Source organism: Oryzias latipes, chromosome 15 (assembly GCF_002234675.1).
Source record: "Oryzias latipes chromosome 15, ASM223467v1".
Taxonomy (NCBI): domain Eukaryota; kingdom Metazoa; phylum Chordata; class Actinopteri; order Beloniformes; family Adrianichthyidae; genus Oryzias; species Oryzias latipes.
The window spans coordinates 23,080,498-23,350,883 of record NC_019873.2 but is presented as its reverse complement, the minus strand read 5'-3'; the positions used below and the strand labels follow the sequence as shown (position 1 = coordinate 23,350,883).

General features: G+C 38.1%; 7 protein-coding genes across 14 annotated transcripts; 5 read left to right on the top strand and 2 right to left on the bottom strand.

The window, feature by feature from the left end:
- Window positions 1-1,138: 1,138 nt before the first annotated feature.
- On the bottom strand, window positions 1,139-5,211 carry hps6 (HPS6, biogenesis of lysosomal organelles complex 2 subunit 3). The gene is made up of 2 exons (XM_011484475.3): window positions 5,004-5,211; window positions 1,139-4,927 (listed from the first exon to the last, which is right to left on the bottom strand). The coding sequence occupies exons 1-2, from the start codon at window positions 5,090-5,092 to the stop codon at window positions 2,671-2,673; spliced, it is 2,346 nt and encodes a 781-aa protein (XP_011482777.1). The 5' UTR covers window positions 5,093-5,211; the 3' UTR covers window positions 1,139-2,670.
- A 76,601-nt stretch (window positions 5,212-81,812) lies between these two features.
- On the top strand, window positions 81,813-178,774 carry LOC101166244 (Kv channel-interacting protein 2). Of its 6 annotated transcripts, none has more exons than XM_020709605.2 (10): window positions 81,813-82,008; window positions 82,121-82,220; window positions 172,249-172,344; window positions 174,835-174,959; window positions 175,420-175,489; window positions 175,832-175,902; window positions 176,068-176,175; window positions 176,316-176,420; window positions 176,516-176,578; window positions 176,942-178,774. In XM_020709605.2, the coding sequence occupies exons 1-10, from the start codon at window positions 81,814-81,816 to the stop codon at window positions 176,987-176,989; spliced, it is 981 nt and encodes a 326-aa protein (XP_020565264.1). In that variant the 5' UTR covers window position 81,813; the 3' UTR covers window positions 176,990-178,774. The 6 variants fall into 6 exon arrangements, with proteins under 6 accessions (XP_020565264.1, XP_004077206.2, XP_020565265.1 ...); XM_020709606.2 differs by having other exon boundaries at window positions 81,897-82,008; window positions 82,134-82,220; XM_004077158.4 differs by lacking the exon at window positions 172,249-172,344.
- Window positions 178,775-178,784: 10 nt separating this feature from the next.
- LOC101165997 (cytochrome c oxidase assembly protein COX15 homolog) lies at window positions 178,785-183,023 on the bottom strand. Its single transcript, XM_004077156.4, has 9 exons — window positions 182,825-183,023; window positions 181,731-181,915; window positions 181,510-181,632; window positions 181,215-181,401; window positions 180,965-181,132; window positions 180,799-180,880; window positions 179,623-179,777; window positions 179,424-179,537; window positions 178,785-179,339 (listed from the first exon to the last, which is right to left on the bottom strand). The coding sequence occupies exons 1-9, from the start codon at window positions 182,897-182,899 to the stop codon at window positions 179,208-179,210; spliced, it is 1,221 nt and encodes a 406-aa protein (XP_004077204.1). The 5' UTR covers window positions 182,900-183,023; the 3' UTR covers window positions 178,785-179,207.
- Window positions 183,024-183,283: 260 nt separating this feature from the next.
- cutc (cutC copper transporter) lies at window positions 183,284-190,590 on the top strand. The gene is made up of 8 exons (XM_004077155.4): window positions 183,284-183,577; window positions 183,866-183,925; window positions 185,446-185,655; window positions 189,635-189,670; window positions 189,806-189,939; window positions 190,055-190,082; window positions 190,168-190,273; window positions 190,407-190,590. The coding sequence occupies exons 1-8, from the start codon at window positions 183,508-183,510 to the stop codon at window positions 190,516-190,518; spliced, it is 756 nt and encodes a 251-aa protein (XP_004077203.1). The 5' UTR covers window positions 183,284-183,507; the 3' UTR covers window positions 190,519-190,590.
- Window positions 190,591-192,141: 1,551 nt separating this feature from the next.
- On the top strand, window positions 192,142-214,557 carry LOC101162066 (canalicular multispecific organic anion transporter 1-like). The gene is made up of 32 exons (XM_023963755.1): window positions 192,142-192,276; window positions 195,497-195,673; window positions 195,795-195,932; window positions 196,039-196,179; window positions 196,286-196,408; window positions 196,494-196,549; window positions 196,634-196,877; window positions 196,953-197,128; window positions 199,829-200,006; window positions 200,834-201,088; window positions 201,335-201,400; window positions 201,479-201,616; window positions 201,698-201,844; window positions 201,926-202,010; window positions 202,118-202,184; window positions 202,302-202,428; window positions 205,396-205,572; window positions 205,698-205,865; window positions 207,439-207,622; window positions 207,775-207,910; window positions 208,366-208,468; window positions 208,555-208,774; window positions 209,353-209,507; window positions 209,710-209,865; window positions 210,991-211,190; window positions 211,266-211,392; window positions 211,483-211,584; window positions 211,812-211,955; window positions 212,585-212,743; window positions 212,824-212,990; window positions 213,288-213,482; window positions 214,219-214,557. Exons 1-32 carry the CDS (start codon window positions 192,232-192,234, stop codon window positions 214,343-214,345), a joined length of 4,683 nt encoding a protein of 1,560 aa, XP_023819523.1. The 5' UTR covers window positions 192,142-192,231; the 3' UTR covers window positions 214,346-214,557.
- Window positions 214,558-214,995: 438 nt separating this feature from the next.
- LOC101165337 (canalicular multispecific organic anion transporter 1) lies at window positions 214,996-261,098 on the top strand. 2 transcript variants are annotated; one of them, XM_020709601.2, is made up of 33 exons: window positions 214,996-215,022; window positions 237,071-237,286; window positions 239,116-239,292; window positions 239,414-239,551; window positions 239,658-239,798; window positions 239,905-240,027; window positions 240,113-240,168; window positions 240,251-240,506; window positions 240,615-240,793; window positions 241,812-241,989; window positions 242,560-242,814; window positions 243,417-243,482; window positions 243,693-243,830; window positions 243,912-244,058; window positions 244,140-244,224; window positions 244,310-244,376; window positions 244,495-244,621; window positions 246,594-246,770; window positions 246,898-247,065; window positions 247,261-247,444; window positions 247,588-247,723; window positions 248,790-248,892; window positions 248,987-249,206; window positions 250,911-251,065; window positions 251,727-251,882; window positions 254,038-254,237; window positions 255,068-255,194; window positions 255,295-255,396; window positions 255,548-255,691; window positions 257,623-257,781; window positions 257,862-258,028; window positions 258,326-258,520; window positions 260,792-261,098. In XM_020709601.2, exons 2-33 carry the CDS (start codon window positions 237,242-237,244, stop codon window positions 260,919-260,921), a joined length of 4,701 nt encoding a protein of 1,566 aa, XP_020565260.1. In that variant the 5' UTR covers window positions 214,996-215,022; window positions 237,071-237,241; the 3' UTR covers window positions 260,922-261,098. The 2 variants fall into 2 exon arrangements, with proteins under 2 accessions (XP_020565260.1, XP_011482774.1); XM_011484472.3 differs by lacking the exon at window positions 214,996-215,022 and adding an exon at window positions 236,802-236,984.
- A 1,197-nt stretch (window positions 261,099-262,295) lies between these two features.
- Window positions 262,296-270,159, top strand: LOC105355796 (pyrokinin-1 receptor-like). 2 transcript variants are annotated; one of them, XM_011484471.3, is made up of 7 exons: window positions 262,296-262,732; window positions 263,508-263,678; window positions 263,765-263,861; window positions 263,971-264,176; window positions 264,613-264,834; window positions 264,911-265,088; window positions 268,446-270,159. In XM_011484471.3, the coding sequence occupies exons 2-7, from the start codon at window positions 263,529-263,531 to the stop codon at window positions 268,703-268,705; spliced, it is 1,113 nt and encodes a 370-aa protein (XP_011482773.1). In that variant the 5' UTR covers window positions 262,296-262,732; window positions 263,508-263,528; the 3' UTR covers window positions 268,706-270,159. The 2 variants fall into 2 exon arrangements, with proteins under 2 accessions (XP_011482773.1, XP_020565261.1); XM_020709602.1 differs by lacking the exon at window positions 262,296-262,732 and having other exon boundaries at window positions 262,953-263,678.
- The last annotated feature ends 227 nt before the right edge of the window (window positions 270,160-270,386 follow it).

Genomic DNA, 270,386 nt, shown 5'->3' with positions numbered 1-270,386 from the left:
CATTTTGCAGTTTTCTTCCCTTTAAAAATGCACTGTTTATATTCTCTTTTTGTTTTTTTGAAAAAGATTAATTTAGTTTATTTTTTGCCAAAAGTTTGGGAAGAGAAACATCTGCAATAAAAACTAAAAAGAGTTTTACAGCTGAACAGAGATCGGGCAGTAAAGAATAATGTTATCGTATAAACAATCAAACTAACCTTTTCAGGAATCTTTCAACTCATTTTAAAGCCAATGATCCAAACAAACACAACACATTAAAACGTTTAAAGCAAATTATCATGAAAGAATTTTATTTTTAACATCATTTCCTCTACACATGATATACTATTGAAATTGAGTACTATTAGCATTTAAAACATGAGGAAAGGCCAATGCAGCCTCTGTTCATGTTCAGACACAATATTGTTTACAGGCTGCCGTCTATAATTAGAACAGGTGAATCGATGACCTTACAGCAGCAATGTGACTGTCGTCTGTGTAACTAGAGACGCCTCCTGCAGCAAAAGTCAATCTGTTGGAGACAAAGATGTGAGAGAGCAGATTCCTGCATTCCTCCCATTTTATTTAAATATCCAAGCTTTAAAATTCAGAAACAAAGGGGAAAAAACAGCTACACAAGCACCACACGTCCAGCTTTTTTGAGGTGCAAATGTAAATGATGCATAAGATCTGAAATCCTCTAAGACATCCGAGCAGCAACAGGTAATATTTCCATGTTGTTTCTCTGTAACAGCAAAACACCTGCAGACTGGCTGTGCTTCTGCTTTTAGACACTTGCTCATGGCGTCAATAGGATCCGCCTACCAGTCGCCACTTTAACCCTTAAACACACGTTTCCACCCTGCTGTTATTTTGTAAATTAAAATCCCAGTTATGTCAGAATTTAAAGGTTAAAAAAAATTCTAAATGAAATTCTTCTACATGAAGAATCCATCAAAGTGGATTAAAATAACTTTTGTGTGTTTTAGATTTATTTTAATGAGCAATCTAGCTGTCTGCAAGTGTCTACTAAACCTTCAGATCAGACTGAAGGAGTAAGTATTTTATTAGCAAAAAAATAAAAAGTTTAACTGCTTTTATTATAACCTTGCATCTATAAATGTATAATAGAAGAAATAAAAAACAAGGAGAGCCAACAGAGGTTTGGTACAGTTTTAATAGCATTTGCTCATAAATACTTGTTACATATACAGTGACTTTTTTCCGAACAGATGGATATTTGAAAAAAGGATTCCTATTAAAGGCTAAGTTAATTTCTGAAATGAACATGAGAGCCCTTTGTGAGGAAGTCGGGGACTTTCCAGTGAATCTGTTTGTGTGTGATCCTCAGTGAAAGGTTCGCCGTGCTTCTTCAAGCAGAGGCAGAGCGTGGAATGACGAGCACAAGTAGAAAAGACTGGCTTTCTTACTGGGACTGATTATGTCAGTCGAAGGCAAGCATTATTAGCCGCAACACTTAGAAGTCAAAGATTTTTCATCCCACAACAAAGCCAGCAAACCCTCAGATCCAGCTCTCTGTGAAATAAGAGGAAAGTGATGAAGAGCTGCAGAAATCTGACACTAGCTTGTAAATGAAAAACGCAGTGCTGTATACAATTCTGCAGCATTTTTGTCACTTTGCACACAAATGGACACATTAGAAGTCTTGTTACAAATAAATAAGGCTTTTGTTGCATATGGCTCCACATTTAGGTAAAAAAGGCACATTCTTTGCCTAAAAAGAGCTAAATAATACATTCAAATGTGGCATTTTTAAGACTTAAGAGGCAGTTTGGATCACATAAGAATGTCTCATCTGGACCAAAAAAAAAGCTTTAAAACATGATTTAAACAGTATTGAAAGATGTAATGTAAGAATAATAAAAAGGCAAACTTTTGCAGGGAACATGGGGTCTTACGAAGGCAGTAGGGTACTTGTGTTAGCGTCCCAAACACACTCCGGTTCTAACCAGATTACCACTAAAATTGAATTTAAAGTCCTACTCTGAGCCATTTAGCCCAAGGTTTTTTAGAATATTCCATGAGAAGACGGCAGAAGAGGAAAAACAGACCTCGGAATAAGGAGGCGCATCTCCTGTCAGGGTTTACCGTCCATAGCCACTAAGAAGGAGGTTAATGTTTAAGCCCTCTTAATTCCAAACTGAAAGCTGGAAGGGAACCTTGACCCCCACATGCAGCTCCACTCCAAAGCAACCTTCACTCAAAACAAAAACCGGTTTATTTCAATTCAATCAATTCAGCATGACTGTAAGTGAAAGGGCTCAACGCCATCTGAACACAACACAATAAACCCGGAGTTTCTCCTCTTGTTCTGTTCTGGTGGCTGTTTTCACACCAAGTCACTTCATGCAGGAATCTTTCCATGTCTGTGCAGATAAGCATGAAGAGCTTAGAACTTCACCATACTGATTGTTGCAATTAGTGCAGAATTAACGACTTCTGCTTTAATAATACATATTTACCAATATGAGTGTAGTCTGATAGGAGTTAAAGCTAGAAGGGTGCAGTTAAGGCTTCAAGACATAAATAATACAGATAGCTCTTACACATTTATATTTAGTATTAAAAGGACCTGCAGTATTTACACTAAGAGGATATTCAGTAGTTTTTTTGTAGTTCTTAGTAGTCATATGTTTAAAAAAGCCAAAATGTCAGTTAAGTGAACCTTGTTTACGCAGATCCTACAGGGTTAGCCGGAAGTGTCACCTTGTCTCTTCGGAGGTCCGTGAGCGTGGACTGCGATTCTGCAGAAGATGTCGGGGTGATGTTGCCGCGCGGCGCCGAGTCCATGCTGGGGTCCCTGCTGATGCTGGACTGATTGGTGGGGTGGCGAGGAAGGGCTGGAGGGGGATACGACGGCGACTGCAGGATATCAGCGTAGCGCTGGCTGGGCTTGGTTTCCCTCTGCAGCACTTTCCTCAACAGAGGCTTCAGCAGCCCGACGGTCAGCTGGCTGCTGCAGGACTCCACGAAAGGAGGAGGAGATGGAGGGCAGGATGCGTAGAGAGAGGAAGGGACGGTGGGAGAGTTAGAAGAAGGGAGGTTTTTGAGCACCAAGTTAAGGATGGTGGTGACTGTGAAGTCCTCAGGGCACAACGCCCACAACAGGTCCAGGTAGGGATCCAGATCTCTGTGGTGAGACACCTCGCACAGCAAAGTAGTGAAAATCTCCTTGTTGAGGAGCGGACCCTGTTTGCAGAACTCCTGGGCGACCTGCATGACCTTCTCCCACTGCTGCTTGCCCATGAGGATCCTCAGCGCCTGGAGAACCGCATTGGGGCGCTCACTTACCAGCAGGAGCTCCACCTCCAAGTCTTGGTGGCGGTTTCTGTCTGGGCTGGAGCTGAACAAGATGCAAAGTGCTCGTTTGTAGAGAGGTACGTGGTTCTCCCCAGCCTCCCTTCCTCTTCCACCGGAGAAGCTCCAGGAGGACGAAGCCAGAGGCAAGCCCAGTCCGGCAGAGCCCTGCTGCTGCTGGGCCAGCTGGAGGAACTTGGGCAGCCAGCTGGGTTGGAAGTGGAAGACTGACTGACAGAGGAGCTCAAACACTGGGAGGACAGCTGGGGAGGAGGCCGCTCCTGCTCTGGGCTTGCAGTTTTGGTCCCCTTTCAGGCTGCGACTGTGCTTCGGCTGGCCGTTAGAGAGCAGGAGGGAGGCTGTGGAGCTGGAGTGCAGAGCAGGACTGAGGACACACTTCCACATGTCAGGGGGAGCTTTGCTGGACAGAGATCCTTCACCGTTGTAGTGCAGTTGTAGTGCAACCTGTACAGCCTTCCAGGCCTGGCAGGGGAAGATGCTGAAGAGGGAGTTCAGGTAAGTCAGAGAATCTTTATCCAAGTCAGAGATGGACAGAAGCCTCACCACTTCTTTCTCCACCAGAGTGTAACACATGGTCTCCACCTCTTTAGCGCTTCCCTTCACTAAACCCCCTTTCACCTCCTCCAGGGAGACCAAAGCCCTGAGTTCGGCCTCCAGGGAGCACATCAGTTTGTCCTGCCCGGCATTACATTCCCCCCACCCGTTCTGCGACAGTTCTGCACCACCCCGCCTCAAACTTGTGCTGCATAGGTAGTTCCTGAGAATGGAGGCTAAAGAGATGGGAGCCTGGAACCTGCCCCCTTTCTTCAGCGCCTCCACGGTGAGCTGGGTGCTGCTCAGGCTCCTCTGCTGGTAGTATTTACATGCTTCCTCAAACACAGCCTCCACCAGCACGGCTCCAGAGTGCGCTCGATTCACCGCAGTGGAACCGGACAGCTTCCTCTTTGAGCTGCAGTCTTTACACTCCGTTTCCTTGTTTGCTACCACGAACAGGCCGTTTTCTGACAGCAAATGTGGGGTCTGCCTGACATCCTGGTTTATGTATAACAACCCATTTTTTTTCAACAGAATCTTTTCCAACTCTTTGCCACACTTTATGTCAACCAGGTAGAGTTTTTCTTCTATTATAAGTGCCAGGGTGTCCTGGAATACGCACATGCTGGTGGGACCTTGGTGCTGGACAAAGCAGTTCTCTGCGAGTTTGTAGACCCGACGCAGAATCCCATCTTTCTGCAGGAGACAGATCCAGCCTGTGCTGAGCAGCAGGAGCAGGCCTCCACAGCCCGTGGGGGTGACGTTCAGAATCTCTGGTGGCTCAAGAATTGATAAATACCCCATGCAGTCAGTCACCAGCCTTTTAAAGTCCGACTCTCTGGCTGAAACGTGTTTAACGGGGGTGTTATTGCACGTGGTGTTCACCGTGAACGTGTCACGGTGAGGCAACCAGGTTAAGAAGAATTTGGAGATGCTCCACGGCGGTTTCGCCTTCACGTCAGGAAGAAGATGCACACATTCGCCGGAGCGAAGCACGGCAACTTTGGGGCTACTGTGGAGGGTGATTTTCACTCCTCCCAAGATGACGGCGCCCTCCTCCACCTCATAGTCTCGTCTGCAAACACAGAAGCGCAGGTTATTCCTCAGCAGCGGAGAAGCAGAGGAGCTTTCAGACGGTGGCCTCTCCTCACACCAGATGAGGAGTTGGGAGGAAGCGCAGACAGACACCACTTTGGCCCGGGGGCTGTTGCACAGGTCGGATGTCTGGAGGAGATGCCATCCAACCTTGCAGTCTTGAAACTTCCAGAACTCGGCTTTCCCGTTGTCATAAACCACTGCAGCCACTGCTGTGCCTCTGATCCTGCTGTTTTTGTGGTCCAGATAAACAACATCCACTATGGGGGCGGTCCGGGTCAGCCACAGATCCAGCTTCTTCTGGTTCTGGACCGGCACGGGTCTTTCGTACTTGTCAAAAGTCATAAGACCGACCTCAGGTTTTTGGAGGATGATGTGGATGTGACGTGAATCTGGGCTCACGCGGACATTTGTCAGACCGTTGTGCTCGTTGTTGGACAGACTCAGCATGTCTGCCAGCTCCTCACTGCCAGCAAAGTCCTTGAAAGATGACACTTCCTCCAACACGAACCGCGACATTTTCAGCTTTTTTTGTTTATGTTTTCTCCACAGAGGAGATTACCGTCGCTGCGTGTTAAGGAGCCAGCTAACTCGTGCAGTCCATTAATCTGACCTGGGCTCCGGGGAGGCTATCAGTCTGAGCGGCATGTCTCCGGGTCCAGCGGGAGGATTCATTCCTCTCCCACGGCGAACCCACGCTCGTGAACGGCTCCGGAGCTAATAAATCCACTGGGGGTAAACACGGAGAAAGTTTAAACTGCCAGAAGAGAAAGGCACTGCAGTCATTGCGATGCTATGCTAGCATTCCCCCGACATCACGGGATTCTTAATTTCCGGGTACCAATGATGTTTTGCTCAGGGGGCGGGGCTTAGAAATGACGTAGAGGCACCAACACGCACGCTCAGAATGTGACTTTTGAGTCATGTTTTTGTGTAAATCGCATGTTATATGTATGCTCCCTTGGCATATTCGAAGTTTACTAAGTAGAATTGTGTTTTGTACGTTATTTACTTAAATTTTGTTCTGTAAAGTTATAAAATAATATGACTTTTGAGCGAGAAAAAGGTTCCAGAACAATCTCTCTCTCTCTCTATACACACTTTAAAGAGCCCTGTCTACCTACTATTGAAAAAACTTCCTATTTACTTAGACTTAAATGCAAAAATGTTATTAAACTACGAGAATATGTCCCCGAAAAAGCCACAACTTTGTGTCAACAAAGTGTGAGGAAAATTTTAACAGTCTGTCAGCCTTGACCTGCATTCGTGCAAAATAGTGAGCCAAAAGTACTACCCCCCCCCCCATTTTACCATCATATTCAGAAATTTGTTTCATAGCCAACCCACACTGAGTTTCCATGGAAACAGTTTTCACCTTCACAGAAATAATACAGTTTAATTGGCAAGAGATGAAACCAGAAACTGTTCTAGTACACCCTTTTCAGGTCTGACAAGAGGCTGTAACATGGTCTGTCAGCAACCAGGCAATCATCTTGATTCCTCTCCTAAAGGCAGATGTGATCACACAGCGTTGCAGCACAGACAGGTGAATAAAATGTTTCTTTTTTACCTGAAAAAAGCGCTCATTGAACTGGGAGTGGTGACTCATGGTTTAAGTAAGCTTCTCTGCACTTGAAAAGGCCACTTTTATTACTTAAACAAACTTTGAGGCCAGCCCACACTGTGAAGCTGTGCTGAAACATCACTGATTTACAAACCCTTTTAGATAATCAGAATAATGCCAAAAAGGCTTCAGTTGGCAGCAATACGCACTTGTCTCATAAATATATACTTTTTTTGTTACGCATTCATATTTTGAACACTCCAAATTTGCACTCGACTGAATATTGTAAATAGCTCCTTCCTCTATTCTTTATCTGAGTGTGTGTGTAGAAACTCTGTGGCAGGAGTTCTGCTATAAATGCAATTTCCCTCTTTTTATTGTTGCAAAACTAATCAATATAAGAAACATTATAAGGCCTGCTTTATTTAAAGTGGGGGTATTTACAAAACTAACTTGCTAATTTCAATAAGTTCTTTAAAAAGCTGTTTTTCTGTAAGAAAAACTTTCTAGATAAAGCTTTAAATGTCATTGTTGTGACTGAATTAAAGCACAAATGATAGTCAGGGGTTAGTTTGATTAAAGATCATCACACCAAACTGATTAGTAAAGACTCTTGTGATTCCAATAATGTAATCAAATCATGCTGAAAGAGGCCATGTTTGTGTCTTAAGTTATTTACTGTCCAGGAGATGGCAGAGTTGAGCTTTTCTCGTTGTGCCAGAGTCAATCAGTGGCTCATGCCTTTCAAAAATAGGATGGTGATTGCACATTTGTTCAGTTTAGTGAGCCTGGTTTGTTTTTCCTAGTAAAATGGTTAAAAATATATTGGAGTAAAATTGTTTTTGGTTTAGGATCACACAAATACCTAAAGGCGTCTGTCTTCACTTACTCAATAATAAGCAAAAAAGTTAACTAATATATCAAATTTCTTGTTTCTGTCATAAATCACAGTGATTATTGAATTTATATTTTAGGGAAAGCTTTGTTTTACAGAACAATTTGGTCCCACCTACAAATAAACAAAAAGCACAAAAGGTACTAAAAGGACTTTTGACTTTGATTTTAGGTTCACACCATTCTTTGAATTAGGGTCTTTATTTTTGAAACACTCATTATCAATCTTTAAAAGGTTCATGAATGTGGCCAGTAAATTTTTTTTCTTTTTTTAAATTTATTTTTGTGCATTTTTTATGTGTGATGTTCAGATTGTTAATTTAATCGTTGTTTGGGAAACAAAAAAACACGTATCTCAGGAGTGTTCAGTCCTCGCTGTGACAGGAAGAAACAACATTTGTCTGGAGGGGACTGGATGTAGGAGAGATTTTCCCTTTTGAATCATAATGTACAAAAAAGAACAAAAACAGCTGAAAAATGTTGCTTCTCAGGGTAAAGAAAATAGGTAAACCGTCAGCTTAGCAACCCCTCAGAACTCACGTTTCCTACATTTTAGTGTCATTTTGAAAGAAAAATTGTTTGAAGAAAAGAAAGAAATTTCTTTGTGTGTTTGAGCGTTGCGTTAGAGTATCTATATGTCAAGTTGTCAGTCAGCTTCCTGTCTCCTAAGGATCTCCCTTTTTATGTGGCTTTCCCTGCTGTAAAGCTGTCACTCTCTTTCTACACATGATGTCACAGCATTTATGAATGAAATAAATCCGTTGATCCTGAAATTCATTATCCGTGTTTTGATTTCAAAATAAAATGTTACTTTAAGAAATATAGTTTTTGTTTAAATCTGCAATGATCAAAGATGAATCATAGGAACTTTATACAAAAAACAATTCAAAGGATTTTTCAGTATTAATTTTAAACTTTATTGAGGGGCTTTTTTTTTCAAACAAGGAGTTTGCATTTACAGAAAAATGTACATTTAATTTTTTTAAAACTAGAAAATATAAACCCCTCTAGTTGTCATGCAAACAGTTTTTGTCTGCAAAGCCTAATGCTAACGTTACATGCACTCGTACGGGGATTAACCCGTACAAATCTGCAGGTTTTTGGGATGGAGTGTTGTAGACAGGTGGGGCCGGATCATGAGAGGGGTGCAGGTGTGTCTTGGGATTCCCTTGAGGCTCGTGCAGCCACCATAAGACGTACAATCGTTGTATGATGAAAGTGTATTGTGAAGTATTTGTGAGGAAAATGTAAGTTAGACGCATCTATGATGTACAGATCATGCTGTCATACGGTGCCCTTATGCTGCACTCTTGTCATTAGTAAGGGGCAAAGTACAGGTTCCTTACTGACTGCAAGCAAATGCTGCGGACACGCACTTATAACTTGAATAGCACTAACAGGTTCCTTGTGCTGTGTGCAGGGCGTTAAAAATATGAATACTCCATATAATGTTTCTGGATCTCACCTACTTCACCCTTACTTACCCTTAATGTTGGTTAGGTGTTCGCTACGACTTGTCATTCGCAGCATGTTTGTAAAAAAATGCGCATGAACATTTTGTGTCTATCAAGTGATCCACTATTCTAAAGTTTCCTGTGGGTCACTTGTGTGCGCCGTACAGGTTTGCCTATATTTTGCCAGGTGGCAGCCCATATCCACCGCTAAAGTTGTGATAAGGCTTAAAACCTTCTTCTGAATCCGACTGTATGAGGCCATATTTTTAGCATGATTAAATTATAGCATAGCATTCACCGATCAAAATAGCACAAATTCTGAAGCACAAGGACTTTAGCCTATTTTACGTCAGCGACACATACAGGTATAATCAGGAAACCCACTATTTTTCTTAAAGTCCCCCATTACAATTTGTAACATTTTTTTTCATAAAAGCATTCCAAGCAGTGTTTTAAATATGATTATGAAGTTTTTTGCCAAAAAACCTAAATGTCATAAAAAGCCATACTTTGTGTTCATCTGAAGCCTCTGTTTCCAAAATCACCTCTACATGCGTGTTGCCGTTGGTGCTGAGCTGATTAGCTCTGCCCTTGACCCCCCCCCCCCCCCACCCCTGCATGAGTGACGAGCTTGACACAAGGGGGGGCACAAACAACACAGACTGACAGTCTCTATTCTTAAAAGTTTATCTTTAGTCACACAGAAATGTTGAAAAGTACAGGTTTTTGGTTCCAAAAAGACTTTTTGAAAAATGTGCCGAACGACAAAACAAATGTGTGCATCAGACGCTGCAGTTTAACAAAATTACACACATAAAAGAACTTTGATAAGCCCATGAAAAATTATTTGAATAACATTATAATTCAGACTACACTGCACCAGCAGGCATTGCTGGCTGTTGCTTAAAACTAATTTTGTGCCAGCACATGCAGATTGTTAAATTCACTTGCACAGCAATTAAAATGAAATGCCAGAAAGAAAGTATGCATTTTCCAAATATGTAGTCAGAGCTGAACTTTTTTCTAGGCCGAACAGACCCAGAGGAAAGGTTAAATTTGGGATTACAGGTTAGGTTAGGGTCAGGCTGCCTTACACAGAGGCAGCCACTTTCAATGTTCAGTCAATGGTACAGATACGATGTGAGGTCAGCTGGTGCGATGTGAGCGATGGTTGTGGTGGAAAGGTCTGGCTGCAGCTTGAATTCAGCAGTGCAGTGCAATTTGGTACACGTCTGAACCAGTCTGGCCCTGAGACAGACTGTTCGCACTGGACAGTCTGTCTCAGGGTCAATGGAGCTGGAGCGACCACTATGCCGGCCCCCAGAGGCAACCCGGGAGACAGGGACCCGCTGCTGGGGTTCAGGCCTCCTGAACTTTATGATATTTTTCTAATTTTCATCAAGGCCATAATGAAAAAAGGGGCCTCTGACTTTATTCTTGTATTTATTTTTTCCCCTGTCTGGTTAATGCGTGACAGCAAGCCTTCAAACTCGGTCAGAGAACACAAATGCGGAGAACAAATTTTGGACTTTAAGTTTAATTTTAAATATGTGCTACTAACAACAAAGTCCAGCAGTAGATACCTTTAAAATGTGTGGGGAATGCAGCAATGTGTCATCTTCTCTTCACCCGCACCTGAGCTGATGTGCATACTGGGAAATCGGGGAGCTTGTCAGAAATGCCAAAATGAAAGGATTTTTTTATTACATTTGTTCTCTTTCACAACAGAAATGCCACACAAACATGTCTAAATCCCCAAAAATAAGATTTTTATTGAAGGGGGACTTAAAATCACTGAGACTAAGCAGGGTTGTCTGAAAAGTGTGGAACAACACAAATCTTAAAACAAAAACAGGAATTATTTCAGTGATGGTAATGGTATGGTTCCATTGGCTGCCCAGTATGGGGGATTTCAGCTGTAGCACTGACTGTAATCAGTTTGGTGAAGAGTAGACACACATATTAAGAAGGAAGAAAAGTTCAAGGTCATTAGTGAAACAGCAGAACTGGAACAACACACAATATCTTCAGCTCACGCGACCGAGCGGCAAACAAGATAGATGGGGGTTCAAAACCAATGAAGAGATGTTATTGAGCAAGTAATGAGGAAAACTCATCTCAGGAAAAACCCTTGGAAAAAACTTTAAGTGTATTTTGCCCAAAAGTCTGTTGCACTGCTGCTCATGACAGATTCTCCCTGCCTCATTGGCTGTGCAGATAACACACCATTAACAATTGGCTGTCCCTCTAGATTAAGCTTTGGTTCTTATCTAAATGATCCATTCCCCAACTTTGAACATCAATAGCATTAGCTTTCACTTTCCTCTATTAATCGGATTTATGACCCTTGGCTTAATGTAGGATGTAGTTAACTTTAAGTTCCATTTCCTCTCTCGCAGGTGTCCTATCTTTGCAATTCTTGCTATTCTATTTCCCCAAATTCTCATTTAAGACAAGATAAAAGCCACAAACTTAAGCAAAGCAGTACCATTTGTGACCACAGTTTTATTCTGCTCCACTGCATCAGTTTTTTCTGTTGTGTTGACTGAACTGTTTAATCGTATCTGAAGGGTCTGGGGAAGAGTGTGTGTAGTCTTCCTCTTTTTTTTGATACTGACACAAGTGCTTACAAGCTAGTAACAAATTCTGTCTCGTCTGTGCTTCATGGCTGGGGAAACAGGTGTGACTCACTGTGCTTGCTGCAGCTTTGATTGTACAAAGTCTCACTGGAGCGAAAAGATCAAAGAATCGGATTTAGCTTTAGCCTTCTCCTTGATTTCCTGTTCATTTCACCTGGCTGTCTCTTCATTAATAAGCCTGGAATTGTATCGAGGTGTTCCTCCACCTTTAGTGTTTGCTCTCTTTCCCACACAGCCTCAGCTGCTACTCCCATGTTTGTGTCCTAGTATCAGGTAGAATTTCTACTCTGATGCAATATCTTTATTTGTATCTAAAAACATTGGGTTTGCCTCAGCAACAGGAAACAATTATGAGTACATCCTTTGATCACTCAAGGCGGCTCCTTTGCAGAGCAGCTCCTGAATTTAGACAGTCTTGATGGTTTATTTTAAAAGGCTCTACCTTGTCACCTTTTGAGGTAAAGATGTCAGCATGTCAGGGTGTCTTTAATTCAAGGAGCCAAATCTGGATCGTCACTCTCATTTGTTGTGAGCATTTCTGTCTTCTCCTGAAATCGTTCTCCTTAAATTAACATAAACATGTGATGAAGATGTCCATGATTGGTCTAGGGTTGATGAGCTGTGACGTTATAATGTCTTGGCATTTATAATAGTCTCTGTGTGTTCTCTTAAATTGCCTCTAATCTTTTATAGGTGGTCATAACAGCTCAGCCAGAGATGCATTAGATGCAACATCTGCTTACTTTGCTTTCGCAGACACAAACATTCAGTCGTTTACTGTTGTCTTCCTCTCTTCTGGTGCAGCTCTTCTTAAGAGAACTGTGCTCCATGTTCTACTAACAGACATATGGTGGAGTTTTTTCTTTGGCGACCAAATCCGATCAGATGTGGCACATTAATGAAATACTTGCTTTACCCATTAAATCCCTCCAAAGATTTCCCCGTTTATTATACTTTTATTACTGGTTGGCATGACACAAATGAACAAAATATCTAATACTTTTGTTGGTTTGCTGTGGAACCTCCTCATTTAATTTTGTACATGCAGTATAATCAAAACAAATGCCTCACAATAACTAAATTGAGTTTTTAATTAGGAAAGCATACAGGGCCATATTTGTTGTGACAGAGTCAATACATGTTCATTCCAAGGAGGACAAAGGCTGAAGCCAAACTCAGCAGGCAAGAGCCAGGGCACACCCCTGAAGGCTCCACCACTCCATTTCAGGGCTTATCAAATGTTGTATCTCTTTGGTTTTACAACCAAAGAGTCTTCCAACATCTGGCATGTGAATTATGTTGAAAACTGGCTTAGAGAGCTAAATTTCCTCAGCTAACATAAAAAAACAACCTATAAAACTGTAAATGTGTTGAGCTAATAACCACAGAATTCCAGATCAGGAGATCAAACTAGACACAACTGGTTAGTTACAGCTGGGCACAACGATATGTGATATAATGAAATAATCATGTTGTGTCTTCTAATTGAGACCCCAGAATCCTTTCACGCATGGCTGTCCTACTCATGGTGGAAGAAATACTCAAAGGTTTCCTAACTCTGAGCCCATTACAGCCTCTGAGTCATTTGTTGAGACCAGATCTCACAGGCAAATGACTTTCACACTGATGGGCCTTAGTTCACTAATTAGATCCTGAGCTAGACATCTAACATTATATGACGCATTTGTTAAACGTTTACCATAAACAGGGGGGAAATGAAGTGCTATATGAATGCATGTTACCTTGATATCATCAGAAATATTAAAAGTCTTCTAAGAACACTGCAGATCCACAGAACCCAAAATTGACCGGGTTTGAGTCTGGATAGCATCCTTTATGGACAGGTGCTTGGTAAACAGACAGTGACACGTTCTGCTTGTTTTGTTTTTGGTTTTCACTTTTTGAACTTGTGCAGGTCTGCTGTGGCTTCTCCTTGCTGCTCCGCCTACTCACCTGTGCTTCCTGCTGGAGTCCACAGATGCACCCTGTTAGTGATTGAGTTGTCTGCCTATTTAAGTCACCTTGTTTTGTGTCTCTGTGATGGAACGTTTTGTGTGCTGTCTTGTTATCATTTAGTGTTGCAGACGCTGCGCCTTAATTTTTTTGACTTGTTATCGAACAGCTTTCAACTTGCCCTCTTTACATTGGAGTCTTAGTCTGCATCTGGGTTCTTGCACTCTAAAGCGTAACAGACCGGTTTGTCCAAATCAGCTCGGGGAACAAAACGAAGAAATAGGTTTTGACATGAGGCGCACCCCCATATTGAAAAAGAAATGTAACTTAGAGAACAAGTAAAGTTTGAAGAGATTGTACTGATTTGTACTGAAGTCCATTTATGCTGTACTTTTACTTTAGAAGGTTAAAAGAACAACTTTGATTCTGCTTTGACTGCTTTCAACACTGCTAAAATAACACAAATAAATCCAAGAAAGACATGTTTCTACCTTAGTCAGATGAAGAACTCCAAAGTAATCCTTTTACTCACTCCTGAAGTTATGTCCTTGATCACAGCAGCTCCATAGGTATTGGAAATTCTTGGACTTTTAACATAACTGGTTTTGTTGTAGCTATTAGATTGTTTTGGCTTCAGAACAGAACCACTTTAAAAAGTGGACCAGAGTTTTCAGAACTTAAAGTTGTTTTTGAAAGCTGTAATTGTTAAAGTCCCACTCCGACCTCCTTTTTGATATTTCATGCTATTCTAAAAGCGTACTCAGTGTTCTTTTATTTTATAATTGCGCTGTTTTTAGATCAACTTAAAAAAATTGTGTCATTTTCTAGAACATAGTTTCTCCAGAGTGGCAATAGTTCGTTAGAAATACATCTCTGACTTGTAAGCCCACCCCACTTCCCATCACCCATTTGTTTAAATGCTTTAGCCCACAACCCATCACACGTTCACCCTGACATTACTGGTGCAACAAAAATGGTGAGCAATGTTGGAGCCATTCAGGTGTACAGTTTTGACCCAGATGCCAGGTCAGACGAGTAAAACAAAGACGTACACGGATCTGTTTGTCTGCAAGTGTATGCATCTGAATGGAGTGGAGCAGGGAGCTTGTGGGCTGCCAATTGTAGCGTCAACATCACTGCTATAAGCTTTTTCAGACAGAATGCTTTTTTCTGCTCCTTATTCACAACAAATTAAATAAAGAAATTCTCAGACATGCAATGTGAGCTTAATTTTCTTTAGATATGCCCTGATAAGGCCACAAGAACATGTAAAAAACACAGGAAACACAATTTTCCTTGAAGTAGGTCTTTAACCAGATTTCTAAAGTGGTTGCAATGCCTTTTTATTGTCTCATGTCCCTGTCCCACTAAACTTTGAATATGCTCCAAAAACACACCTGAATAATCTTCACTTGTAATCTTTCTTCTCCGTCTCCCGTTTATTAATATTTCCAGCTTTCAGACGTTAAAAAGAATGAGCAACTTAAAACCAGTTTGCGACTCCCCCAATTTCAATGTATCAAATTTGGGGCAAGAACTACCGGTACATACTTTTCCAACACACATGACTTAATCAGGGGTTTTAGCTTCACTCAGAGTCCATGCAACATCTGTGCAATACCAGTTTGTCAGGATTTAAAAATAACTGTTGCTAGTTTTTACCTTCTCTGTTTTAGCTGTGCATACTTGAAATACGTTTACTTATGTCTAAAGATCACTTAAAAACGAAGCGTAGCACAGTTACTTTTGGTAAACTGCTATTTCTCTATATTTCCACAATGTAATGAGTTAGAGGTAAAATGGTCTCAGTGTATGCAGGCAGCCTAACAAAAAACAGCTTGACAGCAGACTGCAGCTGTCACACTTTTTATACCATGATGCAAATATTCTGCAGTGGAGCCACTGTCCTGTCTCAGTACATGCTGTCACATAGTTTAGTAGGTGGGAAGGATGCAATTTGATTCAGACTGCGTCTACAGTCTTTGTTATACTGACAAATCTCCTTTAGCGACTGTATTTCCTTGCATAGATACTAATAGGTCACTCCTCCAAAAACTAGACCAAATAAAAACAGTAATAAACTGGGTAGTTAAACAAAAAATAAGTAAAAAAAATTAAAAAAACTGTCACCTGCTAAATTTGCTCAAAAAGGGAAAGGGGTGCAAAGATGAAGGGGAAGAAAACCCCCCAAAAAACACGATTTGACTTTTAAAGCACAAAAAGCAGGTGGATGCGCTAAGTTAAAGTGCATATATATACCAGGTCTTGACCTGCCTATTATGGCTGTTGTTATTCAAGAGTGTCACGACTGTTTTTGGTTAATATTTCTAGATGAAAGTTTTGGGTAAATGTCTTCCAATAAAACCTCAAAATGTAATTTGCGGTTTCCTAAATTAAATTATTGGGTTCTCTTTTAATAGTTTATCAGATTGATTTAAAACGGTTGTCTTTCAAACCACAAACAAATTATTCATTGGGACTCAGAAACATTGGAGAGCAAAGATTTAGAGCTTTTAATCCAGTTTAATGTCAACAGGCATTTTTTGAAGAAGAAGAGCTGCTGTCTGGGGTGTAAATTAGACTGTACATCAGGGAAACTGGCAGACACTGATGCTGCGGGCCTGATAAATGGATAACAGTACCTCTGTTCCAGAGAGCCCTTGGCATATGGCAAATAAACCAGAATCCACACCAGTAGACAGGTGTACACACACGCACACACACACATTTCTGTATCTGTCCCAAGAAGCTGCAGACAGCAGCAACTTAGGAGCAAGCACAAAACTTCGAGTTAATTTGACAAAACCTTAGGGGGGCAAGAAATAACAATGGAGAAAATGCAGCAAGTAAAATAGTAACTTTGTAACCTTAAACTTTTATGTAAATATAAAATCACCAAACCTCACTCATAACCAATAAAATACACACTTTTACAGTGTACGTATTAAATACATAAAAAGCCCGCAGACAACTGAATATTACCTTTCCCTGAACTCCCAGCAGGTGATTTGAGCAGGTATTGTCAAATAACACCCTCAAGAAATCAGACCAAGTAATTAAATATTATAAGGTTGACTTGTATGGGTTTTGGTTTGTCCGAGCCATGGAAGGTCATAGAGAGGTTCGGTTACGTCTAAAGCACTGGTACAAGTCAAACCCTGCATGGGTGCTGCAAGTTTTTGGGTTGTCGGTTGTCGTAGAGAGGAGATCTTAAGTGGGGTGCAGGTGTGTCTTGCAGTTGCCTTGAGGCTATTGCGATCACCTCATGAAAGTGGACTGTACCATTGATGTGCGTTTGGTAAGTGTATTGTGAAATATTTGTACACAGCCCTTCAGGCATTAGTGAGTTGCGCACACTGGCATTTCACTGACTGCGTGTAATGCTTAACAGCTGATGCGCAAGTGCCTGCATGATCCCCATTGCCCACACAAAGTACACTCTGTCTTATTTCATCATTTCTAACACTCAGGCTGTGCGCTAAGGAGATGCACATTTCACAGGAACAACACAAAGGGACTTCCTGCCTAGAGCTCAGGGTGTGAAAAAAAAAGAAAAATCTGTAGGACACACCTAAGTCTCAGTTACTTTACCCTTACTTACCCCTGTGTCTTGTATCAGTGTCACTTGCAACATGACCGAGCGGTCTACGACCTTGATATTTCATGTGGGTCATCTGTGTACCCAGTACAGGTTTGCCCATTTTCTTTCTGCAGACAGCCCACATCCACCCGTAAGGGCAGTTGTGACTGAGGACTTGGGAATGTCATATAATTTTGAAGCCGCCACAATGGAATTTTTTTTTTTATCTTAAATGATTTCTTTTAGATTATTTTTCATTAAAAAAAAAAGTTTGAGGCAAAGCCTAGTGTAGGCTTGTTTTTCAGGTCCGAGATGTGTGCAGAAAAGTACATTAACCTTCAAGTATTGTTTGTTCTACATTTACATTTGGAGTACATTAAAATACTTTACACATTCCTTTTTTATGTTTCTGTGATTGGAATGAGACAAACGGCTGGTTCCCCGGATCACATAGTAAAAAATCACTTTAAAAGCATTTCAGAGAAAACGGTTGCTTTGTTTACTGAGGGGAGACTTTGATATTTTGAGTCCTTCAAAAATCATGGAGAAGTTATAAAAAAAGAGGGTGTGAAAGTATAGACCAGAGTGGGTGTTGGACAGATTTGAGATTACTGTTTTTACCTCCCCCTCACTTGATATCCATCACTTTCTAAACATTCACTGAGCTGTAACCATGACTCACCCAGTTTCTTAGGTAACTGAGAGACAGGCAAGAAGGACAAAATGCACCAATGCGTGTCTTCTATAAACAGCCAGGTAATTACACTAATCTGAGACATCGATCTAAGAGACACATTCATTATATTGATTAAAGTCACGCACACCTCCTCTGATAAGGATTTTAATTGAAATCATCTGGACTATTTTGACTTTTTTGCATAAAGAGAAAGTCTTTTCATGATACAGAAAAATAAGGTCACTTCCTGTGATGATTGATGATGTTTGCATCCAAGAGCACCGACAGGAACTGATGGTGTGATTAGCTGACGTTGGAGCACACACATGTAATGACAAGCTTTGTATAGACACAGAAACAGACAGTTGGTTAACTCGCCTTAATAAATACAGAAAAACATTTTGAAAAAGGACTTGAAATGTTTTAACAAATGTTAGATACTTCTTTGGTATAAAAAGGAAAAGTCTATGTCTTTAAGCTGTGATCTGGACAGTGGTGTAGTGGTACAAATCCCACCTGGCTCCTTTCTGTGTGGACTTTGCCTGTTCTTCCTGTGCTTGCTTGATATTTCATGGACACCCCCTCCCACTGTCCAAAAACCTGCTTTATAGGTTTACTGGTGACTCTAAATTGTCCCTGTAAAAAAAAAAAAAAGCTAATATTCAGTATTTTTAAAATGTTACAAATGAGAAAAAAAATGTTTTCAGACATAAAGAGACAACTATTAAAAAGAATAAAGCATTTTTAATGCAGTTTTACATTTACCGGTATGAAGCATACAGCTCAATATATATAAATAAAATTGAATTGAATTAAATTGACGTTTAGGAGTCTGTGTGATTCCTTGTCTCTATGTCATTCGACAATGGACTAGTGACCTCTCTTAGAGGTAGCTTGGAGAGTCTTCAACAACCCCCTGACTCAACTCAACTCAAGACGTACCTGGCGTTGATTGATGGATGACATTTTTACGTGTATAGGACTGTCATGCAGGAAACCTGGGTGTGCTTCCCAGAGTGTGCAATGAGCAAAAAATCGAGTATGGCCCCTCAGGCAAAACCCTTTGGGTTGTGTCAGGAAGGACATCCGGTGTGAAAACTCTCTGCCAAACCACCTAGTGGCGGCCCCTAACGAGACAAGTCAAAAAGGTGAGCAACAACCCTTTTTACATCTTTAGACCATCCACTAATTCACGCTCTTTAAAGACAAAGCAGAATTGCCTCAGACTGGTGAAGAGTTTTAGGTAACAAAGGGGGAATGGTTTCACTGCAAAAAAAGCAAAACAAGCTGCATTTTCACAAATCCTTCCTTGTCTGTTTAGATTTTTATGAATGAAAAAGTCACTTCACCTGAAGCGATTTCCAGCGTCACTTTTATCAGTTTGCGTTGGAAAGATGATAACCTTAAATTTGAGAAAGTTAGAACCTTCGCAAACATTAACATCGGCCCAAATTATGAAAATTTGATAGCCCTAATGTAAGCACCATACATTTATAAAAGTTGATGCTTTACAAGCCTTATGAAGGCATGCATCCAACATTTTCAGGTGCAGACAAACAACTGTGCTTAATGAATACATCTCTACAGATTATATAGCACAACAAGCTCCAATCAGCTCCTATTCTTTCCTTTTTCATATTTGAGATCATAAAAAGTATTTTTTTTGCACTTTAGCATATCAAGTTTTATGCACATAAATGCTAATTAAACCCCTAACTACTTTAGATTCACAGTAAGAAAGAGTGCTTGTACATGCAATAATCCAAGAACAGCATGTTATTCTAATATTCCTGAGAAGCAAACTATAATGGCGTCCAGACCTTTTTATCCCAAAATAGCATTCTAAAGCTGTTCCCTCAAGATTATGTGACTTTGAGGGGATTTACATGAGTCTGTGTTAATGTTTTCCCCCTGGCACTGTTGCAGGAATTTCACAGCAAAAATCTGACGAGGGGTTGCCCATGATGCCACTGACATAACGTGGTAGCCATCGGTTGTGGTCTATCACCGCGGTATTAGCTGTGGAAACTGGGACGAAAGGATTTATTGGCTCATTAAAATCATTGGAGAGGATGAATTATCCGCCAGATTGATTTCAAATGCTGCGTGACTAATCTAGGGGGGAGTTTCCAAGCTTGCTCAGTGCAAATATCACCTCATATTTTCTTCAGTCAACAGAATATTTTGACCAATATTACAATAAAAAAGTAGAATTTATGATTTTTGATGTGAGCATGTATTTATTAATTATACTCAAAAATCAAGGTTTGTACTGCTTTTGGTAGAAAAGTAGCAAGAAGTTGCATTCTATATATTATTATTATTATTTTTGATGTCCACTCTAGCCTTAAATAACATATAATGGATTATTAATTGACAGTTTTTCTGTAGTTGTTAGTACCTTTAAACTTTGTATTTTCATCTTACGTCAACCTAACATCAAAACATTTAGCTATTTCAAGGAATTGGTGCATGATTTTGCTCACTTTCATGGTTTTTGATGTATCAATCAGTCTTATGCTCTTTGAAAACGAGGCCTCAAACCTTTCAAACACTTTAAAAGTAATGAACTTGATCACACTTTCACCTGGTGTGATCGTTCAAACTCTTAACAGCTCAGCACATGAAGGGCTTATTTCACTTTTCAGCTTTTCAAAAAGTGCTCTTAGGCTTTTCAATCTTTTTCACTTCTACCCATTTTTCAAACAATTATTCGATATGTTACATTTCTTAGCATCTTTATTTATGTTGCTAATTGGCAAGGTGTCCACTGAAACAGGATTTGGCCAACTCTGTAAACCACTGTCACCCAGGTTTGCTTAATCCTGCCATTATAAGAGCAAAAACTCTTGCCAAAAGCACTTTAAGCTTTAGGGTCAATCATACTTAGCATGGTAAAAAATTGCCCGGAATGAGTCAGCTAGAAGAGGCAGCTTTAAGAGTCTTGATGAAAAAACAGAAAGAAGTGATTTGTTTAGTTTTTTAAAAATAAACTTTAGCTTTAAGTGTTATGTAAGACGGAGTTTTAGGGCCAGTTTACAAAAACATGTATTTTTTAAATTACGACTTTAAAGTTGTAAATTTACAAGAAGGAAAGTCAAAACTGTTATATTACAAGATTTTAAGTCGTAAATTTAGGAGATAAATCTCAAAAACTCGTACATTTATGACTTAAAATCTCCTAATTTTACTATCTTTTTTATTTTTGGGTGGCCCTAAAACTCTGTCGTAGTTATGTAATTCTTGTTTAAAGATTTTTTTTTGTCTTTTGTTTCTGGGCAGGCTGGCTGTGACTCTACCCATTCACCTGTGCTCGTGTGAAGCAGTCACAGCTGCCTGCACTTTGCTAATCAACCACACAAGATTTAAGGAACTCACCATCAGTTTTCAGTGTCGCCTCGCTCTGTGTTCCAGCTATGTGCTTCTTAGCTTTAGGCTTTGTCATCAAACTCTTTGGGCTTGTTACACAGTAGTTTGTGATTCTGTCCTGCATCTGAGTTCCCTCCTGCTGATGCACGTCTTTCTTTTCTCTCCAATCTCTTCCTGTTTTTATCTGAGATGGAAGCAGTTTCATGCTATTAACACAACTGGCCAAGCGTGAACTTAATTTTGACATAAAAACACACATTTATGTGTCAGGTCCAACCCAATGCGGTGTCTGTTTTGCTGACTGAATTACTCGTTCACACATTCAGTGACAACAGAAAAGTTCACTCAACTCGGCTACACGGACATATCTCTCCGCTTTAATGGTGGCGGCATGCTGGGATTGGCTGAGCAAAGACACCTGTGACTTTGACCATGTGAATGCCGAAGGATGACTTTCTGCTTCTCACCCGGAGATCATTAGAGGACCACTCAGATGTAACAGATCCCTGTAGAGAAAAGCATGAGAAAGCCAGAGGTAAAGAAGAGACAGAGATGTTTTTAGAAGAGAAAGCAAAACAAATTAGTTTGACTCTGCTAGATCCTTGTCAATCCAGCTGTGTAAAAAGTTCCAAAAACCCACAAGACCAGAACATTTTCAGTATCCTAACTTTTTCTTTTGATGCTACAACATCAAATGCAACATCTGTTCTGAAACTAGTGCAGCACAATGTCCCAAAATAGCAGCATGGTTAGACTGAGACTTTGGTCGACAGAGTTGTATAATTTTGTATTTCCAGTTTTTATAAAACTGGCTGTCTGCCAGTGAATTCTCCCAAAAGATCGCCCGATGGATAAAAAAAAACAAATGAAAAAAACAAAACAACTAAGCTTTCAAATTTCCAAAACAAATCTGTGTCCCTTTAGGTTGTGAAACCTTAGAACAACTTTCAGAAGTACCCTGCGGTGCAAAAGCACAGTAATCTGATCCGTGTGGTACATGTACGCCCCTTTATCTGCCTACAACAGCAAAGCGATAAGAGGATGACACCAGGAAAAGCCTATGGAGATGTAACAAAGATTCTCATCTTTGCTGTGTTTGCATAACAGAAAAGCTGCCAAAAAGAGACTGTTCGGGAGAATATCTTATTTAATTTATTCTCTATGTATGAAATCTGTTTCCAGACAGAATTTAACACATTTACTATAAGTTTATTGGAACAACAGATAAACACATGAGCAGAAATAATAATTACCTGAAATATTTTAGATAAACAGGTTATATAGGTCTCTAAAGTACTTTTTTTGAACATGTTTTTTTTTTATAAATTACTTTCATAACTATTTATGGGAGTTGGTTTAGCTCGTGCTGGTTTGCGGCACCTTCCGTCTGTGAAACCAGGGTTCAACTCCAGGCTGCTCCCTGTTCCCTTCTCTACTTCTGTGTCAGTCCCAAGCCCAGTTGCTTTGAGAGGGTTGCGTCAGGAAGGGCATCCGGCGTAAAACATTGCCAAGTTTACCATGCGACTCGTTCGCTGTGGCGACCCCTGATGGGAAAATCTGAAAGAGAAACAACTTTCATAACTATGTATGATGTATAGGATCAACGGAGCGAAGTGAGATGGTAAAGGGTGGGTTGGGTTTTTAATTCAATTTCGGTGCCTATGGTTTTGTTTTTAATTGTAAAAGTGCTTATACTGAACTATAAGAATCACCTCTTATAAATCAAGTTTTGATTTTGATTACATTTTTTAAAAAGTCTTTAACTGTAATTTTACTCATGTCAAACTTTTGTTGAAAGCTGCTTTTTTGGTTACTAGTAAAATACACATTTACTGTTTAAACTAAAAGTATTGGGGAGTAATGACGTATGGGAAAAATATTGGAACTGAAAACTTCCAAAAGCATGTTTTAACCTACTTTATGCACAGACTAACCAATAAAATGTTAAAAGAACTACAGGTCAGGTGTTCATATATATTAAAAATTGTGTTTTGTTATTTTGTTTGTTTGGACATAAAAGGGTGTAAACATGATATTAAGAGAGAAAAAAAGCAGAAGTTGTACACAAAAAGCTGCTGCTCAAATTTTTTGTTAACCTTTTCCTGAAAATTCAAGGTTCTTTTTTTTTTTTTTTACAACAAACAACAACACAAAAAGTCATGATATGGCATTTTTGCCACTGTTAGTTTTTAAATGTGTGACACCCGCATGGGTGAATTGAACTGTGAAGCACTTAGGGACTTAATGTAGGAAGAAAAGCACTATATACATATATACCATTTACGCTTCAACAAAGAGGGGGAATCTGTAAAGAACTGCAAATTATAAAGCACAATGCTCAAGCTGTTGACGAAACAAACAAACCCAGGCGGTCAGAAAACCAGGAAAAAGATCATCAAGCTCATCTAAGTAAAAATTACAACAAAAACAAAAACCATATTTGTTACAAGTCTGAAAAAGCTCATAGTCTTGACTCTAATTGAACTAATAAAGTGACATGTATAGTTTGTTCCAAACAAACCAGACTTTAGAGTGTTTTTAATAGCAACATACTATTGTGAGTCTGCCAAATCACACTAATAAGTTAAAGTGGAATAAAGTCTTTGGTATCACACAGCTGCCTCTGTCAAATGTTAAGAAAAAATAGACTACTTTGATTTTTACTCACTTCCTGATCTTAAGTCACACTGCATGATGAATTATCACCGCCCATCACTTTACAACTGAGGGCGTGACGTGGCCCACCTATGATCATCTTATTTTTAGAGATATTAATGTAAGAGAAGATCTTTAGTAGAAGAACCTAAAAACCCTCTTTGGACCTTATTGCTGCATGATACACAATGTTAGAAGTGAGCAGCTGCTGTTGCACACACAAACAGGAAAACAGGAACACAAAATCATACACAATTCTGCTGCCGTCCAAAAAATTGGTACCTTTCTGTTAATAAGATAAAAACCCATAATGAAACAAATAAAGCAAATGAAACAAATGAACATGCCTGAAAAAATAATCCTAATTATTGCTGTACAACTCTTGATGCAAATACTGAAATTGAAGGATTGCTGTAACTTTAAATGAGCCACCCATGCTGCAATTTTAAAAGACACATGTTCATGTGCTCAAATTGTTTCTTATGTGTCATTATTTTCATTTTTAAATACATGTCTTGATAAAAAAAATCAAATCAAATCAAACTTTTAAGTCATTTTTAGCACTAAATTATGAGAGTGTTTACAGAATGTAAACATTAAATTTTCTAAAAAAAATTCAAAATAAAGAAAATTTACAAACCATGATTTTTTCAATTTCTCATGTAGTTAGGCACACAGAAATAAAGGAAATTAAAGAAAACAATATTTTATGAGAAGTTGTATTTTTTGTTATTTTACTTAATGCTTTTTAATCAGAAATTTTTTCAAATATTAAGTGTTGGTAAAGCTAGTAGACAATAATCATTTACACAGAATATTTTATTACCAAGCATTGTTGCATGTAACATTTGTCATTTAGGACTAATGTCTATATCTTACAGGTCCCAGATGCTGTTTACGAGACAATGCACCTTTGCATCTGCCGCTTCCACTTTAGAGTGGACTAGTTTGCTTTCCCTTGGGTTCATTTAAAAGTAAAATAAGCTGTTTCCGTCATAATATAAAAGATTAAGTAATGATCATTACTGCTTATGCAATTGCAGAGCCTTGTGTTTTGCTGTACACACATAATGTCCCGTTCATGCCGCTGTGCAGTAAGGCTCAGGGGTAATGATGTGACCGCAAATGAATGCCTTCTTGCTTTATCCTCTCATTACGTTGCATTCTCTTGCATAGAAAAAGAAAATACCCCTGAGGTTCAACTGAGGCTATTTCTTCTCTTTCTTCCTCCTTTCTAGAAACCAGTGGCTTGGATTACCAAATGCTGCAGAGGATTTTTCTGGGCACCAGCCTGGTTTTGGTGTTTTCACCATCCTTTTTGTCACCTTAACAAGTGTTATAGCTTAGGATAGTGTGTATGATACTCAGGGGTAAGTGGGTTCTTTATGCAAATGAGGAACATGTTGTGGCAGACAGGGACAGGATTAGAAATAACAGACAATGGTTTTTCATTTTTTGGACATCAAGGACTGCCTTTTTCCAGCCTGCTTGCTATTACATTAATGTTGTCTTTATTTGCTACATTGTTTTCACAACGTTTTTTACTTAATAAGCTGTTAGAGCACACATTAATTGCTGTCACTTAATGTTGGCAAAAATCAGCTTTAAAAGCAAGACCAAAAACATACACATGAATGTAAAAAAGCTTTGTCAAGGTAGATTTAGGTATTTTCCTGCTGACAGGTTTATTAAATTCTGTTTTAGATTTGAGTCAGGCAGTTCACTGCTTTCTTTGAAGGCAAAAGGAGCTCGTTTTCAGCTCAGTTTCAGAAAAAAGCAAATTAGGTAACTTTTGATGCAGGAAGTTGGTCTTCTTTCCCCCAGACAGGTGGATAGCTCCACATTCATGCCTGACCTCCTCCGTGAACGGTCCAAACTAAAGAATCTACAAACCACTGGTTTGAAGGGAAACCTTAACTCCAACCAGACACTTGAGTGGAATCAGCTACTTTGAGTTTCTAAGTAGAAACATATGCAGTATATGTGTTTGGAGCAGTTATAGCTGCACGTCTCGTGTGTTTTATGTTTGGCAGATCCGGACAGAGGAATTATTCTTAGTCATCAAGCCATAGCCCTTGCTGCCTCTTCAAACTGCAGGATTCTAGTGAGACACAATAGATGCTGTTATGATGAGCTTTTCTCGTTTAAACTCCAGTTTTGTTGTAAAATCTAGGTGTTTTAGTGAAAATAGTAATTAAATAGTAATAATGTTGTTTTTTCCTTTAGACATTGACAGTCTCTGATTTTGATTGTGATTCTGAAGATGGAATAATTCTTTAAAGAGTGGTTTCAAGAAAAAAGGAAATGGACAGCAAAAAATGTGTTTTAACAGATGGAAAGGCAATACATGACAGTAACTATAAATAAAAACTCTCGTACTTTACACATGAGAATAAGAGCAGGAAAAATGAAGCCTTAAGTGGGAGGGCGCCTCAACAGTATTCCAAAAATGTGGTGGAACTTGCAGCTATTTTCCTTTGGCGCTTTATTTATTCTTTAAAAAAAAATCCGTCATTAACTGTCACCAGTTGGTAAATAACACCAACCCTAACCCAGCTGGGTCCTTTTTTAGTTGTTATTTAGTCCTGTATGATAAGCACTGCCCAAATGTTTTTTTTTCAGAAAAAAACTAGCAATAATAGAAAACTTTGGAAACAAGGGGTTTACAGAATGCCTGCAAAAAGAAAAATAAGTTATTCTTTATATTTAAAAAAAAGACTTCTGAAAAATGCTACAAGATACAAAAAACAATTGATAAACATCCGAAGAAAAGCAAAAAAAGGAATATTACAATAAGATTTTAGTTGAAAATAAATACAACATTAGATCCACATGGAATGGATCTAACGTTGGAATATGGAACAAAGTAATGGGCAATAAGACAGGATCAGACCTACCAAAATACTTCATAAAGGATCATAAAACAGTAAAAAAATATATGGATACATTCATTCATTTTTTTTCCAATCTGCTTTATCCCTTTCGGGGTCACGGGGCTGCTGGAGCCTATCCCGGCCACTTGTGGTCGAAGGCAGGGGACACCCTGGACAGATTGCCAGCCTGTTAAAAATATGGATACAGCGGTTAATAAATGTAATTTTTTTTTGTAAATATAGGTCCTTATTTAGCAAATTGAAATTACAAAAACTTAAGGAAATTTGAAAGTCAGAAAAGGAAAAGTAAGATGAAGCAGTCAATGTATCAATTGGAGGTGGTTGTAACAGATATACTCGCTGTGGTCAAAATATTCAAATAGAAGACTTTAATTGATAGTGATGGTATTGATATGAAAATTAAAAAAAGGACCATTGATTGTATTGTGAGTTATATTGTTATATTGTTAATATTTCCTTTAAAATAGGTTTTTTCCAGAGGGTAAGAAAACTGCTAAAGTTATCCCATTTCATAAAACAGGCGACAGACATTCCTTCAATAAATAGACCAGTATTGTTGCTTTCACAGTTTTCTAAAAAATGAGAAAAGTTCTTTGTTCACTTGCTAAATTGCTTCGTTGAAAAAGTGGTTGTCAGTTTGGTTTTCGGTCAAACTGATCAACAGTCTTGGCAATGACGAAAATAACAGAGAACATTTCAACAGAAATTAATGAAAAGAAATACAAAACAGGAGTGTTTATTGATTTAAAAAAAGGCATTTGATACTGTTGATCATTCCAATTTAAGTTCAAAGTTACATCTGTTTGGAGTTAGAGGATTGTCCCTTCACTCCTCACCAGCTATTTTCATAAAAGGCAACAATGTACAGTTTGCAGGTCATTCTTCAAAATGCATGAATATTCAGGATTCAGGATTATTTATTGTCATTTCACCACAGGAATAAAATGAAATTTATGTCTCTGGTCCCAGGCCAGCTGTACACAGTGAGAAAGACATTGAATGTGGAATCCCACAAGGTTCAATATTGGGTCCTATTCTTTTAATTTAATATATAAATGACATTTGTGAAGTCTCAAATGTAAATAATCTTTTTCTTTTTGCTGATGAAATGACAATTTATTAAAGGATGTTCAAATCGAAATGGTTAAACTTAAATAATGGTTTAATAATAATAATCTGTTATTGAATTTGCAAAAAAACAAGTGTATGTTTTTTTTTACTAATAAAAAACAGGAGGAGCTAAAACTATCAATTGATGGAGTAACAGTTAAAAAAGTGTCTGAGTTTAGTAAAAGTTTGGAACGTTTAACAGGAAATTCGGAAATGTTGTACAAACATTTTTTTTGTTTTAAAACATATTTATCAAGAAGGAACTTGAGGAATATGGAATTTGTTGTTAGTGTGAGGTGGCGGGCAGTAAAGGCCATCTAGGACTGTTTTTTTTTCTTCCCATTTTTCTTTGTGAGGTGATATGGGGGCAGAAATAATTAAGAAATAATATAAGACTTTTTTTCTCCAGTCATGGGGATGTGTGGAAGTATGTGGTGTGCTGAATATATTAATGCAATGTGATATTCTTCATGTAAGGAATAAAAACAAACAAACAAACAAACAAACAAACAACTATTTAGCCTTTTTCTTATTCCAAAGTCTGGAGACCACAAAATCCAAACCAGGATGGGTCAAATGTACCCATATGCCCCATTGGTCTGGTTTATACCAGGGAACAAAATTGCCCCAAATGACAGAGGTAGACGTGGTCCTGTGGCTGTGGGGTAAGATTACCGTCAAAATGAATATTTGCTCTTAGACAAAGTTTATTTAGCATTCATGAAATTTGCTTGATCATAAAATGTAAAAAAAACAACAACACTGTTTTTCAAAAAAGATATTTGTACAACAGAATTTTATAGAAAAAAAACTGTATGATCAACATTTGTTGCAGTCGTCGTCATATTGGTCTTTTTGGGTTCAGTTTGAGTCCTTGTCTGGTACAGATGAGAGGAAGTCATCAGAAGCTTGGTTTAGCTGCTCACTGCTGTTAAAATTCAGTGTTCCAAAAAGAAGGAATGTAGATTTTACTCAAAATAATTCATGAAGAGCTTCCGGGCTGTGGGTAAAGGGTTGTATAATGTGGCTCAGTGTTTGGAAATGCGGTGGGTAAACCAGATGAGCATGAACAGTCTGGACTAGAAATGGTTGAATAAATTGGCTTTTTTGTATTAAAACCGGAAAATGTATTTGTAGAATTGTCCACTTTGCACAGCTGCAAGAAAATATCTTCAAATAAAAAATTTCTTCATAATTACAGGTGCTAGTTTTTATGAGAACTATTGCTCTACACCTGCACACACATTTGTTTAATTCTCTAGTTCTCCAACTTTGGTCAAATATGTTCTACTTTTATTAGTGTTTTGCTTTTCATGTAACTTTTAAAATGAGTAATAATCAGGACAATACTAAGAGGATGTTCTTAAAATGGCCAAATAGAACAGTCTCTTAGCTTCAGCTCTGTGAATCTGGTTCCTCCTCATGTTTTTTTCATGTCCTCTTATTTTGGTGCATAACATATGCAAGAGATGGCACTGGTCTTGAAGTCTGGTGCTGTGGATGACTTTTTTGTGCGTGTGAATTCCTGCTCTATACTCCCACCTGCTGAGAGGAGTATGTTGGGTAAATCAGGAGATAATTCTGCAGTGACTGAGCTTTTGAGGACAGTAAGGAAACGAGGCATTTAAACAGCCCTGTGAGCAAATTTCAAAGTAGCACACAAACAAATGCACAAAGGGGGCATGGAGCAATAGGCTTGTGTGTCTTTAAAAATGCAACAGCTCTCCCCCCTTTTTTACTTGTTAGCATTTCACAGATTAAGCATACTTACAAAGTGTTCAGGCGTGAATTGAGTATAAATTCCAGGAACCTATGCACCTCTTTTATTTGCAGATAAATATTTAATACAGACATTCGTTGTTTGGAACTTTCAACTGACTCTAATATTTCAGAGAATTCAAACACACAATAGACAAAGCAATTACACCAGAGTTCAGTCAATGTCTTGGTTTGTTTAGTTAGTTTGGGTACATTTAAAAAAACAATATTAGGAATAAAACATATATTTATAATATTTTAGGTAATGAACAGTTTTGAAAAATAATTTGTTCTAATAAATGTGAGCCTTTAATTGATGATTATATATATATATATATATATATATATATATATATATATATATATATATATATATATATATATATATATATATATATATATATATATATATATATATATATATATATATATATATATATATATATATATAATTCATGTTTGCTCTCAAGAGTTGTCAGCATCAGAAAAGGAAGCCCCTCATCCCAGTCCTTTTGAGATTCTAAACAAAACTTTCTAATCATAGACTTCATGGTCTGATGAAAACTTTCTAGGGCACCTTGTGACTGGGGATGATATGCACTTGACATTCGATGTGTAATGTAGAGCGTTTTGAGGACTTGACTGAAGATGCGAGATGTAATGATTGAGCCCTGGTCAGTTTGGATAACCTTTGGCGAGCTAAATGTAGAAAAGAAATTCACAAGGGCTTTCTCAATGGTTTTTGCTTTGAGTGTGCGCAAAGGTATTGCCTCAGGATAGCATGTTGCAGCACACATTACAGTTAGGATGTACTGATGTCCTGACTTGGTTTTGGGTAGGAGACCAACACAATCTAGATGTTCAAAGGGTTCCTCAATCATAGGAATGGGGTGCAGGGGAGCAGGTGGAATGCTTTGATTAGGTTTTACACTCATCTGACACACATGACATGACCAGCAATATGCAGATCCATCAGACTTCAAACCCGGCCAAAAGAAATGTAGAAGAATAAGATTAGTCATTTTTTTAACACCTAAGTGACCTGCTGAACCATCATGAGCTAAACTAAGAATTTGTGACTGAAACTTCTGTGTAACTACCACTTGTTCAACAACATTCCAGCCTGGGTTACCAAGTGCAGGGGGAACCCAGGTACGCACCAACAGACCATCTTTAATGTGGTATGGCAAATTTCTCCTGCTAGAGTTAACAGCAGTAAAACAGTTTCCTAACGAAAGATCTTTTTTTTGAGATTGCATAAATTCTTCCTTGTCAAAAGCAAAGGTTAGTGAAGCGTCCACAAATGACAAGATATCATTCACATTGTTCTTAGGTTTTTCCCCATCAGATTTAACCAGTTCATTTTTGTCATCTTTGCACAAGAAGGTATCGGACAAATTAAGAACATCACCCATCTTTCGCATCTGTGCACGTGTGACAACACAAGAAGGGAAAGCAAATAAGTTGTCAGCAACAGAAGCATCAGTATTTAAAACTACAGGACTTTCAAAGACTTCAGGAGGAGTAAAAACTTTATCTCCTGCTTGATCATTACCAAGGATCATGTGGATTCTTAACCACAAAAATCGCAATGTATGACTAAAATGGTAAAAAGCAAAGGATATGTTGAGTGTTAACATTGGGACAAAGCACATAAATCTCAGGACGGTGCATGTTTAAAAACATTACTCACTTTTTTGTAACTAAAATATCTAAATTCACACCATAAAAACAAAATGGTATCATAATAACAATATATTGCATTGCTAACTTTTCTTTATTAGTGCGGTTGTTAATACCACCTAAATTACCCAAATTCTTTGGAGAAAGGAATAGAAGGGATTCATAAATACTTTGAACAACCCCATTAGTCAAAGAGAAAACAAATCAATATCTCTCTAAATCTACCCTTTAAAAGTCACAGACTATCCTCAGGGTTCAGAAATGTCAACATTTAAGGTGACTGCATCCTCCTGCCACAGTATGTCACACAATATTCAAGTACAAGTTGACATTTGTGTATATTTTACCTACACTCTAGTGTCTATTAATCTTCTTTTCAAGCAAATGTTTAATTGTTATTTATATTTTTCATCATTGTATTTTAATCACTAATTATATTTCACAGGGATTTTACTGTTTCTATTGAGATTTTTATTGTCCTTTTTGTATGGACTGAAATACCTTGTGGATTAAATGTGAAAACCTCAGTGAAGATACTCTGAAAGCCAATTTTTCTTTAAAATACAATAACTGTACATTACTGAGTGTGAGTCTTCAGGTTTGCGATAAACAAAATATTTGGTTTCGGTAACATCTACCAAAAGGTTTAACACTTTTTATCCATTTTTATATTTGTGGTTTACATGTCACTTAAGTTTAAACTTTTAGACATGAGAGACGGCCCTAAGGTTTTTAAGTTTTCATAACAAAAAATGGAAATGATGGTATTTGGTTCAAGCAGCTCCTGTGATTCCTCCTCAGTAGAGTTGGGTCCCTCAACTCCACAGCTGACAGAAAATGCTGGGTTGGCTTTCAAACAACTTTAGAAGGACAACAGAGGAAGTCCTAGGGTGACAATAGATTATTTATGCAAAAATAAAAACATAAATAAAAAAAAGGTTTTAAGTCCAGATCCTTTGACTCAACTTCAAGAAATCCCCTGGATAAATGAAAACATCAACAGACAAAAAATAACTATTTTGAAATTCATGTTTTAAACTTGACAGGCATAGTTTTTATTCGTTATTAGACGTCTTTTTTGGTAATCTGCTCTCTTCTTACATATGGTAAGTACCATGAAACACGTAATAACGAACCACAAATATAGTACATACATAAGTAACTCATACAAATTCAGTAGGTACCATGTAAGTAGCATGTAGGAACAACTGAAGTGTCACATGATTGCCTATGTAAGTACCATGTAAATACCCAGTTGCTACCTTAAAGGTACAACCCATCTTAGGTACCATGTATCCTATAGGTACCATAAATCCCATTAAGGACTAAACTATGAAAGGAAGTGTTACCCTTTTTTGTATTAGAAAAACACCGTCCGCAGCTGCGGACTAAGGAAAGTGTGTTGTTGCCCATCATTCTAGGATTAGCAAAACGATGCTGTGCAGGAACTCAAATGTCTTCTGTTTAAAACAGAACCATAATTCAATCCTAAGCAGTTCAGTGACAAAACAGTAAAGTATATCTAGCAGGGGCCTTGTTGCTCTGAAATTCTTTCTTTATATTTCTTTACCAGTCTGTTACTTATTGATTGGCCAGATCTCCCTTGAAATTAAAATCTTACCAAGGACTTGTGGTGATCGATCATCTTCCACAGAAGCAGAGATTGGCTGTGAGTGGACAGATAGGGGATTTAGAGTTTGTGTTACTGAGAAAGTTTCCAATTAAATGTAATCTTACAGACTCTAGCATGATCTGTGCGATAAATAGGTTTTCTTTGATTTGTGTGTGGAAAATTGTTCTTTAGGCTGAGAGGTGCTCATCCTCCTCTGCTGTGCTCACTGTCGCTTATAATGGTGAAAATATTACACCAGAGAGACTCTGCAAAAGAGGACACAGACAGAGTCCAAGCAAGAACTGTATATTTATTGATATTATTATTCAACTGAACTCTAGTCTTTTCTGCTTCTTCCAGTTTGCATACTATGTTTTTAATACATATTTAGATTACGTAAAAACAAGATTAACACAACCAAACAAAAAAAGTATGTTCTATTTTCCCTACATTTACTACACATATTTATTTGGTGGCTAAATTCACAAGTATTCCTCACTAATAAACCTGGCAGCCTAACAAGCCACCAAAACAAATGTTTTTGTGAGGAAGGGGAGATTTGATCAGGAGGGAAAAAATAATCAGCAGGTGGCTGGAGTGGTGTTTGTGTGTCTTTTGTGTCTGGAGAAGTGGACATGCTCAAAGAGTCAGAGGGAAGAGCTGCTAATGCAGAGAAGACCTTTAATTTTGCATGGTGCTTTGGCAACACTTAATCTTCCTCAGTGCCTGCACAACGTGACAGCTGGGTGGTGAAATACTCTGAGGCTTTCCCAACCAGAAGAGGGAACCACCAATATCAACAAATGATCATTGCAAGAGTGTATTTGATTAATAAAAATAATAAAAAAAGAAGAAACAAACAGGGGTTAGTTTCCTGCAAATTTGATCATGAAATGTCTGATTTAGCTGAAAAAAAACTGAAAACTGGCAGATTAAGCTGAAGTTTTCAATTCAATATTCTTATTCTCCCTGTGTGTCTTCCCCGGGGTCTCCGTCTGGTGGGACATGTCAGAAACATCTTCCCAGGGAGACATCTAGAAAGCATCCAAACCAACTGCCCCAGCCACCTCAGATGGCTTTTCTCAATGTAGAGGAGTAGTGTCTCTACTCTGAGCTACTTCCAGGTAACTGAACTCCTCTTAAAGGAGCTCCCAATCACCCTGAAGGGGAAACCCATTTCAGCTGCTTGCATACAGTATCTTATCCTTTCGGTTGTGACTCAAAACGTACGACCATAGGTGAGGATAGGCGCAGAGATTGACCAGTGAATTGAGAGCTTTGCCCTTTGGCTTGGCTGCGCTTTCACTTAAACTGATTGATGCCTTTTTGCCCCTCAATCTCTTACCCTAAACCAGCTTTTTTGTGGTGTTCAACTTGGAGAGGCTAATTCTCATTCCAGCCACTTCGAACATCAAACTACCCCAGTGCACATTAAGCTTTTAACATTTGAGAAGTCTCTTTGATATTGTTGACCAAATTCTCCTCTCCAGGACCCCTGCATCCTAATAGTCTTCCTTCTACCTTACCAGTGTTTTCAGTCAACTTCCAGACTCTTGATAGTATTAGTAGAGACCTGCTTCATGTGGAACACACTGAAACCTCCAGGTTCTGATGGATTGAGCTGAACTTTGGTACACCAGCATTGCAAAGTGAAGCTGATTTGTTTACAAGGTGAGCTTCAGAAGCAATAAAATTGCAAGTACACACGTTGCTGTTGTGGAGTCTTTAGTTTGAATTCTAATTTGTTACTGCATGTTGTTTGGTGAGTCCCTCCGAACTGCTCTCTTTTTAACATTCTGCAAATTACCAACAGGATCAAGGCATACTCATTAAAAGTTAAGAAGTTCTACATTTAACAGATGATTTTTTCCCAAAGTGGCTTACAAAGTATCACTCAAGTCGAGATGAATACATTACGGAAGGTCATATAGGATTAAGTGGTTTGCCCAAGGACTCATCAATTGTGTATGCCAGAAAAACCACCGACTCTTGTCAGCCAGGAGCTGCTAAACCTCCTGATCTAAAGTGAATGTTGCATTCTTGGTTCATTTCAAACATTTTACTGTATTACTGGTGTTTTCAGATAAATCAAATGAGAAGAAACACCTGTTACTGTCTAAACCTTGATAATAGCAAGAAGGAAAAAAGCAAGTGAGGCCATTGTGGAGAAGCTATGAGTGTCAAATATCTGTTCATTCTAAAATCACGCTTGTGCTGACCTAAATTCTTTTTTTGTTGTTCCCTTGAGTGTTATCCGTGCTCACTTTGGGTTAAAGCCTTTCACCTGCAGCTACAGTTTGTTTTACTCACATCAGTTTTCTATTTACATACATTTATCTCTTAAATACATGAGAATAAAAAGTGCTTTTGGATTTTCTGCATTGTGCATGTTTATATAGAAACTGGAAGGTGGAGGTATGAGGATTTTCATTGTATGTTTTAAAACCCTTTAAATATATATATATTTTAAATTAAATAGTAAAAAAAGTATTACTTTTTTCCCCCTTTCTCAACATTCTTTTCCATCTTTACTTTGCTTAATTTTCCCCCCCAAAAAAATAAAACTTTAGCAGAACAAATTTATAGAGTAAATTTGAAAAAAAATATGCAAGTCAGTGACAAAAGAGCCTTCCCTTTATTTCAACTAACTTTTAGCTAATAATGTAATTATTGATTCTTCTGTTTTTTTTAATGTTTTGCTTTTTGTTTTATTTTGTCTTTTAAATGGTTTTGACTTGCTTTGTAAAGTACTTTGTGATTCTTTCTGGGAGAAAAGCTACAGAAATAAACTTTACTTAGTTATTGCTGCCAGCATTGACATAAATGTTTTTTTAGTTTTTTATCAAAAAAACCTAAATGACTTCTTTGAAGAACAATCCTCATGTTGATTTTTTAAAAGTGAAGTTAATTTTTTTGTGCAATGTCGATTAAGAATTGTTGATTATTATCTTTCAAGTGCAACTGCAATTAATCAAGAATAGATAACTATACTTCACGTTACTCTATCATGAGCATTACATTTATTTCTGATTTTAAAAAAGCCTTTTTTATGAACTTTTGATAATGATCAGCCAAATACCAATTGTGGGCTAATTTCAATCAATAATTTCTATCATCCTGTTTCAGGCCTGACGTAAATCCCTTCATCTAAAAATGCAAATCTCTAATTAATCCTCACAAGGATAGTTTGACACATACTTACAAACACTCTAGAAGAGCCCCGCTTTGATCTGGTACAGTGGCGTCTGCCCCATATGGTGTCAGCCACTCTGAGGTCTATTTCCAGAGGAGCATATGTGTCCAACTCCAGTGTTTTCCTCTCTTTGATATTATATAAGACTTCCATTTTTTTAATCCTCAAACAATCTGTGAATTATTCTATTTTTAATTGTTTTGCTTAAACTTGCAGTTTTTTTTAATATCCTTGCTGAAAGAGCATGTCAGTAATCTTTTTCTAAACTCTTCACACAGCCTGCACAACAGAATGCTATGGAATGGTGTGTTTTTTTTCTATTGTTGTCACACAAATCCCATTCTGTGACCACATGTTTTAAAATTTATGGAGTTTTACAGGGTAACTGACCCACTTTTGGACCATGCTGGAACAAACTACAACCCCATGTGCAAAAAGGAGGGTGTTTTATTTCCAAGAGAATAGAAAGTTATTCTGCTAGTATAGTGAGATCTGTGCATTATTGCAGTCTGAGCACAAATAAACAAGTTATTTTTTATTATTTCTAGAGATATTGTCATTTTCTAATAGCATCTGTTGAGTCAATGGGGTTTCCTTGCATTGTTTCAGTCTAAAGGGGGAGTGTAGATGTCCTGATGTGGGGTTTGATCATGGCTTTCTTTTCCCTGTGGGCCACCCCGCCAGCATTCAAGGACTGATCAGCAGAGCTGGACGTCATGCTGCACCTGCTGCCTGAACGTTCTCTGCCACAGGGCATCAGTGGGGTTTATCCAGCTTGATGGAGGTGCAGATGGCCAACACAACAAATGCCTCATGAGTCTCTGTTAGCAAAACCACTGACTCACACAAAGTGATTCACAAATGACTGACTTTAACGTTTTCTGTGCCAACGAGGAGAGAGTAAAAGCCTGTTCCTCTGTAATGATCTTTTTTACATTTGTCTCTAGAACTCATAAAAACTGCCAAATAAAAAGAAATAATAATATTTTAACCTAAATTAGCAGCCCCTGAAAGGGACAAAAATGGGTTTAGAAGATGAATAAAAAATAACCCAAATCTGGTAAATATTTGAACATTGAACCTTTATTTTTTAAAACTGTTTTTATGGTGGACTAATTTATGCTATTGTAGCTTTTCTATGCCACACCTACAAGCTTTTTCCAAGGGGCATTTTTTCATCTGCTCCTGATTTACTTGAATAAAGAAATGCAACGTTAAGCTACATTTTATTAGCATTCCCTCCATCAGAAAAATGTCACAAGACCATGTTAAAAACATCCGAAACACAATTATATTATAGGAGTAGGTCTTTAAAACATTTCTAAAGTTACAAAAAAACACGGTTGGAGAAAATTTTCTCATACTAAATTAATAAAAACAGTTATTGTAAATAATTTTGATGTCTGCCTACCTCCTTTCAGTTTTTGTGGAAATTATTCCAAAAATAACTTAGATTTCCTGCTCTGAAATAAGTTTAAAGTGAAAATTGTATTTTTTTTAAAGAAAGATCATTATTTAAAAAAATGGTACCTTAAGTATTTTTAAAATAATTTGTTATGCTTGTGAAGCAGGAACTGATGCTTGCCTGCCTTAGGCTCGACAGCGGTTGTGCCAGGCAAAGAGCTTGAATGCACCTTTTATTGAAACAAATTAAAGACTCTGAGGCAAAATAGTTTCCATTTCAGAGCATGCGACCTTTATTGACATTGATATTGGTACAGATGTGGGTCATTTATTTGCTTTTTTTAGCACGCAGTTGAAGAATGATCATGAAGAGTGTGACACAGCTTGAACATCCCTTTATTGATTGCAATAAAAGACGAATGAAGTCTTCAGCGATGCTCACAGATGGAGGGGTTGGCTCAATTAAACTCCTCATTAGTTTTAGTGTCACAAAAATACTCCCAATAAAGGGACTTTCAATTGCAACTACAGCTGTATCTGCCCTAAAAGTGACCCTTTCTAATGAACACACCTACTGTTAATAACAAGTTACCTGACTGCTGCTGCAACTGTCCTTTTTTTAATTGACCAATTTTGAGGACTAAATCCTCACAGGCCCAATGGTTCATATTTAAAACACAATGTCTAATCTATATATACACACCACAAAGAAATTTGACTCACACGCAGAAACACTTTCTACACAAAATAGGCTGAGAAACGTCTGTGCCAAATAAACAAAAAGTATCCTCCTAGCAAAGTGTTACGTTGCTAGGACTACACACCTACAGCTCTTATTTATCAAAGTTTTTTCATTTGCAAATAAAACTAGCACCAGTAGAGGTAATCTAAAGAGGATGGAGACAAACGTCTGCTGCTTCGCCTGGGGTTTACATCATGTATTTTTAAAATATATAAAAAAGCAGTCAAAAAGCAGGCTTCTCTCTGACTCTTTCAAGTGCCGGATTCATGGCAAAGAAAGCATAGGTGGGCCTGTGTGTGGGCGAAAGCTTACCAGGTAGGTAAAGCGACTGACGTCTGTGGGTGGAGGTTAAATCTCGCGTTTAATGCAAGAAGGGTCGGTAGGAGAGCAGCAGAGAAAGATAACAAAATAAAAAAATGAGGGTGTAATCTGTTCAGATTTGTCACAAACCCTGAAAATGGGTCATTAGCATACTTGATCCAGCATGACTCCACAGACAGTAAAAACAGTCTGTGGAGTCTGGAAAAACAGAAACTCAAAAAACCATAACCCTTCCACGCGAGCAAAACAGGATACGCTGTACACACCATCTTTGTGACAACTTTGAGTTTAGGCTGACAGGTAAATAGGAGAACAAACTGGAAAGGCTGTTTGGAGGAAAAAAATACAGAAGAAAGGAAATGGACATCAAGGAGCCCAGAGGAAAGAAGGTAAAGGAGATGTAAATCTGACTTAATAGACAGGAAAAAAAGCCTCTTTCAGTGGTCATTACATCACTCACACATACAAACACAGAGGAGGTAAAGTTAAAAGACCATGTCAGCGCTCACAGTAAGTAAGAGCCTGGAGCTGGAGGAGGACCCGTGTTTTATGTAACCACTACACAGTATATTTTAAAAGGTGGGCAGATTAATGATACTTAACCAGAGGTGTACGATCAAAGATCGTAGGTTAGTGGTTGAACAGCTGGGAGTTAGAAAGTTGTGTAGTATTTTTTTATGTCACTTTGCCTCCATAAGCTGTAATTTGGACTGTCAACGCTTTAAAAGCTCATATTTCCAATAATTCCCATCAAGTTTAGGCAGGTGTGTTCACTTTTCATTGTGGTTTTTGTAAATTTAAATTCAAAAATGCTCAGCTAAAATTTTTTACAATTGGAGCTCCACTTCTTCAAAGAAATTTAAGAAAATACTAATTTTGTCACATAAAAAAAATAAAAATCATAATTATTGATTAAACAAAGACCAGACAAGAGCTGTATGCAATTTAGGGAGATGAGGGGATGCTGATGAAAAAAATAAAACAAAATGAATACAATGAAACGTTTTTTCTTTCAAAATTTAATAAGAAAAAGCAACTTTATTCTTCCTCAAAAGCATAAGTGTTACAAGAGTTACATAAGCTTAGTCAGAATCCAATAGTCAGGTAATAAACCTGTTCAGAAATGATTTATTTCTTGATTGTCTTTTATGGATATTTGTCAGGTTTACAGCATTCCTCTCATTAAAATTATCTAAATTAAATGTTTATCTTATGTCAGGGCTATTTTTCTCCTCCTAATAAAAAAAAAAAAGCTCTGTCGTGACACGAAAACTTTGTGAAAATAAGCAAATAAATACCTCATATCAAGAAAACAGTGCGCTGTGAGTCTATGTTCTATGTAAGTTTAGTTTTTTTAATGGAATTATAGAAATAAATACCTTTTTCATGATATTCTAACTTTTTGGAAAGGTACATTCATCTTATGAGCTATTATAACCCCAACTTACACAGCCAGTTATTTCCTGCCTAAAGGTAAAAAAACAGACCTTAAGTGTGAAATAAGGTTTGTTGATGTGAAAGACATAAACCTTTACAATTATTCTGATGATACTCAGTTGATTTACAATAGTCGCCATTTCTGTTTGGTAAACTGGTGCAGTGCTGTGATGTTTCTGTCTAAACTCTGGGAGGAAAAAGTCCTCATGCAAATTAAAACTGCTTCTTTTAAAGAAAGTCCACAGCATCCCAGTGTTATATAAGAACAAAACTGAAACTGCCAGATTTTGTACCTAACTCCAATTTTGTTGACTGTGACTCGTGACTAAATAAATGATTTTCTCATTTTCTTCTTTTTGGGCAAACATATTGGTGAGTCACAAGTTTTCCTTTCCTTGGAAAGCCTCTTATCATCTGCACACTTTTTTGGCTCACTGATTCTTTTCTTAGTTTGTTCATCTTTACTGTTTATTGGGAGATAAAGTAGTGCAGTTTTCTTCTGCACAAACACATCAAACGTAGCTCGTGAAGTGGACTGCAGACCCTCACCTCTGTTTGCATGGATGTCACCTTCAAACCATCCATCTTCTTTGTCCAGAATGTGTCTTCAAAGGAGTGTCCACACATTCAGTATTTCTGATGTACAATCCTGTTTAAAGGTTTTTGTCAGCCTCAGGTCCCATCCATACCCTACGTCCAAGAACAGGGGTCGGGAACCTTTTTGGCCAAGAGAGCCATAAATGCCACATATTTTGAAATGTAATTTCGAAAGAGCCATACAATAATGTAGTGTCCCTTCCCCACACTGAGGCACGGAGACTTAACCTCTTTTAAATTTCTTTATTCCGATTACTGCAGACCGCAACAAACGCCGTTCAATTAATTCAGCAACTCCTGAATCTCTCCCGCCGAGACGAGAGCGCTTCTCCCAACTTTATATTCCCCTGCTCCCGCTGCAGCCCTCCCATTTCCCTTATTCGGCCCATAGCTGAACTCCATTGGTCCAAACTACCTAACAACAGGCTGAGCGACAGAACTGAGGGCCAATCAGATCTCTGCTTGATGCGTTTAATGAACTCCAGAACTTTTAACGCGGCCCGACAGCCAAGTTAAACTCAGTCCGCGACAATATGTTTAAAACTAAATATACAAATGAATGTGTGCATTTGATTTAATTTCAACATTTTTAAAGTACAATAAGTCTGTGGATTCTTTTTAATAACATTGTTATGCTGTTGCTAATAAATGATGAGTATTTCTCGTGGTAGTTTTGCTGATTGTCTAGTCTGGTTGATACGTGGTGAGTTTCTGCTTCATGCAGGCGTTGAGACTTTAAACGGGATCGTAGGTCTGAATGTTCTTTAGATGTGACAAAGATTGCTCACATGCAGACGGGGAGCCAAACACACACTCACACACTGCAGTGAGTGACAGGCAGTGGGTTTTACGTTTTTACAATCCTTGCGCGATTCACCTGCTGCCGGTCCCCACAACACCTCAGCCCCACCCTCTGCTTTCTCCCTCACACATCCCGTCCCCGCATCTGCGCGCTCTTTCTCAGAGACGGGAGCGCGTAGTTTTAGGCACGTCAATTCACAGGTTTCCGGCTGGTACAAACTCTGTGAAATTATAGATAATAGTAACTGATAGCGCTGGCGCAGATTTCTCTCTCTAAGCACTGCTACTACTGCGCGCCTCTGGCATCGCATCGCGCCCGAGAAGGACTGGTCTAATGAAAAAAAAAAAGTATAATTAAAGATTTGTCTGCGAGCCACATGTGACCATCAAAAGAGCCATATATGGCTCGCGAGCCATAGGTTCCCGACCCCTGTCCAAGAACAACAAACTACTATTGAGAGCCCCCACCTTTGAACCACACCAAGACCCCCATTGGATAACAGTTCTGATTAGCCTTACATTCGTAGAGATTTGCAACTGCTCACATGACACCTAGTTATTTAAAGTCCCACTCCGATCATCCTTTGGCTCCATTTTCAAAGCATTCCCAGTGGTATTTTAATAATGATTATTTGTTTTTAGCCAAAATAAAAACGAACCATTCAAAGTGGCAGTAGTTCATCAGAAATTCGCCTGAGTTGTGTGCAGGACTGTCTGTGTAGAGTAAGCCTCCCCTCATTTGTCATCAGCTCTTTGTTCACACTCTCTCCCACTAGCTTACAGCCCGTCTCAACCCCAGCCTAATATTAGCCCAACAAAAAATGCTGAGCGATATCTGAGCTATCCAGCCGTACAGTTTTGAGCCAGATGCCACCTCAGACAAAGAAATTGAAGACTTTACTGGATCTCTTTGTCTGTAAGTAGATGTACCGCAATGGAGCAGAGCAGGGAGCTAATGGGACACTGATTGTGGTTTGTATGTAATAACTACAAGCTTTATCAAACGGCTTTTTTCATTTGCTCCTGATTTATAATAATTTGAACAAAGAAATACTTAGAAATGCAGTTTTATACTTAATTTTCTTAATATATGTCCTCCATTATAAGAAAAAGGCCACAAGAACATGTTAAAAACACCAAAAACACGGTTTTCATTGCAGTGGGTCTTTAGCTTGTGCCTCCCCTGTAACCAACAAAGACATAAACCTAAAAAAAAAGTTCTACAATTAGCAGCGAAAAGTCTTATAGTTTAACCCTTAAATGTCTGGTTCAACTGAAATCTTGCAACAGCATGACCTGGATTATCTTCCCAGCAATTCATACAAAGAAAGTAAAGTAATTGTTATTTACATTTTAAACTTTTAAAGTTATACCACACATTTAAGTTCTTTTCTGCTTTAAAGTTATCTTAATGCAATGTTTTTCTGTATTTTATGTCACATCCTGGATTCCTCACTCATAACATCAGCAAGGCTACTGTTGTATAAAATGAAAAACTGCAGGCAAAAGAAAAAACGTGACCTATTTTGGGTCTTGATTTGAAAGCAGTTGTTGCAGAACCTTCATGGATATTTCATAAAGCGGAAAAATGTGTCTTTGTGTGTCGCATAAAGAAGTGGGATCAGCTTTGAAAGCCTGATTCAGAAAACAGTTTGGAGAAATGTGAACTTTTGTCTAAATTTTTATAATTATATATTGCTTTGATAATAAAGTAAAATACAGTAAATGAAAAAAAAAGAACACTTACAATTATATTTATGTTAATGAGTGTATGGTGTGGGGATATATTCTAGGCACACTTCAGCATGGCTTAAACACCACAGCCAACCTGAGTATTGTTGCTGGTCATGTCCATCCCTTTCTAACCACAGTAGCTGCGGTAACATGTGCAAAATGTATTTCATGGGATCAAAGATTGGATCAGAATTGAACTGTGTACAATGGCCCAGAAAAACTGCATCTGATTATAACAAACGTTTCCATAGGCCACACTTTCGATCAGAATAAATCCTTTCGACATGCGCAGAACAATCTAAAATACCGGAAGCGGCCTTTGAAGAAGAAACAGTGAGTTCAGTTGTAAAAAAGCAAAGCTATTTGTGCAAAGGTGAGATAGCACCTGTGCTCAAATGAGTGTTCATGTTCTTCTGGGGTGGATGATGGAATGTGAAAAGAGGGAGGGAACGAGCCCAGTCATCCCTGGATGGCCAAAACTCTCTAATGAATGTTTCCAGCACCGCGTTAAATCTATGCCACTAAGGATTACGGCAGTTCTAAAGGCAAAAGGGGGTCCAACACGGTACTAGCAGGGTGTACCTAATAAAGTGGCCGGTGCGTAGATAATTCTTTTAAATTGATTTATTATAGTGTATTATAGCCTAACCTTATCAACATGACAAACTCTTAAATAGCATATAATGCAGAGTAAGAAAACAATGGAAGTGAGCATAAATTTAAACGTTTTTTTATAGTGTTTAAGTCATGAGTATCTTTTCTCAGTATGCGTGGGAATATACTGAGACAGCACCTGAAAACATTCACAAAGAAAGACAAGTGTGGGTTCTGACTAATGGACAGAAGCTTGGGGAAATTCTTTTGCATATTGTTTATTTAATGTGGCCCTCAGATTTCAAAAATTACTGTAATATATACCGCTATTGTCTTTTATTGGAAATAAAGCAGAGACAATATTCGCAGACAAACATAAACACACCCACATGCACATTTTATGAACCAAATTCAATTTGAACCTCATGCATATTAGAAAGCCTACAAATTGCAAAAACTTTACAGAGACAACTGAGTCCAAGTGTTGTAAATGATCCGCAGGCAACTGCCATACAAACACAGGACAGCCTGATATGCAAAAAGGAAATGTGGCTTCATACTGTCCAAAAAGACAGGAAAAAGTAGACAAGTGAGATGCATTTTTTGTGTATATAGATTTGACTGAAAGCAAACAAAACCAATTTTACTTCCTGTTCTCTTTGACTTAAAACATTTTATAGACTCTGCTAAAGTGGCATTTCTAAGCCATTAAGGCTCTTTTGTAAAGCTTCAGTTTAATTCAGCAATAATCAGTTTTCTTAATTCTGGTCTTTAAGCACTTCTGCCCTGTGGTTACAGTTTTTCTCTTGTCTAACACGCTTAATTTAAACAGATGTGGCTCACTATCACTAATAACTAATAATTTTTAACAATTAAACCCAAATATTTGTTAATGCCCTTGTTGTGTTTGCACTCCAGATCTTTGACTGGTTTATTTTCTTACTCTTTTTAGATTTATACGCTTTTCCTTGTAAGAAAAAGAAAAGTAAATCAGGTGGCCCGTAAACTTCATGGCAACAAGCTCACTCGTTCGACGTTTTTTTCTTTAATTTTGTTGAAAATCTTCTATTAATGGTAAAACATGCTGAAAGCTGATTGGATGTCGGTTGGTTTTAACAAGTTAGATAATAAACAGAAGACATTGTATTTCCCAGTCAACAGGTTTCCAAAATGCAGTTCGCAAATCAATTATGCTAAACCCTGATTATTCTTGAAACAATACTTACATCCAATGACTATAAAAGCAATAGAACAAAACTTTATAAATGTGAAAAACCGTGAGAAAGAAAGTAAAAAACATTTTTTGGCAGATTATTTGCAATTAATGCTTTTCATTTTTATTTTAAGAAACTCAGACGTTTTGGGAGAAGTTTCACAGCTGTACACGGGTGGACGTTTGGCCATTGAATGCATTTGCAGAACAAAGAGAGGAACAGGGTTTTCCTCACTTTAAATACAGCCTGAGGTCCATAACATCATGGTTCATGTGAGGTGCTCTGGCATTTGCGTTTGTGTGGCAATCCCTGCAAATCTAACCCTAACACCATCTAAATCAGAGTGTTTTTGGATTCTCTTTGAATAATTCAGGACATGAAGGATGGGGTTTATTCACTTCCAAAATAGCAGCAGCAGAATGAATGCCCTTAGGTGCGACTGTTTGTATGAGTGCGTACTTAGATGGTGATGGCGTTTTTTGAAAACTTAATATGGCTGATGGGCCAGAATGATGGTCCTTTTTCACTGCTCTGGTGGGTGATGTGTGTGCGTGCATGTTTTTTCAGTGTGTGCATTATGCATGGAACAAAATCTACAGGGAACGCCTTGAGTAATTAGAAAAATGCAGACCATCCTTCAAAATGCAATTTGTCAATGCTGCTGGAGAGATCAGAATTTAGATCTCTTTGCATATAAATGTGAAGCGTTTACAAAAAGAAACCTGAATGCTTCTGTTCAGTTCTCTATTATTCAGCGTGTACTACTTCTCACACCCCTTCTGTACTGTTTGCATTCACTGTATGAGCCTATTTTGGGGTTTGTTAAGTGTTGGCATGAAACTTTCAAAACAAAGTTAAATTATAGTGCAGTGAGGAGATTTGATATCTTTATTGTGCACACATTTCTACCGCTATCATCTTGAGGTGCTACAGATTTTATGTTTATGTTTTGACTGCAGCTTTATCTTCAGATTATCAATATCTCTTAGCAATTTTCATTGTCCCAACACTAGCATCACACCGTGTTCAATTTTGAGGAATATAATGACCAACATGTTCCATTTGCTCGTGTTTTAACAGATAACATTTGTCACATTCTGTACTTTGGCAACAATTTAATCTCTTCCTGTCCTCATCGCACTTTTCAATCTTGTCTTTTAACATTTCAAAAGTATGTGAAAATTGGAAATTATGAATGTCTCTCTTTTATTTTATTTGATCTCATTTTATTTTATTATATTTATTTTTTTGTTATATTTATTTGATATATTTTAAATCAAAATCCTTTGATTTTAGTCTGTGAATTTGCCTATTAATGGGTTTTGGCTGTTGGTGAACATGTATACATAAATAAATAAATAAATAAATAAATAAATGTGGGGGCTGTGGTATAGAGGTAGAGCGGTCAACCAGTGATCGAAGGTTCAGTTCCCTACCTTGCACGCCTATCTGTCGAAGGGTCCTTGCTCTTGGTGGTTGAAGTATGCAGAACTGCCATGTGAGTGCGTGTGACTGTAAAGTGCTTTGCAATGAAAATTGTGTTTTTGGTGTTTCGAACACCAAAGAACACATGTTCTTGTAGTGCTCTTGGAGTGCTATATATGTACACACATTTACCATTTACTATGTTATTAGTACATTATGATTAAACATGACATAAAAACACCAAATGAAAGATATAAAGTTAAACCATTTTGAAAAAACAAACGTTTTTTTAATGCGGATGTGACTATCTTGACAAACTAAACCACAAATCTTTGATTAAAAAACATTAAAAAAATGCTTTAAAAAAAGATTATCAGGTTTATTAAGTGTCGGTTTTCACTAAACATCTGCTTGACAAAGATATTGTTACTTAAAATCAGACAAGCACTACAGCCTTATTTTTATGAACAAATTGCAGCAGTTTAGGCTGATCAACATACTGTAAAGAAAGAGCTTAGAAATAAGCAGATTATTAGAACTCTGAAGGGCAGTCCATTGGCATAGAAGGTCATTTCAGGATAAATATGACTGCATACAGATCTTTACATAGCATTTTATCTAGTTAATCAAATGTATTTAGTGCCAAAAAAGATCGGTGGGTGTAGTGATCCTTTTTTAATGACGGTTTGTAATTTTTTTGTGGATCTGTTAAACCTCCCTGTTTTATGATCAACATTCTTCAGTACAACTGTTGATGTTCATTAAGACGGAAAACAAGAAGAGACGGAAATCTAACAGTTTTTGTATAAAGAAAGTCTGACGTCTGTGTTAGGTCTTTACAAAACCTTTGCTCGTTTGTGAGAAGCTACAAAAGTAGACACGTCACCAGAGACAAAGGCTTAGGGCTTTGTTGATAAAGGGATCAAACCGTGCTGGAGGAGAAAAAGGATCAGAGAGGCTTGCAGAATTGTTTTGTATGGGGAAACAGTTGAGGACACACTTGTGCCACACGACCAAAGCGAAAGGACAAATCTAAAAAATGTGATTCTTAAGATTAATCAACCCTTAAAACAGAATACACTTAAAAGCTTTTTGATTTTTTTTCTTAAACTAACAGGACAGTTTTGAAGCAGAGTAAATACTGTAAGAGGAGGCCTATGTCAAGTAAAGGCTTTGGTGCAAAAAATGTAGAAAATGCAAGTTTGGTATGTAAGCCTAAAAGTATTGATTTGTACCTGCTTAATATTTCCCAGGGAGATTTTTTCCGTGGCTTCAAGGAGACTTCTTGCACACATTCAAGTTATTTATATCAAGCTAAAAACCGCAACAGTCAGTATATTTTATAAAAAAAAATATTGATCTGCTATTTTCAACTCAGGGTTTGGATTAAAATAAATTTAGAACAGGTTTAACTGTGAAATTGTCATTTTGTTTTTCCAACTTTTAGGTCATTAAATTTTATTTAAATATAGTTTATTGCTTAATCAATTTAAAAGATTTTTTCTATCTTTAATAATGAATTGCCTTGAATTTGATGCATTAGGTTACAGTGCAAATATGAGTGAAATATTGTGATTCGGTGAACATCTTTTTTTATTACTTTTTAATGCTTTTATTGAGTTTAATTTTAAAATAACGATCAGAATAAAGTAAGGAGCAGGAGGAGAGATTTTGAAGACAACAGTTTTCAATCAATACCTTTACCGCTGACTAATAGTTTGAAAAAAATCAACACTTTCGTAAAAATTGGGCTAAAAACCAGAATCTTTTTTGCATAAATCTTTGACTAAATGGGGTAAAGACTCATCGATGCCAAAGTATTTCAAACTTCAACATAAGTTAGTTGAAATAGAATTGAACGGAATCAAAACTGGCTTCAAGTTCAACTAAGTCAAATAGTGTCCAGTAATTTCTTAAGTCAGTCTTTGGCCGAATCCAAATTCTTCCCCTACCCCTTCGGCTTCTCCCTATCCCTCCAATTGTAGGGGCATTTGGAGGGATAAGGGTGTCTGAAGTAGTTTCTTTTTAATGGGAAACCTTTGCTGCGGTGGAGAGCTAAATGTGGGGATGGGGACAAGCCGTATGAGTAGGCGAAGAATTCGGATTTGTCCTTTCCCTTTCACTATATTTGTGCATACATTTTAGTTTAGTAGCTTGAGAGTATAATGAAATATTCCATAATTATGAGAGGACAGCTGTCATGACCAACACTTATGGGTCTTTAGGTGCTTTTTAGCAGTTTAGCTTCCTTGCTTCTGACATTTGGGTTCTCCCTCCATGTCCCAACTTTGCTTCTGATTTCATTCATCACAGCTGCTTCCTGTTGGTTGAGTACTTATCAGGAAATAAGTTAGGCTATCCATTCTGTCTTTGCCAGCCTCTCCCTTTGTAACTTATCGTTGTAGTTGTGTTACAAAGATTTTTTTTTGTTTTGGTAAGGTTTTAAAGAAATTTTGTTTTATGTTCTTTTTTTTTCATTCATTCATCTTCTTCCGTTGGTCCCCTTTGGGGTCACGGGGCTGCCGGAGTCTATCCCGGCCACTCATGGGTGAAGGCAGGGGACACCCTGGACAGGTGGCGAGTCTGTCGCAGGGTCACACATATCACACACCCATGCACACTCACATTCACACCTATGGACAATTTGGAGTGACCAATTAACCTATGTTTTTTGTTCTGTGAAAGTTTATTAAATTGGGTTCCTGTTCACGCATGAATCCTGCATTTAGATCTTCTCTTAAACCCTTTTCATTGATTTAATTGCCCTTGATCTCAGATCTAAATTCATAGCTCCGTGTGTACATACTTTACTTATACCGGATATTACAAAAAAACGTGTATATAATGCTACATCAGCTGTCACTAACTGCTAAATATGTAATCTTGAATTGTTTTGGGCTTTTTGTGCATTGTTACAGGTCTTCAGTAGTCCTTGGAATGTGTAGAAAAGGTCAAGTTTCTCTGTGCACTGTTTACAGATTTTTTTTGTGTAATTTATGTAAATTAGAGTCAGCTCTATAAAGCAAAAGTCTAACACGCCTAAGATTCAAAGACCTCCCTATCAGTTAGTGGTTCAGTTTCAATGCAACTCAGAAATGTAATGGCGCAGCATGGTAGCTTTCCCAGGGAGACAACATGTGGAGTCACTTCAGCGTCTGTGTAATCTAATGATTGTTTCCGTGGTGCGAACACACTGAGTGTGTGCATTGGTGGTAAAGTAAAAATGCTGACACTCTGGATTTAAATGGGCAAAACTTTAACATAGTTCTGTTGTTTTAGTTGAACTTTATGTAAAACAAATTTCCTTGTCATGTCTGAAGGAAGACACTTTTAAATTTCATTTTCTTTCATCAGGTCTGAGTTATAACTGTTTTTTATTTTACGTGATGGCACCAGTTTATTTATTTATTTATTTTTTCTTTTCTAACTTGTACTGTCCAACAGCTGAACAAGCAGATCAGAGCTGAGTGCCTTGTATTTGACAGATTTTATTGTTACAATAGGGGTTTATGGATCTTCATTTGTATAAACCCCTTTTGTATTTGAGGCCAAGCTTTATTTTTGAAAATTGTATTTGTATGCATTCTGTGTTGGACCGGACGGAAAAAAAGAAACACAAGAAGAGAGAAAGAGACAGAGTGGGATGTTAGAAATGAGAGATAAGGGGTCAGAGTGGGGGATAGTCGATATCACAAAGTTAAAACATAAAAGCGTCATAAGTAAATTAAATTACATAACTTGGTTCACACGACAACAAAACAAAAACTAAACAAACAAAAAAAGTCTGCACACAACTATTTACAGGTTTGAAGTATAATCATGCATCAATGATGAAAGATTTATCTTCCAAGATTACTGCCCAGGTACACACAATATTTGCATTCCCAAAATTCATGAAGAGGGTGTAGAAAAAGAGAGAAAAAAAAACAATACCCATGCCCGTATTTGTGCAAAGGTAAATAAGGGGATGGGTTGATGGAATGTGTGCCTCTTAGGCCGCATTTACACTGCAGGTGTAAATCCGATTTTCTGACTAAATCCGATTTTTCGATGACCCGCTTACATCATCTTTTAAAAGTGACCCGTATCCGATTTTTGCATTCACACTATACAATGCTGAAAATATCCATCGTAGACGTTCTGATAACTATGTAGCAGCGGACCTGAGAACTGACCACACGGATTTAAAAAGAAATGTGCGAGCAGGCCCTTAATAATAATCATAACAGTAATAAAAGCACATTTAGAAGATGCGTATTGGTCCGAACGGCAAACGTTTAGCATGGCGAAACCCTCCCCTTTATCTATGTTGTGTTTCTTTTGTTTGACTGCGGTTGTCATGGAGGCAACGCAGCGACGGAAGGAGGCGTTGCCTTGGGCGCTCCAGGATGAGGCTGGACGGGGATGCGCAGGAGAGGAAAAAGGAGGGCTGCTCTGCCGGCTTATGTGCTCTCTCTGAGTTTTGAATGAGGAAATGTTTGCAGACGTTGCGCTGTACTAACAGTTGTTCCAAGCAAAGAAATAAATGGCTTCTAGCCTGTTCCAGAGCAACAGTGTCCCGTTTCATTAGTTAACGTTTACGTCCCGACCGGGACCGGACCCAAGATAACAGCGGTTTCCGACTACGGTCTGAAGCCTGAGGCTGAAAGGCAACACGCTGATGGGGCTCCAGCTGTCCTCAAACAGCAAGATCAGCGCACAAAAGCACCTTAATAAGTCGTGACCTCAGTTGGTGGTGTCCTGAGTTGACGTCACTGACGTACGACTCGCATTTACTGGGGAATATCCGATTTGTCTGCTTATATGGCACACACAAATGCATGTATCCGATTCGTACCCGATTTAATGAGGCCTGTATCCGATCTGAGAAAATCGGAATCCATGCGCTTTTGTCCTGCTTACACGTTCACCGGTCATATCCGATCTGTGCCACATGAGAGGAAAAAATCGGAATTGGGTCACTTGAACCATGCAGTGTAAATGCGGCCTTATAGAGTGTACCTTGATCACATTGAATGCTCCAGCAGAGGCAGGAGGCCCAGCACCCCACACCCCAGAGTTAGGGCTAGACAGCGCAGCAACCCGGCCGATCCAGGCATCCAGGAGCCGCACTGTCAGACAAAGATCCATGAGCAACCACCCTCCCGTGCACTGGACCCCTACCACAGAAACGGAGACGGAGTTCAGGACCAAGCAGCCCTCCGGCAGAGGAGTAGGAGGAACGAGGACATGCAGAGCCGGAGCCCTGGCCCCAGCAGGGACCAGCCCCACCCCAAGGCGCACCGTGCCTATATCCAATGCCCCGACTGCCCGAGACCTACGCCAGCGCCCAGACGAGAGGCACGCCACCGCCCAGGAGTCCTGAGCCCCCACCCGCCCCCAACCCCAGAGGCAGGCCGGCACAGCCCATGGTCAGCCCACACTGCGCACCCGTGCAACCTGCCCGCCAGCCCCACCGAGATCAAGAGGGGGGAAGCGGCAGAAACCGACCGCCCGAGTGGGAAGCCGGACGCAGGCGACCAGCGAGGCCCCAGACAGGTCCAGGGGACAGTGAGCCTGAGGACCAGGCTCTAGTTGCTGTAAGCAACGATGGAAAAGATTGGGGTGTCCCGGTATAGCACCAGTTTTTTGACAAAACATTGAACATTCAGCTCTAAAAATTATTAGGTCAGCTGTTCCATACAGCCATTGGACAATAGTTCACACTATTACCCTCAAAAATGTTTGTGACATTTCTGGCCATTATTCTTTTGTGCCGTTTGGTGTGTTTGTGTCAAATATGTGTCATCGGTCTAAACATTAGGAGACAGTATATCCCTGCAGACTTTAGCAGTGGCCCTCTGCCTCTGTCACATTATAAAAAACAGCAGTGATCCGGTGTCAGGAGAAGACCAACATGCCCACATTGTTAGGAATTGAACCAAGGCATATGAATTTAACCAGTGTCTTTTCCATACATTTCACAGTCTGTCGGTTAATTTCACATGCCGACTGTGTTTGTATTATCTATTTTAAGTCAAGTTGAGCATACTTGTTTGATGACAGTTACTCTGGAATCAATTTGGTGAGGCCATGACTTTTAATCAGCTCATTGAAGAATCTGGCAACCTTTCAGGTGCCTCAGGCAGGAAAGCAGTGCTCTAACAGCACTGCATGGTGTGTGTGGGGAGCTATTTAACCCTTTTTACTACCGTGTGTTTGTATCTGTGTTTTATTGAATGACACACTGTAACAGCAATGAAGAACATTTGTTCATTGTAGACCTTAATTATCAGGTGGTGGAGGGAATAATTCAAAGGATTTAATTATGAGTTTGCTACCAGCATGTCTTCTACTGAGGAAGCAGGTCTGTGGATTTGGAACCTGGGTCACTCATTTTCAGGCGGAAGTGGTTAAAATTTACAAATGGATGAGGCTTTTCCAGTGTTAAGACTTTACATGCTGCTGGACTGTCAAGGCTAACTGTGCAACATTGCATGGAAATTACTGACAGTAATTCTAGATCTATGTTTTCTTTAGGGCAGGGGTCTTCAACCTTTAACGCTAAAAAAGCATTTAAGTCCAGTTTTTTGCTGACCAAAAAAAGACCCACAGGGTCCCATTTTCATGTTAAGAAAAATGCACTTTATTTATGTTTTTGTTGCCATTGAAGCATGTGTTTATAACATGTAGGCTTTAAATGTTTGCAATAATTGAACTGGGTTATATTCTTCAATTCCACTTTTGCCAGCCACACATCCAGTTCCTTTCAAGAATAAAATCCACCGCGTTTCAAAAGAGGTCATCCTGCTGCAGCAGATTTACTTGAATTAAAAAAGCACAAAAAGAAGCTAAGTCAAACAGCATTTCTATCATTATGGATGGATGCATGGATGGATTAACACCAGATTTTACCTTTTGCCATCATTTTGCTGTATAATCTGACTTGTTAAAAATCATTCTGTTTCGTGGATTTGGAGAATGAATAAACAAAGTCACCTCGGTGGAGGGGTGTTCTGGCAATGGAAAATGGCCCACTGTTGAGGTCCATTTGGTCACTTAACAGACAGAACACAAGCCTGGCTTTTAAAGTCAGCGTCAAGTTAGACTTGCCTTGGAGAAAGATGCAGTCAAATGGCAAAGGGTTTTGGTCAATGAGTGTAGATTTCGATCTGCTATTGGTGAATGAAGTAGCCCTTTTGACTAACCCCTCCTTTCTCTTTACAGCAGTCTACAGCTGAGTATGAAACAGCTGGGATGAGAACCAGCATCCTCAAGTCTGAGACCGAGGCTCTCAGTTGAAAAAGGTGGTAAAGACATTTGAGATTGCAAATGAGTCATTTGGAGAAATTCCACCATCTGCAGATGGAAAAAAAAACCCTTCCCCAAACAAGTTAAAAATACAACTTTTTTTTTAACTTGCCAATGGAACTAGTAGAACTTGTTTTGGTAAAATTCCTTAAAATAAGTTGTGATGACCTAACCTTTGCTGCTGCCCTGGACGCAGTGGTTAGCGCTCTTGCCTAACAGCAAGAAGGCCCCCCGGTTCAAATCCTGAACCAGAACATTGTAGGAAAGAAATCTTCGTTTTTCTGTTCTTTCCGTACATGCGTGTTCAGTAGTCGAGAGTGGTAAAGCAAACAAGGATTCAACCGGATTAAAAATACTGGTCCTCCGCCCCGGAACACTCTGATTCGTCAGCCGGTATCCCTCGTGCTTCCACCGGCCAATAGCTGAAGGTTGCAAAGTCCAGATCCGCTCCGCCTTTCCAGGGGTAGGGGCCATTCACCGGCGCACACAATCCATGATCAAAAGGAGTCCTCCTCTGGTCCAAAGTAAATCATACCAGCCAAACGAATACTCCATCGCCGGCACGAGATCAGAGGTCAGCTTCATCCTCCACATGAGAACACGAACCTGAACACTTTCCCAAGGATAAGGTGTTCAACCCAGATAGTAGAAATGTAGTCCATGACATATTTATCGCATCTCTGGAAACTCCTAGATTTGCACAAAGAAGTCCTAGTTGCTGCTGCAACTACAAAGCACAAGTGAAGGTCACTGGAGAATAAGTCCTGTTGAGTTCAAAATGAGTTCACTTCACACTAAAGATAAAGCTATAACATAATGAAGAATAAGATATTAAAACATACATTTTCTACAACATCAATGGGGGACCTTTCTGTGTGGAGTTTGCATGTTCTCCCGTGCATGCGTGGGTTCTCTCCGTGGTCTCCGGCTTCCTCCCACTGTCCAAAAACATGCTTCATAGGTCAATTGGTTATTCTAAATTGTCCCTCTGTGTGAGAGTGAAAGGGTGTGTGATTTTTGGCCCTGCAACAGACTGGTGAACTGTCCAGGGTGCCCCCTGCCTTCGCCCACAAGTGGCCGGGATAGGCTCCAGCAGCCCCGTGACCCCGAAAGGGATAAAACGGTAGAAAATGAATGACCTAACCTTTTAAGACAAAATGAAATTATATATTAACACCTGTATTTAGGTATAGTCCTCTGGTAATTGGAAGTTTTGTCTTAGAATTGGCATGTTTTGCAAAAAAAAAAAAAAAATAAAAAAAATTATATTTTTGTAGTAGTTAGATATACATTTACCTGCAAATACTTCATTATTGTAAGCACTACAACAGTCCAACTCTATAGTCATATTTACGACAAAAGTCCCCCACGAGCACGTTCCATCCACACAACTAAGCCAACCTGTCTTTATTTCTAGACCATACTCAAACTAAAGTAAGACTAGAATCAAACAATTTAAGATAAATTTTTCTTAAAAATTACATACAGTTGATAAAACTTTCAAGTTTCTCTAAATCAAGCAAGTTTGCTTCTTGAACCAAAGCCACTAACCATTCACAACTAAAACATCTGCCAAAAATATGTAAAGTAAAAAAAAGACTTGTTTCATTAGAGATTTGCTTAAAGTAAGATCAAATGACTGAACAAGAAATTTAAGATTGATTGTCTTTGAATAAGTCACTACATCTTCTTAAAAAGTTACGAAGGTAAGGTAAGTTAAGGTAAGTTAGCTTTGTTTCATAACAAGTGTTAAAAGTTATTGAACTAGAAACTAGGCCAAACTACTCAGTGAGGTTTTATGGTTTGGGGTGTGGGCTTTTTAGTTAAAAACGTGAACTCAAACATATAGTAGTAGTTCTTCTTATCTGTACAGATAAGAAAATGTAAGTTCTTCTTACATTTTCTTATCTGTAAGAAGAACTAATTGATATTGTTGTGTGTTTTTAATTTGATCCTTTGAATTAAACCCAGTGATAGCCTGTTTTGCTTTTTCTGACAGCGTTTTTTAACCACAATGTATTTTGCACAGTCCTGCAGTTTCATCTGAGAAACAATGTGCTACATTTTCAAAAGGCTGTAAGTCAGTTCAAAGTATTATGGATTGGATTGAGACTTGGGGAGGTCAGAAACGGGGTCAACACCTTGGATTCTTTGTTATTTTCACTCAGGGGTTGCTAAACCATAGTTTGGTACAGGGGGGGTGCTTTGTTTTCCTGCTGAGGAAAAGTGATCAACAAAGGTCTACTGTGAGTTTTGAAGTGTTAAAAACAAGGCAAAGTCTAGAAAAATGAAGAACAATTATATCAGGGAAAAATAACGTGAATACAATATATTATGTTTTCATGAAGTTCTGGATCATATAAGAAGCAGCAACATGCCCCCCTATTGAGGTGTAATAAGTTAGCTCCTTTAAACATGGAATAAAAGGCCAGGTAAAGTCTGTGAATGAGTATTATCTAAAGGCCAATGAGCACATTCAGTGAGTAAATGCCACATGTAAATGGTCATACCATCCACTGCTGCACAGCAATGAGATATAGAAGAAACGATCCCTGATTTTCCTTCAGGCCGTCACAAGCTGGTGGACTGCTGCTCAGGCGTCTGTGTGATTGACAGCTCAGCCCTAAAGTTTGCCAGACCGCCTGAAGGAACAATAGCCGTTGGCCTTAATAGCTCAAACCGATGTTGAACGAGAGAAAATCTCCTGCCGACATTTGCTTGTATTTGGACAGCTGTGTGTAAGCGCTACAATGGCAAATGACATTTTAGTCCAGCCATAAACTGTGTCTGATTTTGATAAAAATGCTGTCTTTTCTGTAGATGTGAACAGCAAAACCCAATTCTGAGCTACTGCAAATGAAATAAATACGTTGAATTTAAAACATACGAACACTTTAAATAAAATAAACAATATTTATTTTTGTGTTTGTTTAAGACAGTGAAACTCTTAAAATGTATGGTCACAAGTAGACAGAAGAACTTTAGACAGACGCATAACTTTTCTACTAATAAATCAGAATTATGAATCCGATAAAGTAAGTAGCACTTCTGTGTCTTTTGTCTTGGTCTTTCATCAATACCCAGTCCTTGAATAGACCATTATCCTGGATAGACCTTTCTGCGTGGAGCTTCCGGTGCAGGTGTGTGTTTCGGCAGCCACTCTGGCTTGCTTCCACAGTCTGAAGGTATGCGTCGTAGGTTAATTGGCATTTCTAAATTACCCTTAAGTGTGCATGTGAGTGTGTAACCCTGCAACAGACTGGCAACCTGTCCAGAGTGTACCCTGCCTTTGCCCAACAGTAGCTGCGTTGGCTCCAGCACCCCCACAACCACAAAAAAGATTCAGTGGGTTCTGGAGATAGATGGATGGATGGAATATTGTGGGCCTGCACCCTTTAGCCCTCCATTTTCAACACAGCTGATTCAAATCACAGTAGCTCATTATCAGGTCTCTGCAGAGCTGACTCAGGTGTGTTAGTCTATTCAAAAATAAAGAATGAGTTGCCAGGATTCCTGAGGACCAGAGATGAGTCATGCTGTGACAGGGAGACTTTGTTTCCTGTCCCATGCAGGTATTAAAAATCTTGCATTATTGGTTTATTTCAAGCACAACTGTGCCTAAATTAAAATTTACCTTCTTATAGATTTTTAGGAAAGCGTCTGCTTTAAATGTCACATGGAACACTTAATTGAATTTGAAAAAAACTGGGGATAAGATTGATACAAAACTGTACAGGTTGACTTACAAACGAAGTAGATGAGGACTTTTTGGGGTTGAAAGCAAGCTGTTTTTTAATGAGAAAAATGCCAGTAGATACCACATGTGGTTTTCTGGGTTTCTTTCTTGAATTATAACGTTTAACATAACGATTTAGGAAAAATATGTTCTTTATCATGGGACATTTTTCAAATTTCTTGTGATCATTTGCAAAAAAAATGTATATCACCACTTATAGATGTCTGGGCAATTGGGTGTTGAACTGGGTATCAAGCGCTTTCAGATACAACACAAGGTCATAACCAAGTTTTACAAATGGAAACCAAGGTTGAAGATGAAGCAGACTGTGAAATGCCACACTGGCTGTTCAATTATTAGCTTCAAAAGTTCTTCATTTTCCACCATAAATACATTAATATGTGTAACAAACAACCTTTCCAATTAAGGGGAACATGAGTAAGACACGATTGGAAAAAGAGGATCTAATCCAAACTGACGGAGCTTCAGCTTAGCGTAGCACAGCCCTTCCCCTCGTTGCATTTTACAGGCCAGTGACCAGCCACTACTGTCATCTGTGAATGCAGCTGCTATCTCTTCTCTGTTCTTCCAGCTCTTCTTCAACCGCGACCTCATTCTCCTCGTGTATAATAGCTTCCTCTCCTGTGCTCACCGTGTGGCTCTCCTCTCTTACAGCTCGTTTATCAGAGTGGAGGGGATACCTCTGCTCTGCAAGCTCTCCAACGGAGAAGCAGGAGATTTTGCACTTTGACTCCAGAGTGAATGTGCCTATGAGAGACTTTTTAGGACCTTGGAAAGCCTGTAGAAATAGGAGCTAAATTTCAGTGAAACTGTCATAAATGCTGGTAAATAAGTGAATTGTTTCTTGCAAAATAGAAGCGTATTCAGAGATGTAGTCTTCAATAAATGTGGTAAATTCTTTTTTCTTCTTATTTGTCTCCATTAAAGAAGCTATTAATTTCTCTTAAGCAAGAAAACAAAACAGCTAACATAGACCAATATGTAAGGGCGTAGCAACAGGGGGAATAAAGGGGGGAGCTGTCCCCCAGCAAAAATATTTGCCACACCATTTGTCCCTCAATTTCTGAGCTTAGTGACAAAGATTAAAATGCCATTATTGCAAATTTCTTTCAGCAATTCCAACGCTGAAAGAATGCCTAAATAAATCAAACTCTTTGAAATGTTTTTTTTTTAATCCTTTAATCTCTAATGGCCTTCCACTCTGCCGTTCTTATTTGACACCCTTCCAAAGTCTTCTCCCCCATCTTATGAGTGTTCCAGGTCCGCCACTGCCAATCCAAAAACTGAAAGCAAAAAGTAGTTGAGGGCAGGATGACAGTTATGGTATGCAATGCAATTCTTCTTTTCACCAGAGATGTGGAGCTACAGTGAAAACATCCATGTCGTCATGTTCCACACTGTAGTTGGGATTTTGGGTTAAGTATTACTGTGTTGTTTGCTGACTCTCAATATCCTCTACTAGGACATACAGAGTGCAGGTAATTAAGCACAGTGTTTCCATTAATGCAACCAACAAATTTTCGCTTGGTGTTCTATACACAACCATGGAAATGTAGTTCAATTTATTGTAACTGGTTATTCTGAGTGAAAAATACGCAAATGGTTTGCTTCTGGGAGAATTGCAGCCTCTGCCTGCAGAAAATAAAGTCTGCATGTATTCCCATTTCTGTGCTTTCTCTACTTTTGCCTAATATGGCCTGAATCAAATTTATTTTACCGCCTGTGCATGAGGTTATTCTTCAGAATAAACCAAGCACAAACCAGCAAAACAAACTGGCGTCTAAAATAAATACAGAAAAAAGGTTTCATCTCTCTCTGACAGCCACAGCTTTTCTTGGGTGAACACTGATATACCCCCACCTCTTTTGTATTCTTTTTTTTGTGTTCCATAACCTCAACTTTGGCTTCTTGTTGTCTCTTACCACCTTCCTTTGCCTTCAGCTCTTCATTTCCATTCTCTCCGAACAGAATTGTTTTTCCATTTTCACTTCTGTCCTCAATCCAAATTGATAGTCTTTCATGTTGCCAATTCTACTGTCATTGAAATCAGTGTTAAAGGGGTGAGGTCCAGTTTTTTTTTTGCATACTTGTAAATCTGCAACATTTATATGAATTCTTCTTTTAGCAGCCATCATATGTTAATTTTCCGCTAGAATAGAGTTTTTAAATAAACGTAATGTGGAAATTAGGCTTTAGCCCTGCAGGTATTATTTTCATAATTCCATAGTGATTAATGACATTTAAATTCAGGAGCTTAAATTCAACTCAACAAGATATGTGCTTTTTGCAATCTTGAAAAAAATTAAATAAAGCTATCAATCAAGTTTATATAAAAAGTGCAATTTCATCCTCATAATTCTAAATATATGGAGCTATTTATATGCAATTATCCTGTCATTCAGTTTAATTTCTCATGACAGAGGCTGATTTATTGCTTGGAAGTTATTCACTGTAAACAACACCAAAGTGCACATCTGTTGCATCAATAACATCAGCTGCAACTTACAGTTGAAGCTTTTGCTAGACTAAATATTTTAGTATGAAAACTAACCAATAAAACTAAATAGAAAAGAGCTTTGACCGACAGTGTTTCATCAATAATATACATAATGGTGGAAAATGTGCTTAAAACATTTAATGTGTCCTCAGGTTTTCCCTCTTTATTCACTAACAGAAATAGTTCATACTGTGTATTTTTTATTTTAGAGTTAAGTGTTTTGTCTGCAGTTGTGCAACAAAGAAAGAAATGTGCCGAACAAACTGAAATTATTTAAAAATACAACTGATGTTTAAAGAATCCAATGAAAATCGTATGTTCTTCTGGCATTTTTCTGATGACAGATAAAAAAAGAAAAATGCTAAAAATTTTACTTTAAATTGTATGTCGGTTAATGCTGTTATCTTTTCTTCTGTAATAAATCTAACAAAAGAAATGCCTTGAAAATGAGCTGTGGCATCTCAAGAAGCTAATCCTCCCATTGCTTAAGAAATGTTTAAATAAATAAATATATGACCACTGGGAACGGGTCTTTAAAGTGTTTGTGAAGATTAAGTAGGTTGATTTGAATATCCACTGCAGCATAAACCACAAAATATATTTAGGCAGCCATATCCATGTGATATAAAGAAAAACAGTCAGTCATTTATTTAGTTATCCTTGTCTGGATTAAGCCCCCTCCCGTATTTGTGCCTGTTCGGCCAGCTCACACACTTAGCTGTATATTTCATTTCAAATCTCAGCTTTGTTGAAGAACATAAGAGCTTGACCCTGCATTACTCCGCATTAAGCAATAAACCCAGATATAAGATTAATCTATTCACTATCACAGCTGATTTCATACCAGATTAGAGAATTTCATCCAATCAGTGAGGTTGAGGTTTTTATTGTGTAACACCTGAGTTGGTCATGAATGAGTCCCCGACACGAGCATCACTTTGTTTTTGTGTGCAGCACAGATTTTTTTTTTTTTAGCCAAAATGTCAATGAGGCACAGACTTAATGTACTGTAGGCCTTGCGCCTGTACATGTGTAAGTGCGCAGGTGTGCCCCAGCAAAGCTAATCCTCCTGAGAAAATTCTATGAGGGTCTGATTTATTTGCGGAGTGGATTCATCTTGTGGACAGAACATCTGCCTCACTACCGAGGGCTCTGTGCACACTCCTCATTTATTGGCAACTGCAATCAGTATGCATGCTCACTGCCTAAAGTAAGGCTATTGATACGTTCTGCCTTAATGCGTCTTCCCTCAAACCTTTGTTTATGTGAAGAGTTGGACCTTAGTCAACAATATTTACAAACTAAAGCTCCTGTGCATGATCAGCTTAGGGTCTTTTAAGTTAACAGATCATTTTTTGGACCATTGGTGTTTAATATTGTTTGCGTTTGCATGTCCCTGCTTTAAAATCAATCCAGTTTGAGTTGCTGAAAGCAGGAATGCCTGAGAGTGTGTGTCAGTTGAAGTGCTTTCACTTGTTTGCGTGGGGCATCTTTTTTGGACATGTTTCATGTGCTGTCAAAATGTATTGTGTGTGAGTGATTATCTGTCATCTTGAGCCTGGAGCTCAGCTTACTCTCCAGTATCACGGCTATGTTGCTTATTCCTTCTTTGCTCAGTATCTTTCTTCATCTTTAAGCCTTTCTCGTCTCTATCTCACCCTTTTGTTTTTTTTTCCCCTCTTAGCTTTGAGTCTCTATTTTATTGGGAAAGGTGACTTTAGGGGGTGCAGGTTGCTGGGGTCCTTCTGTTTATTTACTTTTGCCATCACATTTATTTCCAAGCCATTCAACCAAAAAATAACCTTTGTGACGTTTTTGCCAAACCTGATGGCTGCTTTCATACATAAAAGATTGAAGACATCTTTAGCAGAAGACGATTTTGAGGAGGGTTTGTTTAATTGTGACCCAAAAGCAGCTCAGCATAGTGTGTCATGCTGTAATCATTTAGAATTTCTTTTCCTGGATTTGATTCTGCCAATAAGAGTTTCTTCTTACTGCATAACTTTAGGTTGATCTGTACAAACTTCAGTCATAAATTTACTTTAACAAAAATTCTTACAGATGGACAGACATACAGGGCATGAGGCCCATATCCTGCATGTCTGTGCTGTGTCTCAATTGGAACACTTTCCAATTAAGACCGTATCTGATGTGATAGAAACCTTTTTTGAGGCCATTAGCTGATATAAATAATGTAAAAAGCTACCAGACAGAAAAGTACACATCAATACATCAATGTAAATTGACATAATGATGAAGCGTAAGTGCACATCATTTATTTAAGTATGAATGTAGCAAAGACTTATATTTCTGCATCATTATTTAAAGACCCTCTCCAATGAAAATTGTGTTATTTGGTGTTATTAACATGTTCTTGCAGCCTTTGTCTTATGATGAAGGACATATATAAAATTATTGAATCCATAAAAAAACCAGACCAATTGTTCCTGAAAAGATAAATAATGAATACACCACAAACCAAGTGGACTCCAAAACACATTTCTGATATTTTTCTGTTGATGTCACCATGGGTTCTTACGGGTAAAGATTAATTAAACAAACAGAATTTCTGAGAATTTCTTTATTCACACTGTTGTAAATTAGGAGCACAAGAAAAAATAACACTGGAAAAAGCCTGTAGTAGTGATGTAGAAGCTACAGTTGGTGGGCCACAAGCTTTCAAAGACAATAGGAATGCTTACAAAAAAAAAAAAAAAAAAAACTTGTTTTTTATTTTTATAATTTGCTCTGATAAATCACAGAACTTGCTTTTACGGAATTTTACATGGTTTATTACATTTCTGCATGCTATTGTCCAATCATCCTGTTGAATCTTTTTCATGGGAACAAATGGCTTCAAGTCTGCTTCTGAAACCAGACATAAATATCTCCAGCTAATGGGCTGCAGTGCACCACATTGGTATATTGATTGTAATGACCGCCTCTTTCCACAATGGTGTTCCCACAAATCCCTACCTAATGGCTGCTTTGACTAATAATATGCTTAAATCTCATTATTGTGTTTCTGCTCACAGATTTCTACCAGTATTTTATCATTAGTCTGCAATTAGTCAAACTAGGACTTATTAATACTCATTTGGCAAAGTGCTTGAGACTTGTTTTTTCTTTCATTCACGAATGCATTTGAGAGTCTATCATTTGTTGTTACGGCATTTAGCTGTCTCTTTTTTTCTGAGTTAAATCCCTTCTGATGCTTTGTGACATGCTCCCAGTGTCTGCTGGGTAAAAATGTCACCATCTGCCTTTGACTTTAATCTGAGATGTTCCTAATGCAAAAGTATTGTAGGGTTAAGGAGGATGCTATGACGCTTTCAATGACACTGCATGGTTAACCACATAGAAGAGCCATAGATTTAGTGCTACCACTTTTTGTTTTTTCTTCTCATTATCCAGTTTGTGTGGTCATTCATGTCCATTAGTCTTAGTTCAACACTTTTCGGTTCCGATTAAGACCTTATCTTATATAATAGAAACCTTTTTTGAGGCCGTTAGCTGATATAAATAATGTAAAAAGGTACAGGACAAAAAATTACACATCATTACGTGAAAGTAAATTGTTAGCTGAAAACGGAAGTCATTGATTGTGTATTTCCCTTCATCTGCCTCTCCATAGCAAGGAAAACGACACCAGTTTAGCTCGTCTTCCAGTGTCGACCTACTTCTGCCACAGACTCTCAAACCTCTACATCATTGGGATGGAGCCGGAATCATCGCTTCTCCCAGATGATACCATGACTCTGGGATGATGGATAAATTACTAGTCAGTTGTTGCAAAGCATGAGTGACTCGGAAAAGTTTGTGCAGTTGTAACAAGCCTTCAAGTAAACAAACAACTTTATTCAAACAGACAGAGAAGCATAATGATGGTTTATCACAACTGTGGCTTTGTTAGAATTCTACACACTTTAGTGAACTGTAAGTGTGTTCACCACATTGTAGAGCTGTCTGAATCTAGACATTTTCTGAACATCTCTGCAAAAACCATATATATATATGAACCATATACAATTACTACACTGGCAAATATAAACCACAATGCACTGTGTGTGAATGATTTTCCATGTGAAAAAAATTAGACTGATTATGTTTTTTCTTTTTATAAATAAATCTGTCCAAGTTTTCAACATCAGAACATAGTGGATTCATAAACAGTCTCAGTTAAATGTTCAAATTTAATAGGATAACACTGACGTCATATTTATATAAAAAGTAGTGAACGTGGTGTCTGAATTGCTTATAAAATCCAGGGAACTGGATAGTCCAAGACTACATCATATTTTTAGGGAGTCTATGACTTTTAAGCTTCTGATCATCTTCTCTCTATACTGCAAAAGGTCAGACATATGTGTTTAGTATGCATCCCAAATAATGGCGCCCTTTGTTAACTGGGAAGTCTCGTCTTAAAAACAGCAGTTTGCACAGCAGTTTCTAGTCAAGTCTTCTTATCCTACATTATTATTACAACATGTTAGGAGAAAACGTTAATGAATATGTTGGACCAAAAAGCTTTCAAGTCTAAAGTTTGTCAGAAAATTTTTTCTTTATAATCACGCAAAATCTCACAGAAAATATTCAAGTCTCTTTTGATGACCATCAAACATGCTATATAGGATTTTTTGATGATTCTTAAATGTGAATCTTTTTGCAGCAGCTACTTTAAGAGCCATACTTTGTTGATGCTTTGCACTTCTATAAAAACCTTTGGATTGGGTGCAAATTCGACTTCACAAACCCTTTAGACATAAGACATTTATACTGTACGGAAGTTGATAGGAAATCTAATCCATAAATCCCATTTTCCTCATTTGGAATTGAGAAAAAGACACTTATAATCTAAATTTTTGGATTCTCAGCAACTAAACATAAAATAAGAAACCGACCCAGATGTCCTGAACTCAAGCTAAAAATTGTTAGAACCTACTAACAAATCCAAGAAAGTTAAATAAAGACCATAAGATCATGTATATCTCATGTTGTTTCTGCCTGTTGTGTGTGTGTGTTGTTTCTTGCTTAGTATTATATATTTATTTAACTTTTTCTTTAATTACAGTATCAAATCAATTTCCTCATTGTGGGATCTATTCTGTTCTGTTCTAAAATAGTGGTTTTGGCATGGGGTTTTATCTGTGTGCCGGTTATATGAGGCTTCTCATGTAATTTTGCTTATTTCAGGTTAAACAAACAATGTGTTGATGGTTATGCTGAAATGTCAAATCTGCAGTTTTCTTTGGCTGCATTTAACTTTTGTTCTATAATTCATGATGTGGTTATTCTATGTTTTGCGTAACCTTCTTATTGGCTATAACTCAGGTTGCCAGACATAGCCATTCTGATACCACCGACAGCCTTGCCCTGCTGAGTGTGGTAACAGGCCATTAAAAAACCCGTATAAGGAGAGGAGGCTGACTCTACTCCGTATGTCCATTATTTTGCTTACTGTGCATGTCTATGGCCAAAGTTTTCTCCAGAACGAGGGAATTAAGTTTGTATTTTGAAGTTTTTTTTTGGGAAGGTACGCAATATAAGACAGACATGCCAATTTTTATGTTTTTTTGAAAGGATGAATGGAAAAAAAGACTTGCATTGTTTTTTTTTAAACTCATCTTCGTACCTGCGGAGCATTAGGATGTTGGCTCTAGCTATCAGAGATGAGGCTAGGTTCTGTGAAGCGTCCCTGTTTGATGAAATCTCTGCCCAGTGGGGGGAAACAGCAGGGCGCCGGGGGGCACCGGGACCTGGTGAGGCTCTCTTCTCAACAGGTACAGATGGATGCTGAGATAAACGCTGATTGTCTACTGGATTCTATTAGAGAACAGAATTCACAAGGTTAAAATTCCGCATGACTGGAGTCCTATTTTGAATTCTTTTGTCTATTTGAATATAGAATTGCTAAAATAGAAATGTGATTGTTTTAATGATGAATATTTTCACATTATATTGAAGGTTTTCCTTTAAAAAATTAGCTCATGTTTAACACAAACTGTGCTTTCTGGGAAATACTTGATTCCTTTTTTTTCATTCATTCTTATGCATGAAATAGATAAAAACCAAATGAGCAAAAGGAGCAGAGGAAAGATAAACCTTAATGTTTGTGTTCTTTTATTTTTAAACAAAATTAGTTTAATTCAAATGACCTTTTTAAAATGTATGAGTCACCTTTATGTCCCAGAATTTTTCCACAATATTGTTGCTAGAAAACTGATGCAATTTCCATTTCCTACGCACTACAGATTTCATACATTTATTTAATCAAGCTTTTAAAATAGTTATGTAATCTCTTTTTTTTAGACTTTTTATTTGATAATTGTCTAAACTGAAGCAGCAATTGCTTTATTTATTTGAGTTTTGCATTAATTATGCTTTTTCAAAAATATTATCTATTAAATGTAATACCGAACAAAATGTTGGTGTTCTGCTTAAATGTTTGCAGGAATCCATTCTTAAGACAAACAGGACTTTAAGGTAAGATGAGAGATAAGATAGCCCTCAATGTGTCTCTCAACGTGAACATTTCCAAGGTTAAAAGGTCGAGCTAGAAAACCAGAATCTTTCATCAGCCAGTCCTGGATGACTGAGAATCTTCAGACATTCTCATTAAACATGTTTTTTTATTTATTATAGTCTAGTTAGGGCATTTTTTTGCAGCCATAAATAACGTAATATGTATACAATGTTCTGAATGTACTAATTTTAATAATTAAGCAGTTTTAATCATTAACAACATCAACAATGTAGCACTTGGGAGTGGTGAGTCTTTTCTCCTCAGACATGAGAGTCAAAACACTGATGAAATGATAATTGACAAGTGTAAATGCAAATCCCAATCTGGGATGTCTTTCAAACTCGTGCCTGCAATTGATTCATTAAACGATTTTTATTTGGCCATTTCTCGGATTAATTTTTACCTGCAGAAAGTGACGAATTTTAAGTCGGAGAATTTTAATTTTATTTCACTTCAGTGCTGCTTGGCTTATTTGACAGTAAAAGCCTGAAGAAACATTTTACTCTCCACACAAAGCAGTGATCAATCCACTGTCCTGGTCGTTGAGCTCTAGTTCCAGAATTTAATGCTGGTTGATAAATGACTAAAATGATTTGTTAGTTTTTAATCGCGAACATAATAGTAAACAGACTGATGAATTTTGTTTTGACAGTTTATTCACTGTATGTGTGTATATTTAGGTCTTTGCACCGCATGCAGTTCAGATTGAAAATGCACGCTTGTGCAAATGTGTAGCAGATACTGGAGTCTAGAATGAGTCTGAGGCAGGAAATGAACGCTCTGCATGATCTCCTCTTCAATAAAAACGCTTAATTTTAACAGATCATTAGCTAGACATCTTTTATTACTGTAATCTCCTCTTCATTACTTATTCAACAAGCTTACAAACACACAAACACCGGATCACGCACAGATGTGCTCCCGAACTCATAGGCAGCTAAATAAAGCTACGATTTATTAAAATTGATCAAAAAATGTGAACTTGGAGCAGCTTCTTGGATTAAAGATGTTTGGGCAGTTTCATCAGACACTGATTAGGCTCAATTGAATATATTATCCACACGTGTCATTTCTTTGACTACCATTCAACTTTTTTCTTGCCCACTTGTGTCGCATGACACCAATCAGTCAGCCACTTTACAGATGGACGGGATAATTAAATTGGCAATGAGAGCAGGGAGTGCTGTAAAGAGTACCCTGATAAAAAGGAGAGTAGCTCCCGTGAGTGCAGTCGGAGAAGGAATCCTGGCATCAAGGAGTGGCTAAGTCAAATACCTGGTGTTCCTGTTCCTCGGAGTGGAACCGAGCTTGAAATGCAGACCTCTCCCCCATCAGAAGAGCAACAAAACAACACCCCAGCGACATTAACAGAGAAACACAACTTTGAGTAGAAGCTCCAGCCTTCCAGACTCCATCCATTTGTCCAATTTTTGCTGCTTGCTCTCTCCATCATATCCTGCATCTACACACCAGAAGCAGTTTTTCCATTCATCTCCTTTAGAAGCCCCCCCGACACACACACACACTATAAAACCTGAGCGGCTGCCTCAGCTGAGCACACCCAAGCGATCTATCAGAAGGTGATTTTATGGGCTTTTCTCCTCACTGATGGCCATTTAGCTGTCCTCACCCAGCCCTGCACAATTTGTTATAGTAAGTGTTTGTCCAACACATTTAGACTATTTGCGCTGATAGTGCACTGATGGAACAGAGAGAATATTTCATGGAATGTTATAAAAATTCATTTTGTCAACAGATCAATGACACTTTGGGGAAATGGAAGGAGATAATGAGATTGTTTTGAGGGTACTGAGCAGGTTACACATCAAAGAGTGTGATGGGATTTTGACATGTAGGAGAAATAGATTCTAGATTCTCTCTTATCAAATCTATATATCTTTTATTTTTTATCAAATGTAGACAGAACTGACTCTTTGGATACATTGACACCTTCAGCCAGGTCTGCTTGAGAAGAAAATTTGGCTTCAATTGAAAAGAAAAACTCTCAAAACTGATCTAAAATCCAGCGGTGGCTGTTTTATCCACATCAAAAATACTAGAAACTGATTACAAAGAGAGCTGGAAGTGTTTTTCAATCACGAGTGTTGGTTTGCAGTTTTAGCATCATTAGGCAGGCGCTGAATTGAAAGGAAAACAATTGGCTTCTAAATGAGCAAATCTGCTTAAAGATTTATGCTTTCAGTGTAAACAAAAACCTGCTGGTCTAGTTAACACTAATTTCATTCCTTTATGGTTGCACCGTGTCTGTGAGGTACGAAAATCATTGCTTTCAATGACTATGCCGCTTCAATCTTCTGTTGTTGTGGATATATGTTGGTGAAATCTAATATCTAATGTCAATAGTTTACACCTGGGTTAGTTTCCTGCTTGTGTGGGTCGTATGACACCAGTCCTCTGAACTAGGGAAACATTTTCCTTGAATTTTTGCTTTGGATCTTGCTTAAGTCACGTCATCAGAACAAAAAAAGTGTAAATATGATTGATGATCAAACGGCTCATTACTCCAGTAATTAAAATAAAGTTTTTAATCTTTTATTTTCATTAATTTTTTGGCATGATAATGTATGTTGTTAGAGACGCAGCGGTCATAAAACCTTCTAAGGAGGACTGCAGCCCAGAGCTTGAAACATCTCAAAGGTAAAATCATCTTCGTCCTACATTTGACTGACAAAGGATAAAAAAACAATTATGAAATGTGGTTGGATAAGAGTTTAAAACAAGGGACAATGAAAAAAAAACATTGATCACGTGAAATATGAAAAGATTTGATGTGCCAGGTTGTAAGGTTATAGCAAAAATGCTAATTTCCAGCTGTAGTTCCCATAAAATTAAGAAAAGGAAAGTAAAAGCAAAAGAAATAAAATCGCTGAAATTCAACAAATCTGGATGATGTGATGAACACGTAAAAAAAAAAGTTTTTAAAATAAGGAGAAGAATTTACTTGTAATTTGCACATTTTTGATCAGCACTGTACAGAGAACACAAAAAATATTTTAATTTTAAATCCTTTTTATATCCTCTTTTTTTAACCTTTATTATTAAGTCTATATCCTTCACTAAAATTTAAATTAATTCTTAAAATAACACTACATTTTCACGTCATCATGAAAGAATGTTGTAGCCTGAAAAATGGTGAGCAACAAACGAGAGCTGCAGCTTCAGCAGGTAAACAGGTGTGCATTAAAGGGGGTTCAGACCTCCAGGCATCAGACAGCTGTATGATGCCCCACAGCACCATGATCAGAGTGACACTGCTGCTCTGTCTACAGTTTCTTCTCCAGTGTGGTTTAAATCTGAGCTGTGGCCTGAAATCTGTTAACATTGATGTCTGAGAGAACGAAGCTGCTCTTATATCTGCAGTCTCAGTCCTCTTCAGGTTCCCGATCTCATATCTTTCTATGATGATCAAGTGAGGAAATGTTATATGTAGCTCCATCTTCCTCCTCCATTGGATTTCTGCCCCTCATCTTGTCTCTTACAAATATAAATTTGGACTTTTAGAACTTGGAGGCTCAGTACAATTCCAGATATTGTCCTTTACGAACAACGAGTAGAAAACTGCTTTAAAAGTTGCACCTTTAATACAAATTAAAAAACTGAGTCTTCCCAGTGAGCTGCGTGGCTGACAAGCAATTACAATCTGGTAATTTTAAAAAAAAGGAAGCGAGACATTATGTCCTCTGAATGACAAAAGAAATGGTAATTAGTGCTCAACAGAAAGTTGGAGGGAAAAAAACCTAACCATTTCCCATACCTGCTTCACCTAATTAGGGTGCTGAGCTTGGAGTTCATCTGAACTGTCTTCAGGGTGCACCCTGGGCCGGCTGCAAGTCCATCACCGCAACAAAGAAAATGCCATGTGAGAAAAGGAAACTGCACCAGGTCAAAAATATACTTGGAACTTTTCACAATGTAATATAATGAGTTCAAAAGCTGAGGATCCAGGTTGTATCTGCCCTACAGGAGCTTTTACATTCACCTGCCATGCTATTTTGTGCACGTAATGAAGCGCTGATCTTCAAGCTTCTTTTTTTTTGTCCTCTCACCCCCTTCATGTTATATTTGATACACGCATTTCTGAGATCCCTATCTCAGCATGATCCAAACTTTCCTTAAAAACCCATTGGATGTAACTTGGTCCATGTTTTCCGCTCTGTTGTTCATCAATATTATTCCATAGGGGCAGTAGAAGGACTTTTCCTGCTCATTTCGAAATGGCTGCTTCCTTGATATCTCCAAAAACCCTTTGGCAGAAAAAAAGTCTAGGCTACCTAATTTTCAAAAACTGTTGTTTGTTATTTGACTTTTTAAATGACAACTTGCTGTCTCGAAAAAATCCAAAATGTGTTGATAATTAATTCTTTACAGCCACACCATGTAAAAAAAACGTGTGGATCAGATTTGTAATAGTGGGTAAATAAGGTGCTTCATTGCTAGACATTCATGTAAACGTTTTTGCATCTTAAACTAACATCAGTGTGAGCAAAAATGTACCCAATCATCCAACATATCACAATTGATACTATCTATATCTAAAAAAGAGAAAAAGAAAAAAGATTGCAATTTTTTTTGTCTATTTCATCAAAGGCTTTAAAAACATCTTAGTGATATAATGACTCAATGTCACTTCTTTGACGCAGTGGGCTAAACTGGATTAAGGTTCGATATTTTTCATAAACTTAGATGATGCCCTGACTTAAATTCCTAAATGGTTGTCTCTCTCTGCATTCTAGACAGTTTGCTAGCCCTCATCCACTTTGGTCTCAGCATTTAGGCTCTGGGGTTTATTCAGACATGGTCCGAGTTCATCCCAAACATGCAAAACATCACCAGCCCAGGGCCCAACGGCCAAAGATTATGAATTCATTACATGCACATCTTTCTGTATCACAAATAAATCATGACTGGCTTCAAATCTCACAGATATTGTGCATAACACTTCCACTCGATAAATACTTGGAACAGATGACCTTACATCAACAGACCTCACAGCCCTACCAAGATATTCAGTCCCTATTGTCTGTATTTCACAGTTTTTTTTGAACAAATTCTCCAAACCCTTCCTGTAGAGATGAATGAATGAAGCAACTGGAATCGGATTTCCAGAAATGTCATAATATAACCTTGTACGACGTCCTTTTTTTTAATACCTTAAAATTGTTTTATTCTGCAAAGCACTTTTTGCACGAAAAGTTCTTTATGAATAAAGTTTGATTTGCTTTAGGAGGACATTTGGGTCGATGCTCAGTGAGGTGTGCATATTAATCTTCATTTCAGCACCATCATAAGAGATCTTATGGCAGGCTTCTATTGTAACTGAGCTTTTTGGAAAACTGTAAGAATGTTTACAGATTTAGTTTTGTGTTTCTTGTGCTCGAGTTTCTCAGTCAATGGTGCGATTTCACTGCTTTCTTTTAAGAACTTTTCAGAGCAAAAATGTGTTTAAACATCAACTGTGCAGCTATGTTCACATCATCCTCTGCAACCCGCGTTCAAGCTGCCACCTCCAATGAAAATCAATGAAAACTTGAGTACATGCGTGTTTCCGGCTTCCACGCTCAAAATGCTTATGTGGACATGTACTAGTAAATGGTAGAAAAAGAAGATGACCCACCTCCCTGCTAGTCCAGTGTGAACGCTAAATGTGCCTTTAAAAACCCACGTTTAACGCGTTCTTGAACGTGCATCACATGGCCTGTGTTTCCATAGCCTCAAATCTACCAAAACATTAGGACAGTCTTCAATCGTGTGCCCTGTGTGCTTCCGCAGAAATGTTTGAAGAGACAGAAGAAATCTGGAGGGGGCTCCTTAAGGACACATGACGGAGATAAAATGGGACAGAAAAAGGAGGTAAATGAATATGAAAGATAGAAAGCATGCACTTTCCATTCATGAGTAATTTATTCTTGTCGTTTTCCACTCACTTCTTCACCATTTTTTTTCTCATAGTCCTGTGGCGAACCCAGTGCTCTGTACACCGTGTAAGATCAAAAACACATTTTGTGTACAAGCAAAAAAAAACATTGAGTTGCAAATTTCTGTGACACCCACACTGTTCCAGAATAATCACCCCGATGACAGGCAAGTCCTGGCATGACTGCGCATAAGTGTCACTCCCTCTCAGGGGGTGTCATCCCTCAGGCAGTAGGTGACGCCCAGCAGACATCTGTCAGAAGCTATTGCAGGTTTTTCATTGCTGGTGGAGACAGAAAACTGACCTACGTGCCAGAGGCCACATTACTGACATTTTCCTGACACAGAAGCAGTGAATCAAATAAAAACATTCAAGGGAAATCTAGGGGTTACAAGGGGACCATGTCTGTGGTATGTGAAAGAAAATTTACTCAAATTCAAGACAATGGAAACTTTCCTCTTTTAGGAGAGGCGTAATGGTGTATCTGTGATTCAAAGGGGCTTTCACAGAGAACACCGACTATGAGGGCACGGCAAACAAGCTCAGAGTCAAAGCAGATATTCAATTTATCTTTGAACTGAAACGGCTTTGCTTTAAGAGGGCTGAACTCTCATTTTAAATTCAAACTGTGTAATGTGAGTCAGAGCCTCGCAGGCTGCTGAGGAGCAGGTCATTAAAGTTTCTGCGTCTTCTAGATATATTGGACAAGAACGGCTGCTTGGTTCTGCATGGCTTGAAAGTTTTGTGGTCAAATAAATCTACTGTAGGTTATTTTAAGTTTTTTTTTCTTTTTAACTCCATCACAAAAAGCTAAAATAAAGGACGGTTTGCATACAAGAGAAGAGAAATTTATCGATAGGATAAATGAACAAAAATGTAAAAGAAATTTCTTTCTTGTTTTAAGATTTCAGATAAAAAATACTTTAAATTACTAAAAATCAAAGTATATAAGAATACATATTGAAAAATACTTCTAGCACTGGGAGTGGCAGCAATATCGGTTAAAATCACAGATATGTTGGTAAAAAGGTCTCTTCCTGTGTTGCTCTCTACTGTCTTTGCCAATTTTATGTACATGTGATGTATGTAAAAAGACGTTCAATCACAAGCTCGCGTCAACCAAGTTGGGTCAGTTACATTTGGCTGAAGGTGAATCACAGCAAAGGATGTGTGTTGGGTGCACTAAACATATTTAAACAATGACCGAATAAGTTGGTATGAGACAATTTTTTAAATCACAAAACAAAACAATTTAAAAGACCCAAATTGCCAGGTTTTAATGTTAGACACTGTTATGTCAAATACATTTTTTTTTGTTGCTTAGAGTAAAGAGTGCTATTAAGAGAAAAAGAAGCCTGTTAAAAGGCATTTTCATGTTTAAAATGCCAAATGAATGATACATATCTAGATTGCATCCATTTATTTATAATAATTATACTGTAATGTTAGTTGAATCTTTTATGTATAATCGATACATAAAAGAGGGACCGTGTATCAAGATGCATATTGAATCATGTGAGAGGGAAAGATACACAACCGTGATATATATATATATATATATATATATAAATAAAATAAATGTATAATTAAAATTGTTTTTGTCTTTTTTTTGTCTTTTGTTAGTTTTGATTGCTTGAAAAAATCAATACCTGTTTCTAGCACAAACCTATCTAAAAAAACATTTTAATTCATCTGAAATACAGTTGACTTTTTCTTATTTTTTATGTTTTAAAACTGACTTAACAGTTAAGGCACTGTGGAATCCTTTAAGCTAAAAATGTAATAACATTTTGCACTGATAATAACTCAACTGTAAGGAAATTTTATCAAATTGCCAATTTGCTCAGGACATAAAAAGTGTGTGTGTACATTAGCGACGCATGTTTGTGAGGCTGAGTCTCACTGGACATCATCAATCAGTCCCTCTGTCAGTATCGGCTGTGACCGAGGGAAAGCTGCCAGCTCCGCACTGGAGGTCGCTGGCTGCAGTGAATAATGAGTGGAGGTGTCATTTAGATGGTTGAAGTACTTTTTAGTGCTGCTTAACTCAAAGAGGCTTTCTATGTACTCTGCAAAGCTGGAGGTTTTGTAATATACTCTGACAGGCATTACTAAGTTGATCTTTCTCAGTCTGTCTGTTCTGGCTGAGGGGATAATTTTTTTTTTATTAATCCTTAGTCCTCCAGTGCATCAGCCAAACAAAACTGCACAAAATATTGGGAGTAAATAATGGAAATCAGCCTCTTGTTTGCTTTTAAAGTGCAGTTTCACTCATGACACAATCTGAGCACACAGCTTTGTTTGGGGATCCCAGAGTTTTGAGTCATTTATATTCATTCTGCAGTCTGGCTCATAAGTGAATTACTAAGGACAGGGGACTGACCTTGAGGTTGCACCAAGTGCCAGAGTGCATCTCCGTACATTCTCTTTTTTCTGTCTTCTGCTTTCGCAGACCTCATCACTTTCTAGCAGACACCCAATTCATGACGGTCTATGCTTTTTAAGCAGTTAGAATGAAGTAGCCGTAAGAGCTTTGAGGTAGACTGAGATTAAATTCTGATTTGTCTTGACAATTATTTCATGAAAAGTGTCCTTGAATTTAAATAGGAGCTCATGAAACGTGAAAACACAAAGTCTGTTTTGGGTTATTTTTTGTTTATTTCACTCAACATTAGTCCACACATCTTCATTACTGAAATGGAGTAGCAAAAGGAGTATAAAATCCTAGATGGCCTTTACAGCCTGCCACCACACTCAACAACACATAACATATTCCTCAATTTTTTAGTTAATTTGTACAACTTTTTACAACTTTCTGTTGTGGATTCCAAACTTTTACCCAGACAAAAGAAAAAAAACTGCTTTAAACTAATAAAAATAAATGTTTTTTCATGAAATCCAGTGTTCCTACCACCCTTGGGGATGCACGTTCCAATTTTTCCGATGAAAGGTTTATGTAAATGCAGTACACCCGTGTTTCTGGCTTCCGCGTTTAAAACTCCAGTGTTCTGGATAGCTGGGAAAGTTTCTTCTGGCTCTACGTACAAGACGTGCATTGAGTGCACATTGAAAATCAAACCAGGTCAAATCAGGGTCTCGGATTTGGTAGTGATGAATGGATGCTGTCACTTTTAATTCACGGAAGTACGAACCGTTTGAACACTGAGCAGGAGGACAAATTCATAATTGCGATTTGTGCCCATCCGGATTTATATGACACCAAGTCTTTCATGTATCCGAAATGAGCTGTGAAAGCGTGGAGTAGGCCTGCACAATAATTCACAAATTTATCGTCATCGCAATATAAAGCTGTGCAATACGCATATCGCAGAAGACGCCGAAAATGGCAATAAATGGTTACCCTAAATGTGCTGAAACAATCTTATGGCAGCTTGAAGTATTTAACGAATCAAATAAATCCCTTTACGTTGTTGACCAATCGGATGAAGCCCTTTAATGTTAGATGTTCGCCTCCTTTGTAGATGAGGGTCATTTGGAGTACAATTTATGTTATGATGACTCTTATTTAAATTAAAATATTGCAGTGAAATGTAAAAATGTTTTTGGTTGTTTTGCTATTTGTTCATGTATCACAAGTTATATCCCCATCGTAATATTGATCACTAAGTAAGATTTGCACCGCTTTGACAATCGGCACCAAGCCCCTTCCAATAGGTGGCGGATGTGCTGGTAAACTGTAGAAGAAAAAAAAGGAGGACCTCCCTGCATGTCCAGTGTTAATACTGGTCACTGGACAAGCAGGGTTCAAACTGCTTGTTTGTGACCCATCACTGGGCGTGATGCGTCACCTGCCCGGTGTATCCGTACCTTCACAGATCCAAAAAGGGTGAGAGAACTGAAAGTTTTGTATCAGAAAGAGAATATCTTGAATCAGACCTAAGAAAGTACCCTTGAGTTCTCCTTCCTGATCTCCAATGTCATCCTTCTGAATCCAAATGGCACATAAAACCAAAATACCAGCAAATCTCACAATGCAGCTGGCTCCCTACCAGCTTTTGTCTGTGCTGTCTGGACGCACAACAAGGTCGTCTCTGGGTCAGTCCACAGCTATGGCGTTTTCACATTTACATCCTACTTTGTCTGGAAGTCCTCTGCTAACCCTGCAGTCACATACAGTCTTCCCATCAATAAGTACCCGAATCTTTTTATTTTGGCCATGAATCACTAAATCTCCTCTAACCAACCACGAATCGATCCCCCCACTTCCCCTATCCTTCATTCTTGCACACGCCTCCTCACCTTCATTTAGAATCCACCTATCCTTGTCTCCTTTCATTTACCACGCACAGAAATCCAATCACTATCCAATTGTCCGTATATGTGAAATATTTTGCTAGTGTTGGATGACTGACAAAGCCGACTCGGTCGTTATTGCAGGCCTCCCGGTGTTTATTGGAAGAATGGGGGGATAAAGGGAAGCTCAAATGAGGGAGTCGCTCTCCTTCTCGCAGTTTTACATCATCTCTTGTATTTTTAGTCATGCACTGCACAGGAGTCACACTCAGATATAATCCAACCAGAGCACCAACACATTTGACATCTGATTATTTTACCTTTTTCTATCAAAAACCAAATGAGGATCATCTCAATGTGAAGTCTGATATCTCCTGCTGTCAGTGTTAGGGCAGGTACAAGTTCTTTATGTATTTGTACTTGGGTCATCGTAGGTGTGAAATGCCAGCTTTAGAGTAATATGAGAGAAAAAAAAAAACATACTTCTCCCCCAGAGCTGTCAAACTGTATAACCCTAACAGAATGTCTCAGCAGCATCAAACATTGTCAATACTTCATGCATAGATTTTGATGTCTCATTAGTCAAGGTATTCATTTTTTGTTTTTCAAGATTTCAAAAGTGAATATTTAAAGAATACCTACTCAGATAACAGCATTCATTCAAAATTGTGGACTTCTTGTAAAATTTTAGAGCTTAATCTTAGAAGCAAACATTTCTTAGTTTGTGTGACCAACTATCCTTTACTGAATTATAATAAGGAGAATTTTCAGAAATCATTTACGCCTGATACATATGAAAAAATTTGAACAGACTTTAAATGAGTTTTGGGTTTTTTCAATGTTTTACAAAAGAAATAAAAAAAAAAAGTTGAACAAATTGAACAAAATTTCAAAACAGCTTTTGCATTACTTTTTTGTCCAGGACCTTTGAAAGCAAACGGTGGGAAATTTACATAAGAATTAAAATCTGCCCTGCAGAGCTCACCTGATGTGTTAGAATAAATTTATGTGCTACTTGTTTTTACTTTATAGGAAATAAAATATTTGATTTCCACACTTCAATGTCAGCAACTAACGTATTAAAAATAAAAACAAACCATTGGGATTGTGTATTTATTGAAATTTCAAGGACATTTTCTTTTACTTTATATGACAATTTGCTTGTCCTGTCAGCTGACTTCCAGTTCCATTGTTGGTCTGTCACTTCCGAAATTACGGTGGCCGAGAGGTGCAAGACACGCTTACATTTAAGATACAGCAACAGCAAATCCCAGTACAAATGAACAAATCACGAAACACAACAGCAAATCTTGAAACACAACAGCAAATCACGAAACACAACAGCAAATCTTGAAACACAACAGCAAATCAAGAAAACACAACAGCAAATCAAGAAAACACAACAGAAAATACTGAAACACAACAGCAAATCATGAAACACAACAGCAAATACTGAAACACAACAGCAAATCACGAAACACAACAGCAAATACTGAAACACAACATCAAATCATGAAACACAACAGCAAATCATGAAACACAACAGCAAATACTGAAACACAACAGCAAATCATGAAAATTACAGTCCTGAAACAAATACAGAATTACAAAAAAAAACAACCCCGTTACAAATGACCAAAACCAGAAACACAACAATGAAAGCGGAGACATGGCTTCTAACAGAAATGGACGTTATATAAAACTAATTGTGTATGATATTTTTAATGTTATTAATTACTGTTTTCTTTATGTGGACATTTTAAATACATGAAACAGTCCTGAAGCATTCTTGCTAGAGAGGTCTTAACGGAGAGGGAATACCCTTAACACCGGAAAAGCAAAAACTTTACCGTGCTAAACGTTGTTGTGATTTTTATTTTAGTAACACAATTGAAGAAATGCTTTTGGACTGTCTCATGTATTTAAAATTTCCACATAAAAAAGACAGTAATAAGGAAATGTAAAAAATAATACACAATTAGTTTTATACTACGTCACTTCCGGGATTCAGGACGTTCCGTTTCAGTTAGACGCCGTTTCTCCGCTTTCCTTGTTGTGTTTCTGGATTTGTTCATTTGTATCGAGATTGTTTTTGTAATTCAGTATTTGTTAGTTTTCACCCAAAATTGCTTTTGTGTTTCAGGGCTCTGTCATTTGTTGGCGTATGGTAAATGGCGTATACTTATATAGCGCCTTTCTTCCTACAAGGACAAAGCGCTTTACAGTCACAGACCCATTCACCCAGTCACACACACATTCACACACACAGTCACACACTGGTGGTCGCATTTGTTCCGTGGTTTGCTGTTGTGTTTCAGTATTTGTTAATTTGTTCCGAGATTGTTATTAGTGCTTGTGATTTATTAGTTTGGGATTTATTGTTGGTTGTGTCCTAAAATATAAATGTGTCTTGCACCTCTTGGCCACCGTAGGTTTCATGATTTGCTGTTGTGTTTCAGTATTTGCTATTGTGTTTCATGATTTTCTGTTGTGTTTCGTGATTTGCTGTTGTGTTTCTTGATTTGCTGTTGTGTTTCGTGATTTGCTGTTGTGTTTCAGTATTTGCTGTTGTTTCATGATTTGCTGTTGTGTTTCTTGATTTGCTGTTGTGTTTCGTGATTTGCTGTTGTGTTTCATGATTTGCTGTTGTGTTTCGTGATTTGTTCATTTGTACTGGGATTTGCTGTTGCTGTGTCTTAAATGTAAGCGTGTCTTGCACCTCTCTAAATGTAAGCGTGTCTTGCACCTCTAGGCCACCGTACGAAATAGTCCAGTCTTAAAAATTAATATTTGAGGCAGGGGGAGTCCCAGAAATAAAATATGAGTTTGACCAGAAGTCAGTGCAGTTTTTAAGCTTTTAATTTTAAAACTTGATAAATGAATTGTGATGGAAATATAAATAAACACACACACATACACCAAAGATTAGTGTGTGAAAACACTACAAAGATTAAAATAAACCAACAGCAAAATAGTAACAAAGAAAACAAGGATGTAAACATCCTAAAAACGGATTGACCAGGTCTAGGGATTTGGCAAAAACAAACAGGAATTAAAAATAAACAAAAAGAAAATGTACGGGACTTTTTCCAAATAATGCAGGAAAAAAACACAAGCATAAAATTGATATAAAAAATAACATAGAAAAAAAACCATTATTCTGTCGATTTTAAGTGGTCACAACAATTTCTTATCACCATCTAATGTAAAAAATGCTTTATGATAAAGACTGTATCACTGCAAAAAGGCAAAAATTGACTTACAAATTTTCAATGAAATTCAATCTAAGAACAAACAGAGGCATAACTTTAGTTAATAAAATGAAATTAAAGTTTTCTAGTTTGATCAAATAATTGTAAACTTTATTCTAAACAAAATAAAAAATTGTAAAAAAAAAAAAAAGAGCAGGATAAAAACTTTTAGACTAGTTACTTGAATAACTGACATCTTAATTGAAAAAGATTGTTCCATTGGAAGAGGATTATTAGTGACGATTTAAAAAAAAAATAACTGTTAGTGTTTCAAGCAAATGAATGTCAAATTAAAGAAGTGTGGAAAAATACAGTGACCCTTGTTGACCCCCTCCCCCTTTAACTGCACAGACACTTTGTATCAATCAATCAATCAATCAATTTATTATTTGTATAGCACTTATAAAAGCCAAGGCAACCAAAGTGCTTAACATAAAATCAACTAAAATCACAAACAATACGATGCAATAAAGAAACAATAGGAATAAAACAATAAAATCAATTGAACAATAAAAGCAATAAAACAATAAAAGAATAAGATTAATAAAATGAACAATGAACAAGCTGGCCCACTAGATATGCTCACTGGAGTTAAAAGCCTGAGTAAAAAGATGTGTTTTTAAAAGAGTCTTAAAATTACTGACAGTTCTGGCAGACCTCACAGAAAAAGGGACAGCATTCCAGAGTTTAGGACCTGCAACTGAAAAGGCTCTGTCTCCCCGAGTCACAAGCCGAGTCCTGGGAACCGCTAAAAGCATTTGATCTTCAGACCTAAGGACTCGACAAGGACGATAAACATGCAGAAGCTCAGAAAGATACTGAGGTGCCAGACCATTCAGACATTTAAAAACCAAAAGCAAAATCTTAAAAGTAATTCTAAAAGACACAGGCAGCCAATGAAGTGAGCGTAATATCGGTGTTATATGCTCACACCGTCTGGTCCCCGTTAACAGGCGGGCCGCTGAATTTTGAACCAGCTGGAGGCGGCGGAGCAGAGACTGATCTATACCACTGTACAGAGAGTTACAGTAGGGATATCTTGAGACCAAAAATTGAAGCAATTTACTGACAGCTAAAGCTGTAATTGGTTCATGCAACAGGTCACTGGTGCTGTACACCCCAGCAGGGTCTGATCTGATGATCTTCTAATTAGAAAAAAGACTTCTCTTATAATCATTGAGGCACAGCTAAAGTACAATAGTCATCAAATTATTTTTTGAATCAAAATGTTTAATTTTTTATAAGTCTCTTGCATACAAAACTATAAAAATGTGTGTCTTATAGAATATTTATTCCTCTTCTAATTTACACATTAAAGTTGCCTTATAAAAAAGAGGTTAAAGTCCCAATTTGCTAAACTATCAGCTTTGAACATCTTGCTAAGCTTTATTATGGATTTGTAAATGATTCTAACATCCAGCAGCCAACTCGGGGATCCACATAACATGACTGATTCCGATGTCAATTAATTTCTGAGAGATTCAGGTAGAGAACATCGTAATGGGATGAAATCATACACACGGGCATCTGATCAAGCTTAGAGCATGACAGAGAAATAAATTACGACCATTCATGCAAGAGATACATGAATGAAAAGACAAGAAAAAAGGGACAATCTTATGTTAAACGTGGAAAGCCATGGCATCAAAGACAGATTGTCAAGCAGATTGTTACCAAATGCCACGCTGTAACTGAGTGAGGCAAAAAGAAGCAAAAAAGCACTAAAAGGGAGAGATGTGAGGAAGTAAAGGGATAAACACAAAGCTTTCTGGAGCCAGTGAGTATTTATAGATCAGATATAGACAGAACCTCTGCCTGGCAGCAGCAGCGTGCGCCTTGTTGCTTCTGCTGATGTCTCACTACACAATCAACATGGCTATATGACTCAGTGAGGAAAATTTGGAGGGGATATATGATATTAATTGCACAGAGAAGCAGGCAAGTGACCAACCCATAGACAGATGTGCAGGACTGACGCAGGTGTGCGCAGCTCCACACAAACACAACTGTGCCATATTAAGGATGTGATAAATGAGAAACATTTAAATCGTTCTGCATGCGCTCCTACTCCCTCTGTGCGCACACTTTCTTCTCTGTGTGCAGGCGCACGCGCGCCAAGCGGTGCCGGAGCGTGGAGCAGAAGCGCGTTTCTTTCACTCAGCTCCTGGATGCCGAGAGGATCACAGAGGAACAACCTCCACAGCACGCCTCAGTTTTTGCGTCTCAACACCTCAACAATGAATTATTGACGGTAGTATTCTTGCAAACACTCTGCGCCAAGAGGAATTTCCTATTTCATACTGTTTATAAATACGTGTTTCTTCCTCACAAAAAGCGTTAACAATATCAACTGCTCACCACAGTTCCACATTCCAGCGCACACTGGGAATATGAAGGCGAAAAACCGCGACCAGAGCTTGTCGGACTCCAGAGAGCTGGACGGATCCTACGACCAGCTGACGGGTGAGTGAACCGGTGCCCAAAACCCACCGTTTGTTCAGCATGTGTGCAGGCGGGAAAAAGCTTCTATAAGAACTATGTAAACGCTGCTCCACCTAACTTAAGAGGTTTTTGGACTTCTATGAAGGAATCCATCAGCATAAAGATGGGTGCGTCCAATTTTATTCCAGATTTTCCCAGTTTATTCATTTTTTCTTAAATGGTCCACTTCTGTTTTTCTCCTTTGATTCTGTCTCAGATTTAAACAACCTGAGAAATGAATCAATGTATAGAATCTTTTCCTCGCAGTGGCGCATGACATTGTGCATGACAGCGTGCGTAATGGTGTGAGTGATTCATTGTGTGTCTGGGATTCCGCTGGCCGGGTTTAGCAATGGGAGACCAACCTTTGGGGCGCACCTGTGCGTAATTTTGTGTTTGCGCTGAGGCTCCAATGACCGCGGAAAGGCTGTTCTGTCAGTGTGGACACTTGCAGCGTCCCTTTGTCTCATTAAATGACAATAAAATGACCCAGTTCACCGGGTTCCTTTGTGGTCCCTTCAAGTGTTTTCCTCGCTTAATTTCGTCTTATTAAAGCTCTCAGCGTCTTTCCAGAGGGGAGTGTCTTCCTGAATACGTTTATTTCTTTACAAAATTTATGTCCAGAAGGGGAAGGTGTGTTTATTTTGCTTCTGCGCATGGGGTCTTTGTGACAACTTCAATGCATCCGAGGACTGGTGCTGTTTTAAGGTTGCTTGTCTCATCCGGTCGTGTGTTGTGTTCTCCTTTCCTCCAGTCATGGCGCACCAGGTTTCCTTTCTAATCAGCTGTTTCAATTTCAGTTAATTGCACCTCATTTTATTGTGCTAAGTTCTTTGCCAGATTTTCATCTATAAATACAACATCATGGGTTTTTTTGGGTCACATTTTTGCAACTATTTATATTTTGTTTTTATTAAAAAAAGCATGTGAAACAATAAAATAAACAACACAATCACTATGTTTAAGAAAAAAAAACCCTCTCCATTAAACTCAAAACAATAGTTTAAAAAGGGTATAGGCGCCTATCTACTTTTCAAATATCAATCAATGATATTCCACATAATTTTATTTTCTCTATATCCAAAATCAAAATTTCTTTCAATTTTGACTTTGATTTTTTTTTTTTTTTTTATTTAAAAATGTTTTATCCTTGATTGTCTTGTAAACTTCCAACCCTGACTGAAAGATCTGGATACTTAAAAATACTGAGATGCAAGTGCCTGAAAAAAAAAGTTGAGGATGATGGGAAATCAAAACATTTGACTTAGAATGACTTGGAACATGACTAAAGTTAAGAATCCTATACTTAAAAAAGCACTAATCCTCTCATTTAAGAAGGATGCTGACAAATCTGTCTAGCAAATGAAGGTCTATTTAATTTGTGAACCCCTTTAAGCTTCTTTGCAGCATTTTCTTTTCATTTGGAATCAGCTGTAATTTAAATATTTTGGATTTATTTACGATGACAAGTGAGGTTTAATGTGGCGGCAGAGATTAAACTCTCGTGATGGAAATCTGAAAGCTTCAGAATTTACCATTCTCTCCTTTGAATCCAGCTTGTTGAAAATGTCCCAGACTGTCCACAGGAAGTCAAATAGCTTTTTCAGTTGTTTAGCAACATAGAGAATTTGTGCCAGTAAGCCATTCACTGTGTCAGAGCAATTTACTTGGAGAGTATTTAATGACTTTTTCAAAGCGGTGAATTGTGTTTTTTAATTCATCTTTGCAGGATGCTGTCATTTCTCAAACGGGCTCAGCCCTGATAGTTTATATGGTTATTAAGGCATAAGGGCAAGAGTCCCTTGGAGTGATGAAAATAAGATGCAGCGGCAGCTGTGGTTAGGGTGATATAATTCACTGAGGTTGGTATTGCTTTTTTTTAATCAAATGCCTCAGAAAAATAAACATTTGTTTGATTTTTGCCAACTGAAACATGCTTGTAATATGTTTTTGTAGCGCAGACACCCCAGCAGTGTTGCATAACAGTGCTGTGCACTATTGTACTTAAATGTCACAGAACTATTATACAGACTCCAATTAGACCAGTAAAGTTCAGGGATCTTTCATTTTTTTTAGCTGCCACTTTCTGTTTATTGGAGTAAATTCGTACAAGTTAACATTCTATGGTTATAATTAAAATAACTGTAAATGTGACACAAAACAGGTGAACTATAGGGTTTCTATCACATATTGTGTGCTTGATTGTGACACTGAACAAATCTCACTTAGCCTAAGCTGTCACTCCAGCACTAAAGTCATTTCAGGTGGGAAGCAGGTGGGAAGAAACAGTCACACACTTCTGAGGAGGTCTTACAGCAGGTCAGCCATCACTGCAGATCCACAATTTGCAAAATTCTCAGATTATTCTACAGGAAACGCGCTTCAGAAAAACATTATTTTAGACGTCTAAAACATGTGTTGTCTTTGTTTATCAAAGACACATTAAAATAGATTATAGTCCCTGTCTTTACAGCTCTTTAAAACTTTTGACATGATGTCACTTACTGTTTTTTTGCTTCAAAATTCACCTTCTAAACCTTGTATTTAAAGCCGGATTTCATCATTTTTTTACATGAACATATCTTTCCTTCTGTTTGAGGAACATCCTGGAATTTACTGTGTGAAAGGAATTTACTATCCAGGCATATTTTTTCATTTACACACCAAGTAATATTTTATTAGGTATATGAAACGCGTTAAAAGGACAGAGAGAAACAAAGACTGAAGGAGACTGTTTATTTAATTTTAGAGCAGATTTTTTTTGTTTTTTGTTTCATCCATAAAAAAAAACTTCAATAGTTTAGAGTCTCCCTCGTCACAAAGGAAGAAGTAAAGAAATCATGTTTGAAGGCAAAAGGAAGCTCATGCATTATAAAGAGGAGACGAGTCCTCTTAAGAGGCGCCGGAAAGAGACTTATTTTTTTTGTATTTGCCCGCCGTGCTCAGACTGTTCTCGTAGGGACTTGTGCATTGCTTATGCTTGTTGCCTCGACATGTTGCTTCACCTGCGTTGTGACTGTTTACACTTTCATTTTTATTTTGATGTTTTCAATACTTTTCTAGTCTGCGAAGCACTTTGAATTGCCTCTGTCTATGACAGACGCTACACAAATAAAGCTGTTTTGCTTTAGGCAATGACTAAGTTGAGAATAAGTGACCTGTTTTTCTTAAGGAAACTTATTTCAGTTATTCAGTGTGTTTATGGAGGCATTCTTACTCCCTATTAATACTAAAACAACACAGCATTACAGCACAAAAACTTAATTTCTCTCAAATAAAAGTAGAAACTGACTGGGCTGCAGAAAGTGACTTGGCAGAAGTACAATTCAAGTGTTGGACATTATAAAAAACATTTGCGGATCCACTACAGAAAGATCCACAGAGGACAGAGAATGACATATTATTATACCTTTTATCTTGTAGTTTTTTTTTTAGATAGGATGGAAAACAAATGCCAAAGCAAAAAGGTTGCCATGCAGCATAAAGACCCAAACAGTTGAGTGTCGACTTATTTATTTTTGTTTTATAATAAAATTACTACATTGAAGAAATAAAACATTTTTTTACAGTTTTATTGCAGTGACTGACTGTTTTGAAGACTGTTTTTCTTGCAACACATGCAGGGAAGGACCTCGGGCTAACTTTAATAAAGTTGTTTTAAGGAATATTGTTTTTTTCATTTTATTTTAATGACCCGTTTTGCATTCTTGAGTAAACAAAAACTAAAACCACAATATATGTGGTTTGTAGATGCAAGGACAGCGACCAGTTAGTCATTCCTCTTTTTAGCAACAAACTGGGAGCACAAGTGAGAAGGATTGTTGATTTGTGCTGTTTAAAGCCTGCAGACCTGCTGTGCTTGAAGGCAGTGTGGGTGATCTCCATTACTAGTCTGAGTGGAAGGCTGCTCGGTAGAGATCCTTCGTTCTCGGCTTGAAATAAATGAAATTCAAAATGCATGTGTCTGTGTTTAAGCCTGACAGTTTCTGCTGTTTTGAATAGTACCGGCTGAGAAATCAGGGGTAATTATAGATGCATGGCGCAGTAATCCTCTCTTCTACTTCACATGCCACACTCCAGGGGGGTTATAGTGCATGCAAGCACAGTGGAGACAGCACACGAGAGCCTCGTGTGCAGCTCTAACGTCACGCTCGCTGCATCTCTTTCTCCTCCAGATTATCTTCAGCAGGCTTTGCCAGTCATTATTTTGGTTTGTGTCACGCCGATGGTCACCAATAAACTTAACAATAAGGCAAATATCTGTTAGGGCTAACAATTTCTTTAAAAAAATGTTTTTGGCAGCATTCTATGCTTTCTTGACTGAGCAAGTGGGATGTCCTAAAGGTGCCTTGTTCATGAATCGGGGTCAGATTACGTTTTTAAAATTAAATGCAAGTAATTTATTGCAATTTTAAAAATACACATACATTAATTATTTGATCACTTTGGAATATGATAGGACTGGGTTGTGTAAAGAATTGCGAATAGTGCTTGACGTTTCATCTCTTAAGAGGGCTTTTTTTCAGAGAAGTATTACCCTAAAAATAACCAAGTTTAAGAATATATGATTTGCAAAAAAAATAGATCAAATTAAACTTTTATATTTCAACAATACTCGACTCAAATATGTTATTGACACTTGATTGATACTTGTGCATTAGTGTCCACAAATGCTGTTACCATTCTGCTACTTTGGTCTTCCATCAATTTTCATTTGAATGATGCAAGAACTTCCACAAAATGAAAAGCAATCTTTAAATCAAATCAAACTTTATTAATACAGATTTTTTTTTTTTACCCTAAGTAACACAAAGTGCTCTAAGGAGTACAAACATCATTTAAATCTAAAAGTACAAAGTAAAACAAAGGTCTTCAAATAAAAAATACAAAAAACACACAATACCCTCAGCCCCCAGGACCCCACTCACTCAACACAGAGAAACATAAAATGCTGCATCAAGAACAGGAATACAAATAGAAATCTAGCGTAATGATGTGAGGGAATTATATGATGAGCATCTACACCCGCGACCACCCCACTCCTGATCACATGACTCTAATTTCAGTCACAAGCAGTGAAGTGATGAGCACAAATGCATTAATGCAATTTGTGAAATGATGATAAACAACAGTATAAAATATTTTGTACATTTTATTTAATATAAAAAAAGGAAAAAAAATCTTGTGTATAGTATATAAGACCTTTCTGATAAGAATTAGGAGGGTTGTTGGCCAGGTGGAGCCAATTAGTTGCACTTGATTAGCTGATCATTAGTAAAAGTGAGCTATTTTATAGACAGCAGATGGTTGGGCAGTTTGCTGTTCTGGATCATTTCAATGTGAATTAAGAAAACACCAAGGGGAAAGATGTAGCAAAAAAAAGTCAAAATCAATCTGGAAAGGTTTAAAGAGCATTTCCAAACAATCTGGAGCCCATCATTCTTCTGTGAGGAAGAAAAAATATTCAAAAATTCAGGGACTTTATTGCGGAACAGATTATGTGTATGTAAAGCAACCATAACTAAAAACATATGTGTGATGTCTATGTAGTGGAACAGAATAAATCAACAAGTCTTGATCCTAAATGCATTTAAAGTCCCCACCTTAAAAGTTTTCCCAGTGGTCCTACATGATCAGAAAAAGGCCACAAAGAACATATTTTGAAAAAGCCATTTGAAAAAGCTTACATTTGTGACTGAAATGGGGGGGGACAAAGTCTCCCTGCTCAGCTCCATTCTGATGCATCCACCTGCAGACAAATAAATACATTAACATCATAGTTTTCCTTGTTCGAGCTGGCATTTGGCTAAAAAATGTACGGCAGGAAAGCTCCGATATTGCTCACCGTTTTTGTTTCCCCGGTAATGTTAGCTTGGGGTTGAAAGCTAGCGGGAGAGAGTGTAAACAAAGGGAAAATGGGAGTTGCTTTTGCACCAACAGTCCCGCCCACAATTTCTAATGAACTCCTGCAGCTCTGCAGAAACTGTCTCAAACAACGACAGGTTTTTTGATTCTGGCTACAAACAGCATAATACTATGTAAAAGATAGTTGGAGTGGGACTTTAAGGGAAATTGAAAACACACACGCACAACTTAAATTATTTACACAGTACCCAAAGTGTTATGTTCTGCATGTCCGTAAAGTGAACAACATCTAATAATAATAATAATAATGATAATAATAATAATGGATTGGAATTATCTGCGCTTTTCCATCTGCTTGAGTAAAATCATGAGGTTGAACTTCAGCAGCTGAGCTCTTCTTGACTTGAGTTAATCATGTTCAAATTTAAACACACAGCATCTTTCACTTCCTTACACAGTTGCAAATGACTGTTTTTGACATCGACAGCGTCTACCATTTCAGACAATGGAGACCCTTCAGAAGGTTGAGCTGTGGAAAAACACCAAAGGTTCTGGAGGGAATTATTTGATACCCAGAAAACCAAATGGCTAACACACTAGCTTTGTGAATTTTCAGACAGTTTGCAAATTTATGCTTAAATGACTCTAAAGAGAAGATAACCAGGAAAGCTACGTTTCTTCGGGGCATCTAGCTTTAGGTTTCTCTTTCGGAAGAGCATTTTTTTTTTCCTGCCGCTTCAGAAGCCTTGATTTAATGTGTCGTCTCATGTGCCAAGACATGCGTGACTCTTGCCTCACAGTGGATCATTGGTTTCTACGCTCAGTGTACTCCTGTAAGTGGCTGCAATTAGAGATTTGAAACATTCACTCCTTAAGTCGTTTTGTTTGTCACTGATGGAGGGAAAGAAAATATAATAAAATTAGATTAAATAAATAAAAAAATCAAAGAGCTGAGGTTGTTTATTTGAATTTGTTTTTGACTTTCTGTTGATACCATAAAATCAGATTTTGTTGAAACTTTGTGCTGATTTTTTACTAATGAAGATCCTGTTTTGTTCTGACATTGTGTGGGAGCTGCCACTCAAGAGCCCTAAGCTTTAGCTGGCATTTTAAGAAGTGGCTTCAAGTAAATTTGGTTGGATTTCCAATTACTAAAAGTACATCCAGTTCTCATCCTCGAAACTAATTATACCCCATTGCATTTCTAAATAAAATGACAGTAAGGTCACTGCACTGCTACAGCTCCACAAAAAAATCAGATTACATAAGAATAGGCTCTGGCTTTCAATGGCTGTCTCATCCATGTGCCACTTTATAGCTTTCTCAATGTCTATCCTCTGACTCCTTCTCTGAACCCTACACCACCTCCCCACTCTCCAGTTCTGTCAGGTCACAGTGGGACCGTAGCTTAATAGGGCGGGAAGCCAGAATCAATCCTAATGAGTTTTAATCTTTGATAGAATCTACAGAGGGCCAGCCAATCGTTAATTAAAATAAGCCCTGCTCACCTCTCCCTTGGAGCCACAACCTCTTCTCCTCTCCTGTTCGCCTTCTCTGTAAACACATTCATTTATAAACGTCTGCAGGGGGGAAAAGGAGAGGAAAGGAGCTGAGAGGAGGAAGCAACAGGAGTCTCATGAAGGGATGGACGATCGGAATGTGGCAGAAAAAAACGCCAACGCGCATTTCTAACTTGTGAAGGAATGAAGAGGCAGAAAAAAATGATGATGGAAAGAAATGTTAGTTTGATGAGATACATTAGGAAGAAATTTCCTGCCGTCTCTGCGTTTGATACTGTTGTATTGGCAGAGATGTTTCAATCAGCCACCATCTGATTGACTGACAGACAGTGTGTCTTACAATGACAGGGCCTTGTGTCATTCATCAGATGCCCATCTCCCCTTGCTTTCCTGTCACTCACAGCTTCTAATAAGCATTAGAGGACGCTCCTCTGTCCACCAGCTTAATCCGTCTGAATTAGATGGTGAGTAGCTCATCAGCATCAGGAAGGTTGACCAGCAGCCCATGTCAGTGCAGCTTGGGACACTGCTGCTTTTCGCTGTGTCCTTCCCTCTTTGTGCATTTAATAACAAGAATGTCCTCTATAGCGATGGCTTATTATTTCCCACAATTCTAAGGGAAGGCCAGGGATTACAATGCCTGTTGTGAGAGTCTGTACACATAGAAGATCTCTGGTAGTGTCAGAGATTCAGTTTGACCAATTTTTCCCCCTCATTTTTCTTTGCTTCAGTGCATTCACAAGTTGTTTAAATACACAAAATGAAAGCATTTTCTCAATATTGGACAGCGTTATTGCACATATCAAATATAGGGATGCACTGATTAGTAAAAGACCCACTACGATCATCTTTTGATCTTTTGTAAAAGTGTTCCCAGTGGTATTTTGAATATGGTTAGGTCCTTTTTAGCTGAAATTAAAAAAAAACATGTAGTTTTCTAGGACATAGTTTTTGCAATAGTTCGGCAGTAGTTCCTTAGAAATTTACCTCTGAGTTGTGGGACTGTTGCTACGCAGTAAGCTTGCCCGCGCCTCCCGTCATGACAATCTACAAGCGGTGCAGGGAGCTTGTGGCCCGCCCTGTGTGTTTTCTACGCAACAAATGTGCTCTTTTTCAAAATGCAACAAAAATAATAATCGGAAATAAAATTGTAAGCTCAATTTTCTTTGTATATGTACTCCCTTATCAGAAAAATGCTATGAAAACATGTTCAAACCACCAAACACACTGTTTTTATTGGAGTAGGTCTTTTCAGTCATGAAAACATTTGGAATAAATGAGCATTTCACACCTGTAAGTACCCTGGAGCTGTGGTTCTTTGCTCTGACAACAAGTTGTTTAAAAAAAATAAAAGTACAAAAACTGTTTATCTTTTAATGGAAAGAAATGCACAAAACAACAATGATGCAACTTTCTTTTCTGAACAAGGTGCCTTTTAACTTGCAGGGTTCCATATAGTTATTGATTGGTTGGAAAAGACAACCCATCAAGTATTCTTCATGGTGATTTAGTCCTATGTAAAGTTACAGTATATGGCTCAGACAGCACAGGAAAGTTCACCTGTTCACATGCGTGGGTTTTCTCTGTGGCTCCATCCTACAGTGCTAAAACACGATTCATAGGCTGATTCTACATTTCCCTCAGGTGTAAATACGTCTCTGCAAATGTACTGGCAAACCATCCAGGGTGTAGCCAAGTTTTGCCCAATATTAGCTGGGTAGCCACCAGCAACCACATGACTCTATCCTCCTGATTACCAGAGGAAAAGAAATGTGTCCAGTCAATTTTTGTTTTAAAAACCATCAAAAACTGCAATTCTCAGAGCCCCACTGCTTCATATTTGGTATCACTGAACAACCTCAAATGTCTTCTATATTCCAAAAGGGGTTAATTCAGTAGTATGCAGTGGTGGGAGGATATTTAGGTTTAGAAATGTTCTTTACGGAGGACAAATTTGTATTGCTGGTATTCAGGAGGATATGGAAATAAGGGGGGGAATAGAAAATGGATTGATGGTACAGGGAAGTGCTGAACATTATGATTAAAAGAAGCGCAGGGTTTTCTCAAAAGCTAACAGCCAAATACTGACATTCCAGGAAAACAGGCTTACTATCTAACAATATTCTAGCCTAAGGAATTGGAGTGTGGGAGAACATTGCAGCTGGTCTTCCGATCAATCTGTTCACTCTGACAGCACTCTGAACAGTCAATATGAGGCACACACTTACACACACAGACACACACGCACATTCACATGTGCACAGTCGTGAGAGGAAACAGAGGAGAAGCATGATCAATATCTGCCTGTTCGCTCACAAGTCAGAACAAACTTATTGTCTCCGCCGAGCCTGTAACTAATGGGCCAATCAAGAGGAGTTTAATGTTTTCTGGATTACACTGCTTTGCTTTTCTAAACTGTCCAGACAGAGATTTTAACATACACAATATCAAGTGTACAATAACTCGTCCTATGACATTAAAAATATTTTAATGTACTTTAGATTTAAAACAGTTGGATCACGTTAGTTTTTACATTTTTTGTTTCCACAAAATGTGGAGATCCCCTTAAACTTAATTAATAAAAAATATTTTTTGTGCCACTTAATATTATCTACTGTGAAATAAGTACAGTTTAAAAGATTTTCATGTCTTAAGTGACACTTTGTTTTTCTAAATTTCATTTTTTTTGTGACTTGAAGCCAACCGTCAAAATTTTGGAACATCTTTTAATCTGGAGAGGAGTATTTCATCAAAATCTTTTCATTCAAAAGTTCTCACCCTTTATCAATAACGATGAAGCAAATATCCAAATTCAGAACAATCGTCAGTACGCGTCTTTAACAAATGGACATTTGTCTGACATTTCCTAACTCCTGCGGCAATGTCTATTACACCGGCAGAGCAGTTGAGGGGAAATTTTAAAAATAGACAAGACTCTCCAAAGATGAGAATCCAATTTGGACCTCCTTGCTACATCTCCTGGTGTTGTCACCTGAGCGCTGAGAGGAAATTGTTAAGCCAGCATCATTAGGTCCATGGCGAGAACTAGATTCCCTCGTCCCTGCCCTAAAACGGCTGCCTTCCTTCATCATTGCAGTGTTGTCAGCAAGAGGCCAGGTTATTAGGGGGGGACACTTCCTGACAGCTCAGTCTTTATCCCTCCCTAGGGAGATGCTTAAGTCAGCCATATTTTTAACCAGCTATATATTCACACAATGTGCAAAGAAACGAAACCAATTGCATTTTTGGAGGGAATGTACAACTGTGTGAGAATGAAATGCTGATCTTGACATTTAATGTTCAGATTCATCAAGTATCTTTGCCCTGACTCAACTGTTAAACCTGAATTCACTTCTTAATGTGCAAATTTTAAGTAATTTTTGTCAAACCCCTTCTACCTCTGTGCTCTCTGCTTGTATGCCCTTTTAGTCTCGTCTTCGGGACTTGCCGCCTCCCTTTGGCACAGGCTAACTGATTAAAAACGCGCTCGTCCATAAGTGTTTCTTCCAATAGACTCAGCGACCCGGCACCAGATTTGATAAAAAGTTAGTAGAGTCTACTAATCAGCAGACATTGACAAGCACATACAGACTCACACAAAAGGCTGGTTTGATTGATTGCTGAAGAGACCGTCTTGACAGCTGTGGGATCATTACCAACCCGGAGCGGTGCAACACTCTGACATCAAAGGTGGACTTGAACGTTGTGCACTTGAGAAAGGAAACTCAGAAAAGAAACAACAGAATTTAAAGCAGAAAGCAACTCCAAGCAAACATAACGTTCAATTAATATAAAAAAAAATAAGTTTCTCACAGATTCTATTATTCATTTACACTTGTAAACATTTTTTATCAGCTGCTGTATTTTATTAAGGGTCACAGTGGTGAGCAAAGGAATATGTCAGCTGTCACTGGGAGAGGAACACCATTGACAGGGTTATCAATGGGTCACCTGCACAAGACAAATCAGGCAGAAAACCATCAATACTCATGCCCACATCTGCAGTTTAAAGCAGGGGTGTCAAACTTATTTTCACCGACATCAGCATAGTGGTTTTCCTCAAAGGGCCAAATATAACTTATATATGTAACTAATTGTAATGAAAAATAAATGTAACGACTACTTAATGTTAAATAACTCATTGTTTATTTATTATAACTTTTTAAAGTGACAATTGCAGTTTCATAGAAAACATATGTTTGCTTGTTACTTTAGCATAAATCCTTTTTAAATTGATTCTGTCAGGTTAGGTTATATTGACTGTGTTTAAGTCCTAATGTATAGTTGCCCAATCTGATATTTCAAGTCCGATTCCCCCTAGATATGAATAAATACACAGCAATTTTTATTTTTAAGAAGTTAAAAACTTTATGCTCTCGCGGGGCGCATAAAATGACATGGTGGACCACATTTGGGGCTGCGGTGCTCTTCTGGGGCAGGGCACTGCGTTGGGCCCTACCGGCGCGGCGGGGGGGCTGCTCTCCTGGTTGGGCTGGGGCATGCATGGCGGGTGGTTGTTCTCCATCTGCTGCAGTGCGGGGTTGGGGGGGATCCTGGCTGCCGCTACTGCTGCAGCGGGGGTCTCGGTGTGGGGATGGCTTGGTATTCTCCCTCCTACTTTTTACATTCCATCACCCACTTTAGAAAAACATAAAGACCCACTCAGGGGCGCAACCACCTAATTTCATTGGGGTATGCGGCCCCAACCCCCCACACACAAACACACAGACATAAATGCACATAATAAAATGTCCCATTCACACCTCCTAAGGCTACCTAATCATCCAACAACACTTTTATTGTTTAAATGTATAATTGTCATTACTTCTTATCTGATTGGATTTGACACAGCAGAAGATTTTTGTGAGCCATTTTCAACTGTGTATTGCCTCAATGATTCCTCAAATTTGTGTGGTGAAGTTCATTCAGAAGAACCGTCTAAATAATGCTTCTGCCCAGCCCTCTCCTCTGTACCTCTCTGTTCTTCTCCCTCTTCATCATCAGCTGATCGTCTCTCTTTCTCTCTATCATCGTCATGTGTGATAAAAACCTTGCGCTAGGAAGATTTTCAAAGAATGCAGTGACTAAACTACATGTATAAATAGAAACATTTTTTATTTTAAATTATATTTGTGTTGGATGTCAATTAGTGGTGTAATAGAATAGAATATTGTTGTTAAACATCTCCAAATGTTCAACTAAAATCCAAAGTCTCGTTCAGCCAAAGTGATATTAAAAGTAACAGCCTGTAAACTAAATAGTCACTCAAAAAAAACCAAAAAACATGTTATCCAAACTTTTAACATAAAAAGAAACAAAAACACCATCTAACCCACATCACACATACTTCTCCTCCTGCCCGTTTTAGCAGCATTTATCATCATTTAGTGCTGTTACAGTCATAGGATAAAAACTTTTTCAGTATTTTGGTACATAAAGAAATGATTTAAAACAAAATCAGCAAAAACAAGCTCCTTTTTTCTCTTCATGATTATTGACACTGTAAATCCTGCTCAGTACAGCTGCAAGACACTGTTTTGACAATTTTACTGGTAGCTTTAACCTGAACGTTTCCACTCCTGTTTTTAACACGGCTAACGTACCTGCTGTCTCTCAACCATTTAGAGAAACTTTTCTTCATTCACACCACATCTTTGTCCCTTTTGTGCACGAACACGTGCTGGAGTGCTGGAGCGCGCTCTCTGTACAAGACCAGACGGAGGGAGGAGCGGCTGTGGCGGGGGCGCCCAATCAGTTACGATGTGCTTCTGTTACTGATCATATCATGTAAATATATGTGCACAAACAGCTGTGAATTCAAAAATATGGACTATAAATAATTCTCACAACTTCGGTTTGGCCGGCGCATACCCACTTTTTGCGCACAACACAGGTGCTATCTCACCTTTGCAGAAATAGTTTGAGTGATTAAATGAAAGATTTTACAGATATCAGTAAGATCAATAAAGTTTAGCCTAAATTACAATACAAAAATAGGGGTTTATTTAAATATACACCTTGTGTATCAAATGTTTCATAACCCCTATTGTAACAGTAAAATATGTCCAACACAAGAGGCTTTCAGCTCATCTGTCTGCTCAGCTGTTAAACAGGACAAGTTAAAACAAAATAATGCATCTCACCAACTTCAACCTTACCTATCCCTGCATGTTCTATAAGTGTTCACTACCACTTATCACAGAATGCCTATAATAAAATGTAAACAAAATTATTTTACTGGGGACTCACCCAGCGGTCTGCAGACTTCATATTTCATGCGGGCCACCTGCATGCCCCATACAGGTTTGCCCATTTTTCGCCTGTATCCACCGCAGTTGTGAATGGGGCTTATGATATTGTGAAAAAAACAAAAAAACAAACATCAACAGAAATAATATTTCTTGAAGCAACAAAAGAACCGAGGTTCTTGGTCCTCCACAACTGATGGGGGCAGCATAGACAACAGACACTAAAGAAAATGCATCATTTGCTGTCGTTGAGAGCAAATTAAGGATGAGTGTGTGCAGCACCCCAATAAAAAGTCATTAGGAGAGAAAGCTGTTATCGATGGGAACCATTTAAAATTCACCTCCTGAAGCCTTAGCCTGCAGTTTTCGTCGTGTGTCCATTAATCAGGTATTAAGCATTTTGGGAATGGATGTTTAACAGTCCTACGAGTTAAATTTTTTTTACAGAAACCTATTTCTTGCTATTTTAAAGTTATTTTTTCCTAATTTTTTAAGTACTGGTCTTCCTTCCCTCTTCCTAAATATGAGCAGTTTCAAGTGACACCTTACCTGCATGAAACTTGTCCTGCAATTCATTCACAACTGACCTCTCTTTTAAGGTCGGTTCACTAGTTTGAACAGAAAACTTCTTTTATTAGTCATCAATATTCATTTTTAAAGGAAACAAACATCGGAGACATCTTTATAAGAATGCTCCATAAAGAGGAATCAGTTATGTTCGCTTGTCTCTGTGTGTTTAGGCTGCTGCTTTTCATCATCATTTCAAGCACCCTGGAGATGGAAACGCATATCTATAGAAGTTCTCACACAAACAGCCACACATTTAAACAGAATTGGGTTTTCAGTGGGAATCATCAGTTTCTATGTGGCAGAAGGTTTGATTTCAAAATCCTAAAAAGCCGTTGTTCATATTTTTAGCACCCCAGGTCTTCGTACCTGTTGGCCTCACTGTTGCAGCTATAGTCTCCTCTGGAGAAATTCTGCCTGTATGCTGTTGTTTGCAGTAGTCGCAGGTTCATATTGGTGCTGATGACTCACAACTTTGTTGGTGACTGCACTTTGTTGTCTGTTATTATTGTCATGAAAGATGCTTTTTTATTTTACCTGATCATGATTCCACCGAGAGAGTCTTCATTTTGGTTCCCGAATGGGTCACTGTGAAGATTCAAAAGGTGACGGCATATTTGTCATTAAAGACCCACTCCGATCATCTTTTTATGTACTTTTTCCCAGTGGTCCTTCAACTATGATCATTGTTATTATAAAAAAACAAAAAACCTGTATTAAAACTCGCCTCTGAGTTGTGGGTGGGCATAGAGCAACCCTGTCCCCCGTTACTGAGAGCTCTCTGTTTACGCTCTCGCCGCCCAGTTTACAGCCTCACACAACTCCTACTTGACGTTACCAGTGCAGCAATGATGCAGAGCAATATAGGAGCTATCCAGCTGTACAGTTTAAAGCCAGACATGTGAAATGTGTTCTCTATATTGAGAAAAATGCTAAAGGACAGGTTAAAAATCAAAATCATGGTTTATATTGGAGTGGGTTTTTAAGGAGGCTGTGTGATTCAAAACAGGTAGTGGATAAATATATATAATTTTTAATATTTGTAACGTTTTTTTTTTTTGCCTTTCATGGTCAAACAGTTTCAAATTCTGACTGGTTGTTGTAGTTTACCAGGTGGTTCGGCAGAGAATTTTTACTCCTGATGCCCTTCCAGACACAACCCTGTATTTCAAGGGACAGGGAAAACCAGAGAGGCAGCAGCGTGAAGTGTCTTGCCTAAGAACCCAGATGCGATTATTGGGATGGCCCGGGGATGGCCTGAGGTTTCCAGCGTGACAGTCCTGCTTTCAGCCAAATGAGTTATACAGCTGCTTGTAAACTACGGTGTAGCCATACATGACTGACATAACCATACATGAGCTGCAAGTCGTGTAAATCTGGGGGTATGTCAGAACAAATTGTGACAACAGTCTCATACATTTGCTTGCCAGCATTTTGACTTGTATTTGTTTCTTAGTACTTTTCTATTTTTGTCTTGGTCATACAAAATGAAATTATGTGCCTTGTCTCTCAAAAATTTATCATCGACGTTTATGTAGCTGTTTAAAATCAATTAGCATTTGTCATACAATTGCAGGAAGTTACCTGTCCTCAACATGCTCATCTTTACTCCAAGAATTTATCATCTCCAGTGAGTCTATATAACAAAGTAATGGATTGTGGGTGAGTACATGTACATGCATGGACAGAGAAAAAAATTCGAGCACAGAAAGTCCTGATCGAGGATTTCAGCCCGGGCCTCATTACTGTTAGATCAAGGTGCAAACCCCAACCCCACCGTGCAGCCCAAGGGCCTTTGATTTATCAAGAAGATGGGGACTTCACTTGAGGCTGTGGCAGGAATTCGCCTCAAATTAGCCAAATGATTCTGTAGAATGTAACTGCCTCAGAGGGGATTCAAACAAAAAGAACCACAGGCTGGTGAGCAGCAGAAATCATGTAGTCAGCACATATGCTAGTTCTTTTTTCAAAGTTGGAAAATCTCATTATAATCATTTGTTAGAACAATAAAGATTTTCATACACAGGAAGGGTATAATGGTTGCTGATTTTGTTTTTATTGGAGAGCTGGCGTTAAATTATAGAATTTTGCATTTTTTTTGCCAAAAAAACAAAAACAAAAAAGTGCTTATACTTGTACATATTTAGCTCTAATGCACTATTCCTTGATGTAATTGATTAAAATTTCTTTACAAATAAAAAGGGCCTCAACACATTTTTTACAATTAAGATGATTTCACTATTTTTGAACTGCTTTGACAGTATTTTTGTTAGGTAAAACAGCACAAAGTGCAATAACCTGATATGATCTAGTGTGTTGTCAAATCTCCTTTACCAGACAGTGCATCAAAGCCGCATTTTATATAATAAAACTGTATTAATTGAGTAAACAAGATCCAGCTTTCAGTCAGCTTGCCCCACAATGGAGGTAAAACTGATGATGTGTTGTCTTACATCTATAATGCCACAGCTGCTTTCTGTCATCGCTTCCAAACACCTGGGAAAGAGCCACTGTCACCACTCCACTGCCTCTTACTCTGAATTACAGATAAAAGCTTATAGGAAATATTTTCAGTGCCTCTTTCATTTGGTCCTTGAATTATGTACAGAGGCATAAAAAATATACATTTGTATATTTTACACAAGCAAACTGTTTTACACATTTCCATTTTTCAATTTGGCCTTATGTCTTTGTTATTGTTTATTTTTTCTGCAAGATATTAAAGATCTGATACCTGCTACATCTTGTTTTCTAATAGTGATAAGGTTACATGTTGCTCTGCTGGTTAGTCGATGTTTTTGAAACTTTTTTATACCACATTTTTCTTCCTTTTGTGTGTTTGTGCGGTTGTCAGTCTAGATAAGTTGCAGCACCAATGAAAGAGCGGTGCTTGCCATAGCTGCACATCAGTTTATCATTTTACTTTCAGCAAAAAAATAACATGATCAGTTGTAATAGAACAGAAGGCAAACAACAGAGTGCATGTTTACAGAGTGCAAACCTCCATGCAAAGCACGAAAAAGATTTAGCAAGGCTTAATCTGAAAGTTCAGAATTTATAGATGACCTGACCTTAAAGAAATAGTTTGTATGTGTGTGCAGAAAAATGCAGAAAAACACTTTTCCTGCTGTTTTATTACTATTTATAAGAAGGTACATTTTCAGAAAATGTATATCTTCTTTCTACTTTTTTTATTTTACAATTCTATTTTCTTAACAACTTGCTGTGTAGCAGTGATCACAAGAAATCTTTGTCAATAATGTCATTACTTGTGTTTCCAGCTGTCTGGTCTTTTGTCTGTGTGATTTAAACTTCTGCTGCTACTGAAAGGGGAAGGTGTGATATTGTTTATTTCCTTGCTGGGTTGCTGGTTTGTGCATATTTGGTGCACATAAGCAAAAAAAAATGGGCATGTTTTTTAAATGTTTTTTTTTTTTTTTAAAGAACAATAATTTTAAAAATTGCATTTATATGATAAAAAAAATAAATACTTTGCTAATAATAACTGCTTTCCCACATCTTTAAAAACATTTTTATAAGAAACGTCATTGATGGATCCACATTCCACTGATCCAGGAAATGTTCTGGATCTTTTTGCTGTCCTCAAATCAGGGGTTCACTCACGATTTGTAGCAGATCTTGGTTGATTTGTAAATGGTCGTATACGTCCTCTACTTATGCTTCTGGCTTTACTAAATGGTGATAAGCCTGATAGTTTTGTGGAAATGACTTAAAGACTGAAGTATGGTGCTGAGGTGTGTCGTCAAGTGTTGGTCAAACAGCAGCAATTGTCAGCGGGAGACTGAAGTTGTCTTCCAGCACAGTCACCTCGTTTACACCTGGATGCCATTCCGCTGTTCTTTATCCTGACAAACTCCTGCTCTTTTGGACTGGTTGAGAAATCAGGAGTTTCTCCTTCTGTCTCTCCTTTTGATCAACCCACTCCTTACCTTTTACAAGGGATTTTATCTTCCCCTTGTCTCGTCAAAGTCCCAAATGTGGAAACCTGGAGTTGGGTAACAATCCTTGAAATGTGGCAAATTAGTCACATAACAGCAGAGGCGGTTGGGCATCCAAAAATGCACTCAGGTAAGCATATATTTGCTTCCAAACACCTTTACTCAAATAGAAGTAAATAGTAGATATCTGAACAATTACTTGACTAAGAGAGAAAAAGAAAAAGTCAAAAAGGAAAAAAAAAACTCTAGTACTGAGCAACAGTTAAACATATTTGATTGATTTGTTTTTATGAAAAAATATATTACTTTTAGATATTTTAATAAAAATAAGGGTTTTTTAAAGTGCTTAACACTGGAGGAGTTGCTGGCTAACGCAAAATAACACACGCTTTTTTAATTACTGCAACTCTTTGACTGTTTACTCAATTAACATATGTGCAACTACTTGATATCTACTAACGAAGTGTTGCATGTGGGATTACATTAATGGTTGAACAGTTACGGTAATCGAAAGAACGTCAACACTAGAGCTAAAGCTCTGGTGTTAAAGGGTTAAGTAAAAGGTCCCCTTGTTTACAGTTACAAAGTTTTCACTGATGTCATTTAAAAAACGTGATGCACCATATTCCAAACCAACATGCCAATATTTTTCATTATACAGTATTTGAACTTTTGATTTCTTTTATTGAAAATACTACATCTAATTCATTTTCCCATTTACGATGAATTAAGGGTTTTGTTCATCATAACTAATTAATACGTGTTTGATCAATGTTTTACCCCTCTACACATCATTGCTGCTCAAGTGAACAGAACACTTGTTGGAGACTGTGATTTAATCATTGAGGTTTTTGAGTCAAAGATAAACTATGTCTAAGATTTGCTGTTATCCAACAGTGACTGTTACCCTTTTATACGAATAACTGCCAACTTTCTGCATCTAAAGCAAATTAAACAATATTTACTAAGAACATATGTAACAAAGCAAATGCAGCCAACTGGTTGTTACAAGTAAGAGAAAAAAGTATGGTGCTAAAAAACTACTCCAAAGAGCATGATTTAAAAAAAAGTTACATAAATAAACACAACTGAGAAAAAATAAGTTGTTACTACCAGTGCAACAGTAACAAAAATAAGCTGTTTGCATTAAGATATACAATACTGCCTTTGTTTGAAAGTTAGCAGAAGATAGTATAGTTAGTATTCTCACAAATAATGCCCCAAATGTTTTTCCCCTTGAACTTCCAAAATTAAATTAAAAATGACATTGTATTGAATTTAAATGGATCCAGGCATCTTCAACTTCTAAAACACCAGAAAAACAGAAGCATCTCTACCAAAAGAAGCACCTTTAAAAACAGTGTAAAATGCATGCACATTCATCACAGTTTGGACCTGTTAAATCAGTGTGAAATGAATTAAGTAAATGGAGGTATTATAAATGCTGCAATCTTTGCCTGAAGATGACATTTTTATGCATAGAAACAAAACTGCAGCTCCATTTCTTGGTGTGTGCAGCCCTGTTCAAAGCTAGGTAAGATCTCATTATTGGGACCAAACTATGGGTCATCCTTGAATTGTTATACTTAGAGATTGTTTTTTCTTTTTCTTTCTTGGCAAACCTGTTTTTTTATATTAAATGCAGCCATTTTTGTGTCTTTTTGACTTTGCAGAAGTTTGGCATCTTGACTGCAGCACTGCACACAAAGAAAGCGGAATAGGAAATTGGGCCGGGTAATGACACTGGCTAATGGTCTGATATAAAAGTATAATTTGAAACAAACGCCCACATGGAAAGAAATTCACACAGATATAGAGGCATCCACACATGGCCATGCCTGTGTAGGTCTCATAAAATGGTGACATTTCTCAGCTGTATCTCCTCAATCCTCTCGTCTTGCCTCGTCTTCTGCTTCTTTTGCTCCTATTCAGCTGCGTCCTGATGGGGAGGCCTGTTTGTCTTATCGGCCCGCGCCAGCTGCAGTTTGCTCGGGGGAGCTTAAGGTCTCCTCCTACTTAGGCTTTTCTAGAATTAAAAAAAAAAGACAGGGCAACAACAATTATTCATAATTAAAGCACTCATAAAGACTTAAAACATGCATAAAAGATGCAACAAATAACAGATTTGACAGAGAAGTTGTCATCCATAAATGCATTCATACATTGCACAGAGTCAACCAAAAAACAGGATGTAAAAAGGAAAGTTCAGCTCCTTTTAGCTAGGTTTTGTCCTTTACAATGGTAATAAATAATCTCCGAAATGCCTGTGGATTTCTATGAAAATATGTGCCAGACTTTTATTTTTAATTTCTTTCTGTTACTTGGAATGCATTAATAAATTAAAGAAGCAGTGTTTGTGTGAAACTTTTACACATATATATATATATATATATATATGTATGTTTCAACAACTGTACAGCTGTAAAGAAACACAAAGGAGACTCATTTCTTTGTCACATGTGCAAAAGGGGAGTGAAGCCAAGTCCTGGCAAAGACTCTGGCAAAAACTGAGCTCACATTTGGGTGGTTAGAATATTTTGATTACAGCTATTTCGGCTGACACCTTTCCCCATTATTGGTTCTATTATTTAAATCACATTTAATTCTCATTTCCTTTCTATGCCCACATTCACACATGGCGTCATAAGTGCCACAGCCAACCCTATTAATTCAGTTTTTATTGCTTGGGAATCCCAGTGAGAACACTTCAAAATGACACCATGCATGGTTATGCTCTTATGGAGTGCAATTAAAGGAAATAAATCCTGAAGATTGCCTTTTTTGGAAAACCTGAAAGCATTAAAAACCTGCTTGAAGTTTACCCTGTATGGAGAGTAACCTTTAGATATGAATTGATCAGCAATTTACTCAACTGTTTAATAAAACAAAGCAAAAAATAAATATTAAAAAAAAAGAAATTCTCCATAATTGAATAGCGTGTTTAAAACTATTAACGATTTGTGAATATTTTCTGTTTTTGCTCATGTGATAATGACAGAAAAACAATATTTGAAAGAAAAAATGTTTAAGTTTGAGCAGTTAAAGAAAGCTAACTTTGAAAATGATGGACAACAAAAGAGGTTTAGTTCAATTCAATTCAGTTATATTTATATAGCCCGATGTCACAACACAGTGGTCTCAACAGGCTTCACACCGGTAACTGTACAAAACATAAAATCAGTCATAAAATACAATTACTGATTGTATCAGATTACTGCATCTTTAATTATCACTTCACTAACTGTGCTCAGCAGGTTGGAACTTCAAAACCTTAAAGGGGCCACTTTTTTTTAAAGTTAGTAATTGGACTGTCTTTCGAGATTATTTTGAGATACGCTTGCTGTTGCCTGTCTAATTACACCCACATAAACCTCTGACAGCTTCTCGCCTTAGTGGTGCTCTAGCCTTTTCTCATAAAACTTTTGTCAGTTTGTAATGGTGGTTCTGCAAAATGCTTGTGTTTATGTGCTTCTCCTTATTGCATTTTTAAACTCACAATGATTATTTTTTAATATTTGTATTTATAATAAGCACTAAATATGTTTTAGAGGATTCCTAAGTCCATCCTATAAACTCTTACACAGCAAAAACACTGGCAAACTTAGAGTTTAATAGTTTGACCGGCTGCCATGTCACAAAATCTAATTCTAACTCTTAAACTATTTCCTGGCTCCAAAACAAACTCTGAGATTAGGACAATGTTTGCGGCTCAAATAGAAACACAAACTGTGTGTATTTATGTTATATTCATGCTGGGAGTGTTGGCAGGCTTGTAATGTCTCAGTGGTGTTCGAAAATAAAGGTCATGCCATCAATTAACCTTGTGTGATGAGTAAGGCTGCAATATAAACAGCAGGAAGACAGGCTGCTTGACAGGACACATGCTGTGTGCCTGAACAACAAAAGTCTATATCTGCAAGCTCGGTGCAGAGCTATTGGCGTTGATTTAAGCAGGGTTGATATGATACGAACGATGCTCACCTTAGTTCATTGCATCCTTAATGTGCATGTGTCAATCCAACAGAAAGCAGCGAAGCGGAACAGCACAACCTGCTCTGGGACCTCAAAAGTACAAAAGCAGCTGCAGCCACAGGTTGGATGTAAGTTAGCTCTGTTATTTAATTCCTGCTGGGCTGTTTGACAGATCTGGCTTCCAGGTCTCTGGGGTATCAGGAGGGCGAACTCTGACTGCACTTAGTTAAGGGAACAATTGAATGAGAAAATGAAAAACACAGAGGCAATTTCAGGGGAAATGCTTAAAGGCTTCCCAAATGCGGAGACAGATAGGGGGGGAGCTGGCGTTGAGTGTGCAGCGTGCATTTTCAGAATTAAATTTAAAACAATGAAATAAGAGAAAATGGCTTTACATGTGTTAATTTAATATAATTTTAAAAGCCCATTGCTGATTGTTTTGTATTGTCAACACATTCCCAATTGCTGCCCCCATGCTGCATTTAGTTTTGCTTGCACTTTGAATACAATTTACTTCATCCGTGCAATCACTTTACACACCCGCTTAGTTCTTTTTAGGGTTACTGGAGCCTATACTGCTTTTGATGAGCGAAGGCAGAGTACACCTTGGGCATTTCTCCAGTTCATCACAGGGCCAGCAGTCACTGTTATCTTTTTTATGAGTGTTTATGCAACATCTTATTATCCCTTTAACCAAAGCAACTGGGAAATTAGGAACTGGATTAGTGGCCTAAGTGGTTGTTTAGTGATAACATGTGAATTGCTTAAAATGATTTGCAAATATATATTTTACAAGTGAGCAGCAACACAGAAGAATAGCATCCTCTCAAAAGCAATATAGGATTAAATTAGCTTTTTTTCAGTCTGGTTGCCACAGTAACAGGTTTTTTTATTTTCTTTATTTTTTAAGGATTATTTAATAGAGTTTTATTAAAACCTTGTCCTCTTTTCGGATGGCAGTTTGAGGGCAGTGCTTCTGGATTGGTTTAAGATATTTGCTCTTCCAAATAAAGCCTCTACTTTCCTAAATAAGGTCCATGTTTGAGCACCAGAGAACAGATGTTAGTGGATTCAGAATCATGTTTGTGCTTTTTACAGATGATGCTGTTCTCTTGTGTTTCTCAGACCATATACTCTGATTCTCTCTGGATCGCCTGAGGATTTCCATTATTCTGATAACTCTTGTTTAACCTCAGTACCCAAATTACTACACCTTGCGGTTGACTTGACTTAGCACAATATACCGAGAACATCAAGATTCTCCAGTTGAAAAAGGTACCAAAACCAAAACAAGATCATTTCAAGTTTTTTTTCTTTTTGGTGGAAAAGCTTAATCAGAGTCAGAGGTCTCAGAACATATTGGTGTTTCCATATATAATTTGCAAGATACCTAATTCTAAAATCTCCTTTGAAAAAGAACGAATGGAAACAGGAATTTCTCTTTACAAACTACTTTTCAACATTGAAAGTCCCACTCCTGTCATCTTTTGAGCAGTTTTAAAAACGTTCCCAGTGTTTTTTTTTTTTTTTATTATGATAGTGCTGTTTTTAGGCAAAATCAAAATTAGTCATTTTCTAGGACATAGTTTCAACAGAGTGGAAGCAGTTCATCAGAAATTTGCCACTGACTTGTAGCTGGGACTGTCGCTGAAGTGTAAGCCTGCCAACACTTCCCATCATCTCTTTGTTTACAGCCTCTTACAACTCTAAGCTGACATTACTTGTGAAACAAAAGTGGTGAGCAATGTTGGAGCTATTCGGCTGGACAGTTTTGAGCCAGGTACCAGCTGAATAGTCAAGGAAAAAGGAGGACATACATGGATCTATTTGACTGCAAGTGGATGCATTGGAATAGAGTGGAGCGGGGAGCTTGTTGCCTGCCGACTGTAGCAGCTGCGTCGTAGCTACAGGCTTTTTACAACGGCATTTTTTCATATGGCGCTGGGAAAAAAATGAATGAAATAAAAAACAGTTTTAATCTTAATAGTTTAAATATATCCCCTCCATCATCAGAAAAAGGTTACAGGAACATGTTAAAAATACCAAAAACATGATTTTCATTGCAGTGGGTCTTGAAGGACTAGTTAATTGAGAATATTAAACCTCTACAGTCAGAAGATGTATCCTTCATTTACTGGGTCATCCACGACTTCTCTTTTTACTATCAGTCAGGTCTTTTACACTCTCGCCCACCTTCCTATGGAGTTGGTGCGTTGGAAGCTGCTCTACAGTCTCCAAAGTAACAGGACTCTGTCCTGCATGCGGCGACTGTAGGTGGGAGAATAGCCTTTGTGCTTAAATGTCACACATTTGCTCCTTCTTAGCTCCAATTTGAATATTTTTTCAAGCTCAGATACAAAGCTCCAAAGCTACTCTACTTTCAAAGAGCTTTTGATATTTCTGCCCCTGCACTTGTCGAGTTCCAATGTTACTTTTGTTAAAGTGTGGGTGACGTTTGGATTAACATTATCATTTTTCAGAGTTATAGCCTCTTCTAATTCTTATGTCCTTAAGTCAAAAAACAGTAATGAGCAGTGAACAGCCTGAGGCAATTTTTGAAATATTGATAGTAGATTATTAAAGTGAGACATCTTTAATAAAGTGACATTATTTCACAGGCTGTAAAGCTGTTGCAACTTCTTGCTGAACTCTATGGTTTTTTTGTGTTCTCTTTTTGTCGTTGACACAAAATGCGTATTAAAGAATGTGTTTTTTTTTTTTTTTTTTTTTTGGGAATTCATAAGCACAGAAGTGTGTTAGAGTCAAACCGTCTGCTGGGAGACAAAGGAAAAAATAGAAACTGTGCAAGATTTATGATTGCAACTTCTGTTTCTCATGCAAACACAGTCTGGTCGGCCGGTGTCACGATTGCTGCCTGTCACACTGGACTACTAAAAACTTCTATTTTTGTCTTGATCATACATTCAAATTCATGCACAGTCATGAAAACAAAAATTCTGCCTTTGTATTGGTGGGATTATACCCCCAAAAAAGTGAGTTTCTGGCCTTGACTGCAGGAAACAAATCCCTACAGTAAAAAGCCTTGACGCTTTTTATTAATGTGATTTTGTGTTATGGTTGAAGTATCAGATGTAAATAAATGCCTATAATCACATACTTTCAAAAAGATTGTCATGACTCTTACACCACATCAGAATGCAATGGTTTTGTTACAAATAGCTACTAATCTGATCTTGAATACAGACCAATAATTTTAGATTGTGTTTCTACTGCAATCTATGGCTCCACTCAGGATTTATGCATGACTCTATGCTTCTCTGCTGACCTTTCAACAGTTCTGTGCTGAACAGTTGTTCTGTTGTCTCCTGAAGCAATCTGTGAACCTATCAGCAACAGTCTAATGACTATCACTCTGGGAGCAACAGAAAATTTGTTGGGACATCTGTGAAAACCCACAGATATCTCAATGCCAGACAATAGATGTCAGCACAAGACTTCATGCTCAGTCACTGCATCTGTTATCACAGGCCTTCAACAAGGCTAAAACCAGCTCTAATTTGGTTAGTCAATGCTTTTCAGCCAGAAAACGGAGACGTTTTTGAAAAAAGTTAATTTCAAAGGTATAATTGCAGTAAAAAAGTATAAGAAAGATGTTTAGTAATTCAGCCAAAGAGAACAACCCAAGTAAAAAGTATTTATCTGTGAACGTACTTTTCTCGACCAAGTTTTAGGGCCAGTTTACAAATACAATTTTTTTTTTTTTTAAATTACGACTTTGAAGTCATAATTTTACAAGAATAAAGCCAAATACTGTTAAATTTCGAGAATAAAGTCGTAAAGATGTGGCGTATTTTGTGAGCATTTTCCGGATAGGTTTCAAAAACAAAGAAATTCTGAACCTTTTGGCGACTCCAATTCAAATTATCATTAGTGTAGCCGGGTTTCCGGGGTTCGGTGTCGACAAAGCGGAGTTTCATATGTAAAATAAGGAGCTAAGAGACAAGTTTGGGTTTAGGGGGACCGATACTTTATTCTGCGCCTTTTCGTTCACATAGCCAGAAGTCCGTTTGTCTCCAGATGTCATGTAACTGTCATGTGCAGAAGAAACACCTACAGCTGAGAGAAAATAGTGTTACATACACCCCCTCCTCCAGATGACACGTCTTGTTTCAACATAAAACAAAAATGATGAATGAAAATACTGTTATATTAGCATAAGAACGTTGAAAATGCCAAAAAGTGCGCCTCCTTTGACAAAAGCTTCACACAGACTTGTGGATCCTGTCTTTGGTGGAGGAAGAAAGGATTGAAGTGGACAGCTGCATGGATACCAATTACTTCATCAACGGCTGCAGAGATCCTGCCAATCATTAAATAAAACATTATTAAATCGTAACAAATGAGCTTCCAAACATTTGGAGCTTTTTGGCCCTAAAACTCCATTGTAACTTTTTTAAATACTACAATGCCTTTATTAGTTCTAATATTTTAATTAACAAAAACAGGTTCGACCAGCATGCAGAATAGAAAGGACTTGGTCCTGAGGTGATCTCACTCCGGCTCCTACAGAAACAGAAGTTGTTTCTGTTCTGACAGGTTCCCATATTCATACCTGTTTGTCAAACTGTCAGAATGCTTTGTTTGTCTCAGGGCAATTTACCGGAACGAAAAAAAAAGTAAAACTACATTTCTTCTTTATGCTAATTTAAAGGTGCGTTAAATCCACCTCAGTGCCTCAGTGGGAAAACTCCCTGACATGCTGTAAATATTTTACTGTGTCTGAGTGGGTGAAGCATTTTCTCACAATGGCCTTCATTCTCAATGAATCAGGCATCTAAATGTGCTTTGATATAAATGTTAGTTCGACCACTAATAAAAAAAAGATAATTTACTTGTTTTAGTGAAGCAAATCTAAAAAATGAGAACTCCATTTTGCATGATTGCTTACCTAAATTTTTGGTTAATAAACTAAATGTTATGTGTCCTCTTTTGGAACTTTTTTAGCCGCTCTGCCATCTTCAACTCCTTTTTTTTCCTTCCCGTTGCCCGTCTCCCTAAACGTGGAGGCTACAATGAAAAAAATATGAAGAATCAATCAGGTGAGGAAGGAGTGAGTCACAAACAGTGGGTGTTATAGTCAAAATTGGTTATCAGAAATAGGTTTATGAGAGAGGGAAGGATAAACTAAAACTGAAAGACGAAACCAGAAGCTTCTTTTTGGAAATTTTGGAGTTAAAATACACTTTTTTTTTTAATCTTTCACTTTTTTTCCATGAACATTACAATAAAACTTAGAGTTTTTGCAGACTAGGGACACAAGCTAAACTTTAAAATTATTCCAACTACACATTAAATATTGGGGAAAAAAATGAATCTTTTGTTTGTTTTTTGCTTGTTTTTCTTTTTTTTCCACTGATTGACACCCTTTTTAAAGCTGGATCTTTGAAAATAATTCAATAATTCTGGACTTTTGCAATAATCTATTCTGATGACAATTCATAAGCACTCAATTATGATGCTTGAGCTGTAAAATGTATAAAGAACGTCTGGAATAATCTGAAGACTTTGATTATGAGTTATGAACCAGATTATGATAACTATATATATATATATATATATATATATATATATATATATATATATATATATATATATATATATATATATATATATATATATATATATATATATATATATATATATATATATATATATATACACACACACACATATACACACATATACACTGTATAGATAAGTAAAATAGTCAAATAAAGGATAATGGAGTATAAAGTTGGCATTTAGTATTGTATAATACACCACAATCCAAGTGGACTTCAAAACACATTTCTGTTATTTTTCTATTACACTTTTGTCACCATGGGTCTTTATGAGTTTTAACACTGCACACTGATTTTCTGCAGATGGAAGATGCAAATGTGGCAAAAACATCATGACAGTGGTTTTGGGTAAAATCCTGAGCTGAAATATTTGTCAACGTTAAAACTGCACATTAGGATGAACAGAAGTGATCAAATTTCATATTCTTAAACATTATATTTAAGCAGAGATGCCAATGTGAAATTATTGATGTATGGTTATGTCAAAGTATAGACTCTTAGGGCTCCCTCTCCATTTTTCTTTAAATTGAATTTGAGACGACTGAATTTTACATTTTTATTTTTTTATGGATGCAACAAATAAACAAAGACAGGAGTTAACAAATGTGATCATTTTTATCGGAATTTCTTTGTTCAAAGAAAACTTTAACAAGTGAATTAGTACTTTTAATTAGAACAGGCTCATGTGGATCATTAAAACTCTTATTGCTGGCATAAATAGTAAGAGCACAGTACAGTTTGTCAAACAAAGACTCACTGGGGCACGTCGCTTGCCAAAAGCCCTGAACATCAAGTGACTCCTGTCAATCAAAAGGAGTGTCAGCTGTGAGATTTGGATGATGCAGTGTCTCCACGGTTTCCCAAATTGTTCAACTGGCTTTTCTTTTAGATCGGGGACAGCAAGACAGATGTTAATTGCTAACCTGAGGAAAAAAGCGACTGCAGGATTCACCATGAGGAGGAGGAGGCGGACGTGTGAGGCTCAGGGCAATGTTCAGCTGAGAAGGGTCCCGGCATTCTTGTGGATGTTACCTTGACATTTACAGCCTATCAAAAAAAGTATAGTTGCAGATCATGTATATCTTTTTCATGGCAGCTCCTTTCCCTGAAGCCAAGAGGTTTTCTTTCTGCAAGATAATTCATCCCGTCTCTCTGCAGCAGTGGTTCGAGAATGACAGTTTGCTGGATAGACTTTCTCCAGATCTCAATTTCACAGCACAGCTTTGTCATGTTCTGGACAAATAAATGGGGGCCCAGAAATGTGCCTTCATCTGTCACTGCAGGACATGACCTGCAATGCTGTTGCTTTGTTTTTTCGAACACCAAATTCTTTCACCATTTCGGTGAAATATTATTTTAGTACGAGAAAAACATAAGCCCAAACATGTTGCAAAGCATGTCGCAGCAGCATTTTATTCTTGGTTTTTTATGATTTTGTTCGCTGGTGTTCAGTTAAAATTCTTCAAACTGTAAGACGTGCATTAAATAATGAAACTGTCCTGTTTTGCATACATATAAATGAGTAAATACCTTAATTTATTTTACACTGCTATTTAAATATTATAAATTGAATATAGTGAAGGATGCTCTGGGGTATGGCCTCATTTTTCCCTGACACCCCCTCCAACATCCCTGTGACCCTGTAAAAGAGGAAAGCAAGCATACAAAAAAATACTTTAAAATACTTCACAGTCCTTTATTTGTGTAACTCACACTGAGCACATCACATTCACAGGCATGATTTAGTTGTTTGTCCTGCATGTGGTCAAGGGAACATCACCTGCTATTATTCTGCCGAAGATTTAGCTTCATCTGCTTTAAAAGTCTTGCAAAGAAAAATGATCAGGTCATTATCAATTAATCCAAAATTACACAGTCTTTGTAAGTTTTATTGCTTAAGTGAATTTATCATGCAGAAAAAATATGCTCCAGATAAAATAATTTGTTTTTTCAAAGGAAAGGAAAGCAGAGGTTATCTTTAGAAGTAAGCACCTCTGAGAAAATTATGGTTGTTTGTTAACACATTTTTCTTTCCCCCTTCATAGTATTTTTTTTACTCACTACACACACAAAATATGGGTTCTTCTTCTAGATCTAATCTGATGAAAGCTTAGTTTGAGAAGTAAATCTTAGGAAACCGAAACATTGACAGAATGGGAACATTTGTCTTAATAGCAACTGATTCTGAAACAATTAATCATTTCCTGTCAGATCCCCACCTGTCCAAATGTTTCTGTGAAGTCAACCACTTTACATTATTCTCTGGGATAAAAAATATATAAATACAAACTGATTACAGGCAAGCTCAAAAACTTGCACTCTCAAGCTACGTTCCCCTCAAATGTGATGTGCATGGCCAGTTTCATTGCCAAGTGGCAGCACGTTTCATGTGGCGTGACAACGAGGTGTGACTTTTCCAAAGTTCAAAAATCTGACCTTTGACAAACAATTTGCATTGTGTCAACCAATCAGGAACTCCGTTTGAGAAGGACCTGGCTGCAGACAACAAGATGACATCAGAAATCATCAGCCAGAAGCGTAAATAACTGATTACATAAATGATTTACCATGTTGAAGTCAAGACTCATGCCATCTTTGTAATGCCACCTTTTCACAAATGTTAAAGAAATGTAAAAACCATAAGTGGGTCATATTTAATTGGTGCATCCTGCATCCTTTTAATTGGTGCATGCTTTATTGTGTAGGTTTTTTGTAGCTTCCATGCATTGACTGTTAATAAGATAGACAATACCTCCATCTAGCTGAGTAACTGAGTGGCTGGTAAATGCGTCGAGCAGCGACTTCCTCGCAAATAAAAAACAGAGGCGGCGGACTAAAATTTTCAGCGTGAATCGCGTTTAATGTGAACGCAACATCATTCTTTTGCACAAGAAACAGATTTTGCCAAAATAAATCTCAACATTTTTGTAGGTGCATTTCTGTAATGAGGCCTGTAACTACAGCAGAGTCTGCCTGCCCACCCCGAAGCCTCTCCTTTATTACTCTAAGGTGGAATTTAGCTTGGGTCATATTTTCTTCCCCCTTCCATGAAAGGGGAAAATGAAATGCCTTTCCCAAAAGCCACTGTGATGGCTCCCCCACACGCGTCATCCTAACAAAGCCATCGGTGAGTGGCGTCTCCCCAAACCTTTTGTGCACACACGCACTCAGCAGAAACGGTCGAGTGGAAGCACTTACGAAACCCAGCAAGAGCGTGACAGTGAACGCTGAAAATCGAGTTGAGTGAGGTGGAAAGTTCAGCTGCAGCGCTGCAGGAGAGACTGACACAGAGAGCTCTGCGAGAAAGTGTAGATGGCAACGTAAGAAGTGAGATTATGGTAGGAGGGTTTTCTATTGTAGTAGTGTAGGATAAGTGCTGCACTTGTCTTGATCAAAGCTGTCATTATTGCTCTTATTGTGAGAAACAAATCAAGCTCATAAAGCCTGCACTGCAAGCACAGAGTGCTGTTCGGCTGTAGAAAGACAGAAAACAATACTTTAGACAGCTTTTTAAACTTGTGTTTTGTTGTCAGAGAAATTAGTGTGATATGAAACAGTTTTGTCATGCTGAGGTTTCCATGCCTGTATTTCTGATGCTTTGTAATGGGTTCCCCTTGAACGTCCCATATGCAAATATCTCCCCAGAAATAACTCTCATCCAGTCAAGTTGCAGCGAACTGAAAGACAAACTGCTATCACGACACTTGTATTGCTGACAGAGCAACCACATGCTTTCACAGAATCCAACAGATTCAACATCTAAATCGGGCTGAAGGTGACCTGTCGTTCTCTTCAGGCGGACAGCAGAAAGACTGGTCTGTCTTGGTTCTATTAGGACTGATTATGTCATTTAGATACAGATGGGCTGTTAACCCAACAGCTGTCCTCATCAGACACACCAGACCGAACCCTCTGGTTAATGGATTTCCCAAAGCAATGGTTGCAAATGAAGAGGAACACACAGATGACAGAGAGGATGGAGTCACTAACCAGTGATCCAAAACACTTTGCTTAAAATGATTCTTTAGTCATAGTCTTGCAAGTGGATTTAATTTAATGTCTTTGAATTTTTAGCTGAAGATGAATAATTACTAAAATGTATTTTTGTATTATAACTTAATGATGCTTTGCAAAGTAACAAATCTCAAGTTAATTATCACATTTATCTTGCGTTTTTTTGTGGGTTACAGTCTGTCAATTAGTCAATTTTGCAGCTCCAGGCAGCAGGCAAAGCTGGAATTGGAAGACAACACCAAAATAAAACAAAATGTAATAAAGAGTACCGGTCTTATATTCAAATGTAAGCAAATGTTCAGCGGTGCAGTGGTAGGGTGGTCGACCTCTGATTGGAAGATAGCAGGTTCAGTTCCTGCCCTTACCCACCGATGTGTCAAAATATACTTGGACAAGACACTGAACCCCACCTTGCCTCTGGTGGAAGGTTGGCGCCAGTGTTCATCAGCAGCGGAGCCGCCACCAGAGTGTGAATGTGTGTGAATGGGTGATTGGGTTTGCGATTGTACAGCGCTTTGGGCCTTCGAAGAAAGCCTGCCCAGCGTATTTTCTACGTCACAAATAAGCTCTTTTTCAAACAGCATTTTTCCATCTGCTCCTGATTCACAGGGATTTGAATAAAGAAATACCCAGAAATGCAATTTTGAGCTTAATATCTGTCCTCCACCGTCAAAAAAATGTCACAAGAAGATGTTAAAAACAGAAGAGAATTTTCGTTGGAGTAGGTCTTTAAGTAATACAGATAAAGTGCTGTGATCCTGAATGAATACTTGACAAATGAAAGATGTGTGATGGTTTGTTTAAGTCAGTTAAACTCATGGGAAGCTGTGGAAACATTAGGAATGTTCGGCCTTGTCAGTTCAAAGTCCTACTGCTTTTCTCGTTAAGGTTTAATATTCAGAACACCTAATGGACCTGATGAATAACATTTTCTCTTGTATTGTGTCGCTTTCCATCTCCATCCCTCGTTTGCCATATTGTAGGCACTCCCGTCGTGTTCTCCCTGGCGACACCTCGGCTGAACACGGAACGTTTCTCAGACTCCTTAAAAAATAGTCTCCACGCCGAGCAGGCGAAGGTGATATTTTATATGGATAAGGTACATGTAATGGTATTATTCTGGTGCAATTGTGGACCGGGGGCGGGCTAAGAGCTCTTTCCTTTTGCAATGAAGACAGGCACTGAAAAAGGAAAGAAAAAAAGTGCAGACTTTCTCTCCTCCTCCTACACAGCCTCGCTCAGAGGGGCTCCATCTCTCTTAGGCTCTCTGATCTTGGAGTCACAAAACACCTGCTGCCTGCCTTCAGACACGCAGGGAGAAGGAGAGGGAAGAACAGCAGTCAGGCAGCCAAGAGGTTGGGTGTGACAGCGAGAGGTAGATAGACACAGTCTTCAGAGGAAACGCACAGACAGACTTCAGAAGAAACGCACAGTGTCTGCATTAGAGGATAACATGTAAAACAACAGAGGGAGCAAGATGCAACAAAGGCAGAGCAAGAGCAGGAGGGAAGATGGGCGAATGTCTGAAAGCAGGTGCAGGTTGCAGTGTCTGTAAATCCTATCCTTTTTTAATGTCCTACTTGAATGCTTCCTGTCATAACAGCAGGAAAACCACTAGATCTCTGTTTGTGGCTATTTGTTGAACTGAAGCCTTACTGCAAATTAATTATCTGTATTTCTTTGTACAACACGCTTGTTAGTTTTTTGTATCTAAAAAAAATATGTTGGAGGGTGTTTCACCTTGGCCCCAAATTATGGTCCCAATTTTTAGGCAGTAATTGATTTCAAAAGGAAATTATTTTCAATTAAAGTTCAAATTAAAGCAGCAACAATAAAGCACATTGTACAGTCAGAAAATGGGATCTTTCTGGAGTTTATTACTTGAGTCTTCTAGCAACTAGACAAACGTGTGTTTGTGTAGGTAAGTGTGCTTTTTGCTTGGCAGGAGGTGAAGCTGCCACTTTTTTTAGTCACACCTGATCTCCTGTGTCTGTTACATTGCTGAGGTGGACGAGAAAACTCTAGTCAGAATGTTCACGCCTAAACATTTATTATTTATTTGTAAGCATTTGTTCCGACCGTTTAATGAAATTCCTGAAGGTGTTTCTTCATCGTCTTTTATTTTGAAAGGAAGTTAATGAGGCACTGGCTTAAAGGCTCAATGACTCGGGTTCACTTCATAGTCATGTACAGTAAAAAATGAAATCTGCACATTGATTTACAACAAGACGTTGATATACAAGGTTGCAGAAACCCCCTCACTGCTTCCACTGAGGTGGGATGGCAGGATACTAATGAGGATAAAGCTCTAGGAGAAACTACAGGCTTGTGAGAAACAGTGTTTATTTATCCAAATAGAAAAAGAAAAAAAACCTGGACTTGAATGTCAAACTCCTGAGCTGAAAAAGGGTCCTGCCCTGGTGTGAATCTCTACTAAAACTGAGAAAACCTAAGAGGCTTCTGTGGGATTTAAATGTTAAACCAATAACTTTATTATGCCTGCAGTATAAAACTATATTTATATTATTTGTTTTGCTTCACTGCAGCAAAGAATCAATTTCAGTTACTTTTTTGAAGCACCTTCTTATACTTGTGGGTTTCAATAAGTGCCTGACCTCTCACAATCTCTCAGTTTTTCACAATCTTACAATATTTAAGTTAAATATTTAAGTTTTGCTCCTTAAATTGGAAGAAACTGACGTTCTGAACAGATGCAAACAAACCTATACATGTGCAGCTTTTTAATTCTGCACAGCCCTCAGTTTGTAGACAGGGGAGTTAGAGATGATAGAAATGAAATATGGCATAAAGTGATAATTATTAGCCTATATTTAAGAGACAAACTTTCCACAGACAAACTTAAGGCTGTAGCTGGTTGTCAATTAAAGGATTCAAGCTCATAAAAAATGAATGGGACAGCACTGCTGCAGATCTATTGGTCTGCTTCTGCCCTCTGCTGGTACACTTTGTTTGATGCAATAATGTTTCAAATATTTTCATTTACAGAATGAACTAGTTTTGTTGAAGTAGTCCTGTAAGGCCATCCAGGAGGTTCACTTTTTTATTTTCATTTATTTATTTTCTATACACATATGCTATAGTTTAATCTGTGGCATATTCGTTTTAAGGCATCATTTTAACTCAAACCTTTTTTTTAGTTTTACGATCTATCCATTGCGTTTAATCATGTCCCTTTCATGTTTTTATGTGACTGAGGTGCTCACATGAATACATAGATCACAAATCCCAAAGAAACACATTAATAAAGCCTCTTTTTTCATCTACAGAAGAGTGTTTTTTGTACTAATTCAAACGTATAAGCTTCACATTGGGTCATCCTTTCACACTTGATGTACAGATAAAATTCTCTCCTAATGTGTGTTTGTCTCGGTCCATCTAAGTCACAAATCATGACACAATGTGTTGATTTGCAGTTTTTCACCTGCAGATGGCAGCAAAGCTATACAATGCCTTCATTGACAGTCAGCTTTATGACAGCAAATCAATTCAGAAGTTCATTCATTTGTTGTTGTTTTTTGGGCTGCTAAAATAGATCAGAGTTGTCGGTCTCAATGTAATTGTTCATTTTCTGTAAATAAATTGCTCTGTCCATAAGAGATCTACTGCAACATCGTTGTTGAAGATGTTTAAGATCTTAACCACTGTTGTTTTAGGATCAATAATTCAAAAGGGAACATTTAAGAATATAAATAAGTAGGTTACAATTGATGATATTTAGTTACCTGTGTTCCCTTAAAAAAGACTAACTTTCCAAAAGGATTTGAAATAATTAAGAAAAAAAATCACATAATGTAATTTTAAATGAGCTAACTTTAACATGGAAAAGAATTGCTCACACTTTAGGACAGCATTTCTTGAAAACTCAGATTTTATGTCCTAAACAAAAGGAACAAAATAAGTTACACATTTTTTTTCTGTTTACAAAAATAAGCTAAACTAAAGCTCCTTTTTATGTCACTTTATTTCAATCAGATTTTTCCGAGATAAAAATGCTGTCAAAGAATTAATCAGGCAAAACAAATAAGATAGAGCTGCAAAAAAACAAAACTTTCACAACTGGCATAATGGGAACATGAAACACACTTTTGTCCCCTCTTTGGTATTTTATATTCTAAGTGCAAAACTTAAGCATAACTATTAAATATCAACTCTTTTTGTCAGATTGTTGATTTTTTTTATTTGAACTACAACCAGTTGTCCATCCATTTTCTAAACCTGTGGAGCCCCTCTCTGGGTCACAGGGCTGCCGGCGCCAAGCCCAACCACTCGTGGGCAAAGGCAGGGGACATTCTGGACAGGTCGCCAATCTGTCGCAATCATACTTCAACGCACACTTGCTGTAACACCTAGGGGCAATATAGAGTAATTTAGAGTCAGTTTTTACTGACAAAATATATTTCTCGTAGCTAAAAGAATGTATATATACATACAGACTTTTTGCTCGTGTTTCAATAATTTATAATCATCAGGCCACTGGTCAAATGAGGTTAACATGTGAAAAATCAAACATCCTGAATAAAAAAGAATAAACACAAAACCGTAAATAAAGCATTTTTAAATCCTAATTTTCTTTATGATTGTAAATCCATGAGGACAAGAGGTGCTCTTTAGCTCCTCCCTCTTCCCTTTGTCTGCCTGCCTTGCCTCCGCAGTCACATGTTCCCAGTGAAAAGAACCTTGAGTGGGTTTCACCAGCTGGTGCCTTTGCCTGCCTCATCAATAGTACCAAAAATATGTGTGCGTGTTTTGCGAGATCCTACATGTCACATCCCTCCAATAGTTCTGGATGCTTTTGTGATGATGTGCAGTTCTTCTTTAAAGGCTGCATTTTATACTAAAGGAAATACCATTTGTGTAATTCTGCATTATTTGAAAATACAGTACTATGAAGGTTTGAACTGAAAAATAAATACAAATGAACAGAAATAAATACATTTCCAGATATGGTATCAATTTGGAAGGAGGGATCTGAAATCCTTCTTAACACTTCTTGTCATCAGAGTAATTTTATAGGATCTGTGCTGTGAAAAACCTTCTTCATCCTTCCTTTTTATTCTAGTGGTCTGATTGCTGCCATCTTGACACATCGGTGACATCTAAATTGATTTATTTTTACAGCTTAATATAACATTTTTCATCGACGTAAAATATGAGCAGCTCAAGGAGTTTTTATTTTTACTTTTACTTTTAATCAAAGTTGATTTGAACCAGTTATTTTAGGTTTGTGGACATCTTCCTGGGACTAGATGGAAGCGTAAACCTGAAAAAACCTTGTGTTACATGAGATTCAGTCAAAAAACTTGACATTGTTCTTAAACTTGTCAGGTATCTAGAGAAGGTTACACTAGAGTCTTTAATACATCTCAGTTTGTGACTGAGAAAATGAAATACAAGGTTTAAATAAAAAATGGTTTTAAACAATGAATGGACTCCTGGAAACTTGAAAGAGTGTCTGCCAGTGATGCTGCATTTAATCATTTTAATCCAGTCTTTTTTCCACTGTCTTGTCTCAGAATCATACATCAAATTTGTCTGTCTGAGCCTACACTTGAAAACACAACAGGCCAACACGAATGTGGTCCATTTGGTCAGCATCCTTTCATCATTTGAATACATGGATATTTAATGGCTTTGTTAAAGAAGGATGCAAAATGGATTTCTCCATCTTGATGTTTTTTTCAGGAAAATGGGCAAAATAAATGTCAAACCCATAAAAACACCCATTATTTTTGCATCAGACAAACCTGATCCTTTAAAAAATGCTGCAGAGAATGTAAAGAGGAGTAGGAAAAAAAAAAAATTAAGCTTAAATATTTGAAATAAACAAAACATAAATATTAAATATTTTAAAGGTTGTAGTTTATCAGAACAACTAAGTCGTTAAATTATATAAGGTATTTTCCAGAGTACTCCTATGTGTAAAAAACAAAGTACAAGTATAGTTTTGCATGTTTCTCCTCATTTATTCGATATTTCCATCATATAACTGCACATTTATCCTTTAAAAGTGACAGTTGATTCAACTTTCTTTCTCTTTTATTCATTTGTTGAAGGTAAAACCGTCTTTTACGTTTCATCCTTTGATCATGAGCTCCGCTTTGGTGTTTGGGAGTGAGCAGGCTGTGAGCTGCATGCCTGAAATTGATTCTTTTATAAAGCAGCATACCAATACACATATGTAATCCCTTATGCGGCGCCGGATTCTTAGTCTGTCATTTCAATTCTTCCTTAGATTTTTTCCGCTCAGTATGTGCATGAATTTCTCTGTATGTGTGTATGTGTGAGTCTTTGCAATTTGAAGAAACTCTTAAAGGGTCAATTATTCATAGATTCAGGGAGTCAATGGAGTTTACATGATCGCACAGGTTTTTGTGTGCCACATGAAACTATTTATCATATTTTACCTGTCTTATTTTTGCAGAAATACATAAATATTCTAGCTGTGCAAACAATTTATCTCCGTCTCAGCAGCTTCTTATTTTTCAGAAGTCTGGAGGAAACCTTTTTTTAACTCCTTTTTTTATATTCCCAAACAGTATACCTTTAGTTTTTTTTTTATGTTTGTTTTTAAATTTGTTGAGCAAAGCAGAGCTGCTTGCTTAATATTTTATAGCATGTTGTCAAAGTCCGACACATAACTTCAAGATGATGGAGACAGTGGCTGCAGGAGCAGATAAGTTCAGCTTCTTCACTTGCCCACACAGCACGAATATACCTGTGGTTTGGTTTTGACTTTATTTCTATCCAGTTTATTTATTTTTTGCTGTTGAAAAGCCTGTCCATCTATGAATGCCATCGGCATTTGAATGTGTGAATGGAACTGAGACTGTAAAGTGCTAGGAAGGTAGAAAAGCTCTATATAAGTATACACCGTTTACCATTTCTTTGGGTTACAACCCAAACACCAGATAATTGTTTAGGTTTGGGCCTCTTTCATGCATCATATAATGCTGCTGGTTCACCTGATCTTCAGGACTGAAAACATCCCTTTTCGACAGCAGATTTAAAAGCCTCCAGTCTCCACTGTCTTTTTTTTTTTGACTCGAAAGCACTAGATAGATAGATAGATAGATAGATAGATAGATAGATAGATAGATAGATAGATAGATAGATAGATAGATAGATGACTTTATTAATCCCACAATGGGGAAATTTCATTTCTGTGGCAGCAACACGAGATTCAGAAATAAACTATATAATATAACATCAATAAAGGACATCGCAAATGACATTTATATTAGATCATTAAAAATATTACTAAAATTACTATGAAAAATTATTATCAAAAATGAGATTCTTATTAAATAAAGAAATAAATATTAAATATTAAATAAATACAGCTGCAAAAGTGTAAAAAAAATGAGTAAAATGATAAAAAGTAAAACGATAAAAAACTATGAGTCTGATGTAGAAACTGGATGTATTTAAAGGTAGTTTGATTGGCAGCTCTCTAAACTAAAAATAGAAGCATGGATGCAGAAGGCAAAAAGCTTAGCAGATGTTAACATTTTGACATTGCATTTTGACAGGCAGCTAATATCCGTTATTTTTTTGTGTGTGATGCTATCATGTATCAAATATAAAACAGAAATGCTGTGCAGCCTGTGAAACGCAGATTTATCCAGCAGATTTCAAGATGCAGAGCTCTCATCAGTAGTGGGAGGAATGAATGAATCAGCTGTTAATAATTTGCTTATTTTACCCCTGATTGTTTGGCAGTCGCACTGTTGCTGCACAGATTGTCTCTGTGTTCAGACATGTGCTTTCAGTCTCCTCTATCAACATTCTTTTTTGATAATAACTTTTATGATCTAAAGTGAGATTGAGGTTTTCCCTATAAATGTTGCTATCTTTTAATTTTAAATCAAAAAGTGCTGAATTGGAGGTCTGTAGCTTTAGTATCAGAGATTTTCACAATGCTCAACATCACTGGGCTCAGTAAGCCTTTTCTTATGCATTATCAATGGCCTAATTGATCCCCATGAAAGTTCAGACAGAGAGAAGATTGCATTAAAGCTGAAAAATTAAGGCCATTAACTTCAGAATGTTTATTGATGCTTTAGGACTAAGCCTGCTCAATAAATCACAAATTTAACATGATCGTGATATCAAGCTGTGCAATACGCATATAGCAAAAAACGGTGGAAATCGCAATAAATGGTTACCTTAAATGTGCTAAAACAATCTTATCGTAACTTGAAGTATTTAACGAATAAAATAAATCCCTTTATGCATTTGACCAATTGGATGAAACTTTTTATGTTAGATGTTGCTATGTGGACTAGGGTCATTTGGAGTATAATTTAAGTTATTTGGGCTCTTATTTAAATTAAAATTTTGCAGTGAAATGGAAATGATGTTTTTAGTTGTTTTTTTATTCGTTCATGTATCGGAGGTTACATGGCCATCTAAGGTTTGATCACTAATATTGCAAATTGCGAGTTTTCGTCATATTGTGCAGCCCTATTTTGGACAAATTTTTGATGTCCTTCCTAAAATTCAAAAAATCTGAAAAGTAAGCATGCATGATTCCGTGCTAACCTCAATTTCTGAGTCACGGTTTTGTTTTAGTTCAATATGTGAATTTCGTGTTATAAAACAACAAAAAATGAAATATTCTGAAAAATACATGACAATGGCATATAACAATGAAGAAAAATCTTTCGGTCATCCTGGTATAAGAACCAACATTAAAAGCAATACATTTAGCACAACTTTCCCCGCTATTCGGTTTAATGGTGTAACACATGGTTTGGTTTTAAACCAAGCATTGTGGCATCCTTACTGAAAAGTGTCTCCTATGATCTCCAAATTATAAAAAAGTGATGGTTATGATACTGTCAGACTGTTATAGTCTCCTAATTCTTTCTTTTCATCTTTTTTCAAATTGCTCCATCAGTCTAATTTGGAAGCAGAGTTGTAATGACATATGTTCCGATGATCTAAATTGCAAGTAACAAAAGGATGCAAATGTTTTTCCAGTTCACTCAACTGTTAGATGTGGAAACATCAGAGCTTCCTCCAGCAGGCTTTGAGCTCCACATGGCTAATTATCATAAGCAATAACGACTGCAGGGCTAATCAATCACTAGGGAACATTAGCATAAGCTGCTATCAGTCAGCCTACCCTATTTACAACACCACATTTGTTTTAAATGGATTTAATTGATTTCAAAGCTTTTCCTACATATCCTGCATCAAAAAAGCTACTTTTTTTTATCCAGATATTCTCTTTTGCTACAAGACACTAGCTTTGAGTTAGTTTTTTTATTTCTTATCTTCATTGTGATGACAGAAAAAACTCAGGAGAAACATCAAAGGCAGTTCATGAAAGAAAACCAGTTAGAATATTTGAACAGTGCCTTTTCTTTTTATTAAGATTTATGAGATGAAGATCAGAATTTCTTTAACATCCAACACAAGGAAAATATTTTTCTATAATTTAGAAATTACAGCTAAAAGTCACAAGACCCTGGAACAAATTTGGGGTCGATTTTTTTTTTTTTTTTTTTTGAGAAATACAATGATATTTATAGTGTATTTTAATATGTTTGTGATGAAGAAATTCTTGTTCAGTCTTGATAGTAATAATATCGCATATTTTTTATCCATATCACAATCTAAATAAATGTTTGCTGTACTCTAATTCACAATCATCTTGAATTAGTTTTTTTGTTATAGTGTCTCTGATTTTGCAGCAACAGATTTTTGAAAAAGTGAATAAAGTAGTGAGAAAAATCGTTATAAAGCAAACGTTTCTTGTGAAAGTTGGTGATATTAGATTTCATTTGTATGTATTTTTTAATCTGTACCTAAAGTAACAAAGTATTTCCTTTATTTCTACACTCAGAAAGCCATGTCATGCTTTTCTTCTCCATAACGACCTCTGAATACTTTATTTGACCTTTGCAACATCTCTTTTCTAAAACTGCTTCTTCCTTCTTTGAGACAATCTCGCCTCTGACGCTTGACTCTACTGTGACTTTGGAATAAAACCGGAAGAACATATAGAAGTTATAAGTTTCATTCAGAGGAAACATCTGTCTGCCGTTTGAATCATTTTCTCCTTGACCTGGGGAGCGCAGAGGTTTTTACACACAGCGTTTGTGTGAGACTGCTGCTGTGACAACAACAACAACAACAAAAAACCCTGTGAGGTTGCTGTGGTAACGGTAACCACTTTAACATTCACAAACACTTTTCAACATGAGGGAGAAAGAGAGGATAAAGGTGCAGTGGAAAGCAGTCAAGAGGGAAGTTGTAGAGCTGAAAACAATAAAAGAGGTGACAGCTGGGAAAATCAAAGCGAGTGTGCTTCCCTGCTCAGTCACTGTAGAGAATGGGAGCAGGATGATAAGACAGAAAAGCTTTACATAAATACCTCATTTACTTTACTCCCAAAGGATTTAAGGCTTCATTTCTGTCTCTGCTGCAACATAGAGGAGAGATGCATCCATATCTTCTGCTGTTGAGGACTAGCATGTATTCTTCCATGTCAACCACCTCAAAGTTGCCCAGAAAACATTAATTATGCATTCCCTTTTACCTGTCTCCAGCTCTCCTGTCGTTTTGTTTGCTTCTACTTTCCCCTTTCAGTTGACTCTTCCTTTATGTGTTATAAATATCATTAATGAGGAAGAGCGAGGAAGGATGTGTGATGCAAATGATGCATTTGCTTTGTTTCCTTTGTCACTTTAGTCAAGCAGCTGCTGGCTGGAACACACTCTCAGACTGTCTTCTGCTGGAGCTGTGAAAAGGGGAAAAATAGAAAAAACAGCCACATCAACAGAGTGGAGCAAAATTAAAACCACCACCTGCCACTCACGCCAGCCTCTTCGTAGTATTTGCCTCTCATACACAATCTCTCCATCTCTCTCTCTCTCATGTGCGCCTGCCCGTAATTTCAAGCCACATTTTTTTGCCAGCCAATGAGAAACCAGAACAGACCCTCTCGCAGCGTGATGGGGGGAGAGAGCGCGATGCTGGCTGATTGACAGCCAGCACCCTACAGGTGGAGAGAAGAGCTGAGAGGAGGAAAAGACACAAACAGGGAAGGGGTGAAGAGGAGAAAAAAAAAGAGGCACCTGGAATCAGATATCTATAGACACACTTACACACACCTATCCGGTCCTCTCCTTCTATCCTAAAAGCTCGCTTTCCTTGGTGGATTAGCTGCCTAGCACCCACATCACTATCATCAGCAAGATGAGCCAGTGCAGGAAAAGGTGCAGGAGGCAGCTCACCAAGGCGGCTCGCTATTTCTACCGCTTTCTGACGGGAACACTCACCCAAGGTAAGCAGCCAAAACTTCCTCAACCAAAGATTTGCTGATGGAGCTTTGAAGAACTCTCAAGAGGAGGTGGTTGGAACTTAAGTCCTGCTTTCATACCTCAGAGATTGTTGGGTTGTTGTCAAGTTTGTTTTCATTGGTACAAAAGATGTGTCTGTTTCTGAAAAGGTCAAACACACGTGGACTATTTCGATGAGTATGATGGACATCTGTGTGCATTCTGTCTGAACGCTCTGTTTCATCTTCTGTAGCACAAAGACTGAGCAGAGCTCTTTCAGAAAGGAGCTCAAAGATCCAAGCGTTTGCTACAAAATACGTGCAAGATAGATGAGCATGCATTAGGTCTCTTAGTTTATGCATGAATGGAAAGAAAACTCCGAATGCACACTTTGAATATGAAAGTTGGTGCAGTTATACGGGTTTGCTCTTTATCTCTTTTGGTCTGCCTTTTAACTCCCTCCCTGCTCCGCTTGCAGCTCTGTCCTTCTTTCTCCTCCAGCTCTCTCTTTGGAATCGTGTCATTTCACCTCCATTCAGAAACTCTCAGTGGGTGAAAGACACATGCAGCCTTTTATCCAGCCTCTCATCCAGCTCGCAGTGTGACTTTGGCTCACTGATGCCCATCCTCCCAGCTTCCATGTCTGTGTAACTTGAAATGAAACTTTGCTAATCTGCATATGAAGACTTGAACACTTCTTTTTCTTCCTGTCAAATGTAGAACCTGCAGTTTGTTTTTTGCCTGTTGTTGCAGAAAAAAAAATCCTACTCAAACTTTTAGAATTTTTTGGATTGATGCATCTTTTAAAATGCCGCTTACTTGAAAACCATTTTCAGTAACTTAATCAAACACATGTTTTAAATACATTTCATTTTTCCCTTCATTCTTCATTTACTGGCATTAAATGACAGTCTTTTCCATCTAATTCAGTTGACAGCTCGCTGCTAAACCTTCCAGTCATTTTCTAAATGATATTGAGCTGCAGCTCACATTGCCTTAGGGAAGCCATAACAGAGTGAGGCGGTTCTGTCGAATGCCAGCGGCTGATCCTGCGGGTGGAGGTAGAGCTGTGTTTAGATGACCTTGTCAATAGATCAGTCTTTGAATGCTAATTTGACAATTGTGCTGCTCCCTTCCTTGAGGCTTTTCTCTTCGTTATCTCTTCAGACTCTGACATCTGCAGAGCCTCATATTTGTGCTCCAAAGGCAGCTGCTGGGCACATTTGGGGGAGATGCATGCATGCACACGCAGCTGAATGTGACCAGAACTGAATGGTTGGATGTATTATAAGGAATTTCTCATTATCATATGTTTGATAGATTTAAAAGGATATATTTTCAACCCATAGAGAATATTGTGATCATGTGTGATCACTCTAAATGTAAGATCTTGTTTTCCTCTCAGAAAAAATATAGAGCCAAGTAACATTTGTTTGAATGTGCATGGGTCTTGTATTAATTTCTCCAATATTCCCTCTAAAACCTTTTCTTTGAAGTGTTATTTGCTCGTCATTAGGAACACTTTTCCAAAAACGCATCCACTGGTTGAGCAAATCTACTCATTCTTAGCTTGAATAATACCGAATATGAAGCAAACATTCTATAGGGATGTTAAATTTAACCCTTGTGCTATCTTAGATGACCCCACCCTTACATTGACGTGTTCTCCCTACCATGACAAAGGTGGATAAAGGTGGAAAGATTTCATGGAATCCATGGACACCAGTGAGGTTCACAAATCATTGAAGAAAATAGGTTTAGCACACTGTCAAGTGGGTCTAGATGACCCAACTCCCAATGTTAAAGTGCCGAGGATACCACAAGGGTTAATGCAAACATTTCAAACATAACAATTGCTTTTGCAAAAATGATTCACTGGTAAAAGAGGGAAAACATGCAGTTTATTATAGCTTCATGCTAAATTTATTGAAACTTCAAATGAATATAAACATTGTATTTATTCATATGGAATGGGCTTCATTCATGCTAAAGCTTTGACATATTCTTCTTCACTACATTTGTGAAATGGGTAGTTTAATGTGAAAATGGAGACTTTTCTTTTTTTTTTTTATTATTCCAAACAACATAACAGAAATAAGCCATTATAAACACAGTTTTAAATCAATGTAAACCAAAGCAGAACTCAATTTCAATTCAACTGTGAAGTAATTAATCAGGCATTTAGTTTTGAAGGCACTTTCATCTTCCAAAGACCCACTCCGATCATCTCTTGATCTATTGTAAAAGCGTTCCCAGCGGTCTTTGAATTAGGATTAATGAATTAAAATAATTATTTCAACCAAAATCCAGAAACCTGTCAGTTTCTAGGACATAGTTTCTGCAGAGCGACAGTATTTCATTTGAAATACAGCTACTGTTTCAATGGAGCAAGCCCCCTCCTTCCCGTCACCCATAACTGATAACTCTTTCCACTCTCCCCTGCTAGCTTACAGCCCCCCACACCCCCAACCTGACATTACCAGTGCGAAAAAATGGTGAGCGATATTGGAGCTATCCAGCCGTACAGTTTTGAGCCAGATGCCAGCTCAGACGAGGAAAACTGAGACTTACATGGATCTATTTGTCTACAGGTGGATGAATCAGAATGGAGCGGAGCAGGGAGCTTGTGGACGCCCAGCATATTTTCTACGTAACAAATACAATGTTTTTCAAACTGCGTTTTTTTAATCTGCTTTTGATTCACAAAGATTTGAAAACCAAAAAAACAAAACAAAAAACTTGTAAGATATTTTTTCTTAATTTATGTCCTTCTTTATAAAAAAAAGCCTCAAGAACATGTTAAAACCACCAAAAACACACTTTTCATCAGAGTGCGGTCTCTAAGTTTTTAAGCAATGTTAAAAAAATATATATTTAACTTTTGCTCATCCTTTGAGAGTTGAAGCAACATAAAGAAAATATCTGAGTTCGACTTATTTAACAGAAAACCAAACTCACTGTTTGAACAGATAACTAGCTTCCTCAGCCTCATAACATCCATAATGTTTTTTTTTAAACGTAGTGAGCGTATGCAGCCATTTATCCAGAATGGAGTTACCATGACTACTGGCTCCTGCGTGTCTGCTCCAGTGGGAGACAGAAAAAAAAAGAGAAGGAGAGAAATGTCTGCTATAGTACAGTGGAAGCTAGAGCGGGCTGAACTGTATAATGGCAGTGCTACAGTGGGATTTCATCAAGGCCATTCAGAGTTTGGTATTTGAGTATCGTGGTATTTTGGGGCTGTAAAAGGGTGCTGAGGGACATGCCATTTAGGTGAGGCAAGGAAAGACAGAACTCACTTTGTTGTCAAACTGTGTGTGAGGGTGGAAGTGATTTAAACTATGCAAAGAAGGATCCGTGACATTACAAAATCCCCAGAGTAAATAGCTAGGTGATTTTTTTAAATAATGTTCTTCAAAAAAGAATTTAATATAGAGTTCAAGTTTTCTATATTATAGTCATTACTGTTACTGCATTTGATCAGAAGGCTCATTCGCACTGTTTGATCCAGACCAGAATTTGTTTCCTCTGTTCATCTCCTTCAATTTCAAAAGGTGTTTATTCCGTCAATTAGCATCAGTCTTGTAATATATCTCATGGACAGGAGAGTGAGGATGTTCAAATACATTTTGATCTAACATTCAATGGTCTCTGTCTTGTTTTGTTTTTTTGTGGTCATTTGTGGGTAATCCAACATCTTAAAGAGCAGCTCTTTCAACTGTGAAGTTGTTCATGGTTCTTCGTGCTTTTAAGGGTGTGAAAGCAAAAGGAACCAAAGACAGCATGTCACTTTTCTACATGTCCCACTCATTCAGGCTCCAGTCTAACCTGGTCTGTCCATCCAACCACAACAAGAGGCATGAGTGTGACTACTTAGGGTTGGATTTATGCATGGCTGATGAAAACACAATGTGGCGAGTCACTCTTTTTCAACCACTCTTTGCTCACCAATTCAAAAACAGCTCCAGACCCTCTATGTGAGTTTGAGCTCTGTTCTTTTCTGAAGGATTGTGTTGAACTACGTCATGCATTTGTGCTTCTTTATTGAACAATAGCTTGAAGTGTCCAATCTGGATTTTTTTTGTTGTTGTTGTGCATCTAGTTTTAAAACTCACATTCAAACTCACACTAGCTGATGCTTCCCTTTTCACTGTACTCTAAAGAACATCACTGTCTGTACATGCTGTTCGCTTTTGTTTAGGATTATTTGTTTAAGTTGTACAAGGACTCCTTTAAAAGATTTTTTAGATAGGAGCTGACAGTAACAAGCTGTTGTGTTTGTTCTGTTTTGTGTTCATCAGGAACTCTTTGGGCTTTTTTTTTAATCACAAAAGCTCAGAAAACATTAAAGACATGAAAATTGTGTTTTTGGTGTTTTTAACATGTTCTTGTCCCATTTTTTGTCACAATGGAGGACAGATTTGAAGACAATTAAGCTTAAAATGTCATTTCTGATCAGTTTCATTAGTTAAAAACTGTTGTAAATTAGGAGCAGACGAAAAAAATCGTTTGGAAAAACCTGTATCTGCGATGTAGGTGGTTTAGTCAGCTGGTCACAAGCTCCCTGGTCTGCTCCAAATAGGTCCATGTACATCTTCATTTTCCTTGTCTAAGCTGGTTTAAAACTGTATTGTTGAATAGCTCCAATGTTTGTTGCTTTTTTTACACCGATAGGTTGGAGGTGAGAAGGGCTGTAAGTTAGTGGGAGAGTGTGTAAACAAAAGGATGATTGGAACTTAGGCCAGACTTACTCCATGTCATTGGTCCTGCCCGCAACTCAGAGGTGAATTTCTAATTAACTATTGCCACTCTGCACAATGTCCCAGAAAACGGCAGGTTACTTTTTAATTTCATTTTGGCTGACAACGGCATAATTAAAAGACCACTGGGAACACTTTTATAATAGATCAAAAGATGATTGGAGTGGGACTTAGAAAAATTAATATTTTTAATGTGTAACTTTTCAATTTAATTCTATTTATATAGCCCAATATCAATACGATTGTCATCTCAACGGGCTTCATACCGGCAATTGTATAGTAGACATAAAATCACAGGGACCATGAATAAAATTCAAAACTGAACTAACTAAACAGACTAAACTAAACTGGGCATCCATGCCCTAAGACCCTCCTTCGAGGAGGGACTTTTGCATATATTTTAAAACATTCAAAATAAGAAAACTAACATTCATACATAGTTTATTTCTTATGGTAATTTTTTATATACAGGATATTTATTTCTGACTTTTTTTTTTTTATTACTTTTTAACTTCTGTAATCTACATCTTTTGCTGTACGTTTTATGAGAATCTTTGCTAGATTTTGTATAATGTAAGTAAAAAAAAAAAGTCAAATCCAGGACATTTATTTTAAAGGAAAGCATTTTTTGGTCATTTTTTTTCATCTTTGATGTCATTGCTTTGTCACTGTTCTGTTGCTGCCATCCATACCTGCTTGTTATCAATCATTACTGTCTCAGAGTTCTTCTGCTTTTGGCTGCTCCCTTCAGGGGTCACAACATAGTATCATCTGTTCTCCAATAACCCCATCCTCAGCATCATTTTCTCACATCTGCTATTATGTCTCCTCACATATCATCCATTAATCTCATCTTCCTCTAAGTATCCTACCTGGAAACTCTAACCTCCTCTGAATAGGTCCGGATCGTTTCAGTCTGGCTTCCCTGGCTGTGTCCTCAAACATCTAACAAGGGTTTCCTCTCACGTGAACTCATGTCTGCTCCTATCCATCCTTGTCACCTCCAAAAGAAAATTCAGCTTCAGCTCCCTCCTCTGCCATGTACAGCTTTTATTTTATTCATGCTGACACTCTTTTTGACACTCATCACTTCTCACGCTTTCCTTAACAGGTAACATCCGGATATAACACACTTCTTCAATCTTTTCACACTTTTTGTTGCTCTACACTTGTAGACTGTATAAGTATGCTTTCTAAAGTTGATATTTTTATAAAGCCTGTCAACAAGATTCAGAGAACTGGAAACGATATACCTGCAATGTGAAATGTCTCATTTATTTGGACTTTCGAGATGAAATCATCAAGAAATCCCTTTATTTAGTCCATCAGCTGATTGATTCCTGAGAATTTTAGTACATACATTTTAAACTTGCTGCTATTTTCAAACCCCTTTTAGTCTGTTCTTGAAGAACTTTGCAGACATATGTAACATTAGTGTTGCTAATGTGGCCACTGCTATGTAGCAGCAGTCTTACTGCAGCTAACCTTCATTGCTCTCCTTTTTAGAGCAAAACACCACCTCCACAGTTTGTCCTACACTTGTTGTCTTCTTTTACACCTTGGTCTATGGAGACCCCTGTCTAATCTCATTTATCAGTCTGTTTGTCACAACAGCAAATAGGAAGGGCTCAGAGGTGATCCTTGGTGCATTCCCACCTCCTCACAGAACTCCTCTGACACACCTTATGACTGTCTTATAACTTGAATGCATGTTTAACAACACTCAGACATGGTTCTGTCATTTAAGGCTTTATCATACTACCATTGAGTAAACGCCACACAGCTTCTTTTAACCTTTTTATAACTATTGATCAGTTTCTCAACTACATTTACAGTCATGACATTATCAAGAAACAAAGCACCTGCTCATCGATCATCAATTAATCTAATCTTTAATATCTGTTTCACTTCCTCCTGGGTTGTGTTTGCATCTTATGCAGAGCTCTCCAGACATTTGTTTTCAGCTCATTTTTCATTCCCCTCTGTCATTTTCTGCTCCACCTCCTTTATCTTAGTTTCCCATGTTTTCTGCGTGACCATGATAACCTTGCTCAATGAGTCTTTGGGATTTTAACTGGCCCTCTTGTGACGCTACTTCCTTCAAGGTGTGAGGATTAGGTATATTGTTTAGATTTCTTGATTTTTGTCATGTTTTGTATTCAGAATGTTTAGCTTTTTTGTCTTCTTTCTCCTTGTGCCTTAAGCACCAGAGTGAAGTTTCCAATCAATCAGCTCTTTCTGTTAATTAGTCCATACGTTATTTAGAACTTTAGTTTTCCTTACTTTACTGCTAGTATCCTGTTTTTAATCACAATTTTGTTTTCTTCTTTGAATAATAATTTGGTCATTTTGCCGACATATATTGAAATTTTAAACTGTGTTCCATTTGCATTGGGATCTTCCATCAACCCCTAATTCTGACTCTAGGCTTGTTTGAGCTCATTACAACATTTTTAATCTTTCTATTAAGAAAATTGAACTTAGCTTTTTTCCTCCACAATGGTTTAGACCATCATGTGGACAATCAATTCCTTCTCTTATCAGATGTCCTCAGTGAAAAATCGCTCCTATTTTCTGCTCAGTCTTGCTGTTTTGCTCTTGAGTCTCTTAGATACTCAGGATTCAGTGTTTTTCCTTGACCATCTGAGGTAAATGCCATAGAGTGTGTACATCAGTTAACTTGCTGTCATCTGAATATTACTATTATGTTTTGCTAAACTGTTTTGGACGAAGGTCATGATGTTCTTTTAACAACTTTAGTTCCTGGGGCGTGCAGAATTCATTTAAGAGTTTGAGGGTTTCTTCATCTTGTCAGCTGCCTAAACTCCACAGTTTTCTTCTCACTCTGACTGACTTCTTAAGAGCTTCGGTCACATGCTGTCAAGTTGATAATCGGCATCTTGAGTTGTTTCATTGCTCTTTCCCTCAGGCTATCTTCACAACCATCAGCAGTGACACATTTTATAGTTCTCCATCATTCTCTATAGCACAGAAAATGTACTTTTTTCCTCCATCTGCCAACTCGGGTCCCAAAATATAGCAAATGCTTCCTATAGCAACCGACGTGAAAATACTGTTGTAAATGTGTGCATAAAAAAGTCAATTTAATGCAGAGGGCTCTAACTAGATTAATGGACATATATTTATAACATTTAAAATTTTTGTAAAGTTAACAAACATAAATGAAAACTTGCTTGTGATTTACAGAAGTGTTCCTAAAAATGTTTTGATAAAGAACATCCTCAAAAAAAATAACAGTAAAAAAAATCAACTTGAACTATAAAGAAAATTCTACCTTTTATGGGGTTACCTGTCTGCTCATGTTGACATCCACATAACAGTCAGCAGTTTTTTAAGAATATTTCCCATGATGTCCATCCAGAGATGAGTGGTTTTCTCACATTTCAATTTATTAGAGTTTACCAGGAAAAACACATACAAAAAAATTAAGTCTTGTCTTAAAAAAACAAAAACAAATATTGATTTCTGATAGGTTGATTTATTGAGAAACAAAAGAATTGTACCTGTGAGTTGAGTTTTGTTATTGAAGTTCAATACGAGTGCTTGTTCGTGTGTGGGATGTTTCACACATGGACAGACAATTTTCTTAGTTAAAAAACAGATGCCCAAATTTCTTGTTATTACAGGGACAAAGTACAAAGCCTTTTTACACACAGACAATACTTTTGCAACAAATATAACTTCATAGTAATGCCCAAAAACTGACTTAAAAAATTACATGGTGACGCATGAATGCAACAGTTTTGAACAGGAAAGCCTGAAACGCGTAAATATGTGCATTTGCAAAGACTTTTCATTAGAATAGGCGGTCGAACATGTTTCCAACCCTAGTGTGAACGTAGCATTAACCACAGAAATCTGCTTGGACATTAGAGCCTGTGTTTCTCTTGAGCAAAAAAACTATTTAATCAGCCACCAGTTGTGCAAATTCTCCACTTAAAGTGATGAGAGGCCTGTAATTTTCATCACAGGTAGACCTCAACTAAGAGAGACAAAATGATTAAAAAAAATCACTTCGTCTGAATTTTAAATAATTTATTTGTAAATTATGGTGGAAAACAAGTATTTGGTCAATAAAAAAAGTTCAAGTCGATTATTTGTTATATACCCTTTGTTGGCAATGACAGCAGTCATATGTTTTCTGTAAGTCTTCACAAGGTTTTCACAAACTCTTGCTGGTATTTTGGTCCATTCCTCCATGCAGATCTCCTCTACAGCAGAGATGTTTTGGGGCTATTGCTGGGCAACATGGACTTTCAACTCCCTCAAAAGATTTTCTTTAGGGTTGAGATCTGGAGGCTGGCTAGGCCACTTCCAGGACCTTGAAATGATTCTAACGAAGGCACTCCTTTGTTACCTGGGCAGTGTGTTTGGGTTCGTTGTCATGCTGAAAGACCCAGCCACGTTTCATCTTCATCACTAGGTCCCTCGTGTGGTTCTGGGATTTTTGCTCTCCGTTCTTGTGACTATTTTGACCCTACGGGGTGAGATCTTTCAGGGAGCCTCAGATGGAGGGTAAGTCTTCCATTTCCTAATAATTGCTCCCACAGTTGATTTCTTCACACCAAGCTGCTTACCTATTGCAGCTTCAGCCCTCTCAGCCTGGTGCAGGTCAACAATTTTGTTTCTGGTGTCCTTAGACAGCTCTTTGGTCTTGGTCATAGTGGAGTTTGGAGTGTGACTGTTTGAGGTTGTGGACAGGTGTCTTTTCTATAGATAACCTGTTCAAACAGGTGCCATTAATAAAGGTAATGAGTGAAGCACAGACTAACTTTTGTTGCGGCCGCGTGAGGCCTTCCCAGGTTCGGATGGTTAAGGATATTAAAAGTCAGATGTGCAAATGGGAAAAGGAAAAGTCACAAAAGTCTGCATGAATTTTCCAACCTTTTGCAAAAAGGAGAGTAAGGGGCGTCTGCAGAAAGAAGTGCTGCGCTTCTGCTCTGATCTGCTCTGCTCTCAGTTACCCCTTTGCAGCAGGCAGGTTTTAGTACTCAACATGTGTAAATCAAATGATGGTATACAATGGTTCTGTGTTCAGCCTAACAAGCACAAAGTTAAGAGGCAACCTGTTCCTGGTACATGACAGTTATGACCACATTCCTTAGGCACAGACAAGAAACAGCTACAGGTTTTAGCACTTACTTCACAGAATGTTAATGTCTTAAAAGAACCAAGTGAATGCATAATCAAAAGTGTAAAGTATGATAAAATGTGTGATGAGTGTAAAAGTATAATAAAATGCATGAAAATAGAATACGTAATCAGGCTACAATGCTCCACTTTCCTTGAAAATTGTATGGTAACTTTTTTTTTCTGCTTTACCCATCTTGCTGTGATACTTTTACAAACTCCAACCTTTTTTTTCATTTAGTTTCCTAATAGGAGTCATTTGTTCTGTGTGCTGACATTTTTCTGAAAGGAATTGGTGTTAATCCTCCTCTAAATGGGATTAGAACTTTTTGACTTAATGAACAACTGCTGATGACTTGGTGTGCGACTCCAGCTCTCTGCAGCAAAGTCTTGAATTGCTTCACTGGGTTGAAGTCTGAGATACGCTCAGGCGGGAGAGAAACAAACCCTTTTTCACAGACTCTGTAGTTCACTTGTGGCTACGATCAAAGAGATTACCATATCAACCTTTCATTTATGAACAAAATATGTCCAGTCTGAGACCGGACTCAGTTTGGAGATGCAGAGCTCTGTGTGGGCCTGTCATGAAGAGTCTCCAATTTAGGCTGCCTATGAAATTGTGCAAATTGGATTTGGGTTAATACATTTGTATAATGGAAACACAGAAATAAAAAAAAATCTAATTTATCTTAAAAAAAAAAATGCTGTGCTTGGAGGAGGTGTTTTTAGATGTGTTTTGACCTATTTCACAAAACTGCAACAGAAACACGTTCTTCAAATTAAACAAGTCATGTGACCAACAACCGGATACCAACGACTGCCTTGGGCGCTGCACACCGGGCGCCACAAGAGGTCCCATAGCGTCACACAGCTCATCAAAAGTTGAGGGTGTCACGTGGAACTTTGACACTCAATAAGATGCTGATTTTATTCTATTTGCCTTTTAATAGAGCTGTTCCTTATTGTTTATTTTGGCATCACATCAGTGTGTGAATGCTGCTGTGTTTGTTTTAGTCTAAATCATTTTGCAGCATGTTATACCCAGAAGAGTGTTATACTTTCCAAATGAGGTTAGAATGGATTTTTTTGTAGTCCGAATTTGAAGGTTATTAAACATGGAGGTGAGATTTAGAGGTGTCATTTCTTATGGTTGACAAACCTGTCTCCGAGTTTCCTCCCACAATTTTACATTACTTAAACGTTATTAATAAAACATAGCCTGGCTGTAATTGTAAATTCTGACATGTAACAGAAGCTAATGTTTTGTGTGTATGTGTTGTGTTCATCGTGTGGTAATGGCACTCCCAGTGAGGGAGAATTGTTTATTACCAAACGGGGAAGATATTTCAAGCTGAGGTCCCCTGCTTGTGTGTTTTGCCAAAGGGATGAGACACTTTTCTCGGCGTAGCTGGGTTCTGTCTCATATGGATGCATAATAGTTAATATAAAAACCCAGCAGGAATCTGCACCGCAAGCCCCATGTTTGGTGACCTCCAGGGCAGCGACAAGGATAAATTCACAACCATTTGCATGAATTTGTTCCACTTCATTTGCGACTAGGATTTTGTGAGCTGCAGACAAAGTTGTGACAGCTGTTGTGTCATATGAATGTGTGACACCATTTTTTTGTTCTTAAAAAAGGACAGAAAGTAAAAAAAATAAAAATAAAAACACAGCGCTGCATTTTAGGAACTTGTCTTGTTGCCAGTTGTGTTAAGATCGTCGCTTGAATCACGCCGCTTGGGCTCATCTGTTTCTTTTCTCTTTCTGACATCTGACTCACACATGGCAAAATAGATTTAAAACAAAAGATCTACAAATACATTTACTGTGTAGCATCAAAGCATGTTCAAGAAAATGTAGGATTAATTTTTGTATATGCTTTCTTTTTTACACGTGTTGCCATTTTTGTGCACAGCAATTCCAAATAAGGCTAATAAAGGAAAATCAACTACTGGTAATTGGTTATTGCTGGGTTTGATGGCTATTCCCTCTATGTATTTGTTGCTTGTTGTGTTTTTTCTTTTATCCTTTGTTTTCTCAGGCATCATTCCCACTGTTTTAGCCCTAATCTGCTTCATGCTGTTCACGCTGCCTTCTGTCTTGTGATGATTGAGTCATTGCTCTCACTCTTTTGTTGGTCTGTCAGCTTCTGAATCTTCTACATCAGGCTTCGGTTTCTTCTTGTAGCCAATAGTGGGCTGCTACATGAGAAACCTTTGAGTTAAAACAAATTTGATAAGAGAATTGGTCAAATGGTTTTGCTGAAAGGTAAAGCTGCTTGTAATTGGATAAAGTTGCACATCCGGGTGTTTCTGCCAGCTCTCATTTCTCTGAAGAGAAGCGCTGTTATCCAGTGCAGAACAGCCTGTTGATCTTCAGGAGCTTGTAGGTCATCCTTTTGCCTGTAGGGATTTCAGGAGGAGGCAAAGACCCAGACTTTCTCCCCGGTCCTTTCTGCTCAGCACATTATTTACTGCAGGCTCTCTGTCGGCGTGTGTTGCCTGTCACAAACCAGCACCTTAAACTCCCTTTAACCCGTCTCGAGCATCTATGTCACCCTCATCTTTCTTATCATTCTTCCCTTCTGCAAGAAATCTGTAAAACATCACCATCATCCATCATGTGTATACACTCTCCTCACTTGTACTAAAAATAAACCTCTATTAGTAGCTCTTGGGTGTGTGTGTGTGCATTCTGTGTGTGCAGAGGAGAAATTGAAAGGAATATGTGGACAAGAGGAGGCAAAAATGAAGCAAAAGCGCGGGTTTTGATGTTTTTTTATTTGATTTTGGATTATTAAAAAATGCTTTTTGGTTAGATGAGGTTTTTGCTTATGTGTGAGGCATCACTGTTAATATGCAGTCTCATGCTTTAGATATATATTTTAGTTGCAGTACAGACCAAGAGATTGGACACACCTCATTCAAAGAGTTTTCTTTATTTTCATGACTATGAAAATTGTAGATTTACACTGAAGGCATCTAAACTATGAATTAACACATGTGGAAATGTTTTTTTTATATATTTTCATTTAAAAAAAACAGAAAGCAGCTTAGTGTGATCACACTTCAGTTTAGCTTCATTTTGCCTCCAAGAGACCACTGGGAGAAAAAAAACTGCCCTCATTTCTTTCTCTCAACAGTTATTTAATTGCACACAAAGAAACTGATGAATCTACAAAATATTATTCTCACAAATGTCTTTTTGTTAAATTTCCCACCTACACTAGAAGTTTTTAATTCTTTTTTTAGACTATTATTTTTTCAAATTAATCGAATTTATATTTTTTCAAACCACCTCTAAAATATAACCAGGAAGATTGATGGATGAATGTGCTAGATGTGCAGGACAGAGGTGAAGGATGAGATTAAGGCAAAGCTTTTCAATGTAGACTTTCTAAAGGCATGGCTCATTTGTCTCACTTTTTGATTTAATACATGGAAAGCATTTACATTGGCCTCCATCTTTAGTCAAGGAGAAGCAGAACAACTATGCTTTTTTACACCCCACCCCCCCTAAAAAAAACAACTTAAAAAAAGAAAACTAAAACCATTACATCAGCTTTTTTTTATCATGAACTTAAGGAAAAGCTTGTATCTTATCTGAATACATCATCACCTGCTGTATTGCTATTTTTCTTTTTTTATTTATCCTTTATTTACCCAGGAATTGTCCCATGAGATTAGGAATCTCTTTTTCAAGGGAGTCCTGGCTTTTATCCTGTATTATCTCCTTAAGACTCTCACTTCTCTCAGGATCCTATCATCATCTTTATGTGGAGACCATTAACCACAAACATCTTTAAAATGTAGTAAAACACAGTTTTGAGAGGAAATAGGAGTCAGACTCATGGAATCGTTGGACATAAACCAGCGTGTGCAACACAGTTTATTAGAAACACTGTTGGTGGCTGTCATGTTTCATAGTGCCATTTATTTAGAGAAAATCTTCTATTTAATTTAAATTAATTTGTCTTATTTCTTTTTCATTTTCAAGGAGCAGTGGATGATTTTTATTTAGTGCATGGAATGGCAGAGGGCTGCACAGTGGTACAGTGGTTAGCACCTTTGCCTCACGATGACAAGGCCCCAGTTAGAACCTCAGCTGTGATGTTTCTGTGTGGAGTTGGCATGTACTTCCTGTGCATGCATGGGTTTTCTAAGGGCACTCTGGCTTCCTCCCACAGTCCTGAATCATGCTTCATAGGTTAATTGGTTACTCCCAGTTGTCGCCAGATATGAATGTATGTGTGATTGTGTGACCCTGCTGACCTGTCCACAGTGCACCCCGCCTTTGCCCAACAGTGGCCTAGAGAGGGTCCAGCTAGCTCAATAGCCGGCAAAGGATTCAGCGGGTTAAGAAGATGGATGGATGGAATGGCAGAATTCTTTTTTTTTTTTTTTTCTAAAACCTTTAGGAAAATTATGAGGTGGATTTCAAACGGAACATGAATTTCAAATGACAATTATTTTAAATCTGCAAGAAGAATACAAAAACAAGGAATTGAACTATCTCTCTGAAAAGTCTAAGACTAAAGAGGAACCTCACTTCAAATCAGAAAAGAGATAAAAAAAATGATTGTATATAAACTGGAAATTGATTAATTTCCAAGCAAATGAAGAACATGTATTCAATTCAATTCAATTCAATTTTATTTGTATAGCCCAAAATCACAACAACAGTCGTCTCGATGGGCTTCGAAGTAAAACATGAAATCAAAAGGATCACGAATACAAAGAGTTCAATAGAAAAATACTAAAATGAACTAACAAACTGACTAAGCTATACTGGCATCCCTGCCCTTAGACCCCCCTTCGCGGTAAGGAAAAACTCCCAAAAAAAACGGATTCCGGAAAAAACGAAGAAACCTCAGGGGTGCCCACATGAAGGAGGGATCCTCCCCCAGGACGGACAGGCGATTTACCAGAAATCTTAGAGAAGAATTAACTTATCTAAATCTACAACTACATATATAAAAGTCCAGCAGACGAGCTTCATCCAGCCGTGGTTGTGGGGACAGTCAAAGGCGCGAGTCGAGCCGGAGACAGGAACCACAGCCAGGTGTAGGAGCAGGAGCAGAGGCGAGGTACTCGGTCAGGCGCAGAGCAGAGACGAGCCAGAGATGAGGCAGAGGCAGGATCCACAGCCAGGTGTAGGAGCGGGAGCAAAGGCGAGGTAAACGGTCAGGAACTGGAGCACGGATGAGCCAACTGGGGTCTGGAAGCACTCCCACTCCCCAGGAGGGGAGAGGAAAAGAGGGACAATACATGAATCGCACTGCACCAAACAGAGGCATGGAGAACTAAATGATAAATTATGATCAAGAATAGAGGAGAGGAAGGGTAGAAGTAAAAAAGGAAAGAGGACAGAACCCCAGTGTACCATAGTTACCCCAGCTTCAACTTCTAGCAGCCTTTTAAAAGAAATAGTTATTATTAAGTTTAATTTAAACAAACTAACATTAAGTTAAATAATCTCTGAATACTAACTAGTCTGACAATAAGCCTGTCCAAAGAGGAATGTTTTCAGTCTAGCTTTGAATGTAGAAACTGAGTCGGCCTCTCTTACATGAGCTGGGAGTTTATTCCATAAGACAGGGGCTTGGTGGCTAAACGCTCTACCTCCAACCGTACTTTTACTAATTCTAGGAACCACAAGCAGTCCTGCATTTTGCGAGCGAAGTGTTCTGATTGGTTGGTAAGGGACTATGAGGTCCTTAATATAGGACGGGGCCATTCCATGTAAGGCCTTATAGGTTAACAGGAGGATCTTGAACTTAATTCTAGAATCAACTGGGAGCCAATGGAGCGAAACTAACACAGGAGTGATGTGATCTCTTCTGCTGGTTCCAGCTAACAATCTAGCAGCTGCGTTCTGAACAAGCTGGAGACTTCTTAAGGAACTCTTAGGACACGCTGCTAACAAGGAGTTACAGTAATCCAGCCTCGACGTAACAAATGCATGGATGAGTTTTTCAGCATCACTCTTAGAAAGTATATTTCTGATCTTAGCAATATTCCGCAGGTGAAAAAAGGCAGTTCTACATGCCTGAGATATGTGAGCCTTAAATGATAAATCCTGGTCAAGTAAAACCCCAAGGTTTCTAACTGTGGAATTGGGGGCTATACTTATGCCATCCATGGAGACTATCTGAGCAGACAGAGCATCTCTGAGGTTTTTAGGACCAAGTATAATGACCTCAGTTTTTTCTGGGTTCAAGAGGAGGTAATTAATTGTCATCCAGGTCTTGATGTCACTGATGCAGGCGTTCAGTTTCTCTATCTGGTCATTCTGGTCAGGCTTCATGGATAAATACAACTGCGTATCGTCGGCATAACAATGAAAATTAATGCTGTGTTTCCTGATTATGTTTCCTAGGGGTAACATATAAAGCGTAAACAGGATCGGTCCCAAGACTGAGCCCTGTGGGACTCCATAGTTGACTCGAGTGCACTGAGAGGAATGGCCATTTACATTAACGAACTGATACCTATCAGACAGATAGGATTTAAACCACTGGAGAGCAGATCCTCTGATCGCTATGTCCTGCTCTAATCTATGGAGTAAAATACCGTGGTCGATAGTGTCAAAGGCAGCACTGAGGTCCAACAGGACCAGAATAGAAAGTAGTCCCTTTTCTGAGGCCAATAACAAGTCATTAGAGACTCTAACTAGTGCAGTTTCCGTACTGTGGTGAGGTCTAAACCCCGTCTGAAAGTCTTCAAAGTGGCTGTTGTCCTGTAGGTGGCAGTAAAGCTGCTTAACTACAACTCTTTCTAGGATTTTAGAAATAAAGGGCAGGTTTGATATCGGTCTATAGTTGGCCAAGATGCTAGGATCCAAACTGGGCTTTTTCAGAAGAGGTTAAACAACTGCATATTTAAAAGACTGTGGCACGTAACCCGTTTCCAGAGAGGCATTTATCATTGATAATGTACAGATGTGTTACAATTATCCTAAATATGAGACAAAGAACCAGGATCAGGCAAACAGCTGGGATGCTAATCATAATCCACACATTATGTAAATACACTTGTCGGAGCTTCAGAGTGATTAACGTAACACACTTATGTGCCACGACTCACAAGTGACCAGGCATCCCTTTCATCATCAGTCCCTGTACTCACCTGGTAGAAGACTTGGTGTAATGTTCAGTACATTCCAGCTCAAAAACTTGCTCCTAATACTTCACTTTTCAGGGGGAAATGTTAATAGTATTTTGATAAATAATTCATTTTCTAATCAGCTCTTCCCAGCTAGCTCTTCAGTCATTAAAGGCCGACTAACTCAATGGGAGTGTATCTTCAGTCCTTTGTCGGCAAGTTCCATGGCAGATGAATAAATTTACTGCTAACTATAGACATCTGAGCACAGAAGCTAACTTTAGCTGTTTAACACCTCAGTATTTCTCAGTTGCACTTTCACTGATGTTTGCAAAATGATTCTTGCAGTTTATTTTTGTGGTTTGAGTGATTTTTTTTTTCTTTTCTGCAGCTTATTGCCAATGAGTCACCTTAAATGTTTCACACATCATAAAATCCAGTGTCGCATACTTGTTAATGTTTTTTTTTCTTTAAGCCACTTGATCAAAGTTATGGTTTGCGTAGGATGTTACTGCTTAAAGGCAGCATTTCATTTATAGATTATTCTCCTTTGATCTACATTGAAGGAGGGAACCGATTTCATGATTGGGAGCAAATTTCCAACTAAATTGTTCCATCTCCAGGTTCTTATTTGTAACGGTTTTAAATTCCGGAGTTTGTTTGTTGATCCTTCTGGCACCTTTACCTCTGCAGTTACAAGTACAGCAGCCTAACTTTGGTTGGAAGATTACGTCTCATAGTTTTCCATTATATCTACGTTAACAATGTTTACAATGCTGTGAAGGATCATACAGAAACTTGTCAATCCTTATGTGTGTTCAGCCAAGATAAGGACTTTGTTAAACCTTCCAAAAAGAAAAAAGGTAAAAACTTGAAGAACATTTTATTTTTTAGATCCAAAAAGAGCTGTTCCCATCAGAAATCCGTATAAAGTTATCGATTTTAATTGTTAAACTTAGAAAAACTGCAAATTGGTTTGGAGGGTCTTGAAACTAGTGAATTTGGGGATTTTGGAAATGTATTAGCTATGTAAGTTCTCAACACAAAAAGTGATTGTCAACAACACTGGGAACCAACTTCTGTTATTCAATCAAAGGGCTGTCAGGGTAGTTACATGACAAATATAAACCCACTGCCACAACAGCAACAAAGAGTGAGTAATTGCAGAGACAAAGTGTCTGTGGTGGATGGCCCTTGTTGCTTTTTCAGCTGAAACAATCAAATTTCCACTTCACAAAACTGCAGTTTACAATGTTCAAAAGAGCCAACTGCAAAGATTTAAACTAGACATTTCCATTACACAACTACGTAAACATTTTCAAATCCAGATGTAGATCTCTAAGATTTAGATTTCAAATCTGTTGTGTTTTCCTCTGCCTCTTTCTGTGTCTCTGTAATGGACCGCAGTGCAAAGGAACAAAGGCAAGGTCCACATACGTTCGATTCCACCGGGGAGCCTGATGATCAGAGGCACTAAAAGTCGGATGGGCCCCAGCTGGGACGAAGCTGTCACATCCACTCAGCCACATGGCATCATGAAGAGGGCAGACTTTGAACAGGGACAACCTTGAGAAACTGTTCTGCTGACCTCTAGTGAACATCATAGACTGGAAGGTAGAGGGACTGGAGGAGGTCAGGACATGCAATGATTCTGCAGAAGGGGTCAGAAGAAGGATGGAGTGCAGCCATGAGGGTGTGAAACAATGCGAGCAGTGAGGAAAGGAAATGAAGTTCAAGGGATATTTTTCTAAGGTGTTTTGTGCTGTGCTTAAAATGCTACCAGAAAAGTAAAAAAGTCATCTCTAAAAAGCAATGCATTGATAGCAGAAAGATTTGTCTTCATATTTACAGCACCAGTACAAGTCCGTGTTGACAGAATTTTTTAAATTAATATGGACTTACTATAAAATTACAATAAAACCTGGCTAGTTGCTTTATTAATTTCCAACATACACAAAAGTCATTTGAATTAAAACTAGGACTTATTTGACCAAAACAATTGTTGCAGAATTTCACAGATTGACAAATTGAGATGATATAAACACAGAAGGAGCTGATTTTTATATTATTTCAGTGTTTAGAAGCTGAAATTGCAACCGGCTATTGCAATCCACACACATACGTATAACTAAAACGACAAATACAGTGGTGGACAAAATTGTTGGTACCCCTCAGTTAAGGAAAGAAAGTCCACAATGCTCACTGAAATGACTTGAAACTTTCAAAATGAACAACATCTCAAAATTTATTGAAAATTAAATCATCAAAATCAGTCATTACTTTTGAGTTGTTGATTAACAGAATTATTTAAAAAAAACAACTAGAGAAATAGGGCTGGACAAAAATGATGGTACCTCAATAAAAGACTGAGAACTAATTGCCCAGGGGGTCATGATGAACTCAGGTATGTCCTTTATTGATAACACAGCTGTTTTCAAACCCATAATCAGTCAGTCTACCTATTTAAAGGGAGACAAATAGTCACGTTGCTGTTTGGTGAAAAGGTGTGTACCACACTGAACATGGACAACAGAAAGCCAAGGAGAGAATTGTCCCAGGACATTAGAAAAAAAATTATAGACAAACATCGTAAAGGTAAAAGCTAGAAAACCATCTCTTAGCAGCTTGAAGTTCTTGTGACGACAGTGGCACATATTATTCAGAAGTTTAAGACCCACGGGACAGTAGCCAACCTCCCTGGACGTGGCCGGAAGAGGAAAATTGATGACAAATTAAGGAGACGGATAGTTGGAACTGTATCCAAAGAGCCCAGAACAACCTAAAGACATTAAAGGTGAACTCCTAGGTCAAGGTACATCAGTGTCAGATCGCACCATTCCTCGTTGTTTGAGCCAGAGTGGACTTCATGAGAGACGACCAAGGAGGACACCACTGTTGGAAGGAAATCATAAAAAAGCCAGACTGGAATTTGCAAAAATGCATGTTGACAAGCCACAAAGCTTCTGGGAAAATGTCCTTTGGACAAAACTGGAGCTTTTTGGTAAGGCACATCAGCTCTATGTTCCTAGACTCAAAAATGAAGCATACAAGGAAAAGAACACTGTCCCTACTGTGAAACATGGAGGAGGCTCAGTTCTGTTTTGGGGCTGCTCTGCTGCATCTGGGACAGGGTGTCTTGAAGTTGTGCAAGGTAAAATGAAATCTCAAGATAATCAAGGCATTCTGGATAGAAATGTGCTGCCTAGTGTCAGAAAGCTTAGTCTCAGTCACAGGTCATGGGTCTTTCAACAGGACAACGATCCAACACAGCCAAAAAAACCCAAGAATGGCTAAGAGAAAAGCGTTGGACTATTCTGAAGTGGCCTTCTATGAGCACAGATCTGAATCCCATTGAACATCTGTGGAAGGAGCTGAAACATGCTATTTGGAGATGACACCGGTCAAACCTGAGACAACTGGAGCAGTTTGCTCATAAGGAGTGGGCCAAAATACCTGTGGACAGGTGCAGAAGGCTCATTGACAAATACAGAAACCGTTTAATTGCAGTGATTGCCTCAAAAAGTTGTACAACAAAATAATAGGTTATGAGTACCATCATTTTTGTCCAGCCCTATTTCATTAGTTTGTTTTTTTAAATCATTCTGTTAATCAACAACTCAAAAGTAATGCTTGATTTTGATTATTTAATTTTCAATAAATTTTAAGATATTGTTCATTTTGAAAGTTTCAAGTCATTTCAGTGAGCATTGTGGACTTTCTTTTCTTAACTGAGGGGTACCAACAATTTTGTCCACCACTGTACATCTTCACTCTTCATCCACAATTAAAAGAAAGACACATTCTTTTCTGCATTGCTTGAAATTTGTGTGGCAATTGTCTGTCTTTTTTTCATTATGGATCTGCTCGATGTTTATCCCTCGGTGTGCAGCTGAGACATTTTGTGTGTAAGTTGGATTGTGTTTGTGCCTAGAGGAGGTTGTGTCACAGCTGTGAGTGATATGCCCTGTAGGAAGGGGAGCAGCACGGAGGGCAGCATACACAGCCAGATTTGAAAGAGAAAAAAGAAAAAAATGTGCTAAACAGTTTTCTTTGACTGTATGCAGCACAGACTTCACACTCATAATCTAAAGGCTGCCACAGGAGGCAGACATTTAGAAGTCAAATGACTTCTTATGGTTTTGTTTTGTTCAGAGCTATTGGTGCTTAAGTCACATTTCCTGCTTTTGTTATGGTGGGAATAAAACATTTCTGTCCTTTGAGGTTTAAGAAGACCAACGTTTAGCAGAAACAGTACACTGACAGCATTTTTTACTTATATCTTTTTAAAGTCCTCATCAACAAGGCTGACTTAATTACCTGACTTTTTTGACTGTTGAGTTCATAGAAATAGTGAAAACTCAAAGAATATTCTAGATGTTATCTTTTTTATGACAAAAAACATAGATGAGTTTTTGATGTACAAGATCAGCAAGCAGGGAAATAATTCAGGTATTTCATGAACATCAGTGGCTGATTGGAAGCATTTCCTTCCTAAGACCTAGAAGAAGTTTGGTTGTTGGGTCATACCAACGACTGAAGGATGAGTAATGCCTCTGCTTGGTTCGGTTTCAAGCATTATCCATATATCCCAGGACTGAACAGAAATATAATTAAATCACTCAACTAAAAAACAGTTTGAAGATCACAATATGATGATTATAATAAAAAAACATTTATTTTGGTTCATTTTGTAACATTTCATTTTGATTTCTGAAAAATATTTTTGCTCTCCAAAATGTTTTTGTTATTTATTTATTTAATGGAAACCATGGGTAAAATTGGACATTATCACTGATTGGATGATGAGTTTTTTAACATCTCATTTCGAGTTATGGAAATTACTTTTGTTTTCTCAAAAGTTTCATTTTTATTTTGTTTCCTTTTTTTGGAATTGTGTTTTGGTTTATATAATTTTTTTTTGATTTCCAAAATGATTTTTTTTTATATATAAATTTCTTTTTGCTTTTCGAATTGTCGTGCTCTTTAAAATGTTTTTGCGTTGATTGGTTGGTGGGATTTGCACTTCGGGGACATTGTCTGCACCCCTAGTTTTTACTGCTATCAGGAAGTTATTCGGGGATGTTACATGTGAAAAAGAAGAAGTACAACCGCAAATCCCCAACTAATGCAAAGCAATAGCTGTCTTCTCACACCCTCTTCCTGTGTTTTACAGTTGAAAATCTTTCTGGAAAAGAATCACACTTATGCACCATTTTTGGACTTTGTTATACATTAAATGAACAAAAAAACTACCTTAAATTATTACTTTGCAGGTTTAAAACAAAAGAACACAAACATTAAAACCAAGTAGCGCTGGTTAAAGGTGGATTTTTCCATACAATCTCAAGCATTCATTCAAAAATTCACATCATGTTCACAAGGAAAATATATTACAGGAATGATATCTCTGCCCATCAAAGCAATTATGTCCTCAAAAGGACATACAGCCTATATGAGTGTTTTAGTTACTTCAAGACAAAATATTTAGCATCAACAAGTGTCCTCTTGGATGTTAACAGTTTTATTCTGTTCCATTTCATTCTCATTTTCTGCTGAAAAGAAATGACACTTGATGTTGAGCTTCTCCTCAGTCTCTTAACCAAACACGCACCTCACACCTGTGTGTCGGTTGTGGTGGCGAGCTGAGCACGATCCCGCTGGCGGCTCTGCTGTTTTCCACCTGTTCCGTCTGCTTGTCTGTCTGCCAGTCAGCGGGATGCAAGTCTCATTCCAACTCAATTTCCTCACATCCAAGCTTTTTTGTGTGTCAACACGTGCTCGTAAGCACTGACATAGCCGCAGACACGCACACGCGTGATCTCATCAGTTCCCACCTCCCGCTCTCCAAATCTGATTCCTCTCTGGGTTATTTATAGCTGTAGGGCCCACTCCACTGTGTGTAAGGCGTCCTGACCTGTGTGTCTGCCTGGCTTTGGGAAAGGAAGGCACACAACAACAAAGTAATGTTATCAGGTGTGAGTCTGTGTGCATCTCTGTTCCGTCTGTGGCTGATTTTTAGGGCCGATTCCGAATTGCTTACCCGTCCCTACGGCTTCTCACTACCCAATATTTTAACCCTTCAAGGGGAGAGATATGCAAAAAAATAGTGCCTTCAAATCTGGATGTTAATACCACGATGATGTCATCAAAAGTCGCCTGTCATCTAAGTTCGCAAGTAGCTGCCGGCGCTCAGAAAATACATACCAACATCGGTTTTATAACTTTAAAAGTCATGCAAAAATAAAAACTCAATACTTACACTTAAGTGTAAACGTCTGTGCCTCAGAGCACACCAACGTGGAGAAACGCATTTCTCCTCGGCGCGCAGCGCAACGCGGATAACCGTTCTGGTGGAGGGATGGCCAGTTCTAAGTCGCTAGGGCTCCTCCTAAAAAGAAAAAACACTTTAGGACTCCACTACACCTTCAAATACCCCTACAATTGACCAATAGGGAGGAGCCAGAGGGGTAAGGGAGCAATTCAGACCACAATCATTTGTTGACTGTCTTACCTTCAGGAAACACAATAAATGGCGTGAAACCTAACTTTGTAGCATTTAATGATATAATTTCATTCATTATGCAATGCAATTAAAAAATGCATTTGAATTGTTTATCTCCAAACAATAAAAGTATTTTCTGACATGTTTTTGGTTTCCAGGCTTTGCTGGTGAATGGCTAACTGGGAACATTTGAATTATTCTTTAAAGTTGTTTACAGTTTAATATCCTTTCCCATGAGAAGACCAACAACAACGTTGATTCTTTGATCCGAGTTTTCTTTGATTTTTCCATTGGTCAGTCTGGAAAAAGAAGTTCTCTACTGCCCTCAGTACCTTTTCTTTGAAACGGGATAACAAGAAATATATGTGAAATATTTATGCACTGAGAGGCAGTTCAAATTAAAATGCATGTGTTTCCATGTACAGAATGATGAATAATTTAAATCGTAGCCTGTATAGCCAAAATAATCCGGTTTATTATAGTGAAACAAGAAGACATGTGTGTCAAGCACATGCTGCATGAGTTTTAGTGTGTATTTTGTGTGTCCAAGTACAGTGTATTACAGCACAATACAGTAGATTAAATAAAGAGCTTGTCCTTTTTCTTAACCAGAGCTGGGCTGGGGTAGAATAGAGGGGGGGCTGTTTTGTGTGTGTGTGTGCGTGTTAATGCCAACCCAGACCTAAAGAATTGATGCTGTGTCCATGGCGACAGCCTCGCTGTCTGTCTCACTGTCTGTTTCACTCCCGCTTGCTCTCTTTGGTGACAGTTGACAGGTTTAACATAATGGAGCATTTGGCTGAGTCTTGTTGTGGGAGGAAATTGTGGCTTTTATACTTGTTTTCTCCTTTCCGACTGCACTTTTGTGAAATGAACACACTGACCCAAAAACATGCTGGCTTCACGTGTGATTCCAGATCTCCACCTTGCTCATGGTTGTTTACCTGATCACCAGCAGTCCTCTCAACCCTGAGTGACTTTGCAGTCTGATGCATCTGCAGTACAGGAGAATTTGTCCTTCGCTTCAGACGGGATCACAGTGTGCCGCGTCAAGCTTTGTGTCATTGTCGCACAATGTCCCAAATGGTCCAGTCTATCTGTCACTGACATTTTACCAGAGAAGCTATGATCCTTGAAACACTTTTTGTCTACAAATGGATGATAAAAAGAATTTATTCTATCATCAGAGCCTCTGAAGTTGTTTTGGTATTATTTATTTTCCTAAAGAAAACGGGAAATAACTGCTAACTTTAAGTTCTTACCATATTTGGCTAAATCTGTAAGCTTCTAGAAATCTTTATTCAGTCCACATGTACAGCGTGAGCTGATGAAATTCTGTTAAAATGATTACAAAACTGCTCCAAGATTTCATCAGATTAGTTAGTATGTAAATCACACTTGTAAGAAACATCACATTAAACTTGAATCTGCATTTGAGCATACATCTATTAGTATGAAGAAAAAATGAAAAGCCAGAGGAAGTGTTTAAATCTACACTGACCCCTACTGGAAGTTATTTGAAGTCACATGTCTGAAACTGCTGGTTAAAGAGCAGTTAGTTCATTGACATTGAAACTACTATAAGTTCCTGAAATCATATATCAATTTATATATATATAATTTTTCTTTTTCCAAACCCACTTTTATATTATTCTATCATTCTCTTTTTCTCTTTACAGTGTATTCTCCCCTAACACAACCTTCTTTGTTATTCTCTTTCTTCCTTCCCAGAAGTTATTATTTTTATTTATTTTTTGCCACCCAGCACCTATTTGCTGTCAAATTCAAAACTCAATCCTTATTTGATGCATGCCACATATAAAACATGTTTCCGTTTTAAAACTGCACATAATCTTTTTTTTTTTTTTTCCTGTGGTAGTCTTTCTCCCTCCAGCTGTATTTACTGTATGCTATGCTGCTCTTGGTGTTTGCATGCTGAGCTGGCTGTCCAGTGTCCTAAAGCACTGTGTGGAGCTAAGACAACAATGCTCATTTGGGTGACACGCCGCCATGGCCCATGTAGACATAAAAGAATGTGCTTTTTATTATTTATTTTTTTGGTGGGGACCTGTTGAGAGGTGGCTGTTGTGTAAATCTCTCCACCAACATCATGAAGGAAAACAAAGCACACCTTATTAAAACAGGTGATGCATGACCGCAGGTGTTTGTCCACGTGGGTGGGCGTGAAGCATGGAGCAAACTGTCATTTTCGATCACACCCACTGAGGGAGAAGATGCCTGACGGGGAGCCTGACTCAAAGTCAGGCTTTTGCCTGTGGTTGAGCCCATGAGTCTAAATCATAAAATGTGGACTTTTCAGCCACTGGTCATCTTGAGCGGCCCTGAGGGAGGAAGTGGAGGCTTATATGCTCTCATTATTATGTCAATTATTCCATTGTCCTTCTGGTTGTTTAGAAAAAAAGGTGAGTTGCTCTATTTATTAATTTTTTTATGAGGGTTGGTGGCACACATGGAGCATGAAACATGTGAGACATCCATAACTGGATCAGCTAGCAGATTGAAATTTTTTTGTTTGAGGATCTTGAGAACTTATATATATATATATATATATATATAATGTGACTAAACTGACCGTAAAATCTTCTTAACAGAATATAATAGTTAAATCTCTTATTGCGTTTGTTTTTTAATCCTAGTCGGAAAAAAAAAGATTTTTTTCATTATTAAGTATAATGCTACAGTGCTCCGTATTGAGCTAGTGTCAGTGTGTGTAAACATAGTAAAAAAAAGAACTACAGATTACGTTCTAAATGTACAACATCTTTTGCCCTAAATGTAGTTATCACATTCAATTCTAATCTCTTTTGACTTTTGTACCCTTGGGTGTCCACTAGATGTCCCAGTGTATCTTGAAAACTGCAGCACCATTTCTTTTAATCATAGCGTGTCTTTTCTAATATCTTACAGCTTATTGATCATACTTGCTTGACTCATGATACGACACTAAGAGGAGAATGAGTTGGTTACTTTCTTATTTCTTTAAAACCTTTTTTTTCTTTATTCCCATGCGGCTCTAAATGATGTAAAAGCCTCAGATGAAAGTGCTGTTTGTGATGCTGGGAGAACAAATGTGATTTTTGCAAACATAAAGGCTGGAGGTCTTCCACCCTCCCATTTGTCTTTATGTGTGCAAGATATTGGCAAGTTAAGCCTTTTTCATACAGAAAGGCAGTAATCATAGTCTTCAATAACACACCATTTAGATAAGATAATGCAGAATTGAAGGTCTTTAAAGCGCTTTCAAGTGCTATTAAAACAGCTCGTATCTCATTAAACTTTAATCCTAATTTGATTTTATTTCTTCTTTTTTTTCCAAATATATTTTCAGAAAATGTTTCATAAATCCCTTTTGTCGTCTTTAAACGATGACTCCTCGTTTAAAACTGATCTGATCTCCTGGTTGGACTCAGTAAAGTTCTGCAATGCAACATGATGCTAATAACAAAATTAGGAATGCTCCTCACCGGAGATGAGCACAGGTGATCACAACCTCAGAATCCTCTGTGGAATGTTAAGGAGCGTTTTAAAAACACAAAGATACCGGGGAAAATTTGCATGTTGCTTTTAAATCTGATATTTTTAAATATTTTATTAGGTGCCATTTAAAAATTAGATAGAAGTGCCATTTAAAAACTAATTTGCTGTTGGACAACTGAGACAAAAAAAACAAAGCAAAGAATACATGCTCTATGAAAAAAATTTTTTAAAGGAAAAGGGAGGTCCTATTGAATGTATATTCTCTTCTAGATCATTTTTTCTTCTACTTAGAGTGATAAGCTAGAATATTACTGCACTTCTTACAAATCTTCTTACAGCAGTATTCTTGTAAATAAAGTATTCATTCTATGATGCTAAGCTCCTTTTAAAATCACGTTTAAAATAACCTAAAATATTAATTAGGCAAAAACTCCAGCACTTCAATGTATTAATATTTCCTGTAGTAGTCTTTTAATATGTTATTAGTGGTTGCTCCAGCATACTAAAATCTTTGTTTTATCACACAGTAGTACAATATATAGCTGTTTTCTAAAATTTGTGTCATGCTGAAATACTTCATCGGGCTCTGGGATGGACTGGTGAACTACTTAGGGTGAATTTATGATTGTAGCTAGGCAGGCTTCAGCAAACCCGGGATCATGAGCTGGAATAAGCAGGTTTAAAAGATAAACGAAAAAATATTTGTCTGCACAAAAAATCCATTATTTGTGCTGAATCTGTAAAACATTTGTGTCCTCTAGTTGTGCTTTTTAATAATATTCTGAGCAAACAAAAATTTTAGGTTGATCTTGGATTAAGAGAAGATGGACACTCACTGTCGCTTTATGGGCACACCTGTTCAACTGCTTGTTAACGCAAATTTCTAGTCAGCCAGTCACATGACATCAACTCAATGCATTTGGGCATGTAGATATGGTCGAACCAAGTATCAGAATGGGGAAGAAAGGTGATTGAAGTGACTTTGAATATGGCATGGTTGTTGGTGCCAGACGGGTTGGTCTGAGCATTTCAGAAACTATAGATCTACAGAGATTTTCACCCACAACCATCTCTAAGGTTTTCAGAGAATGGTCCAAAACAGAGAAAACATCCAGTGAGCAGCAGTTCTGTGGGCAGTAAATGCCGTGTTGATGCCAGAGATCAGAAGAGAATGGTCAGACTGGCTCCAGCAGACATAGCCATCGGTTGCAACCATGGTCTACAGAAGAGCATCTCTGAACTCACATCCAACCTTGATGCAGATGGGCTACAGCAGCAAAATACCACACCAAGCATCACTACTTTCAGCTAAGAACAGGAAACTGAGGCTGCAATTCACACAGGCTCACCAAAACTAGAGAATAGAAGATTGAGAAAACGATGTCTGATCTGATGAGGCTCTATTTCTGCTGAGTCATTCGGATGGTAGGGTCAGAATTTGGCATCAACAACATAAAAGCATCCATCTATATTGTCCATCCCTTGTCCATCCCTTTATGACCATAGTGTACCATCTCCTGACAGCTATTGCCAGCAGGATAAAGTGCCATGTCATAAAGCAGGAATCCTCTTAAACTGGTTTCTGGACTTAAATGGTCTCCACAGTCACCAGATCTCAACCCAATAGAGCACCTTTGGGATGTGGTGGAATGGGAGATTGCCATCATGGATGTGCAGCCAACAAATCTGCAGCAACTGCGTGATGCTATTATGTCAATATGGACCAAACTCTCTGAGGAATGTTTCCAGTACTGGGTTGAATCTTAAATCAGTTCTCAACATTGCCTAGTCAGTATGGAAGCGATTATGTAGCATAAATAAAAAGCAAAGTCAAAACCAGAAATGCTTTTTCATTTTCAAAATTAAAAAGCATATTTTGACTCAAAAATATCGCTTCCATAAGTCAGAGGGCGGTTGTTGTAGATTTTTCTCATAAGTATTTTGTACATTTAAAGTATTTTTCTTTGAGAAAAAGGAGAAAGTAGGTGAAAGAATAGTGCAGAAGCAGAGAACACATCTGCAGCTTCACTGGTATGGGTGACAGTCAAATGAAGAGAAGATTACCTTCAATAGACAGAGGTCAGGAGCTGAAGAATAATGAACAGCTGCCCTTCTGTCCTTTGCACAGAACAGTTTGACCTCAACAACGCTCCAGTTTGCCCTTTCCCTGCTTCATCACGTTGTGTTTTGGTCGTTTCGTACTCCTCCCGCTTTCCCCTGCCACTACATCTCACACAATACTCCTTTCTTCACTCCACCTCTCTACTCAAATGACTAATTCTTCAATAAGTAAGTGGGTTGAGAAATCCTCTCCAACAAATAGGCAGGGCTCAGGTTTCTTGTTCTGTTTCCGTTGAAGGAATATGGTTCAATATCTCTCTGTTTGTGTTCATCATGTCTGCAATGAAAGCCTTTCTGCAGCACTACTCTCAACCAAAACCTCTATAGAGCCACAAGATAAGCTGTTGTGATGTGATTGTTTTTTTTGTCTTTGCACAGGGAGGGTTGTGGTTCATTAAGGGTTCCTGCCTGAACTATGTTAAATTGTAAACTGCATGGTTAAAATCCTGTTTATCCACACTGTTGCATTTTTTTAAAAGGCTACAGTGAGGGGGGTAATGCCGGGTTGGAAGAAGCATCAGTAATGTTAGAAAGATAAGTGTCAGTCGTAAAACCTCCGGATGTCTCCACCAAAATAGAAAAGGAAATGCATCAGGTCAGCAAACAGGGAATAGACTTTTTTTTCCAATCAAGTTATTTTTACTGCTAAGGGCAAGACGATATCCTCACTGGGAGTCCGAGGGAGAGCCACAAGATCACATGGAAACATCTTGAACAGATTCATTTTGGAGCTTTGACCAGTCCAAACTCCCATGACTGACAGGAGGAACAGGAGCTAACAGGGTTTCTAACTAAAAGGAAAGAAAATTCAAAACATTTTCATTAAAACTGTTGACTTATAATTTAATTTTCCTAAAAATGTCTATATGTAATTGTCATATGATAATTTTCTATTTCAAAACTGAGGACAATTTTGCTGTTTTGCAATTATTACTAAGTTTTTTTAAAAAATCTCATTAATTGCTTTTTGTTGTCAGCATATAGCCACAGTTAGCTTTTTTTGTCAATACATACTATTATGTTATATTAATTTTTTTAAAATAAAATTAGCCTTCATTATAAATGTTTTAAAAATCACCTTAATAAACACGATGCTTAAAAGGAAAAAAAATACATAATGGTAGAACCTCCACTGTGAGGTTGATCCATTTTTTGTTTTCTTCCAAAGAAATTCACTGCTGTCACCACAAAAAAATTACTGTCCAGTAGGGCTATATTAGAGATATAAGGGATTAATATTGCGATAACGATATAATTTGCGGTATATAAAAAATAGAAAAGTGCTAAATACATCATTCCCATTTCATTAGAAACAGTTTAAAATCATACTCCAATTGACCCTCATCGACATAGGTGACAAACATCTAACATAATAGGCCTCCAGCTGATTGGTTAACAATGGGAAGGGGTCCATCTGATTGGTCAAAGCATAAAGGGAGTTATTTGATTCGTTAAAAGCGTCAAGCTGCCATAAGATTGTTCTAACACATTTTGGGTTTACGATTTATTGCGATATTCGCATTCTTTTGCGATATGCCTATTGCAGAGCTGGAAATTGAGATAACGATAAATTGTGCAGGCCTACTGTCCAGTGTTGTAAAACATCCACTAAAGCTCTTAGAATATCAAATGCAGTAGTGCAATAACTTTATTTTGCTCTAAAAACCTCTTAACACTTTTTTGACTAAACCCAATCAATTATTCAAACGCAGATTGAAAAAATATCAAAAATCTGTGCTGGTTTCTAGGACAGTTTCTGCAAAGCATCAGGAGTTAATCAGAAATTCACCTCAGAGTTGCGGAATTCCCATCAACCCTTTGTTTACATGCTCACCCACTAACTTTCAACCCCCAATCACTCACTTTATTTCAATCCCTTTTTTATAAAGCACCTGTCATCAACACAAGATGCTTAACAAAAAAGACATGAGCAATGGTGAGCAATACTGGAACTCTCCAGCCGTACAGTTTTGAGCCAGATGCCACCACAGACGAGGAAAATGAAGACTTACATGTTTGTCTGCAAATGGATCAGAATGGAGCGGAGCAGAGCTTGTCATTGTGGCTTGTCATTGTAGGTCCTTTACAACACTTTTTTTTTAGTCTGCTCCCAAATCACCACAATTTGAATAACGAAATTCCCTAAAAAGCAATTTTAATCTTAATTTTCTTTATGTATGTCCTCTATCATGACAACATGATGACAAAAGAACATGTTAAAAACACTAAAAACACAATTCTCAATGACTTGAATCTTTAATGTTAAATTAAAAAATATATATATTTTCAGGTAAATATAATTTAATTGATATCTGTCAGTTTCCATGGTAACAAGTTAATGCAAATCAATCAAGGTAATGCAAAAGAGAAAGAAGGCATGTCTGCTTCTTTTAACACCCCGTTTCTGTGTGTGTGCTTGACTTTGGCCCATTCTGTCTGTGTTTAGTCTTTCTCCCTCCCTCTCATTTTCTTAAGCTCTCCCTCTTCTTTTTGTCTGCTTGCTCTCTCACTCACTCACTCTCTCTTTCCCTCTCACAACATTTGCTTCCTGACGAGCGCTGCCAAAGGACTAGCAGGCGCTGCACATCCCCAGATTCCTTCAGTCGACATTCAGCTGGAAGATAAAAGAGACGAGCGAGGAGAAGAAAAGTTCAAACTGTGGCTCAGGTGTTAGTTTAGAGCTTAGTCTTGCAGACTGTAGCTTCATTATTTCTAATCAGAAAAGTGACCGTGATTCAACATTTTTTAATACTTTTTTATCAGAGCTTAATAAACTTCTGACGTTTCTCAATTGACAAACACAAATTTAAGTGCGCAAAGAAGTGGAAGACAATTTAGATTTGAAAATTAAAAAATTAAAAAGAAACTTCCCAGGTAGGTGAAGTAATATTTTTGGCCTGACAGGCCAGCCACATCTGGCTTGGTGGAACAGTGCTGGGCGATGACTCACATCAACAAACCAAGATGCTAAATCTGGACGGCTTGGAGATAATTGCCGTGTTGGTGGTCATGGCCCTCTTCATCAAAGTCTTGGAGCAGTTTGGAATGTTCGAGCCTGTTGGTGGGGAAGGTAATGATCCTGGCTTATAATGAATTACTTGCAATAAAGCAAAAGTTAGGTTTTTTAAAAGTGCGATACCGTACGAGTGAGCGCATGAAAGATAGCTTTGATTCTTTTTGCCCTTTACCTCAGACTAAGCTGCAGTTTTTTCTCTAGGTTTTGAGTTACCAGTGAGCCGTGCTACACACTCCCCCCAAATCTGCTACCAAACTCGCACAAAGTAACTTTAGCTGTGTGTGTGGCTTCTCTGCCCCCAGGGCGTGAGCTTTTACCTTTCAATCGATAACACTATGGACAGAGTGGATTGGAGTGCTCTGTAAAGGCACTTGTTTCATTGGAGAAGTGTTAGCCTTACTGTTAGTACTTACATTAGCCTAAAGCCTTTATAGGTGGGGTGCTTAAATAGGAAATCTGGCTTTGCTTCAGGATTAGAGTCGACATATATTGTGGTCAGGATGGTGTAAATTGCTTTGGTGAATTTGATTGAATTCAGATTCAGAACTGATTAGTTTCTGGCTAAACAACTTTTTTTACGCTGTGAGCAGCAGATTCCTTCAAGTTTTGATTATCTTTTGAGCTAATTTAATAAGCATTCCCAGTGGTGTTTTAGTTATGATTGTCTTTTTTTTAGCCAAAATTAAAGATTAAAACAGTGTCCTTTTCTAGGGCATAATCCTGTAGACCAGCAGTAGTGCATAAGAAATGGGGCTGAGTTGTAGGAGGAGTAGGCCCGCCCCTACTTCCCGTCATCCACCAGTTTACGCGCTCTCCCACTAGCTTATTGCCCCTCATACCCCAACCTAACATTAGCAGTGCAACAAAAATGGCGAGCAATATTGGAGCTAAAAAGCAGTACAGTTTTGAGCCAGATGCCAGCTCAGTTGATGAAAACGAAGACGTTGCCCGCCAAGTGTATTTTCTATGCCTCAAAATAAGCTCTTTTTCAAATGGCAAAATACTAATAAATGCAACAGTGTGGTTAATTTTCTTTATATATGTCCTCCATGAGGAGAAACACGCCACAAGAACATGTTTAAAACACCAAAACACACTATCATGGGAGTGGATCTTTAATATCGTTTTAAAGAGGGATCATCTTCTTGCTCCAAACAAATGTGTGTTAGGAAAGATTTCAAGCAAGTAGGAGAAATCAATATCTTCTCCATTTGCCTCTGAGCAAGACATATACTGTAGGTAGCCCCGGGGCAGAATTGTGTATCTGTAATGGTGACCTGTTATGACGTAGAATAGTGATCTACCAGGTCCAGTATTTTGCATCAGTAAGACATGGATATATACAGAAAAGACAATGATGTCTGAGTTTTTGTTTCCTTTCAAAATCTCTGTACCAACAGCCTCTACGTGAAACTTGACTCTCTGCGGAAGAGCCAGGTTTCTAGCCTAATTAGATAAATACAGTCATGATTACAAATGTGCTTTGGTGGAGGATTTTGAAAGGAAAATCTTTATTCCTGATGCACCTGCTGGACTGAACCCAGCAGAGAGGGGCTTGCCAACATTCCATCCATCCAATTCCCACGAGGTCTTGGAATTTTGTCATCCCAACTGCATTCAACAAATGCAGCTGCAAGCAAACAAACCAGCTCCATTTACTTCCCGAACATCATTTCATAGTACATTTTGACCACACTTTATTGAAACTGCAGATTTAATGTGTGTATGTGTGCCAAATCCCCAGTAAGTACTTAAACTAATGAATTTTCTTCTCTTTAATGGTTGATCTTAGTCCAGATGGTAAAAAGGCTACAGGCTGTCTGGAAAATGAATAGATTGACAAGAACGGAAAAAAAAAACAACAAAAAAGCAGACAGTACTTTTTATGGATCATTCTATTGTGCTGAACTGACCCGTCACCACGGTGAGGTCAGACGAAAAGAGGAGAGAGAAAAGGATTAATAATTAATTATGTTTGAAATGCCCTCTCCTTCTGCCCCTTGAGTGGCTCTTCTTGCAAAAGAAAGAACGAGACAAGTAAAATACAGATGCTTGTGAATTGTGGCTTTAATGAGCTCTGCTGCTCACCCTACACCTATTAAACTTGCAAATACACCCATTTACCGCCACATGTTTTTTATGGAGATAAAGAAAAAGAAGAAACTAGATGAGTCTCATTGCACAAAAGTGATGTGCACTTTGCCCAGGATGTTTATGAGCTGCCAATAGATTTAAAGCTAAAAGCTAATGACTAGAGTGCGTTCTTTTGGAGTTTATGAGGTAAATATCGAATAGGATGTTTCCGACTGGGCTGGATGGCAGCATGTCTGAGAGAAGTTTCCAACAACATACCAGGTATCCTCCATTCTCCCCTTTTTGCACCATGAGTCTATATTTCTATGCTTTAAATTACTCAAGAAGCAGGAAAATCAGAAGTTGTTTGACTGATATTGACATATTCCCACCCCATCTTTTGCAGAAAAGAAAGTTCACCAGTAGACCAAAAATTACATTGATTGGTTAAAGGCTCCTTATTTTGTGTTAAATGAAAGTTTACGACATATGTTGATATTCATTTGATCTACAAAGCATGCATCACATTGACAAAGATATTCAGGGATAGTTATGACTTTTAAAATGAGATATCCAGGACACACTACATTTGTAATGTGCTACCAATGAATTCTAGGCTAGGAATTGGAGTGGAATGTACATCAAAATCACAGTAACTTTAACCTTGGAGGACATTGCATTTTGGGTTTTATTTTCACGGTACTTAATTCTTCTTAACTGGGGCCCTGTGACTACACGTATAGCCCTTGTGCCATTTTGGTGGGTCCAGATGACCCCACCCTTTCATTGACGTGTTATCCCTCCCATGACAAAGGTGCGGTGGAAAGGATTTCATGTCTGCCATGGACACCAGTGAAAATCAAAAATCAGAAGAAAAAGAATTCAGCGCAGTGGCTTGTGGGTTCCAGATGACCCCACTCCCAACGTTAATGTGCCTTGGACAGCACAAGGGATAGAGGGTTAGCTCAAATATTAGCTTGGGTCTTACGTAGTTAAAGAAAAGAAGTAATTGGGAAATTACAGTTTAATATACAGAACATTTTTGTTCTGATCATCTCTTTGATCTACTTCCAAAGCATTCCCAGTGGTCTTTTGATTATTATTTTTAGCCAAAAGCAAAAATCTTGTGTTATTTTCTTGGACATAGTTTCTGCAGAGTGCCACTAGTTCGTCAGAAATTCCCCCCCTGCCTCCCTGCTCTCTGGCTCTGGGGGCCCTGTGGCGGTCCTGCTGGCCCTGGCCTGGTTGGGCGGACGTGATCGCCCCGGGGGCGGTTGTTCTCTGTCTGCTGCCGAGTGGTGTTGGGGGGTTCTGACTGCCACTGTGGCGGGGGTCTTGGTGTGGGGATGGCTGGGCATTTTCCCTCCTTCTTTTCACATTCCATCATCCATTTTAGAAGAACATAAACACTCACCTGAGCACAGGTTAGCTCACCTTTACATCCATAGTTTGTGTGATTGAATGAAATATTTCACACTAGTTGGTTTGAAGGCATGAGTATGCGTGTGTGAACAACATTTGTATTGTGTACATGTTGACATGTGGACATTTTTGGAGCTAACAGGTGTGTTTATAACATTTGAGTGTGTGTGTGGACAGGCCCCGCCCTTTGAGATTTGTATTACATCTGAACCTTACCATAATGATAAACATCCAGTAACTTGTGGCTCTATGCTGCTTCATGGTTTTACACCCACCCCCCCTTCTATAATCACCCTCCTATCCCCTCTCTCTCTAACATCCCTCTCTCTTCTTCCCTTCTTTCCTTTTCCGTCCGGTCCAACACAAAAGATTTCCAAATAGGATTAAAATGAATAAAGTTTGGCCTCAATTACAAAAGGGTTTTATTCAGACATACCTCTGGTTTGTAAGAAGATTCATAACCCCTGTTGTAAAAGTAAAATATGTCCAACACAAGAGGCCCTCAGTTCTCATCTGTTTGCCCAGCTGTTGGACAGAACAAGCTAATAAAAAAATAAAAATAAAATAAAAATATGAAATTTGCCTCTGAGTTTTGGGCAGGACCGTTGGTCTGCCCCTGGCCTGCCCCTACTTCCCATCTAGCTGTTTACTCTCTCTCCCGTTAGCTTACAGCTCCTCGCACCCCAATATTGCATTACCAATGCAACAACAGTGGCAAATAGCGTTGAAGCCAGTCGTATCGTTTTGAGCCTGATGCCAGTTTCAGACAAGGAAAACAAAGATGTACATGGATCTAGTCATCAACAAGGGCATGCATCAGAATAGAGTTGAGCAGGGTGCTTGTGGATCACCATTACAGGTCCTGAATCACAACTACAAGTTTTTTTGTTTTTTAACTGCATTTTTGCATTTGGTTCTATTTCTTTCTTTATTCATTTGAACAATAAATATTCAATAATGCAAATTTTAAGCTTAGTTGTCTTTATATATGTCCTCCATCATCAAAAAAATGCCCCAAGAATGTGTAAAAAAAAAAACTGAAAACGTGATTTTTAATCAGTGTTGGTCTTTAAAAATACTAAAAGAACTACATTTCCATTAGGGAACCTCTTATAGGGTACTGCATCAAGATTCAATTACTAAAACAGCATAATTACCTACATTTGACTCAACCTACACAAACCAAGGATAAAACTGGTGACACTCACTATGTGTTGCCTAATTAAATATCAAAATGTTAATCTCAAAAAAGAAGTAAGAGTTTGAACCTGTTCTGGGCGTAGTTTTAAAATGTCCTGATTCTGGAATTAGAATTGTGTTTGTGCTCTCAAAATAAGCAGAGAATTGAGCTGAAATGCTTGTGGGTTAATGAAGAAGGACTTGGGGGATTAGACCTTATATTTAGTTGTTCAAGAAAAATTATGGATATAAAGAAAAAACTTTGGATGCTTCATAAACAAAGTATTTTATTTTGTTTTTGTGTCACTACAATGCTGTGTCTGTTCATTTGTATTAGAGCAGGAACTTGACCTAAATAATAATATTGTATATATGTTTTTGTTATTAACTATATACTTTGTGCACAATAGCAGGAAACATACTGAAAATGGAATTACTCTCTGTGAGGCATCTGGAAGAGAACACCGTGGTTACACACGGTGGTCAGACAAGTCAGTAAATGTATTATTTTATTTTAGTTGCTGTAGCAGTTGCGATTTTGGATTATGCCCCTTTACATTCGTCTTTTTTACACCTATGCAATACTTCTGAGCTCTGAAATGCACTACTAGATGTCTATTAGATTAAATGTGTGTGTCATCCAGATTTACAGCTTGCCTTCTCATCACCTGTGCTCAGCTGTCAGGGCTGCATTGTTTTTTGCTGTTGATGGTCACATATCTGTAATGAAAGGCGTGGCACGCTGCCATGCCTCCTTCAACCTCTAATTTTGCAGTAAATTTGACTTGGCTGTGGGCATGATCATGTGGTGAGTGCCAAAAACAACTTCAAGTGCTGCTTTCCACTCTTCTGTGAGGTCTTGTAGTCTTGTGTCTCTTCCAAGTTTGGATTTGATTTAGCCGTGTGATTTGAGTCTTAAAATTAACCCGCAGATTGTCATTCAGTACATCTAAGTTAACTTGAATTCTTCCTCTTATTACTCCAATAACTTTCCTTTAAAAACCAACTCCTGGTGATTAAGTTAACCGTAATTAATTTCTTATAATTATTCTGCAATAAATTCAATGAAAGATTAGTGGAGAAACATTAATGCTGCTTGAGCCTTGTGCCGTGCAAAACTTTTTATTTAGATGACAAAAGTGACTGATTTGCTTTTACTTTTTAACCCTCATGGACACAACTGTTGTCTGCAATTGAACCTGGAAAAATTGTGGACTCTTTACAGGAACTCTGTTTTTTTTTTCTTCTAATAATGGATTAGATATCTACGTAAATACTGTGGATGGCCAAGACATGCTTTTATCATACCAACTGTGTGGCCCAAAATGAACGTCATGGAACAAAATATTGAATTTATTGCTTTAATTACTTAACTCTAGATTAAACTCCAGCCAAGAATGAGAATATGGTGACGGTCTATGCCAAAATAAAACAGGTTCAGGTAAATTACTGAGTCCCATTTGTGTGCAAGCACACACACAAAAACACGCACACAACCTTCTATTCTCCTCACAACAAATTTTCCATCAGCGAACAGACAAGCTAATGGGAAATGTAGCGTGCAGGAGTGCATGCCTGTGCTTATTTATTGAGATCTTAGTTGCTCAACACTTTAGGTTCAGAGATGCTAAAGGCTAACACAGGCAGGAAAGAAAATGTCACTTTAGGATTTCCTCTTTTAATTGAAAATGTTGAGTATCTAAATGTGTGTGTGGAGCCTGGGGTTTATTTTGTTGGTCTGAACAACAGATATCCTGTTTTTGAACAGGTATAAAGTGCAGTGAATGTGGTGGACTGTCTTGTCAGGGTACTCCAGGCACATGACGATCATACAAGGGACTTGAACATTCAGCTTTTTCTGTGTGTGGCCTTTTTCCATTATTCCTTATCACTTCACTTTTCCATCTTTTGAATTTTTTTCTTCCTTTGGCGATGCATGCTAGTCATAAGAGTGGTTTGTTTATGTGTGTATGTGTGTCAGTGTGTTGTGTCTGTTGGTAAGTAAAAGTGTGACAAGGTTTTGAGCTTTGCTTTTGTTGCTTTGTCAATAAGAGTGTCCTGACATTCCAATGCTCCTCTTCCTTCACACATCTGGAGGAAGATGATAACATTGAGAGGGAATGATTGCACACACACCTGAACGCACGACACATGCAAACCCTTGCAACCATTCTTGACTTCTGCAGGATTTCCATCCTATTAGCTTCTTGTCTGCAGCTAAATCCATCAGAGATGCACCTAACAAATCACAAAAGTAGTGTTTCTTCACATGGACAATATGCTTTACGTTTCCAGCTTAGGCACTTGTTAACATAAACCTCGTACAGTTTTGCGGTCAGTCCCAGTCGATAATAATGAAAGTGATACTAAAGTTTTTAGGTTTGCCTTCTCAGCAACCGTTAACAGTTTAGACTGAATTTGTTTCTAATCATTCAGAAACATGACTGAAATTAATAAAACAAGCTAGCTGGGCAATGGTGATTATTAATTCTGTTTTACATCGGTTCAACAGACTAGTTGGTTTTTAATAAGGGTGTATTCCTGTATGATGGGGATTACTTTTTTGGCAAATGCAGTAGGCTTCTTTTTCTTCAGCAATAAATCAATTTACTAAATTATGCGTTTTCTGTGATAGAACTTATTTAAATCTTTTATAGACATTTAATATATTTAATATCATTAATCAAACCCACAAATACATGGTCCTCTAAGCTAAAATAATGTGTTAGACACAAACCCATTCAGATTGTTTTTGTTCAGAAAAAGTGGTTGAAGACGGTCAAAGCTTCATGAAATTTTTTCAACATACCGTTATGATCGTTCCGAGCCAGTTTAGAAAAACCCCTTTAGTCCAGCAAATGTTCAATATTTTCTGAAAAAGTTTATTCATTTATATTTATATATATATATTTTAAAGCAAGAAATATTTTTGTACTTGTTGATGCAATTTATTTTTGTCTAAAAAAAGAAGTAGTTTGTTTTCCCACAAAAGAAATTTTTTACTAGCTCTAAGCCTCAATGAAGCATTTACTGTTTTTATAGATCTTTAATTATTAGTTTAGAACTAAGTCAGAATGAAGGATAAAGCAGAAGTAAAAAAAAAGCACAGATGTAGTGGACCACAGGTTTCAGGAGCTGCCTTTTCTTAAAGCATGAATTTGCACTGCCCTCTACAGGTTTAAGAAGAAATTACTGCCATTAAACCCAAATTTAGTCCTTTTCAAAAAATGCACCTTTAAAAAAACAAAATGTAGATAAAAAGACAGACTACTTTTAACAAAATGGTTATAAATGTGAGGTTTTTTAAAGCCTAAAATGAAATAGTTTCGTTTTCACACCTGCTAAAGAATATTGTAGAAAAACAGCAGAAATCCTATTTTTCTGCATTAATATAATTGTAATATTTTTGTCTCAAATAACAATGCATTGTTCCTAAACTTTTGAACATCCCTGATTCATGCAGAGCAGCTATGTCTGGTTCTAATCAATCTATTCCTTCATAATTTTTGTCTCCCATCAAAGTAATAAAAATACCCTCAAAGGATATTGATCTATGCAAACTGATCCATAATTTCACTTATCTAATTGAACACACAGTGGCCAATTTTAAGCACTATACATGAATGCTTTGTCTACTTTACTGCACGCGTTCCCCCCCTCTCCCACACACAGTCATTTCTTTCTTTTATTCTGTCAGATGTTTTAATCAGTTTTGAGAGAAATAATTGCCCAGGTAGACATCTAAATATGGGGGCATTTTAATTATGTGGTGTGTCTGGCTTCAGGCAAACTGTGACTCACAGAGACTAATCAACTAAGCCTGATTAACCTAACATTTCATTACAGCCTGAGTTGAGTGTACGCACACGCCTGAGAGAGTGTTCCCCATTGATTAGAAGTTGTTCTTGTAAATGTCCAACATTGTTTCGCGATCCAAACTTGCTGCCGATGTTTTCATCTCAGTCACGTTAAACGTGGAGGTTGAAACCAGCGGGATGCTTTTGAATTTCCACAGGATTCTTGTTGAAACAGAACAAACCCATCAAAGGTAGCGTGTGAATGCACAGGGTGGGTTTGGAGGTTGGACTCTCATAGGAAACCGTTTTCACCATCAGCCCGTTAATTATTTCAGTCACACTCTCAGTTTCAAGCAAAGGAGCAACACTTTTCCCTCAGTTGGCAGCAGATTGAACTCAGCTCCTGATAGATAAGCACTGGTGACAGCTGTCATGTGGAGAACTCGACGTCATTTTTTGTTTGTTTTTTTAACCAGACAAGCTTTTTGTCTTCATGAGTAACAGTTTGCACAAGAGACCTAAGAGCTCCAAGCAAAGAGATAGAGATTATTGTTAGAGAATTAGGAGGGATGGCTGCTTCCTCAGAGCCTGGATCAGGGCTAGATTAGAAACTGAGAACGGGTGTGTAGTCACTTTGATTGTGACACAACTTTAGTGATACGGTCACCAAAAATCCTTTAAAACAAAAACTATGTTTTTTTTAATTTTTTTTTATAAAACACAGCCTGAGTTAAGCATGAAAAAGACAAAAAAAACCCTGAATTATCTAAAACGGATGTTGACCTAATTATCTTTCCAAAATAAAAGCAGATCCGTTTTCTTGAAGCTAATAGAGATGAAAGTCTTATGTGGAGCAGCAGGTAAGAAGTAACACAAAGCAATCAGACAGAGGTATCTTTCGAACTTTTCTTCCTATGAATGCGACAGCAACTGCTTGTAAGGATCAAGATTATTCTTTTCAGTCATGAGGATCATATGTTTTACATTTTACGTTAATACTTATAGGATCATTCTAGTCACTGTCTCACTCTTTTATCAGTTATTTGACTTTCAGAGTGCAGAGAGAGGTACCGGCCTGAATATGTCGTCAATGTATTCACTTTCCATTGATGTACTCAAAAATCTCAATATTCTTTTTCAAACTGAATTGTATATAACAATGTAGGAATTAGTAAATCAGTTAAATGGGTTATCTTTGGTTTTCATTGCCTCATATTTTTAATTATGTCAGAATTAGTTACAGCTATAATTGGTTCAATAATTGTTCATTAGCATGCTTCTCATTTGTCATCCAACAATCCTGTTTTATGTGACTGAATAGAAGAAAATTGTTGAACCTCTTTTGTAGTAATAAGAATCGAAATAAGAATTGAATTTGGGCAAAATGCATTGGTTTTACAATTTATTCCTATTTGAATCATTTGTTTTTTTTTAACTTATTTTTTATGTTCAGTTCAGTTCAATTTTATTTATATAGCCTAATACTACACCAATGCGGTTCGTAGCGGTAATTGTATAATTAACATGAAATCCTAAAGAACATGAAGTCATAGAATTCAATAGGTAATTGCTAAACTAAACTAAACCGACTAGGTTAAACTGGGCTTCCCTGCCTTTAGACTCTTCTTTCTGTAAGGAAAAGTCCTAAAAAAAATCCGGATTCCGGAAAAAAAAGAAGCAATCTTAGGGATGTTTATGTGGAAAAAGCAACTACATCTGAATTCTGAAAAAAAATATCTTAAAGTTTGAACTTACTGCAATTTAAACTATAAATTTGATTTAGTTTAAATTCTGTGACAGAGCCTTAGACTTGACCTAAAGTGTTAATAATTTAAAACTAAACGATAAAATGAGCAAATTGCTTTCATTTTGAAACAGAATCAGCTTGAGCTGGGTTCAAACTTTATTCTTCTTCATGCCAAATAGAGTTTTTTTTATTCTTTCAGAAAGTTCTCTTACCCTCTGAAAAAAGAAGTTCGAACCATAAAGTAAAATGATATTTTACTGTGGAACTGAGTTGCTATGCAGGAGCAGTAGCAGAGTTCCCTCTATCGATTATAAATGTTCCATATGTGGCTAATAAATAAAGTTTTTTTCTGTTATTATGTTTGTTCCAGACTTGCTTGTAGTAAAGCCATAAGGCTGAATAATGTACCAGTCCAGCCTTTTTTTTTCCGAGCTACTCCTGTGGGGAATGATTACATTACTCAGATCTCACTTCATGGTATAAGGGCTTGTTGGGTGATGTGTTGCTGATTTTACTGTAATGCGTAGTTGGCAGAAAAGCCTAACAGTCGACATGAATCACACATCCCCTGTGGTATGCTAAAAAAAAAAAGAAAAGAAAAAGACTAAACTGCAGTAAATTACAAGTCATCCAAATTGTGTCATGGCTTTGCCATTTCTGTTCCATTTCTTTGGAGATTGTGTTTATGCCACTGTGCCAGATGTGACAGTTTATTCCACCCCCAACTGAAAAGTTGGAGGCTGCGCCGGATTGCATATGCAGTTCATGTTATAGCCATATTTCACCTCCAGGCTGCGTGTTTGTGCGTGCACATGTGCCAGCCTGAAAACTCAGGGGAGACTGCCACATCTGTGCGTTTGTCCACAGAAGCTGGAGGGTCAGATGGGTTTCCGCCATCGCAGATTCCCTCCTCCTTCTCCACTCTTAAAGAACCACTCCCATCATCTACTCTAAAATCCTTCAGAATTGTCTTTTAATTATGATTATGCCGATCTTACCCAAAATAAAATAAAATTGTGTCCTTTTATAGGAAATCATTTCTGCAGAGCAGCAGTAGTTCATTAGAAATTCACCTTTCAGTTGTGGACAGACCTAAGTAAGCCTACTCCACTTCCCATCATCCATAGGTTTACATGCTCTCCCTCACATCCCCAACCTATCATGATTTGTTCAATGCAACTATGGAGAGCAATTTGGAGCTATCCAGTTGTACAGTTCTGAGCCAGATGCCAACTCAGAGGAGGAAAACGAAGGCCGACATGGATCTACAAGTGGATGCATTGGAATGGAGCGGAACAGGGAGCAATTTGAGAAAAGTAGTACTCAGAAACTCAGTTTCAAAAACTCAGGCCAGGCCAAAAGAACATGTTTAAAACACAATTTTCGTTGGTTGTGGGTCTTTAAATTGCTTAAGCTCCACTCTTTATGATTTCTAAACAGCTTTCTGGACCTCCTCAATGTTCCAGATTTGAGAGTTCCTCTCAGCCTCTCTCCCTTGTTTAACTTCCTTATTAAAAGTCTTTTGTGGTTTATTTACTTTTTACCATTTTTTTAAACTATAATTTGCAGTCCTCCAATCCTTCCTCTTCTTAAATTTCTCATCCTCTTCCTCGGTTTTGTCTTCATAGAGTCCCACTACTGACCCAGTTAAGCATAGAAGGGACACAGCAGCACTAGAATGACGGAGGTAAGGCAGGAAAGAGAGGGAGGACAGGCGGAGAGTGGGGAGTTTGACAGCCAGTGGCTGGAAATCCACGGAGACTCAGAGTTGCCACCAACCTGCCAGGACACACAGTGAATTGTCCGAACTTCACCTGGAACTTAAAAAACCCTTGACAGATTCCGCGGATGAGGGGGTGGGGTAGCGACTCGGCATTCCAGCTGCCACACTCTGGAAGAAGAAACGAGGAGAATAACGATCTAGCTTCAGTGAAGAAAGCAGATGGGGGAGCTGTGCGGAGTTAGGATGGCTGAAAATCACCACATAGAGGGAGACTGAAGGGACAAAGACAGTGTTTCCGTGCTGGGAAACTGGGGGAAGGGGGCGTGGGAACGTGCTTGCCCCAAAAGAGGAGACAGATTTTTGTTGACAGGAACAGAGGGAGAGGCAGGAAGGGAGGATGCTTCTCTTCTTCCAAGACAAGTGGGAGGTGGAGGGGCTGCAGACTGTGGGGATCATCCTGGTGGTCTGCAGCTCCCTCAAACTAATGCACTTTCTGGGGCTAATCGACATCTCTGTGGCAGGTAAGACAGATGCAGAGAATGCAAGACAGTAGCAGGGAGTTTGCCTGATGATTAGCTATTTATTCGGAGGCAATACAATCTGCATATTTGCTGAAAAGGTCTATCAACACATTTACAGCACACAAATCCATGTTTGTTCAATTTTTACTAAATATTTGTCATGTTTGCCTCATTATTCCCTTATAGCTGCTGTTTTATAATAACATTTTTATCTAAAACCTCTCTAAGTTTAGAATTTCACAAACTTTTTTTTAAATAGAAGTCAAATTCTAAAAGTGTATTTTTTAAATGCTTAAACTAAAAAAATAATTTATGGTGTAAGATATTTGCAAACTTTTTTATTTTATTTTTCTACAAAATTAGTTTTGTCACTGTTTAGTTACTGTTTAAAATTATTTTATTGCTTTTATTACCAAAGTGAGTTAGAAGTTATTAGCTTTTCTTTTGTCTCCAACAAATCCCTAAAAATAACCAATAAATGTGTTGGAATAACTTGAAGCTAACGAAAGTTTTGTCCTCAAATGTACCCTCTGGCTCAGAGCTTTAATGTGTTTTCTACTTTCACATCTTTTGAGTAATTACATGATTTCTTGGTACTTTGAGAAAAAAAAAACACCAGGAGCTCTTGTTTTCTGTACTAAACTTGAGAAAAAGGTATCAATCTTTCCTGCTTTCTGAGGAACTGTGATGGTCTGCCAGCATTACTGGAGGTGATGGAGGAAAAACTGATTTTGTGTCACTAAAAATATAAAAAAAAATGTGATCAAAGACTTGAGAGAAACCTGAACACGTTACAGTAGTATAGTAATCGATGAACCGACAGATGACAAAAACAATGAAAGATGATTGATGTGGTGGCTTAGCAACAGAAGAAAGTGATTCAGTCTTCAAATGAATCTGGAAGTGACAGTTTCTTGTAGATCCACCTTTCATGTTCTCTCTAAGTATTTCATGCTCTGTGTGGCATGCAGAAGCAGCAGAAATCACAGCATTAATCTATTTTTGTTCTTGTTGTTGCTCTGTCTTTCATCAGTCTTTGCAAAGGCCTTTTCTTGAAAACCGTCAATTCGCTGTGAGTTCCAAATGGAAGATGTGTTTGCATGTCAGCAATTCACTGGTTGTGACCGACTTCCTCTCTGTAGACTCTTTTATCATGACTCTGCAGACTAAGGGTGTGTCAGCATTTCTTTATTTCTTCCAACTTCTGGATTTACAAACGTAAATGTTTTCACTTCCTTATACTGTAATTGTACTTAAATAATTATCTTTTATTTCGTATATTTCAACATCGGTAAAATAAAGACAAAAGAAGCTAAAGAGCTTTCTGGATGTGAAGATGGATCTACATTAAAGGCTGTTTATTGTATTCAGATAATCTCTTGCAACCTGCTTGTCTAGATTAGTTTAACATCTTAAAGTCCCACTCCAGCCATGTTTTGATCTCTTATCAAAGCGCTCCCTGTGGTCTTTTAATTATAATTATGCCGTGTGGCCTTCAGCCTGCAGACTGTTGATGTCCCCCGTCAGGACTGAGGTGTGTAGCGCCAATGTGGAGTTTGTGTGCTCTGGTGCTTCAGCCTTCCTTTTTCAATCTGAATTGACTGGTGGTTCTCAGTTATCCGTCGAGTCTGTGGCTGTTTGTCTTTGTGGATGTGAATTTGACGGGCTGCAGACCAGCATCTGCTCTTAAGGCTCCAGCAAATCTCTGTGACTCTGGATTAGATCAAAACTCCATGAAGTTCGATTGAAGATGCTTTTGCTGGGAAGTCATATGTCATCAGAAAGAATTTTGAACTATTTTTGAACTTTAACAGATTTCTTCCTTTTTTACTGTAATTCAATAATTTAATGTGAGAATTATCTGACTGTCAAAGTGTGGAACAAGCTCTCAACTTGCAGTTGTCATACAGAAATAAAAACTGCGCTGTAAAAACAAGTTGTGAAAACTCACAATTTTAGGAAATGTTTAAGCTTTGAATTTTAAATAAACTTTGGATTTCTCCAGTTTTTCAGTTTTTAAGTTAATTTAATGTTCTAAATTGGCTTGAAAACTGAGAACATGTGAAATTTGAGTTTCTCAGCTTTTTTTACGGTGTATTTTTGGATCAACAGGAACCATACAGACTGGATTGAAAGTTCATGTTTCTGTGGAGCTAAAACCAAGTTTAACAAGTTCATGGTCTCCCTTCGCTAAACCAAGCCATCTTCCTGTTTGCTTGAAGGATATAATATCCTCTATGACTGCATCTTTTGGTTGTATGCTTTTGATTTGACATGCATGTGTCTTTGAATGCACGAGTAAGTCACAGGCTTGCATTTGTGTGTCTCTAACCCTTGTGATATGGTTGGCGATTGCAGGTAATCCTACCAGCCAAAGCAAAAAAACCATAAAGCAGCGATTCCTCAAGCTGCTGCCGTGCTGCAAGCCCTCGACTGCCCCCTCAATCGCTGAAAGCAAGTGCTTCTTCACACTTCATACATCTCTGCTTCTTATCCTCTAGCCTCTGCTGTTAATCGGGAAGATTCATGCAGGCATTTGTGTTGGTGCGCTCGAGAAAAACATGCATCGGTGTCGTGCAAAAATGTCCCCTGGACCCTTTAGTTGGTTTGTGGGTTGAAGGTGTGTGTAAATTCAGTAGCAACACCAGAGTGAAGTTCAGCTTTCTGACCGTCCCTCGTGTGCTTGAACTTTCGTATAAAATATTCCTCTATTTTTCTGGTTTCATCAAGTTGTTCAGAAGCAAGCAGGGTTTTAAAAAGAAGGACATGTGTTGAAGTTTATGCCTGATAATTTTGTATCCAGTTATTTCCTGAAGGATGATCAAAAGTGATGAATGTGGTTGAAAAATTAAAATAATTTCTTGTTTATCTCTGTTTTAAAAATGTCTATACTTCTTGGATTTGACTTATTGATGAGCAGCTTTCATTGTAACAAAGTCATGAGTGATGAAGGTGGGTTAGCTTTGTAGTGTCTATTTGATCAGTTTGTTCTTCTTTAAGTATAGCAGAAAGCTTCCAATAGTTTTGCAACATACATCAGCTTAAGGCCTATTCCCCAGTTTCTCCACCTCCAGAATTCTTTTATAGAAATTCACTCAAAATGAAAGAAGCGTTTTTAAGACTTTGCTGGTTAGTGGAAATTCTGTGCAACTTAACATTTTAACCATCCCTTTGAATTGTACAGGTTGCAAAACAAGCACAAAAAAGTTTTTATCCTGGTCAAACTCTAAATCTAACAGAGCAGCAAGGATTGAATGCAACATTTTTACAAATGAACTCACAATTCAATATTTACTTCTAGTCTGGCAAATCTCTGTCTTCCTGTTTAAAATGCAAAGCAGCTGCAACACTTTGGTCAAAGAAAAGTAGTTTCTATAATTTGGTTTTTCCAATAATAACATAATAATAATAATAATAATAATAATAATAATAATAATGATAATAATGATAATAATAAAATAATATAGACTATTTTAATGCGTTCAAACAAATAAAAGCTTTACTCGATTGATTGCAAAACAGTATTGGTATAAAAAGTGTATTAATAAACTTTTCATAATATTGGAATTATTAAACACAACCACAAACATCTTACAGCAATGCCCTCAGTTATTATTTAGCTATTTTTTTAACAGGTATTAGGTACTAATAAAGAAGGAATATTGATATTGTTGACATGAAATCCACCTAAACCAGGAACAAACTGTGGTTGTTTATCTTTAAATCACTTGAAAGGAGGTGTAGCTCATTGTGTTCATCAGGTCCTACATCAGCCCTTCATGCAGTTCCACATCATTCTGGTGTAGAGCTGCTGCTTTGCTTCAGATCACAGAGGTTTGGACAAGACTGTCAAATAGTTTCCAACTTGGTACCGAATGTTCTGGTGTGTATTAAGCTCATTTAAGTCACTCAGTGTAAAGTTGTGGCAACAAAACAAGTCCAAATCATTGTGCTTCCCCCACCAAGTTTCAAAGTGAGTGTTACATCCTGTAATGGTGTTTGGTTTTTGGTGGTGCCCTTTAAGGTCAAACTATTCTACCTGGGTGTCATCTGTACAGAACACACTATTTCATGTGCTGGTTTGTTCTGATGCCCTTAATGAGTCTTGGTATTCTTTCAAGACAGAATGAGCTTCATTCAACTTTTGAATTAGAGCCAGAAAGTTAAAAGTTGTTATGTTTGTTTTATTTATTTATTTATTTATTTTTTACTCCTTTTTATTGAAAATTACTCTCATACTGTCTTGCTGGTAAATCTATTAACATAACATACTGTTACGAGTGTCATGGTTCAAGTATAAAACACTAAAATGACAGGACTTTAACTGAAGAATATAAAATTCTTATAAAGAATATTATTTATGTTTTTATTAACTTGTTTTGGTCCCAACCCATTTTTTTTAACCTAACACATAGTACAGCTCACATTGTGCAGTTTACCAAGGAACTTTGGATTCTTTTTTTTCTTTTTTGTCTACCGTAATTTTATCTAAAATTGCAACAGTTCCCAGTTGCAGATATAATTTTTATGTACCAATGCAGATTCAAACTACAAAAACAGAATTGTTTGGCCATTAAGAGATTTTGTTTAGTCTTGATGGTTGCGGTTTACAGCCTAAAGCGCTTCAAGAAAACATTACTCTGGTTTTGTCATGCAAGTGCTCAGTTCTGGTAAGGTCAGCAAGTTTGTTTCAAATAGTTTTAGGGGTGTTTTACTGAAATAGTGAACTGCATGACACCTCTAAAAACTAGATATGCTCAACTATAATAGACAACAATCTGAGATTATAAAATTCTTTTTTCACTTAAAAGAAGAGAAAAAGGCAATGTTGATTCATCCAATATTTTGTTTGGATTTGATCTTTTTTGGGTTCTAGTTCCTTAAAAACGTGGCTAGAATAGTTTTGTGATTTGCTATATAACCTTTTGTTTTTGTCCATGACAGACAGCATAGAAGATGACTTTGAGTTGTCCACTGTGTGCCATCGCCCTGAAAGCATGGACAAGCTGGAGGAGCTCACCAAGTTCACCAAGAAGGAGCTGCAGGTTCTCTACAGAGGCTTTAAAAACGTAGGTCTACAAGAAGATGGGAAAAAAAATTCATTCATTTACTCATCTTTTAAACCCGTTCTGTCCCTATCCCGCCCACTTGTGGGCGAAGGCAGGGGACATCCTGGACAGGTCGCCAGTCTGTCACAGGGCCACAATCACACACCCATGCACACAAATTACTAAGAGTTCTGCAATTGTATTTCAAGATTCATTCATTTTTGTCATTGTCAATAAAGCATAAACAAAAAAATTGTGTTTGCAGCATCGACAAAAAAGGGTGACTGTGGGAGCTCCGGCCGCTGTGTCCATGCGCACCGCCATCTTCTTTTTCCTTGATGACAAAAAATCAAGAAGACATAATAAAGCTCAAAAATATGATTGCAGATTTCTCAGTAATTAGCTCTAAAGAAAGAGTCACTGTTTCCCAATTTAACAGAGAGGACTAAATGTCATCCCTTTTTCTTTTCCTTTTCTACAGGAATGCCCAAGTGGGGTTGTGAATGAGGACAACTTTAAAACTATTTACTCCCAGTTCTTCCCCCAGGGAGGTGAGTTAGCATGAAGCTGACACCTTGCATAAGTGAGTTTATATTTTAAAAAAAAGGTTGTATTTTTGCAATCAATGAATGAATAAAATATTAGCAGTGGATGTATGTCTTTTTGTAATTACATTGTTAATCAATTAAATATGATGAGGTAATCGCCGAACCAGAGCGTGTGTGCACTTTTCCTTCCATGAAAAATTGTTGCTGAAATGTTAACCACTTGCCTGCAGTTGTATTTGAAATTATTTTTACATCCTGTCTAAATTTAGATCACTGCTAATCCTAGCTGCTCAAAGAGTTTGCGTTTGAAAGCTCGTGGGTTACTGAAAGACTCTGATTTTGCAGATTCCAGTATGTATGCACATTTCCTTTTCGAAGCCTTTGACACGAACAAGAACGGCTCGGTTAGTTTCGAGGTGAGCCTTCTGTCACACACTCCCCTAATGTTTTATTTTATCTGCTCATCTGCTTGCAAAGCTGCTGCTGCACATGCATGGATTACATCCAAAGACACAGATAAGAGAGATGTTTTTGAACCTTTTGTTAAAAAAATGCTGGAATAACCCTCCTTTTTATTTCAGGATTTTGTGTTTGGTTTATCCATTATCCTGAGAGGAACAATTAATGACCGCTTAAACTGGGCGTTTAACCTATACGACCTAAATAAAGATGGCTGTATCACCAAAGAGGTAACAGAAATACAAGAACATTTTGAGTACTTCTTATATCTCCGTCTGACATTATTTTGTGTTTTAATATTTAGTATTTAAAAAACATTTTTGTGCTGTAAATGTTTATTTTTATTGCCTTCTTTTCCAACCATTTGAAGGAGATGTTGGACATCATGAAGTCCATCTATGATATGATGGGGAAGTGCACGTACCCCACCATGCAGGAGGACGCCCCGTTAGAACATGTGGAGAGCTTCTTCCAGGTGAAACCCTTTTCTTGTGATCTCTCACTGTGTGACAGTTAAAAACCACATAATTAGTTCCTCGCTCAGTGAGTCCGCTCTTTCTGTCTTTTCAGAAAATGGACCAAAATAAAGACGGCGTTGTCACTATAGAGGAGTTCATTGAGTCGTGTAAAAAGGTCTGGCTAAAATTCAAAGTTTGGGGGTTTTGAAGAGATGAGATGATTGTGTTTTAAAATATGCCGTGAGCCGAAGATAGAGGTTGAAAGTCAAAAAGGACAAAGACTGGATTTAAAACAAAAAAAAATGAATGTGACATGTTGTGCTAATTAGTAAGCTTTGCAGGACTGTGCCTTATTTCTACTGTTTATAATAATCCAAAACAATTTTTAAGAAATTGTTTTTTTCTCAACAGATGGAGAAGCAATTGTTTCTCCATCTGTCCTTTTCTCCATCATTTAGTATCCTATCTATTTTGAAGCGTTGGATCAAAAAGTCAGATATTTGATTCGTTGTTCATCCAAACTTCTTTCTCTGTCCAGGATGAAAACATTATGCAGTCCATGCAACTGTTTGACAACGTCATCTAAGACCAGCAAGGACACCCGCACCAGGGAAAGAGGTGTGACTGGATCAAACAGAGTTTATGAATGTACATGTGCGTCTTTGTGAGTGCTTGAAGGACCTGCTGGCTCGCGCTCGTGTCACGGTTCGGAGTTCTGAGTCCTGAAGGCGCGCAGAGACCTTTTTCCTTTCTGCTGGACCCGTCCTCCCAAAGTTTTCTTCTCTCTTGCTATCAATAACAACAACAGACAAAGCTCTTTATTTTATCCTAGAGGCAGCGAGGAAGAAAGCTTGCAGTGGACTCAGAGCTACATCTAAAAATCCTCACCTCTTTTTGTTCAAACTTTTTGTACTACTGCTTCTGATGAGCTTCTGAAGCTTGAAGTCAAAGGAAAATAGTCCTCAAAAGTTCAACCGAGATTTGTTTCTTGCTATGATGACTGGATTTATCTTTTTTTTTCCTGGATCAGTTTGGAAAAACCTCCAGGCCATACAACTGGAAATGAGTTTATTGCCTCCTGGTGGACAAAAGGAAAATCACACATCTTTAGGAAAAAGAGGAGCAACCAACGAACTGAAGACATATTATCAAACACTGATGGGAATTCAGAAACACTCCTTTCCTTGAGGAATTGTTTTCAGTATCGCATGATGATGTCACTAATATCTAATTATTTATTTAAAGAGATACTCCAAAGTCTGCTCGTCTGTCTGCCGTTCCTGGTCATTCACAGGTGCCTCACCCTCTGTTTGTGTGCGTGTGCATGTGTACCAGAAAGATGTTGTCTACGATTACACCGGGAGAACAACCACCCCCAGTCATGGCAGTTTGGTAGAATGAGCCTCGGCCATTCAAACTATTAAAGTCCTAGCATTAGATGTCTATTGACTGTTGTACCATAGCCTTCCCTGTGAAGTAATAGTCATGGAAAGGATTCCACCAGAAGTACCGGTGGATCAACAGAAACGCCGAACTACCACAGCTGTACTGGGCCCTTAAGTATATAATTTGTTAGATTGCAGATTTGATGTGAATATCTTGTAATCTAAACTGTCATGTGGTTGTAGCAGGTTCTACTTCAACAACAAACAAAAACACGTGTTGCACTGAATGATGCTAATTCAACATGAAAGTCTGCATGTGTTGTTAATGGAAACATGGATTTGCTTTAATCTTTTTGGTTCCTTCCCACATCTTACTCTCTTTTTTTTTGGTGACACCAAAGATAAATATTCCTAGAGGGAAAAAAAACTGCATTTATTGTTACCCATCTGTGAGAAAAAGAGGATATTTAGACTAGAGTATTTTATTTTATTTCATTTTTTGGACTGCATTCTGGGATGTAAACCCTGCTTGATAATATTTGACGTTTTACTTTTAAAACAAATAGCTAACCGCTTTTCACATCCAAACTTGCCTCAATTCAAAGTTGACATACCAGAAGCTATCTGTCCTTTATTCAGTTCAGTGCAGATAGACAAACGTTGAATAGCAATAACCTTCTCTGCCACATAGTTTTCCTGCTTATCCCACCTTCCACCCATTAAATTAAATTCAAAAAGCTATTTGAACTGGAATGTTTTTTTTTTTTTTTAAGTTTTTCTTCTAACAGAACAAAACTCGTTTGGCTCATACTGTTCCTGTCCACCAATGAAACCTGTCTATACCCGCATGTACTGTGTCTAGAATAATGAAAACATAATATCCTGGTGTACTGACTGTCTAGTTAGCTAGCCTCAACTGGTTGAATTACATATTTAAAATATGTATATTTTGTAAAGAGACAATAAAGTCACAATTACTATGCAAACAGTCTGAAGTATGACTTTTTAAGCTTTTATTATGATTTTTGGTGAGCTTTGGTGAGCGAAACAAAGCAAATCTTTAAAAATGAAAAATAATGAAAACAATCCTTTAAATAAATGTATAACACCAGAGTCAAACTGTTCAAATGTGCTTAAATTGATGTCACAATTTTCAGATTTACATACATTTGGAAACTTTAAGAGGATGTATAAATTAATGAACACATCAAACTGCTTTCCTGACATATTTTTAAAGAAAAGCAGCCGATTGCTTTTATGTGAAAAAAAAAAAAAAAACTTAAGACAAAGGAACCCAGCAAAAACGACAGTTTGGTGACTTTCACCCATCCGCTTTTGCACTTTTCCCTCCAAATGTTTCACTGTGTCGCTCTGCAGAGTCTGTAATGTCAATAAGGCTGTATGGAAAGGTGGCAATGCTTATTTAGGCATTCTGCGCAGTTCTGCGAGAACCCAAATGGCAAATGTGAGGAGAGCCACAGAACCAGACTGATGAGTGGCTGCCAGTGGAGTGGGGACATACAGCAAGAGCGTGCTGATGCCAAGGGCAACCTGAAGAGCACAAAAACAGTTTTATTCAACCCCGAAAGATGTCTGGATCCATAAGTAGAAGGACACGCTTTACACTTGGTTCACCTGTGTATAAGCCATCGTCGCCAGGAGGCTGATGGCGATCTTAGCCCTCCTGGGCAACACCATCCTCCGTGAGAACAGATAGAGACCTGTAATCGCTGCCAAAGATGAGATCCCCTAAAAAAAGGTAAATATGTAGATAAGCACTAATTCTTTAAGCATATTAAATCTGATTGATTCTATTTCTGTTTCAATGACAAACCAATATTCTGTGGTCAAACTGCACAGTGGTGGGATTTTCAAAGAAGTTCCTGAGGGTAGGAGAGAAGGCCAGCAGATCATCAGGAATCCATTTATCTGCCATCTTTGGGAAAGAGTTATACACCAGCCCAGCATCCAGACCGGCAACGAATGCACCTGTGAGGAAAATTCCAAAAGATCAGCTGTTTGAATGAGGTCACTTCCTTTCAACTTCAAGAAATGTCATTTCTGCTCCTTCACCATCAGTCATTAAGAAAAAAAACCTCAACGGCTTGACCAACAAGAAAATCCTAAATTCTCCTTTGAATTTAATGTTCATCACCTTTAATTTGATCATTGGAAAGATACTGTGGACAATGAATGATTACTTTGGGAAGGACAAGCGTTGGCTTTAGTCATTTTGCTTTTGTCAGTCACAGAAAGGGAATGAAAATATTTTAGTTCCACTCCGATCATCTTTGACCTATTTCAAGTGTCCCTAGTGGTCTTTAAATTATGCAGTTTTTAGCCAAAATAGAAAATCTGTGTCATTTTCCAGGACATAAATTCTGCAGAGTGCTCGGTGTTCGCCTCCGAGTTGTGGTCGGAATTTTTGGTGCCAAGCAAACCTGCCCTGACTTCCCATAATCCCTTTGCTTACATGCTTACAACATTTCACAATCCCAACCTAACATCAGGGGTGCAACAAAAATGTCAATCAATATCTGAGCTAACCAGCTGTATAGTTTTGAGCCAGATGTCGGCTCGGACGAGGAAAACAAAGACGCACGTGGATCTGTTTGTCTGCAGGCAGATACATTGGAATATAGCTGAGCAGGGAGCTTGTGGCCCGCTTTTTGTTAAATAGCATTTTTTCATCTTCTCCTGATTCAAAACGATTTGAATTAAGAAATACTCATTATTGCAATTTTAAGCTTAATTTTATATGTCCTTCATTATGAGAAAAATGGTTAAAAACATCAAAAACAGAATTTTCATTGGAGTGAGTCTTTAATAGCACTTTAGGGAACTCGTCTACAATGCCTGTCACTTTTTAATCTTTTATGTTTCAAAGTTTTCTGCTGAGTAGCAAGTTAGAGCAATATTAACTTGTTGTTTTACATCTGTTTAGGAAATTTGGTATTTTCTGGTAAGCTCAAAGAAAGTTTGTGATCATGTAGAGAATTTAAAATGGTACCTGATAAAGCAGTCAGGAAGACCAGTCCACCAGTACCTTTGGCAAACCTTCTGAGCTGCATAAGATGTTTAGATTCCACCATCTATGAAAGAGGTAAAAATAAACGCACAAAGATTGTAACAGAGGTGGCAGAGAGAGACTGTGGTTTAAACAGGAGCCTGCATACCTTGTGAGCTGGAAGCAGCATGGTAAGCCCCATCCACAGACTGGCAGTGTAGAGCAACAAAGCAGAACCCAGATGAGCACTCAAACGATACTGACTGACCCGGGGGACATCGTACGAGTCCTGCTTCTCCTCCAGTCCACTTTTCACCATGTACCACCCCAAAAGACCCTGAAGAGATGCAAACACTTTCGCTTTATTACATTTTCAGGTACGGACACATTTCCTGGTTCATCTGTGCAGCTTCACTGACCTGGAAGAAGACAAATCCGCAAAGCCCCAACACTTTTCCCTTCACGGAGCGTGTGAAGTATCCCTTTCTCCAGAAGTAGATGGTGGGAAGGATGTATGCCAAACCAACCAGCCTGCCCCACATGCGATGGCCCCACTCCATGTAAAAGATAAATTTAAATTCTGGCAGAGTCATTTCATGATTCAGTCTGGGAAAGAGATGCAAACAGTACAAGAGTTTTGAATTACTTACACAGTCAACACTTCTGTAAAGTTTAATAATTATGAGTGGGAATCAAACTAGTTAGGAACCGTACATTTTGAACTCTGGAAACTGCTTGTACTTGAAAAACTCAGCCTCCCACTCTTCTTGTGTTTGAGGAGGTTTCATCTCTCTGACCAAATGCCAGTCAACCATGGACAGCCCAGACTCTGTTAGCCTGAATCAAACCAAAGTACAAACCAGCTGATGTCTCCTCGCTACAAACAAGAGACATATATATATATGTACGGATGCTGCTTCTATGGCCACTCTCACCTTGTAACCCCACCCAAAACCACAGCTCCAACAACCAACCCACTGCAGCCAAGTAACCAGCGACCAACTATCCGGTTTGTGGCTGCGTTGGGAACGGTAGCGGCTGGAGTGGAGGACGTTCCTGCCTCCACTGTAATGGTGCTCTGATTTCTCTTCACAAGCCATTGTCGAACCTGTGGACTCCTCTAAAACAAAGCAAAAAAGCATATCTTAGCTTAAAGGAAAAAAATATTTCAATTATTCAGACTGTATTTAACGATTATTTTTAATCCATTAGTTGTTTCGTGTTTGTACTGTATTTATAAGTGCAAAATTTCTATGTATGACTAAAAGGAACTATGTCAAGAAGATGGGATCATTTTCTTTTATCTTCTAGTTAGGATCTGAAATAATTTAATAAACACATGTATTATTATTTTTATTGTCTTTCTCCTTGTGTTTTTTTTTTTTTTTACAAAATTCTTCAAAACATAACAACCAATCAATTCATTAAAAAAATGGAAATCCTAAAAAACCTTAATTGTGTTTTCTTTCCATTTTCTAGTGCATTTAACTTTTTTTTTAATCATCTCGGCACGTTTATGTAAGGATATTAATCAAACCATGGGGGCTAATTTAAATACTAATTAATTTAAAAAAACAATAATAATACAAATATTTGTTTTGACTGAAAGAATATTTAAAGTGTTTAACAGTGTTTGGCATTTAAAAAACATTTGAGAATAAAGGGTTATGTGACATAATTAAATTAGAATAATTACATTTTTTTTGCATTGTTCAATATCTTAAAATGTATTTAATATCGTCCAGATCACAATAGACATGTTGTGGTAATGGAGAAAAATCCATCATTCATAACTATTAAAAAACAAAAGCTCCATCACATGACTCGACAGCTAGGTAGTGACGTAATGATGCTGTTTAATAACATTAACAATGTGAGGTCAACTGACCTCCTGATTCGTGTTGTAAACCGTTTGTATAGTTATAAGTACCTGTTTGGTTTCAAACATTAAGCTAAAATTGCGGCTAATCGTTATTACTTACATGACCTCTTATCTAACTTAAATATTAAATAAGCTAGCTCTACTCACGTTGCTGTATTGAAACTGTTTACCAGCACTTCTGCAGCCACAAAAAAACCGTGTCCGTAATGCCGACAGCAACATATTTTTTTAATCGTAATTTGTCCTGAAGCAAATTAATTAAAGCGAGTCTCAGAAAAAGACTGCTGGAGCTGCAGACCGCTACCGTCCTGTTTCCTGTTGTCGGGGTTCAACTTTAACCTTTGACGTCACAAGAAAGAGTCTTGAAAATTATATTTTTATTTTAAAATATACACATTAAAAGTAAACAGTGTAAAACAACATAATTTAATTGATTTTCACTATATAATTCTTTTAAAAATTGTAACTGATTAAAAAATACACATACCTTAGCGTTAGCTCATGATGTTTAGCTCCTCTCACAAAAGAGGAGAGATTCCCGCCCCCTAAGAATAAAATACACACGATAAGCACACCGCCCCTTCGCTATGTCATGGGCTTAAAATCGAACTAACCGGAAACTGTTGAACTAAAGCAATTGATTACTGCACAAAAACATGTCTTGATTCCAAAACTTTACCATAGTATTTTTTACGGTCTCGTTATTAGGCAGTAAAGAAAACTAACAGGGAGCTTTAGCAGCAGGCAGAAAGAAAAGTGAGATAAACGACAGTACACGTGCTGAATTCGAATTTTATATAGTTGACATTGTTCCTTTCAGTCCGTAAACAATGGCCCAGACCTTTTTAATGGAGGTATGTGTGGACTCTGTGGAGTCTGCTATCAATGCTGAACGAGGAGGTCAGTAAAGGGTTATGAGCACAACTCTGCATGCTTATGAACGTTCCTGTTTACATTTTAATTAATGCCCAAGTACAAAACATAGCTCATCATACGCAGCTCTTTGTGAGGTCAAAGGTAATGCTAAATTGCTTTTTTTTTAAGTTGGTATAAATTTGGCCTTTTACGTGTTGCATGATCCCAGCAGCCATGTTTGTAGAGTTTATTACTAGTCAGTCTTATTCATTCTGCCAGGTGTTACATTTGTGTTGCTGTAAGTTTCTCTGGGGGATTCTCCTGTCCTAATAGGTGCTGGTCGACTTGAGCTGTGTGCAAGCCTTCTGGAGGGAGGACTCACGCCCAGTCTAGGTGAGACCACAAGTTTACTAATGCATTCGACTGCTGCAGATGCAGACGACTCCTGTAGATGCATTCGACTCCTGCAGATGCATTCGACTCCTGCAGATGCAGACGACGCCTGCAGATGCGTACGACTGTTGCAGATGCATATGTGCAAATAGTCACTTTCTTTCTGGCATTTCATTTTATTTGCTGTGCAAGGTAATTCAACAATTTTCACAGTTTCTGAGTATGTCAGTTGGTGGCGTTTGTGCCATCCCTTGTGTCAAGCTCTTCACTGAATCAAGATGCAGCTTCCAGAAAGGGGAGATCGAGGGCGGGGCTACTCAGCTCAGCACCAATGGCCACGCCCATAAAGAGGAGATTTTGGGAGCAGAGGCTTCAGATAAACATGAAATGTGGCTTTTTAAGATGTTGAGGTGATGAGATTTAGCCTAAACCGTCATATTCATAATTAAAACACCACTGGAAAAGGTTTTTATTTAAAAAAAAAATGTCATGGGGGGCTTTCAAGTAAATCCAGATTTTTTATTTGTTTATTTGTTGGACATGTAATTCATGTCTGTGTGCACGAGGAGGTGCCGGTCGGAGTGAGTTGTGGCAGGAAGTCTTCTATAGATACTGTAAATGTGTATAAATATGATTAGGACTTGTAAACAGTTGTTTGGATCCCGTGTGATGGTGTGTGTATGTGTGTGTGTATAAGCATCAACGCATGTAATGTAAGTTACATACAACACTCAACCCATGACCTTGTATTATCCCCTCCTCCCCGCTCGTCCCGTCCGAGCAGCCAAATCTCAATAAAATTCACAATCTGTTATGAAAGAGCCAAGGTTTACATTGACACACTCGAAGAGTAACAAACAACCCTGATTGTAAAAGCAAAACGTGTCCATAACAAGAGGCACTCAGCTGCAATCTGTGTGTTCATTTGCTTGACAGGACAATAAAAGCATGAAAAATGCAACATAAAAAACATAAAAAACGGATGAAAAACACGCTTTCAAAGAAGTCTATTCAGGTTTAATTTTGGGCTTATTATGTTAGGTGCATCAGGGCTTAAGGCATTGTGTTGTATTTTAGTATTGTTTTATAGGTAAGTATTTTGGTTTTGCATTTTATTTTAAGTTTGAAATGTGTTTTATTTATTTTAAGCACTTTGTGTTTCTTTAGTATGAAAATGCTTTATGTATAAAGTTTGATAATGTGTCAGCTTGAGCATCAATTGCAGTTTGATAGCAACAAAAAAAACCCTGTGGTTTCCGCTCATTTGTTATTCCAGCAGAACATCGCTAGGTTGATGCATTGTTCAGACATGTGATTCGCCTATTTGAAGAAAAGATATAATTTGCAATAAATCCTGACAAAGGAAGCAACTGAACTTGTGCATTGAAACATTCAGAGAAGGTCAAATAAAATCAACTGTACAGGTATTATTGCACTTCAGGTGAATTCAACATTTCCTTTTTGAAGCTGAGGAGGTGTTACTCCTCATATAAACCTTTTAATTCTGTGTTTTATTGCAGGTTTGGTTCAGGTTGTGAAGCAGTATATCAAAATCCCGATCTTTGTGATGATCCGGCCTCGTGGGGGGGACTTCCTGTACTCCGATCAAGAAGTTGAGGTGATGAAGAAGGACATAGAGCTTACGAAGGGCCAAGGGGTCGATGGATTTGTGCTGGGAGCTCTAACAGAAGATGGAAGAGTGGATGCAGAGCTCTGCATGGAGTTACTGGGTATTGTTTTCCTCTAAATAATCTTACCTGTATGCTGAACAATAATATAAACAAAAAGATCACACGCTCTTCAGTTTCTCCAGTTGAAATGGGAATTTCTCAAACTTCTCTTTAAGAAGTTTTTTTTCAATATACCAGTGGACCGGACTTTTAAATTAGACACACAGACATGACCTGTTGTGCATCAGGCAGTAGTGACTAGTTTGCAAAAAAGGAGAGGAGAACTTTTGCAAAAAGACAGTAAGCTGCAGCATTTGTGAGCATATCAGGGGTTTGACTTTTGTGTTACACTGACTGCCAGAAGAGGGAGACAGTTGAGCACAAAATGTAAATTGATCAAAACTTAAAAGAAAAGCATATCATGCTGTTTGGGACTATAATCTTTAATTTATACAACATCAGCCTCTCTAACAGAAAAAACAGGTTAAATGACATCCATCCCCAGAGACATGCAGATACCAACAATACAGAGATAGAGGCGAAGGGGGACTGCCAGCACTAGTGTGAATGCCTTTATAGACTGCAATTCTGAAACTCTATCAAACATGCTGGAAAACATAATATTTATAGAAGTAGGATCAGGATTGAAACAACACAATTCTGTGAGGAAAACATCTGTCTGGGTTGCAATCTTTGAAGGCGGGTTGTCTGACTGTCAAAATGTAAATCCAAACAGCAAAATTCCTCGAAGGCACTTTCTTTTCAAGGATCCAGACTTCGACTATCTCTAAGGTCACTCATCCGTGAATCAAAGCTAAATCACAAAACCAAACATCAAGACATCTCCCAGCATGTTCTCCTTCCACCCCAGCTAAAATCTCAAACCCTTATTGGATTTAATAAATCAAATGAAGAAGCTGCTCTCTGTTGGGGACAAACTTTACCTTTTTTTCCCCTCATTACTTTTCCGTATTTCCTTTCTTCTATATTCGCACTCCTACCTTAAAGTGCTTTAACACGTGATAAACACGGGACCTGCAGCTTCTGTCCTCCACCTTTTACAAAAGCAGCGCAGTGACCTTTCTGTTATCAAACCCAATGTTATGTCTGCATAATAGCTGTGCACATACAGTTTACTATCACTGATATTTATTGGGTTCAGATTCAATGCCCTTCTTGCCTTTATGTTAATTATCATTTTGTTTGAACTGATTTTGTTATTGTTAAAAACAGTCAAAGCTTCTTTGTGGTCCTGTAAAGTCTTTTTCTCTAAACAAAAACACTGCAATGCCAGGACAATAATGAGAATCGGTGGAGAATTGATTTCATTTCCATGTTATAATTGCTTGTGAAATTAAAATGAAGCACCCTGTTCAGTGATATAGTAGTATAATATAAAAACAACAAATTGCCGGATCTATCTTTTCCATGAACTTAAATTTGTTAATGTTTCTTAAAAACAGGAACTCTGTTTGCATTACTGATCATCATACATTTCAGTAAATCACAATGCTGTGGAGTCCCTCAGGGTTCAATTCCTGGACTACTGCAATTTAAATTATCCATGTGCCTACTGGCTCAGATTTTGCACACTATTACTTTCCATATAATTAGTATACAAACAACTCCCGACTGCCTTTGCCAAGCTATCATGGTTCTGTTGAATCTCGTCTCTCTAGAGTAGCTGAGCAGAACAGATAGCTTATGGCCCACCGATAGTAGTTTAACATAACAAGTTCTTTCAAAGGGGAATTTTTTATCTGCTCCTGATTCGCCACAATTTGAAAAAATACTTAGAAATGCAGTTTTTATTTGTCTTTATATTATATATATATATATATATATATATATATATATATATATATTATATGTGTGTGTAAATACAATGCGGCAAATAAAGTATTTATTCAGGCACCAACTCTGCAAATTCTCCCACTTAAATAGTTGACAGAGACTTGTAGTTTTCATCATAAGTTTTTGCAAATTATGGTGGAAAAGAAGTATTTGGTCAATAAGAAGAGTTCAACTTAATACTTCGTTATATACCCTTTGTTGGCAATGACATCAGTCAAACATTTTCTGTAAGTCTTCACAAGGTTTTCACAAACTGTTGCTGGTATTTTGGTCCATTCCTCCATGCAGATCTCCTCTAGAGCAGTGATGTTTTTGGGCTGTCGCTGGGAAACATGGACTTTCAACTCGCTCCTCAGATTTTCTATGGGGTTGAGATCTGGAGACTGGTGAGGCCACTCCAGGACCTTGAAATGCTTCTTAGGAAGCCACTTGTTCATAACCTGGGCAGTGTGTTTAGGATTGTTGTCATACTGAAAGATTCAGCCATATTTCATCTTCAATGCCATTGCTGATATAAGGAGGTTTCCGCTCAAAATCTGACGATACATGGCCCCATTCATTCTTTCCTTTACACGGAGCAGTCATCCTGGTCCCTTTGCTGAAAAATAGCCCCAAAGCATGATGTTTCCACCCCCATGCTTTACAGTGGGTCTGGTGTTCTTGGGATGCCATTCAGCATTCTTTCTTCTCCAAACACGACGAGTAGAGTTCTTACCAAAACGTTCTATTTTGGTTTAGTCTGACCATAGGACATTCTCCGTCCAAAATGCTCTCTAGAAGGGGGACATATTTGAGTCCCTGGCAGCACAGTGTGTCATTGCCAGGAACCTTTTTTTCTTTTGTCCCAGCTCTCTGCAGGTCATTGACTGGGTCCCTCGTGTTGTTCTGGGATCTTTTGCTCTCCATCCTTGTGATTATTTTTACCCTACGGGGTGAGATCTTGCAGGGAGCCTCAGATGGAGGGAGATTATCAGTGGTCTTGTAAGTTTTCCATTTCCTAATAATTGCTCCCACAGTTGATTGCTTCACACCACGCTGCTTACCTATTGCAGCTTCAGCCTTCCCAGCCTGGTGCAGGTCAACAATTTGGTTTCTGGTGTCCTTAGACAGCTCTTTGGTCTTGGTCATAGTGGAGTTTGGAGTGTGACTGTTTGAGGTTGTGGACAGGTGTCTTTAATATAGATAATTAGTTCAAACATGTGCCATTGATAAAGGTAACGAGTGAATGACAGAGGATCAGATACAGGTCTGTGAGAGCCAGAAATCGTATTTGTTTGTAGGTGACCAAATACTTATTTTCCACCATAATTTACAAACAACTTCTTTAAAAATCAGACAATGGGACTTTTCTGGATTTTTTTTCTCATTTTGTATCTCAAACTTGAGGTATGCCTATGATGAAAATTACAGAGTCTCACATCTATTTAAGTGGGAGAATTTGCACAATTGGTGGCTGAGTACCGGGTAAATACTTTTTTTGCGCAGCTGTATGTGTCCTCCATCATGAGAAAATGCTACAAGAACATGTTAAAAACATAAAAAACAACATTTTTCATTGGAGTGGGTCTTAAATAAACACGTTTTTCTCAAAGTATAAATGTTGGCGTCATATTTGACTCAAGTCAGAGTGTCAGTGCTCAAATCAAGGCCAGAACTAAACCAGCCTTAATCAGTGGATTTAGAGAAGCTGACTCACACCATGGTCTCAACCAGGCCAGACCGCTCTGTCTGGGATTTCTATTTAAACGATGTAGATCTTTTAAGAACCTTTTTCTTCTTGTTTTTTTGCTTTAATGTTGAACACAGATAGAACCAGCTTCCTTATCACATCAAACTTGTCCCATTGTGATTGCATTTTAGCTGCACTCTAACTGCTATATTTTTGCCTTGAAGTCTTTTACAGCGCCCCCCATGAAGCTCTTGAAATGGTCTCTGTACATGAAAGCTGTTGGATAAACAAAGCTGCCCCTCCCTGACATTTTTGTTTTCAAACCTCAACTAAATATAGTCAGAACTTGTTTGAGTCTTCACACAGAGGATGAAGCCGAATAAACAGTTTGTTATTGTAACTGGAGAATTTCAAAGATGAGAGGATCAGATTAGCCTACATTTTACATTTGAAGCTGTACAGTTCTCTTTTCTGGTAATTATTTGACTTTTCTGCTTGTTATTGTTATTTCTCCAGCTGCTGCTCGACCTTTACCCGTCACCTTCCACCGAGGTCAGTTTCTGCTTTTCAAGCCGCCAGATATCACGCTTAAAGAATGTCAGGGCTTCCAAAACCATTTAGACAACTTTTATCAGTGAAAACGCTTTCATGGAAAGCATTATGGATGTAATGTTTATCTCACTGCAGCTTTTGATATGGTTCATGACTCAGCGGTGGCTCTGGAGACCCTGATATCGTTAGGGTTTGAGCGTGTGTTGACAAGTGGCTGTGATATTTCTGCTTTGGAGGGACTGCCTGTGATTAAACGGCTCATTGATCAAGTAAGTACTATCAAGCGTATTATTTGATACATGTTTGCATTCCTACAAACCAAAGATAACATAAATATAATGACTCTGCTCATGCAATTCTAATTCCATCATTTTCACTGAACAGGCTAAAGACAGAATTATTGTGATGCCAGGTCAGTCCTTTTTTGCCCATTCAGTTTTAAAGCATTTAGATTGATTATTGTATTAACTTAATTCAATAAATACATTTTGTAACAGGAGGAGGCATCACGGAACGAAACCTGCAGAGAATACTGGAGGGGTCAGGGGCTCAGGAGTTTCACTGTTCAGCACGCTCCAGCAGGGACTCTTCAATGAAATTCAGGTTTGTTTAGCCTTGATAACCCAAGATTTGGATTGTTTTTCATTCCAAAATATTTAAAAAATATTGCAAATCTTTGTGAAATGTAAAAGAAATGTTGTTTTAAATGTTAATTGTACTGTTTTCTTTAATGCAGAAACACCTCAGTGACCATGGGAGCGTGTTTCTCTGCTCCTGAGTACGGCCTGAAAGTGGCTGACGTCTCCAAAGTGCGATCTCTAAATGCCATAGCCAAAAATACCTTGTGAATGGAGGCTTTATATTGATGACAAATAACTAAGGAATACCTCAAAAATAAAAAGAATTGGTTCCCTTCTTTATTTATTTATTTTTTTATTAACTTGGTGTGATTGATGTAATTGCCTGATTGTACTGTTGAAGCTCAGGGGGAGCGGACCAAAGTGCTGTGAAGAATTTACAGAATTTTTTTTTCTCTCATTGGTACGAAACTACAGAGCCCGGGATCTGACATGGGTAAAAATAAATAAAGTATTCCCACAAAATAATATTACGTTCCCACGGAATAATATTCTGATATACATTTATCCTGTTGTCTTTGAATCCACCACAGTTACAGGGATCGGTTGATTGGTTGAGATACATTATGTGTGATGCATGATGGGATACATAGCATGTAGCCTTGGATGTTAAGTACTGCTACAGAGTATGTTAATAAAAGACAAGTCCTGAATATTATTATTCCTATTCGACCCTAAACTACAATATCCCATACTGCAGCTGGCTGCCCGTCTACCGTCCAGCCAGCTGCCCGGATGCCTGCGAAATACGAATGTGGGTCACAGAGACACGGAAGTAGCGGCTTTTGCGGCCGGACAGAGACTGTACCGGGATGTGAAAGAATGCAGACATGAAGACATAGTTACAGATTCTTTCGTAGAGCTTTATAAAATAAAAAGAAATCTGATCTCTAAACATCCTCCCTGTCTTCCATGCAATGTAATGAGACACACACAGACAGAAATATGAAAATATCTGCTGTAAATAAATCCAAGTACTGTATTGCTAACATCCGTGTTTATGAATGACTAATCACGTGAATAATTATTTCGTTCGCACGAATTAATTATTTCAAGGGAACAAAATATTTATTTTGTGGGAACGTAATATTGATTATTTTACCCATGTCAGTGCCGGGCTCAGTACGAAACAGCAACAGGTTTCGAAAGTACTCGAATCAAGACTAAAAATGGAAAAAACTCTGGAGCCTACTAAAAGAAAAATCCTTGCTTTTTAGAACATTTTAAATATGTTTATTATTAGTTAATTAATTAGTTAATAATTTTTATTAATTATTAGTTTTATGTTTCATTTAGTGTCTCTTAAAACACAATTTAAGCTTTCGTGCTCCATTTCTTTGCTCCAGCATTTGAACTATCTCTGCATGTGAAGGTCATTGTGATTGTTTGCAAATGTTTATAGAGTTGTAGACCCTGAACTGTGAATTTACAAAAAAATGTCCAAAAATACGTGTTAAGATTAGAAAATGTCAACAAAGACGGCCAAATGTTTATTTAATATCTCAGGTTAAATCCATATTGAGTCTGTGATTATAAAAATAAAAATCCTATAAAAAACAATGTGCAGCAAAAGCAATGTTTAAAAAAAAAGTTTTACAAAAAAGCAACGATAATCAATCTGCACAAAAAAGTAAAACACTGCATGACTTGTTATATCATGAGTTGAAACAGGTTAAAACCTTATATGCAGTTTAAAAAATATATTTTATTAACCTGAAAAGATAAAAAAAAAAAAAAGTGCTTATAATCACCTAATGTTACAGTCGTAGCACTTAAAAAAAAGACACCTCCCAGCCGCATCCTGTTGTTCCTGGACTGTGGGTGGACAGCAAGAGGAAAGGAAAGCATGACTCCGGCTCAGCAGAGGGTCTGAGGCAGCTGCCTGTCATAACTGAAGAACAGCAGCAGCCATAACAGCTGATCATGTGTTCGGCTGCTCTGGAGGAGTACTGCGGCTCAGTCTTCTGGGTGAGTTGAAAATAAAGTAGCTCAAGGAAGGAACATGCCTTTATGTGCTGGAAATAATAATTGTGGATGCATGTCGTAAAAAGATGTTTTATACAACTTTTTTTTTTTTTTTTAACTATAACGTTTTTTCAACACATTTTTACATTTATGGACAATGAAGGTATGAACTGCAGTTACATGAAGTCATTTTAAGCCTCTGTTTTTGTCATTTTCTTTAGTTTCTCATGGTCAAGCAGGAGCTATAAATGTTTTTTTTATTACAAAACAAGCAGTCTTAGCTGTGTTTTTTGTGTGCTCCTGTTTTCAGAGAGACCTTTGTATTAAACACTCCCACAAGCATGTGACTGGACCATAAAAGTTTTATAGAAGTCAGCAGATTCAAAGAATAACGATTTTAGCATGCTTCAAGGTATCATTCCTGTAACCAATAAAGAAAATAAGATAGTACTTTTGTCTTTTTTCTATTGACCAATAGCAAAAAATATTCATTGGATTCCAAAAAGTGCTAAACAATTGTATCTAAGCATTTATTAAGTCAACACTTTTTTTCTGAATATAAAAAGCAATTCTTAGTTTTTACTAAATCTCAGATTTTTTTCTTATTCGCGATTGTGTTTAGATGTTTTGTTTAAATGACTTGTACAAAAATAAATGAATTGTTACACATGGACTGCAGAATTACGATGAACCGGAGAAATTAGCTATTTTTGTTATCAAACCCAGCTTTCATTCATAAGCACTTAAAAAAAAACAACATTCACAACTTCACGTAAGAAAAAAGGCCACATAAAATAATTAAAAAGAGGATATAGTTGTTCTAATGAAACTGGTCAAATAAACTCAGTTAACAAGTTGAATGCTTTATCAAAACAAACATTTAAAGCACATTTTAGTAAAGAGAAAACGTATTAGGACTTTGTATCTAAACTGTTTACTGGGTCAACAAAAGAGGGGTTTGGTGCTGTTACCTACTCTGGACTTGAACACTGTTTATACAGTGGTGGACAAAATTTTTGGTACCCCTCAGTTAAAGAAAGAAAGTCCACAATGGTCACTGAAATGACTTGAAACGTTCAAAAATAATAATAAATTAAAATGTATTGAAAATTAAATAATCAAAATCAGCCATTACTTTTGAGTTGTTGATTAACAGAAGTATTTAAAAAAAACAAACTAATGAAATAAGGGCTGGACAAAAATGATGGTACCCATAACTTAATATTTTGTTGCACAACCTTTTGAGGCAATCACTGCAATTAAACGGTTTCTGTATTTGTCAATGAGCCTTCTGCACCTGTCCACAGGTATTTTGGTCCACTCCTCATGAGCAAACTGCTCCAGTTGTCTCAGGTTTGACCGGTGTCATCTCCAAATAGCATGTTTCAGCTCTTTCCACAGATGTTCAATGGGATTCAGATCTGTGCTCATAGAAGGCCACTTCAGAATAGTCCAACGCTTCTCTTAGCCATTCTTGCGTGTTTTTGGCTGTGTTGGATCGTTGTCCTGTTGAAAGAACCGTGACCTGCGACTGAGACCAAGCTTTCTGACACTAGGCAGCACATTTCTATCCAGAAAGCCTTGATTATCTTGAGATTTCATTTTACCTTGCACAACTTCAAGACACCCTGTCCCAGATGCAGCAAAGCAGCCCCAAAACAGAACTGAGCCTCCTCCATGTTTCACAGTAGGGACAGTGTTCTTTTGGTTGTATGCTTCATTTTTTGAGTCTACTAACATGGAGCTGATGTGCCTTACCAAAAAGCTCCAGTTTTGTCTCAACTGTTCCCAGAAGCTTTGTGGCTTGTCAACATGCATGTTTGCAAATTCCAGTCTGGCTTTTTTATGATTTCCTTTCAACAGTGGTGTCCTCCTTGGTCGTCTCCCATGAAGTCCACTCTGGCTCAAACAACGACGAATGATGCGATCTGACACTGATGTACCTTGATCTAGGAGTTCACCTTTAATGTCTTTAGGTTGTTCTGGGCTCTTTGGATACAGTTCCAATTATTCGTCTCCTTAATTTGTCATCAATTTTCCTCTTCCGGCCACGTCCAGGGAGGTTGGCTACTGTCCCGTGGGTCTTAAACTTCTGAATAATATGTGCCACTGTTGTCACAGGAACTTCAAGCTGCTTAGAGATGGTTTTCTAGCTTTTACCTTTACGATGTTTGTCTATAATTTTTTTTCTAATGTCCTGGGACAGTTCTCTCCTTGGCTTTCTGTTGTCCATGTTCAGTGTGGTACACACCTTTTCACCAAACAGCAACGTGACTATTTGTCTCCCTTTAAATAGGTAGACTGACTGATTATGGGTTTGAAAACAGCTGTGTTATCAATAAAGGAAACCTGAGTTCATCATGACCCCCTGGGCAATTAGTTCTCAGTCTTTTATTGAGGTACCATCATTTTTGTCCAACCCTATTTCTCTAGTTTGTTTTTTTAAACAATTCTGTTAATCAACAACTCAAAAGTAATGGCTGATTTTGATTATTTAATTTTCTATACGTTTTGATTTATTGTCACTTTTGAACGTTTCAAGTCATTTCAGTGAGCATTGTGGACTTTCTTTCTTTAACTGAGGGGTACCAACAATTTTTTCCACCACTGTATATATAAAAAAGCAGCTTAATATGGATGGCAGCAAAAGTAAACAAGGTCATAAAAGAAAGACAAATTATTTCCTTGGGCAAGACCCTTCGCATTGCCCCCTAACTATCTAGCCCCAAGGGCGCCAAAGTCTGGGTCCCCTTGTCTTGTGCCGGTCCCTAGCCCGGATAAAATACAGGGTTGTGTCAGGAAATCAGTGAAAGCTGATTTGCACCCTGAAGGGATATGCCGAAAGTTGAATGACAGCATTTACTCGTGAGGATTGACAGTTAGTCTTAAGTGTCAAAACGGGTGAATTTAAGGATGACATAACCCACAAACTGTCAACTTTCACTACCAGATTTTTAAAACAAAACGTTCTTTGGTATAAATGTCAATACTGGAAATAAAAATGTCATAAAGAGGAAGCAAACTTTAAAATGTAAGCTGAGCATTTTATGAAAGATTACAAATTTGGCAATTTAGCAAATTTTTTTCATGTAACTAAATTTAAGAAATTAACAATACAAAATACATCTGATATGAGATGGGGGGGGCATTGCATGTACATAAGGGGTATGAGTTGTCCGGAACTGAAATTCTTGTTGGAGATTGTTCATTTGTGTGTCACCAGAATGCTTCATATCTGGATCGGGAGGATCCAGATCTGCCAAAATGCGTGGAGCAGACCGTGCTGGTGTGGATCCCTCTGGGGTTCCTGTGGCTCTTTGTTCCTCACCACCTCATGTCCCTCTGCAGAAGAACCAGAGTAAACACAAAACACTTGACCAGGCTCTATCTATGTAAACAGGTAACACAGACAGACAAATACAAACATCTATTTTATGATTATATGATGTTGAGAGGAAGATAAAGCTTATCTTGGGCAGAAGCGCCCTCAACGTGTTCTTCTTTGACTCCCTTCTCTTCAGTTTGTGGTGGCTCTGTTGTTCCTGACAGCCATCGCGGGCTTGGCGGTCACATTAGGAGAGGATTTTGGTCCAAGTAGCTCAACAGTTAAAAATGCACCTGTTTACTACACAAATCCTGTGCTCTTTGCTGTGACATGGGTAAATAATTAACATTGTTGACAAATATTTGCTTGATTGCTCAACTCAATTCAGGGTCTTTAATTTTTTTAATCTATTTTTAATGTTGACATGTCTCCTTTGTTAGATCCTTGTGCTGCTGTGTCAGGAAGGAGTGAGACGGAGGGAAGGAGCCGTGGACTCTGCCAGCCTTTTTCTTTTCTGGCTGTTGCTGGTTCTGTGTGACGTTTTCACTTTCCAGACTCTCATCAGAGACGCACTAAAACTGGTATGAACATAGACCACAAAGGAAGTTGTTAGCAAGGAGAACTAAATGTATGGATGCTCTTTTGTACGTGCGTCACTTTTTTTATCCCCATCATCTTTGTTTTCAGGGAGAAGTCAGTGATATCCCTCGATTTAGCCTTTTCCACATTTCTTTTGGGTTGGAATTGGTTGCACTTGTCCTCTCTGCTATAGCTGATATCACCCCAGAGGCGAGGGAACGGGCAAAAAGGGTATTCCTCATACAGTCACAAATATGTTTTCACCATTATTCATCTTTACCTGTGTGATGTTTGTCATTTCCTCTTCCCACCTCAGAATCCAGAAATAGGTGCGTCATTTCTGAGCAGAATCACCTTCAACTGGTTCAACAGGTAGATTCTTCATTCAGTAAAATCCAAGTAAACATCCATAAGGGGGCTCTATTGTACCCTTTACTTTCGTTTATTTATTTGCAGCATGGTTGTGACGGGCTACAAGCGACCTCTGGTTCAGGATGACATGTGGGAGCTAAACGAACACTTCAGCGCTTCTTGCATCAGTAAAAAATTCCAGCAGCACATGGATTTAGAGCTAGCTGCAGCTCGAGTTCGGTTTCAACGCAAGTTGAAGAAAAACGAAGGGAGATGGCAATCAGATACCTCTAAAAATGGTATTTCCAACTGTTTTAAGAAAGGAGTGAGTCAGGATGGACTGATGATGGTGAGACAATACGCTTTTTTAACCTTCAGGGCAGCATCTACAATATCTTCAATAAATTGCATTGTTTTCTTTTAGGAGGACAAACAAAGTGCAATAGAAAATAAGATGAAAAAGACGAAGGAAGAAGAAGACTATCCCAATTCATGGTTGCTTTCTACCATCTATAAAACTTTTAAATTGACGCTGTTTGAATCTGCCCTCTTGAGACTTCTGCAAGACCTGCTAGCTTTTGCCAGTCCTCAACTCCTCAAGTAAGTGAGATTGTGTGTTTTCTTTGAAGCCTTTTCTTTTCACATTCTGTGAACAGCGGTACTGTCCTCCAATCGAGTCAAATTCTCTCCAACATTTTCTTTCTATTGAGTTTAGCATAATATTGGTATTTCTTATCTAAGTTGTGTTTATCTTGTTTTTCCGGAGTATTATAAATGCGGAAATTAAAAGACAACAACTGAATAGTGTATTTAGAAAATATAGTTTAAAATGAGGATAAATTAAAATTATTCTTAAAAAGAACATTTACCGCCTGGGCTGGATCATTCTTTTAAAACCCAGTTGGCTTTAAGAGGTTATCATTCAGGAAGTTCGATTCTCGGCTTGTCCTGTCACTTCTTGCAGTGTCTTAAGGCAAAACTCTGACTCGGACGTAAGGTGAAGCTTCTCACCAGCTTATTTTTTTGTGTGTGAGAGGGCTTGTGAATCTGTAGAAAGGTGGCAGTAGAAAAGTTTTTTGAGCGCTATGAAATTAGAAAACCGCTTTACAATTGGAGCATATTCAAACAATGGCACCCCCATCCTTTCAGGCCTAGCATACTAAGTGCAAAACCAGCTGTCCTACTGTTGTGTACTACTGTTGTTCATTCCACTCAGCAAAGTGTCACTGCATTGGTGCAGCTCAAACTTTAAGGTGTCATCAGCAGAACCACTGTCAGAGTTTGTGACAGACCCAGGAGTGGAGCCCCACCAGTGACAGACCGTGACCATGACCAGTACCACTCAGATATGATTTATGTTTACCAGATTTTAGGGAAATCAGGAACTCCACTGACACCACCGTGAATGTTTGCAGTGGGCAAAAGACAATGCAGGAATGATCTACCATCCTGTGCACTGATGAAGGCTGGGTCAACTTGCACAGAAATAATTGTTGTTTGCGTTTGAGTAGGCGAGGTGAGCGACACGCTGAGATCAACATGGTCCTCCGAGTTCACTTTGGTGGAGGAGGTTCAACAGTCTGGGCAGGGATCACCAGTCAGCGACAAATCATTTGATTGTTGTAGATGACCCAGTCACCGCAGATTTTAAGTCAGAGACATCATAGAACCCTCATCATCGTACAGTTCCCATACTGTACCAGAATTATCACAGCTCGGCTTCAGAAAGTCAGAGTGCCTCCTATGGTATGGCCAGGATTGTCCCCTCTATGGGGTCTCCAATTGGTTGGTTGCAGTTCATGTGCAAGTCTCTCCCTAGGCAGTTTCTGGCGCCATTCTGAAGGCGGGTCTGTATCTACGCTCAATTTTCACAGATGTTTCATGAAGGAACCATGATAAAACTGCAGAAATAGTACAAATAAACCACGCAAAGAACTCATAAAACCAACGCTTCATTGAGTTTCTTTTTTATTTTTTATTTTTATTTTTTAACTTGTCCTGTCCAACAGCTGGGCAGGCTTCATTGAGTTTCTTCAATTTGACATTCAGCGCACTGACCAAAAAAAATCACATCGCATCAGAACCATGGTCAGCACCCGGCGTGGGCCCTCGCAATGCTTTGTTTTAATTCAATAATTGGGGAGGCGGATAGACGGAGTCCCGCCAAGATGCAGGAACCCAGCGGGCGGCAGAGCTGGGGAGATCTGCGAAAAGGGCCCGGCACATACTCGGCCCCCTCCTGCAACCCACCCTCTGGGCAGTGCCAGACACTGGTTGTATAGACTGCTGGAGGGATGAAAGATCGGCCCAATTATATTCCCGTCCTACAATAAAGTTGTGCATGAACCGTGTGTGATTAATGAGCTGTTTGTATGCAATTTATTAGTGATTCATGTGTCAGTTACATTATTTTAACGTGATGTGTGTCCTGTATACACGATACAAATGTTATACATCTCTAGTGCATGCGTGAAAGTCCATCGGACATATGTGGACATACGTGGAACAGTCGTGGAAAGCCACAAATTTGCATATGCATCCTGCAAAAATCACATACAAGTGTATGTGATGAACGTAATATATGCGTTTGTACTACGTAAACCCTGCATGAACTGTGTAATTCTCAACAACCAAATGTTTTGAGCAACTCTGTCACGGCTTGAGTTTCTTTTCTTTTGATTTTGGTTCTATTTTTGTTATTTCATCATGCCAGTCTGCTTCCTGTTTTATTTTGAAGGGTTTCTTGTATGTCGTGGTTTTGAGTTTTACTTTTGGTCCCCATCTGCCCTTATTGTTCTCACCAGTGTCTCGTCTTGTCTGTGTGTATTTAAGCTCTGTGTTTGCCCTCCTCCTGTGCTGGTCCATAGTCTAATGTTTCCCCATTTCGAGGGTTTCGAGTTTCATATATTGACATATATTGACAGATGACCAGTTTTTCATCCGTGGACAATACACAAATTGCACATAGTGGCAGGGTAACAGGGGCTTAACTTGCTGTGAGTAGTGTGCTTGGTTCAGCCAAGAACCCCTCTTTGGTGCTTTTTTTTTAAGGTAACACTCTCTAACCTTGTAAATGTCGAAACTTACTTTAGACATTAGAGTGTGACTACTTATTGCACATTAATTAGTTTAATCATCAACAGGAACACCAGAGCAGAGGGGGATTTATGAATATTTGAAGAGGTTGTCGTACAAAAGAAATATACAAAATTAGACGTTTTTTAAGAAAAACTTGTTTTCTTTTACAATTGATTGAGTAGATTCTCAAAGTAAAATGCTGTCTTTTATTTTTTCTTCTAGACTTATGATCTCCTTCACACAGGACCCGAACAGTTTTGTCTGGGAAGGTTATGTGTATGCGGTGCTACTGCTGCTGGTGGCCATTCTGCAGTCTCTGTTCCTACAGCAGTATGTGCAGCGTTGCTTTGTGCTGGGGATGAAGGTTCGAGCTGCCCTGATGGCTGCTGTCTACAAAAAGGTAACAGGATTCAGAGCATTGTTTAGACAGGGCTATAAAGTTTTTTTTTCTATAAATCCATTTAAACCAATAGTTTTATTTTCAGTTTTCACTCAGATTATAAAGATTATATTCTGTCTAATTAAATTGTTGAATGTAGTTGTTCAGCATTAAAGATTTCACCAGAGAGAGGACTTGTCAATGATGACTTTTAGTGTTCCTTTTTCTAAAAAAGCCTTTGAAGATACTTTGCTGGGAGGTATATGGGCAAAAATCTGTCACTAGCACAGGAAATGCTGACTGTGAATAAAAAGAAGCAGAAAGACTGACTTTTTTCTGTAACTGCAGCTCTTAAAAATGTAATTTTATTTATTTAAGCTTTATTTAACAGGAACAGTGCACATTAATGAACATCTATCAAACAATGATAGGCGTAAACATGCTGGATTATAGCAATGATGCTAATTTGCATCCATAGTCCCTAGGCAGGAAACAGAAAACAGGACAAAACAAAATACAGTGTCACAGATACAATAAGGACACAAGAAGGTGGTACATTATGAGAGTTAAAAGTCAGTGGCTACAGGACTGGTTTGCTTTCAGCCACTGCTTGAGCTGTGTTTTGAAGGTCTGGAATGTTTGACACTCCCTTATGTACGGTGGAAGACTGTTCCAGAATTTACTGGCCTTTACAGAAAGAGCGTTTTGTCCAAAGGCTGTTTTTCTGTATGAAACCTCACAGTTCCCATCGAGACGAGGCCCTAGTCCTGAGAGCGCTATGAGCCCTTTTTTTTTTTAAAGTCAGTCATAATTTTCTCCCTCATATTGTGCTTTTCTGTGTTTCTAAGGCTCTGGTAGTGTCTAATGACACTCGTAAAGAGTTAACAGTTGGGGAAACGGTGAACCTCATGTCAGCAGATGCCCAGCGCTTCAACGACGTGACCAACTTCATCCACCTGCTGTGGTCCTGCCCTCTGCAGATTATTGTCTCCACAGCGTTTCTGTGGCTGGAGCTGGGTCCTTCTGTGTTAGCAGGCTTATTAGTTATGCTGCTAATGGTCCCCATAAATGGACTGCTTGCCACAAAGGCCAAGAAATACCAGGTCTAAAATACTTTATTCTTGTACACATGACACATAGCCTGGCAATTGTCACATTTGTGACAATTTTTGTCACATTCTTGTCCACTATATAACCCAGAAATAATACCAGAAATAAGCTTACACTTGTGTGTACATAATTTTGGTATCACCACAGATTTACACATTTGATGTCAAGCTACAAGGATTTGGATTCGACCAGCTATTGCAAGACTGTTTAATAGCATATTACCTTTTTTTGGGTTTTAGTTAGAAAACATGAAATTCAAAGACAAAAGACTGAAGATTATGAATGAAATACTTAATGGTGTCAAGGTGAGTGTGGATTTACTAAATAGTTTATCTTTATAACACAGACTATTTTTGCACTAATTTAATTTTGAATGCAACCAGATTCTGAAGCTGTTTGCATGGGAGCCCTCCTTTCAGTCTCAGGTTGAGTCCATTAGGGGTGAAGAGCTGAAGGTCATGAAGAAGTTTGCTTATTTGTCCTCAGTTTCTACATTCATCTTCAATTGTGCTCCTGCTCTGGTTTGTTATTAAAATTAATTTATGAGCATGGTTTCTACACCTGTATTTTCCCTCATGGTGTTTGCATCGTTTCAATTTCAGGTTTCTTTGGCTTCCTTTGCAGTATTTGTTCTCGTAAGCCCTGACAACATTTTAACGGCTGAGAAAGCTTTCACTTCCATCTCGCTCTTCAACATTCTTCGAATTCCCCTCGCCATGCTGCCCATGCTAATTGCTTCTATTGTGCAAGTAAGGAAAAGTTGAACATTCACCATCCATATGCAGCTAACTTATAATTAAAGTCGTCATCATTTTCCTCTGACATTTTAGACAGGAGTGTCTAAAAAGAGACTGGAGAAGTTTCTTGGAGGTGAAGATCTTGAACCCGACGTTGTGCGACATGACCCCAGCTTTGGTAGGTTTGACTTGAAACTTCTCACCTTCCTCTCTGTGGAGTGGAAATACAATGATGGAACATGTCTTTGACAAGCGTGATTGTTTTCATTTGTTTTTATCTGTTAGACTCCGCTGTCTGTGTGCATAATGGTTCTTTCTCTTGGGAAAAAGATGCAGAGCCTCTCCTGAAAGAGTATGCTTTTTTTTATTTTTTCAATATAGTTACACAAATTCAGCTTTAAAGGCAGAAAAAAAGAGAGTTTTTGAAACTGTAGGAAGTAGTATTGAACTGACATCTATTGTGTGTTAGTGTCTCACTAGAGATTGAACCTGGCCGTCTTGTTGCTGTAGTGGGAGCTGTTGGCTCAGGGAAGTCTTCTCTATTGTCAGCCCTGCTGGGGGAAATGCACTGCACCAAAGGGTTCATTAACATTAAGGTAAATATTGACTTTGTGTTGCTAAACTGAGTGCTAACAGTCCATCCGTGTCATTTCGTGAATGTAACTGAAAATAAATAAACATATATTTGATCGGATATCTGTGGGGATGAAGATAAACACATAGGGTCTGGTTTACTAAAGGGTTTGGGTGCAGAAATCCCCCAAAATGATTCACCAAATTGACTAACCAGATTTGTTAAACAAACAAAACACATAATTTTGGGCATTAGCCTTAAAAGAATGTGCAATATGAGCTTTCATTGTGATAAGTATCAGTAAATGTGAGACAGAAATGAGGTTGCTCTTTTGCAAATTCAAATTTCAAATCATTACTTCATCTGTTATCATGGTGCAATCATCCTTAATAATTATCGGCAAATCCTAATGCGGTGTGCAATCAGTTTGCACTCTTTTTAGGATTTTAGTAAATTTAATAAAAATTTACTTTTAAAAACTTTAAGAAAACTTTCAGAAATGTACAGTCAGGACCATTAATATTTGGACAGAGACACATTTTTTTCTAATTTAGTTTCTGTACATTACCACAGTAAATTTTGGATAAAACAACTAGGATGCCATTGAAGTGCAGACTTTTAGCTTTTATTCCATAGGTTGAACAAAAAGATGCCATAAAAATGTGAAAGACCAAAGCATTTTTGAAACAAAATCACTTCATTTCATGGGCTGGTAAGTAATTGGACAAATGAAATAACTGAAAACAAAATGGTCATTACTAATATTTGGTTGAAAACCCTTTGTTGGCAATGACAGCCTGAGGTCTTGAACTCATGGACATCACCAGATGCTGGATTTTCTCCTTCTGAATGCTCTGCCAGGCCTTTACTGCAGTGGCTTTCAGTTGCTGTTTGTTTGTGGGCCTTTCTGTCTGAAGTTTAGTCTTCAACAAGTTAAATGCTGCTCAATTGGGTTAAGATCAGGTGACTGACTTGGGCATTCAAGAATATTCCACTTCTTTGCTTTAATAAACTCCTGAGTTGCTTTGGCTGTATGTTTTAGGTCGTTGTCCGCCTGTATTATGAAACAGTTTGGCTGCATTCACCTGGATCTGCGCAGACAGCATGTCTCTGAACACCTCAGAATTCATTGGGCTGCTTCTGTCCTGTGTCACGTCATCAATAAACACTAGTGTCCCAGTGCCACTAGCAGCCATGCACGCCCAGACCATCACACTGCCTCCACAGTCTTTTACTGATGATGTAGTGTGCTTTGGATCAGGAGCTTCTCCTCGCCTTCTCCATACGTTTCTCTTGCCATCATTCTGGAAGAGGTTGATTTTGGTTTCATATTTCCAAAGAATGTTTTTCCAGAACTGTGCTGGCTTTTTTAGATGCTTTTTAGCAAAGTCCAATCTAGCCTTCCTATTCTTGAAGCTTATGAGTGGCTTGCATCTTGCAGTGTACCCTCTGTATCTACTTTCATGCAGTCTTCTTTTAATGGTAGACTTGGATATTGATATGCCTACCTCCTGGAGAGTGTTGTTCACTTGGTTAGCTGTTATGAACGGGTTCCTCTTCACCATGGAAATGATTCTGCGATCATCCACCACTGTAGTCTTCCGTGGACGTCCAGGTCTTTTTGCGTTGCTGAGTTCACCAGTGCTTTCTTTATTTCTCAGGATGGACCACACTGTTGATTTTGCCACTCCTAATACTGTAGCAATTTCTGGCATGGTTTTTTTCTGTTTTCTCAACTTAGTGATGGCTCCTCTCACCTGCATGGAGATTTTCTTTTACCGCAAAATCTTCAAAATGCAAGCACGAGTCCTCTAATCAACTCCAGGCCTTTTATCTGCTTCACTCATAATGAAATAACAAGGGAATTGCCCACACCTGCCCATGCAATAGCATGGAAGTCAATTGTCCAATTACGTACGAGCCCATGAAATGAAGGGATTGTGTATAAAAAATGCTTTAGTTTTTTACATTTTTATGCAATCTTTTTGTTCAACCCATGAAATAAAAGCTGAAAGTCTGCACTTCAATGGCATCTGAGTTGCTTTGTTTAAAATTCACTGTGGTAATGTACAGAAACAAAATTAGAAAAAATGTGTCTCTGTCTAAATATTTATGGTCCTGACTGTATGTGTTTCCTTTTTGCCTTTATTCTTGACCTTTTGTTTGTTTTTGAAATCTTTTGTGTAGTTATGCCATGCAATTAAATAGAATTTAAAAATTGCACAGGATTTAAGTAAACCGGGGACTAATTACCACTAAAATGAGGAGTTGAATCAAACCCTGTCGACTTGACACTGATAAACTGTAGCAAGAAGCTAAGCTTGAACATAAAACTAACATAAACACAATCTAAAAAAGTTAAAAGTGAAGAAAGACACAATCAAAAACGCCATATGGCTATTATTTATAGAGAAACAAACACTTGAAATTATGATCTTAAATTGCTTAAACCTAGCAGTCATGGAGAAAACAATGAGTCTTAAACTTAAGGCCAGACAGACAAAAAACCATTTTCTATTTCGTCACAGATTTATCATAATTTTATAAGAATGTGTCGTTTCATTGTGTGCCTTTAACTAATTGGTCTAATGGAAGATTACATTTTATTTCTTCAAAAATATGGATTTAGCTTTTCTTGGTTAAGTTTTGCATAAAAGGTTTTGAATGCAGTAGTGGATTTATCGGGACTTTTTTTGTGTACATGAAGTATTTTTTTTCATTTATTTATAGGTTTAAAATGTTCTTAAGCTGTAAAGTTTTAAAAATGTGCACAAACTTACGGGTATACCTTAAAATCTTTTAAAAGAAAGCTACATTTACAGTCTTGGAAGATTTTTTTTAATAAAGCTAAAAGTTTCATTGATTATTTACTGACTAAAAGTAGCTTTGCATTGTGAAATTAAAAAAAGTTTTTTGGACAATGTTTTTCTTATAAAAGTATCAATTTTAAAACGTCACTGTCTCATTTTCTGGCTTTATTTCTCTTCAGGGTTCCCTTGCATTTGTGCCACAACAAGCCTGGATCCAAAATGCTACTTTAAGGGATAATATCTTGTTCGGCTCTCCACATGAAGAAAAGAGATTCCAAGAGGTGATACAGGCCTGTGCCCTTGGACCTGATTTGAAGCTGCTGGCTGCAGGAGAACTCACTGAGATTGGGGAGAAAGTAAGCGACTGTTTGAGGGTTTCATACATAAGACATTTGGGAATATTTTTCTTATTATTCAATGAACAGATGGCTCATTAAAAGCCTGAAATAGTTCTTAGGGTGTTTTTTTTTTTAATCTTTAGGGCATCAACCTGTCAGGAGGCCAAAAGCAGCGAGTGAGCTTAGCCAGAGCAGCTTACAGTCAGGCTGATATTTATTTATTGGATGATCCTTTGTCTGCTGTTGACGCTCGTGTGGGAAAGCATCTGTTTGATAAAGTTATTGGACCCAACGGAGTTCTCAAAAACAAGGTTAGTGCACTGTGTGTGATGACCAATAAAACCATTTTATTTTTTTACTTGTCCTGTCCAAAAGCTGAGCAAGCAGATAGAAGCTAAAGTGTTTGACCGATTTTACTGTTATAGGGGTTTACAGATCTTCAAACAAATGAAGGGTATATTTGTATAAACCCCTTTTGTATTTGAGGCTAAGCTTTATATATAATAATTATATTTATATGTATTTCTTGTTGGACCAGACGGAAAAAAAAGAAAAGAGAGTCAGAGAGTGGGATGTCAGAGATGGGGGATAAGGGGCTAAGATGGAGGAGCTAGAGGGGCTGGGGGAGCAGTCAACAACAGAGTCATAACATGAGAATGTCATACATAAATTGCATGACCAAATTCACCTATACACACCTACACATACCAACAATTAGTCTGCACACAAATATTTGCAGGTTTTAAGTACTGTATTTTCTGGACTATTTTTTCCTATGTTTGTAACCATGCGGCTTATACAAAGGTGCAGCTAGGGGAACTCTAACCGTAATTGAAATAAAAAATAAGATAAATGAAAAATCAATGCAAAGAAGGGTCTACTTACTCTACACTTTTTCTTTAGCAGATCAAACACGCACGACAAATTACTATCAACTTAATGGATTTCAGTGAAGATGATTAAAGTGACTTGTGGTTTCAAACACAGGAGAAATGAAGGTAAATAAATACAGGTTATTTTCTCTTGGTTCTGTTATGTTTTAATCAGCAAAATCGCTCCAATGTTAAAATGCAAAGTTTGGAAAGAATGTGTTCAGGTACACACATGTACCGTACAAAATCGTTCTGTATATGCAATAAATATCTAATTTTTCACATAGATATATGCGGCTTGTATATCTTCTTTTTTTTTTTTTAATAGAGCAGATGCGGCTTATACACATGTGCGCTCTATAGTCCAGAAAATACAGTATATTTCGATATTAATGATGGAAGACTTATCTCACAGGACGCACCAACTAAAATTAACTAATGCAAACAGACAGGTACGCAACATATTAACATATACAGAAAATGAAGCTCAAAATAGAATTTCTGAATATTTCTTTATTCAAACCATTGTGAATCTGGAGCTAGTGGGGAAGGTCGACCTGCAAGGCAAACCACAATGCTCTGGCTCCGCTCCATGTTGATGCATCCCCTTGCAGAAAAATAGATCCATAAACGTCTTTGTTTTTCTCATCTGAGCTGGCATCTGGCTTAAAGCTGTACCAATATTTCTCTCAATTTTTTTGCACTGCTTGGTGGTGTGAGGGGCTTTAAGCTAGCAGGAGAGAGTGCAAACAGATGGATGATGGGAAGTCAGTCAGGGCAGGCTTATTCCATGACAACAGCCTTGCTCACAAATCCGAGGCGAATTTCTGATGAACTACTGCCGCTCTTCAGAAAAGATGCCCTAGAAAAGGACACAGGCTGTTGATTTTGGCTAAAATGTTGAAAAGTTAAAAGACCACTGAGAACACTTTTAAAAAAGATCAAAATATGATTGAAGTTGGAGTTTAACTGACTAAGATCTACTATATTTGAGAGCTGTGTTTGTCTGCAGACCCGCATTCTGGTGACTCATGGAGTAAGCTTCCTGCCCTATGTGGATGAAGTTGTGGTTTTGGTTGATGGAAAGATCTCTGAGATTGGATCCTATAACAGCCTTCGGGCCAGCAAAGGAGCTTTTTCAGAGTTTGTGAACACGTATGCCAAAGAGCAGAACAATCAGACCAAGTCAGACAAAGGTATTTACATTCTCCCCCATCGTCTGTTTGAAACATTACCTGAACATATTAAAATACTTTTTTGTCCTAGCTTGAACCAGAGTCTCTAATTGAACATCCTTAATGTTATGCTGACAAATGGCCTTTGATTTGTTTGATAAATATTCATTCAGATGGTTGCCAGGATACAGAAGACTTAGAAATCATTCCTGATGGAAGAGATGCTGAGCCAGACTCTCCTCTGGAAGACACGGTTACTTTTACTCTGAAGAGAGAGAACAGCATCCGCCGCAGCCAGCGCAGCGGCAGGTCTGTAAAAACATGAATGAAGGACGACACAAACAGCAATCGATGTTAAAGAAAAACACATCTTCTATTGGTTACATACAACTCCCGAAGACAAGGTCTTAAATTCATGCAAATGCAGCCTCATTTCCTCAACTAAAAAAAACATGACACATCATACTGAAACATCATCCTTTTCCCAGAAATTAAGCAAAGTAAAAGAAGCAAAGCAGAAGAAAAGTTTACCCTTGGTGGCACTACAGATAAATTCAGTCAAAAGTAGCAGTTGTCGGTTTTAAACCACTTTACTGACCATCAGAAGTCTTTAATATTAGTTCAAAGGCAGCTTGCTCATTTGGACCAGTCATAGATGGAAAAGTTTCAACACAATTTTTATTTTAGCATTTATGTAAAAAAAATGTGAGCTTTATTTTTATTTTATAACTTGTTTTTTAATCTCTTGTGCTCTTTTTTTTCAGTGTTAGAGTAAAAAAAGAGAGCAGGTTAAAAACATCTGAAGGTGCTGATGGAACAAAGACCGGACAGAGAATAATACATGAGGAAACCATGGAAAAAGGACAGGTGTAACATTCATCTTTGAAAATAACTTAACAAGCACTATCTTTCTTGGTTATAACTTATGTCTTTTCACACTTTTTTACATCCAGGTGAAGTTTTCTGTGTACCTTCAGTATATGCGAGCCATGGGCTGGGGGTACACCATGCTGGTTTTCCTGGTTTACCTCTTGCAGAACATTGCTCTTATTGGTCAGAACTTGTGGCTTAGTGACTGGACCAATGATGCAGTAGATTACTATAACCAGACATATCCAAACTGGAAGAGGGACACTAGAGTAGGAGTGTTTGGAGCTCTTGGAGTCGCTCAGGGTAACTTTTTATAATTTACTTTTTAAAAAAATATGACATTTTTTTCTTTTTTGCAACATCTAGAAAGTATTTTTGTACGGGTAGTACTTTTTAAAACATTGTTGGAGCAAACGTTTTTTGTATAGAATGATTTTTTATCCTACACATATTACGAACATATGGAGCATTTTAGGATTTTCTCATTTCGATTTTTTTCTTTGTCAGAGCTAAAAACTTCTATTTTAGCTACAAAAAAATTAGCTTAAACTTTTCAAAAATGAGACATAAATATTGACAAACAAATCTTAAATCCTTTTTCAACTAATAGTTGCTTCTATATGATGTCAATGATAATGTATTAATTTGAAATTAAAACCCAGACCATAAAATATTTTTAAAAAACAGTATTGCTGTGGGTTGTACTTAATTATAGTTTCCTGAACACGTGCATGTATATGTTACTAAAAAAAGATTTGATGCCTTTGACAAATGGGGGAAGTTGCAGTTTAGCCTTACACATTTCGTTTTGTTGTTCAAAGTAAAAAAACTTTGAAGGGTAGATTATGCCAGCTTTTTCAAAAATTGTGCTTTTATTGCAGGGTTCTTTTTGTTCCTTGGCACACTCCTCCTCGCTAATGCTTCAGTTTCTGCATCTCGCATCCTTCATTCAAGGCTGCTAAATAACTTACTGCGAGCCCCCATGGTTTTCTTTGACACGACGCCAATCGGAAGGGTGGTCAACCGGTTTGCAAAGGTAGGACTGCTTTGTTCATTGGATTTTTTTTTGATTGAATATAAGACAGCTTTACAAAGAAAGTATCAAGATGTCCCCTTCTTTTCTATCTTTAAAAACTCCAATTAACTCCTCTCTTGGACAAAAAAGCCAAAGATAAATCCAAAATGACATGTTCACTTCATTGAAATATTAAATAATGATCTCTTTTGTGTTCATTTAGGACATTTTTTCTTTAGATGAGGCCATTCCTTATTGCCTTCGTTCTTGGTTCTTGTGTTTGCTGACTGTCTTGGGGACCCTGTTCATAATCTGTCTGGCCATTTCTTTCTTCGCCATCGTCATCATTCCTCTTGCTGTGATCTACTTCTTTGTACTGGTAAGCTCATTATGACCTGCACATAATTGAGGAAGGGAAGAGGAATACCTTAATAAAACAGTAATTCAAATGAGAAAAAATACAACAAAGAATTTAAGCCAAATAAGGTTGAGCAACAACAAATGACATTACCTATGTTTTTGACTGTAAATTGCTGTGTGCAGGAGTTTTTATTGACCTAGCTAAAGCTTTTGACTCATTTAATTAACTCCTGTCTGCTGGATAGCTTTTGTGATATAAATGTTTCTGAAAAAAAAATCACTGTTATGGTTCTCAAACTATCTTGTAGAAATATTTGGTTAAATTGGATCAGTTTCTTTCTCAACTTCTTTATGTCACTAGGCGTCCCACATGGAGCTTTTATAGGACCAACCCTTTTGTCTTTCAACAATATAGCTGTCTCTGTAGGAGAATAATCCATTCACCTCAATGCTGATGATACAATCTTCTATTCCGTCGCCCCATCTCCAGACACAGTGAGACTTCCACTGAGCTACAACTTCCCCTCTGGACTGCATCTAAAGTTTGGCAAGAATGCCATGTAACTTTACATATCCCCAGTATTTCCTCTCTTGATGGGACACTTTTAGATGAAGTTACTAAGAGTAAAAAAATGATTTTCAAAATTTTGTCACGGATGTGCATTAAATTCCTGTCTTGCTATCTTTCTGTTCTTTTTAAATTTTGAACTTTTTAACAGAAATACCAATAAGTATTTTGTAATTCAGGCAAATTAGCCAGGAAGTTTGTCTGTGTTTTATTTTGTCAAACCTTTTTATGCTAGCATTTTAGTCGTGTTTCATAGTGATTTCCTCAGAAAATCTGAATGAAATTTGATTCTTGGTTTTTGCTGGTGATGACATTTTATAGATTTTTCTTTTTATGCTGCACAACGAGACAATCTTGGCTGTGAATAAGTACTTCATAAACTGAATTGAGTTGAAATTACTGGTTCAAAAGAAGAAAAAAATCAGCCTCAGGCATAATGCTATAAAGTTATTAGTCTACAAAGCCTATCATGTCTCACCACTTAAACAATGCTAATTATGAAATTACATTTTATAATAAAGCCATTATTATAGAAATCTAAAATACCTTCATCCATGATTTGCTTTCTTTTTCCAGCGGTTCTACGTGGCTACTTCAAGGCAGCTGCACCGCCTGGACTCGGTGTCCCGCTCCCCCATATACTCTCACTTTGGAGAGACTGTGTCTGGACTGTCAGTAATAAGAGCTTACAAGCATCAAGACATATTTCTGAAGCTTAATGAGATAGCAATTGATGAAAATCTCAAAAGTGTCTACCCCCGGATTACATCAAACAGGTAAAAAAAATTTTTTTAAATGTAAGTAATGTATTTTTTGTGTTACTGTAAATGGCCTCTAACTTGTGTCCACAGATGGCTCGCCGTTCGCTTAGAGAACCTTGGAAATCTGGTGGTGTTTTTTTCCGCTCTCTTTGCTGTTATTTCCAAGGACTCTTTAGACAGTGGCCTGGTTGGTTTGGCCATATCATATGCCCTTAACGTGAGCCTCTGTCATCACATTTATTACAGGTTTTGGTGTACATGATTGATCTGAGGGTAATGACTGAGCTCTTTTGTTGGGACTTTGCAGATAACCCGCAACCTCAACGTGCTCGTGAGGTTGAGCTCAGAGCTGGAGTCTAGTATTGTTGCTGTGGAAAGAATTACTGAATACACTGAAATAGAAAACGAGGTATGTTGGGATTTGATCTTAAGAAATCCTAAAGAATCTATCTTTTTTAGTAGATTCCTCTTGTTTTGATTATTGCCACTTCTTTTATGGGTTACCATAAAAATATGTCATACATTTCTGAATTAGGAATGTTCTCTTGCCAATTATTGAACATAAATAGTGTTCTTCAACACTTACAAAAATGCTTACAACATTTAAGTTCTATCCTGTGCTTTGTTTTCTGACAGGGTGAATGGATAACTGACTGTCGGCCTCTGGAGAAGTGGCCAGAGGAAGGAAGGCTGCAGTTTATAGACTATAAGGTCCGGTACAGACCTGGATTAGACCTGGTCCTGCACGGAATCACTTGTAATATTGCCAGCACTGAAAAGGTGTACATCTCATTTTTTTATGTACATTCTTTATTCGTGTGTTCAATAATGCATTAAAATAATTTCTGTCTGACTGTGTTAATATTTTCCCAATTTTCTCTTTTGATGTTTGTAAATCTACATTTAATTTGTTTTTTTCAAAAGAGAGGGGAGGCAACTAATTTTAACAAGAGGTCAAGGAAATTAGAAAACTATTTTTATATGTTTAAAATGTTAATGTTATAGTGAGTCTTACCTAGTTCTTGTTTTCTCAGATTTGGTCTTTGTTGATTTTCAATGTTTTATTTTGTTTTTTCTGTGCAATTGATTGGACATGTGCATTTATTCGAATCTCGGTTTTCGTTCAATATTTTTTTTTATCTTAGACTGTAGCACAAGATGTGAATATACAGTATAAGGCTTTCAATGTTCCTTTACAGCTATGACACAAAAGCTATTATAACAAAAATACATAAAGTACTTAGTTCTGCTGCTTCCACCTGCAGCATAAATGCCGGTCTCAATAAGCACTTCAGTCTAAATATAAAAGCTGGAAATCATTGTAACATTTGTAATTGATATGACACAGTTTGGGTAGCAACAGGCTATTGAGCTTTCAAACTGTTTTTTTTTTTTTCTTTTTCTTACAGATTGGTATAGTGGGGCGCACAGGAGCTGGTAAATCAAGTCTGACCAACTGCTTGTTCCGAATTATTGAAGCGGCCGAAGGAAGAATCCTCATTGATGATGTGGACATCTCCACGATCGGATTGCATGACCTCAGAAGCAGGCTCACAATCATCCCACAGGTATGAGGCCCATCGACACATTTCTCAGTGCAAGTCAGTTCCATTCTTGAGCTCTGATGTGTTTAATTTCATGAATCCAGGATCCAGTTTTGTTCTCTGGAATGCTGAGAATGAACTTGGATCCGTTTGACAAATTCAGCGATGAGGAGCTTTGGAAAGCGCTGGAGCTCTCCCACCTGAAGGACTATGTAGCAGGACTGCAGGAAGGATTACAGCATGAAGTTGCTGAAGGAGGAGAGAACCTGAGGTGAGAAAGGAGACTCATGAATGGCATAACAATGGTTTTATCCTAACAGTACAGTAAGTATCATCGTCCAAGAACAATTTACTTTCGAGTGACGGAAAAAACAGTCGTCAGACATGTAAATGATAGTCCGTCGTTTTGTTATGTCACTGTATACCTGTTAAAAAGTAAAGATATGTTTCTGTTGATTTTATTCCATCTTGTATTAAAATGAAAACCAGGAACTTTTCACATGTTCTCATCAACCAGGAGCACTGATTGATGTTGCTTTAAATTGTGAGCTTATCCGTGTCTTCCCAGCGTCGGGCAGAGGCAGCTGCTGTGTCTGGCTCGAGCGCTGCTCAGAAAGTCTCGCATTCTAATCCTGGACGAGGCCACTGCAGCTGTTGACCTTGAAACCGACAACCTGATACAGAACACCATCCGCAAAGAGTTTGCACACTGCACTGTCCTCACCATCGCTCATCGCCTGGACACAATTATGGACAGCTCCAGGTGAGTCAATGCTCCTCGCGAGGTACTCAACAGTTTTTAAAACTACTTTTGTCAACAAAGGCTTTCTTTAATGAGGAATTTTTTCTATTTTGAGTCGAATATATATTTTTTTTACTTTAAGGATTGTTTGCATCCTGGAATTTCAAGCCCATAGCTTATTTGGTTGGGAGAAGTTCAAGTCTGAAATTTATGTGAAAATCTACAAACAAAGATGGTAGAAGAAAAGACAGACAGAAGAGCTCCAACTTTGACAGAGATTACATAAAATAAATCAAAGACAGTAAACACAATTCAATAGAAAAAAGAAAAAATTCAGCCTTTGGAAAGAAATGCTACAGTTTACAGTGCAATGAAGATTTATCTTTACTTTTGAGTATGCACACCTGTTATACTGTATCTACAGGATTCACTAACGCATTTACAGATCCTTGTTTTTGACCTTTGCAACTCAAACAAATCCACTTTTGATATTACGACAGAAGATTCTTAGTATTCATTGAAATCTATTAGAAATGATATTTCTAATAGATCCAGAATTTACTGCTTTTTTATGACTGTAAATGTTGCCTTTAGTTTCCGACTGTACACATTGTTTCCCATGTTTCCTTCATGCTCATGCAGACAGCACAAATATACAAACTGATATTTTCCAATCAGAGCAGGATTTTCCCCCACTCGTCTTGGATAAACACTGCTCTGTGTGTGATCACTTTTAATCTGTGTTCTCACTCCACAGGGTGATGGTCCTTGATGCTGGTAAAATTGTGGAGTTTGATTCACCGAGCAATCTTCTTGGAAACCAGGGCTTGTTTTATGCCATGGCAAAGGATGCAGGGCTAACACAAGAATATACTGCTCTCTAATTTTATTCTTTCACATTGTTTTTTTCTGATTTAAGTACAAGTTGTTGTTGCACTTCAAATGATAAACATTGTGACGGATAAAATTCTGTATTTATAAAGCAACTTTTTTCAAATTCAGCTGTAAATGTTTTTATTTTAACACAAATAAAACTGTCTTTCTCAGAAAATCTTTTATTAAAATATCAGGTGTTTTAATACATCATAAACCATAAGAAGTTTTTTATTTTTTATTTTCTGTGTAAAACGTTCTGGATAAAACAAGCCTCACAGTCTCAGTTCTTGACTCTGACTTCTTGATGAAAACCAGTTCACACTTTGTTCACATTTATGAATAACATAAAATAAAAACTATAACTATAAACTTAAACAACTAAAAAAAAAGTTCATGCACCTTTAAGCATTAAAAGAACATCTTGACACAAAAAATAATTTGCTTATGTGCCAGTTAGGCAATTACGTCATTAAAAAACACTTGTGTTAAAATATCTTTCAAGTAATAAAATAAAATAATTTCTTTGGAAATGTGACAGTTTTTCATGCTAAATGTTTACATTTGTTTAAGAGGTGTGAGTGGAAAAGGTAGCGGCTTCTTTTTTTTTTTTTGCTTGTCCGACGTGACGTCACCGCATCACGCCCCCGCTCTCAGCACTCTCTCGGAGACAGGAAGATGTGAGCAGGTGAGTTACAAAGTCGATCTTTCAACGCTTAAAAAGACGACAAATTTACGCGATTCTGCAGACAAACAAGAGAATAAGTGCATAAAACCACAGCAGATAGTAATGAACAATTTTTATCTTTGAAGCTGTCTCGTTCTGTCAGCTGACGCTACTTTCATGAATTTTTGTAAGTTTATTGCTCCCCCCCCCGCATTGCAATTTTAACAAATTAGTCTGTTAAACAGACTAAAAATAATACAATTTCATGGAAAGCAAACATTATTTTTGCAAATGACAAACGACACATACCTGTTAAAAAAAAGAAGTTTTTAAAACGTTTACTGTGTGCAGGTGTGCCCTCTAATTAAGGTCACACAGGTGTTTCAGACTTTTAATCTGCCAATCTAACACAATGGACATCACATTTTGGGGGACTTGACCGGTCTCCCCAAAACCTGGTCCTTAAAAACCTCTGCCCTGCATGATAATTGACTTAACACTCCTGATTCAGAAGCCTGATAAGTTCACTGCAGATCTAGTGAGAGGAATCTGGTGTTTAACAGGATAAAACAGAGTATTTAATTTACAACCTGACCTTTAGTTACTCAATAGCTGATTATTTTACAATAAAAAAAAATATTTAAAAACTAAACACGACTAACAATTGAACAATACAAAAATTGGATTAAGCAAAAATTAAATTTAAAAAATGTATTTTTCATTTGATAAATATCCCCTCAACCATTTTTTTTTACTCAAGACAACTGACAAGCATACTGACAATTGTGCTTTAACCTTGGATTAAAATGCACATTTAATGAGTATAAATGTTTTATATCTATATTTATCTTTTCATTAGCTGTGTGGTAAACTGCCAAAATGTGCCATTACGATGGGTACAACCTTCAGCATCATCACTGCACAAATTACATATGTGCTCCACTAAGTAATGCTGCAGAAACCTCTGCATTAATGGACTCGTCAGACTGGCCCCCTTTCTTTAATTGATAAGAGCAGTGTATTCTAAGCAGATCATTAAAATGTAAAAAGAATTTACATCACCAAAGCAAATTGACTGGAGGAAGTGATAGGATTTCATTAGTACTAAATGGAGAAAAAGTCCAAAGGAGCTGCCTGACGTTCTCACAGGAGAATAATCACCTGAACTGCTTTTGCATCAACCTGCTTCAGTTCAAAGCATTTGGTTAAAGGCCCAGGGAGATAATTTTTGGACTACAGTGTTCCTCCGCGTATTCACGTTTCACTATTCTCCGGCTTCTAAGAAATACTTCTGAATCGCTACCAGCCAAAGTTTGAGTCCCTGTATAGAGAAATGGTCTTAGCTGACTCAGAAACAGCCGGAAAATATCCTGACACTCTGAGGAAGATAATCTGAAAGAATAATTATCATCTGGAGCAGATGTTTGACATGAATGAAACTGACCTCTTCTGGAAGAAGATGCTCCCCCGCACTTAAATGATGGATGAGGAACCACGGGCTCCTGGTTTTAAAGCAGATAGTGACAAAGTGACCCTCCTGATGTGTGTTATTATTGCCCTAAATAAAACTCTTTAGGTTGAGCAATATTCCAATGTTCTTTAAAAAATGTTTTACAAAGCACCAGAAATGTTTCAGAAGGGTTTTTGGAGGGTAAGGATCGGTGACGGACATTCTTCCACTGTGGGGGCGGGGGTGGTTCTCTGTATTTGTGGGGATTGCTTATTTGCGGGAATCTCTGGTCCCTAACCCCTGCAAATAAGAGGGGAATGCAGTATAGTCAAATATGAATGCAGTTTGTGTGAAAAATTGATTTGTAGTAAAACTGAATTAGGTGGCACCAACTTAAAGACCTACCCCAATCCTTTTTTAGTCTATTTTCAAAAGCGTTCCCAGTGGACCTTTAATTATGATAATGCCATTTTTAGCAACTGTGGTTTTCTAGGACATAGTTTCTGCAGAGCGGCAGTAGTTCATCAGAAATTGCCTCGAAGTTGTGGGACAAACCACTATGACAGAAGTAAACATCCCATTTCCCATTTTGCATCTGTTTACATCAGGTATAGGAGACTCCCAGCCTCAAGGCCTGGATTCTTGCATGTTTTCCAACTTACCCTCTTCTGGCATGTTCTAATTGGCTGGACATACCTGAACCAGGTAGTCAGTCATGAGTAGGGCTTGGATATTTGGAAATCATGCAGACACTGCATGTTCTCCCACTACCTTACAGCCACAAACAGCCCTAACCTAACATTAGTGGTGCAACTAAAATGGTGAGCTATCCAGCCGTTTGTGAAGCCAGATGCCAGCTCAGACGAGGAAAAAACAAACACGTTCATGGATCTATTTGTATGCAAGTGGATAAATCAAAACGGAGCGGAGCAGGGAGCTTCTAGCCTGCCGATAGTAGCCTCTACTTCTTTTTCACGCTTTTACCAACAGCATTTTTTGTCTGCTCCTGAGTCACAATAATTTAAATAAAGAAATGCTCAGAAATGCAATTTTAAGCTTAATTTTCTCTCTATATGTCCTCCATCATAATTAAAATGATGGATTTTCATTGGAGTAGGTCTTTAACTTGGGCCAAAGACACAAAATTAGTTTAGACAGATTCTGCCAAAGATAAATATTCCAACAGCCAACAGGGAAATGAGCAGAAGGTCAAAGAGTACAAAGAATATTTCCAATAACCCATCAAACCCGTTGCATTGAAGACAGCTTCAAGCACTGAACTTTTTTATTCTGGGCATTTGGTTTCTCCCTTTAAAATCCACCTGTGTGAATCATCTCCCTCCATCTAACATTCTGGTCTCACATTCTCCTCCTCTGCATCCTTCTCTTTAGTCTTCCTCTAGGCCTCCTTCCACCAACAGAAACACTGTCTCTTCTCTAGATGTGTCTAAACCATTTCAATCCGATTCCCTGCATCTATTTGCAAATTAAGAATAGAAAATGAGATATTTATTATTACCCACAAAATATGAATTGTTGGAGGAGAAACAAAGACAACAACCTGTTACCTGTTACACAGATTGTTTCTGTGATGTCCAAATGTTAGCCAGTGTGGTAATGTTTAGGTATTTGCATGTTTTGTTGAGCACAGCAATTGTGAGGCACATCCTGGGAGCAGTTTTGTCAAATCTTTTTAGTCTAACATCATGACTCTGCTTATATGGTGGCATTTCTGTTAAGCATGTTTCGGTCACAAATGAGTTGTGAAATGACTGCCGTCATTTGTAGGTGATCAAAGTTTGTTGAAGAATTACAGTCTAAAAGTCTTTATTATGAGACACAGAAAAGGCAAAGACAAAAAAACAGAAACAAATAAACCCCCTCAATATTCTCCTGGGCTGTCCACTAGACTTAGTGGAGGAAGTAGGTGAAAGGAGGATGTTGGCCAAGCTAACATCCATCATGGACAACACCTCTCACCCACTTCATCAGACAGTGGAGGCGCTGAGCAGCTCTTTCAGTGGAAGACTGTTACACCCATGTAGGAAGGAACGGTTCCGCAGGTCATTCATTCCAACAGCTGTTAGATTGTGCAATGCAGCAGTTTAAATATGCATGTAAAAAATCGGTTATCATGCATCCATAGCCCATCCGAATAGATTGTCTTTTACCTTATTTTATTTTATTATTACGTATAACATATGTTAAGTCGTAAAAGTGTATATAGGTGTAGATTCTTCTTTTTATTAAATGTTATTACTTTTTGTATTTTTGCACATTTTAAATACCCTTTCATTCTTTTTGCACATTGCTGTTCTTCTTTTGCACTGATCTGCTGTAACTATTGAATTTCCCCAATAAAGAAAATCTTATCTTATTTTTTTCCAACAGGATTCCAGTAGAGGGCAGTATTGAGTTAGGACTGCTTTACAATTATTTAGTGCGCATGACCCAGAACTATTTTAGATTGACAGAATGTACCTTTAGTAAAATATCAAAACAAATTTCTTTAAGTCTTCCATGAGCAGCATAAAACAAAACTAGGATGACGAAACACTAAAAGCTTGGATATATGAGCGACGTTATAAATGATTTCATCAAAGCGACCATAAATGATAGAAAAGAGTCTTTTTTTTCTCTCATGTTTTTTTTCATAACATTTTTCAAAAATGTCACAGTTCTTTTTAGTTCCAGCTGTAACTCAAAGAAGATGGACAGCAAAGGGGAAAAGCAATTTTTATGGTTCAGTCAGTTTTGAAGATTGCACATTATATACAGGCTATGAATCATTGGAAAATGCTTGCTGGGAATAATTGCTCATGCACATGCGTCAGTGCACTCAGATATATATGCAAAATGTCAATTTTTATAATAGTCATATGAATCTAAGTTTTCCTTTTAAAATACCTTAACAGAGGAGAAGAGTTAGTTATTGAAGGACAATTGAGTTCCTTTGCTTCTGTTTTGCATACATGCCTGCAAAAGATAATAGCAGCAGTTCCAGATTCATATGATGTGATGTGATGATATCCTTGAAAAGCACATGATTCAGAATAGAACATTATTAATCTCAAACAGGAGAAATTAACCCATTATTGATTGATTGGTTTGACCACATTATTAGAACATTTATGGTCACATGACTTTGTAAAATTCACTGTTTCCACACATTGGACTGTAATGATTACTTGATGTTAGCCGCCGTGATGTCACTTGGTCAATTTTACGTTATAGTAAAATAAACCTGTGTCTAAATCCAAATGGTATTTTCCAAAATGGATTATAGATTGATTAATTGACTTTTTTTTGAAATAATGTTATAAATGTATAGTTCGATTTGATGAATAACTTGTCTCAGATCGATCTGGTTGGATTGCAGGAATATAAATCAATTCATGAAATAATTTGATTAATCGTTACACCACTAATGCATACAGTTCAAAGTTGATGGTGGAGCAGCCGCTAAAAAGCGGTCCTTTCTTAGCATGGGTGTGTGAGTGTGTGTAAGTGTGTGTTTGTGTGAGTGTGTGTGTGTGTGTGTGGGGGGGGGGTATGGTAAGATTATTAGTGACAAAGGGTGCATTTATAGTACTGATAAACTTGGCTAACAGTGTTTACAGATTTTCACAGATACACTCGCTCCTTTTCAAAGAGTCATCAAACAGCATGTTGCATGCTTTTTGCTCCTCTTTGTGTTAAGCTGCAGACTTTCCTGAAGAGTGACATACAAAGAAAGGTACAGAAGCAAAAGAGTATCCAGGCGTTGCTAGAAAACAAGATATCTTAGATGAAACGTTAATACGTTGACAGTTCAATATTGAGTCATCTCTGAACATCATTCTTCCATGAAAACTGAGATTTTTTCCACCTATTTATTTATATTTTATATACATTTTCCTTTTTGTTTCGAGAGGCAAAACTAAAAGCTGTTGAAAAAAAACCTAATGAGTGTTTAAGGTTATCCCACTTAACCCTGGTTCAGCTCTTTCATTCGGTTTTTAGGTAAATATGTCATAGTTTGGCTGCAGAAATAGTCTGTTGTGTCATAAATAACACATTAAAAAAATCCAAGAATGCTATGCAACTACCAACCTGCTCTCCTGCCCGATCATTTATTGATGTATTGTTTTGACTGGTCACAAAGTGATATTTTTAGGAACATTTGAAATGAAATTTCATTCTGTCATGGACACGCAGAACAGCAGTGTTATTACCAAGACAAAGAAAAGTCATTTAAATCACAGACAATCGAAAGATCGTTACGGTAAAAAAAAGTACCTAGAAACAAACATGCCAGATGGGCGTGTTAATAACTCTGTGGTGGACCGAGCAGTATAAGACAAGGACAGCAAACAATTTTAAAAAATGGAGAAGTCAAAGTAACAAAATTAACTCAAGCTTTAAATTTAACAGAGGGCATCTGAACAGACAAACAAACTTACTTAAACTGACCTACCTAAGTGAAAACACAAGGGAACACATATAATGGCGGATCAGACCAACTAGACACACAAGGGGGGACTTAAAAAGACTAAGACAAAATACAGAAAAACTAAACTAATGTCCAACATGTGATAAATTAATATACACAATGAATGAAACTAAGGACCATCAAACAGAAAACTAAAGTAAAGAAACACAAAAAGAGTTCCTTGTCCACTGGGCGATGGTTCAGTCCAATTAGCTGCCTGCTGGATATAAGGCCTCTGCTGACTGGCATGCATTGTTGTGTCAGGCCTTGATGGTTCCAGCAGCAGATGGCAGCAGCAGCAACTATGGTTCCCTCAGCACTGGTAACTCAGAGCACAACATCAAATTAATGAAGCAAATTATAATAAAGTAAACTGAAACGTGTTAATACATTTTATGTTCAAATGTGTGTATGTTTGAAAAAGAAATCTAAAAGTATATGCAAACAAATAAAGTGAACAGAGTGTGGTGCAGGAGGTTACTGCCCTGATGGGTTGGCAGCATAGGCAGCCATCACAAACTCATCTACACACTGTTTGGTATGTTGTCTTTTGGACTTTAGTCCGTCTATTCTAGTCCGTCAGCAACAGTTGCCGTTTTTACATCCAACCAATCCCGAAGAACTTCTACCACTGTCAGAAATTCTTTAGATCTTGCACTCCTCAAATTCTACAAGGATTCAGTTCTTAAAGACCCTCTCCAATGAAAATGTGTTTTTAACATGTTCTTGTAGCTTTGTCTGCTCCTGAGTTACAATAATTAAAATAAAGAAATGCTCAGAAATGCAATTTTAAGCGTAATTTTCTCTATATATGTCCTCCATCATGATTAAAATGATGGAGGAAACATGATAAAAACAGGATTTTCATTGGAGTAGGTGATGGAGGACAAAATATTTCAAGATTAAAACTGCATTTCTGATTTTTTTTTTTTTATTAAAATCAGGATGAATCAGAAGCATATGAAAATAATGCAGTTTAAAAAGCTCTGTGACACAGCAAGTGAAATGAGTCAGCCAATATCATCCTTTATTTTGTTCTGGACACCACTGGAAACACAAATTCATATGACGGTTTCTCAGATCGTAGCAGCATTTCCGCCTTCGGCGATCGGGACCTTCGCGCTCCGCTATGCGAAGGCAGCTGCCGCTCCGAAGAAAAAACGCTTGTCCGCGGTGCGTCCGAAGGAGGACCGCAGAGGGTGGAAATGCTGCTCTGTTGTCCCTCAGTCCTGAGAAGCTGTCTAAAATCATCAGAAGTTCACAACCATCACAAAGCCCTCTTCTCTGCCGCTAACACAAAGCTACACTGCTCCTAGCATGTGTCTCTTAGCACAGAGAAACACACAGAGAAAAGCACTGACGTCATCGCCCCGCCTCCCCGCTGGAAATGCTTTTTCAAATTGAATAATGCGACAATGTTCACAGGGTGGATGTTAAAATGAAAATGCAATTTTCAAGCTTCATTTTGAAAATTAAAAAGAATTTCTGTTAATCCATTTTAATTGTCAAATTAGACATTTCTAAATTAATTTTGCTACACATTTACCAGAGAACTATTTGAAAATGAAATGTCAAATATCATTTTCATTATCATTTTAATTAAGTGACAGAATAATTGGTGTTGAAGTAGAAAATGAAGAAGCATTTTGCTGGATTGCTTTTTCATTTTAATTTTGAGTCAAAAAATGCAGCTTCATTTTGAAAATGAAAAAGCATCTCTGGTTTTGACTTTAATTTTTAATTTTGCTACAGAATCGCTTCCATAAGCCAAAGTCTCACTGCTCCGCTGCATTCTGATACATCCACTTGCAGACAAATAGATCGTCTTCATTTTCCTCGTCTGAGCTGGCATCTGGCTCAAAATTTGCTAACGACCGACCGGGAACAGAATCAAAGATGGGCGGGGCTTTTTTCGTCACCTGTGTGAAAGCTTAGAGAAAGTCTAAGAGGCCATTCAATTGGCTGAAAGCAAGCACGTCTGTTTTGCTAATGAGTTTGATTGACAGATTCATTAGCAAATAGTAAAATAGTTAACCTCCCCATCTTTGATTCTGTACCATTCGGTCGTTAGTGTGTTAGCTTCAGCATGGCTCCTGTAGGTTTATTGCCTTCGGTCTTCAAAAATTACTGGCTTGTGCAACTTTCCAGTGGACTTGGAAGCAAGGCAACAGTGGTTGAATGCAGTTGGCATTGAATCCAGTGAAGTGTCTGTTAGTGATGGGATTCGCAATGAATGTTTCACATAGGATAGATGCTAATACTTTATCCTTATTAGCTATGATGATGATGCTAGAGTCAGCCAACACTGTCCCTATGTTTTTTTTTGTTTGTTTGTTTTATTTGTCTGAAATAAATAATATTTCTTTTACAGAAAGATTTTTGTATGTTTAGTCTGTTTTAATGTTAAGTTCTTTTCACAAACTTTATGCTTTGTGGTTGTTTGTGGTAAAAACCATCCTCACTTTAGATGAGGTGCTGCAAAACATTTAATAAACTGTTAACAAAGTTAATTAATACATTTGTTAAGCTTGTAAGCAGTTTAGTAACATGGATTTTGAAGACAATGTTCTAATAATACTACAATAATACAATAATAATACTTCTTAATTTATTAGCAAAGGTTCTTAATAAATCTTATTAAGCTTATTACATAACACATTTGTTAGGCATCTATTATTGCAATAAATGTATCATTAACATCTTAAAAACATCCTAAAAATTATGCTTGTAAATGTGTTAACTCAGTTATTTAGTAAACCTTATTAGGCTTATTGTACTAATAAATGTCTTACTAACACCCTATAAATTCATTTATAATGCTTGTTAATGTGTTAACAAAGGTTGTTAAGGAATCTTAATATAAAGTGTTACCAATGTTTTTAGATCAGTTATTGAGGGCCATTTCAAATAGTGTGACGCAGCACACTGGTTGAAAAACACTGATCTAGATGACATTTTGCAGCTTACCTCATTTCTATCGATTAAGATAGGATTAAGTTATCAATTAATAAGGTTCTATTCCGAACCATGTGCTCTTCCAAATTCAAGGATTCCATCACATCATATGAATCTGGAAATGCTGGAATTATCTTTTGTGCAAAACAAAAGCCAAGGTTATGAATCAAAGATTTGAACATATCTGACGAATGTGCACAATGGAGATTTGTTGTAATGTTTTGACACAAAGCCATTGTCTGGCAAAGAAAAGAAAAAGCTCAAAGGTACCACTTTCAAAGAAAGCAAATGCCAGAAAGATCATAGTAAAAGCTGCTGGATTAAAAATAAATCCTATAAATATACATGTGTGTAAAATGCACATTAATAGATGATGCACAAATATCCTAATTTCACAATTTATGAAAATAAATGCGTAAAGAATGAGAAAACATTAAATGCTCATTAATTTTATATTAATAATTATATATTTTATAACTGTGGTGATGCTTAAAGTCTTCATAGAAGCTAACTGAGATTCAGCTCATTCTTCAATCTTTTTGGGGTTAAAGTTCTAGATGTATGTAATCAGATATCCTTTATTTTCTTTTTTCCTCCCCTTCTAGAAAAACGGGGACAAATGCAATGTCACAAGTAGGAAGAAAACATACATTAAGTGATAATCATTAAAATGTAAATCAAATTTAAAATCCTTGTCATTGAAGTTAAATTTTTCCCATGTGTTTCTCTTTAATTTTTTGATATTTGAACATTGTTTGATCTCATTGCTTAACCTGTTCCAAAGTTTAATGTGGCACACAGACACACAGACTTTTCTCTGTGGTTCATATCCATTGGATCTTGAAGTTCCGACATCCCCTCAGTTTGTAGCCTCTTTCATTTTCTAAGAACTGTTTTTAAATATTGCGTGGTGGTGATTTTCGACGGGCTCTGTGAATACGTTGTGCGGTGTAAAAATCAACAAGGTCACACAGTTTTGTGATGGTATGATCAAGATAAATGCTTTTATACATGATTTTGATGGATCGAATTTGATTGTAATTATTACCCCAAACATCTGCGCAGTCTGTGAATATGGTACTATCAAAGACCAGCATCATTATCCACAGTTATATTCTAATATATACTTTTTATTTTTATTTTTTTATTTTATTTTTTTTTAACTTGTCCTGTCCAACAGCTGGGCAGACAGATGAGAGCTGAGGGCCTCTTGTGTTGGACATATTTTACTTTAACAAGAGGGGTTATTAATCTTCAGACAAACCAAAGGTATGTCTGAATAAACCCCTTTTGTAATTGAGGCCAAACTTTATTAATTTCAATCATGTCTGAAAATCTTTGGTGTTGGACCGGACGGAAAAGGAAAGAGGGGAAGAAGAGAGAGGGACGTTAGAGAGAGGGGGGGTAGGGGGTGATAATAGGAGGGGAAGGGGGATAAGACCATGAAGCAGCATAAAGCAACAAGTTTACTGGTTGTTAATCATTATGGTAAGGTTCAAATGTAGTAAAAAACAAAAAAACAAACAAACAAACAAAAAAAAAGGGGCGGAGCCTGTCCACACACACACTGAAATGTATTAAACACACCTGCTAGCTGCAAAAATGTCCACCTGTCGACATGTACACAAAACAGATAGTGTTCACACGCATACTTATGCCTTAAAACCAACTAGTGTGAAATATTTCAGTCATTCAGTCATGCAAACTGTTAGTGCAAAGGTGAGCTAACACCAGTGCTCAGGTGAGTGTTTATGTTCTTCTAAAATGGGTGGTGGAACGTGAAAAGAAGGAGGGAGAGTGCCCAGCCATCCCCACCCCAAAACCCCCACCGCAGCAGCAGCGGCAGCCGGAATCCCCCCAACGCCACACGGGAACCGGCAGGGAACAACCGCCGCCCGGGCGACCAAGCCCGCCACCCAGGCCAGGGCCAGCAGGGCCGCCGCAAGGCCCCCAGAGCCAGAGGCCAGGGAGGCACGGAGGGAAAGACAGCGCCGCCCCAGCCCAACCAGGAGAGCAGCCCCCCCGCCGCGCCGGGAGAACCCAACGCAGGGCCCCACCGGAGAAGGACGCCCACAGCCCCAAACGAGCACCCCACCACCACCCAGGAGTTCCGGGCATCCCCCCGCCCCAACCCCAGATACGGGGTTGGGGCGGGGGGATGCCCGCTCCGCACTCCAGGCAGCCATCCGCCCGGCCCACGGTTGGTCCAGGGAGGAGCGAGGCAGGGGCCCGCCGCCCCCGCCCAGGAGGGGGGAACCCCGGGGAAAAAAGAGGGCCCACAAGGGGTGTTATAAATATGGCCCGACCAGGCTCGGCCACAGTTGGAAATTTGGCGGGGCCCAGCACTCAGGAGCGAGGACCAGAACCCACCCCCCAGGGACCAGACACCCCCGGCTCAGATGTAATGTGAACCCCCTCACCGTGCGGAGAGAGCACCGCCGGGCCCAGGAAGCCGGCACCCCGGGGACACGGCCGCCGTTGCAAAGGGGCCCGTACCCCCCACCAGGGAAGAGGCAGGGGACAGATGGACCCAGGTCCCACCTTCCTTGCAAAATGTGTGTGCGTGTATGTGTGTTTGAGAGGGTGTGTGTGTGTTTATGTTGGGATGTATATATTGAGGGGGGAGGGGTGTGTGTACTAAGGGGGGTGCAGTTAAAATTGGCGGGTAGGGCACTAAGGGGACATCTCCTGATTACTCACAGTGACGTCCCCTCACCCTCCCCACCAAGGGGCCCTAAATGTCTAAGGTGCGGTTAAAATTGGCGGGTAAGGTGCTAGGAGGACATCCGCTGCTTGCTGGCAGTGATGTCCAAGCACCCCCCCTACCAAGGGCCCTACATGTCTAAGGTGCAAATAAAACCGAAAGAGGGGGGGCCCACTCCATACGGTACCCATAGGAGGGGGGCCACTGCCTAGTAAACCCCCCTCCCAAGGCTCATCGCAGGCTAAGCCCCCCACCCCCTCACCCTATTATGAGGTTATATGAGGAAGGGGGTAAGTTGGGGACAGCTGATAGACTGTCCCCCGGTGGTCAAACAGCCGTCCCCCCCCCCCCCCCCCCCCCAGCAAGGGGGCCAGGCCCACCCAGCCCAGGGGCCCCACACCCGGAGGCGCCGACACCCCAGGCCCAGCACCACCCCCCCCCCACACAGAGAGAGAGGAGCCAGAAAGCGCCGGCCCCCCCCGGAGCAAGCCCAGGCCCCCACCCCCAAACGCCGGCCCTAAAAGAGCTCTGGTCAGGCCTCGACGGGACCGAGGCAGCCAACCGGCCGGGGAAACCGCCGATGGCCTCAGCGGAGGCCCCGACCCGTCAACCCCCCCTGCCCCGTACCAATAGTGACCCCCCCCCCCCCCCGAATGCCCCCCCACAGGACAAGGCCGACAAGACCCCCCACCCCACCCCCCCCCAGACCCCGCAGCCGAAGCGGATGACACCCAGAGCGACCGGGGGCCCCAAGAGGGTTGTCCCGTCCCGCCCCAGAGCCAGGGAAGGGCCGATCCCAGCCCCAGGTGCAGATGGGAAGCCCATCCAGCGCCGCTGACCCCCCCCCCCGAGCAGCGCCCCCCGCCAACCCCCCCCCCCAGCACAGGCAAAGGGACCACCCCCCCAAGCCAAGCCAGACCACCACCCCACGCACCCCCACACCCAAGCCCAGAGGACCACGCAGCGCCCCAGCCCGCCCCACCCAGGCGCCGGACCCGACCCCCCGACCAACGGAGCCCCCACCACCCCCCGCCAGGCACCGGAGGCCCCGACCCCCACCCCAGCCCACGGCAGAAGGGCAAGGAGCAGCGACGACCAGGCCCCCCCCACCCCCTAAGTCATGGAGTTAGCTATGGGAGACCAGAGAGACCGAATTCTTTCAAAGTTACTTGAACTTTGGGCTGACATTTTTTCCAAGCTGATATGATCAAGCAGCAGATTTCTGTGTTGACTTATATTTATATTTTTTTTGCTCTTCCAATTTATTAAAATAGTTTTTTTAGCAATGCAAAGAGTTATGAAAATGATAGAGCCTAATCCTCCTTCTACATCGATGGCACTCATGTCACCAAGCACACAAAGTGACGGTGAAGCTGTGATTGAAACCTTAAGCCAGACTGATAGATCGGCACATACCTGCTGCCAGAGAGCCTGGACAGGCGTGCAGAACCATAGTGCATGCATGTAATTGTCGGGTAGATTACTGTCACAGTGCTGACAAATGTCTGAGTTACTGAGACCCATCTTGAACATCCTCTGTCCAGTGTAGTAAATTCTGTGAAGAGTTTTGAAATGGATTAGCTGCAGATTTGGACTTTTTGTCATTTTAAAGGTGTTTAGACAAAGTTCTGACCAAAAACTTTCATCTGTGCTGATGCTCAAATCCGCATCCCATTTTGTTGTCGGAAGTGAAATATTGTTGTCTAAATTACATAAAAGTTTGTATATTTTGGAGAGAGTTTTATTCATTGAGAAATTGATCAGAGTGGTAACTACATCTGGTTGCTTTAAATCGTTGTCTCTGTATTTAAACTTTTTAGTAATAATTGATTTAAGTTGCTGATATTCCAAGAAGTTATATATTCCATGTTTGTCTTGAAGTTCCTGGGGAGTTATGAATCTTCTATTAATAATTACGTGCTCTAGTTGTTTTATGCCCCCTGCTTGCCAAGCTGGGAAGTGGATAATTTTTTTGTTTATGAGGATGTCTGGGTTGTTCCAGATGGGTGTCATTTTGCACGGTTGAATTGATGATTTTGATATTTTGAGAAATTCCCACCAGGCTGTTAAAGTGGCATCTATATTAATACTTTTGAAACAATCCTGTTTTTTAACTATTTGGCTAATAAATGGAAGATCTGACAGGTTGATCTTCCCACATAACGCCTGTTCCAAGTCTAACCATGAGTTGGTTTCTGGATTATTTTTTAACCATTTTAAGATGTATTGTAATCTATTTGCAAGAAAGTAATTGTGGAAGTTAGGTCATTCTAATCCTCCACAGCTTTTTGCAGATTTTAAAGTTTTTAGACTAATTCTTGCAGGTTTATTGTTCCATAGAAAGCTTGATATGGATGAGTCTAATGTTTTGAACCATTTTAATGGCGGTTGTGTGGGAATCATTGAGAAGAGATAATTAACTTTGGGTAAGATTTTCATTTTTACCGTGGCTACCTTGCCCATAAGGGACAAAGGCAGGTTGGTCCAGCGTGTTAGATCGTCCTGTATGTTTTTCAGTAATGGGGTGTAGTTTAGCTGCACCAGTTCTGATATTTTGGGGGAAAAATAAATACCTAGATATTTTATATTGCCTGATTTAACTGGTATTGTGAGTTTAAGCACTTAAATTTTTTTTTATTTTTATTTTTTATTGTGTATTGGTATTGTGAGTCTTTGCTCCGCATTACTGTTCAGTGGTAATAAAACAGATTTATTCCAATTAATGGAATAGTCTGATATAGAAGAGAATTCATTAATGATTGTTGCCGTTTCATTTACAGAATGTATATTACTTAAAAACAGTAATATGTCATCTGCATAGAGACTAATTTTATGATGGCTGTGTTTGGTTTTGATTCCTTTAATACTCTCATTCTGTCTTATTGCTGCAGCTAGAGGCTCAATAAATATAGCAAAAAGAGAAGGAGAGAGTGGGCAACCCTGTCTAGTTCCTCTTCCAAGAAAAAACCTGTTGGAAGTCTGTTTATTAGTTCTAACTGATGCATTGGGGTTGTGATATAATATTTTGATCCAATTGATGAATGATTCTCCAAACCCAAACTTATGGAGGGCATTAATGAGGAACTTCCAATTTACTCTATCAAAGGCTTTTTCAGCATCCAGTGATAGTATAGTCATTTCCTGTTTTTTGATGGTGGCAAAGTCTATTATGTTAACGAGTCTGCGGACATTATCATCCGAGTGTCTGCCTTTGATGAATCCAGTTTGATCAAAGTCAATTATGTGAGGAGTGACTTTTTCTATTCTCTGTGCTAGTGCTTTGCAGATAATTTTTACATCTGCATTAATTAAAGAAATGGGGTGATAGCTTGAAGGACTCGTGGGGTCTTTGTCTGGTTTTAGAAGAAGGATAATGTTGGCAGAGTTCATGTTAGGTGGTAGAGATTGGCTTTCATTGATAAATTTTACAGTTTTATAAAACGTTGGTGCCAGTTGTTCCCAGAATTCCTTATAAAACTCTGCAGGAAAGCCGTCAGGCCCTGGTGCTTTACCATTAGGCATAAGTAACAGAGCTTCGTGAAGCTCAGACAACGAGAGCGGAGAGTCTAATTTTGTGATTTGATCTTCGTTTAACTTGGGCAGGTTTATATTGTTGAGAAATGAGTTGATGCTTTGTTCTGATGGATTGATCTGTAGAGTGTATAAGTTTTGATAAAAGTCTTTAAACGCATTATTAATTTTTACCGGGTCATGGGTGACATTCCCTGTTTGGTCCATAATAGAAGTGATTGTTGATTTTTCTTTATTAATTTTAAGCTGATTAGCTAGGAATTTGCCAGATTTATTTGAGTTTTCATATCTTTCCAGTCGAAGCCTTTGTATCTGGAATTGTGTTTGTTTATTGATGATGTCATTTAACTGCAGCTTTAAATTTTTCAGGTCGCCCAGTATGTGTTCCTGTGCAGAAGCAGCATAAGCAGTCTCCAGGGTTTTGATTTTATTTTCTAGTTCTAATAAATCTGCTTTCTCTTTGCATTTTTTATGCGTTGAATAAGAGATGATTTTCCCTCTCATGACTGCTTTTGCTGCTTCCCAAAGAACACTTGGTGATATTTCAGAAATATCGTTGAATTCTAAGAAGGTTGCCCACTCTTTTTTAAAGAATTCAATAAATTCCTGGTCTTTTAACAGAGATGTATTAAACCTCCAGGTTGAACCCGAGGGTCTGGGTACTTCCCTTGAAATAGTAACAGAAACTGGTGCATGGTCACTGATAATAATTGGATGAATGTTGGAACTTTTAATTTCTTTCAAAAGGGAGTTACTGACTAATAAATAATCTAAACGAGAGTGTGAATGATGAACTGGAGAAAAAAAGGTGAACCCCTTAGTGCTTGGATGACATGAGCGCCAAGCGTCGCAGAGACCCAGATCATTTATGTACTGCTTTAGAATACTTGCAGACTGCCATGTACGCTGGTTTGCTGCTGTGCTGAGTCTGTCAAGTTCAGGGTCCAAAACAAGGTTGACGTCTCCTCCTATAATGATTGTGGAGTCAGAGTGAGCTGAGAGTGAGGTGAAGAATCTGTGAAAGAAGGAAGAGTCGTCAACATTAGGACCATAGATGCTGGCGATGCAATAGTCCTTATTCTGAATGGATATATTAATGATTACAAATCTGCCTTCTGGGTCAGTAACTGTATCCTTATGAGTAAATGTAACATTTTTATTAATCAGAACTGCAACCCCTCTTTGTTTGGAGTTGAAACTGGCAGAATACATAACTGGATACTGGGAACAGCACAGGAGATGACCAGCTGATAAAGATAAATGGGTCTCCTGCAGTAAAGCTATATCTGCTTTAAGATCATCCAGGTGATTTAACACTTTCAATCTCTTTGGCCCAGAACCAAGTCCACGCACATTCCAGCTAAAGATGTTAAGACTGTTCATAGTTGTTCTAACCGGGAGAGTGCAAGGCTAAATAGTGCGTGTGCCCGTCCGTGTGCGCGTGCACGCTGTGCGTTCCTGCTACACTGACAAGCGCTGTGCATTGTGGGTGAACGTGTCTTGGCTGTGAGTTGCATGTTGCGTGCGTCCTGTGTGAGCCTAAGTGAGGTTTTTGCAGTTTATCAACGTGTGTGTGCGGGATCGCGTGTGCATGCTCTTATGCTCGCTAGTATGCGCGCGCGCCCGTTCCGTGCATAAATAAATACTCACCGTGGTTGCGTTGACTTTACCTGATTCACATATGAGGACATGGGAAGGGGGGGGGACAAGAGAAAAGAGAGAGGAAAAGAGAAAGAACAAAAACAACGAAACAACAACAGAAACATGAATGTGAGAGAAAGAAAAAACACTTTTCCTGAGAGGTGTGGATTATTGATGATCCGATTATTTCCTATTCAATTAAATAAGTTTGCTGGTTTCTTCTGGGCAGCGCAGATGTCAGTGCGCCTCTGAAAGCCTTCAGCACAGCCAGGGTGTTACCTCTGGGTCCCGGAACAGCTTGCCGTTCACAAAAAGTTTATCAACGGCAACCACCGCACGGGCTCCAGCAGACAGGTGCTTCCTCCTCAGCGGGAAGAGGATTTTCCGCCGGCGGAGGATCTCGCCTGGAAACTGATCTTTGAAAGAAACAGCTTTTTACCTGCACCTTTTGTTTATAATGTTCAAATTTAGCAACAATAGGACGGGGACGCTGATTGTCCGGCCTCTTTCCTCCGAGCCGGTGAACCCTGTGAAAGGAGATCTTCTGGACCTCTTCCTTGGGGAGCTTCAGGTGGACCTCTATGAAGGACTTAACAATGTTCTCCGGGACTTCTCCTGCCTCTTCTGGAATCCCTGCGAACACTAGATTGTCCCTCATGCTCCTCGCCTGAAGATCCAGGAGGGTTTCCTTGATGGATCGGTTTTCCTCAGAGAGACGGACGGTGTCGTTGCTCAGGGTCTTCACGGCCTCTCTGAGGGCCTGGTTCTCCGCTGCGAGCTCCTGCACCTGCTGTTGGCTGAACTCCAGAGACTCTCACAGACCTTGGAATTCCTTATGGAGGATCTCCAGCAGATTTAAACGGCAATCAAGGCTGGAGAGCTTTTTATCAATTGAATCCAGGATATCACTCATGTTGCTGCCTGGAGAGGAGGCAGCCCCCGGGGAGTCTTCGGGACGGTTGCGTTTGGTGGACGGAGTGGCGGTGTTGGATTTCCTCATGAGGCAGGTATTGAAACACTCGTCGATGTAATTCTCCGGATCCTCCAGGTCCTCCGGGTCATCCAGGCTGGCAAATGCTTGACAAACTTTTTCTGATTTTTATTTTTTAACTTTCTGGATCATTTAAATATGGCGGTGTAATAAAATAAATCAAAAATGTTTGTTCACAACTTACGCGCCGCCAAGTAAACTCACCACACTCCTCTCGTCGGCTCTCGCGATACTACAGCATCACGTGTCCTCTCATTCTAGTATATACTTAAAGTAATTTATTATTGAAATACTTTTTGAGATTTTCACCTTTTTTTTTGTAAATCTGAGTAAGGTTTTTTTAGGATCCTCCTTAATTTTGTCTTTAATCCAAGATGAAAGTTATTGTTGCCTAAATCTCCTTTTTTTTGTTTGTCTTGTTCCTAAACTCTCCAGAAGAGTGAATTGGGATGCTATACATGTTTAATAACAGGTCCAGAAGGCAAAGGTCATACAGCATTACAGTTTTCTAAACACACTAGGATTATTATGATAATCAAAAAAAGTGATCTTAGAAATATTGTGGCAAAAGCAAAATTCAAGTCTATTTTGGATGGGAGTTTTTAATTTTATCTATGGTTTTTGCTTAAGCTGCTACTTAAAGAAAGTTAAGGGTTTAGTTGTATAAGTAGAATAGATATGACATCACTTTGTTTTACAGCTCTAAATGCCTAACTGCAGTGAGTTTCTGTCAGATGATTTGCTGATCGGAGCAGGCTCTGAGTACAGGATCAATAGAGATCGCAGATTTTTTGCTTCTTTATGGTCAGAAATGTTTTGCTTTCAAGTTTTTACAAAGGTAATAGTTCTGGCCTTTGTTTATTACTCAGGCGATAGCGGCTGGAAGGAACCGTGCAAAAGTTCAGTAGAAGCCTCTATTGTTTTGATACTCTGAGCACATTATAGCCCGGGGCAATATCCAGCCTGTTAAAAATCTGGCCCGCCAATCTGGATTAAATTGATTTGATAATCCTTGTTAAGGTTTTATTTTACCTGTAATTCTAGTGTTTCTTCGTAGATGGTGCACTACAAATAAGATATCTTTATTGAGGTGCTGAAAGTTATTCTGCATTTATTGGAAGATCTGTTGTTTTTCTAACATTCCTGTATGTTTTAGGAGAGTCATTTTTCCGATCATTTCAACAACACATGAACGCAGCATGTCTTTAAATTTGCGTTTTTCTCTAAGGGACTTCAACCCAATGGTGCAATTTGCACAAATATGAGATCAAATGTTAGACTTTTGAATAAAAAACTCAAAAATTCAGTTTTCAAATCCAAAATTTATATCTATTTAAATAGCTTTTCTATTGCTGCCCCTCAGTTTTGGAATAATATTCCTGCAGAACTTCGCATGATATCTGACCTTACACGCTTTAAATGTCAATTAAAAGCGTTTTTTTATTTTTATTTTGCATTCTTATTTATCTTTTATGTAATTTATTGAAAACTACTTTTTGTAATTGTATCCTGTTTTTGATTTTATTCTTAATTTGCCCAAGGAAAATTTCACAGCTATTTTCACCGGTTCCTGAATCGCTACCAACCGAAGTTTGTGCCCCTGCACAAAGAAATGGCGTCAGCTGACTCAGAAGCAGACAGATAATTTTCTGATACGCTGAGGAGGATAATCGCAGAGAATAATTATCATCCGGATGAATGAATGATGGAGGAAACTAGCCTCCTCTGGAAGAGGAGACCTTCTTGCACTTAATTAATGAAGGAGGAAGCACAGGTTCCTGGTTTTAAGGAACAGAGTGACCCCCTTATTGTGCATTATAAAGTACACTACGGCACAGTCTGTTGCTTTGAGTAAAAAAAAAACAAACCTCTTCTGTTGAGCAATGTTCCAATGTTCTTTACTAAAGGTTTTACAAAGCATCAGAAATGTTTCAGAAGGTTTTTTTAAGGGGGGTGGGCGGTGGTTCTGCGTATTTGCGGGTGTTTCTGGATCCTAACCTTTAAATATTGCGGGGGGAATACTGTAGATGTTTTAGTAAACTAAGCTTGCAAAACTTTCTATACCGTATAATGTTGTAGAAATAAATTCTAGATATCATTTTATGTTGCTCAGCTAAAATGTGACTGTTAACTTTACCCATTGATCAACAAGCCCTCATTATTTCAGTCAATTGTCTACATTCTTCTCTGGTGTCAGATATTTTATATTCTCAATTTTGTTTGGAACTTAAAAAAAAATCAAAGGTTTCTTCTCTTTATACTAATTTGTCTCCCAGACATTCAGTCTTTATCAGAAAATCCTCCTCACTGTGGTCGGTCTTCCATAAGCCTTTATGGAATAAAGGGTACTGTAAAAACACAAGGAACTTCACTGTTATGCATCCTTGCACAAAATTGTTTATCAAAATGCCCTTTGAACATGTTACCCTCACGTGACAGAGGCGTCCCTTAAACTTTATACACAGTGAGTTGATTGCGTTAAGGCTGTTATCAAGGATTTAATCATTAACAAGTTCACAGTAAGAGCAATTGTTTGTTCATCATCAGGTACAGTGAGAGACCTCTCACACACATGAGAAACTAATTAGGGCTGTACTTACTGAGTAATAACTTTATTACTTCCACACCCAATAAATCTTCTGGGTTTTTGCTATGATAAAATATTTGTCTGTAATATATCAAGTATCATTGCAGTCTTTGTTTATCAAGATATTTGTTTTTTCTTGGCATGACAGTAAATGCTTCTAAACTCTTCCTTTTTTGAGACTACAGTGGTTCCTAATTCTGCACAAATGTTTTCATAAATGTCTTTCTAATGCTTTATCAATTTAAAAATCCACAAATGTCCTCATACTGAACAAAAATGATTTAAAATGTGCTTTTGTGGAAAACGTGTTGGTGTTCCAATATACAGAACATTTCTGATATTCAGTCGGCATGTTTGCAGAGTATCACTTTTTTCTTCGAATTATTATAAGTAACTTTCTAGTGGTGTTAGAATTAATAAATTTACATTCCTACGATCCAACCAAATTTATTTGTTTGAGGCAAGTTGTTAATCAAGCTTTTGGCTAAAGATGTCCTGGATCAATTTTAGGTTTGTGAATCAGATCGTTCCACAAATTATGATGAATTGAATCGTTGTTAAGATGAATCCCTTCACCACTAGTAAGAGTGCAAACTCTTCACAAATTTCTCACTATCCTTTTTAATTGCAACTTATTTTTCAGATTTTTAACCATATTTTCTTGCAATGCAATTTTGCTTCTTGGACTGTCCTCTGCAGATGCTGCTGAGTTCAAACATGGATGGATTCCCATTCTGTCCACTGATCCTGCAGGTCTAGGGTTCTAATTCTCAATATTTGAGTCAAATTGTGCTTAGTTTTTTTATGTTAATGATGCTAAAAATATATAATTACCCGCCTACTCATATTTTATTTTTCCATTTCACTCAGATCATTCAGAACAGTCAGCAGCGTCGTTAACATTATCTCAGGATGAACCTGGAGATTTAGCTAATCATCTTTAACAGTGATCAACAAACAGAGAAACTATTAGGTCCATTAGGAAATGAATGGTTCTTTGATTAAGAAAAAGGGTATTTCAAAAAGAAAGATCAGTGGATCCAGCTGAACAACTTCTTCCCACTTATATTTGAGTCCAGATGTGAAGCAAGCAGCCTTGTTTTGAAGTCCAGCCCACCCCCCATCCCCCCTCCCAGCTCCCAGTGGGAACAAAAAAGCACCAGAACTGAGCAACCCCCCCCCCACCCCTCCATCTTCTTCTACATTCTCTCTTAAGTCACAAATTATTTTACATAAACATGAATCTTGTCCGGTTCTCAAGAATTCGATCGATTCTGGCCTTAGGTCTAAGTCTGGGTCTCCTCCAAATGTGAGTGTAGGAAATTAAAGGCAAAGTGGAAGCCCAACAGGAAAACCGGTCTAATTTGACCCCTCCCTTCTCTTCCCCAAATACGCCGCCTTTTTTTTCTTTTTTTGGGCTGTCTGCTCCACAACCTACTGAAGACTGCACTGTCACGCTTATGTAAGACTTTTTCTGTGCCACTGCATTAAGGTTTAACTTTACGGCCTTTATGGTTGAGGAATATCAGCGGGCTGGAACACATCTGGATTTCATCACTTCAGCTGTTGAATATTTTTCAAACCTGGATTTGGACAACTGGAGGTTCACCAGGGATTCCAACTCTAAACTTTGCGATCATTCAACCTTTTGGGGTTCACACTTTTTCTGACAAATCACTGTCAATCCAGTGAACTCTACACACAATGAGGTTGCATTTTTTTTTGTTTCTTCCCATAAGACTCATGGATCAAAGTCCCTTGAAGCCACATCCTGCAATTGTGCCTGAACAGTGGGTGGACAGAGGGAAGAAAAGCAGCGCTTGAGTCAAGCTCAGCAGCAGTGGAGCAGAGGACACGGGGCATCTGGTTGTCTAATAATTGAACGGCAGCTAAAGGCAGCACAGCGGATCATGTGCGCTGCCGCTCTGGAGGAGTACTGCGGGTCAGTCTTCTGGGTGAGTTGAAAAGGCAGATGTTGGTTTGGGAAGAAAAGAAGGAATGAGTATAAAGGGCTTTATTGTGGCATCTCCAGATGAAAAAACACTTTTACTTTTGATGTTCACCCATTTGATCTGAAACCAAACACCAAAGCATTTGGATGTTTTTTTTGATTAGTGAACATAGGAAAATTATTTCACAAAAGTTCATTGTTTCCATTTTTTTTTCTCTTTTTTTTTTGTCAGAGGCTTTGTTCAAGATCAAAACTGTGAGAGGAATCTGTTCCTACATGTTTCCATTCTTTATTTTAATACAAGTAAAAGCAAAACAAAATAATGTTGATCTTAACAAGTTTAAAATTCCTACAGTCTCATTCCTAATATAAAATGTGTTACATTTAAACCAAACAATTTGAACTTTACACCGCATGTAAAATTGTAATAAATAACAGATTGAACAAAATTTAACGGTGTCCAGACTGGAAGCGGAGGTTTTGTAGTGTGTGTGTGGGGGTGTGTGTGTGTGTGTGTGTGTGTATACATATATATGTAGTTTTAATTCTTCAAACATGTTCAAAACAATCATTTTTTGAAACTGAACAATTCGTTTTCTGTTCCATTTAGAATTTGAATGAATGAACTTACTTGTGCTTGACAGTTTCATACTTTTACATATAATTTCCTTTTACCAATAATTCTAGAATATGGAATATCTGGAGGTAAAACATCTCTAAAGAGCTTTGTTAGGATCGAGTCTGACAGATTTGTGAATGTTTAAAAAAAAAACATTGAAAAGGAAAGCAAAGTAAATAATGGATTACGTCAGGTCTTAAATTAAGCTCAAAAGCCATCGCATCAGATAACTGACTTTTATTGTCTGTGTAAAGAGCACGAACTATCGTTAACAAAAGTAAAAAAAAGTCAATAAACTCCTTGTTGCATTGAAAGGATCTGTCTTGCAGCTTTTTGTAAGTATGTATTTTGTAAATGGCAGAGAAGCTAAAAAGTCTCTGAAAGTATATATGTATATATATTTACATTTGATACACTGATTAGAGTTTCTGTGTATTTTTTGAATGCAAGAAAAATAATTTATTCTGTTATTTTAGTGTTTTATTTAAAATGATTATTATTTTTTTAAGTTATGAAAATGTTTAATAATAAAATATTGTTAAGTTGTTTATTTCATTCCTTGAACTTTTTGTTTTTTTGTGGGGATTTATTCCAAAGAGTGCTATGTATCATGAAGTACATAATTTAGAAATGTCTGAATCAAGACTTGATAAAACAAACACTTTGATCTGTTTGCTGCATTTTGGGAAATAAAAAGAAAACTTCTGTTTTTTGGTGCAGTGGGTGCACTGAACATGCTTGCTTTAATTTTGATGCATTGGGCAAGCTTTTTAATAATAAAAAGAAAGAGATATGAGTAAAGAAAAAGTAGGATAGAACCTAAGAAAAATAAGTTGTAAAACTACATTGACTGTATGGTTTCTACGTTTAAAGTACAAAGAACTTGATAATCTCAGTGAATCTGACTACCGGTAGTTTTGAGGTAAAGGTTGAAAATCATTTTAACATTTTGCATGCAAAGCTAAACTTGCACAATTCTTCACAAATTAAACATTTAAACAGTGTTCTTAGCACCAGTACGACATGAGGTAAAATGGTGAAACGGTATTATAAATTTAACATGTTAAACCATTTAAACAATCCTTGATTTCTTAAGAAAATTAATAATGACTGGTTGGTGATCAGGTCTCCCTGGTCTTCAACGATTACTATGTTTTTATAGTCAATGCGATTCTCAAACACTTGTTGTTGATTGTTCATTTGTGTGTCACCAGAATGCTTCATATCTGGATCGGGAGGATCCAGATCTGCCAAAATGCGTGGAGCAGACCGTGCTGGTGTGGATCCCTCTGGGGTTCCTGTGGCTCTTTGTTCCTCACCACCTCATGTCCCTCTGCAGAAGAACCAGAGTAAACACAAAACACTTGACCAGGCTCTATCTATGTAAACAGGTAACACAGACAGACAAATACAAACATCTCTTTTATGATTATATGATGTTGAGAGGAAGATAAAGCTTATCTTGGGCAGAAGCACCCTCAACGTGTTCTTCTTTGACTCCCTTCTCTTCAGTTTGTGGTGGCTCTGTTGTTCCTGACAGCCATCGCGGGCTTGGCGGTCACATTAGGAGAGGATTTTGGTCCAAGTAGCTCAACAGTTAAAAATGCACCTGTTTACTACACAAATCCTGTGCTCTTTGCTGTGACATGGGTAAATAATTAACATTGTTGACAAATATTTGCTTGATTGCTCAACTCAATTCAGGGTCTTTAATTTTTTTAATCTATTTTTAATGTTGACATGTCTCCTTTGTTAGATCCTTGTGCTGCTGTGTCAGGAAGGAGTGAGGCGGAGGGAAGGAGCCGTGGACTCTGCCAGCCTTTTTCTTTTCTGGCTGTTGCTGGTTCTGTGTGACGTTTTCACTTTCCAGACTCTCATCAGAGACGCACTAAAACTGGTATGAACATAGACCACAAAGGAAGTTGTTAGCAAGGAGAATTAAATGTATGGATGCTCTTTTGTACGTGCGTCACTTTTTTTATCCCCATCATCTTTGTTTTCAGGGAGAAGTCAGTGATATCCCTCGATTTAGCCTTTTCCACATTTCTTTTGGGTTGGAATTGGTTGCACTTGTCCTCTCTGCTATAGCTGATATCACCCCAGAGGCGAGGGAACGGGCAAAAAGGGTATTCCTCATACGGTCACTAATATGTTTTCACCATTATTCATCTTTACCTGTGTGATGTTTGTCATTTCCTCTTCCCACCTCAGAATCCAGAAATAGGTGCGTCATTTCTGAGCAGAATCACCTTCAACTGGTTCAACAGGTAGATTCTTCATTCAGTAAAATCCAAGTAAACATCCATCAGGGTACTCTATAGTATCCTTTACTTTCGTTTTTATTTGCAGCATGGTTGTGACGGGCTACAAGCGACCTCTGGTTCAGGAGGACATGTGGGATCTGAATGAGAAAGATGGCACCTCTTACCTCAGCCAACGTTTTCAGCACCACATGGATTTTGAGTTAGCTGCGGCTCGAGTTCGGTATCAGAACAAGTTGAAGAAACATCTCGTGATACACAAAGGAAGGTCTCAGGCAGAAGCCTCTGAAAATGGCATTTCCAACGGTTTGGGGAAAGGTGTGAGTCGGGATGCTCTGATGATGGTGAGAACAAAGAACATAAAAAAACACACACACACTTGTGAACGGCTGCTTTTTTCTTGAAGTGTAGAATCTGTAAATGTGTTCCTGAAGACTCTTCTCATATTTAAGGAGGACAAAGGAAAAAGCACAGAAAAGAAAAAGAAGAAAAAGGAAAAGAAGGAAGAAGACTATCCCAATTCATGGTTGCTTTCGACTATGTATAAAACGTTCAAATGGCTTCTGATAGAATCGGCATTCTTCAAACTTCTGCAGGACTTGCTGGCTTTTGTCAGTCCTCAACTCCTTAAGTAAGTGAGATTTTGTGCTTTTTCATTTGTTTTGGATGTTCGTAACCTTGTTTTACTAAATTTTACTTGAATCTCTACTTATACTTCAGTTAATGATCACTGTATTTAATTAAGCAAATTTGATTTAAGTGACATTTTAGTTTTATTTTCTGTCTTTTTATTCTATGCATTTCATCTTTTCTGTAATGAGTTTGATAAATATGTGTAAATTCTTTATTGCTTTGACTACAATGCTTGAAATAAATCAATAAAATCAAAAAAAATCAAAAATCAATCTATTGTAATACAAAAAGGTAAGTCTAGGTTAGTTTATTTTTAGTCAATAAAGCAGTTTTTACTGTTGAATTATGGCTTCACTTTGCTGTTCCTTTATCACTAACATCACTAATTCCACTTCTGAGATCGTATTTTCTTTTACATTTTTCTTAAAATACGCTGTTTTTTTGCTTTCTTTAATAAAAAGTACTTTGTTCTTTTTTTAGGTACATAGTAAAGCCAAAATCTTTGTGTTTGCAGTGTTTTAGTCTTCTTTTTTGCTCTTATGACTCTCAATTTCAAAAAGCCTCAAACGATTTGTACTGATCTTCAACAAGCAAAAGCTTTCAGTCTTTACTCTCCCCTGAACTCAGGTGCAAAAATGTTGGTCCTTTTTAAAAAAAAAAATGTTTTAACCAAAAGGTGAATCTTAAGAGCAATCGAGAAACTGTAACTTTCTGAGCCTATGTTTCTAACTACATTGGCAGTACTGTTTAAAAATATTAATGGAAATGTTGCATCCGTTCCACCTGAGTGGTTTGAAGTAACCTTGTCTGACCTTGTAAATGTCCAGAGACAGTTTAACTATTTACTGTTCATTGATTTGTTTAATTATTAACTGACAGTGCCAGGCAGAGGGACACATGTGAAGAGGGGGGAATGAGCATAAAACATGCCACAAACAAAACCATGGTGTTGATGAAATCATTGAATGTAACCACATGCTTTAAAAATGCCTCTTTTACCCTGATTGTTTCTTTAGGTTGATGATCTCCTTCACACAGAACCCGAACAGTTTTGTCTGGGAAGGTTACATGTATGCGGTGCTGCTACTGCTGGTGGCCATTCTGCAGTCTCTGTTCCTGCAGCAGTATTTCCAGCGTTGCTTTGTGCTGGGAATGAAGGTCCGCACTGCTGTGATGGCTGCTGTCTATAAAAAGGTAAACATGTTTTACAATTTAAACAGGAAGAGAAATAAAAACACTTTTTCTCTTTAAATCTGACAACATTTTTGCTACCGTGCCTAAAATATGCCATTTCAGTTGAATTTGGAGAACATAACTCACTAATCCATAAAATGGTCAACAGCAGAACTTTAGTGGACAAAACAAATTACTACTAGTAGTTTTTGACACCCAATAAAGAGACTTGGCAGGCAGTTATTAGGCTGAAAATCTCTTTCACGAATGTATGCCATGAAAACAATGTCACTATATAGAGGGAAAATTGCCTGACATGTCATTTATGGGTGTTCTGCAGTTCCACAATAGCCGGTTAATGAGCTGTTCAATGTTGTGTGTTGTTGTGTTCAGCTGTAATTACACACTTGAATACCAGGTAGAATTTCTCTCTAATGACTTAGAAGGTTGCTGTGCTTCCACGAGTCAGCGATTTCTAAGCTAAAAGGAGTAAACGTTTCTGTTAGTCCTGATCTACTGAGTAAGTGCATATTTCAGAATCAGACAACCTCCCTTTCTTACATTTTTTTTTCCTTTCCTCTCGTTTTTAAGGCTCTGGTAGTGTCTAATGACACTCGTAAGGAGTCAACAGTTGGGGAAACGGTGAACCTCATGTCAGCAGATGCCCAGCGCTTCAACGACGTGACCAACTTCATCCACCTGCTGTGGTCCTGCCCTCTGCAGATTATTGTGTCCATTGTTTTCCTGTGGCTGGAGCTGGGACCTTCGGTGTTAGCAGGCCTGCTAGTTATGGTGCTAATGGTCCCCATCAATGGACTACTTGCCACACAGGCCAGGAAATACCAGGTTGGAAAGATGAATTAGTCACGATTGGTGTAACGTACTTTGCACTGAGAGTAATTGCAATAATTGATTTGGAAAATAAGGTAAAAAAAAGAGGGACTTATTCTCTTTGATGGGATAAATAGTGAAAAGGATAATCCACTATAGTGGGAGTAAATAATATTTTTCTTTAACAATAGGATTGTTCTCTGCATTCTAATTCCAATATTTAGGTCACTGATATGATAGATTTAGAAAAATGGAAGACTCAGTTAACTCAGTGAATCCAGATGTAATGTAAAATCTCCAGCTGTTTAATGCCCATAAGACATCACAAATATTGAAGTGAAGCCTCCAGGATTTTATTGACCAAAGAAATTAATTTAAAAAAAGTCTAAGTTTTAAATCTTGCATTTTTTTAAATTTTGGAATACTTTACATTTTTGTGAAATAAAAACACCATGCTTGACATAAAACATGAAGTCCGCAGACATTAGAAAAGAGCTTCTGCCTAAACCAGATTTTTTTAACTTGATGTTGGAAGTTCACATTCCTCCCACGAATGTAACAAAACCTGTTATTTTATCTTTGTGTGAAGTTAATTTTGCAATATGTGCTGTTTTCAGGTGCAAAACATGAACTTCAAAGACAAGAGAATGAAAATCATGAATGAATTACTCAATGGGGTCAAGGTGAGTGCACTCATTGATTCTGTTGAGGTTTATGTTTGACATGTTTCCTTCATGAACTGTGTTACTAATTGAAACATGTATAAAATAGTAATGTCAGTTTACAATTTTAGCAGAATTTGTATTTCTAAATGAAATGTAAAAAGAAAAAGAACATTTTCCTTTTTACCATGGCATCCCTTACCATGTCCCTCTTTGTCTTCCATCCTACAGATTCTGAAGCTGTTTGCATGGGAGCCCTCCTTTCAGTCTCAGGTTGAGTCCATTAGGGGTGAAGAGCTGAAGGTCATGAAGAAGTTTGCTTATTTGTCCTCAGTTTCTACATTTATCTTCAGCTGTGCTCCTGCTCTGGTTTGTTATTATAATAAATTTATGAGCATGGTTTCTACACCTGTATTTTCCCTCATGGTGTTTGCATCGTTTCACTTGCAGGTTTCTTTGGCTTCCTTTGCAGTATTTGTTCTCGTAAGCCCTGACAACATTTTAACGGCTGAGAAAGCTTTCACTTCCATCTCGCTCTTCAACATTCTTCGGTTTCCCCTCGCCATGCTGCCCATGCTAATTGCTTCTATTGTGCAAGTAAGGAAAAGTTGAACATTCACCATCCATATGCAGCTAACTTATAATTAAAGCCCTCATAATTTTCCTCTGGCATTTTAGACAGGAGTGTCTAAAAAGAGACTGGAGAAGTTTCTTGGAGGTGAAGATCTTGAACCTGACATTGTGCGGCATGACCCCAGCTTTGGTAGGTTTGCGATCACAATACTTGCTTTCCTCCCAGCTGTGTAGAGAACATTTGACTGAAAAGTGTGTCTGTTTTCATCTGCTAGACTCAGCCGTCAGCGTACGAAACGGTTCCTTCTCTTGGGAAAGGGATGCAGAGCCTCTCCTGAAAGAGTATGCTTGTTTTTTTTATTCAACGATAAAGCTTCCTCATATTGCAGTGAAATGCTGCCAAATGTTTGTTCATATTGTGTTTTTTTTTGGTGTTGAACATATTCATTCTGTCTGTCAGTGTCTCACTGGACATTGAACCTGGCCGTCTTGTAGCTGTAGTGGGAGCTGTTGGCTCAGGGAAGTCTTCTCTAATGTCAGCCCTGCTGGGGGAAATGCACTGCACTGAAGGCTTCATCAACATCAAGGTGACTAGAGTTAGGAAAAGGAACATTTTTTTGCTGAGTTAAAAATATTTTTCTTTTAGTTTTCTTAAAGAATCACCCTGATAAGAATTTGAGTTTTTGGTGTTTTTAATATGTTCTTGTGGCATTTTTCTGATGATGGAGGACATAAAGAAACTCAAGCTTAAAATTGCATTTCTTATTTCTTTAATCAAATCAATGTGAATCAGGAGCAGATGGAAAACATACCGTTGGAAAAAGCTTGTGGGTGTGACATAGAAGCTACTATGGCAACCCATAAACTTCCTGCTCCGTCTCATTCTATGCATCCACTTATAGACGACTAGATCCACGTACATCTTCGTTTTCCTCATCTGGGGCCTCATTTATAAACGTTGCGTACGCACAAAAGAAGGCGTACGCCACTCTCTACGCAGTAGTTGATATTTATAAAAAGCAAACTTGACGGGAAAATGTGCGGTCCTTCACGCAAGCTCTGACCCAGGCGTACGCACAAAAACGGGTGAAATGAGAAACGGCGACGCCGTCGGCAGATGGCAGAAACACGTGAAAGTGAAAATGACAATACTGCCTCTCATAAATAACATGAAGACTTCACAAAGCAAGTCTTACAATTAACAGCCTACACGAACACCCGTTTGATCGATCACCAGTGAAAAAAGAAAATCAAACGAAAACTACAACAGAAATTCAAATGAACACTTATTTGCAAAAAGAAAAGTGAAATATGTTCTGCAATATTGGTATGTTGTGCAATTCATCCTCATAAATAATATAGTTAACAGAACGAAATAATGTACAAAACTGATATTCTCGTTAATGTGTCCGTCTGGCGGAGCAGATATAGGTGCGGGCGTGCGGACGCACTAATTGTCCATTGGGGAAAGTTGTTTTCATATTAAAACATTTCTTCATAAGCTATGGAATTATGGTATTCATGCATATGCCTTTAGTTTGTTTTATTTTTGATGAAACAAAGTAAGGCGAATGTCTCAGCCGTTCACAAATCAACAACAAGCAATTACATTTGCGCTGATCAATTTCCCCCCCCCCCCGAGGTCGTGAGGCTGCAGCATTACGGAGTCTGCCACCGTTCGCCACTCAAATGCCTTTTTGGCATTAGTAATGCCCACACTGTGCCCTCCAAACAACATTTTTCTCCTCTTTTCCACCTCGCCAACGATAACTTCTACTTCACATTGAGTGAAGTTCCGTGTTTTTGATTTCCTCTCTGTGTTTGCCATGATCTCGCAAGACATTAATATTCATTTGTGGGTGTTTCACGGACTATTTATGGGCAACTATGGGCGTGTCATGAAGCCGCAAAAGCTGCGCTGCATTTAGAATTGGTTGTGATTTATTAAGGGAAAGATGCGTAGGATGTGCGTGCGCACAGTTTTATAAATCCGAATATTTCTGTGCGTACGCACGTCCTATGTTTCATCCGTACGCCACTTCTGACGCAAATCCTACACAAAGTTTTATAAATGAGGCCCCTGAGCTGATATCTGGCTCCAAACTGTTCGGCTGGATTGCTCCAATTTTGTTCTGCCCGTAAAAGATAGTTCACTTAGTGGTGACGGGAAGGAAGGCTGGGTTTGCTCCAAGCCAAAACTGCAACATCATATTTAAAAGACCACTGGGGACATGTTTACTGTAGATTTAAAGATGATCACAGTGAGTCTTTAACTTTTTGTGGTACTGTGTTATGGATTCACATGGTTTTATCTTTTGTTATGTGCTACCAAATATTATTTCCTGTAGATTTAAAGATGACCTCAAAATGGGATCTGAATGAATCAATATAGAAAGTTTTTCCTTTATATTTATCAGAAGTGAAAAGAAAAAAGCAACATTTTTTTCTCAGAAAATACAACCCAAGTGGTTTTGGGTATTGAGAGTTTCTCACACCTTTTTTATTTTCTGGGAAAATGGCAGAAACACCGTCTCATTTTGTTGCTTTCTTTCTCTTCAGGGTTCCCTTGCATTTGTGCCACAACAAGCCTGGATTCAAAATGCTACTTTAAGGGATAATATCTTGTTCGGGTCTCCACATGAAGAAAAGAGATTCCAAGAGGTGATACAGGCCTGTGCCCTTGGACCTGATTTGAAGCTGCTGGCTGCAGGAGAACTCACTGAGATTGGGGAGAAAGTAAGCTTGAGGGTTTTACATGGAAAGGATTGATGACCTTTGTCTTTTTGTCTATAAATGCAAATACATGACCTTATGTTAGATGATTAAAGATATCTTTTGCCTTTTCTTGTTTTTTTATCTTTAGGGCATCAACCTGTCAGGAGGCCAGAAGCAGCGAGTGAGCTTAGCCAGAGCAGCTTACAGTCAGGCTGATATTTATTTATTAGATGACCCTTTGTCTGCCGTGGACTCGCATGTGGGAAAGCATCTGTTTGATAAAGTTATTGGACCAAACGGAGTTCTCAAACACAAGGTTAGTGCACTGTGTGTATGAATTCTTTTAAGGAGACACTTTTTAGAAATCTAGGCTTAAAAAACCTAAAACAAATTTTGTAGGTGTTTGTGTTATAAATGGTACAACAAAAACATAAAGCTTTAAAACTGAACTTCCAATATCCACATAAACCTGCCTTTAACTGATCTGACTGAGAGCTGTGTTTGTCTGCAGACCCGTATTCTGGTGACTCATGGAGTAAGCTTCCTGCCCTATGTGGATGAAGTTGTGGTTTTGGTGGATGGAAAGATCTCTGAGATTGGATCCTATAACAGCCTTCGGGCCAGCAAAGGAGCTTTTTCAGAGTTTTTGGACACGTATGCCAAAGAGCAGAACAATCAGACCAAGTCAGACAAAGGTATTTACAGTCTCCCCCATCGTCTGAAACATCAATTGAACATATTGCTGCGCTTTTTTAGCTTTAATCAGAGCCTCTAATTAAACATCCTTAATGTTATGTTGACAAACAGTGTTTGCTTTGTTTGATAAATACTCATTCAGATGGTTGCCAGGATACGGAAGACTTAGAAATCATCCCTGAGAGAGAGGATACTCAGCCAGACTCTCCTCTGGAAGACACGGTTTCTTTTACTCTGAAGAGAGAGAACAGCATCCGCCGCAGCCAGCGCAGCAGCAGGTCTGAAAAAGCTCAAATAAACACAAACAACAATCAATACAGCTTTATAAATAAAAGCAACACGTGTTTTTGTGATCTAAGATTTCAATCAAGAGAATTTTATTAAAATGAACTGACTTTCATATTCAGCGGACCATGAAAAGTCAGATAACTTCTGCATTACCGGTAGTTTTTATTTTAAATAAAATATGTATTTAACGATAGAAACTGAAAAACTCAGTTTCTTCCAGCTGACGGGTATCTTTGCATCTTAAAAAAAAAGCATGTTTACTCTTATGGAGCATTCAGGCTGGTGCTGGCAGAGCAAAAGCCAGAAAACAACAATGACCCTGAAAAAAAGCACCTGATGCCTTTTGGCATTTCAGTGTTGCTAAAAGGCAGAAAAAAAGACATTTATATCTTCAGTTCATCATCGTTCAAATGTAAAAATGTTATTTACAAATATTTTTATTTCATTTATTTTTTAATATATCACTTTTTATTATTCCCAGGAGCTAAACCCCTGGATTCACCTCTTACTCACACCATTCAATGATCCTGGAAATTGTTAGCTCAAGAAGCTCTATATCTCTACAAATCAAGGCTTAAATGCTGACATTTATCACACATTTAGAAAAGACCTAACAGCCATAGCTTCTTTGTAAAGGTTAGGAAGAAGTCCTCACAGAGAGGAGTTCACTGTGAGCTAATAATTCTGAGCTGCTTTTCTCTGTGGACATGGCAGCACAGTTTAAGGCTTGAAAAGTGTATTTATTTATTTATTTTTTGTAGAAGAAAGCAAAAAGACCTGCCATTTCCACTTGGACACAAGAACCAAAATAAAGAAACTGTCATGCACATTTCCATTTCCCAGCATTTTAGAGAAAATGTTTAAAAAGTTGGGGGATGCTGTGAGCACCAAAAAAACTAGATGTAGGGTCATTTTTTTAACAGATGGGTTTCTTTCTGCACATTTGCAGCTAAAAAAATGATCCAAAGATTTTGTTTACATGTATGCAGTGCATCAAAGAGCATCTCTGTCCCTGATCTGTTTTCTCATTTGATGTCGTCTTTTCTTCTTTTTTAGTGTCAGAGTACGGAAAAATAGTACAGTAAAAAAATCTGAAGATGCTAATGAAACAAAGGCAGGACAGAGACTAATAGAGAAAGAAACAATGGAAACGGGACAGGTACGCATTTTGTGTTTCCTTTTTCAAACAAAAATATCACGACCAGATCTTTGAATTTAGGGGTCTAAGGGTGTCCTTTCTCTTCTATGTCTAGGTGAAGTTCTCTGTCTACCTCCAGTACCTGCGCGCCCTGGGCTGGGGGTATACCTCTATGGTTTTCATCATTTACTTTATTCAGAACGTTGCTTTCATTGGTCAGAACTTGTGGCTTAGTGACTGGACCAATGATGCAGCGGATTACTATAACCAGACATATCCAAACTGGAAGAGGGACACCAGAGTGGGTGTGTTTGGAGCTCTTGGAATTGCTCAGGGTAACTTTTTTTTTTTTTCATTTGTACTTTTTCTTTAATGATATATTAGAACTGTGGCTTTGTGAGCCTGAAGTTAAAGTACTTAACTAAATGTATTTTACATTGAGCAGTGATGAATGACACTGTTTTCATGTTACAGATATAACCTTGTTGGCAGCACTTGTCACCATTTATGAGAATTTACTTAACCTTCCTTATACGCATTTTTATGTGTTTGTTTGCACAAAATCTCTTCGTTGAGACTGTTTACCATTTCCTTTGCTGTTAGTTTCACAAAAGCTTTACGGTGCCGATGTCACCGCAGACATTACAGCAGTGTTGTGCATCTGCCTTCAGTATTTCTCTTTACGTCATTTGAAAATCAGGATTATTTTACAAAACACTTTTTTTTGATTGCTTTTAAATGTTTGATTCTAAATTCGTACTCTCTCCTAATGTAAAGGTAAAAAATCCTTTTTTCAAAACATTTTAGAGCCATTTTTTATGCAGATGGTGTTGTCTTTGATGTGATGTCTCCTCTCAAAGAACTGTCTGTCTTCATGGTGTTCAGTGTCTGTTCATCAGGAGAAAAGAATGGCTGAGGACATAGAAATCTTGGTTTAATTTTTTTTAAATCACAGTCACTAAATCTCTGAATGCCGTCATTTTCTGAATAATTTTGAAAGCCTTTAAGAAAAAAAAATGTAATTGACACCATAAGTAGCAGGTGCTGAGATGCAAATGATGAAACGTTTAAAACTCCTCAGTCTACAGAGAACAGTGTTTAAAAAGTTTCAAAGAATTCTTTGCATTTGAAACCCAAGATGATCCAACAGGATAGTTGTATTTTAACAGACGATATGTAAAATAATATAAATTAATATAATCTTTATTTTGAAAGGTTTTTTATTGGTGCTCTTAGTTTAAAATATAGCATAGCCTTTTTTCTTTTCAATTCCAACAATGTTTCATTATTAATAGTTTGTGTGTGTCTAAATAAATAATTACAATACAGAAAAAAGGAAAAAAATAAGTTACAATTCAGTACATTTAAAAATTCAAAGAACTGGAGGCAAAAAAATGTAAAAAGAAGTTTTATCTGACACATGACACACTGCAGGAAACAGATGTAAGATGGAAATCTGTGGAGTGATTCCAAAGATTTGCCTAAACGCTGAAGGATAATCAACAAAATGAAGCATCTGAGGTGATTACACACCAAACCAGGTGTGAGCAGTTAAGAAGTCTACCAGATGTACAAGTGAGCAGGGCAGAAGGTAAAAAGAATAGAAATGTTAAATAAATCAAAAATTAGAACTGAAAATGACAAAAAAGAAAAAAGAACTGATCCTCTTAATAACAGGAAGTGGAGAGAGAATGATGCTTTCAGTCTCCTAAAGGAAACATTTTCAAAGCCAGGTTTATTAAAATACACAACTTTTTTTTCTATAAAGTTTTGTTCATTTTTAGCTTAATTATATTAAAACGATAAAATGTGAAAGATCTTTCCTACTATTTAATGCTTTACTGTGACATTTTTCGTAAGATTCAATGCATTTTTCACGTCACACAGGAAATCCTTTTTTTCATAAAAAAAACACTTCTGAGATTGTTTTTTTTTTGACAAAGTTGGATACTTTTGATCTTCTAAGTGGTGAAACATCAGCTCAGTCTGAGCTCCTGTCAAGGTTTGCCTGCTTTCTGAAAATTATGCTTTTATTCCAGGTTTCCTTGTGTTTCTTGGCACGCTCCTCCTCGCTAATGCTTCAGTTTCTGCGTCTCGCATCCTTCATTCAAGGCTGCTAAATAACATACTGCGTGTCCCTATGGTTTTCTTTGACACGACGCCCGTTGGAAGGGTGGTCAACCGCTTTGCAAAGGTAGGACTGCTTTGTTCACTTTTGTACTAATTCAGGATAAGCGGATTTTGCTGGTCGGGGTGATTAGCTTTCATTATCAAAACACTGAAGCTTTTGTTACATATAAGACTGAATGATTTCTCCTTCATAGAAAATGTTTCAGATAAATCCTAATTGAGATGCTAACTATTGTATCTGCTGGAAGGTAAATTCACCAAAAGACAAAGAGAAACACAGTAAGAGACCACACCAGCAAGCAAAGTTTTTGTGCACAAGGCAGAAACAAATATAGTGAAGAAATGCTGCCATTCTTTTTCTCAAAGGACTGCTTCTCGTTTTGGTCCTTTTATTGAGAATACAAGTGGAAGGTTACAACATTCAAGCAGAGAAATAGTAATCAAGCTCATTAGGGGTGCCCTGTAGTGAACTTTGGGAATGTTTTCAGTTCAAACACCACCATTCCTTATCCAAGTTTGGGTTAGGAAACTGGTGATAAAACGAAAAACTGTGGGTAACGAGGTGAAAGGCTAACCTGTAAACTATAGCTTGACATTTAAAACATTTAAAAACACATTTAGACAATAACAAAAAATGACAACAATATCTTTCAGAAATTCTAATAACATGACTGTGATCCTTTTTATTTTTTATAGTTACTGACTTCTTGTATGTGTTTATGAAGGACATTTTCACAATAGATGAAGCCATTCCTCAGTCCTTCCGCTCCTGGCTCTTGTGTCTGCTGGGTGTGCTGGGGACCCTGTTTGTCATCTGCCTGGCCACTCCTTTCTTCACCATCATCATCCTTCCTCTAGCTGTCATCTACTTTTTTGTACAGGTAAGCTCAGGATGATCTGCAGTTGAATTATGGGAGTAAAAAAAATATCTAAATCCATAAGAACCCAGACCCATTTTCCTTCTAAATAAAATTCCATCCAACCATTTTCTTAACCCGCTGTTTCCCTTTCGAGATCACAGGGCTGCCGGAGCCTAACCTGACTACTGTTGGGCAAAGGCAGGGTATACCCTGACAGATCGCCAGCCTGTCACACACCCATACATAGTTTAGAGTGATCAATCAACCTATGACAAATGTTTTGGGAATGGGGGAGAAAGCCGGAGCGCCCGAGGAAGAACCCACGCATTCACGAGGAGAACATGCAAACTCCACACAGAAAGGTCCCAGAACCAGAGCTTTCTCGCTGTGAGGCAAGAGCACGAACTCCTACTAACTCCCCATGCCACCCACTAGCACTATTAACCTTTTTTTAAATCAGCATTTGACAGAACTAATCGGCTGCACAGTGGCCCTCTGTGTTAGCGCACTTGATTCACAGCTAGAAGCTGGGACCTAGCTGGGACCTTTCTGTGTAGAGTTTGCATGTTCTCCCCGTGCATGCGTGGGTGTTCTACGGGGACTCCAGCTTCCTCCCACTGTCCAAAAAAATGCTTGTTAGGAGAATTGATTACTCTAAATTGTTCCGAGGTCTGAATATGTGTGTGCATGGGTGCGTGATTGTGGCCTTGTGGAAGACTGTCGACCAGCCTTCACCCAGCTGTGGCGGGATAGGCTCCAGCAGACCCCTGAAACCCGTAAGGGATAAACATCCCTGGAGGTGGTGAAACTAAGAATTCTCATTTTTCCTTTAGAGACAAACAGGGTAATGACAACCAGTGTAACTAATCTGATCTAACTAATCTAAACTAATCTCACACATGTTACACAAATGTCCTGCAATGTGAATGTAAACCTTAGATAAATAAATACTATTTTTTTTATTAGGCAAGATTTATGGAATGCCAATTATTTATTTTTTCACACTAGATGCAGCCATTAGGGGCACAGGAATAAAATAGGAATTTCACATTTTAATGTTTTAAATGTGTTTAAAGCCCAAAGAAACAGGTGGGAGGCTGTTGAACCAAAGACCTTTCACCGCAGCCCTGCTCTGTGAAATATACAAGCCGGAGGCTTTCATCCATCTATGGCTGCAATTAATGACTTATCTATAAACAAATTTTAATCTATTTACAAAATGAATCCTAATGAATCCTCATGGAGTAGTTTTTTTTTCTTTGAGGAAAAAAACAACTCCCCAAGATGTGTGAAAGTTTAACCATAGAAATGTTCAAAGTACTTCTGTCCTGGTACCTTTTCATCTTTTCTCTTTAAGGAGTGACATGATGAGCAGAACACAATATTTAGAAATGACTAATGTTTCAGTTGACCTCAGAAAATATAATCTCAACTATTATTTTGATTTGGTCTTCTTTAGAAACGTGTTTTGTGCATTTGCACATTTTGCATTTAGATGAAGCTATAATGAGGCACACTTTTGACCATATCTCCATTACTTCAATCTCCCATCTAAACATTCAGATGTATCATGAGTGGAAAAGCAGACCTTTCTTTATTTAAATTTAAGATATTTGTCTTTATTTCTGGCTATAGTGAGGTGGCTGTGAGATTCTCACGGTCATCTCGTCTTATGAACAACAATTCCTCTTTTATTCTAGGGCATGGATGTGACGTTCATTATATTTATAGACACATTTATAAACCAAAAAAAAAAAAGATTTTTCCATCTGTGGCATGAAACCAGCTCTGCGTAGCAAGATGTTTGTCCTGAAAACCTGACAAAGGTGACAGGATCTGGCAATGAACAGCTATTATCATGATCTTAGGCTGAGGACAAACCACTCAAACTCGGAGAGCTGTGGATAAATATCTATCAAAAGCTGGGGGTATTCAGACTGAAGAAGAGAAAAAACAAGCCTATAAAACTGAATGTATTGAACCAAAAGCAAAACACGGCTTAGAAACATGAAAGAAAACTCTACTAAAGAGGCACTAATCCTCACACACAGTGTCCCAACATTTCTTTATTTGTGGTTGAATGAAAGCATTATTAGGTTCCCCAGTCATCAAGGAAATCTATAAGAACTTTATGCAGAACAGCTTAATTGATTTGTCTGTTTTTGTCGTTATCCAGCGCTTCTATGTGGCCACGTCAAGGCAGCTGCGCCGCCTGGACTCGGTGTCCCGCTCTCCTATATACTCTCACTTTGGGGAGACAGTTTCCGGACTGTCAGTGATAAGAGCGTACAGGCATCAAGACCGTTTTCTTAAACACAATGAGGTGACCATTGATGAAAACCTCAAAAGTGTCTACCCGTGGATCGTCTCTAACAGGTACAACTGTTAACCCTGTAAAGCCCATTATGTCAAAGAATTTGCAAAAAAAATCAAATGTATTTGTAGTTAAGATATTTTTTTCAAACCCTTTGATGAAACCCACAAAAAAATTGCAATGTCTTTTTTTTCAAATGAGATATGGATCAATTATATCATTAGGTGATTTTGCTCACAACAATGTTAGTTTAAAACATAAATATTCAGGAAAAAAAGTACACAATTTAGCCACTGTCTTAAATTTGATCCACATATTTTAACATTCTGTAACTGTATTATAAATAATTATCAGCAAATGTTGAAATCTGTTTTTTTAAAACACATGAAGTAATACGATGGAGTATTAAGGCCATCAAAAAAGAAGAAAAATAAGCAAATCTATGAGAATGAAGTCAACTATAAAAAATAATTATGATAATAAAGTTGTAAATATGCTTCAAAAACCATGTTTATATGAAAATGTCGCCTTATCTTTAAAATGTTTCAACAAAGACAGTCAAACATTACCCGTTTAGTTTATGTTCCAGACAATTCTGAGACACCGCATGGACATCACTGCTCTAGAAATTGTCTGAATCTGATTTACTTTCTTAGAAAATAAGTTTTTTGTTTTTTTTGTCAGGAAATTACAACTTTCTTAAAAAAAAAACAACATACATTTTTCCTTGTAAAATATGACCATTTAAATAATAGATGTATGATTTTACTCTTGCAAAATGTTGCCTTTTTTCTCACAACTTTATTATTTTTATGCATATCTTTTTTTCCAGATCTGTTAATGGTACCTCTTTCTTATTTTTTGTTCATGTCTGTTATTGTTTGCTCTACAGATGGCTCGCCATTCGCTTAGAGTTCCTGGGAAATCTGGTGGTGTTTTTTTCCGCTCTCTTTGCTGTTATTTCTAAGGACTCTTTAGACAGTGGCCTGGTTGGTTTGGCCATATCCTATGCCCTTAACGTGAGTTTCAGTCATGACATTTACAGCAGATGTTGATCATATCTGCTCAGCAGGGGTTACTCTGGTGATGAAAGTACTCATGCCTTCTGGGGTCTTGCAGGTAACACAGACCCTCAACTGGCTGGTTAGGATGAGCTCAGAGCTGGAGACCAATATTGTAGCTGTGGAAAGAGTGAGCGAATACACTGAAATCGAAAATGAGGTGAGCCATCTTGTCTTTTTTCAAGTTTTTATATGTTATTCTTGGCTTTATATTGGTAAACTTTATGCTTTGCCACATTAGGCAGGCACATATTAAGGAGATACAATGAAGAATTGTAGTTTCTCATATGCTTTGATACATTGTTTTGCAGGCTAAATGGATAACTGATTGTCGACCCCCAGAAAGGTGGCCAGATGAAGGAAAGCTGCAGTTTATTGACTATAAAGTCCGTTACAGACCTGGATTAGACCTGGTCCTGCATGGAATCACTTGTAATATTGCCAGCTCTGAGAAGGTATGTGTACAAATGTTATTTAGTCAGTATTTATGCCTTCTCTGTCTAAAATAAGAAGTACTCATAGTCATAATAGCATTTATGTTGTTGTAGCAATTACAGTTTTTAGTGAATAGAGGTGAGAAATTAAAGCCTGATGTATTTTGGAGTAATTAAAAGGTGCCTGAACATGACTCCTTACGACAATTTACGTGACTTCTAATAATTCCAGGTGATTACAGTGATAAAAGTTCTTCAAATGCCATATTGAGTGGAGTAAATGTCAAGGATTAAAGGCTTCACATTTCACGAATTCCACATTTTCCCCCGGTTTCATCATTAAACTAAAAACAAGTGTTTTTTGTTAAAGACCAAATCAAACTCCACAAAAAATTAAACTTGACCTCCAGACAAACATTGTTCTTTCATTTCAATTGTCAAAAATTAAACTATTCCATCACCAAGAGATATTTTTATTAATAGTGAAGACTTAGGATAAAGAAAAACATCATTTTCAGAATAGTCTAATTGACCACATCAAACAACAGTGGGAACACTCTTCTGAACAATTCCAAAAAAATTAACCAATAGCGTCTGAATAATACATATGTGGACACGCCCCATTCCTTTACCCTGTTAAGTGAATTTAATCATTTTAAGGCTGGGATGCAGCAAAAGAGAAAGAGATTGGAAGGAGGAGGAGATCAGAAATGAGGAGGTGACAACCGAAGAATTGAACTATTTAGACTTTTTATTTCTTTATCATCTGGGCAAAAACAAGCAGAAAGAGGTGAACTTTCCCTTTGAAATGATGACTTGTATTAACTTATGATGTTTACCGGTAGATGAGCGGCAGAGTGAGGTCGGGGTACGCGCTGTAGCTGTTGCCATGACCACACTTTGCACCACGCTTCACAGTCCGCTTATGAGAAACACAATTTAAACCTCAAAATATAACAAGATTAAAGTACTAATATTTTAATTAAATATTTATTTATTTCGTGAGTGACCGTGGCAAAATAGATAAGATAATGTCCTTCAAGGTGTCAATTAACAGAAATTAACGGAGTTCATGAAAGCCCCGGGTTTGGAGTGATCAGGCCTCTGTCATCCATTAATTTATGACAATGGACAACACTTTGGGAATAAATATAAATTAAATATGAGATAAATGCGATTAAAAAAAGAAATAATGAGCTAAATCGCCTGTAATTAATTAACACAATATTACCGGTATGTCACCACTAAGCATAATCCTGTTCATCCGTGTTAAGGAAACATTTGCTTAGGAACAAACAACCATGCATGAACAGTAAAAAACAAATGGAGCAGCTTATATTGCTGTGTTGTGATGATGGTGTACAACAACGGACCAAAAGAAAACAAGCAGCTATGCAGAGCATCTGAACCTCTGACCCTTCTGTCTTTCCCTTTCATCTTTGGAATGTCATAACTATCTCTTCTTTGCTCTGCTGTCTATTAATTTTATTTGCCATGCAATCGAGTTGAGTCACCCATTAACTTCTGCTTTGAGTTTTTCCCCTGATAAATGTTGAAGCTTCTACAAGTCTGGGTTTATAATGTTTGGTTTCACACGCTGCAGCGCAAAAAAACAAAAATAAGAATGATCTTTTCCAAGTATCTTCAGTAAAATTAGATATAATTATTGCTTTTGTAGAATACTCTGCTCTCCAGGGGATGGTTATTTCTGTCAAAGATAACTGTTAATGCTGTTACTAAAGACCCAAAAGCTTTCACCAGCTCAATGTGTGCTGCTGTCACAACAGAAACGCAGCTAATCGTTGAATTAATGGATTCTGTAATAAATATAAAACACATGGTATTTTTTATTCATAACAGATTAGGAAAGCTTTTAAAAAGTTTATTTTGAACTATCAAGTTTTAATTTGTCAATCAACTATTTTCAATCCTTTGTACTCTTTTTCTTACAGATTGGTATAGTGGGGCGCACAGGAGCTGGTAAATCAAGTCTGACCAACTGCTTGTTCCGAATTATTGAAGCGGCCGAAGGAAGAATCCTCATTGATGATGTGGACATCTCCACGATCGGATTGCATGACCTCAGAGGCAGGCTCACAATCATCCCACAGGTATGAGGCCGATCGACACATTTATGAGTGCAAGTCCGTTCCATTCTTGAGCTCTGATGTGTTTAATTTCATGAATCCAGGATCCAGTTTTGTTCTCTGGAACGCTGAGAATGAACTTGGATCCGTTTGACAAATTCAGCGATGAGGAGCTTTGGAAAGCGCTGGAGCTCTCCCACCTGAAGGACTATGTAGCAGGACTGCAGGAAGGATTACAGCATGAAGTTGCTGAAGGAGGAGAGAACCTGAGGTGAGAAAGGAGACTCATGAATGGCATAACAAGGGTTTTATCCTAACAGTACAGTAAGTATCATCGTCCAAGAACGATTTGCTTTCGAATGACAGAAAAAACAGTCGTCAGACATGTAAATGATAGTCCGTCGTTTTGTTATGTCATTGTATACCTGTTAAAAAGTAAAGATATGTTTCTGTTGATTTTATTCCATCTTGTATTAAAATGAAAACCAGGAACTTTTCACATGTTCTCTTCAACTAGGAGCACTGATAGATGTTGCTTTAAATTGTGAGCTTATCCGTGTCTTCCCAGCGTCGGGCAGAGGCAGCTGCTGTGTCTGGCTCGAGCGCTGCTCAGAAAGTCTCGCATTCTAATCCTGGATGAGGCCACTGCAGCTGTTGACCTTGAAACCGACAACCTGATACAGAACACCATCCGCAAAGAGTTTGCACACTGCACTGTCCTCACCATCGCTCATCGCCTGCACAGCATCATGGACAGCTCCAGGTGAGTCGATCAATAAACGCCTCCCAGGGATTTTATTGGATGTCAAAAGATTTGACTTAATCCTTTAAACCCCAAACATCTGTGCACTTCTTTGTCTGCTCTTAACTTAAATATAAATCTGAAGAATGTTCTGCAAAATTTATATTATCAAATAGGTTTTTTAAAGTTATCATGTTGCTGAATACATTGATTAACACCAGCTGATAATTAACAATTGCTCAGTAAAATCTTAATCTGGGAAGTCTGAAATGCTGCCCAGTGGCTTAGTTTGTTTGTCAGTTGCAGCACAGCTTTGCCAGAGCTTATTCTGGAACAGAAGGGGAGAGGAGCTAATTGCCACGTGGGGTGTAGATAGCGACAAAATTGAAAGAGCAGCATGAGACAGAATTATTGTCCACGTTAATGTCAGAAGAAATTATTTTCAGTTTATTCACTTCATATGATAAGGGTTATAGGATTAAGGTTGCTCAGTATGTGATTCCCCCTGTGATGAACAGATCTGATCACATTTTTAATTTTCAGACCTGGAGTCCCAAACAATGGGGTGTCATGACGAAGTGTCAGGTTTCGTGTTCAGGTGCTGATGCAACTTTGAGGTTCAGACTAGCCTCTGTGCATAGAATTCAACATGAAAAGATGTACTTCAAAGACCTCCTTGGCCTTAGCTTGGTGTGAAACAGCATGACCAATCAGGAGACAGAAGACTCTGCAAGACAGTGTTAGATTATTTTTTCCATTAATATTACATTAATATTAAATGTAACACAGTGCAATATTGTTTGTCTCAAGTTGGATAATAAAAAAACATAGATATTAGACTAGAATGGCCTCTAATGTTATTGTTTTCAACTGTAACTTTACAGTTTTTCCTTTCAATGAATAAACTCAATGAAAAATAACATTAACAGGGACTTAAATTCCCACTCCTACCTATTTCATCTATCGTAAAAGCATTCTCTGTGGTCTTTTAATTATGATTATGCCGTTTTTAGTAAAAAACAAAAACTGTAGTTATCTAGGACGTAGTTTCTGCAGAGTGGCAGTAGTTCATTAGAAATTCACCTACGCTTTGTGGGCAAGGCCGTGGAGCAACCCCTCTCCCATTTCCCATCACCCGTCTGTTTACATGCTCTTCCGCTAGCTTACAGCCCTTCACAACTGCAACCTAACATTACTGGTGCAACCAAAATAGTAAACAAAATTGGAGCTGTCCAGCTGTACAGTTTTGAACCAGATGCCAGCTCAGATTAAAAATAAACAAAGGCGTTTATGGATCCATCTGTCTGCAAGTAGATGTATTGGAATGGAGCGGAGAATACGCTGAGCGGGTCTGTAACACTTGTGCTATCCTAGGCACTTTAACATTGGGAGTTGGTTCATCTAGACCCACTAGACAGTGCGCTGAACCTTTTTTCTTCAATGATTTGTGATCTTCACTGGTGTCCATGGATTACATGAAATCTTTCCACCTTTATCCACCTTTGTCATGGTAGGGAAAACACGTCAATGTAAGGGTGGGGTCATCTAAGATAGCACATTTATTAAGGAGACTTAAGAGAACCAGACAAAGGCTTTTGGAGTGGTCCAAATTTGAAAATTGATTTGAATTCACGCTAAAGCATAAGCTGAAACAAGCTGGATCTGCTGGGAAAAACTAGCCACTCAATTTTGAAGAGTAAAAAAAATTCTCAAACATCTTAACAGTAGTTGCTTATAAATGTGGCTCAACCAGTTTTTTATTTCAGGTGAAAATAACTTCTTCAAAAAGGATTTGAACATTTTCTTTTCTTTTTTACATAAAAGAATACATTTAAAACAACATTTTCAATTAACTTGGGTAACGTAATTATTCTTATTTATTTGGTGATTTGAAATAATCAAGTATAACAAATACACAGAGATTATAGATCAAAAGAGTTCAGAAATACTATTACACAGATATGTCATGCACAGAAAGCTGCACCAGTAGACCTACTTTTTTCTTGTCTCATGCAACTCAAAGAACAGGAAGCATTTATAACAGCTTTTTAAGTAGATTGGTATAATTTTATTAAATGGATTTGCTTTTTCTAATAAACTAGAGCTCATAGCAGTCTTCCTTTAATTTCCTCCAGTTCTCTCTTCGTTTCAAAGTTTTCCTGATAAACATGTAGGCCATTAAAGAATGTGCAAATCAATTTAAAAAAAAGTTAGCTGTAGTAATTATTTTTCAAGTCAACGTGAAGTCTGTTCAGCCGATGGTTATTTCTAACCTGTGTTCTCTCTCAACAGAGTGATGGTGCTTGATGCTGGGAAAATTGTTGAATTTGACTCACCAAGCAACCTTCTTGAAAATCGGGGCTATTTCTTCTCCATGGCAAAGGATGCTGGGATAACACAAGAAGAATTTTCATCTCTGTAATTTTGTTCTCTTGTATTTTCACTCTTAAAATATAATTTGATTGCTTAAATATGTTTTTGTTTCCTTTTCAGAATATTAACATTGTGATAAGAAATGTATGTATATAAGAAACATTTAGAAATGCAACTGTACATGTAAATAATGTTTTGTGAGAATAAAGTATTCTTTTTGAAATAAGATGCAATCCCACTGGTTTAAACCACGTGCACTCACAATAAACACAATTAATTTGGTATTTAATATATACAGTATATGCCCAACTTTAGTTTTCTTCATCAGAATGAATAACAGGTTTGCTTGTTTTTAAAGAAAAGTGGCACATTTGCAATTTACTCATAGGTCAACCACAAAACAACAGTTCAATTTCTGACATTTAAAACAATCGATGGGTAAATCCTGATGGAGGAACCTGAACTTAAAGTCGGCGCTCGATTGTTGAAGTAAACCTTTCTGACCAGCAATCTTAATAATGGGTTCAGTTATCTGGATATGCCAAACTTTTTAAAGCCTTTGTCATATCTTTCTTTTTATCCCTGATCTTATAAAGCTGCACTTATTAACTCCAGCCAATATAAAGCAGCAAGAAATAAATAAATACACGGCAGCCTCGGGTCTCCTTTTTATTGGAAAAGTATATGTGTGTGGTACTAGATAATTCTTAAATACTTAAAACCTTTAGGGGTGTAATGACTCATAAGCTTCCTACAATTCAACTGGATGGATCTGTCTGAGGCAAGTTGTTCATCCAATCAACTTAAACTATTATAAAATTGTTGTAAAATAAAATAAATTAATCAGCTGTATATCGATGATGGAAAATACCATTTGGATTGAGGCACTGTAGTACTGTAACGTTAAAACGATCAGGTGCCATCATAGCGGACAACACTCACATGATGGCAACAAAAAATGATCAAGCCATCAATACAGTCTAATAATGTGTGGAAACACACAAGACGTGTCACCATATGGTGTGGTAGAATGTTCTAATAATGTTCCCTTTAATTAATTTGGTAGGCTGGTGGATTTGCCATTTATTCTTGTTTACTTGTTTGTACACATAGGTAATTTACATTTGATTATCTTCCAAGGAAAAAAGGGAATCTGGAAAAAGGAATCTGCATTTTTGGCTAAAGATATCCTGGATTGATTTTTAGGTTAGTAAATATGATAGATAAAAATGAACTAAAATTGTCTATGAATATTATAAGCAACCACTTATTATGACATAGTTAAAATGAATCATTACACCCCTAAAATACTGCTATAGAATGAAACATATTAAGATCTAATGTTTAGGAATAAATCATAAACATTTTTTCTTTTTTTATGGGGCACAATTAAAGGTAGGAAAAGCGTTGTTTTTTATTTTTTTATTTTAATGCAACAATTCTGTTTGGATTTCTCTTTTCTGGATTTATCTTCTTGCTGTGAATAGATTATTTTTAGAACTGTCCAACCTCACTAACATCAATCAGAACCTGTTAGAGGGGACACTTCTGTTAATTCAGACCCAATTTCTTCATTTTTTTTTAATGCTCATCTCTTGAAATTTTAGTGCAGCATTTACTCCATGCTCACGCTGTCAACATCACATGAAATTATTGTTAATTTCATGCATTTAGACGAGCTTTTCTCCATGCTTTCTTTTGCTCAGGCGGCTGGCTGTATGTGTTGAGAGAGGGTGGTGCAAGAAGCTGGAATCAGAGGGGAGAAAGAGAGAACAGAGGCAAGGAGAGACACGACTGAAGCTGCTGTTTTGCCTGAGAGGAGAGCTGCTTCTGGTCGCGCATTTTTTTTCCCCCTGAAAGGTGAGTCTACCTGTTGCTCATTCAAAATATATTTCAATTTTTTACCTTTGCTTTAACTGTTCTGATACTAAAAAAGAAACTAAAAATAAATAAATAAAATCAGATGTTCTCACAGTCACACATTTAATTCTGTTTTTTTAAACCTTTTATAATTGTTTAATCTGAACAAATCGTAAAAAAAATTTTTTGGGGGAAACATAATGTGTAAAAACTCATTCTGAAAGATCAAAACGTGTGACTGTTTCCTGCAATCATCTATCCTTCAGGCACGTGCTTTTTCTTTTTTTTTTCCATATCAATAGTGCCAGAATTATAATGTATATCTTAGATAAAACATAAATTGCCAGAAAAACTTTTTACTTGGGTGTATGCATGTAGTTTACTCATCTTTTCTTCAGGGTTTATGCAATAAGATGGCACCACCAAGAATTAATGATGTAGAAGAGGATTAACTGATTTTGAAGGGGCTGCTGGTCTGTTCTGCCTCTCATATGTCAGCTCTTCCCCAGAGGCCAGCTGCTTATGAGAATGTTGTGTGTTGTTGAGAAAATTTACACAATCCACCTGCTTCATTCTTTTCACTCAGGCTCATCATTTTGATCAATATAAATACACTTAATTATGTGAACAGCTCGTCAGCGCAAATACAAAATAATTCAAACATTTTTTTCTGCCAATCATTTGCTTTTGAAATGAACACTGAAATGTGCCTTATATCTTTTCAATTGTGTCTAATTTTCCTTTATATGCCCATTCATCATCAAAATCAATCCAGCTTTTATCTGGTGGCCTCACCATGAACAGCTCAGAGCAGATTCCGTTCCTCTTCAGTTGCAACGTGAGTCCAAGTGTGACGCCAAAGCTGGACATCGGCGTCACCAAAAGTGAGCCGCTGACCATCGCCATTCCCATGACAATCTTCTACAGCATCATCTTCTTTTTTGGAGTATGAGTATTGATTCTGAAACACACTGGTGGATGACAAGTAAAGCAGCATTTGTCATGCAATGTTTCCCCACAAATGTTCTGCAGGTTTTATTTAACGGTGTGAGCATTCTGACCCTACTCATGGATCCTCATATGAGAGTCAGCACCATCCGTTTATACCTGCTCAGCCTGGTTATATCAGGTAGGTAAAAGTAGCCTTCTTCAACAAGCCTATCATCAGTTTTCCCTCAGAATTCCAAACCAAATTTGTTACACAACTACTTCTCTCAATACTTTTCCTTAAATTGTAGATGTTCTGCAGTTGTTGACCATCCCAGTAACGTTATACCGGTATTATTGGGAGAGCTATCCATGGCGTCTTGGCCAAGCTGTGTGCAAAGTCTACTTTATGGTCCGCCAAATGTACTGCGCCACCACCAGCTGGGTCATTGTGATCTTCACGACTGAACGCTATGCAGCAATTTGCCACACCATGTGGTCTGTCTCCAGCTTAAAGGTTAAGCACTTGTCTGACTAATCGCTATTATTTTTTCCACATATCACTTGTCTCTGCAACTACATGTTAGTGACACTATTTAATGACACATGCTGTTGGGCCTTTCACTCAGAGTTATAGAAGATTGCTTTTCATGGATTTGCATAACTATCCTGCAAGATAAACTGTAAAATGTCCACTTATAAAGGTGTAATAATATGTAAACACATAAATAAATGTTCACACTGTTTATGATGGGCGACTGGAAAAGATTAGATATTACTAAGATTTGAAAGCAGAGGGTAAAGAATTGAATTTTCCAGCTCGAGATGTGTTCGAGAATAAAATGTAAAGCAACTGAGAAGTAATTTTCAAAGAAAAATGTAGGAAAGAATTGTCAGTCTGCAAACACTTTCCATGAATCCCCTCTCTTCTCCTCTGCTTTTCACATCTGAAGAAGTCCCGAGTGCCCTGCCTTCTAATTGTTTGGGTTGTTTCCCTGGCGTCAGCCGTACCCTTCGCTCTCGTCTATGATCAGGCATGGGCTTGCATTCTGGACTACACTGCAACAAGGCCAGAAGATGCTTTTAAAGTCTCCACTATGTGCGAAATGACTGAGCCTGACCCTGCTCACATGTACAAAGGAATCATTCTTCTGAGAGCAGCCTTCTTCTTTTTGGTCAGATAAGTGCCATTTGACAACATTTCCTTACCTGCATCACTCATGGGCACTCAGAATGCATCTCTCACCACAGGTGCCACTGATCTCCATCTTCACGCTTTACATGCTAATCCTGCTTTACCTCAGAAGAAACAGTCAGCAGAGGAGGAACATGGGAATCATGAGGCAGGATGTGGACGGAAGGCGAGATGTTCAATGCCACCAGAATGGAAAGCTGCTTTTAAATGAGAAAAGAGCACTGATACTCATGGGTGAGTGTACAAAATTGTAAAATAGTAGAAAAAAACCCTGCTGTCTTTTGAATTATAGGTATAGGTGTATGTTATGCACTATGTAAAAAGGTCACCAGTGCACCACAGAGCACAATCCCCACCGATACCCCCACTGTAGTCCTTTTGGAGTCATCAGCCAACCTGATTGACTAAACCCTGAATCCACAGAGAAAATCAGCCAGAGAGCTGTGAAAATCACCCAGCTGAGCTTCTAACTTTGTACCATCTTGCTGTGAGGCAAATGCACTAATAACCACTGTGCTGAGCAGCCACAGTGATTACATGTAGCCCTTTGATAAATCTCAGTCACCATCAAATTCGAGGCGGTTCTTGATCCAGAGTTCCGTTTCTATTTTAAGCCCTGAACGGATGCAGACCTTCATGTTTCTGTGCAAAATTGCTGGATTGCACCAAAAGTACACACACAGGTAGATGATTAGCAATGAAAACAAAGACACTTCTCTGTAAAGCAAAGAAAAGAAAACCAAGTTATTGAGTTTTTCAGTGGTCTCTGAATTCACAGCCCAAACAGAAAAGAAAATGAAAAAATGGGGAGCCTGGAGAGACGTAGAAAGGTGTGGCTGTTTTACAAATGACAGCAGCTCTCACTGTAAGACCAAAAACCTTTTTTCTCCAATACAGTGGATGAACACAAATTTGTTGCCTTTGAAAAGTTTCAGGAAAAGCAGCAACCTTCACACATTAAATATTTATCCATTCATTCCAGCAGAAAAAAAAACTAAACAGGACAAATAAAACAATTGACCATCTCTTCTTTTGATGTGATGGTTTTGTTTCTATAAAGTTATGTTTTCCCTTTTATAGTTGATGTAGAAAAAGAATTCTGCTGGCGCCACCGACATTTGTCATTAGCATGTCTGGCCCTGAGTATCCAACTGTGAAAGAGCACAGGATCTTGTGATTGGTTGTCTCTGACGGAGAGAGATTCTCTTCCTCTTGTTTTACCATTACGTTTGTGTGGATGGAGCTTTCAGAATTCTCCGTCAGATGAAAGGTTATTGTCAAGGAAATGGCACGAGCTTTTTAAGAATTCTATAATAGAAGGTGAGAAAAATATGATATTTCTTCATTAATATCCTCCAAAATGTTCTGAATGATTGTATTTAATCATTTTTTATTATTAAAAGTGTTTTAATATTTTAAGTTTTTGGATATTCATTGTCAGTGTTCCGTATGCTCCAAACTAGTTAAGATCATGGGGCTGGGGCTTGCCGGCTTATTGCAGCGCTGCACACCTTTACTGGGCTCCAGCATTGCTGCCTCACGGCTATGGAGTGGACCTTGTTGCCATCTGGGTTGGTGCTATGGAGATGTTCCCGGCTATTGTTATTAATAAGTTTCCAATATAATGTTTCCTCACAGCAGAGCTATTTTCTAATTACAATCTTGTTTTCATGTTGGTAATCATTGTTTGTGTCTGAATTCCTTCACATAGAAGTCTCTGCGAGAAACCAGTGTACCTTGATACTCACAAGATTGGCAAATATAGACCCCAATGCATTGCAATTGAGCATTTTTTCATTTAAAAATAAAAACAATATATAATATCAATATATACATTCAAACATAAACACACACACATGCACACAAACACCCTCTCAAACACCCATACACGCACACACATTTTACAAGGAAGGTGGGACCTGGGTCCATCTGTCCCCTACCCCTTCCCTGGTGGGGGGTGCGGGCCCCTTGGCGATGGCGGCCGTGTCCCTTGGGTGCCGGCTCCCTGGGCCCGGCGGTGCTCTCTCCGCACGGTGGGGGGGTTCATATTACACCTGAGCAGGGGGTGTTCGTGTCCCTGGGGGGTGGGTCCTGGTCCTTGCCCCTGGGCGCTGGGCCCCGCCAAACTTCCAACATGGCCGAGCCTGGTCGGGCCATATTTATAACACCCCTTGTGGGCCGCCCTTTTTTCCCCGGGGTTCCCCCCTCCGGGCGGGGGCGGCGGGCCCCTGCCTTGCTCCTACCTGGACCAACCGTGGGCCGGGTGGGTGGCTGCCTGGAGTGCGGAGCGGGTCTCCCTTGGGGGGTCCTGGCTCGTACCTGGGGTCGGGGCGGGGGGATGCCCGGAACTCCTGGGTGGTGGTGGGGTGCTCGTCTGGGGCTGTGGGCGTCCCTCTCCGGTGGGGCCTTGCGTTGGGCTCTTCCGGCGCGGCGGGGGGGCTGCTTTCCTGGCTGGGCTGGGGCGGCGCTCTCTTTCCTCTTTCCCTCCGCGCCTCCCTGCTCTCTGGCTCTGGGGGCCTCGCGGCGGTCCTGCTGGCCCTGGCCTGGGTGGCGGTCTTGGTCGCCCGGGGGGCGGTTGTTCCCTGCCTGTTCCCGTATGGCGTTGGGGGAATTCCGGCTGCCGCTGCTGCTGCGGCGGGGGTCTGGGTGTGGGGGTGGCTGGGCGCTCCTCCTCCTTCTTTTCACATTCCACCATCCATTTTAGAAGAACATAAACACTCACTTGAGCACAGGTGTTAGCTCACCTTTGCACTAATAGTTTGCATGATTGAATGAAAGAAAGATTTCACACTAGTTGGTTTAAAGGCATAAGTATGCGTGTGAACACTATCTGTTTTGTGTACATGTTGACATGTGGACATTCTTGCAGCTAGCAGGTGTGTTGATAATATTTGAGTGTGTGTGAACAGGCCCCGCCCTTTTTGTACTACATTTGAACCGTACCATAATGATTAACAACCAGTAAACTTGTTGCTTGATTCTGCTTCATGGTCTTACCCCCCTTCCCCTCCTATTATCACCCCCTACCCCCCCTCTCTCTAACGTCCCTCTCTCTTCTTCCCCTCTTTCCTTTTCCGTCCGGTCCAACACCAAAGATTTTCAAACATGATTGAAATTAATAAAGTTTGGCCTCAATTACAAAAGGGGTTTATTCAGACATACCTTTGGTTTGTCTGAAGATTAATAACCCCTCTTGTTAAAATAAAATATGTCCAACACAAGAGGCCCTCAGCTCTCATCTGTTTGCCTAGCTGTTGGACAGGACAAGTTAAAAAAAATAAATAAATAAATAAATAAAAACATGTAAAATATTTATTTTACATTTACATCATCTGAACTCTGGATTTACAAAGTTATCTTAAAATGTTTACATTTATTAGGTTTTTACTTTGAGAAATTGGTGTCTCTATTCTCCCATGTCTGGTTCATATTTTTGGCACAAATGGAACCTCATATGGTTTAAGCCTTTGATGCCGGGGTCAAAGCAGTAGGAGGAAAGCCAAAGATTTCATTGGAGTTTATGCTAATGGGAATTTTTTGGGTGAACCTTCACAATATTTATTTTTTTACTCTTTTTGTGTTTTCTTTTAGGTGCTGTTGTGGTTGCTTTCTTTGTGCTCAACTTTCCTGACATTGCGTCTTCACTGATGCAGGTCTATGTGGTCGTGTGGTCTGACACGGTGCTCTCTGTCTACACCGTCCTCAAATCCTATTTGTCCCTTCCACTGTGGTACATCAACGGGGCTTTGGACCCCGTACTCTTCTGCATATCCTCCCATGCGTTTCGGAGAGCGTGCTGGAGAACTCTGAGCAGACTTAGACCTCACTGCTTCAAGGAGTACCAAGGCTAGTGTCAGTTAAGAACATAAAATTCCAGTTATGATGCCAACACAAAATCCAGAGAGGCTGACTTATTGTTATACAGAATAAGCAACGGGGAAAAAACAGGATTCCATAAAAAGGAAAAATATATTTTAAAAACATTTACAATTAAGTGCTTCGAATTTATTCTTTCGTTCATTTGACCAAAACACATTTTCAAATTATGATATTAATGTAGGAGTAAGTCTGTCTAAAACTAACTAATTTTCTTTTTCTATCAGTGTTGCGTATAAGTTTTTAGTGCCAGTAAACATGTTGAATTCCCCTGTAACGTATATTTATTTCAATTCTTTAAGGTGATTTTCTTTTGTAGCTGCTGGCCAACAAATGAATGTGAAAATGTCTTTACTTTAACGTTTAAAGCGCTAGATGGAGACCATTGTTGCAGGTTTTAGCTTAAAAGATAAAGATCACCTTGTTCTCACAAATGATCTTGTTGTTGTCGTCATTTTTGCCAGAACTGTAACTATTGTGCATATGAAGTCTGCAGTATTGCAAAAGAGGAATCTAATAAGTCTTATAAAAAAAGAACATAAAAGGTATACTATGTCTCTTGCAACAGCCTACTGGAATGACTATATCCTGCCTCTCTTGTTGACACAGGTTTTTGCAGCTAACAGCATTACTGTAAACAGTCACAACTGTGTTCATTCATGTGCTACACAGAAGACATTTCTAATCTGATATAGAAAGCATAAAAATATGTGCTTTTTTGACAGATTCCTTTAAAAGATTAAACAGCTATGACACCTCCAACTAACTGCATGAAGTACATCATCACTTATTTAGCAAAAACTGACTAAAAAATTAGAAAAAGGAAGACAGAGGGAATATAATTAATTACAAAGTATATCATAAGAAATGCACACCTCTAAGTATCTTTGAGCACACCTGGATGATTGGCATCAGAGGCAGACTGGTCTGTTTTTACATAAAGAAAGTTGGGTCATTGGATGTCTGCAGGGTCATGCTACATGTGTTTTAGCTGAAAGTGGTGGCAACTTCCTTTCTGTGTGCTCCTGTGAGCTGGGGACGCAGCCTGCTAAAGGAACTCACTGGATGCAGTGGTGGATCAGAGACTGGCGTGCGAGCTGCCTGCCATAATGAGCAAAATGCAGCACTCCAACTACAAAGTGCTGTGTTAACAGAGGAGCTGTCGTGCCAAAGGTTCTTGTCACTGAGATCCAGGATGAAGACGCTAAAGACAGCGATGGCACCGTCGACAAATAGATTGTACAACTCATACGTGGTCATGTTTACGCTCTCTGTATTTGTATACATTGAGGTTTTTTTATACATGCATGATTTTTTCTTTTTTTAACTTGCTTATGTGCGCTATGCATGTATGTCCTTGTTAGTTTTTGTCAGAGCACGCTTTCAGATTCCTTTCCTTTCTGGAATGAATAAAGTTTTTTCTATTTTTCATCTGTTTCCATGCAAGTTACTGTTGTGCAATAGCTGTTAAAAAAACTAATTGTATTTAAAAAGCAAACACCCACTCCTGACATGTAATTAAACCAAAAATTGGGAATTAGAACCTGCTGTACTAATGCAATAAAGGGGGTAGCATCCAAATTGATCAACTTTAACACACAATACAGATCTGTCTTACAATCATCTAAAATTAAAATATTGAAAACTAAATGTCAA

Bases quoted from the DNA above. Each gene is read 5' to 3' on its own strand.
- LOC105355796 (XM_011484471.3), top strand. From the start codon at position 263,529: ATGAACAGCTCAGAGCAGATTCCGTTCCTCTTCAGTTGCAACGTGAGT. The intron at 264,177-264,612 runs GTTAAGCACTTG...TCACATCTGAAG, and splicing joins GGTCTGTCTCCAGCTTAAAG to AAGTCCCGAGTGCCCTGCCT. The intron at 264,835-264,910 runs GTCAGATAAGTG...CTCTCACCACAG, and splicing joins GAGCAGCCTTCTTCTTTTTG to GTGCCACTGATCTCCATCTT.
- LOC101165997 (XM_004077156.4), bottom strand. From the start codon at position 182,899: ATGTTGCTGTCGGCATTACGGACACGGTTTTTTTGTGGCTGCAGAAGT. The intron at 180,881-180,964 runs GTATGCAGGCTC...CCTCTTTCATAG, and splicing joins TGCTGCTTCCAGCTCACAAG to ATGGTGGAATCTAAACATCT. The intron at 179,538-179,622 runs GTTTGTCATTGA...ACCTTTTTTTAG, and splicing joins AGTTTGACCACAGAATATTG to GGGATCTCATCTTTGGCAGC.
- LOC101162066 (XM_023963755.1), top strand. From the start codon at position 192,232: ATGTGTTCGGCTGCTCTGGAGGAGTACTGCGGCTCAGTCTTCTGG. The intron at 201,401-201,478 runs GTGAGTGTGGAT...GAATGCAACCAG, and splicing joins AAATACTTAATGGTGTCAAG to ATTCTGAAGCTGTTTGCATG. The intron at 211,585-211,811 runs GTATGTTGGGAT...GTTTTCTGACAG, and splicing joins ACACTGAAATAGAAAACGAG to GGTGAATGGATAACTGACTG.
- cutc (XM_004077155.4), top strand. From the start codon at position 183,508: ATGGCCCAGACCTTTTTAATGGAGGTATGTGTGGACTCTGTGGAGTCT. The intron at 183,578-183,865 runs GTCAGTAAAGGG...CTGTCCTAATAG, and splicing joins TATCAATGCTGAACGAGGAG to GTGCTGGTCGACTTGAGCTG. The intron at 190,083-190,167 runs GTCAGTCCTTTT...ATTTTGTAACAG, and splicing joins CAGAATTATTGTGATGCCAG to GAGGAGGCATCACGGAACGA.
- LOC101165337 (XM_020709601.2), top strand. From the start codon at position 237,242: ATGTGCGCTGCCGCTCTGGAGGAGTACTGCGGGTCAGTCTTCTGG. The intron at 239,293-239,413 runs GTAACACAGACA...CCTTCTCTTCAG, and splicing joins GGCTCTATCTATGTAAACAG to TTTGTGGTGGCTCTGTTGTT. The intron at 255,692-257,622 runs GTATGTGTACAA...TTTTTCTTACAG, and splicing joins ATATTGCCAGCTCTGAGAAG to ATTGGTATAGTGGGGCGCAC.
- LOC101166244 (XM_020709605.2), top strand. From the start codon at position 81,814: ATGCGCTCCTACTCCCTCTGTGCGCACACTTTCTTCTCTGTGTGCAGG. The intron at 82,009-82,120 runs GTAGTATTCTTG...TGCTCACCACAG, and splicing joins TCAACAATGAATTATTGACG to TTCCACATTCCAGCGCACAC. The intron at 176,176-176,315 runs GTAACAGAAATA...AACCATTTGAAG, and splicing joins ATGGCTGTATCACCAAAGAG to GAGATGTTGGACATCATGAA.
- hps6 (XM_011484475.3), bottom strand. From the start codon at position 5,092: ATGGCATCTCCTCCAGACATCCGACCTGTGCAACAGCCCCCGGGCCAA. The intron at 4,928-5,003 runs GTGAGGAGAGGC...CTGTGTTTGCAG, and splicing joins CTCCCAACTCCTCATCTGGT to ACGAGACTATGAGGTGGAGG.